Below are 275,127 nucleotides of genomic sequence, written 5' to 3'. Positions count from 1 at the left end.
CACAAACAAAACAATTAAAAACATCAAAATTTTCAGACATATTAAGTAATAAGGAAACCACTTTTAGTAAACACTTTTCCTAAGTAGAGACACAAGTTGAAGATAGGCTCTATTTTAATAATCAACCACATCATCACATCGGATTCATGAACCTCTTCTCCATCCTCCAACTATATATACCTCTTCTCACCCATCCTCTTCTGTCATCGCACTCTCATATCCATCACACACCATACAAGCAAGTGAGAGTTTTAAAGACAGAACACGAAAGAGCCGACAAAAAAATGCCTTCTCTCGAGAACTCTGTAACTGTAATCTCAACAAACAAAGTCTTCCCTGACAAAAAGTCAACGCTCGCTGAACTCAAACTCTCCGTCTCCGATCTCCCCATGCTCTCTTGCCACTACATCCAGAAAGGTTGTCTCTTTACTCGTCCCCACCTTACTCCACAGGAGCTTCTCTCTCACCTCGAACACTCTCTCTCTCTAACCCTCTCTCACTTCCCTCCACTCGCCGGCCGTCTCTCCACCTCCGAAGACGGCCACGTCTTCCTCTCCTGCAATGACGCCGGCGCGGACATAGTTTTCGCCGAGGCGAAATCCGTCCGCGTCAGCGACGTTATAACCGGAGTTGATGTTCCCGGCGTGGTGAAGGAGTTTTTCTCCTACGACAGGGCGGTGAGTTACGAGGGACATAACAGACCAATCCTCGCCGTTCAAGTGACGGAACTAAACGACGGCGTTTTCATCGGATGCTCCGTTAACCACGCCGTGGTCGACGGAACGTCGTTGTGGAATTTCGTTAACACGTTCGCGGAGGTGTCTAGAGGAGCTGAGAATGCGACACGTCAGCCAGATTTTACGCGGGAGAATGTGCTAATCTCACCGGCCGTGCTCAAAGTGCCTCGAGGTGGGCCCAAGGTGACGTTCGACGAGAACGCTCCGTTACGGGAACGGATTTTCAGTTTCGCCAGGGAACAGATCCTCGAGCTGAAAGCGATGGTGAACGGCGAGAGAAACGGCGTTGAAGTGTTGGGGAAGCTGAGCAACGATAAACTTAACGGTAAACTAACGGAAATGATGGAGAGTTTGTTAGATAGAAACGACGCCGTTTCGAAAACAGAGAGCAAGTTGGAGATCTCGTCGTTTCAGTCTCTATGCGCTTTGCTCTGGCGCGCGATCACTCGAGCGAGGAACCTTCCGAGCACTAAAACGACGACGTTTCGCATGGCCGTCAACGTCCGCCACCGTCTGAGCCCGAAACTGAATCCGGAGTACTTCGGAAACGCGATCCAGAGCGTTCCGACGTTCGCCACGGCGGGGGAAGTCTTATCTCGGGATATCCGGTGGACCGCCGATCAGCTCAACCAGAGCGTGGCGGCTCACGGAGACGAGAGAATCCGAGAAGTCGTGGCGGAATGGGAGGAGAATCCGAGGTGCTTTCCTTTAGGGAATGCCGACGGAGCTTCGGTGACGATGGGGAGCTCGCCGAGGTTTCCGATGTACGAGAATGATTTCGGGTGGGGGAAGCCGGTGGCGGTTAGAAGCGGACGGGCGAATAAGTTCGACGGGAAGATCTCGGCGTTTCCGGGGAGAGATGGGAACGGGAGCGTTGACTTGGAGGTGATCTTGGCGCCGGAGACGATGGCTGGGATAGAATGCGACGGCGAGTTTATGCGGTATGTGTCAAAAGTTTGATGAAGTAACGTAACGGTTTACTTTCATTCTCAATAACTTAACGATGTAATATTTAAACGCAACTGTAATTTGACTCAATAAAAATGTTATACATATGTTTACATTACACTTTTGGCGCTAAAGATTTTTGATTTCATTTTTTTTATTCTGACCAAAACTGGATCTTATATACATCTTTAAAAATCTCAGATATCTACTCTGCACTCACCCATACCTTTGTCATGATTTTTAATACTCTCTTAGCTACGGAAGACGTTTGTGCACTACATGAACCAATGAACTTGTTACACTCTGCTTAGATTCTAGTGTGTGTTAACTTACCAACCCAAAACGAATAGTTCTCCTCACCTATGCTAACCTTAACGAGGAGATGTTTAATCATATGAATCAATTTGAATTAGTTCATCAAAGAGTTTGTTGGGTAAAAAGTGAACATGAAAGCAGCACTCCACACCATCATCATCCCCAGCTTCAAAACAACTCTTAATCTCTAAATCTACATAGCATTGTGGAAAAGCTAAAGTGAACATCAAAATTCTGTAAACAGAGATAACAAGAACATTAAGTTACAAAAAAAAAAAAAGAGAGAGAGAGATAACAAGAACATGATCCAAGAAATCACTATTTTGATTCATTAAAGAAATGGTTTAACAATCATTAAATATATTACGAGAATTACTAAAAACAAACGATTTTACAATAAAAATTCTACATTTTAATGATATTCACGTCTAAAAATTCTATCTGCATCATAGTACATTATATTTCGCCAACCATCTTATAAAAATTTACGTCTAACCATGATAAAAATCTAATGTAAGTTTTTAAAAGAAACTAGTATTTGCAACTTCATATAAAAAGGGTAAAGTATCAAATATGTATTGAAATGTAGATTCTATTGTCGATACACAAAAGGGAGAAAGATTCCACCAAAGCAAGTATTTTGGGAATGAGATCACCAAAAAACTGCAGAAGAAGAGTTTCCTTTCTCTCCTCTGCCCCCACATCATATGAACGACCCACCCAACACGCAATTCAAGAAAGATGGGCTTATCCAACCACTCAAATGAAAAGGGTATATCAGTCAATTACCGTACATACATAACATAATAAAACACACTGTTCTTTCTTCAACGTCAACTCGATCGCGTGTGAAGCTTTGATTCTCCGTCGTCGGGAGTTTCTTCCAACCTACATAAGATCCGTTTTGACTCCGCCCTCCGTCGTCGGAAGTTTTGTTTGGGGACGGTTCCAATTTGAATCGGAGGTAATCTAGATCTCGTAGCGATTCCGATAGGTAGGGATCATGTCGGACGCTTTGATAAATGGACTGGCTGGAGCTGGTGGCGGGATCATCGCTCAGCTCCTCACTTATCCTCTCCAAACTGTAACGATTCTGTTTTTTTTTTTTTTTTTTTTTTGCTTTCACGGCTAATTTCTCCGTGATCTTCCTTGTTGATGATAATCTTCGTTTGTGTTTGTTGAAATTTAGGTAAATACGCGGCAACAGACGGAGCGTGATATCAAGAGGGAGAAGAGGAAGCTTGGAACCATCGAACACATGTGCCAGGTTACTCTCAGGATCAAAGGATTTGGCTGGTTTTAGAGAGAGTTTTTTTTTAGCTCTGATTTTTTTTTGTATTGAAAGGTTGTGAAACAAGAAGGATGGGAGCGTTTATATGGTGGATTGGCTCCGTCTCTCGCTGGAACCGCGGCGTCACAGGTTATACATTCTCTCTCTCACTTTTTGTATCTGCAGAATCTCTATTTTGTTTGACATTTTGTGGATTGATGTTTGAAAGTTTTCTAAGTTAGTTGCTTCACTAGGGTGTGTACTATTACTTCTACCAAGTGTTTCGGAATCAAGCTGAAGCTGCAGCTCTGCAACAAAGTAAAATAGGGTTGGGTGACGGATCCGTTGGGATGTTCGCTTCACTCCTTGTGGCTGCTTTAGCCGGGTAAAGCATCAATCTTTTTATGTAGTTTTCGTCGTAAATGATTAGATTTTGGTCTGTTACAATGCGGAGTGTCTTTAGTTAGTGAAGCTATACATAAGTGTTTTGAATGGTTGATTTCGATGCTAAGTAACACTTAGGTGGTTTAGTTCTTTCTCAAAGTTTTCACATTGACTCTCTGGAGTGTAGGCTATGAGTGAATGCTCTCCGTGGTCACATTACTGATGCTATCATCTCATGCTCTTATATAGTGTTGCATGTTTATTGGAGCTACTTGGTGGATGGTGTATTCTTTTACTGGCAGGTCCTATAGTCATAGTTGTTTTGATGTTTGATTCTAAACTTTGGCTGCCAAAGATAATTAAGCATCCATACTTCAATGATGTTAAATCTCTTTTTTTATTTTGACTCTACTGTCTCATTTGAAGTACGAAGCTATTTCTCTATGCAGAGCAGTTAACGTTCTGATGACGAATCCAATTTGGGTGATTGTTACACGCATGCAGGTATAAGTGGCTTCATTTACAGCACAGTAAAGTTCTTCTTATGGTGTTTAATCTATTTCCTATGTATTTTCATACAGATGTCTTATTCTTCAAAGTATTCTTTTTGCATTTAGTGTTTTTTGGTCCTCTTTCTAATCCCCCTGATTCTTATTGAATACTTGTATATAATGCAGACCCACAGAAAAATGCCAAAAGATCAAAAGACAGTCTCTGAGTCACCTCCTTCTGAAATTGAAGTTCTGGTTCCAGTTGAGCCGCGTCCATATGGAACCTTTAACACGGTATGAGGCAGCTTCGTATTTTTACAAAGCAGAAAGAGTTGGCTCGACCTGATTGAAATATGAAACTGAAACCCTTTCATATTCTATAATCCTCTGAATACAACTTCTGTGATACATATTGAACAATGTTTCAGATTCGAGACGTTTACGATGAATCTGGAGTGACTGGCTTCTGGAAAGGTGTAATTCCGACATTGATCATGGTATGTGAACTTAGCTTCTGAAGCTACTCTGATATTGTTTGTGTGGGTGCATTTTCTGACTGTTTTTGAAAAACTTACAGGTAAGTAATCCATCAATGCAATTTATGTTGTACGAGACAATGCTAGCAAAGCTGAAGAAGAAACGTGCCTTGAAGAGTAGCAACAGCGTTACCGCTTGGGAGGTTCGGACTCTAATTATTTTGCATTCTTTTTCTTTTGATAAGATGCTTCTGCCTCCTTGTTTATACTTTGTTCCCCAATCCCCATAGACATTTCTTCTTGGAGCTGTGGCTAAACTTGGAGCTACAGTCACAACTTATCCTCTCCTTGTTGTAAAGTCACGACTTCAAGCCAAACAGGTCACAACAGGAGACAAAAGACATCAGTACAAAGGTTTTTGTTTCCTCTTGTTGTTATGAGATCATTAGTAAAGGCCACAAAACTCATTTCCTAATTCTATGGATGGTTGAATTACAGGAACACTGGATGCGATTCTGAAGATGATTCGATATGAAGGGCTTTACGGGTTCTACAAAGGGATGAGCACAAAGATAGTTCAGAGCGTTTTAGCTGCTGCGGTTCTGTTCATGATCAAGGAAGAGCTTGTGAAGGGAGCTAAGCTGTTGCTCTCAAACGGGACTTCTAGCAAAGTCAAGTCCAAGCCTTCTTGAAATCTTCTTCAATCAAGCTAGGATTTTAGGAATAAGATTGAAATAAATTAATAGATTTTAAATTAAAATTCCAATAATTTCTTGATTAGTTATCACACAATCAGGAATGTTGTTCATTTCCTGATAATTGCAAATTGATTATTTGTAATTCCTGCAAGAATATTGGTTTGTATGATATTTATTTGGTGTTGTTCCAAAAAAAATATATATTTATTTGGTGTTTTTCCTATCATTTTTATTTTCTTTTTGGCCTCTTATCTGAGTTATCTCTCTACAAGATAATTAAAAGTTAACCATCAATATATTTGGAATCCAATCTAATTATATAAAGAAACAAACCTTCAACATTTAAGTTTAAAGACTTAAAAGTAGTCAAATATATATGATTGAAAATATTATTTAGATTTTTTAACAAAGAGGGTTTGATTAGTTGCCAAAAACGTTTAAATTGTTTAATTGACATACCAAAAAGAACAATATTAAGTAATTAAAGTCTGAAATAAAAAAGTAATTTATAATGCAAAATAGCCTTTGAAGCCCATCACGGCCCAGTTTAAGTATCGTCTTCCTTGAGAAACTGCGTTCGCTAGAGCACTTGAATTTTCGAAGAGACCTAGAGATCCGATCCGATCCGATCCGCCATGGAAGAGAAGAAAGTAGAATCGACGAACAAGAATGTTAAGAAGGTCAATCTATTGGACCACAACTCTATCAAGCACATGCTCGACGAGTCCGTCTCCGATGTAAGCCACATATCCTCAGATTATTCACCTTACGCGTTCCTCCTCTATATTCTCCGATCTGTGGATTACGATCATCCTTTTGTCCTTTTGTGTAGATCGTTACGAGCCGTGGCTACAAGGAGGACGTGAGGCTGAGCAACATGAAGCTGATCTTAGGCGCGGTTATCATCGCGGTTGCTCTCGTTGCTCAGTTCTACAACAAGAAGTTTCCCGAGAACAGAGACTTTCTGATTGGATGCATTGCGTTATATCCTTTTTTTTTAACATCAAATCGTTGCTTTGGATTCGCTTAATGCCTTCTGCTTGATTACCATTTTGTTCTGCGGACTTAGCAGTTAAGGTTTTTAGGGATTTAGATAAATGTGACGTGGCTTGACTTCTTTGTGCTTAGGCATTGGATTTTGAAGTAAAAAAAAACATTTTCTAGTAGAGTGTGATTGGATAAGATGTGTGGCTCTTTGACTATGGTGTACGTATGTAGTGCTGAATGGGGTGATGCAGCTGATTATGTACACTAAGGAGAAGAATGCGATATTGTTCACCTATCCTCTTGAGGTTTGATTCTCTAACTGTTTAGAGTAGGAATCAATCTTGGATTGTTTGTGTCTGCTTTTTTCTATGATGCATCCACTTTAGTCCTGTGATTTAGGTGCCTAATGTACAGAGTTCCTTCACATACTGTGTCAAACTTTTACATTCCTTTTGTTTTGTAAGGAATTTGAAATTGTGTGTCTGACATGTTAAGTAGTGTATATGCGTATCTTAGGGGACCTTGGTTTTGGGCATTTGAGCTTTAGGAATAGCTGCAATTTCAATTTTTTTTTGTTTTGATTATTCAAAGTCTTGGCAATATGACTCTGGCGGTTCTTGTTTCTTTTGGTGTTTGGGATTGGTGCTGTCTTGTTCCTCAGAAACATAGTTGTTCAGCTAAATGGGTGGTTCTGGGAATGTAATGTGGGTTGTTTTCTTTCTCCTTTTCACCAGCTTGAAGATGATTACTCCTTTCATGTAGTTTGTATCAGAGAGGATAAGAGTTTTAAGAGCATATTTCATTCTCTACTTATTGGTTAGATTTGATGCGAGTAATTTGGTTAGTGGGTTTGTTTCATTCTGATACAGTCAAGACACATAAGGGTTTTAATGTTCTCTGTTTGATAGGCATGCGCACTTTCATTTGTTTTAAATGCTTAGCTTCATAATTTGCTACTATGTTCAAAAATCTTTAAAAATGGGTTGGTTGAATACGCAGGGATCGTTCACCAGCACTGGCTTGATTGTGTCTTCAAAGCTGCCGAGGTTCTCTGATGAGTACACTCTCACCATTGACAGTGCTGATCCAAAATCAATCTCAGCTGGCAAGTCAGTCCAATTCACCAAAAGTGTCACCCAATGGTCTCTCTCTCTTTCTCTGCATTACTATTTGTTCATTATAAGCTCGAGCTTATGTTGTATGTTTTTTTGTTTGTACCTTTTCAGGTTCACGAAAGAAGGAGTTCTCGTTGAGGGTTTGTTCTGGAAAGACGTGGAAGCATTAATCAAGGACTATGCAAACGAAGAACCAAAGAAGAAGAAATGATGATTATATATATTGGAGAAATTATGTTCTTAAAACTTCCCCAAATGTGTTTTAGATACTTAAACGACTTTTGTTTAGAGATGACATTAAAATATTCCCGATAATAATAATCAAAATTTTCACATGGTAGATAAGTATGGTTGACATTTCAAGCAAAAAGGAAAATACACGGTTAAATCATGATATCAGGTAGAACGGGTTTATCCAGATAAAGAAAAACCATCAATACTATTTGGATCTACAGTTGATGTATTAAAAGCGTTTTGCTGGAAAATACGGTGTCCACCAAAGATAAAACATTTCTTATGGTAATTGGTGTCAAGGAACTTGCATATTATGCCACATTCTCAAATTTCTATAAAACATGTCCCTCCACGCTTTGCTTTGTTCAATACTATCTCTCATCATACATTGCCATGTCTTTCTTAGAGAAAACTACTTCATTTAAAAGCTTTGTTGTTCATACAAGTATCATGTATCATGTATGGATAAGATTGAAGCAATGGTTTTTTTTACCCATAATGCTTTTTTTTTTATCAACTAAAAAATACAATTACAAATTACAAAATACAATTACAAATTGTTACTTTTTGGGAATTGTCCATCAAAACGTTGTCTTAGGATATGTTTTGATCTATCAAAACTTGTCACTAATATTTGTCCATCAAGAACCAAACACCTGAAAGCTTGTCCATGAATGATTTGTGGTAGACTATATGCCCTTACCAATTTTGGTTGATAAGTTGACAGACAAAAGTAGCAAAGTTTTAATGGACAAGAGTACCATTTTGTGAAAGTCGTAGATCCTTGAATGAGAAGTTTTCTCTCGAATTGATGTGTACCAAAAAAAGTAAGGCATAAAATATATTGGTGGCTATGACATGATCTCTCTTTACTTGCCAATTAATTTCATCTTGACTAGGTCTATTTTTCTTAAGAAAATGGCTAAGAGGTTTTGTGGGCTGTTAATACATCCCTTTAGAATAAAACCCAAGATATGTGACTTTAACTCTTTTTTGAAGAATAGACTTGATGATTAAGAAACCCACAATTACGAAAGCGAGAAGGCTTTGGTTTGATTTGAAATAATAATAATAAACCACAATAATTAACCAAACGGATTTCAGAGAACCGGGTCGTTACAATTACTAGTGCCATCGTAAGCTCTATAAACTTTCTAAAAGGCTTTTGATGATGTGTTAAGATTAAGATAAAGTCTTTAAGTCTTTTCGAGGCTGTGATTGAAAATTGGTACTCAGATGATGGTTTCATAGAGGGAAATGTGCACACTGGTGCTCTTGTTATTAGGCTAGGTCGTGACTCGTGAGTTGTTGGTACTTTTATGATAGTTTGATACAGACGTTGATGAGCTGAGAATATTGAGCTGAACATAGTGGGGAATAGCTCCCATTGAAACTTTGATGATGGTTTCATGGAGTAAATGAGATTATCTAATTGCTTGTTACATCCTAGAGCACCCACGTCAATGAACCCCCTTTTGGGGTTCTATCTTTTCAATTTTTTATTATTAAATTTTTTTTCTTTTTTTTTTGATTTTTTTTTTAAAAAAGAGAAAAAAAATCTAGACCAATCGCGGACCGCCACGACATGTGGGGCCCGCGCTACAGTGATGAACTTTAGGAGACAGGGGTTCATCCCAAAGAGCTTTAGGAGAGAGGGGTTCATGGGATTGAATTATTTTATTATTTTTTTTCTTGATTTCTGTGTGAACTCCCCCCATAAACCCTCAATGCGGGTGCTCTTACAACTAAGAGTATGTTCAACGCTGTAAAAGATTCTGAAAGAAAAAAAATATTAATATTATACTAATGAATTTACTTTTCAGTTTTTTTTTTTATAAAACATCACCAATATATAGGTGACACATATGTGTGTCACTGTTGGAACCGTTTCTTAAAATGTTTAGTTAAGAGCTTTTCAATTTTCTCTTTCTTAACTTTCTAATATTTTAGTTTTTTTAATCTTAGGAACTTGTGTCAAGAAACTACCGATAAACATGCTCTAAGGATGCACGTCCATGTAATTGCTTGTTTTTAAAAGTTCAAAACCAAAAAGAAAAAACGATAATCAAAACCTAACAGAAAAATAGAGATGCCTTTAAATAGTAGAGGTCTTCCTATGATTTTTTGTTTTTCTATAAGCACCGAAACAAACAAGATGAGGAAAAAAAGATAAGAGATTGTATCATTTGCAGGCCGATTGCAAAGACATGATGACGTGCTTTAAAACTCTGACGGCGCTGCTTAGGGTGCATAATCTTCTTACTGATTTGCTCAAAGATTGAGGGACCGCATATTGAAGCCACACACGTCATCCAAGCAAGCTTACATGATGTGTCCTTGTTGATGTCGCCGGCTAGATGAAGCAGCAATGACAAAAGCACGGATGGTGTCAGAGAAAGAGGATTCATCTCCAATAGCGAAGGAAGATCGACCTGAGACCAATGTCATGGGATCTTATGTCAAACTGATGATGCTTATCAGGTCTTACTATGTAAAAAAAAATCTCACTTGAGAGCAAAGCCATGATACTATGGAGAAATCATAGGTCACTACAAGAAAAAACTGATTTTAGCCACAACTTAGCTACAAATCTTTAGTGGTTAGAACATAATTTCCACAAAATTTCCACAAATGAAAATTTGTAGCTATTATGTAATTTTTTGTGGCTAATTAGCTACAAATTTTATTTTGTGGCTATTTAAGGATATTATTTTGTGGCTATTTAAGGATATCAAATCACAACTTGCTACAAAGTAAATTGTGGACATAAGTATCTATAACTATCCATGATATAATTTGGAGAATATTTTTCCACAATCGAAATCGTGGCTATTCGTAGAAACTGAATTTTTTAAACCAAACCCTAATCATACTCTAAACTCTAAATTTCATATACAATTCAAAAACTCTAAAAGATAAAATAATAAATAACAGGGGAGAAAATCCAATAGTAGTGACATATTTTTGAAAAATATATTTTTCTTTTCTTTTCTAAACTCTAAGCCCTAAGCATACTCTAAACATTTGATCATTATTCATAAAATATAAATTTTGATTATAAACTCTAAAATATATAAAAATATGTCAAGATCCAACATTTATAAAAAAAGAATAATTAAAAAATACAATTGAATATAATCAGAAAATCAAACACTTGTATATTTTCCAAATCTTAAGAAAAAACCTTAAACCTAACCCACAAACCTTATCTTAAAACATAATACGATACTCCAAAACATAATTGTAAAGATGATTCAAAATGCTAAGGTTTTAAATTTATTACTGCACTCTCTTTTATCTGTTCTTCCCCGACAAAATGATTTTGGGGATAGTTCTAAACCCTAACTGCGATTTACGAACCGAGTCCAAAAATTCAACCTAGTGACAGTGAATTTCGAGGTAAGAAATGCTGAAAACATTTATGTGTACAAAGATTTGCCTCATTTCTTCTGCAATTTGTAAAATCGACATTTCTGGTAGATTGTTGTTTCGGTCTGGTGAATGTGACATTTCTGTAGAATTTGTGGCTAAGTTCTAAACTGTATTTTGTTAGTATAAGATAAGTTTAATGTCTTTCTCTTTCTTCTTCACAGAGAGAAACTTGAGTCATTAAGTATTTTGTTATTTGGTTGTACCAATGGATTCTTCTGTTATGGAGCTAAACTGGGCAGGAACAAAACAGTGCTTGTCATGGTGATATGTAACCCCAGCACAGGACAGTTCTTGACATTACCAAGATTGAACTCAAAAGAGAATTATGGAGTGGAAATGGAAAGCTATCTTGGATATGACCCCATTGCTAAAGAGTTCAAGGTATTGTCTTTTACGTGATGATGGTAAGGAGCTCCATGTTCTGACATTAGGAACCAACAGATTGTCATGGAGGGCGGTCGAATGTTGCATCCCACACTGTTCTTCTGGTAAGTGGATTTGCATCAGTGGCGTGTTGTACTATATAGCTACAGAATCTGGGCCTTCTTCAGGAGAATCTATGGTAGTTTGTTTTGATTTGAGGTCTGAGAAGTTCAGCTCTGTGACGCTCTTGGGAGGTTTCAATAAAGCACTGCCTCATTCAACAACTATGATAAACTACAATGGCAGATTAGGTTTGCTTATGTCCTCGGAAAATTCTGGCTATGCTAGTCGATCATGTAAAAGTTTTAAGCTGTGGGTTCTTCGAGATGCTGCAACGCTTGAGTGGTCAAAGCGTGTATACGTATTATGTTGAGAATGTGGAGCTTCTTTAAGCATTTCAAATGAGATCAAGTGTAGTAGTCATTTGTAGTGTGTTTCTTTTTTTTTCCCAATCGTTTTTGTTAAAAAAATCTACCTCTTGTAGAAGATTTAACGAGGGTATGATAGACAATCTTCTAGTTACAAAATGATGTAATAGAGAGAGCACAAGTTTGCTCAAGCTTGCCAGAGAATGATGTTTGTCTAGACCCTTGTAGATGATATGATAAAGGGAAAATTAGAAAAATGAGACACTTTAATCTTAGATTTGTTCCAATAAGACTTGTAGAGGATTATTTAGGTAAATAAGATTTATATTCTCTTTAATACCATTATACCCTTATAATTAACCAAATTAACCTTAATTAAAATTTAAATTAATTCGTAATTGATTTAAATTTTAATAAAAAAAAAAGAAAAAACCACAAAAGGATTAAAAACTTGTTTACCCTAATATTTTTTCACTTCTCTTCTTCTCCGCCGTGTACCTTCAAGCCTTCAACCCTTTCAATGTCAATTTAGGGTAAGCGGAGAATCCTTATTTTTTTCATCGTAAATCATCAATTTTTTTGTCTCTAATCTCGTCTTTATCTTTCTTCTCTTTGTTCTCAGATACAATTCAGCGAATTGGGGATTTGTTCTTTGGTTTGTCAGACGGTCCTCTTCTCTCTCTACGGTTTCGTCGGACGGTATTCTTCTCTCACTACAGGTTTCGTCGGACGGTCCCTTCACAGTTTGATGTAAGATCTGGTCTAAACCACATTGCAGATCAGGCCTGACATCGAAAGGATCGAGAAATGGGTGTTACGCATTGCTTATGATGATGAGAAGAATCCTTATCTACCGAAGGTTTTCAAACAGAGCCATCTTTGGAAAATTCTTCCCTAAGGTTCTACTTCATTCTTTGCCTGAACTGTCTTTGATCTTTGCTCTGATATGTACATATAATGAGCAGAGCGCTGCTAGAGCTACTGTGCCAGGAGGTCCAAGTGTACCATGTAGTACAGCGAAGGCTGTGGAATGGGACGCTGCTTGGTCACAGAACCTTGACCTGTCGGGTTGTGCGGCTCTTGGAGTTCATGTTGCAGCTTATGAGGAAGATAAAGCCGAAGGTACCCGTCCTAAGAAGCTACAGGCAGAGAAAACTGCAGAAGGCATTGTTTGAGGATTAAACAAGGTTTATAACGAATGTTTGCATCGCACATTTCTCTTATTTTCTCAAAAGACAATACTTTATCATCTTCCGTAGGGTCAATAAGTGCCAATAAGTTGTCTCTTTAACTTTAGGAGTTTCTGAGGATGTACCTAAGTTTCTGGTGATTTTCTATTTGTTTTCCTGAATATGAATCTTTCTTCTGTTACAAAGTTTCAACTTTTTTTTTTTCTGTATGATGTATCGTTCAACTGTGTTCAGTCTAGATTTGTTTCAGTTCAGTTTTGACTTTTGAGAAATTAAGTTTTGGGAATTCATACACCTTTGAATTGTTCAAACTAGATTTTGGTTCATTTCTTCTCTATGTTCTTTAATTGGGTTTAAAAGGTCTATAAGCTAAATATATCACACAACAAACAATTAGACTTTGTGGCCCAATGGATAAGGCACTGGTCTACGATATATCACACAACCATAGATTATGGGATCGATCCCCAGCAGAGTCTCTTTTGTTTTTGTTTTTTAACGCTATCAGCCTCAACAACACGGCTCCTTGTTCAAATTGTTCCTTTTGATTTACACCAGTACGAAGAGGAAAAGATCGGAGAAAGATCGTGGGAGTAGGAGAAAAACGTGGGAGAAAATATTCTATGAGAGATTTAGGGTAGATTTAGTTTAGATTTAGGAAACATCTTTAACCAAATATGGAAGTTTCCATATTTTTCGGATTTGTCTAGAATATGTAGCCTACCTTACGCAGAACATAGTAGAGTAGATGAGAAACACATTCTTCATTAAGCGTCACATAAGGTAAAAGGCAGAACATATTATGACAAATAATATAGATAAGGTATATCATTGCGTTGTAGCTATATGTCGTTATCAAGCTGTAGGTAGATTGAAGACAATTTTCTTGATTATAACGTAACAGATTATAGTTTCGTTAGAATATATAAGAAATATTAGTTTACGCTATATACCCTGGATATATCTATGTATAAAACTTAGTATCCGATTTCTAAATTAAGTAGATTACTAGAATGTGTTTTCTAACTGTAGCTAGAAAATAAAATAAAATATGATTCAACTTTTTTCAAAAAAAAAATTAAGCATATATATTGTCATACTTATGTTTCCAATAGTCTTAATATTTTTTTACATTTTTAAAATTCAGTTTACTACTTTTCCCATAAAAGAAGGGTAAAACATGTCTAGAATTGCTAAAAATATCAGAAGTACTAAAAGGACAAATAAAAGTTGAGAGTGTCCCATTTTTCCAATTTTCCCTATGATAAATCACAAAGGTGTACGTACATCTATTTCTTGTGCTGTTTTGGTTTGTGTGGAGTAGAATCTTGAGTTACATTCTTTGAGTGTCTTTTTCACTGTCAAATCCAACAAAATATTTTTGTCATTTAGTTTATTAATTTGTGATTGATTTTAATGAAACTTTATATACGTAAAAAAATTCACAAATCATATTCAATTATTAATAGTATTTTATTGGTCAATTTAAATGAAATCATCATCATGCAATATGTATTCTTGTTCAATAGTTCATACAAACTAAGAGCAGGTCCATCGTGGCTTCTTACGCTAGGTTTCTTAGAAAAAATAGGAGAAAAATAAATGAAAAATGAAAATAAAAGAGAGGACCGGTGTTTAAATTAGGATTTTTAGGTTTGGTAAGGACCCCTACGTGGCACTCTCTTATTCGACCACAACTTAACGTGTCTCTCTCCTCCGTCGGGTTTTCTCCCGTAATCACTTTTGTTTCTCTTCCTCCTCCAAAGCTCGATCTCTCCATCTTCTCCATTGATTCTCTGTCGATATCCTTCGCTGTCCATTCTTTGTCGATTCCGAAGCCAATCGGCACTCGATTCGCTGTTTTCGTCAATGCGGTGTCGATGTCGTTTCCTCCCATGCGTTGATGCTCTGATGAAGATCAGAAGACAGAAGGAAGTTCTTCACATGAATCAGCTTCAAGAGAAACATCGAGGAAAGGATGAAAGTTATACAAGAGGCGAGATAAGTGCGAACACCCCTTTCTCTTCTCTGTAGAAAAACTGTCTGTAAAAATTAATGTCGATGATGATTTTGCATGATGATCTTGAGGAAGGTGAAATATTTTACTAGTAGATTATCGTGTGTTTGTTGGAAAAAATCGAATCTTTTGCATAGAAACCGAGTTAGTGTTGGTTGATTTTAACAAGTTATGATGATGATCTTGGGTTCCTCGGTTGATACACATGAGTTTTTATATATATCTCTGAAACATATAGCAACATGTTTATTAAATGGATGTATGTATGCCGGTTTCTTCTTCCAGCAGAGCTTATTGCTATGAACGATGTAGCAGCTTACTTCGTTGGTTTCTATTTTGAGAAGACTCCTTTGATAAAATTGTCTCCTAAGAAAACATGGGAAGGTTTCATTGGAGCATCAGTGGCAACTACAATCTATGTGTTTCTTGTAAGTAACCATACTCTATCATTTGATCCATTGAGAACACTTTCTTTTGGCTTAAGTTAAATCACACCTTTGTCTTGTGTGATAACTGTATTATGTTGCTCTCTTTGTCTGTATGGTCTCTGATCACATTTTTAGCAGGTGGAAGACAATTAGAAAGACAATTAAACATCTCTGGAGCTAAGGCTGAAGCCTATACTGAGACTTGTGTATTTTGTTGCTCTGTTTGGCTCGTGCTTCTGCAGGTCATGTTGTGAGTGCAAGTTGTGTATTCTGTTGCTCTGTTTGTCTCGTGCTTCTGTATGGTCTCTGATCAAATTTTTTGGCAGGTGCAAGTTGTGTTCCCATGTCATGTAATGAAGAAGACAAGAAGAAATGCTCATGTTCTGTTTTTTTCCTCTTCCTGCCTGAACGTAAAAGAACATGTTTTTCCTTGTCTTTATTGACTGTATCATGTGACTTGCAAGTTATAAAGCAACATGTGTTTCCTTGTCTTTATAAGTTCAAAATTTGTATGTTGTAAAGCAAGCGAGTTTGAGTTGTGTTTCAAGAACCCTTTTGAGATGTGTTTCCTTTGTTTATTTCTCTTCCGACTGTAAAAGAAAACAACATCCAAACTTTGCCATTTCTCTTACCATTTCACCTAAAACAACAAGTTCCTAAAATATTGTGTTTCACTTGCAACAAACCATTTCACCAACTCTCCTGTGCTTCTCTTACCCTTGCAACAAACCATTTCACCAAAAATTTCCCAAAATATTGTGGGAACTTGTTGGTGAAATGGTTTGTTTCGAACAACCGGAATCAAACCGAAATTCACAAGTGAATTTCGAGTTTTCATCAGATATGCCTTCAAATCTCGGGAATATAATGAGCATTCGGAGTCGAGTCCGTGATAACAAAATATATCAACAATTGAAAGCTGATTTCGTTGAGAACATCTGGCAAAATTTTGGTTGAGAACATCTAGCAAAAATTTGGAACAAATCAAGATTTCGACTAATCGGTTTTTTCTCGTTTACGATTAGTATTTGTATTTTCAATATGTTGTAATGTCTTTTTTAATATTTTTTTTATGTTTTTCATGTTATGAAATCAAATCATTCTAATTTTAGAAAAATAATTTTGTTTTTTAAGAACCTCAATGAGGTTCTACCATTGGACGAGAAAAACTTAAATTAAATTAACAAAAGTTTTAAACCTTTCAAATCACTATATTTATTACTAATTTATTGATTAGAGTCCATAAGAGGTTCTTATTGATGGAGATGGTGTAATATGCATACATAACAATCATTGTTATCATCTAGTTTAACCCCAATTATTATGGGCCACAAGGGAACTACTTTTAGCTATCAACAACAGAAAAAATTGTCCTTAACCCAAAAAAGCTTAAACTAATCGCAGAATTAAGCTAATAAATAATCATCACGCCGTACGTAATCAATCATCCATATTGCATAACCACATCTTGTTAATATTCTGTTTACATTGTCGTTTAGCAAAAGAGATCTGGCTTTACTTGATATAAATACAAATATCGTCGTCTAACTTCTGTAACACACTGTATATAATATAAAAAGGTCAAAAATCAAATATTATTCTGTGATCCCAAAAAAAAAAAAATTAATATCAACAAACAACAGAGTAGAGAGATTCTCTTATATATTGATTCCTCTCCCACTCTCTTCTTCCGACGCGTGTCCTTGCTTACTCGAATCTCCGACGAAACGAATCGAATCTTGACGACGGACGACGACGATGGAGGATCCCGATAACAAGAAGCTCAGATCAACCCCGCGGAACGCCGATGACGTCATCTCGATAGTCATGCCGTACGTAACCGACCCCAAAGACCGCGAATCCGCCTCCCTCGTCAACCGAACGTGGCTCAGAGCGGACTCGGAGACGAGAGACCACGTCACCATGGCCCTATGCTACGCCTCCGCACCCGATCGCCTCGCCCGCCGGTTCCCGAACCTGAGGTCGCTCAAGCTCAAAGGCAGGCCCGGCTCAGGAGGGTGGGCAAAGGGGCATTGGCCTAGGGCCCAAAAGATTTTTTGCATAAATAGTATTGAAAAGGGGCCCAATATTTTTAAAAAAATTGAAGATAAGGCCCGAAATTTTTAAGTTATCATATAATTATGTAAAAAAAAAAATTTTTGATTATTTTGCCAAGGGCCCAAAATTCTTTTGAGCCGGGCCTGCTCAAAGGGAAGCCTCGCGCCGCGATGTTCAACCTCATCCCCGATAATTGGGGAGGGTTCGTTACCCCCTGGGTGAACGAGATCGCCTTGTCGCTCCGGAGGATCAGGTCGGTGCATTTCAGGAGGATGATCGTGCGTGATTTGGATCTTGATGTTTTGGCGAGAGCGAGGGGGGATGAGCTCGAGGTTTTGAAGCTTGATAAGTGCTTAGGGTTCTCTACCGATGGGCTCTTGAGCGTCGTTAGACACTGCAGGTAACTAACACAAGATTACTCTTCGTAACGACGCCGTTTTTGATAAGAACAAGATTTGCTAGCTCAATTGGTTAGTTACTTGTGTAGAGAGGACCTTACGTGCTAATACTTTGCACTTTTGGAGGAGTTCAATGTTTATAATGTCGATTGGTTCTTGAGGTTTATCACATACTTTTGCAACTCTCTTTATCTTCATAACGATGCCGTTTTTATAAGAACAAGTTGACTAAGTAGAAACGTTGGTGCCTACTTGTATAAAGGACCTTGCTACACTTTACACTTGCCATTGTTATGCCTGCAACTTGAGAAAATTATCAGTTGTGGAATTAGAAACTTTGGCGGGGGGTTCTATCAAAAAAGATTGTCTCTGGGAGTTCAATGTTTATAATGTCGTTCATTGCATTAGGTGCCGTGTTTCTGGAGACTTGATTGTAAAGTATAGTAAGGAATCAAATACTATTTTCATTCCACTGGGAGTTCAATGTTTATAATCAAAGTCGTTTACATAATAGCGTTGACTTGATTATATATGTCATTTGCATAGAAAGATTGTCTCTGCGAGTTCATGTATCCTTGAATGGGTTGTCGCTGTTGTGCATATGCAATTTTATGTTGAGTTGTTTTCTCACTTGGTTCATTGTTCCGTCTGTTTTCTTTGACAGGAATATCAAAACGTTGGTGATGGAAGAGAGTTCATTTCTTGAAAAGGACGGTAACTGGCTACACGAGCTTGCCCTGCACAACACGTCTCTCGAGGTGTTAAACTTGTACATGACCGAGCTCACAAAACTCAGCCCCAGAGACTTGGAAACCATAGCTAGGAACTGCCACCGCTCTCTGGTCTCTGTCAAGGTCGGTGACGTTGAGATGCTGGAGCTAGTCCGGTTCTTTAACGCTGCTGTTAACCTTGAGGAGTTTTGTGGTGGCGCCTTTACTCCTGAAACACCTGACAAGTACATCAAACTCACTTTCCCTCCAAAGCTAAGTCGTCTGGGCCTCACTTACTTTGGAGCTAACGAAATGCCAATGATATTCCCATTCGCTGCCCAAATCCGGAAGCTGGATCTGCTCTATACGTTTCTCGAAACTAATGATCATTGTAAACTAATCAAAAAGTGTCCTAATTTGGAAGTTCTTGAGGTAACTTTTTCTTCTTTATGAACTATTTATTTTGTATGTAAAGGCTGACAAGTTCTTGGTGTGTATCTCTCAGACGAGGAATGTGATCGGAGATAAGGGTCTAGAGGTTCTTGCACAGTGCTGTAAGCAGTTGAAGCGGCTGAGGATCGAACAGGGTGCAGATGAAGAAGGGATGATGGACGAAAGATGGGGTGCAGATGAACAAGGGAATGAGGACTTGGGAGGTTTTGTCACACAGAGAGGATTAACGGCTTTGGCTAAGGGCTGCCAGGAGCTAGAATACATGGCGGTGTACGTCACAGACATAAGCAACGAGTCTCTCCGAACCATAGGCGCGTATCTGAAAAACCTCAGCGACTTCCGCCTTGTCTTGCTCGACCAGGAAGAGAGGATAAGAGATTTGCCGCTGGACAACGGAGTCAGATCCCTCTTGATCGGATGCGAGAAGCTCAGACGGTTTGCATTCTATCTCAGGCCAGGCGGCTTAACAGACGTGGGGTTAAGATACATCGGACAGTACAGTCCAAACGTGAGATGGATGCTTCTTGGCTACGTTGGTGAAACAGACGAAGGACTAATGGAATTCTCAAAAGGGTGTCCGAAGCTGCAGAAGCTGGAGATGAGAGGGTGTTGCTTCAGCGAGAGAGCAATCGCTGCAGCGGTGATGAAACTGCCTTCGCTGAGATACTTGTGGGTACAAGGGTACAGAGAATCGGTGACGGGACAAGATCTGAGGGTAATGTCTCGACCGAACTGGAACATTGAGCTGATTCAAGCAAGAAGAGTCCCGGAAGTGAACCTAGGAGATGTGAGAGAGATGGAGCATCCTGCTCATATACTGGCGTATTACTCGCTGGCTGGTCAGAGAACAGATTGTCCACCAACTGTTAGAGTCCTGAGGGAGCTATGATTGATGATCCAAAGCAGGTTTGTACATAAAAGATTTGGTCATATCTTTAGTCTTCCATGAACTGTGTAATGGATTCTTTTACTTCTTCTTCTTACTGTTGTATTGTTAGTGGTGTTGAGAGATTACATAGATTCTTGTTTGTAAGGGGGGGCCTGGGCATTACTTTTTTTCTACATTGGACTACAGTGAAATATAAGTCATGGTGTTTCTGATGTGCAGCGACTCTATTTTTTCATTTTCAATTGTGTATATGGTTTCAAGAGTTTATGTTGGTGTAGTTGTTATACCATTCAAAGGTAAAGTACATATAAGATTGATCACAAAACTTGTACTGTTTCGGGATTATTTGGATGGAGTTTAGTAACAAGAAGCACAGATAACTCCACCACATGTATCCACATCTCATCATCTGAGGCTATATTCTGGCAACAAGCATCAAGAACCACACGTTTCCATACAATCCAAGATCACCATTTTTAGCTTAGATGAATAAAGCTTATTACCCTGCCCTGCCCCTGTCATCAAAAGCAAACAAAGAACATCATATTCTCATTCACTATATGGCCTCATGTTTACAACTAATAAGAGAAAAATGCCATTACAACACCAAAGGACTTACTTTAACTTGTGGAGACCAATGGTCAAGTGCTGTCAAAGCACAAGGAACCATCAAGTTGCAAAGCTTCCCCAATTTTGGTTTCTCAACCTAACACCAAGACCAGTGCCGTCTTAAAAATTTTAATGGCCTTACGCCAAACATAAAATAGACACCCTTTTAACAAAAAAATTAGTGCATTTCTTTAAATTGGAGCAAAAAAAATTTGTGGTATTAAAAGAAAAAAATGGACCTTTAAGTGTAAATTAGGTTTTGTTGTAAAAAAATTAAGAACGGTGAAGTTTAAAAAAAATAAATATTGTCCTGTTGTATTTAAAATTGGTTTTGTTAATCATGAGCTTTTTTGTTATAAATTCACCAGCTAATTGATAATTTAACAAATTAAAATAGAATTTTCTAATTAGTAAAATAATACCAAAATTTTGTTTGGATCCATGGATCCATAGCAATTATCAATGTGGCCATAGGTTAGAGCCGGGACTGCCAAGACCAATCTTCGAAAAATTGTAGGCGGTAAAATAAATGCTTTATAGAAGATTATTGCTTAGGTGGAAGACTAGACTAATTTTTTTGAATGCTTAGACCGATTTTTTTTTTTAAAAATCATTCTATAAAAATCCTTTAGGTCCAATTTGCCGTGCCGCCTAGTCGGACAATAGTCAATACCTAAACCAATTTTTAGAACATAAAAATTTATGATTGATTTAAATGAAACTTTTATTTACATAAAAATTCACAAATTATATTCAATTTTGATAGTATTTTATTGGCCAGTTTGATGAAGTCATCTATGGATTTATATACATCATCATGCAATTTTTTTTAATAATTCACATAGCTCCATACATACATAACAATCATATAGTTTAACCCCAACTATTATGGGCCACCAGGAAACTACTTTTAGCTATCAACAACAGAAAACGTTGTCCTTAACCCCAGAAAAGTTTTAAATTAATCGCAGAATTAAGCTAATAAATAATCATCACGCCGTACGTAATCATCCATTGCATAACCACATCTTGTTAATATTCTGTTTACATAGTCGTTTAGCAAAAGAGATTGGCTTTACTTGATATAATACAAGGAAAGAATTACATTCAAATTCAAAAACAGTTTCAAGTTTTTTATAACATAATAAAACACTTTTTGCTTTCAGGGCAGTTTTGGACAAGAAACAAGAATAAACATCACATATAGACCACACCAAATTCCTAAATTACTCTTTTTTATTTCTCAATTAATTTAATATATTTCTTAACCAATAAATCCAAAAGACATTGTGAGTATCATTCTCTTTCTTCTTCGTTTTCTTTCTCTTCCATTTTTTTTGTAAAATAAAATCCACTTCTCTAGATTTGTTTTTTCAAAAATGTTACCTTAAATTATTATCTCTACTCTTTGATCTGTTTTTTGAGATATGTCAAAGCTAATGGTTGAATGGTGGTGTAATGGTGACATTGACAATAGCGGAGACGTAGGCGTCATCGACGTATAGACGATGGCGGAGAAGTAGAAGAAGGCGGAGACATAGATAATGACAGAGATGTAGATGCCATCGACGTATATGATAGAGATGGCTGCGGAGACGTAAACAACAGAGTGTTGAAATCAAAGAGAATAAAAAAATGGATACAGCTGAAACAGAACAGTTTTGAAATGGTTTGCAGGTTTTAGAATTGTAGACTTGTAGTCATAGACTCGTGGGTCGAAACCATACAAGTTCTACTTGAGCCATGTCTTCTTATTCTTCGGCTGCTTCGTCTTCGTCCTTGGATCAAGAATGGAGGAGAGCATGAAGAAGACGGTGACAAAGACACCGTCGTTGTTAACTTCAAAATTTGAGACTCGTATATTTCACTTCTCATGAATATATCTAGAATTTTCATTGTTTTGTGTAACTCTAAAATGAGCTTGTTGTTATACATGTACACATGTATATTATCACAATTGTTCTACAAATGGATGCTATAATTATCTGTGTACACATGTTTGTTCATTGTCCACATGTACGCAAAAGTTATAAGATGTTAACTATTAACTAGATTTTTACCCGCGCTTCAAAAGCGCGGATTTTGTTTGGGTTATAAATAAAGTTGGATATGAATTAGTATTTTAGGTATTTTTCGTCTTTCGGTCGGGTACTTTCAATTTTTTTTTTGCTCCTAAATATCCAAACTGAGCTAGACTATTACGTACTCAAATTACATGTATTTTAGGGTTATTTGAATTATGGACTCGTATTGACTCGATTCCAAAAGGAATCAAACTGAACTATAACCGAAAATATTTCAAATACCTAATTGGATCCAAATGTCGAGGACTCGAAGAATTCAGATTAAAAAAAAATTACCCGACCTAAACCGAAAACCGAATGAGTATTCTAAGATATCCAAATGTAAATATATATTAGTTATATTTTAAAATTAGGTCGGTTCAGGTAGTACAAACATGACAAACATGTTTCAGATACATTGGTTATTTGGTTATTTTCAGGTTCATATACATTAGAACCGAACATATCCGTATCTGGGAGGACCGACTCGAACCCTACCCAAGAACTCAAAAATTCTAATACCCTAAAGAACTGACTCGTACCCAAATGGGTACCTGAATGCTCATTCATACACTTAGGCCTGGACGTTTGAGTCTTTGGGTTGGGTTTGGTCCAATTTTTTTCGGGTCTGGGTCCTTCGGATCCTAGAAATTTGAATCTAATAGGTATTCATAAATTTTTTCGGGTTTGGGTCAGTTCTTAGCACAAGATACGCATATTTAAGGTTGAATATTAAGATCTGATATGATTTTTTAGTTGGAGGAATAAGGAATATTATTGGAATATAAATTCTACACGATAATGTTTATCCAGTTAAAGTAGGTAACATAATTTTTTTGCACGGAAAATTATCATGTATTGTAGTTAATACGAAACTTGTAGATCAAGTATTCTAAGATTTCGGTTTTTATGTATTTAAAATTGTATCGAACAGATTGTTTCGAAAATCTATTCAGTTAAAGTAGGTTAGAAAAATTTATGCTAGCAAATTAATAACTTATGGTCGTTAATACTAAATTTGAAAATATTATAACTATATATAGTTAGGATAATGGTTATTATAAACTTGATCCGATTTCTTAAAAACAGACTTTAACTTTGATAGATAAGAATGAATTAATAAAGAACGAACTTCTCAGATTAAGAACGAACTAAGAACCCTCTCAAAGAAGAGACTTGGTATAAGCACTAATACTTTGCCATATTAGATTGATTCAAAATGATACAGTATTTTACCAGATAAGTTTTATTCAAAATGATACAGTATATGTAATGTTATGCTCTGAATCATTTTGGCAGATTGAGAATGAATGTGTTGTTTCATCGAGGTTAGGGTATGATCTGGTCTTTCAATTGAATGAAGGCATTGCTATTTGGCGTTTGGGTCTAAGAGAGGAATACATGTGATATGATTATTGTACAGATAACTGTCATCAACATGAGCAGGACTCAATGAATAAACTATATAGTGTATAGTGTCTTGTGTATAACATGTATCGTGTTTTATATTATCGTGTAAAACATGTTTTGGTCTATCAAATATAAAGTTGTTATACTACTGGTTTAGATAAGGCGTAATAAATATAGTTAGCTAAACATAAGGTTATATTTTGTTATTGGGCTAATAGATGGTAAAACCAAATAATTGTTACTTAAATGAAAGGGTGCAGTAACCTTGTATAAGTAGATTTTTTTAGAATGGTTCTCTTTTAATAGAATAGATAATAGATAGATAATGGAAAATAAATCACCCACATGTACGCAAAAGTTATAAGACGTTAACTATTAATAATGGAAAATAAATCACTCTGATACAAATATCGTCGTCTAACTTCAGTAACACACTGTATAATATAAAGGTCAAAAATCAAATATTATTTTGTGTGCCCACTAGATCCCAAAATAAAATAAAATAAAATATTATCAACAAACAACAGAGTAGAGAGATTCTCTTATATTGATTCCTCTCCCAATCTCTTCTTCCGACGCGTGTCCTTGCTTACTCGAATCTCTGCCTTCTTCTTCTTCCTCCTCCTCCTCCTTTCAATCCGTTGCTCGACGAAACGAATCGAATCTTGACGATGGAGGATCCCGATACCAAGAAGCTTCGATCAACCCCGCGGAACGCCGATGACGTCATCTCGCTAGTCATGCCTTACTTAACCGACCCCAAAGACCGCGAATCCGCCTCCCTCGTCAACCGAACGTGGCTCAGAGCGGACTCCGAGACGAGATACCACGTCACCATGGCCCTATGCTACGCCTCCGCACCCGATCGTCTCAGCGCTCGGTTCCCGAACCTGAGGTCGCTCAAGCTCAAAGGGAAGCCCCGCGCCGCGATGTTCAACCTCATCCCGGAGAATTGGGGAGGGTTTGTTACCCCCTGGGTGAACGAGATCGCCTTGTCGCTGCGGAGGATCAGGTCCGTGCATTTCAGGAGGATGATCGTTAACGACTTGGATCTTGATGTTTTGGCGAGAGCGAGGGGGGATGAGCTCGAGGCTCTGAAGCTTGATAAGTGCTTGGGGTTCTCTAGCGATGGGCTCTTGAGCGTCGTTAGACACTGCAGGTAACTAACACAAGATTACTCTTCGTAACGACGCCGTTTTTGATAAGAACAAGATTTGCTGCGTTTTAGGTCTTTACAAAAGAATTGTATAGTTAAAAAGAGTGATTCTCTAGCTCAATTGGTTAGTTACCTTACGTTACTTGATTTGTTACTTCACTTTGCACTTTTGTTTATGTATGAGATTGATTTGATTGATTATTTGTCATCTTCAGAGAGATTGTCTCTGCGGAGTGGGAGTTTAGGGTCTATTAATCTCCTTCTCTGCATTTAGGTGCCGTGTTTATAAAGACTTGATTATAAAGTGTATATAATAAGGAATCAAATACTATTTTCATTCCATTGGGAGTTCATGTTTATAATCTAGTCGTTTACGTAATAGTGTTGACTTGATTATATATGGCATCTGCATAGAAAGATTGTCTCTTGAGGTTTATCACATAATTTTGCATCTCTCTTTATCTTCATAACGACGCCGCTTGATAATAACAAGATTGCTGCATTTTGGGTGTTTACTTTTACAAAGAATCGTATCTTAAAGATTGTTTCTTTAGTTCAATTGGTTAAGTAGAAACTTTGATGCCTACTTGTATAAAGGACCTCCTTACTTTACACTTGTGATGATTATAAATAGATTGCAGAATTATTCAACCGACTTTTACCTCTTAACCTTACTTTATTTGGTTTCCTGCTTTACTTTGCACTTTTGTTTATGTCTGATTAGCAAAAACGATCGATTGATTATGTCTGTTATCTGCAGAAAGATTGCCTCTATGTGTTCATTTTAACGAACTTGTTCTTGCATTAGGTCCCATGTTTAAAAAGACGTGATTATAAAGTCTGGTAAGGAAATCAATACTTGGTATATGCAGTTTACAAAATAGTATTGACTTGGTTGATGTTGTGTATATGCAGTTTAAATTGAAAATCCAATATATCTGCCCTCTGCAGAAATGTTATCTCAGGGAGTTCATGTTCATTAATCTCGTTCTTGCATTAAGACTTGATTATAATGTGTAGTAAGGAATCATTACTATTTCCATTCCATGGGAGTTCATATTTATGATCAAGTCGTTTACAAAATAGTATTGGCTTGGTTGTTGCTGTTGTATATATGCAGTTTAAGTTGAAAATTCTAATTTATCTTGAGTTGTTTTCTCACTTTCTTCATGGTTCTGTATGTTGTCTGTGACAGGAAAATCAAAACGTTGGTGATGGACGACAGTTCTTTCCTTGAAAAGGATGGTAAATGGCTACACGAGCTTGCCCTGCACAACACGTCTCTCGAGGTGTTAAACTTCTACATGACTGAGTTTACAAAAATCAGCCCCAAAGACTTGGAAACCATAGCTAGGAACTGCCACCGCTCTCTGGTTTCTGTCAAGGTCGGTGACATTGAGATGCTGGAGCTAGTCGGGTTCTTTAACGCTGCTGTTAACCTCGAGGAGTTTCGCGGTGGCGCCTTGGATGAGGATCCAGAAACGCCTGAGAAGTACTTGAAACTGACTTTCCCTCCAAAGCTAACTCGTCTGGGCCTCCCTTACTTGGGAGCTAACGAAATGCCGATACTGTTTCCATTCGCTGCTCAACTCCGGAAGCTGGATCTGCTCTATGCGTTTCTCGAAACTAATGATCATTGTAAACTAATCCAAAAGTGTTCTAATCTGGAAGTTCTTGAGGTAACTTTTTCTTCTTTGTGAACTATTATGTATGTAAAGGCTGACAAGTTCTTGGTGTATATCTCAGACGAGGAATGTAATAGGAGACAACGGTCTAGAGGTTCTTGCAAAGTACTGTAAGAAGTTAAAGCGGCTGAGGATCGAACGGGGTGCCGATGAAGAAGAGATGGATGACGAAAGACGAGGTGCAGATGAAGATGGGAATGAGGACTTGGGATATTTAGTCACACAGAGAGGACTAACGGCTTTGGCTCACGGCTGCAAGGAGCTAGAGTACATGGCGGTGTACGTGACAGACATAACCAACGAGTGTCTCCGAACCATAGGCGCGTATCTGAAAAACCTCCGCGACTTCCGCCTTGTCTTGCTCGACCAGGAAGAGAGAATAGTAGCAGATTTGCCGCTGGATAGTGGTGTCAGATCACTCTTGATGGGATGCGAGAAACTCAGACGGTTCGCGTTCTATCTCAGGCCAGGCGGCTTGACGGACGTGGGGTTAGGCTACGTAGGACAGTATAGTCCAAACGTGAGATGGATGCTTCTCGGTAAAGTTGGTGAGACAGACAAAGGATTGGTGGAGTTCTCGAGAGAAGGGTGTTGTCCGAAGCTGCAGAAGCTGGAGATGAGAGGGTGTTGCTTCAGCGAGAGAGCGATCGCTGCAGCGGTGATGGAGCTGCCTTCGCTGAGATACCTGTGGGTGCAAGGGTACAGAGCTTCAGAGACAGGGCAAGATCTGAGGGTAATGTCTAGACCGTACTGGAACATAGAGCTGATTCAAGCAAGAAGAGTCCCGGAAGTGGATGAAATGGGAGAGGTAAGTGAGGTGGAGCATCCTGCTCATATACTAGCGTATTACTCGCTGGCTGGTCAGAGAACAGATTGTCCACCAACTGTTAGAGTCCTGAGGGAGCTATGATTGAGATGATACAAAGCAGGTTTGTACATAAAAGATTTGGTCATATCTTTAGTCTTCCATGAACTGTGTAATGGATTCTTTTACTTCTTCTTACTGTTGTATTGTCAGTGGTTTTGAGAGATTACATAGATTCTTGTTTGTAAGGGGGGGCCTGGGCATTACTTTTTTTTTGAGACAATTAGGTGAAAATCCAAAAAGAAGTTGCAAATTAGCTAAGTACCTATAACAGTAATAGTTTGATTATTACTGTAGCACAAGGAGACATGAAATTACATGAAGATCCCTAGCACTATGTTTTGGTGTGGAGAGAGGAGTAGGCTTTATTTGGTATCCGACAGTTGGCAATATATTTTGATAATCTTTAAGATATGAAATATATTTACTAAATGATAAACGTATTCTCTCTAGATATTTATTTTTCCGTTCACTAGAACATATTTTTATTTTTTTTACCGTAAAAGCTTTTTTTTTTTTTTGTCAGCTACTGTAAAAGCTTGCTGCCATTTGTTCTTTCTTTTGTTTTTTACTATATTTTGCTATGATCTTGTTCATAGATTGATGGTTTTCTCTGATGGTTTTCTATGACTTGTTTAAGCAAGTTCGTATTTTTTTTAAAAGAAATTCAATCTAATTTTTTTTTGTTCGCTTCTTCTTCAGTAGATTTAAGAAGAAGAAAACTATGAAAATATGCATGTATCTCTGTTTTCATATCAGATGGCTTGATTTCTTTCACATACGAATAAATCTTTTCCTTTTTTATTTAGATATTTAGAGCAAAATGTTCATGTGTTCGATCTCTCGAGTTATTGAAACTAGTTAATTCCAAACGCGTGAATCAGATATCTATCGCCGTGTTCGGGTGGTGGATTTGATGAGGGTTTGTCAACTGACTAATGAATGTTTGTCAGAAAAACGTGGTACGTGGACGGTTAGATTATATTTACATTGCTAAAATATTATTTACATGCTATTATAATTCAAAAGATAGATATTCTAGTACATAGCTTTATATAAAATAAAATAGTTGCATATTAGTCAAATGAAGTTTAATGAAGTTAGGTAAATCACATAATATAAGACGAGATGAATTCATGTTAGTCAAATGAAGTTTAACATTCAGAATTAGAAATGTCGCTTGTAAATTGTATTAGACAAACATATACAAATTGCGATTGTTATGCTACATGATGGTGTAGCGGCTAAAACTGTAAGTGTTTTTCTTTAAAGATAATATTAGCTTCAACAAAACAAAACACAAAAGCTTAAAAATGTTTTTAACCGGATAAAACATTCACAACTCAGCTAAAGATAATATTAGCAACCAATAAGAAAGTTAGAGTGTTATAAATTTAAGTAGATGGTCCTAAGTGTTCAAGAAGGTATTTGTTGAAACAACAAATTTGACAATTTATTACAACCCATAGAACAATGTAAACGTATGTGAGATTGTAGACAGCTAGAACGTATATTATACATATAAACTATATAGTATCATTGTTTAAATGTGGGTATACGGTTATAATTATTAATGTATGTGTTATAGTGAACTGTAACATGATCGTTTATTAAAACTCATACAACAAAGGGAAACGTATGTTGCGACTGTGGACGGCTAAAATATATGATATACAAATATATTATAAAGTAGCGTTTTGTAAATCTGTGCAGAAGCTAAAATGTATAGTATACAAATGTAATATAAAGTAGCTTGTTTAAATGTGTGTACATTAGGCCTAGTGAATAACAGAGTACAAGTTTAATTAAGCATCACCAAACAACATGGGACATAAAACAAAGTGTCTCCTCGTAAATACAGAGGGAATCGGAATTGGCGGAGCAAACGGATCACATCTTTTCATGTTGAGTAAAGTCATTTTGTTCTCAAACCGAACTAAGGAGTTCTAGTTATCAAGAGTTGTGTGCTTAAGGAGTTGGTGTAACAGTGTTGTGATGTTGTATGAGTTGTTTGTAAAAGTAGACTACTAAGCAAGGTTAGTATAGTGTTAGTGGGAGTTGGTGAGAGAACCCATCCCTGCTTTTGTTGCTAGTAAGTTAAAAGGGAGAAGTCATAATGTATGTTTGGGTGAAGCTTTTGTATCAGAAAACAGAGTAAAGAAAATCTGTTAAAAAGCTCAAATGTTTCTCTTAGCAAAGTATATGGTCAAGGAGACAAAGTAAAATCACAACATTTCATGTCCTCATAACTTATTATTTTAACGTTATCCTCCGGCTACTATCTTTTCCCTTGAGTTGTCATTTTTTTTTGGATCAGAGATGATGATGAGCTTTCTAATTAAGGAGATCCATCGGCAGCCTATCCAAATCGAAACTGGCTTCGACCCTCCCTTTCTCCTCCACTTCACAATCCTTAAGCAATCCGAAAATCGGTTTGTTTTTTATCCTTAACAACTTTCAATCGACTGGAAATAAGGAAACACCCAAACCAGCCGGAGAACGAGGGTTTCTCTGCAACTGCTAGTAGTTTTCTAAATGAAGAAGCTCTGATGACAGAGATTTCTTCTTTTTATAAGGCGTTGAGAATTTTGGAGATACAAGAAGGTTTGTGGTACGGAGTAACCCTAATGTCCACTGGTTCTTCCCCCGTCGCGAACATTCTTCGGGGAAATCTGGAGGCGGCGTTTCACTACCGATTGGGTCCATAAGGAAATTGAAGAGAACGAAACTGACTTTTAAGAGAAGAGTTATGTCGGATACGATTCAATGAACAAAGGAACAATTGAATATATATAAGAGAAAGTGGCTATTTGGTTTATCCAAAACATTAGAATATATCAAGTTGTCGGACAGAAATAGATTAGTGTATATTTGGTTTATCAGAAATAGGATGTATTAAAAAGCTGTGGGCATCGGGAAAATAGAATACATGTAGAACACAGTAGGGGTATAATGGTCCTACAAACGTCGACAATTCCTAAGTTATCACCAAATGTGCATTTAGCTAATTAAGTGGTTTTCCTTATGTGTAGAGTGCAATATCTTTTTTTTTTTCTACATTGGACTACAGTGAAATATAAGTCATGGTGTTTCTGATGTGCAGCGACTCTAGTTTTTCATTTTCAATTGTGTATATGGTTGATAAGTTGACAGACAAAAGTAGCATTTTCTGAAAGTCGTAGATCCTCGAATGAGAAGTTTTTTCTCTAGAATTGATGTGTACCAAAAAAGGTAAGGCATAGAATATACTGGTGGCTATGACATGATCTCTCTTTACTTGCCAATTAATTTCATCTTTGACTAGGTCTATTTTTCTTAAAAAAATGGCTAAGAGGTTTTGGGCTGGTAATACATTTCTGCTATTGTTTCCACCTGGACTGATGGTTTAATGGCTGCAGCCACATATCCTTCAACCAAGCAAGCTTAAGGGACATGTCGCTGATGTCGTTGTTTAGGTGTTGCAACAAAGAAGAAAGAAGTCCTTGGCTCAGAGGAAGAGGATTCTTGGCCAACAGTGCATGCAGATCCACCTGAAACCAAATCTCATGGAATCTTGTGTCAAACTGATGCTTATGAGGTCTCTTATTCATGTAAAAAGAAAAGTCTCACCTTTGAGCAAAGCCATGATAATATGTTGACATCGGACTTGCTTTCCAGTAAAGCCCTAGTGAAAGCCTCTTCGTACTTGCTTTCAGATATCAAGCTGGATAATTCTGCTGTTACAGGTAATCCGGCCTGAAAGGGATAGATGTTGTGAATGTCAAAACTCAGACAAAGACTGATCAGAACCAGAAATGATTCTCTCTATATTCACTCTCTGACTCAATCACAAAAAGTTATATAACAGAGAAGAAACCGAAGCAAAGAACCAAAGAATGGTGATATCAAGCTAACACATGGTTATGAATTAGTTCCAGAGATTGTGAAAACAAACCATTCTAAGAAGAGGACCCAAAGGTCTGTTACTTCCTTGAGTAACCAAGGGATTTGCTCCAGCAGATTTTTCCAAGAGAGCTAAGACCTTATTCTGTTTCTGGTCAAATTCAGCGCTTATGGACAACATAGAACCAACGATATCCTGCATATTGGGCAGCAACTTTAGAAAGACGAAATAAATGACTAGATTTTGAAACTATACCAGTCTTGGGAAGAATGATGACTTTCCATCTTACCTTTAAAGTTTGAGTAAGTTGGGTGTGTCCACAGTACTCGTTAATCCCATCGCGCATGGCTACGTCTACTTGATTAAACATGGTCTGGCATAACCTCTCAAAGGTAGGTAGGAGTGAGGTCTCCACACCCCACCTAAGTGCTTCCTGAAATTTATAAATGGCAGGTACATAAGAGGTCAACACCGTTTTCACCAAGCGGCGGTTGAGACTGCAGTACTCTACAAAAATATTTTTACCCGGAGGTCACTGTTGAATGAGGTCTCAAATTCCTCGTGAATTTGGATAGCCATGGATTCCTCAATCGTTGATCGAGCAATTTATGTGCATGCCGCAACAGTTGACCTAACAGTTTCTTTAAGTCTATCCTGTATAAATGAAAAAAAAAAAGCAGTATTTTCAGCAATAAAATAACCGAAAGACAAGTCAGCTCTACCGTTATAATATAATTCTAACCTGGATGGCTTTGTTGATGAAAGGAGGCATATTTACATTCCTTAATTTTTCTTGAATAGCAAGTTCTACATCACGTCTTGTGCGTGAAGAACTTAGATGAAGCTCCTTAATCACTATACTGTGAACCACTGAATAAAACTTCCCGCTCATGTTTTTCCATGACTTCCTGCGTAATGTCCCTGAATGTCTTTTCATTTTTAACAGGCTGCTCTTGGAAGAGGTCAACAAGAGTATTATGACCACTCTCGCTACCGTTCTCCGTCGCAGCACACAGCCAGTTTCTGTTCGGGCAGAAACAAAGCGAGTGGATAATTAAATTATCCTCAAGCGAGCAAACTTTATTTCCGTCAGCTAAAGTCCACAACAAGATAGCACCGTCTACGCCACCACGGGCACATAGTTGACCATTAGGACTGACAGCCAGAGTGGTGCGGCAAGCTGAGTGTCCAACGAGAGAGTAATTCAGCTTACAGTTAAAGCAGTTGTCGACATCCCACACTTTCACGGTGCCATCCCAAGAAGCGGAAACAATGCTTAACCCATCATCCCTGTTAGGGATAAACCTAACACAGCTAATATAGTCCTTGTGACCATCGTCTTGCTCAGAGATCGTGCACTTACAGACACGAGACGCGGATAAGATAGTACGTTGGTCATCAGACATATCGACATAGAGTACTTCATCCGTGTGTCCAACGAATCTAACGGAGGCACCAGTGTCTAATTTCCAAATACGGAGCTCACCGTCACAGCTTCCGGAGAGAGCATGGCCACCGTTCCATGAGAGAATCACATCCTCAACGAAGTGAGCATGGCCTGTGAGCCTACGCTGAGCAACACCGTAAGACTTGCCGCCCTTGTTGATATCCCAGAGGATGATGGATTTATCGCTCGATACGCCGATGGCGGTGACCATGTCCGTGTGGCCCCGCAAAATGCCCTTCGGTACGAGTATCTCGGCCATGGTTAGAGTTTTGGGAGAGAGACTCTAGGGTTTCTTCTTCGTAGTCTAAAAGTGGCGTCTGGGAGCGAGAATGGTGGTGATTGTGTGAAATGACCAAAATAACATTTTATGTAATTAGGATTTGCTTATGTTGGGCCGTACATGCGCCTCATATAAACTAAAATATTGAAACTGCGGTTTAGACAATAATAATTTTAATTATTATTCAAAAATTATAACAATATAAACATAATATATATTTCTTCATATAATATAATTACCCGTAAAATTACGGCAAACACCTAGTTCCTATAGCACTATAATGTTTTCAATTAATTATAAAGTTTGCTAAATGAGATGTATGTTGAAAGGGGAAATTTAACATATTTACGTATTTTGTTTATATAAATAATATTGAATCAATTGTTGTTTTTTTTTATTAAACTCCACGGTTTTAAATTTCTGCTTAAATTAACTTTCCCCATTACTAATATAACTGCAAGTTAATGTAAGATTTTTGATGCAGGAGGCTCCATGTGGGGACTTTGTAACACACTTCTTCTGTCACTTGTGTGCTATTTGCCAAGAATATAGAGAGATCCGAGAACGTAGCAGCGGCTCAACTCCTCCTGACATGAAGATGGCTATTACTAACGCCCCCTTGGCTCAAACCATGGAATCAGCTAACTGATCACTTTCAGTTTCTTCTGTTTTAAGGACATGTTTCTTGTAATATTGCAATGTATTCGAGAAGTTTGATGCGTACAGTATAACTTTGTAAGGTTCTTTATAAGTTTACTAAGAAATATTGAAAAAGTTACAGCATTCGGACTCTACATCTGGAAACAAAAATCTAAACAGCTAAGGATGTTACTTGATTCCAAAGAGCAAGCAACTGTTTATTCTTATATACAAAGCTGAAGCATGTTACAATCCTGAATAGTCTTTTAAGTAGTCACAAGATGAGGAGCTCCTGGTCGAGGTAGTATGTTACATATTTTGCACTGTCCTGAAGCACGACAACGAAAACTGGGGACAGTGATTTTGGTCCCCCAATCATCCCATCGATATCTCCATCACCACCTTCTCTGGGATCAACAAGCACAGACACAACCATTGATGAAGCGGGCTTGATTTCTTTGCTAGAGCTGTTTCTTTGGTGCTCTAATTTAGTGAAGTTAAAATCTGATCCTGGGAGTGGAATGGCTAGACCACGAAGAGTTCTTCTGTTCTTTCTCGCCTGTGTGTGTCTGTGGCATTCTTACTGTGTTCAGTGCAGGAATAATGGCTACAGAGGTTGAGGAGACATCGAACTGAAACACTTTGTGTGCACATCCCGGAGCTAAACATTGGCCCTACAATGGAGTTAAAAAAAAAAAAAACGAAAACAGGTTATTAATAATCTCAAAAGCTACAATGCCTCAGGAAAGTCGTTTGATCTGCTCATTTCAATTTCTATGAGTAAGTATTCATATGTTAATCATTAGTGCTTACTGTTTGGCATCTATCCGGATTAGGTTATGCATCTACTCTTAACAAGAGACGTAACTGAAGGTAAGTTCGATGCTCTATAGTTTGTCATAAACAAAGTTAAGGGAACAGAAAGTAATATTAGAATGGGAATCAAAAGGCACTTGTCCTCCTCCTTGTTGCTTGACCATATAAGGAGGACAATGCATCCATGGATAAGCCTAATGCTTCTTCCTCTGCCTCGAAAGCTGCGCGCTTTGTCGGTTTCTGATCAGCCTCGCTCTCTTCTTCAATTGTGTTCTCCTGATCTCATGTTCCTCGAGCTTCGTCAATCGTATCCTCTTTTCTTCCTCTTCGTTGTAGCAGCAGCAACGAGATGGAGTCAAAGTCGGGTGGAGGTGGAGGTGGAGGTGGAGGACGCGTGGCTTTAAAGACAAAGAGGAAGGTGCACTCCGTCTTCGGCGCGTGGCTTTAAAAGACAAAGAGGAAGGTGCACTCCGTCTTCGGCGCGTGGCTAATCGCACTCGCTAGCTTACTAGTGATGATGGAAACCAAAATAGAGACTACATATTTTCCGTATATATTATCATTAAAGTTTTTTTTTTCTGAACAACGAAAATCATTTTAGTTAAATCTAGAAAATAGGCAAATTATTTTGAACAGTATTTCTATACTATTAATAGGGAAATTATTTTGTTATCAATGTTTAGTTAATGCATTAAATAGTTGAAATTGGTAATTCTAATATAAAAATTAAGCTATACTATATCAAGTGGTTGACTTAATATTTTGATGCAATGCAGATACATAGTATCAGTTTTATGTCGTCCATGATGACCATTAACAACATCTTGCCGTGTACCTCAAGCATACTAACCCATGAGACGTACAAGCAGAGGAGAGTTGAAGTTGATATGAAACCTATGAAGTAAGGATAGTTTCTCTGCCGTTTATATAACAACATGTTAGATCAACAGATTCATACTCTCACACACACACACCTTTTGTTTCACATGGAAGACTTACTAGATTGTCCCACCCATTGACAGTGGTGATCAAATCTTTGGACACAGTTGTTGCATGTTGAGCAGTGAGAGGCGCGTGGAGGACGGTAAAGCAAACAAGTCTCACAGAATTTGACATTGACTGTGTAGCCGTTCACTAATACATCCTTGGTTACAGGTAGCTTTGTTTTACTGAGCATGTCAAGCCCTTCTGCTTCAGGTGCTTCTTTGTTTCTTGGAATGATCCCGGGGTCTCTTGATGAAGTTAAGAAGAGAAATGTGAAATCCTGTAAAGAAGATTAGGAAGTAGTGAAGAAAGGGGTAAACGTGTGGCATACAAGGAAAAAGACAAGTTTATGTTTTATTACCAAGACGGTGAGCAAAAGGGAACCCATGAGTATAAGAGAGTGGAACAAAGGATAGCTCATTCCGATCATGAAAGCCATTCGGATGGAGAAAGTGAGAGCAGGCAAAGCAAAGAGGACATGGTGTGAAAGACAAGGCATACATTGTTGCCGGGCCAGAGTTGGTAGATCCTCTTGGGTTTAGGATCCTGAGAAGAAATCATGGTGTCGTCGTTGGAAGAGAGCATTATGGACATGACCTCTTTTCTTCCCCATTACAATCTTCTTCTTCTTCTTCAAGATTCACACCTCAAGGACGAAACAGCCAAAACATAAACACTATTTTCTCCTTGCGCGTTTCCACGGCCAGCGAATGAAACCGGAGATTTCAAATCGCTGCCGCCGGGTGGTCTAGCTAGCTTCTTTCCTCCTCTTTCGCCAACCCTCTCTTTCTCTTGTTTCTAATTAAGGTTTGTTTAGAAAAAAATAAGTTTCTCTCTCTCTCTCTCTCTTCCTTGTACAGCCTTTTTTTCTCAACACCAACATCCATTCTCTGTTAAAATCCTTAACATAGCATTATAGCAAATCTCACCATTTTGTAAATCATTATTACATAACATTTGCAAAGTGAATGAAGACATACCAACAAAACAGTTTCAGCGTCATCTGAATGCATCCACTGAAAGAAAAGAGGAAAAATACGTCGAAAATGAGCAAGCAAGAAAAGCCCTACAGCATTCAAGAGTTGCTCAACGAATCTAAGCCAAGCGTTACACCGCTCTTTGTTTCTTGGTTGGCGTTCCAAATGGCCCAGCATCTCATTCATGAATCATGAACCTCTCGTACCTAAGAAAAAGATACATTCAAAAACATGGAGCAAACAGAACCATTTGGCCGGAGCAGACAGTCACACAAGAAAAAGAAAAAAAAAAGAGTTGCACCATGAGGTACGAGGATTATTTGGATGGAGTTTAGTCACAAGAAGCACAGATAACTCTACCACATGTATCCATATCTCATCATCTGAAGCTATATTCTGACAGCAAGCATCAAGAACCACGTCTCCATACAAACCAAGATCATTTGAACTCACATTTTTAAGTAGATGAATAAAGCTTAGCATACCCTCCCCCTGTCATCAAGCAAACAAACAACATTAAATCTCATGTTACAACTAATAAGAGACAAAAGCCATTACAACCCAAAGTACTTACTTTGACTTGTGGGGACCAATGGTCAAGTGCTGTCAAAGAACAAGGAACCACCAAGTTGCAAAGCTTCCCCAGTTCCGGTTTCTCAACCTACCCACCAAGAGGCCCAAGAGAATGCATTGAGCAACAACATAACAGAATAGTTTCAAGTTATTGATGATTCAGTAATCAGTACAGACCTGAGTCACAAACCACTTGAGCTGGTGAGCAGCTAAGACAGCATAACCAACAGGTTGTCTCGTCAATGCAGCTGAAACATCCTCTGCATCATCACTCTTCTTACCCATCGAGCTCCCTTCGATCGTATCCTTCAACTCAGGCAACACAACCGGCAACAACTCGATCACCAATCTCATCTTCCCACCATTGTAATAATCCCTAGATATCTCGGAGAACCCTATGAGTGAGAGGCTTTCGGGGATCCATGAGAAGAGTTCGTGAGTGGAAGAGAGGGAAGAAGAGAGAAGAGCACAGGCAAGGGCGAGATTCTTGATTGAAGCGAGGCTGTCTTGTTCGTGAGGAGATGAAGGGTTTGGTAAGAGGGAAAAGAGTAACCCTTTGGTTGATACTTTGCTGCTCAAATGCTGCGGTGTGCGTCTGAGAGTCTCTGCTATTGGTTCAGACACAACCTTGATGGTAAACTTTAGTACTTTTGTATAATCTTTTGTTTCATTTATGTTCAGATGTGTTATAAAATACAAAAAGAGAATACAAGCTTTGGTGGGAGAATAATGAACCATTACAATTATACTAAAATGAATTACATATCTGCAAAAACGTGGAAGTTTTTAGAGTCAAGGGCGATGAGCCTGAGAGCTGCAATGGCGGCAGCAACAGACATCAAACTGAAGAAGACAACATTAAGCCAATGCCATACCTTTTGCATAGGACTAAGCTTAGTTTTCTTAGCCTTATAGTACATGTGGTTAGCTAGAATGAATGTAAGAGGGAATGTGCTCACTGCACCAGTGAGGCTCATGAAGTCCCCAAGGAACGGCAAGAGCGCCGAGATAAGCGTGCTCACCGCGATGTACCCGCCTCTCGCCATGATCCTGAACAGCAAGTTCCTTAAAGCCAGTGGATGTCCTTTGATCCCGAACCTTGTGTCCATGTACTCATATGTTGGACTCGCAAATATCTACAAATAAAGAAGAAGAACTGAGCAAAGGTGTAATAGGACCAACGGGTCGAGTGAGCGGGCATGGGAGTCTTATTATCCGTGGGTGGTCGGAACGTTACAAAAAGTTTGAGACAGTTAAAGACTTGGGGCCAAGAAACTTACATGCAAAGAGATAACAGACTGAAGTATAGCTGAAACGTTAGCAAGGGCTTTGACCCATAGTGGGCCGTTAACACTGTTTAACAAATAGGTGGAGGTTGAGGATCCGTAAGCCCAGTATCCGATGAATGTAACCGCGTACATTGGTAAAACACCAGCTGTGAACTGAAAGTATAGAGCCTTCATCATGTTTTTCACAACCGGTTGTCTCACTGTCGCTTGAATCTCTGGAAGCATCCCTGTGTTGAATGCGAAGACCAGGTTTGCAGCTGCTCCTGTGATGGTAAAAAGTTTGCTTAGTGATGATCCTTGTATTCCGTAATCTCTTGCAGGTGCTTTCACTCCTACAAAATAACAAAAATATAATAGCCAAGAGTCAGATTTATCAGTAGCTATATAATCTATCAGTATAGCTAAATTCTTGATCATTATTTTAAGTTATACCGTCTCTAACTGATAGGACAATTGCTACTACTATGTAGATGAGACTCAGGATGGTTGAAACTGCAAGCCAGACCCCAAGAGCAGATAAATGAGGGATTCCAATGGCGAAAACCGCACATATCAGACCAGCAATGGCTATACAGTGAGGTAACTTGATAGTATGATCATCCCTGAAAAGCACATAAACAGCCTGTAGAAACAAAACACACTCCAAAATAACTAACTTGGCTCACAAGGAATCAAAATTCAAGAATTAATAATCAAGAATCAAGATGTTTTAACTACCTTCAGGGCAGAGCCAGCTAGTATGATAAATCCACAGTTAATCATGAAAAGATTAACATACTGCAATCCCCATGTAAGGTGATAAGCCTTTCTACCTGATCAAAACATTTCAATGAATGTGACAACAGAGAAAATATAAGAGAGGTGGTTTGGTGTTTTTTTTTTTTGTACCGTAAATGAATCCAGCAAGGTCTCTATAACGAATGTGTCTCTTGCCACCAAACTCATGAAGCTTGGCTACGAGAGTATTTGCATAGAGAGAGATTACAGTAGCGAGAAGAAGACCAACCACACCACCAACCCAACCTAAAGGAACCATTACTGTTCCTGAATATCCCAACACATACGCGCTGTTTATACCGGTTGTCAGAACGAACGCCACCTGAAACCATGAATCTGTACCATTCCACAAGAACAGGTTTAAGCTAAACCCCAAAATGTGATCTCAGATTACTAAAAACAGAGTTTGACAAAGCAAAAATTTCCCAAACAAACATATATGGTTGTAAAATGTTTCTAGGTGCAGTATAAACAGATTTTTAGAATTTGGGTTTTTATATTAGGTTAATTTACTCTTTGTGGTGAAAACATTTTTCGTGGTAAAAGATTAAAAGTAAAAATATTGGATGCTTGCAAAAAAATAACAAAACGAAGGAGGGGAAAATGAATTTACAAACCGCTGCTAATTTGATGAGCAGTGTCAGGGATTTCGATATCAACATCGTCTCCTCTGACATTAACTTTGCGATTCATAGCTTCGGTGGCGTTCATGGTCGTTACGACAAAGGGCTCTTGTGTATCTGCAGCTAAGAGCCTTTGCCTTTCTTCTTCTCCTCCTCCTTCCTCAACTACATGAAGGAGTTTTGAGAAAGCCAGCTTTTCTGATTTATATAGAATCTGTCTTTTTTTAAGCGAATTTTTCTCTCCTTCACTGAAAACAAGATAGAATCTAATTCAGTCAAAGAAAGGAGAGACCGATGAAGAAAAGCTGGACATAACATTATACTAACGCATTTGGTGGGTGGTCTTGTGAGCCTTTGAGGTCTCAAGTCTCTCTCGTCTGAATTTTTGTTTTTGCATAAGAATGGCCAGATTTATAAATAAAAAACTAAATAAATATATTTACAAAAAATTATCCTTTCAGAAAATACTTTCCTTGACATTATGGGTCTTCTTTAGTAAGAACAAAATTATTAAATGTTCACTGTAATGTCTAGAACTTCAATACATTTTATATTCAATTTTTTTTTTATCTAAATTCAAAGTTATTTTAAAACAAAAGTAAAAAATTGGTAGTTCTTCTATATTAGAGAGAGAAAAAAAAAACAATATTTGAGTTTTCATCGAAATTATATAAATATACACACGTTCTCCAGAGCAAGTTGACTGGGGCCATGCAATCTAGCTATTGGCTGAAGTTAATGGCAGAAGGGCACAACTTCCAACAAATCTTAAACCACTTGGAAGTACCAACTATTCTCCCAAGTCCCAACTCAAATTTTATGCGTTCTCCATGACCAAGATGCCAATCACTGACCATGACACAAAAGCCCATTTTGAAGGTTACAAAAACCTGTATTCCTTCATTTTTAAATTCAGCGAATTGACATTGTTTGATCCTCGGGCGGTTGCTTGAGGTACACGTTTTAGATATTAAGTTTACAGGTATACAAAACAACCTTCCTCAAACGTATATATGTATGTTAAATGAGAGTTGGAAGGAATAAAGAAGAAGGAATTAGTAGTTACCAAACAAATGATCAGGAATAAGTATATATCGTTATATCCCTTATGCTTTGTAGTGCCTTAATAATGGACGATAAAGAAGCCTTAGTGTTGTGGACGCAATTAATTTCAAGGACACTTTATAGCAAAGCCCAGTATCTTTTTTATTCCTATAAGCAAAATATAACATTTTTTGGCTATCTTTTTTCTTTTTTTGGCCATCTTTATCTTGGTAGGAGTATAATTTTGGTAAAAAAAAACTTGACCCATGGAGGTTCATAAGAACAATAATTGATATAAAATATTTAAGATATTCATAAGAAGAATAATTGATATGAGAGATAAGATATTAATGATTTATCTCCTCCCCAATGGTTCAATCTGGCTCGTCACACCGATTCGCCGAACCATGAAGACCAGAGCAGAATCTAGTGGTTTGATTTGCAAGTTGGTCCAAGCTGGATTAAGATAAACCACGTGTGATGCTTTTGCGGCAGCAGGAGAGCGGCACTTGTGGAGCCGTTGCCACTAGTCACAGTTACTACATATGTTTACATTCATGGGCTTGAAAGGTGGCCTAACTAAGCGTATCACTACCTGCCTTTTTAAAGCTGAACCCACGAAGACACGATGAACTCAAGCAACTACGCGGGGATCCAACAATGAGACAATAGAATTTACAAATTACCCAAAAAATATAAAGATACAAATAAAAAAGTTATAAAACTTTGAGTGTCATTGAGATGACTGTAAGCATACGTAAATAGCAAATTAAGTGTAGGGAAAGAAGGAGACAATGTAATTTCAAACCTCGCAGATGAAGAAATACATCGTCCTTTCTTCCATATCTGCCGGTCCACCAAAATCTTTTGCACGTAAACAACATCAAATTCAATGTCATGATTCTGTTCCTTTTCTTCTTAGTTCAATTTGATTTCTTTAGATATTTTTCCGCTCTTTTCTTCTTTCACACATTACAGTGGGGAGAAAAATGATTGTAAGAAGGAAATAATAATAAAGATATGCATAATGTGTGTATGATATGCGTATTCATGTTTGAAAGTCAACCATCTTACTAATGATGATGTCCTCAGGTTATGATCGTGGCTGTTATTTTCAGATAGTCCGGACTTTCTTCAGACAAAAACACAATGATGTTAATTAACCATAAATTTTTCTTCAAAGTATTTCTAAACCTGCCACAAATAAATTTTCCGAATGACATTCTATTCACACTGGGATATATTTGCGTTTAATTGAAGAAAAACTATAAAGTAAAATGTAATATATACTTTTTGTTGTTAACTAAGTAAGATTAGTCTGTAACTCGTTGTACTTTGCGATGAAGATTTGTCCTGATTTCTGTTTTTAATATACATTTATATGCGTTGTAGTTAGGTTCAGTGTTTATCTTCGTTTTTTCCTTTGGATTCGTTGTTTAAGTTTTTTATTCTTTTTCAGTTTGGAATTCTATTAAGTTGGGTAAAGTTAAAATGGTCCAAGTCCTTTTCCTGTGAACATATGTACACCTCTACTCCAAGTCCTACTTGATTTAATTTAACGGGATCCAACGAGACTTTGGGACTTGGGATTTCAAACTAGTAAGCATGTGTAGAAAGTAATCTCGAATGAATATAAAGTTACCATATATTTAAGGAAATAACTGATATGAAAGATGCACAAATATATATACACCAATATGCACCAATTATATATATATGGTATTTAACTGAAAAAATAGTTTTCAGAAATGGCCATGTAGGTATTTTCAGAAAGTTTAAACCAGTTAAAAGTAACTTCAAGTGCTATATTTCATATATATCAACATATACAGTAATATTTGATAACTAATCAATTAAGATTTTCCGCTATGGTAAATTGGAAATTCGATCCAAATAAAAAAAGACAAAAAACAGGTAGGTCTTCAATTTTTGGCATGATTCGCTTTGGTCAAGACTCAAGAAGAGTCTTTGAAACTTACTTGTAAGAAGAGAGTTTCCAAGATTGTTGTTGTTGGCTTGAGACCAAAGCGTCGCAGATTTGTTAAGCCAAACAAAATCTCCAGTGAAGAGTCTACTATAACCGTTTGATCGAAGATGAAGCTACCGAAGGATGAATCGAAAGGGATAGCATGATCCAAAACCAAGCAAAATATTGGAATTTTTTGCCAATAATTAAGAAAATATTAAGGAGAATTCACTCGACTTAGGATCAATGCGATCCCTTTGGATCCTTCCTCTAGTTGCTATGAAGAATATGTTCTCTCTCTCTCTCTCAAAGTTGAGAGCAATGTGTTTTGTTTTTCAACCCTTTGTTATCCTTTTATCTTTTAATTTCCACCTTCATCAAGTTTTTTTGTTCCACTTTAATTATTTTCTACTTTTTGGTTTCCATTATCTATACTATTATTTATGAAGTGATTTTGCTGATTTGTCTCATTCTCCATCATTTTAGCTAATTTTGCTTATTTGTCATATTCTTAGTAGTTTTTAGATTAAATCATCAATTTATTAATTTAGATAATATAAATATTTTGATTTCTAATTAATTTATTAATTTAAATTCTCCATGATTTTAGCTTTTGCTTATTTGTCATATTCTTAGTAGTTTTTAGATTAAATCATCAATTTATTAATTTAGATAATATAAATATTTCGATTTCTAATTAATTTATTAATTTATTAATTTAAATAATAAACTATTTCGAAATTTCTAATTGGAATTATGATTATAATTATTTTAAATTTCACAAGATTCTTACTAGGATTTAGATTAAATTATTAATTTATTAATTTAAATAACATAACTATTTCAAAATTTCTAATTGGAATTACAATTATAATTATTTTAAACAAGTTAGGACCAATTTTTATTTTCACATGATGTAAGATGTTTTAAACTCTATACTTTCATTTTTTTCATTCATTCCAAGTTGTCTCGATTATAGTTTTTGACATCTATATTTATGTACTTTCAGTAGTTATTTCACGTGTATGTTTTATTATTGTTTAATCTATAAGAAAAATATGCTTTGATATTAAGTTTAGAGAGTTGCCTATGTAATCATGTTATGAACATGTGTTTAACGATTTAGTTTCTAAAACAGCTAAAATAGATATATTTTTAATGAATAATTAGATTTTTCATTATGTAATTAACCATAAATTAACTTTAATAATAAAACTATCATTATCTATTAATTCTTTTATTAGAAGTAAACTTATGAAATATTAAGATAACTCAATGTATATATTGATCAAGTAAACCAATGAAATATTATCATTATCTCAATTTCGTTTTTTTTTAAGTTTTCTTCTAAATTATCATCGAACTTTAGTTTTTATTTACTTTTTATTTATTTTGTTCTTACTTGGATTGTGTGTGTTTTAGTATTATTATTTTTTTGTAATTTAATACATATTTCTGGTTCAAAAATATAAAGTAGATTAAAAAAGACCAAAAGTTCACATTCTTACTTTACTTTATTGTGTGGAGTATTTGATATGTAATTATGCTCTTACGGTTTCATAGTTTTCTAGCTTTTCTTTGTGTTAAGGAGACGTAAACCGAAATAAAAATCGAAGAAAACTAAAATGATTAAGAATATAAAGAATAAGTTATCATGATGTTTAAATCATATTACGTATATTAATAATTATTAGTAAAACGATTATGTTCACATGTGCAGGTAAAACACCTAGTTATATTGACGTATTAACCAGACGCAAGCGTTTCTAAATAAGTATATGGTTTAGTTCATTTTAGCTGTTACAATTTTATATTATTTTGTTAAAGGAATGAGTAGCATAAGCTGTAAGATTATACAGTTTTTGTGATTTTGCGGTTGATACATAATTTATTATTTTCAAAGTTTCGGGGGGTTATTGGAACCAGAATTTGGAAAGAATTAAGTGATTTTAGAATTTGACAGATTTTTAAAAGTTTAGTAGATTTCACAAATGTTTCCTAATTTCTATCAAATATTTTGTATTGATTTCTATAGATTATCATTGATTATTAAGAATTTGCACAATATAGTTTTTCAAAAAGTTTTTGCTTCTAAGGTACAAAAAAAGTTGTAGAAATTTTCTAACAATGAATTTCGATGAGACACTATTATATTATCGTTTGGTGTGTTTACATAGACAAATGCATTTTAAGGTATTGGTTATTTGTGTTATGCATGGTTTGTTCTTAGTTATGTTGTGAAAATAATCATTTTTTATCTTCATACTATATGACATATTTTTAACAGTCTTGTTTTCATTGACATTTTTTTTGAGACACCACTCATACAAACGAAAAATTATGTTAGAACACACCAACTATGAAACTTACCGACAAAGAAATCTTCTGAAAATCTCATGTCAAACAAGAAAAATATATCATAAAGTGTGGGAATGTTTTTATTAGTACACAGATTTCAGAAATCTTATGAGTAGACATACTATTTTCAAAGTCTAGCTTATGAGTTAAAATATAAATAATTTAGTTCTCAATAACCATAGATTTGAATAAAATAGCAAAATCAATAAAAACTAAACTTTTTGAATAACAAAGGATTTGAATAGAATTTACAAGTATTAAAACCAATAACAATGGATTTTGGAAAAACTTTTAAAATCCATAAAGCAATAACCATGGATTCTTAAAATTTTATAATTCTTTAAAAATTCTTAAACCAATAACCCCCCCTTAATTGTCATATGTCATACATATTTTTTTGTCTGAATCCACTATTCATTAACATAGTTTTAACTTTTAATATTCTACTGGTATTCACTACTCATCGTGCTATTGAAAATTGACTTTCTTCTAAACGAGTTAGCATTTTCAATCTCCTTCACTGATGACTTCAAAGGTAAGGATGTTCCATCACGAAGAAAATGATAGGTAATGTGCCAGATATTTTTAACATATTTGTATTAATGGAGGTTGCAAAAAGTGGAGGACTACAATCACTTATATTAGTATGTGTTGTGTTCAGCTCTACGAAATAAATAAATAAGTTCTTTCAAAGGTTTCTTGTAATTTTAGTCACAGCCAGAAGAGAATAAGTGATCGTTCGTGTATAATGTGCATATAGAGCAGGTAAATTGGGCATGCATGGTCTGTCGAGTGAAATGAGTAAGCATGTTGTTAGTTTCCAAATATGATCCTTAAACTCCTCCATCCTCCTCACCACCTTCACGGCTCTCCGATCATCCCTCATCGTAGATCTCAAACTGCTCCTCTTCACAAAACCCAAACACAACACTTAGTCACAAAACGCTTCAACGGAGACAGAGACAGAGTTTTCTCTTCTAACCATCAGTTTCTTTGTTTCGTATCCGACAAGGAACACTTTCTCCTTGACCCAATTAACCAAAAACCCTAGAGATGCCCAAAATCAAATCATCCTCTTTTTTATTTTTCATCACCTAATGCTAAGATCTTTTTTTTGCACAAGTTAAAAAAATAATAATGATCACGAAACCAATAGCATATGCCAACGAAAGAAAAGAACAATAATTTTTTTGGATTTTCATAATATTAGATAAGATGATGAAAATTGAAGAAACATACATAAAAGATAATTATGTAGCAAGCTGCACCTCCTCTTCTCTTGCGGTAAGACCACAGTAGAACATTAAGCGCTTGTTCGGCTCTTCTTTGCCTCCCACTACAAGAAATAAGCTAAATAGCTAAAGATTTATTCATTCTACAAAAGAGAATCTGTACTAACATATGATCTGAGAGATCTTAGGGTGTCCACTGGGGAAAAGAAGCGATCAATATGTTCAATTGCAAAATAAAAATCTCTTTCTTCCAAACCATGAATGATCTGAGAGATCTTAGGGTGTCCTAGGATGTTTTCGTTTCTAGTGATAATCAAAACATTTGTTCCTTGAGGATAATGGGCAATTGCCCAGAAAAGAAGCTCCACTAACATCATGTTCATTCGAGCAACTTTTGGGAGATGGTTTGCTTGTCACCAAAGTAACCCTTGACTTCAATCAACCCACCATAACCTTCTTCCTTAATAGCTGTTACGATATTCTTTTTCAACAAAAGAGGATCAGGGATTGACAAATCCTCGGCGTCAAAAATAACATATGTGGGACGCAAAATCTCTTCTCTGGGTTGCTTGGGGAAAAGACTGTCCATCCTTTCGTCGGCTACAAGAAAAAAAAAAAAAAAAAGAAAAAAAAAATAGGAGAGCCTATTTAAAACATGGGGCAAGCATGGGCCTTTGATAGCCTACCAAAAGAAGGCCTCCGGTTTCATAACTATACATGGATTCTTTCTTTTCTTGGTCAAATAATTTTATGGATTCAAAATTTCAGATTTAAAAAGTTGTATGAAGTTATTCAAATAGAATTATAATTTTGCATAATAAATAAATTTCATTGTATATCTAGATAAAATAATCGTGGCAAAAGCATGTACTATAGAGAATTTTTGGTTATATATATTTTTGTGTGGTTGGAAATTTTCTTTAATCAAAGTTGGAAACTTAAATAATTTGCTTTGTTGTGATAGATGTGAAAAGCTCTGCAAAACATTAATGGATTCCGATGGATAAATGATGTATGGTCAGGACAAGTCTCACAGAAGCTAAAACTGTTTCTCTGGTCTTGTGTTCGATAACCTGAGAAGACGCGAAATTATGGCAGACATCTGTTGTCCAAGATGCCAGGAGGCACCATCAATCTCCTTTTTTCATGCCTCTATGCGCATGAAGTCTGGAGCCTGATCGTATGATAAATAATTTTATCCAAGCAACACACGGCAAACAACAAAGCCAAAATCTTTGAAAGAAGATACCTAATTGACGATCCCAGTCTCGAAACGATCTGTTTCACAGATGCATCTCGAGAAAAATCGAGTAAACGATCTGGTCTTGCATGGGTTTTCAAAGACACCCGCACGAAGATCAACCACAAGGAATCGAAGATACATGACTTCGTCTCTTCTCCTCTGATGGCAGAAGCCATGGCCATCAGACCGGCAGCATCACTTGGCATATCTTCTATACATGTACGCTCCGACAGTCAAACGCTTATCAAAGCTATCACCAACAAGCAGTTCCAGAAAGAAATCTATGGTATTCTTGCATATATGGAATGACTCTCTTCTTTGTTCTTTTCAATAAGTTTCATCTTCATCCTTCGTTTCCAAAACGAGGAAACTGATGGGTTGGCCAAGGCCTCTCTCAGAAACTATCATGATGTATTAAAGTTCATAAACTAATCTTTGGAACTTCTCCTTTATTAATGAAAGTATTTGTGTTAAAAAAAAAGATGTGAGAAGAAACGAACTAACAGAATAAATAAACAATAAAAAAACAGAGAGATTTAACGTGATTCATCTCTAGAGTTATGCGTTCACGGAGAAAAAAAGTATTTATTGATACATGTAGATTTTCATAGTATAATTTGTGCTATACACTAAGGTAAAAAGCCTTCAATAAAACTTTCTATTTTTCATGGATTTGGTAAAGAACGAACTATCCGTGCCGCATGGTTCGATCCCTGACATGGATCGACCGATCAACAAAATTTATATTAAGGACAATCTTTTCAAATAGTTCTTTTAAGTTTTTGTCACAAAAATAATCCTCAAAAAAGAAAATGACTAAAATAGTCTATTTTTATTTTGAAAATTTTAATTTTTATTTTTTAATTTTAAAAATTTGAAACCATATCCCTAAAACCTCACCCATTAACTCTAAATCCTAATTCTAGATTAGTTAATCCTAGAGTAAAAATGTATTTTTACCTTTTAATAAAAAAAATTGGTCATTTTTCTCAATGAAAACTATTTTTGCGACAAAAGTTTAAGGCTAGAGAATTTCTCTTATATTAATATATTTTTATAATCATTAGTTTATATAGTTTGCTTTCATCCGAAACTAGTAGCGGTAAATTATTTCTAAAAACGCAACTCATCTTCCAAACTCATAGATTTAAATCATAGTCGCATGTAAATACTTGTAGAGCTATTATACCTCGTCAAAGGGTCTAGCTATCTGTTGACATAAAGTCTTTAAACTATCACTCACAATATTGACATCATCCCATTGCGTAGAAAGGAATACAAATTATCCGATAATGAAGATTGATTATAGCTTTTGCTTTACTCACACTGCTGCCATTTATATATGGAGTTATGGACACCTTGTCGTCCTCTGAGAGACATAATGGCTAAATAATAATTATATTTTTGAAAATTTATCAACAATGATGACCTACCAAAACATAATAATTCACTACTACTATACTATAGGTTCGTTTTTTTTTTTGAATTACCAGGAAGTTCAACAGAAGCCCTAATTTCCCTAGTTCCGAAACCGCATCATATAATACTCTCTCCATTTCAACATAGATGATTTTTTAGGTCATTGTTTTTGTTTCACAATAGATGATATTTTCACATATCTAGATAACTTTAACTTTATCAAAAACTGTGTAGCTAATTTTTTTTTTTTTTAATAATTAAATAAATTAGTTTTAAATTAATTTTAATGATTTTTGTTTACATAATCTAATTTTCTTAATATATGTGCAAAGAACCAAAACTTCATTTATTATGAAACAGAGGAAATTATTAGTTTTGTTCCAGCGGTTATTCGATCTAGAGATTTCTGACACAATGATCGTGATCTTTTACCGTTGAGCTAATGACCTGTGGTTCGATTCTGGTTTCTTCTTTATGTTTGTTTGGTTCAATAAAATGGAAACTCAATCAGCTAGAGATGAAATTAATTCAAATGAAGTGTCTAGTATTGGTTTGTTTGTTTAGTCTTATGTTTAATGAAATTTATAGTATGGGTTGAATTTAAATTGGTCAAGAGTAATATAAAAATAAGTACTATAGATCATAACTGATATTGTACTAACACGGCATTATTAATACATATTTCAGTATTAGTTTTTATCATAAATATGACTTAAATATAAATGTCAGTATATATAGTTCGATTTTTTCCAGTACATTTTAGATTCGGTATGTTCCAGTACATTTTGAATGATCTTGATTTGAATAATTCGGTTATGTCTAAATATGCACTCCTAATCATAGATCCTATGTTTTGGTGTATATATAAATCCAAGCACGTGCTTATACATTGTTCCGGAATGATATTGCATGGAAAGTTAACGAGATAGGGTATTCTATACTAAAACATGAACAATCATTCGGATCCAAGTAGAAATGAAAAATGACCTCGTGTAAATGTAAGTATTGTAACGTCATTATTTGAAAAGTAACAGTTCTCATGTTATACAATACTATAAAAATCATAAAACCAAAAAAGTAAACATTATAAAATCGAGCATATAGTAAATTGTGTTAACATTGAATTCAAGTTTGACCAAGTCAAATGATAAAGCTGCTTGGATCCACATCTCCCAAACCAAACACATGTCTTCACTCTTTTGTCTTTAGATTTTTGCGGCTTCACTTCTTTTGTTTCTTTCTCGACTTCATCTTTAAGAATAGTTGAAACTCATAGCACATAAAGAAAAGGTTCAATGTTGAACAAGAAATGTGATTGCTCTTGGCTTTTATTCGGAATTGCGGAATGTGTGCAACAATCAACGCCCTCGAAATATATAAATTATTCATAAAAAAATATTTCGAAATTTGAAACAAAACCAAAACGATATTTAAATTATTCAATATATAAATAGATATACAAAATAACGATTGGCTGGTGCCATTTTGAATGCGTTCAGCGATAGTGAAGACTGAAGAACAAAATGTTTTAGTTATAATTTGAGAAAATCGCATAAAAAACTTTGAAAGCGTTACTTGGTAGCACTTTAAACTTTGAAATTTTTCACTAACACTTTTAGTCTTCAAAGTGACATTTGTACCATAAAAAACCTCCAAACTAAAAAATTGATCTGTTAAACGAGTTAAAAGAATGATGTGTCAATTATTTTTTCTAAAAAAATTATTTAATTAATAAAATAAATAAAAATCTAAATAGAAGTTTAGAAAATTAAATAAAAATTGAAAATTTAATAAAAAATTCAGGAAAATCAAAATCAAAATCAGAAAATTAAATAAAAATTTCAGAATAAAATAAATATTTTAAAAATAAATTAAATAATTTCGGATTTTTTATTTTTTTTGTTTTTATATACACAAAAATTAAATAAAAACTCATAAATTAAATAAAAATCAGAAATTAATTTTAAAAAATCAGAAATTAATTAAATATCAGAAAATTAAAAATTAACTAAAAAATCAAAAAAATGAGATCAAATCAAATTAGAAAATTAAATAAATAAATTTATTATTTAGTTCTTCTGTATTTTAATTTAATCTTATTTATTATTTAATTTTTATTTCTTTTTATTTTTATTTAATTTTTTAAAATATTTATTTAATTTTTATTTAATTTTCGGATTTTTGCTTAGATTTTCCTGAATTTTTATTGAATTTTCGATTTTTATTTAATTTTCTAAACTTTATTTAGATTTTTATTTATTTTATTAATTAAATAATTATTTTTTGAAAAAAAAACTGATACATCACTTTTTAACCTGTTCAACATGTCAATTTTTTAATTTGGAGGTTTTTTATGATACAAATGTCACTTTAAAAGTTAAAAATGTCAGAGAAAAAACTTCGTGGTTTAAAGTGCTAGTAAGGGAAATTTTCAAAGTTTTTTAAGCGATTTTCCGTTATAATTTTATTACTTTCGAGTTTCAACGCAACACTTCAAGTTTCAACGCAACACTCCACTCTACTCTATTATTGACATCTTTCTACTTCCTGCTCTGTTTTGTTGACACGCAAGTACACCAACTATGTGTTTGATTCAAGTTGACATCAATCGAATCTAGTTCTGTTTGAAGGACACATTCATACATAATAATGAATCGTTAGTAGAATAAGACTAACTTCTAGGCCTCCTCTTATGTGGATTATGGGTTGATTGGTAATGGATGTAGGGTCGACATACAGGTCTATAGGGTCTTTCTTCTAACTTTTTTTTTTGTTTCAAAGGGTGAATATAGGTTTATCCTCGTTACTGGCTTTGATCTTGGATTAGTCTTAAAGGATGTATCTATGATTTGTTGATAAGTCTCTCAAGTGTTGTCAAAGTGCTCATCACGATATAGCACAAAATCATTCCCATATTAAGGTGAGATGATATAGATGGACTCTTAACATAATATATAAATGGACAAATGACAAAAGCTGTTACATTTGTTTCTTTTTATGGTTAGTATGATCTATTGTTAATTTGAATCCAAAGTCTGCTGAACGATCTCATTCATAGATGGCAACATCAACTTTCTTAAGTATCTAAACCTGTACTATATTAGGTGTAGGCAAGACTGTAAACGTTCAAAGTCTACTATCTAATTAGAAAACGTGCCAATTTACGTAGATATTAGAGGGCATGTAATCTTATATCACACACAAGTACAGCAGATAATAGATAAGATTTACATTTATAGAGAGGAAAATAAAAAGGTGTGTTCTATTTTTCAAAGTCTGTGCATATTTTCCCACTGCTTCACGCCTACGCAACCCTTCTCTTCTTTTTTCTTTCTTTCCAGATCTTCTTTACCTCTTTCTTTTTGCTTTTTTCCATGTTACCATGTTTCCATGTCATGCTTCTTTATTTTATTTTTTCAAAAAGAATACGTATCTACCCACTAGATATGCAACTCCCTATAATCGAAGTACATACAGTGGTCTGGAAGTAGCTTCATTGAAAATTGAAACTACGGTTTCTTTCTTTCTTTTTTTTTTTTTTTTTTTTTTTTTTTTCCTTCAACGGATTTTATTAAAAACAAAGATAAATTCAACACAACACCAACAAATAACAGATCTTTCCGTGGTCAGCTAAACCGGAGAAAAACAAAGATATCCCCGGACACTAGAACCCACAACGGGGCAGCATACAAGAACCAACGATATTGCAAACTTAAAACAAATAACTAACTTTCCAAATCACTAGAACAAGACTAACAAAAATACAGAGAGACTATATGATAGAGCTTATGTGGCAGCTGCTTAGTGGGAATACCCTCGACTAAACCACTGTAGACCACCTCCTCCTAGAACTCTGAGGAAACACCTCAAGGACCCAACAACCAAACTTTCATAAACCGGCAAATAAAGATTCTTACTAACACTCTTAGAAGTGGCTTGATCTACGACGACAGTAGAAAGCCTAGGTATGAAGCGGCAACAACAACAGATCTCCGCGAGATCTGAACAAACAACTAGGGGCGAGGTCCACCTAATCCAAAACACAAGAACATGCCATGAACGGCATAAATGTAGACTAGATGGAAGCCAAAACAAACTCCAAGAGGACAGTCTAACACCTGCAAAAAGAGTCCAATCCAAAAAAAAAGGAGATCCGCAACAACAACAGGACAAACAGATCTAGAACGAGATTCGAGTAAAAAATCTTTGTAGCTAAGCCACACGTCAATCCACAGATCCAGAACTTTGAAACAGAAATCCATCATAAATCTGAAAGCTAAAGACGATTTGGCAAAGGCGAATCTTCTCCCAAAACAAAAAAAAGTCACACACGGATGAACGACAAAGCAAACAGAAGGCGGTAGAAGAGATTTTGACCGGCGCCGGCACTGAAGGAGCCGCCACACACCGATCAAAAGAAAAACCATTGAAAGCTTGAAGAGGGAGGCGGAGAGGAAACTTGAGAGAAAATAGGGTGAAAACTACGGTTTCTTTCTTTCTTTTGAAATTTTAAACAACTACTTTAAATCCGAAACTCTGGTCTGGAAGTACAAAAATCAAAGTACTTATAAAAATGGGAAGTAAAGGTAAGAAATTAACAAGTTCAATTCATAATTTTAAAAATAAACAAAATAATTGCGATGTTTTTATTACAACCCCATTAGAAAAACTGTGAAATTAATACAGCAAATAACAAAATCCCCCACCCAACCCAACACATTTTGAAACTTAACATGTCGACTAAAGTGAAAAAAAAAATAGTACCACACTCCACTCAACTCCCTTGAACCCTCCCAAGGTCCAAAAAATAAAAATTACAGAGAGCTATTGTCTAAGTGACTAACAATAATATTATACTAATGTAACACACTTGTAAAATATCTCCTACTTTTATTTGGATTTCCAAATCCTTATTACTAGTTAATAACCATATCATAACAATCACAGTTTATAACCTAAAACCAAACCGCTTCTAACTAACGCTCCTTCCGAGACAAAACAAACCGTTTCAGTACATCCAGTCCTGAGGAAGACGTCTCTCTTGATTCAGACAACCAGCCGCTCTGTAGTTTCCCTGACGAGCAAGTAGTCTACTTCTTGCTAACATGCACTCTGCTCAAATTAAAATAAATAATAAAAAAAGTTAGATTAAGTCACAAGTACTGTGTTCTTACACTTAAAATAGTTTCTAGTTTGAATCATTACCGTAATCGAACTGACTCTGTCTTGACTTAACATTGATAAACTCATCAAAGTTGACTTTTGACTGCAACATAGCCGCTGTGTTGACTACTGGTGCTGGCTTCTTGATGGGCTCGGAAGGGGTTGTTGCTGGGTATCGCCGGGGAAGGAAAACTCCGGTGCCGGTAGACGGACGTTTCAGGGGAGTTCCGGCGTGCTGACGCATCAAAGCGGCGTTGGCTACTAGAGCATTATGCTTCATGTGTCTAAGGTTTTCCGAGTTCTTGATTCTTGACTGAGAAGATAGCCACATCTGGTGAAGAAGCAGACGCTGCTGCTGGATACAGCGGTCGGTCTGAAACGCAGCGTTTTGGCGGGGAAGGTGGTGAGGCTCGTGGCTTCCGAGTTTGAGTCTCGCTACTTCTCCAGCTGCGGCAGAGATCACATCCAAGACGTCGTCTCTAGGAAACGACGTCGTTTGAGAAGGTGGAGGAAGAACAGGGCTTCTACTTCCCGAGGTTGAGTAGCTTCCGAGTCCGCTCAGCGTTGACTGCGGCGAAGTAGCTGCGACCTTACGTTTCACCTCGTAGGAGGGAGGAGGGAGGCGCTGAGTCGAGGGAGCGAGTCGGCGAGAGAGGCCAGCGAGGAAGTCTTCCTCGTCGTCGCTGCTCTCGTCGGTGGAGTCGCCGGGAGAGGTGAAAGCAGGGGAGTCGAACTCGTAAGGGAACTCGGTGGGGAAACCGAGTCGAGTCGGGGTTAGCTCGGAAGCAGGGGTATTCTCCATGACAGGGAGGGAAAGTGGAGGGAGGCGAGACATATCGACAAAGAGCAAAGATAAGCGAGATAGAGAGAGAGAGGGAGAGAGTGATGGAAGAAGATGGAGAATGTTGAGGAGGTGGTTGCTTTTATTAAGGTTTCAGGGTTTCTATTAAGACAGCTCAAAAGCACTTTAATATCTCTATCTTCTTCTTTTTATTTTATTTTTAATTATCCTTAATTAATGCGTGATGGACGAAATTCAAAACTACTATGTCCTTTGGTCTTTCTTTAAATATTTTGCCTTGGAAAAAAAAATAATTTATTGTGCTGTAATTTTTTCAAAAGAAAAAATATTTGTTTTAGGAGTACGATTTTAGTTTTTATGTATGTATGTATGTATGTATCTATGTCTTTTTCTTTAATTTTTTTTTTTTTTTGGGAAAACTGGATACTTTCATTAAAAAACTTAAAAGGTACATAACAAAGGAAAGGTTTTTATGGCCTCAGGCCCATAATAGAATTTGCGAGACATGATTTCTTTCATTTTCTATAAACATTTTTTTATTATTTTACTATACACTTGTTAAGTATATTGTGTATGGCATTGGCACGAGGCATGCATCAGAAAACAGGTGGAACCCACTTAATCCCAGTTAAGCTGTCATTTACGGCTTCATGGGTCTTGTAATCTTTTTAATTACCCTCTTAACAAAATCTCAGTCTTTGTAGTAGTATATCTATTTATATTAAAAAGTATATTACTCCCTCCGTTTGATTACTTGTCGTTGTAAGATAAAATTTTTATTTCAAAATCAGTGTTGTTTTATAATTTCAATGCAAAATTTATTGATTTTATATTTTTATTTATTTTTAATTAGTTAAAATGTGATTAGATGTATTGATAATGATGTTTTTATTTAGTAAATATACAAAATTAAATATTTTCTTAATCGGTCGGCCGAAATCTAAAATAGCAAGTATTGAGTATGTGGGCTAATAAAAAGCATAGAACACTTCATGATTACGCCTTCCTCTCTTTTTTTCATGCAAATCCTTCTCATCATTTGCGCTCTCATATTTTCTCCTCTTCACTACCTGCTTTTCCCCCATTAATTATAATTACATTTACTACTGAATAGTTACGCTGCATTAAGTATATTTGACACACATTTAAATAATTGCGCTAATTGCAACTAACTTCCTATAACCAAACCGGCACATGATTAAGTACCAAGGGTTAATCGGTTTTCTTTTTGGTAACCACTGAAGGCCCCTATTATGTAGGTTTGTATTCTTTCATTATTTGATTTTGAAATTAGGTTCATAGAAATCTCGCGACCACTCAGGAAATTTGAATACAGCTGACGTGGTACTTTCAGCTTTTAATCAGTCATCCGTCCCTCTCCTTCTCCGTCTGACGTTTTGTATAAAACTGTATAAATCTCCCGCCCTAGATATTTTATGGAGACATAATAAAAAATGAAAAAGACAGAAGTGAAATGGTGGTGGGGTCCAGCTTTTACCTACCGAAAAGGACAGCACCGTTAAGTCAAAAGAGCGGGAACAGATCTTCCTTCTCTTCTTTCTTTTTATTTTCTTATCTTTGGAATATGTATAGAAGCAAGAAAACATAAACAGCATTTTTAAACGAAAGAAACTCTAAAAAGTTATAGTTTAAGAGAACTAATATGCTATGCCAAATATTGTGCGCCCCTAGTTGCATATATTGTCTCCGGACTCTACTCTCAAATGTCTGACTTATATTATTATCATGCTACTATTAAAAACTAAGAGCCCCACCCACAATAATATTATAAACTTCGTTAATGCGTTTATGCAAATCTGTTTCTTTAAATAATGTTTGAGAAAGCTGTGCTGATATTGTAATAAGAACAAGAGAAAGTGCGGTGGAATCCATTTTTATTCCGTAATTCACGACGGGATTAATCAGATTGGTCTTTACTAAAAAATTATGGGCAGAGAGCAGATCAGCAGAGCTTAAGGGAATTGGGTTACACACAAGAGGAAGAGCGCGTGCGGGGAGGCAACTGAAGGTGGGTTGTGTCTGCCAGCATATGCTTTACAATAGCTGTCTTTCTCTTTGCCTTCATTCTACAAACCATTACCAAAAAACAAGTAATTTTTTGTAGAATAAAAATTGAATAAGAATAATAAGAGCAGATGAATGGTTGGGGTAACTTACATTGTACCGAATTTTGATTTGGGTTGATAATAGAGATATAAATAATAAATGGAGTGGACTAAACAAGAACCAAACCAAAGAAAATCTATAAATCTCATGTCAAACTTATCATTCGAATTTCCCACCGAAAGCCTATAAGGATAAATAGTGACAGAAAGATATAACTCAAATGTGAAGTCTCTTTCCTTCATAAGTAATACAATCTGTCAATCTTTTGGGTTGACTACTGCCTCTATCACCTAACCTTGATCGGATAACGTCTTGTTACTCAACCTATTACCCTCCCTTAAGTCGAAAGGGCTTCTTCCTGTTTATTTGTAGCTCATCGAAGAGACTTCACGAAATCTTTCTTTTTTTTCTTTGCAGTTAGTCAATTAGACTAGAGCCAACTATTTGGTTTTGAAATAAAGAGCATATTCATTTGATCTTGATTCACAAAAAATATATATCCACATGAACCCTCAACATTTTCTTTATCTATACTCTAGTATCAATTTTCTAATAAAGATTATTTAAAAGATATCTTCAGTTTGGCATTTATTTTGTTTTTTTTTGCTAAATTTTGTTAAAACTTATATTATTTTGTAATGCATTTTATACGCTTTTGATTGGCGTTATTTAAGAATAGTTACAAAGGAAAGTAGCGAAGTTGATATTTTGCTTGAGTTTGAATTGTTTGCTAAGTAACATTGTAGACTCTGTTAATTGATATGCATTGGAGATTTGCGGATTTGGCCGCACCACACGGGTGGTATTCATTATTAGGCAGTTTAAAGTTTCTCTCATCGGTAATTCGGTAGTCTCTACAACACATCGACAATTTGGAGAATTAATTTTAGTTTCAGAAGTGTCTATGCTTTCGATGTAATACCATCTACGTGAGTATATTATCAGACTTATTCGATGTAAGAAAATTGGAGTCAACTTTCTGTTAAGTTTCAAAATGGATGTTAGGTTAAGATTATTATAGCCAGGCGGATAGATTTTGAACAAGCTTAGGAGGGAGACAAATAAATTAATAATATTGAATAAATTGCATAGGAAGAGAATATTTGCTGACCATATTTGTAATCATAAGCCTTGTCATCTTAGACGTGGATTTAGCTGTTCCAACGTTCGCCCGCATTTGGATCTCGTGAGCTTTAAGTTAACTACCTCTTTTACACTGCTTTTTAAAATAATTTTATACGAAAATATCCAAATATAATTTCAATACATTGCGTCTTCGAGAATTAACCATAGAAAAAGATCAATACATAAAAATATGATATCAGCAATCTCCTTTGGCATGATCTCAAATTCTACGATCCAGTTTCCACTAGATCTAATGACGACCGAGGAAACTAAAAGCAACTTTAATTTAAATATTCTTATAATACATCAAAATATCAAAAGGAAATGAGTGATAATCGACTCAACTCGACGTGTATTACCTACATCTCCAGCCCTAAAGAAATGTATATGAACATTTACAAATCCTTATTAACATTTACACTTTTTCAAGGTTAATCTCTTAATATATCATGGTTATCTAAAAACAATCAACGGAAGGAACAAGAAAAACAAAAGATAAGACCTAGATTCTTGAGTTTGGAAACTCTCAAAGCAAAGGGAGTGGCCCAAAATTATCTGTCCACATGCAAAAGGAATGATTCTTTCTCGTTTACTCGGTTATGCAATGCTATAGCACGTGAGACGCCAACTGTTTTATCACATAGCATGTGTGGTGTACACTGTTACTCACGAGCGCAGCACGTGCGACATAGAAAGTAGTATGTGTTGAGCAATACCAATAGCGCTATAGCACTAGCTAGTTTGAACCGTCAATGGTCAAAACCTCGGAAACATTAATCTTCGAAAGAGTCTTTGTTTTCATTTGTTCCTTAATATAATAACATTCTTTTTGTATTTGCATATTTGGCAGATTTTCAAATCAGTTATGCCTTACGGATAAGTGACTCAAGCGGATTCGGCCCATCGTTAGATAGACTACAACATGCGTTTACCTAATCCTCAAATCTCTGATTCATACCAGTGAACATAATTTGAAAAGATTAGGTAAACGCATGTTGTAGTCTATACCAGCGATCGTTAATTGTGATTAAAAATTTGAAAAGATGATCAATTTAAAGGTGACCGATATTATTCAAAAAAAAGGTGCCCGGTATCTGTTAAATTGATCATCTTTTTAAATTTTTAATCACAATTAAACTATTTTGTAGTTTTTAAAATTTGGTGAAGCTTTTAGATTGTTTCATATTCTTTGCAGTTTTAATGTTTGTACCAGATTTTTTTTTTTTTTTTTTTTTTTTGCAAAAGGTACGTGAACACAAAAACATTCTCTTTTCCATACAAGTCAGAAAAATTTGAAATGGTTTGCAACAATAAATAATTAATTGACAAAGTTTACAATGTATTTTACAGACCCGAGCAAAATATCATAGTTTTAACTTTTCTTGTTGAAATATGCTTGAAAGTAAATCCAAAAAAATCCTTTTATTTTTTTTATGTTATCAACTAAGAGCATGCGCAACGAGAATCGTTAAGTAGAAGTCCTTAGGGAAAAAGTAATTAAATAATTAGTGGACTCTACCAAAAGCTAAGGATTCAATCCTTAAAATTCCTAAATAATGACTCTTTCTTAGTGAATCCTTGCACTATTTGTGAGTCCCCACGACTACGTGGCGGTCCGTGAATGGTCATTTTTTATTTTATTTTTTTAAATCCAAAATATCCAGGATTAATCCGAAATGCCCTTGTCGCTAAGAACTCCAATGAGTCTCACCGTTGCGCTTGCTCTAACAAAACATAGTGAGAGCATTGTTTTGTATGAACATGTTAAGATGAAATATATGTGATATATAATCGTGTAGAACTTTAATCAATAAAAGTCGTTGTAGTATAGTGGTAAGTATTCCCGCCTGTCACGCGGGTGACCCGGGTTCGAATACCGGCAACGGCGCATTTTTTTGTTCCATTCTTACTGTTCTGCCTTTTTCTACCTTTTTTTCATTACAGGCCCAAAATGTAAACTGTTGGACTGAGCGTTTAGTTGGTCCTTCTTATGACATTGTTACTATGACATAATATAATTCCATGCGAAGCAGCATGGCATCGTGATATACTGGAGTCCATATCAAACTAAATACAAAGACTTTTTCATAAACGTTAATTTCATGTTAAACTATAATACACACTAGATACTATATGAGAATTATTTTTTTCTCGCTTTCTTTTAAGCCAGCTGTATATACTCTTACATTACTGCTTTAGTTTATGTATGTATATATATATATATATTTTTTTTTTTTTTTCTAGGTATATTTCAGAACGTCAACTTCCATCTTACTTCACTTGATTAAGGTTCCTGCAAACTGATCACGTAATCTGTATCAAAACATATCACTAATGGAAAAACCTGATGAGGACATTGATTTTGTCAATATAAATTTCAAGCAAGAAAATCAGTCGTCTTGTACCTTTGCTTATATTGCATCTCGGCTATGATTGATAACTAGTAATAAAGCGATCCTGCACAGTTTGATTATGTATAGGTGAGTTTAATATACAGGATGAGAAAATATGTAAAAATATTAATGAGAAAAAGTGAAGCTGCTGTTTATATATTACAAAATGTTTGCAATCTTACCCTCCCACCAATTTCCTCTTGAAGCACTTTCAGAATCGCCTTCGTCTCCATCTTTCTTATACTGGATAATTCAGAATGAGCTGAGTTTAGAGTTAAAATCAAAGTACATATATAGAATGATATATCCGAATGAACTTAGCTAGATACCCTAAATACACTCACTCATACGTGTTTAGTTAAGCTAATATTCAATTCTGTCTAAACAAAGCTTTTATATGGAAGTGTGTGATAATTCGAGTACTAGCTAGTGTTTTCATCAATATGCAGCACAACTGATTTTGGTATTAAAGAAGCACTTACAACATCTGGATTGGTTGTTGATTGTGGTGGTGTTGAGGAGGAATAGTTATCTTGGCCTCCATAATATATGGATGAGCTCAAGTTGCATGGTGGTTGTGTTTCTTCATTTTGGTAACGCTTTCTCTCCTTGTTTTTTCTCCTTTCTCCTCTTTCATCTGTAATCCCATTTAAATTTCTCACTTTAAACATTATGTTAATTAGAGTCACCAATAGTGAATAGACTCACTTGGAATCCCCAAACCTGGAGGTTGATATATAGCCGCTCCATTTGGATTTGCCAAGTCCGCTTGCGTCCCCTTGAGTTGAGAACAAATAAAGTATATATAAGAATACAATTTATGCTTTTCAAATGATGATGATGATGATACTGATTAATACCATTGAGGGTGGTGGGAAAATGGATTGGAACAACCCTGTTGTTGATGAAGAAGACGAGGAAGAGACTCTTGGACCAAAAAGATGATCGAAAGATGAGGATGAGGAGGAACCTGATACTGACTTTTTCTTGTCCATGAACCGCTTTTTTTCAACTTTATGTGGTGTACTTGTTGTTATATGTTAAAGGGTTAGTCCTTTATGTAGTAGCTAAGGGAAATGTGTTCAAAGAGAAGGGAAAGAAACAAGAGAAGTTGCTTGTGTTCCGTGGTATGTTATTTACTCACTCTCTTATATGCTTATTTATAGACATTACTAAAACACTTGGCCACTTTGACGATATAGAAACCATTTTCAGAATTTTATATTACTCTTTTCGTTATTTCAAATTCGATATCTTTTAAAAAAGAAAACAAAATATTGTCAAGTTATATTATGATTTTAAAATAAAAAAGTAAACAAAAATAGTAGTTACAGAAAAAAAAATTAAAAAAAATCTTTTTAACGTCGTCAGCAAAACACTAAACCATAAATCCTAATCCCTAAACCCTAAATTTTAAACCCTAAACCCTTGGGTGAACCCTAAACCTTTCGGTAAACCCTAAACCCTTGGGTAAACTCTAAACCCTTGGGGTAAACCCTAAACCCTTGGATAAATCATAAACTCTAAATAAAAATACTAAACCCTATAACTCTAAACCCTAAACCCTTGAGTGTTTTAGTGTTTAGTGATTTTGATTTAGAGTTTAAGATTTATCCTAGAGTTTAGGGTTTACCCAAGGATTTAGGGTTTAGGATTTAGAGTTTAGGGATTAGGATTTAGGGTTTAATGTTTTGCTAACGACGTTAAAAATATTTTTTTTTGTAATTACTACTATTTTTTATTTATTTCTTTTTAGCTTTTAATTTTAAAAAGATAATATAATTTGATAATATTTTGTTTCTTTTTTTAAAAGATATCAAATATGAAATAACACAATCCTATTGGTTGGAGGTTCGCCCCCTAATAAGTGGTATATATATAGCTAAACTTTAGAAGTATGAACCAAGTTAACCATTTCTTATGAGATGAACAAAACTTAGGTTCACCCCTGAGGTGAACTTTTAAATTCACATCCCTTCTTATTACCAATCAAAATGCCACATAGATTAATAATAAAATATATATATTTTTTTAAAAAAATCTAAAATAATTGATAAAAATAATGACGCTCATTTTAATGACGCTAACACCACTAACTAAACCCTAAATCTTAAATTCTAAACCCTAAACCTTTAATTTAAACCCTAAACTCTAAATTCTAAACTCAAACTCTAAACCCTAAACCCAAACCCTATATCTTAAACCCAAATCCTAAACTCAAACCGTAAACTCTAAACCCAAACTCTAGACCTTAAACTCAAACCCTAGATCCTAAACCCAAACTTAGACTCTAAACCCAAATCTTAAACCCTAAAGAAACAACATCAACATTAACCCAAACTTTTAGGATATAGGATTTGGGTTCAGGGTTTACGATTTGAGTTTAGGGTGTAGGGATTAGGTTTGCATATATGGTTTGAGTTTATAGTCTATGATTTGGGTTTAGGATATAGGGTTTGGGTTTACGGTTTACGGTTTGGGTTTAGGGTTTAGGATTTGGGTTTAGGATTTAGAGTTTAGGGTTTAGGGTATACCAAAATGCATTTTCTATTCATTATGGTAATGAATAGAAAATGCATTTTGGTATCACATTCCAAATTGAAACCTAATAACATGCATTTTGGTATAAAATAATGACAATGAGGAATTTTAAGTTAGCAACTTAATTAGCATCCATTTTGGTAATGAATAGAAAATGCAAAGTAAATGTTACAAAGTCATATATAGCATTTCACGGAGATAGAAAGAATAATAAGGCCATACAAAGAATAAACGTTGTGAATCTATCAAACAGAACCTAACCGATAGAACATAATTATGTCAATACGTGTGATGGGTATCTGTCCTAATATTCTTTTGAAACGGTTATTTGTTTGAGTATGCGTTTTGAAACATTATCTGCAAAGATACAGAACACGACGACCGGTTCTAACTGTATCTAACAACCACTTGGAGTTATCAGTACAATAATGCAAATTAAATCAAAGTGAAAATTAATGGTATAGACTCCTCTCACGCAAGGAATAATTCGACTGCAAAAAAGAAACATATAAAAAGATTGAATGCGAAAAAGTGTGTTTATACGTGTCCTTCATGGGACTTGAGGAACTCATGACATGCATGTTCACCATCATCATGATCATCCATTTGTAACTTTCTCAACTAATGGTCACCATTGACATCACGAATGTCAAAAAAGACTTAGAGATAGAGATATACATTAGAGATGAGAGAGAGGGCAGCCTTTTGAAAAGAGGATTGGATCCTCTATGAGTTAAGGAGAGCCATAGCTTGAGGGTTTAAGAAGCTGTTAATTAGCTGCAAATGCTCTCTGCTCCCCAATCTTGGACAAGTATACCGTTTGGATCTCTTATGTTTAGTTGACATTGCAAAAAAAAAAAAATCATATGGCTAAGATGGTTAGATCCATTGAACATTAATCTCTTTTGGAATTACGATTCCTCAGTGTAATTGCAGTTATAAGTAATATTCCCACTTGGGTATGTTAATGCTTTTGCATACTTTATAGTAAGTTCATATTCTCACCAATTATTTACAATTAAAAAACCTCTATTATTTTATGTCAAAAGCTAATATCTCATATCAGCTTTCATATAATTTGTTGTTATGATACAAAATTTGTTTTTTTTGCCATGATACAAAATTGTGAATGAGTTAACTCATAATAATTTACATCTATATGCATATCTAATATTAGACCTAAACGGTTCCAAAATTCATAGATTTGTTTCCCAATATATTAGTTTAGTTTTCTTGGTTGCATGTGTAGTTTTCTTTCGCTATTCCACTATAATTTGAATACTTTAACTTCGTGGATGTGATAAGTCGATGTAGGATCGAACCTTAAAGAAACTATTAACACTTAGTGAAATTTTGATAACTAGTCGTCTATTTGTCATAGCTTGACCACCCATCATTCTTGTCTTCTTGGTTGAAAATGAAGATTGAGTTCCACTAAGACCTTGATTGGGTAATTCCGAAACTTAGTATGTGTTTTTGGCCTTTTGCCTTGAGGGTTAATCTAAGACTTATTAAACATAAGGATATCTGGACGAAACCAATGAATGTGTATTCTGGGATATACAGAATTAAGACAACACAAAATTAATAGATGACAGTACCTAAACAGTATAAAACAAAAAGAGATGGAACTTTTTTTTTTTTTTTTTTTTTTTGAGAGATGAAACTTTTTAGTGTTCCATGTGTTTCCCTAGAGCTTAACAAGAACCACTTGCTCCTTTTCTTATCTTTGAAAAAGAATCTTACACGTATACCAGACCAGAGGATCAGTTCGAATTCAAACATTTGAAAGCACTGTATTCAGATATGTTGCATGGGTCATGCAGCTTTCCTTTTTTCTATTTGCATTAATAAAATTTTATATTTTTTTTTACTTGTTCCCAAGAGTGCGCATTTCTTGTAACACTTCACACACGATCATACAAAGACGAGTGGAGACTTCTTGGTCAATGTCAGTTAGCTCACGTTCGTCTGTTACCTCACATGACCAAGACTGAGACTTATTCTTTTGTAATTTAGATGCTCACTCGATTTGAACAAAAAAAAAGATGCTCACTCGGTTTTTGATGTTGATTATTGGAGACCTTCATATGCTCTATACTCTTCCACTTTCACATGCAGCTTAAGAGCTAACGCTCATATTACTAATTTTTTTTTATATATGTTAATCATCATTTCATTTGCTGTCCAAGAGACAAATCTTATGCATGTACACAAACCAACTATGTGCTTTCAACGGGCAGATGAAGATCATGTAAAATCCCAAAAAAAGATAGGAAAATAAAAAAAACTGCAGAAAGTTAATCTGAGAAGACCGAGATGGACGACTAATTGGTAAATTTTTATAAGTAAGATATATTATTAACAATTATTAATTAAATAAAAATGAAATTATTTTAAAATATATTTTTGGAGTAAAAAATAGAGTAATACATTAGAGTAAAACTCTAACTCTATTTCAGTGTTACATATTTTTGAAATAAAAAATGCTATAAGGTGTTGCTTCATTCCAAGAGTTACACACTTTAGTGTTCAGACAGAGAATGGACGACTAAATGAGATTTATAAAAATAATTACTGAATACTAATAACAAAAAGGGTTTTATTTCCAAGTTTCAAAATGATAATTCAAAATCTCCGCAGGGATAACATAAAACACAAAATCATTTTTTCCCAGCACAAACAAAAACAGAAAAACAAAGCTCTCTAATGCTTCTTTACAACATTTGATCTCTGTATGCTAAAGGCAATTGATGATGTTTTTTGTTTTGTTTCATTTCATCTTGCAGTGAATCTACGTGTCCTCCTTCCCTTAACCGGCATGGAACCGGAACTAGTCGGCTCCATGCCCCACATCGGTTCACTTTTCTCATCGCTTCCTTCATCTGATCGCCACCTTAATCCTCCACTTTTATTTCTGCTCTCCGTGGCCAATACATTGTTGTTGTTCTTCAAGCTACCATTCATGAATATATAAAGAGATCAGACAAGAACTGAACCGAACTTCTTACGCAAACCAAAGGGTAACACAGTATAGTTTATATAGAAAAGAGGAAATGTACCTTGAAGACATGTCCATTGGATCATCCAAATGGCTCGGGTGTTCTCTATCTTGTTGCATTCTTACGCCAAAGAAAGTGGATTCCGGTTTCTGTGCAGATCCATTGAGATGCTTGCTGCGACTGCGAGGTTCCATTGTTACGGGATTATTAGCTGTGAGATAAGGAGAGTCCATGAATCTATCAACGTTTATTTCTGGAGATGTGTCTTCAGTCCTTCTTCCCTTGTGCTTGCTGTTCCCACGAGCTCTGTTAAGATCTTTGAACGGTGTGGACGCTTCACCGAATTTCAGAGTCTTGGTTATGCTTCTGACTTCACTCTTCTGTCCTCTATTTGCGCTTGTAAATAGCTTTCCATGGGAGATATCAATGGAAGCGGAACCTATCAAACGACTGGGTTGAAAAGGACTGCTGGCGTTATTAGCCACTGGCACTCTAGCGCCACCGTCCTTAGCCCGTTGGAGAAATACAGAATTAGTGGAAACGGGAACACTTGATTGTTTTGCTTCTGGAAGATCAGTGTTTGTCGCTGCTTCATAAGCACTTTCGGAGGTATCTTCCATCTCAGAAAACTGACCAGATCTGACTTGCTGCTGCTGTATTGCTGGTAGTATATCTATGGCTTTATCCTGTTGAAACCAACAGTAACACGGGAGGGTTTAAATAAATAATATAACGTATCATTGCACATTCAAGATTCAGAAATATCAGAATCCTGCGAGCACCAAGAGGCTACTAAGTACTAAAACGCAAGCTGAAAATTTGAGTCTGCAGTATTTAACCAGGAAAAGAGAAAGGAAACGGCACTTGCTCATGGAAAGGTGGCTAGAATACTTACAATTAACTCTTTCCTCCAATGACTCTGTGATTGCATTCTGGACATTACTTCTTCCCCAATTCGATTTTCGGATAAGAAAGCCTCTTCAATTTTCTGGAGCCTAAGATCGACTTGGTACGCATGGATGTAACGGTAGCGCTGCAGCAATGCAAACAACAAGTAGTTTCCAGTTAACGACGGACCAAAAATAGCAAACCATATACACAAGACAGAATTTACAGAACGTTTAATAGTAATGCATTTTGCCTGGTTGTTCAAATGATTTCATACTTGTTCATTACTCTCAATATCTCAGACTACAACAAGCTCGAATAATAAAAGAACACTGAAGCCCATATAGCACATACCAGAGAGTGAGAGAGAATATACATGTATCTAGTTGGATCTTGGATGGGCTAATTAATCTCTTACTAAAATTTCCATCTATTCCAAACAATATATGTAGATTACAGCTCTGAGTCTTGATATTTATTTGACTTTTCTAAAGCTACTCTCGGGCTAACAACTATTTTAAGACTATGTTCAAGTGAAGATGATTTAAGCATGAATATGTGATGACTTACCTGAAGATAGAAGACAACCAAAAGACTACCCACAGCTGATGAGGGGTCATCAGTTGCAGAATCTAATAAGCATCTGTGCAGATATTTCTCTTCATCTGGGTTCCACGGCAACTCAATGATTCGATCAACCACGTTTCTCCTAATAGACAGACAGCAAAATTCGTTGACAAGTATCTCCATCCATTCCGTCCAACTCAAGCTGTCTCCTCCATCATCAGACACATGTTTTACAGCTCCATTTTTCAATTCATTTTCCTTCACTTTCAGGCAGAGAGTCCTTTGGTATGTGAATGCCTCACTCAAAAGACCACATTCCACTCTCACACGAACAGCTGTGACAGCTTCACCAATTGAAACCAGTTCTGATGCGCCATCACGACCAGACCAACGCAAGACCAAAAGAGCTGCTTCAGGATTTTCCCTTTCTAACAAGACTTGTGCAACCTTGGGATATGTTTCTGGACCACATATTTCAGGAAGAGTTCTACAAGCTTCCTGAAATAAAATTTGGTGAAGTTTGTGAGCGTCACCAGCTTACAAATATTTGATGTATTTGGCTATATATGTTTTAGCCAGAATATTAAAACATCTACAATAATACATATTTCTATATGTTTTTTCCATGGGAATGTCAAAAGGTACCTGGAGTGCCTCTTCTGAGGGATCATCAAGAAGATAAAATACAAAAGACTCCAACAATGAATGCCTGGTTATGCCGAAGGTAGCAGCAAAATCATCTACAATGTGCTTCCAATGTTCTTCAGGGGTAGTCCAGTGCCGATCAAACAAGTAATAAAGAAACTATATACTGGTTAAGGAAGCCAACAAAGAAGAAAAACATAGGAAGGCGTACTGAGTGTGATGCTTAAAAGGTAAATTAAGGTAATATGAATTAGGTGATGAGAAAAGGATACAATGGCTTGCTTTGCAACAACCAAATCTGAGCTGCCATGTAAAAAGAGTTTATCAGCAGCTGTTCTAAGATTCTCAAATGGGTAAGATCCTGAAGTTCCCTCTATTTTGGACCTAAGAAATGATCTTTCATCGTTCTGCAAACATCCAACTCCTAGGTCTGCCCCTATGTCTTGACTGTACTCTGGCTCTCTCTCAAGATTTTCCAAAGCATCCTCGATAAAAAGGGAAGCACCCTGTACACAGCAATCTGAAGACTGATCTACGGCATCAGGCCATGCACGCTTAATTGCATTTGATTTCCTTTCGAGCACCAGAGCCTTCCACGATGTGAAATTAGAATACCGAGACTTCACATCATGCAGAAATCCGTGTCTTATGCACCAGATCATAATGTCCAGATGCTGAAATAAAAAAACACCAACAGGGTAAGCACACAATAAGCTCCTAGATCTTGCATCAATAAGTAAAAAGCTAAAACACTCTCTGGTCAGGAGCCAGACGGTCATCACTGGATAAGTAAAGACTAAAGAGAGTTGATTTGTTTTAATATAAATAACATCTTAGCTGACCTGCTTTGTTTTTCCAATGTTATCCTTAAGCTTCTCCACGTCTTGAAGCTGAGGTGAAACAGAACCCTTAAAAGCTGACTCCATAACTTCAAGCACACTACATATGCCAGCCACTTGTTTCGAATACTTCAGGAGTTTATCTAACCACCCTTGCATCTCCTTCGTTTCAAGACTATCTGAGAACCAATATTAAAGATAGACAGACCACACACACATATACTGAGCCTAAGTCACATATAAATACTCTTAACAGCTAAAAAGGATACAGATTTCTTGAAGCCCAGCTAAGATGCTCCTGAATGTACGCTTGACCCAGTCTTTGACAACAACTTCATCCAGCAAGAAAGCAATGACCGGGTCACTAGATACAGCTGCCTCATCCATACAAACATTGGTGATATCTATTCATTTTCTGTCAAGGACAACTCAACAATACATCGAGCAATCGAAGAATGAAAATAACACTATGCACACTTCATCCATCAGAGAGGGGGCATGGAAAAAAAAAACTACCTAAAATTACATAAACCTATCAGTACAATTCCATTATCACGACATTATCAACTAAACACTTAAATGCATAAATGCAGCAGAAAGGATACAATAGCAAACCACAGATATCAAATTATTGTTCAAGGCAACATCGAACAGAGAATAAAGGCGATGAACACCATCCTCATCTTCATCCTGTGATGCATCTTCAGGTGTTCCGGAGATTAAACCAGCTTCAACACACTCATAGTAGAGACGAAGCCGAAGCTTATCTCCAGATCTTGGTAGTGTACTTCTACAGATTGGACAAAGATCAAACCTCTCACAACACTCTCTGCACAATGAAGCATGCCCACACGGATTCAACGCATAGCGCACAGATCTCCCACAGCTCGTCAAGTCTCTGGTGGCACGGCAACGCTCAGCTTTCGCCTCGTTACACAGATCTCTGAGGTTGGTGGATGCCAAATGCATCAACGCCTCCTGAAGAATCGAAAGTTAAAATTAAGCACTAGCCAAGGCTAGTAATCACCTTGAAGAAGAAGCTAATCAGCTGCTAAAATCACCTAAGGCCTTGGATAAGCTCAAAACTCGCGAAGAGAAGGAGAAATCGAGAGTACCTGAACAGGTTTGCTAGCGTAATCAGGATGTTGCGGAGGGAGATTCATCGATCTCTCGGCGGAGGCGGAGGCGGAGGCGGAGGCGGAGGCGGAGCCGTTCGTGTCCATCTTCTCCGATAGCGAAACGAGCAGAGGAAATGGAGGCGAGTGTCAGTCTAGGGCTGCTCCGTTTTGGTTTTCTTCGAGAGGGAAGAACACACTGTGTGGGTTATCGGGTCGGATCTATTCGGGTTATGGCCCATGTAATTTTTGTAAATGGGCCGTGTTTGTTTTAACTATATGGGCCACGTCAATTAGTAAAAAGACGCACGCGTGTGACTCAGTTGCTGAAAAAGCGCGCGCGTCTTCCTTTCCCACGACGACGGAGGAGGAGGAGAGAAGCAAACTGAGAAACTCATCAGAGAAAGGGAAGGGACGATCTCTTTATTCTACCGATCTGATCGATTTTTTTTTTGTTTGGATGAGATAAAGAATAGGTCAGTAAAGCTTTCTGATGGATGAGTCGTTCGCTAATCTAGAGACTAGCCATTTGATTGGTTCAGTTCCCGTAAGTCTATAAAACACATCCGTCGTTTCTCCGATTTGTTATTTGATTAGGATGCTAAATTTTGAAACTTTGCATTATGATTAGCTTCGATTAAACTCTGCTAAGATTATTATTTTTTTTATTGGGTCAGGCTGTGATCAGCGACGACAACAAAAGCACAAATGTACATACAGCAAGCGTAAACGAAGGTGTGTTCTTTTTCTTTTTGCTAGTTTCCGTTTTGAAACTTTTTTTTTTACTTTTTTTATTGAATGTTGTTTGTTTACTGCTCGTCAGGCCCATCTGCGAACATTCAGATATTTCCACCGCATCAAGGAAACAACAATGCAAAAGGTTATCAAACTCTTGACACCCCAACAGGTATAAACAACAATGATAAGGCATTGTTATGTATTCGAAATTTGACTGTTTGAACTTCTAACTCTGTTCATCGTGGTTGTTTAAAGAATGCTTGTGTGAGTGGAGTCTGTTTTCTTCTTCATGTCTATGTACATTGTTCTGTCCTGTTCCTGTATGAATTTTTTTTTTTTTTTTTTTAAATTTGTAACTGTAGAAAGACCTGAACAACAGCCATCGAACAGTTGGAAGGGGTTCTTTAACGTCTACTCGTACACCCAGTACTTCGACGTGGACACTGACGTTGTTGTGAACAGATTGATGAGCTCCTTGTATCCCACTAGTGGTGATTTTTTCAACAAGATTGATGCCAACCCTGATATGTAAGTCTTTCAGTGCCCCCTGGCTCTTGTAGCTGATCGCTCTTTGGCATCTCCTATTGAGATTCCTTTTTAATATTCTCAGTCAGGCTGTATATTAGTCAAGTGTTTATTAGGTATGGACTTGTTTGGATCTGCACTACGCTTGTGTTTGTGCTTTCCTCTCTCGGAAACTGCGCCACGTACCTCGTGAAGAAACGAACCGACGGTGAAGCACCTTGGGTCTTTGATGTGAACTACATAAACTTGGCAGCATCTATAATCTACGGCTACGCAATAATCGTGCCTCTGGCGTTTTACTTCTCGCTCCGGTACATGGGGTCCAGAGCTGATCTCCTAAGATTCTGGTGCCTCTGGGGTTACTCTCTCTTCATTTTCATTCCAACCTCCGTAAGTATCTATCTTCACTAACTTCTGCTTCTTTCACTGTTATTATTAATCAGTTGAATGATTATCAGTAACACATAAGATAACTGAGAGGTGTTTGATTAGTCAGGATCATTCTTTTTGCAGCTGCCATTGCTTATTCCAGTGGAGTTTCTGAGATGGGTGATAATACTCTCAGCTGGTAGCGCATCATCGTGCTTTGTTGCTCTTAATCTACGGTCTTACCTTGAAGGGAGCAATGATCTGACGGTTGTAGTGGCTGCAGCAGTTGGTCTGCAAATGGTTCTTTCGATCTTCATCAAAGTCTGGTTCTTTCCTTAATCTCCACACACCACACTACAGAACATATATAATAATGTTTGTTAAAAACGTTTAGATTTGATGTGCTGTGGTGGAACAGAGAACGTCTTTACTAGAGAATGAAATACACAAAGTAAGAGAAGAAGGAACTATACAGTGAACCGTTCTGATTCGTTTTTTGCTGGCTGTTTGTAACGAATGTGTTTGTTTTGAGTAGGATTGTGTGTTTTTTTTTTGTTTGTTTGTTATAGCTTCTTTGCTTGTGAATTTAAGAAAAAATATTAAAAAGGAAGAAGATTCACAAGATTTTTTTTTATGATTTTACTCTCATTTGTGGGCACTGTACAAGGCCAATCTCTGGAAGCTAATAGGTATCATAAAATGTTTGATTTTATCAGTTTTCAGTACAGAGCACGTGAAGTATAAAAGAGAAAAAAAAAAAGCCAAAAGGTCACGTTAGATGAATGATAGAGAGAACATGTATGTCTAAAATATCTGCAAGAATTATGCTAAACAACTCAAAACTACTCTCTCTGTGTTTTAATAACCATATATGATAATTCCTCAGACTTGTCAGTCGTTTTGTGGTGCGTTGATCATATCATATCTTGTTGTCTCTCGTACTACAGATTCACATTAACATTAAGTTCGGATTCATTACACAGCCGAGAAAAGTATGGTATAAATTGGGCGGGGGAGAGAAGGGATTAAGGACTCAGAAGTGGAGACAAAAGAAACATTGGGCCGAACAGTAATAACTGGCCTGCTTTATTGGTCCCAAATAGAGCAGATACGTATCTGGGGCTGGGCAAATAGCTCGGTTCAGTAACTTCAGTTAGTTTGGTTTCTCGGTTTTTGGTTTGGGAAATTGACTTCGGTTTTGTTTGGTCTGGAACTCGGTTTGTTATTCAGTTATGAGTCAGTTTTATTCAGCATAATATATCTTTTTTTTTTGTAAACTGCTTGCTAGCATAATATATCAGCACTAAATTGATAAATCCGATTTTAAAAAAAATTAGTACATTTAAGTAAATTTGGATTGTTGGTTAAACCCGATCTATAAAAATAAGTAATTAGGTTAGAAGGCAGCAATGAACAAATCAAATTATTATTTTGCTTTTTTCTCTAAATAATTTTAGGTTAGATTTTTTTTTTTAAAGAAATATAGTCAAACTGAACCAAGACGATTGCCACTATTCTAAAAAGGTTTTACCCGACCAGTTCAATTCAAACCGAGTTTAAATCTCATAAAATTTTGGTTTCTGTCATTTAGCTTAATGGTCAGGCCTAACTTTCATTTTATTTTAAAACTTTCAAACTCAAATTAGCTTAAGCCTAGTTGTCAAGTGAAGCACAAATGACACATACAATAACAAATCTTATAAAAATGGAATATTCGTATATTCAATTAACCATATCTTTTCCCCTAACTGGTTTTTATTTATAATTAATCCTTGACCAAAATACAAAAGTATAAAAATATATATCCAGTAAACCGTATTAAGAATTTTGTTTGATATATAAGAAATTTATAACATTAGTACCTAATTAACACTAACTAAGATGATATTGTGATCCACGTTTCTCCTTATGAAAACAGCACTGACTCCCCAAGAACCGTATTATTGTTTAGATTATGACTCCACTTGGTCTTTACCGTCCATTTTAGCTTACATGATCACGTATTGCTTTTGGTATCTCAAACAAACATATCTTTTTGAAACAATGAAAAACATGCTTATCTTTGCAGTTTTGTTTTTCTCTAGATGAGTTACTTGTTGGTTTTGACATCTCAAACCTAAATACTTAAATAATTAATTATTTTAATTTTTCCAGCTCACCCCTCCTCAGATCAAAAAGTAAACTATAATATTTAAAATTTGTAAAAAAGAACAACAATTCTTTGAACAACCCAATCTTCCCCAATGAAAATCATTGTCTCTATCAATCTTTAGATAAATAACTTATATTAACTAAATTGTAAATGATAGTGATTTCTCCAACGTTTCCTCCTCCATCTGCGTCTTATCACCACATACATGCTTTCGAAAACCAAAACATATGTCGACCAAATTCATTTCTGAATAGGTCGTAGATACTAAGAACTTAGTTTATGAAAAAGAAAGGAGAGATACTTTCCATTGCTAGCTTGCATGATCGCTCATACATAAATCAACAAAAGCAATGCAGTAAAAGAAAGTTATCACGTAACTTCCGTTCGCTCAGCTTAACAAGCCAAGAAAAACATTTGCAAGCCCTATAATTTTCAGTTTTGTTGATAGAATATTTATTTATTTATTTGTTTATTTATTTATTGTAGCTATTACCACGAGGATAAATTTGAGATAAATTACTTGTTTTTGGGAACTAGTCTCTTTGAACGTGATTGCACTAACATTTGGACGCTGGTGACTCGTGACCACTTTACACTGGCTGCGAAATAAAATGATTAATGCAGCTATATATACCAATTGAGCGTGTCCAAGTGTAGCATGCTGTTCTATAAGAAATCTATATACTCCATCACCTTGGCTTCTAATGGCATCCAGATCAAAAAAATGCAGATCAAACTCCAAATGCAGATCACGCAGAACAAATGCAGATCAAACAGATCAGGTAGAACAAATGCAGATCTAACTAATTTAATTTATTTATCAAATTAGCATATTTGACCAAATGTTAAAAAATAGTTTTGTAAGATAAATATCTAAAACAAGAGGACAAATTCTTACAAATTATTTTTATTATTTTAATAAATACAAGGAAATTTAAACATTCTATAAAAATAAATACAATTACAACATACAATAACACTAAAAGATTTTTCCCATAATTTATTTGCAATAATTTCTCTATTGTTTACCATAAAAAAATTTTGTCCGATTTTCAGCTTTTCCAAATCATTTTTTTCACCCGTAGAACTAGCATTTCCAATCTCTGCATGGTTTGGGTTGGAATGGGTTATTACGGTTGTAATTATTACGATTTACTTAGGAAAACCAACTTTGGGTCATATTTCTATTTTATAAAACCCAAAGCATAACCAAGTTAACAATTGTTTCGATTCGATTTAGGTTTAAAGTTAGAATTCAGAAAGAAAAAAAACTCTAAAAACCGCCGCTAAACTCGAAAAACCCAAAAAAATATTCTGATAATCCAGGTTTTTAATAAGTTACAATTTATAAATTATATATTTATATATAAGTGTTTTAAAATTGAAAACTATTAGTGATGTCTAAACTGAATACATATTATAATATTCAGGAACAATTATATAGAATATACTGTATATATAAGTAATATATGTTTCATATTAATTTTATAAATGAATTTGTCTAAAGAACTATTATGTAAAAAATGAATCAAGTGAATTAATGTTTGGTTTAAGTAATATATGTTTCATATTAATTTTATAAACAAATTATAAAGAGAATTAAACTAAATATATATTATAATATTTACAAAAATTTATATAGAATATACTATACAAATAAATAATATATGCTTTAAATCTTTTTTATTAACAAATTTGTATAAAATAAATTATTACTTAAGATAACAAATGAAATAAACTATTTAACTATAGTTTTAAAGGAGTTCATTTTTAGTTTTAAAATGAATTAAATGGGCTAACTGAAATTATTAATAAAGAATTAATGCAGGAAAAAAAAAAAAAAAAACATAATTTGTCTCCTGCAAAATACCCAACACATTTTCCTCTTTAATTGCAGATCAGTGATTTACTTCTTAAAATGAATCTGCATGCAGATTTAACTGGATTTTCTTATTCTGCATTTAAAAAGGTGATTGGAAAACAAATGCAGAACTATCTGCAAATCGAATGTTCTGCATAAAATCTGCATTTTCATTTGCATCTCATTCATAGCCCTTATCTTATTATTTTCTTCTTCCCTTCTGTTGGTCGAATGAAATATCTTATCTGATATCTATAAGACCACAGCAAAAAAAATTGTGTTCATATTCTGGCCGGTCGATGTCCATATATATATAAATAAATTTGGGAGTGACAAGAATGTGAAATAGTAATATAGTACAAAAATTAAGTATTTTGTACTGTGAGATTAGGGGTTTGGGCTGTGTATCTCTCCGGCTCTGTACAGTAACTTTTTCTAACAACCCAAATCCCTACATAATGCAAGCAAAATCAACAAAGTATAAACTTTTGGGTTGTCTTTGATATTTTCTAAGAGCCGAAAAAGATTCTAAGTATCAAATAAAACTCCACGTTAGGCTTGGTCTAGCTAATTTCGCAGTATGATAAGATGTATATTGATTTGTAATCTTTTTTTTAGGACTCTTATGTCCCACAAATTTTTTGGTTTTTTTGTCAAAATTTTTTTTTTCACTGGCATGTGAGTTTTTGACGGTTTCTTTATTAGTATCTTTTTATTTCTCGGAGTATGTGATTTATTTTGGTATATCCATTGATTAATACTCGTAAAATATATGCGATACTAGTGTAGATAAACCGTTGGTTTCAAGGGTTATCAGATCGTATGCTAAATCTGAGAGAGAAGTAACAAAACTTGGAAGAGTATATGAATAATTGACAAGTGGTTGGACCCATTTTGGAAGACCTTATATATATATAATTTAGTTGGCTCTTGTTTCGTTAAATAAGAGATTATGTAAGACAAAAATTGACCAGCATATGCGTGTCACCGTAATTATATGAAAACGACTCAGCTTATACATCTAGTATAGAAATTGAGGACACATATCACCAGAATTTTTTTTGTGTATTAGTTACTATTACCATGTAGTATTCATACATAATCGTTATGGCGTTTGACTGATCCAACACTAACACCCTTTAACCATGTTTTTCTGCAAACTTACTTCCTAGCTACTAGTTTATTGAATTTAATTCTATCACAAACCCTTTTATGTGTTAAATTCCATATATATCACAAACTTTGCATGACTAAATATATTCCCTTTTGGTGGTGGCGTGAGCCTCTCTAATATATCCATTGTACCGTGAAGTTTGTTTTTTCTGGCGAATATATATTTGAGTCTTCAAGTTTGCTATAGATCTATGCCCGATTCTTTACATGCCTTTGCCCCAACTAGATAGATGTACTAGATTTACAAGTGTTTAACTTTCTCTCGTGAATTAAATCATAGAGGGCAGTTGAAATTGGATTGTACCCACAAAAAGATTGTAGCCATATATTCTTGTCATAACAAAACTTAGTTCCTATCTTTATTTTTAATGTCCTTTACAGTTTATCCTAATATGCCCTTTCGAAGCCCTGACTGTTTTAGAGGAGATATCCACATTTTTATTTGAAATATCCCATGATAAAATTACCAAACAAAATATCTTATATACTTCAGGATAAAGTCTTTACGGCTATAAATATTCACCATTCAGGTTTTTTTTTTTTAACACTGAGTTGAATATCAAAATAAAGAGCTACAAAATGTTGAGAATGTTCTCCACATGCTGAGAAATCCAAAAATGAACTAAATCTAAAAGAGAACAGGAAAAAACACATAAAGAGTGAATGCTAGAAAGTAACATCAGTAGATGCCATACGATAGCTTCACAATAAGGAACAAGCATATAAAGACCACTCCAAACCAAGAACCAGCATAGCTTAAAACTATTCAGCACTGTCAGGCCATAGTTTGAGACTGCTTCTTTCTTGAGCTCCAACACCAGCATAGAAACCTGAGAAGACTTGTGTTTACGGTCATAACTGAAGTTGAAATCATCTCTGTAGTGAGAAACAACACTAAGAACCATTCGCTTCCGTTTCGATAATAGTATGAAGCGATCGAAGTCCACCTTACGACTTCCCATGATAAGTAAACATAAACCAAATTTCCAAACAATTGGACTAGAGCCGGAGAAAATCAGCCAAAACTTATGATTCGCAACAATCAACATCATGACTGGACCGTTGCCACCAAGATCAAGATAAAGCAATCCAAATCAACCAAAGAGACAAATCGATGTAAACAAGAAGCTGGATTTGTAATCCCGACTTAGTCATCAATCCAAGCCATGTCTGAACCACAATTGGCTCTTCGAACATCTGAGCCTCACAAAAGGTGAAACTTTTATGAGTGGAGACGCAAGCCTTCAGCACCTCCTCACCCAGCCATCCAAACCGCCACATCTTAGTAGCCATCAGCCAAAAACAAACACACCACTCCCAACAGCTACATCGTACCATCCGCGACCTTTACATCTTGTGCCAGACGCAACACACAGTTCAACTCTGAGACAAAGCTCGAAACTTGAACATGACAATCCATCAAAACCTAAAATCAGAGCACAAGAACTAAAAGACACATGAATCCACCCTCTCACGACGCCGGCAATGAGAACCGGACACCAGAGAGGGCAGATCTGAAAGCTTCAGAGAAAGTCTCCCTTGGCGGCTAGGTTAAACGAATTTATAAAATTCAAACCTCCATTTAATAATGTTAGGCTACGCACTTATAATTATTAATGTCTTTCTTGAATATGACCACCATTCAGTTAGGAGCGCCCATATATGTTCAAAATTTCGAGGCCATATCCTACCGTATAAACGTTAGTTTGAAGATGACGCCATATATTTTATGTATGTGTTGTGTTTATTATGGAAGAATAAATCAATAAAGGTCCACTACTAATATTTGTGCTTTTTTGTGTTGACGCCATCAACTCATCGGACTCCATTTCAATCTATATCCTATTATAGATTGTAAAACACACACGTGGATTAATTTCATGAAACAAAGAAAAAGGGTAGATATTAGACATTAACATCACTTCTTATCATTTACCCAAAATGCTAAGAAATAAAAATTCCATTTCCGACCATTTTATTTACAAACCTATTTGTCCACGTAAACAAAGAATGACGTAAAACTACACCATATGCTTTTCTGTTTTTCACCACCACACACACACTTACAGGTTTATTATTAAAAGATTTAAATCACATAACCTTTTTTTTTTGTCAACATCACATAACCTACTAATTCCATGGTTCTAAAACGCGGCCGCACAGGCGATTACTCGGCCGAAGAAGCGCTCGGCGGTGGTGAAGCATCGCGATTTCAACGTAGGCGGCCATTAAATCGGAGTCACTAATATTATTCACATTTTTGAGGTTTAAAAGCTTGAAATCGGATCATACATGTTAAACCTTCAAATTTATTTCAAGCCGAGAAAGAAAAACACAAAAATAATGGAAGAAATCAGAGAAAGAAAGCATGACGGCTCTGTAAAAAGGTTTGCGTAACCCTAAAAAGAAGATGATGATTAATTTACAGTTATGCCATTAATGAAAAAAACAGGAAAAAAAAGCAAAACACGCTTCCTAGTCATCGAACTCCTCACCTTGCCGACACAAACATGGAAAATTTCCACTAGGTTACATCAACAATTGATGTTTTTCACGTAAGTAAGTTAATAATATATACACTTATTATAAAATTGAAGACAGTGTTCAAAACTAATCCCCGCGTATATCCCGCTTATTCCTCGATTTTTTAGTAACTCGCTAGGTCCGTGATGGCCGTCCGACTAGCGCCTAGCGTAGTTCCGAACAGGGACTAATTCTAACCAAAGAAGAGCACACGTTCACGAATCACGATTCTCTGACATAAAAGAAAATGTATTTCTCACTTACTGCTCCATTATTATCATTGTATACACGTACCAACCAAAATCGCATCTTTCTTTACTTTTTTTTTTTTTTTTTTAATAACCGAGTATCCTGGCCCCACTGCGGTGGTCCAGATTAGAGACCGAAGTGAGCAAGGACGCTACCAGAGCGTCACCATGTGACTCAGCGCGAACGGTCTTCGGTCTCGGGTGCTGGAGTTCCGCATATGAATTCCCCAGTGGCCAGGTTTCGAATCCAGGTGGCGGAACTCACAGTCGTGAGCCCTTTACCACCTGAGCTAGAAGCCCCAGTTAAAACTGTATAGGTTAAACTTTTTATAGCGACTGTGCTCACCCCGAAGGGCCACCTTGCCAGAAATCTCCGTATGAATTTTTTAGCTAACCGAGTACCACCCCGTTTTCTCCGAGTATCGAACTAGCGACCTCGGGTAATCGTGTGTGAGAAACGTTCAGTACTGCTGCTAGACCACCTGACGTTCTCTTCTTTACGATATTATATGGATATATACACATGTGCTTCTGCTGCTCGTGTATGTATACTTGAGTCTAAATGTGAATGTCTATTTAATTATCCCTGAAAACAATATGTCGTTACTTACAAATGAGATAATTAGTTTCAAAATTATGTGTGAGTGGATAATGTGAGAATAAAATGGTGGGAAAATGAAAGTGGGAAAGAAAGGAAATAATTTTTTTAAAAGTTGGAGTGAAACTTCCCACTTGCTTAAAGTGAAAGAATAATTTATTCTAGTTACTTTTATTTTTAGAGTAAACTGGTGAAAAACTTATTTCACTCGATGGACGAAAAAGAGGTGAAAATGAGACTAACGACTGAATTGAGAATAAATATTTACTTTAGTTAGTATATACAATCACACACACCCAAGGGAACAAATGAGATCCTATTTGACTTAAATTGCAGTTGGTGGGCCTAAAAAGAAGCACATGCACATAGGACCAATGATTCCACAGAAACAATCAGACATCTGATCGCATCAAACCATGTGCCTTCCTTCCATTACATTTAATTTTTTATTCTTCACAAACATAATGATCGAAGATGAAAAAAAATAAAATTGAGAGGGAAACTCAAGTCGTTAAGATCAGTGTTAATTGGAATTCGGAACTTAGAAATTGAACTATGGCTTTGAGCCTTTGACCAAACCTCATGCACTATTTCATTGCGTTGATTACGTTTATTTTACTATTTACACTAATACAAATTAATATAATTATAGAATTTTGGAGATTTATTTGCTACACATTTAATGAAAGTTCATTCACTATTTCAGTCGCATGTGCATGCTTTTCGAGCCAATTCTTGGTTTTCCCGTGCATTTCCTATAGCTCACCAAAAGTATTCAAGTCATAATTTCTTCACACTAGAAATATCAAAATTGATTAATCTGAATCCATCACGAATGATCAATGGCTTCTTAAAAGGTCAATGTAATAAATGATGCTTGAATATACTGGGCAGTGGGCACGACGTCACCCGGGGAATCTCGATAATGGCGCTCATATATACATTATTTATCATATAAGCTAGTATAAAAATTTGACTGGCCATAATCCGTTTCATATTTTATCACACTGACATTATCATATTAGAGTATTGTACTAATTTTTTTTTTTTTTTGTCAGCGAGTATTGTACTAATTCTATATAGAAATTTGATTGGTTTTGACATTTTTGTGACATATAGTTTTTGTATTGGCAAAAAAGCTCTTGACGACTCAAGGAACAGAGTTATCTCAGGATCACTAATAAAATTTCGGGAAAAGAATATCTGGCATATTTATGTGATTGTACAATAATGATTAATTATTTATACAATCTTTTGTTTATTTGTATCAATGTAACATAATATTTTTGAGCATAAGGTAACATTTAAACATAAATGAGCACATCCACTAAAGCACTATAAAATATACTCCATCTGTTTTTAAAAGATGCATATTCTAGACTTTTCACATATATTAAGAAAACTCATTAAATATGCATTGTTTTTTGTGAATAACAATTTTTCATAATTTTTAGCCAATAGAAATTCAATAAACACTATTATTTTTTTTTAAACTTACAATTTTTCATAAAATCATACATTGAAAAGGTAAAAAATGTATCTTTTTGAAACAAATTTTTTTTCCAGAACATACATCTTTTAGGAACGGAAGGAGTATATAACCTTCAGCTTTCATATACCGACGAAAGTCGTATGTTTTCATAATAGATATTTGCTCCGTTTTATATTAGTTATCATCTTAAAGTTAAAATTTTATTTTATTTTAAATGTTGTTTTATGTTTTCAATGCAATATTTATTAATAATATTTTCAGTTTATTTTTTTATTAGTTAAAATATGACAATGTGTAAAAGTAATGATGTTTTTATTTTGAAAGTACATAAAATTAAATATTTTTTTAATTTGTGCGTAAAAACCTAAAATGACAACTAAAGTAAAACGGACAAAGCAGTAATTACAAACAAAATCTCACTTTTGCATCCGAGTATAAAGCATCAACTACCAAGTCTTGTCACATGAAAGGCAGAAAATGCCACATATAATCAACAATCGCTCAAAGACTTCTTTAATATCAACCTTTGTATTAACATTGGACATGGCAAAAGCTTATAGTAATGTTATTTGAAATCAATCTAATAATTTACTTTCTTGATTTTCTATCAATATAGGAATAAATACAAAATTTAATGTATACATATGGTCAAATAACATACACATTTTTATTTTTAATTGGAGTCTATATATCTTTCTATACATTGCTAATTTTTAGTAATCGATATTTTAAAGTTTTGATGAAGGATTCAATTATTTCTGGTCAACACGGAGTTTAACTAATCTGTGTGTTTAAAGTTTGACTTCATGATTTTCAAAACTTTATGGAAATTCACTGTAGAAAATAAGTTTTTTCCAAAGTAATTTTATGGAAAATACATTTTAACAATCAATGGGAATTTCAGGTGGCATTTAATATATGCAACAAAAGCGAAGTAAATAGGAACGAATATTATGATATCATATGAACCAACATGTAGCTTATTTGTTATTTAGGTATTCATTTATTTATTTCCAGTTAGTGATAAATCAAATACAAATTAGATTCCACGGCCAAACGTGATCATCATAATGATTTTTAATTTATAAAATATGGTTGTTTTTTTATAAACGATGGTTATTATAGATTGATATTATAGAAAACGCCTATAGTCAAGAGAAAAATCATCAAAAACTACATATTTTAATAGTATCTATAGATATTTTGCATGTGATATGGAAAATTTACAATACATCTAATTTTGTTGAATCTTTCATAACAAGAATATACATATTTGTTTCTAAATAGGTTGAGAGAAAGAAACATTTCGTAAGATGCATTAACCGTCCTCTTAAACGAAACATCTTTCCAATTTTAAGTCAAAAAAAAAAAAAAAAAAAAACATCTTTCCAATTCTAAAACAAAATAAATCTCTAGCTGTACATTTTTTCCAGTTAAAAATGGCTGATAAACGCACAACTATGATTATTTTTGATTACATCATACATCCCTACAATTAATCATTGCCCTCCTCTAGTGAAAGTGACTTAACTAGATTTTTTTGACGGGTATATTTTTTATTTTATATTTTTGTTAAAATTTAATTTTTATATTTGTGTTTTTAATCATATACTAGATTCTGATCCGCCCTTAAAAAGTCGGGTATATTTTTTGTTTTACATCTTTTTAGGTCTTTTCAATTGGTAATTTAAATATAGGTCTAATGGCATAAATTATAATAAATAATATTCTAAATAATGATAAAGATAAAAGAAATAATAGTTGGACCATACTTTTATCAATGGGTCACACTGCTATTTTAATAGAATATATATGTTTTTTTGTATAATATTTATCTTAAATGATTAATGAATTTTTTTAATAATTATATTAAAATAGTTAAACCACACTTATATTTATGGGTCAGGTTTCTGTTTTAATAGTATTGATACAAATGATTTTTAAAATGTTTTTACGCCGCGTAAAAAAGAGATTGTGGTTAATTTTAACCAGAGATACGTCATATCTAAAAAGAATTGCACTGCTGTCCGCTTTTCACCTGTCCTCTTCCGCTCCCCGTTTAGCCCTTTGTGTCGTTCACGTCCACGCGCTTCCTCAGCCGCCGATTTTTTAATTACCCAAAATACCCACACTATCTCCTAAGACGCACCCTAATCTCTTTACCATGCACTACCCAATCAACACGCGCCACTTCATCAATCAGAGTCTAATATTACAGATTTACCCTCGGACCCATACGTGGCGGCTCGTGGTTTGGTAGCAGGACCTGACTCTCTGGGTGCAGAGTCGTGCTTATAAAACCCCTTCATCTCTTCCTTGTTGATCCTCCACAACTTCCCTCACCAGATATTTCTAAACTCTGTCACTGACGAACCATTGAGTTTAACTAGTTACAGTCGACAACAATGGAGGAGCTGGATCGTTCCCGCGCTTTCGCCAAAGACGTCAAGCGTATCGTCGTTAAGGTATTGTCTCTCTCTCTCTCTCTCTATATATATATATATATATATGTTTCTCTTATCGAGAAACGTCTGCATTCTCAGATTTTGATCTGATGCATATCGTCATCGTTGGTTGATGTGGATGGGGTTTAGTGTGTGTTAATTTCATATTATATAAGTTTAAAATATGTGATAAATGTGAAAATTATATTGTTACCATAGTATAGTTTAAAGTGCATATAAACTCAAAATGTTTCTTGAATCTGTTTTGTCTAGTAACTGCGTTTATGAGAATGTTAATGCGCATGTCATTAGAAGAGACCAATGATCATTTATGGTAATTAGTCGTATATTTATGTTTTTGGAAGTAAAGGTTGGAACCGGTGTTGTGACTGGAAAAAGTGGAAGACTGGCTCTTGGTCGCTTAGGAGCTCTCTGTGAACAGGTGTTTTTTGTTTCTTAATATATAAAGCAGTTTGTTTGTTTTTTTTTTGCTTTATTCTCAAATTGTGAAGAGGTTTTATAAAAGACTTGAAAATGTTTAGAGCAATTCTCTCAAATAGCCATTTTTAAGTTTATGTAATTAAGTTTAAAAAAAATGTTTATGTAATTGCACCTTTAATTTTGTTTAAAAAAATATATTATAACGTCAGCTTGCGGAATTAAACTCGGATGGATTTGAGGTGATATTGGTGTCATCTGGTGCGGTTGGCCTTGGCCGTCAAAGGCTTCGCTACAGACAGTTAGTCAATAGCAGGTTAATCAAATATTGGCTACTTTTTTAACCATTAGTTTTATGGTTTGGGAAGATAACACTGAGATGTTTTTTTCCTGTGTTTATGATTTATTTATTTTCTTCTTTTTGTGCTGACGTTTGTTTATTTATTTATTGTAGCTTTGCGGATCTCCAGAAGCCTCAGACTGAACTTGATGGAAAGGCTTGTGCTGGTGTTGGACAAAGCAGTCTTATGGCTTACTATGAGACTATGTTCGACCAGGTGATTCTTCTCTTTCTTGAACAAAAATGGAAAAGAATATATTGTACGAGATTATGAGTCTCAACTCTCAACCTATTAGGCTTATAAAAATGTCTCCATCATATATGTGATCTCATTTTCAAGATTGTTGCTGTGTTAAATTCTAAATATTGATGCTTTGTCCCCTGTTGTTTTCTTTGGTCAGCTGGATGTGACGGCGGCTCAACTTCTGGTGAATGACAGCAGTTTCAGAGACAAGGATTTCAGGAAGCAACTTAATGAAACAGTCCAGTCCATGCTTGATCTGAGGGTGATTCCTATTTTCAACGAGAATGATGCTATTAGCACCAGAAGAGCTCCTTATCAGGTTTGTTTACTTATCTTTTATCCCTCTTAAGATGTTCTGTTTATCTTTTAAACTTAATCTTGTAGACTAATGTTCAGCTTCAATGCACTCAACATATGCAGGACTCCTCTGGCATCTTTTGGGATAACGACAGCTTAGCTGCTCTACTAGGGTTGGAACTCAAAGCTGATCTTCTGATCATTCTGAGCGATGTCGAAGGTCTTTACACCGGCCCTCCAAGTGACCCTGACTCAAAACTGATCCACACATTCATCAAAGAAAAACATCAAGATGAGATCACATTCGGCGACAAGTCAAGACTAGGAAGAGGTGGCATGACTGCAAAGGTCAAAGCTGCAGTGAATGCAGCTTATGCTGGGATCCCTGTCATCATAACCAGGTGTTAACCCCTTTGAAACTCATCATGCATAGTTTTCTTTTGTAGAAGCATGACCGGTCCTGAGATTTTGGAAGCTATAAATAATTTAATAAGCGATTTTTAATAATTTTTAAATGAATTCAGGGGCTATAGGCTAATGCTTTACAAGCCTATGCTCAGGACCGGCTCTGGTTAGAGGAATGTGTATTGGATGGAAAATTTATACTTTTGCTTGCTTTTGTAGTGGGTATTCAGCTGAGAACATAGATAAAGTCCTCAGAGGACTGCGTGTTGGAACGTTATTCCATCAAGATGCTCGTTTATGGGCTCCTGTCACAGATTCTAATGCTCGTGACATGGCAGTTGCTGCAAGGGAGAGTTCAAGAAAGCTTCAGGTACGTTCTAGAGCTTTCTTTAATATTTTGATCATGTCAGAAATGTAATCTAAACTGTTTATAATTTGCTGACAGGCCTTATCTTCAGAAGATAGGAAACAGATTCTGTATACTGTCGCCGATGCTCTTGAAGCGAATGAGAAAACGATCATAGATGAGAATGAGTTAGATGTGGCTGCTGCACAAGAAGCTGGACTTGAAGAGTCATTGGTGGCTCGCTTAGTTATGACACCTGCTAAGGTAAGCCTGTATTATTGGCGGTAGTATTGTACCATATTTGTGTTTTCTAATGATTTGTTATCTTGTGCTTGATAGATCATGAGCCTTGCAGCTTCAGTTCGTAAACTAGCTGATATGGAAGATCCTATTGGCCGTGTTTTAAAGAAAACTGAGGTGATTAGAGGACAACCTATTATCATATAATTAGTTTTATCAGTGTTCTAAAAATCGATCTACCCCGGGCCTAAGTGTCTGCCTAGTCAGCAAATCGGGTCTGAGCAAAATAATTGTTTAAAAACTCGGTCTAGGCGTTCAGAAAATTGGTTTAACTGCCCGCCTAAACATTAATCATCTATAAAGCCCCTAACCACCGCCTAACGATTTCTTGAACATTGAATGTGACATATAATAGTTGTTCTTTGTGACTATTGCTTTTACAGGTGGCAGATGGTCTTGTTCTAGAAAAGACCTCATCACCATTAGGTGTACTCCTGATTGTTTTTGAGTCCAGACCTGATGCACTTGTACAGGTATGTAAAGAGTCCATGTCCTTCTGTTTATCAAATGTGAATGTTCTGAAGCTGTGCTTTGCTTATGAACCAAACAGATAGCTTCACTTGCCATCAGGAGTGGGAATGGACTTCTATTGAAGGGTGGAAAGGAGGCCCGGCGATCAAATGCTATCTTACACAAGGTACATATACGGCTTACCTCAAAGTTACCACTCTGGATTCGTTTAATTTCATGGTAATTTTTTTAGGTGATTACTGATGCAATTCCAGAGACTGTTGGTGGTAAACTCATCGGACTTGTGACTTCAAGAGAAGAGATTCCTGATTTGCTCAAGGTAAAAACGAATCTACAAACTTGCATCTGCAACAACTGAAACTCACAGTTTGCATTTTGTGGTACAGCTTGATGATGTTATTGATCTTGTGATCCCAAGAGGCAGCAACAAGCTTGTTTCCCAGATCAAAAATACTACAAAGATCCCTGTTCTAGGTCATGCAGGTACTGTTTCAGCTTTATTCCTTCATAGAATTCAATAGTAGGATTCTGCTAGAGGAGTAATGATGACTTACTTGATTGTGTACTTATAGATGGAATCTGTCATGTATACATCGACAAGGCTTGTAATCTGGATATGGCTAAGCGCATAGTTTCTGATGCAAAGCTGGATTATCCAGCAGCCTGTAATGCCATGGTAAAGATAACTTCTACCTTTCCTCAAACTTTCAGTAATGCAATGAACTTTCTCATCTAATCTCCTCTTTACCGCTTCTTTTCAGGAAACCCTTCTAGTGCATAAGGATTTAGAGCAGAACGCTGAGCTCAATGAGCTCATATTTGCTCTTCAGAGCAATGGTAAGTCATAAATGAGCTTATATACATGTACATACCTTCAGTATACTATAGCCTCATGAGGTATATTAAAACTGCAGGAGTTACTTTGTATGGTGGACCAAGAGCAAGTGCAATACTGAACATACCAGAAGCACCTTCGTTCAAGCATGAGTACTGTTCCAAGTCTTGCACTGTTGAAGTTGTAGATGATGTTCATGGTGCTATAGATCACATTCACGGACATGGGAGGTAAAAAAAACTCCACATAACAGACATTAACTCTTGTAATCTTTTGCATCTTGTGTTTGAAATGCTCACTCTTTTATCTTTTCGTATTAGCAGTGCACACACAGACTGCATTGTGACAGAGGATCCAGAAGTTGCAGAGCTATTCCTTCGCCAAGTAGATAGGTAAAGATAACAAGATCACACAAATTTGCTTAATCATCTCTGACTTTGATTGTCTTTGAACAGCGCTGCTGTGTTCCACAACGCAAGCACAAGATTCTCTGATGGTTTTCGATTTGGACTTGGTGCTGAGGTGGGAATAAGCACAGGCAGGATCCATGCCCGTGGTCCAGTGGGAGTGGAAGGGTTGCTTACAACAAGATGGTACAGTTTTTGGTTTCATTTTGAACTTTCATTGTTAAAATTGTTATAATCATGAATGGTGGTGGTTGGTGGTTGCAGGATAATGAGAGGAAACGGACAAGTTGTGGATGGAGACAATGGGATTGCTTACACTCATCAAGACATTCCCATCCAAGCTTAGAAGACTTTGTGTTGTGTGTGTGTTTGTATTTGAGACTTTGAAGAGGAGAGGATGGGCTTTTAGTTTTCCTCTCTGTATCCTATTTTACTATTGTTATATTGAAACCCTCTCTCTTATGAGAAGTGGTTTTGATTTTAGGGGTTTAGGGAGTGTGCACCAAAAATAAGTTCCATTTTACCACATGAAGAACATTTTTATTATTAGCTTCTCTTCTTGTCCAAAACAAAACTCTTTGTAAGGCTACCTACACTACACCTTTCTGATGTTATCTTGTATTTTTGGGTTTGAGTTTGGTTTTTGCTTTTACCGTAAGTTCTCAAAGATTCTTCAAAACGGTTAAAACATAATGAATGCTAAAACCTTATCATCATCATTTTCATAGGTGTCAAGGCTAGGCATGCTTACTACAACTTTAACATTCTCCCCCTTGTACTCTCTAGTCAATGTTACAGTCTCTGATGCTCAGGATTGTCTTCGATTTTGCAGCGGAAGATTCATGGAGCCGTCTATTCATCTTGCTTCCAACAAAACAATAATAGAATGCTGGAACATGATTAGAATTACCTAAAAGTGAAGAACTTTGCAATAAGTTTCTAAAGCAAATGCATTGTAAAGAGTGTTTTAGATAAAGCAGTGCCTTTGTTTACAAGTAATAAGGAATAAGGACAAAACAACCCCATGCTTTGTCTTAGGAACACTGTTAATGTTATTGTGAAATGTAAAGATGTTATTGCATAGACTTGATACACAAGCTTTATTAATACAGAATTGATAAAATGTGTTGATTAAGTTACAAAACTTCAAATAATTGAGAACTGTTTGACAAGTTATAGAGACAAAAACACCAAAAGGCATAAACCCTAACAACAAGATATACAGCATTTTTTTTTCCTTTATTCAATCCAATAAGAATAACAAAAGCACAAAGTTGAAAGATTCAAAACACACACAAAGTTCCAACATAGATATCATATCACATGACTATCTCTGGCTTCAAGATGTTGGATTTGATCTCCTTATGTGGCAAAACAACTCCTCCATTAGTATAAATCTCATCACCCACATGAACATCTTCCCCAAGTATCGTCATATTCTCAATCCTAGCCCACTGCCCCACCGTCGAGTGCCACCCAATGATACTACTCGAGACACACGCATGCTTCTTGATCCTTACCCCACGCATCACCGTGCACCGCGAGAGCCTCACCCCTGACTCAACAACGCACCCCGGACCAATAGCCACGTCCGGTCCTATCAAACACCCTTCCCCAATCTTAGCCGTTTCATCCACCAAAACATTCCCAACAATGTGTGCACCGGTGGTTAGCTTCCCTGGAGATTTCTTCCTCAGAGAGTCTAAGTAGAGTCTTAGACCCGTTATGTAGTCTTTGGGTTGTCCAATGTCCATCCAGAATCCTGGTAGCACCATTGCATAGAGCCCTTGAGCTGCTGCTATCTTGGGGAAGGTCTCTTTCTCTATTGAGGTTGGTCTTAGCTCAATCTTGTCGAGAACAGATGGGTTTAGAAGGTAGATCCCAGCGTTGATCTTGTTGCCTACATACAGCTTTGGCTTCTCCACAAACTTCTCTACCTTTCCTGTTGTTTCTTCCATCACCACAACTCCATACTTCGACGGTTCATCAACCTATATAACCAATATACACACAAGTTCACATTAGATGAAGAAACATACTAGTCCCTTAGTCATGGGCATACTATCCGAAAACCGAACCAAATAAACCAGAAACCGCACCAAAATTTACAAAAACCCGAACTGTTCCTAACTCTCTAAACCCGAAAAACTGAAATTAAACCCGAATTACTCGAATATTTTTCAATTTTTCCGGGTTTAACTCGAGTTTTCGTTTTTTTTTTTTAGTTTTTTTGGCTTTAAACCCGAACCTAACCCGAACTAAATCTAATTCAGTTTCACTTCGGGTTTTATGAAAAAATAGAAAACCACACCGAACACGACATTACCCGAACCGATCCAATCCAAAAAAATGTCCGGGTCCTAAACGGGTCCTAAACACCCCAATCCAAATAACCCGAAAACCGAATAACCCGAACCAGAAAGCCGAATGCCCAGCACTACTAGTCCCCCCATATTTGATCAGATTAGTCTCACCTTTGTGACCATAATGGAGGCTTCACCACCATGAGCTTTGTGAAACTCAATCATTTCTCTGAGCGGGTACTCACTGATCACATCACTGTTGAGCACAAAGAAAGGCTCTCCAGATCCATCAACCAATTTGTCTCTAGCTAAAGCCAGAGGACCAGCAGTACCCATAGGCTCAGTCTCCTGTGAGCAAGTGATTTTGATTTCCAGCTTCGCCTCAAAGTCCTTCAAGAAGTTAAGCATCACCTCTGGCTGGTAATTGATGGCTAACACCACTTCATCAACTCCAACTGCCTTGAGCGCCTCTATCTATAAAACATTCATGATGAAAAAGTGGTTAGCTAGCGGAAGCTTAACATGTAAGAGAAGAATGGTGCATTGTAGTAGTTATACCTGATGAAGGATCATGGGTTTGTTAGCAAAATCAACGAGCGGCTTTGGGAAACTTAGAGTCAATGGTCTCAAGCGAGTACCGAACCCTCCAACAAGAATGAGTGCCTTCATCTTTAGTAATAAATGCTAACGTCAGATCTAATGAAGATTGATACGAATGAAACAAAGCAACAAAGGCCAAGGAAATCCAGATCCACAAAACACACAATTGATCAAAAACGATACAACAAAAAAAAAAAAGCTAAATCAGACAAAGCAGAAACCTTTTGCCCAAAAAAGAAGAAAAAAAACAGCTGCGTAATCATTCAGACAACAAACCCAACAGCTGTTTAAAGTAGCATCACGTTACTAAGATGATAAAAAAAAAAAAAGCTTAAACCCAGATCAGACAAAAACAAAATGCATCACATCACATGGAGAGCAAAGTATGAAACTTTAAGGCATTACCTTTGGAAGAGAGATCTCACCGGATCGAAGAGATCTGAGAGAGTTTGGGGGTCAGGCTGAGATGTGATGAATGAAAGGCAAGTTATTTATCAAAAGGACATCCTTTTCTTATATATACACCGTGACGATTAACGAAAAGAGTTGCGTTATTTTGATAATTAAATAAAAAAACATATTGTATAAAAAAATTTACATGTTAATTTGAGACTTTGACTTTGTTTTCTGGGTGGAGAAGTAAAGGTCCAACGTCGCGTAGATGTCTACCAATCCGCACCCCCCCCCCCCCCCCAAACCTTCTTTGGTTAGGCCATCTCTTCTGAACCGGTCAAACCCCATTTAATGTTTTTTTTTTCTCTTTTTTTTTTTTGAACAACCTAATGTTTTTTTTCTTCTCTATGCCGAGTTTTATTACCTTTTCTGCTGTTTTAAGACTTCTTATAATTTTACACATGTTTTAAGTTAAGTTTCAGAAAAAATATTATATAAATAATTTTTTCAACCAATTTTTTTTTTTGAATTCGGAATACAGAAAAAAAAAACAACTTTCTGTGTGTTATTAAACCATCAACACTTTAATTATTTTTCTTACCCTATAAGGAGTATAAACTTTTTAGTTGCTATGAAAATTCTTTCCCAAATGATAACTGAAAACATGATTTGCAATTATAATGAAAAATGAAATGCAAAGATAGAAAATATTCATTTCTGCGGACTAGAAAATATTGTCTTATATTTCTATTTATAATTTACAAATTTCTATCTAATTTTTTAATTTAGTTTAACTTTAAACTTGTAAAGAAACTTTGGTATATATATAATGAGTATGCACATAATATAATGCAATCATATATATAATGAGTATGCACATAATATAATGCAATCATATTTAGTTTTTAAATTCAATTTTAATCATTGAATTACTTCAGTTGAGTAAAATTAGTTTATGAAAGCGGTAGTAATATCACTGAATTTCATAGTGGCTCGACCCTTTTTGAAAGCGGTAGTAGTACTAGTTTTATTTCATCGGATTCAGTGCAAAATATAGTAAAGTAACATATTATATAGTATCTTCTTTTTTTTTACTGAACTTTAGTAACATATTATATCTTATAAAGTGTGGTAAGAGATAGCCGGAAATATGCTCATTGTTATATCATCACGAATGTTCTTTGTAGATATTTATTGAAATTCCTGTTTTGTGGTAAGGAAGATTTTGTTTTGGTAGTTAGTCCACACACTAACTTTTCAGTATAGATGTGTATGTCTGTGGTGTAAAACATTTATTTATCAATCAAGATGTATACTTGTCGTCATATTATAATCAAAACAACGTTTTAACACCGGAGAGGCATGCATTCATCATGACAGTATCACAACATACATTCTAATAAAATTTAGTACTTACGTAAGTGAATACGGGACTACTTAATCTGATATTTCATATAATGAAGAACCGATCGAACATGGCATAAAATAAGCCATGGAACCAAAAAAATAGCTTTTCTACTCTTTTCCCGAAAAATAATAATAATAATTCCAGATAAATCGAGAAAACATAGATAGGAAACCCTTATAAACTAAGATGAGTGGACTAAATGTAAAATGTTAAAAACCGAATAGGTTTGGTATACTAGATTAAGAATATGCAGATTCTATTGTGATATATATGCAGCATGCACTAGCAAGAATACTAAAACAATTCATATTGTGTAATGTCTCTGTAGTGCGGGCCAATCTTTTGGATAAGAGCGAAGCTGCATGGCTAAGGCTGTGAACACTAAAGAGATAGAAAGAATAAGTACTATTCAATTTGATCTATATATCACATGAATCACATTCCCTAATGTCTATTTCCAATCATTGTTTGCTTGTCTCTACCTCACAATTTGCAGTTGATGCGAATATTTTTGAGTTTACCTTCTTCCCCACGCGATATGACATGTTTACCTTTGGCTTTTTTCCTTAATACTTTAAATTTTATAAATATAGTGGTGCAACCGACACATTACCTTTGTTATTGTTGTTAATGCTTTTGATTTGATAAAGATAATAATATTGTATATAAAGAATTTAAATAAACTGATTTGTCTATTTGAATCATTAGTAGGTTTTCGAGTGGTTTTAGATCAGTGTATGAATGTATCTACGTTCATATATCTTGTTTCATCACTTAAGTTTACTATGTATGAACGTGTGTATTTATAAATCTCTTTGATTACCAAAAAAAAAAGAAGTTTATAAGTCTCATGGTTCTCAGCGTTTCAACAAAAGCTTCAGACGTTTCTATCATCTATTTCATATAGATTCTAACTAATTTAAAACCCTCTATAAGAACACTTATGTGCCCAAAAAAATTGAAAGAGAAAAACACTTTGCACAAAACAGCGAGAAGGAATCAAGTGATCTCATTGTAGACTGAACTGAAAAGAACTAAATATTAGCAGCTCAAATGTTTTAAGGAAAAAGAAACACATCGAATAACCACAACGATGCAAGACTATATATCTTCACTTCGTCAAAACTTCTATTTGTCAAAATATTCAAATCAGATTACGCTTTGACAATATTATAATACGGCACCATATATAAGTTGTTATGTATGCATAAACTAAGATTATTTTGGCAAATAGATCCAAGGTTAAAAGCATATTTAATCTTTTATCAAAAAGAAAAAGAAAAAAAAAAGCATATTCCATTTTGACATATACACGCCACCATCAAACGCGCCACTAAAGAAGAGCGCAGCGGTATGCCCATATGCACACACAATAACAAGACCGGAGGACCATTTATAAAATTTTGGTTTTAAATTAACAACGTTATAGAAAAGCCAAATGATTAAAAATGTGAAAAGTGCCAAAAGAAGTAACGGAAATACACTAAAGCAACCTCATGAAGTGAAGAGTTAGGCAGCCTCTTGATTTCAGCTTTGACCCACAGACTTTACCCATCGATCAATCATTTAATAAATTTACATGACCTTTTTTTATTTTATCAACTGATATCACATGACTGTATCATGTTATAAATGAGTTTAGGCTATATAAATTGAATTTGGGCCTGAAACCATTATTTCCATTGGGCTGACATACGCTCAAATCAAACACAGGTATATCAAAGAGACGATTTAATTAACCACTTTCACAAGAGAGAAAACCCTAAAACTTGCATCTCACGGCAGCTCTTCCGACAAAACAAAGACATAGTGTTGACTTTAACGATGAGATAGCAACAAAAAGAAGATTAACTCCAAAGCTTGCTTTTAATAATCCAAAGCTTTTACAAACACGCAAAGCCAAATAGATGTTCCATTCGCCAAAAGCTTTACACTACTGTAGACATACTACAAACAATTATTTTCATTACAATTAGAAAAAGTCAAAGTAGTGATGTGTGTTTGGTGCAGCCGTGATGAAGTCAGAAGGGTTCAAGCACTTAAATCGAACCTACGTCCTCCTCAATTTCCTCGCATTTGTAGTGCTTGTATCACAGCCCAACACACTGCTCACACTTCTCCTCTTGCTTGATTGTCCACTCGACGTCGAGCTCTTATCCGCTGCTGCAACCGTGTTCAGCAACTCAGGCAACACAGAGGGACAGCTCTGGTTCAAGTGCTTGAACCCTTCGGACTTCATCAGGGCTACACCAAAACCACATCACTACGACTTTAAATATCTTTGAAGTAATATCGCATAATCAAAAGTCCACCATTTGAAAAACAATACCTCGCAAATTTGCTGGAGAAGCAACAAATTTTAAGCAGAACTCTTTGAACTGCAAGAATTGGTGTTGGTCAGCCAGGGCAAGTGTTGTCGCCACATTATCAACATTCAGCTCTTCACATAAAAAAGCTTCACATAATATATTTAACCTTCCGAAGTCATAAAGATCAGCAGCTGCCAATAGATGCTGTATCATGTTTGTGAACGAAGCGGTAGAAGTTAACCCTGTAATTTCATGCACATCAGGAAGTACATCCGTGTAGATGAAGCTAAGCATAGCCTGAAAGATAGAAGGCTCCATGTCCTCTATGACCACTCTACCCACACTGTTATTCCCAACCGGTCCATAGAACTGAGCTCGAAAAACCGGCGAGCGTGCTGCGAGGATGAGTTTGTGAGCTTTGTAAGTCTCGTCTCCGACTCGGAAAGTAATGTCGCAGCCAAGTTCGGAGTCTAACAAGTCTTTCAGTCCCTGGCCCATATTAGACGGTGGCGGCACAATGCCGAACTGTTTGGGACCCTCAAGGCGAGCTCTAACAACGCCAACGGTACAGTTGATGATAAGACCGTGACACCCGTCGCCTTCTATCTGGAGAACAGTGTGCCACCAACAATACCTCATAATAAATTAGCCTATATACACAACTTTCACTCACTCTAAGCCCAAATAAAAATCGAATAAAAAACCCAGTAGTACTAATCCGTCCAAATATCATATACTCATCTGTCTCACCCGAAATGGAGAAGAAAGAGAGGTGAGTAACAGGGGAATCAGTCAGTGAGATATGAGATGCTAAACCCAAAGTCCATGGACTTGGACATAGCACTCCGAATAAATATAATTTAATCCTAACATATGACAACCATGGCACCTAAAGTACCCAAGAAACAAACAAGATCCCCAGTTATGGGGTAAGTGCCCGCACACCCCCAAATAGAGGTCTCCCCCTATAAGAGGCTTCTTGTATAGGACTAGTGCCCATACACACCGCCCGAAGACGCTTATCGACCTCTAGGCTACGGTCAACAGGTCGACTAAGCTGACCGTAGCAAACCTCAACACAAACACCCGACCTACAGAAGTACATCTCTCTATTCGGCTAACAATCTCATGACTCCTCATAAACAATTACTTTTATTCACCAATTCAAAATGAAACAATCACGTTGAACCATCTAGACCCCTATATCCGGTTTAAGCAAAGAACCTAAAAATTAAACAAATAATGACAGACTCGATTTTACACAGACGGAATAGATTAAAAATAAATTATACTTATTCGAGGTCCTATGCCGTGTACGAGAAGTTCGGAAGTAGACCCTCACCTGAGCCAATATTGGATATAGCTCATGAAATGCTCGGGAACGATCTCGCCTAACATCACTTTAAGAGATTCCTTCCTAATCATGGTGTTGAATGAAACGTGTTCCATAAATCTTCGTACGTCTTATTTTAAAATGATGGGCAAGTAACTCCAGGTTGGCATAAGATTCACTACACATAAACACATGCAAGGACACGTTTATGGTTGTGCTATATACGTTTCTTGTATCACAAGAAACAAAGGAGGAAGTCACTTAGATAATACGGCTTGGATCACGGTTGATGATGGTGGTTGGTTGACATGCCTTGTTTCTCCAATGGCTCACGGCTAACGCGGTATAGATCGGAGCCGGTGGTGGTGAGACGCGGTGGTCCAGCTTTGCTCACGTTCTACACTTCTCGGACTTGGTACATAACGTCAACGGTTTGCGGTGTTGACCTCTGGAAACACAAGTCTGACTGGTGACCATCCAGAAAATAAGAGGAATGAATAAAAAAAGAATGTACGAGAATAAAATAGCAGGAATGAAAATGAATGGTTGTTCTTTATCAAATTTAACAAGAAATAATTTTGTTTTTTAATTCTCTACAAAAAAGGGAATGAAAGGGAATAAGAATGAATTATTATTCTTTGTGAATGGTAATTTTTTTAGGAACGTTAGGGAATGCATTATTTATCGCCGTTTCCTGGTCACCATTCATACCCAACGTGTCATCTCTGGTGGAGGAAGACTCGTGGTGGTGATCCATGGTGGACGGTGGCTCCGTTTTGTTCGTCTCTTCTCCACATTAACAACACGTGATAAAGAATGGTGATGGATCCGGTGAACTGTGAACGATTGCTCCGGTGAAAGGCACGACTTTGTGATGAGCGAGTGGTGGCAGTGCAAACCAATCTCCAGACCAATACACTACTGAGATAACAAGAGGTAAGGGAAGGAGAGAATCAAGATGCCATTACCACATGCTCCCTTTATACTTAAGCGTATAAGGACCTCCTTCAAGCGCCCGATCAAAATGACTATGAACCTTATGCCTCCCTCTACCGCTCTGATCCATCAGCGTCAGCTCGAACAAAGCCCTAATGTCGCTAGAATCGCTCGCCAAGGCGATGAAGAGAGAGAGACGTACGTGGAGTTCTCCTCCGGATTCTTCCCGTCGGGGTAGAAGTATATCACCCAGTCGTATCCGTTCACTGAGAAGACGTCGCTCTGTATGTACCTCCCCGGGCTCATGCCTTTGGCGAGAGAGTAGCCTTTGATCGTGAATTGGTGTGATCCGTTCACCGTCTCCATTAAACCAATCACACTTCCATTTCTTTTTTCAATCATGCTTTCTGGCTTGTCTAAGACCATCTCCAACCCACCCCTATTTCTATCTTTATATTTTCCTCTAAAATAGAGAAACTTTATTATAGAGGTGAAAATGATCCAACGTATGCATCTATAATAGAGTTCCTCTATTTATAGAGGAAAATATATAGATATGCTATTTTCACCTCTAAATATAAAGGCAAAAAGTAATTTTCTCCTAGAAAAATTCTATTATAGAAACATACATTGGAGCATTTTTACCTTTATAATAGAGATCTCTATTTTAGAAGAAATTATAGAAGTGTACATTGGAGATGCTTTTAGACGTCACAGTGATAGTTGACGAAATAAAAAAAAATCCAGATTAGACTAAATCATAACACTAAAAATTAATAAAACACTATCCAAATCTTTAATAAATACAGTCTCTTCAGTTTCAATTATTTTCTTAGTAAGGTTTACGATTAAAAGCACACAATACCAAATTAGTTAGGTTTCTTTGGGCCGGCAGTTAATTTAACAACTATGCTAATTTAAATTATCAGCAATAAAAAAATGACAAATTATTCTTACGCAAATCACTAGCCCAATCATTCTTACACAAAATTAGGTCAAAACGTTTTTACCTCAATTCGAAGTACCTATTTAAACCCGAACTGGAAAAATCAAAACCGGATCCGGACTGTTTTACAAAAATATCCAAACGATACTTATGAGCTTAGTACTTTGGGGTTCGGTTATAACCCGAATCAAATCGAAATCTGAATTAGGATCCGAAAATATCTGAAATTAGCTAAATATGTTAATGTTGTAACATATGTAAGGTGATTAGATATTTTAGAGTATTCAAAATATTTTTGTAGTTGCTTTATTTGTTATTTTGAATAATTTTTAGTTAACTTAGATAGCTTAACTAATTTTTAATTCGATTTGTAAATAATTTTTATATTTTTAAATTATTTTTGTCAATTTTTGTGGTTAAAAATATATATTTTTAAACGATTTTAAACGTTGGTTATATATTGGTTATAATTTAATTGCGTAGAATCTGTCTATAATTTTGACTGATAGTAATATATAACGTTATAAATAATGGCTCAACAACCCATTATAAAAGCAGTAGTATTAATATTAGTTTTATTTCATTGGATTCTGTATCAAGAAATTGAAAAGTAAAACACAATCGATCTCTATCTATCATTTGAAACAACAGCATTGTGGTATGGTCGCGCCTCCTGAAACAAAAGCACACTCTCCTCCTGAATAATTATGAGCAATACAATTTTTACTACATTGCCTATTTCCATACTGTTGCTCACATCTTCCAATGCATGTTTCACCTTCTCCTTGTTTAATCCCTGCAAATACACAAACCAAGTGTGTTTGTAAGACATTTGATGAAAACAATTTTACATAAATATCACACATAACTGGTTTATACCAAATCTGTATTAAAAATAAAAGAAATTATGCAACCATTGCACTTAAGAAGATAAAAGATAGATGAACAATAAAAAGTTACCTGGCCTCGCCATAACTCTATCGTTTGAAAACGAAATTGTCAGCATTATTATAAGAAAAAGAGTCACAGATGATTTTGTAAAAGCCATTGTGTTTATTTTACTATTAGTTTGATATACAAAACACAAGTGAAATTTTATAATTGTCTATATCTTCAAGAGGTACTCTATTTATATAACTTTTTGTAGAGTAGAAATCTTTACCATGAAAAACAAATCTATATTTGTCACATTAAGTTTGACCAACGACTGATATGAGGTTGGACTAAAACTTCTATAATATTTGACTAAATCTTAAACAAAATTTGACTAAAATTATTAAACTTTTAACTAAACCTCATGTGGATTTAGCTTTTCACTGTATAATATTGAGTCGATCATGATAACTAAACCCTAAAGAGAGAAATTGGTTCATGAGTTTTTAAATTATGATATCATGAAAATTGATTAATTTCTTTTAAGGATACGATCTTATTTACCGACTATAAATAGTCAAGACTACTACAACTTTACAGGAAATTATATCGTATAATATCTAAACTATACAAAAGTTGTTAGCAACAGAATCCTGGATTATATCGCTCACAAATCTCATTGTTGGCTGAAAAGAACTAAATATTAGCAGTTCAAATGTTTAATGAAAAAAAAACACAACGGTTCAAGACTCTTGGTCAAAATATTCAAATCAGATTACACTTTGACGGTATTATAATACGACACCATATATAAACTGTAAGAGCACTCTTGGAGCATCTTTTATCGCTATAAGAAAAGAGTTGCTTATGGCCTGGGCCTCACCAAAAACAAAAGCATCGTCTTTTCCGCATGCAAAATAAGCACCGAGCTTTCTTTGTTACTTGTACTGTTTGCGGGCTCCACCAACACGTGGCGGTCCGCGATTGGTGCATTTTTTAATTTTTTTTCTTTTATATTTAGACCCAAAAAAAAAATTTAAGCAACCTTTCATGGTTGCTGAAATAATGATGCTCTTATTGATCACATATGCACTAGAGTGTTTTAGAATATTAATATTTTTTCATAGTTTTGTTTTATTTTTAAAAAACTAAATCAATTAAATGTTGATACCTATTAGAAACCAATATCATAAAAGCATGTTCCATTTTGACACATACACGCCACCATGAAACGGGCTGCTAACGGTATCCCCGTATGCGCAATTGCACACAATAACAACACCAGACCATTTAGAAAATTTTGGTTTAAAATAAATATTATAACATTATAGAAAGTCCAAGGATTTAAAAAATGTGAAAAGTGCCAAAAGTAGTGGAAATACGCTAAACAACCAGATCATATTAACCTCAGCCTCTTAACCGTGGTTCTTAGCTTCGGCTAAGAGATGTTTCTTAACTTTTCTTAGATTTTAACTAAGAAAAGCTAAGAACCCCCTCTTAAATAAGAGATATAAGAACCGTTTCTTAGCCGAAAAATGTAAAAAAAAATGTCAAATAATGAATTAAAAACCTCGGCTAAGAGACCGGGGTTAATCATGCCCTCATGGAGTGAATAGGTAGGCAGCTTCTTGATTTCAGCTTTGACCCACAGAATTTGCCTATAATCATTTAATAATGAGTAGATCTCGACCCGCACAACCGCACAGATTTTTGTTTTTATTTATTTTTATATAAATATTTTGTTTTCAATTCTAAATTGATATATATTATAATATATGTGTATATCATTTTTTAAAACATAATAAGTTTACGGTATATTTTTTTCATTGAATAGATTGTCTTAAACTTTCACATGTATTTGTATCATCTTCTATATATATATTTTCGGATTATTATTTCATTATTAAAATCGTAACTATATATATAAAGATTAGTAAAATATTGTGTTATTGTCATATTCAAAGATCTTGTAACATTTCACAAATTTAGAAAAATTTTAAAAAATTAATTTTTTCACTTCATAGATTTATATTATCGAGTAAATAATTAAACATTTAGTTTTTGTTTAATTTTTTTAAAAAACTATATATTTTAATTTTTTTTTCATTGGTTTAAGGTAGTAAAGATTAATCATTGTTAGATAATATGATTTTTGTTATTTAAAAAAAATATTTATAATTTTAAAAGTTAACATCGACAAATATTTAAATATTTAACATATGGAGGTATATGATATGGACTTTTCAAGCGTCCAAGGTTCAAATCAAAGTAGTATTTTAGATGTCAATCTATTTCTAAGTGTTTCAATTCCAAGAGAATTCAGGTTCATACTTAAGCTAAATGCATTCTATGTAATGAAGTGGTTTGATTAAGCTAACAAGACTCTAACACAATTTACTAGCAATTTTCAAGCAAATGGATAAGAGAGGAGTCATGGGTGTAGGAATTTGATTTCAGATGACTAAGATTTAATCTAAATTGGCAAAGATTCAATCAACACAATTCCCTAAGTCTAGATAACAATTCTAAGCAAGTTCTTTGTCAAGACAAATGCTCATTTACTCTCATTGATCAAACATCAAATTCCTTTGGTTTGTGTCAATCAAGCAATCATTAAGAACAGATCATTCAACTTTCTAAACTCCACTAACATCAAATGCCTTTGGTAGGGTAAGCTAAGAGCATGTTGAGTTGGCTCAGACATTTCATCAAACACCTTCCAGACAATGAAATGTCTAGATTTTCAATCTAAAATGGCCAACTCTAGATTAGCATTAAGATCACTCAATCAAGCAAGGAAACATATTAATCTACTCTAAACATTCTAGATCATCACTTAATCATCCTAACCCATGAGCCCAAAGATGACTACTCACTCATTATCATGGTAGACACTAAATCATTAGTTGATCTAAGTCTAAACATGATTAATGATTCAAGAAATCAAGCAATCACAAAAGATAATGAACAAGATTAGATCTTTTACCTAAAAGTGGCTTTTGATTAGATAGAAAACAAGATAAGATCCTAACATTAGGTTTAGAGAGTATTTATATGACTTCTAAAACCTAGTGGGCTCAGTCAACAACCTGAAAGAGCCCAAATAAAACATAAATTTTCGTTCAGAAGAAGAGAAATGCGCGCGGGTTCGAGACCTCGCTTTGGTGGGTCGCTCCAGCTTCACACGGGTTTGCCACCTCGCTTTGTCTTGGTCGCTCCGGCACTCGAAAGTTGTCGACGGGAAGTTGAGTTCAGAGCGGGTGACGAGGGTCGCTGCAACGCCTCGCTCTGCCTTCGTTTCTTCTGGAGAGGGTGTCGTAGGTCGCTCCTATTACCCGCTCCGGTGCTCTACTCGCCCAAATAACACTTTCCACCTTTTTTTTGATCCCAAATGCCTCCAAGTACCTCCAAGAACTCCAATGGACACTCCAACACCTGATAAAGACTTATGCAAAGCCAAAAGGTGACTAAAATGCATAATTCCTAATCTAAATGACCAAAACATGCAAGAATGAAGAGTTAAAACAATGCAAACATGCAAGATATCAGTATAGTATTACAACATTAAATTATATCTATTTAATTTATACTATCTATAAATTCAATGGATCTATCTAATCTTTAAATCAAATTATTGATAGCCCAATAAAAATTTTTGGTAGGCCCAAAATTTAAATGATAAGATTAGAGATTAAATGTAACATGACTTTCTAAAAATATGTCCATTAAGTCCATTTTTAAAAAAATCACACATGAATCAAATAGTAACTTCTGTTGTAATATATTAGATATTAGATTATGTCATGTTATAAATGAGTTTAGACTATATAAATGGAATTTGGGCCAGGCCTAAAACCATTATTCTTCATGGGCTGCCATACGCTCAAATCAAACACAGATATATACTAAAAAAAAAGACAATTTACTTATTAACCACTTCCACAAGATAGAGAAGAAAAGAGAAAACCCTCAAACTTGCATCTCACGGCAGTTTTTCAGACGAAACAAAGACTCAATGGTGACTTTAACGATGAGATACAACAAAAAAGACTATTAACTCCAAAGCTTTTTACCTAGTATTATCCAAAGCTTTTACAAACACGCAAAGCCAAACAGATGTTCCATTGCCTAAAGCTTTACACTAACTGTAGACATACTACAAACAATTATTTTCATTACAATAAGTAAAAAGTCTAGCAAAGTAGCATCAGACTAAAGCATTACTTGCACTTGGGTCGATCCTACGTCCTCCTCACCTGTCTCGCATTTGTTGCGCTTGTATCACAGCCCAACACACTGCTCACACTTCTTTTCTTGCTTGACTGTCCACTCGACGTCGAGCTCTTATCCGCTGCTGCAACTGTGTTTAGCAACTCAGGCAACACAGAGGGACAGCTCTGGTTCAAGTGCTTGAAACCTTCTGACTTCATTACGGCTGCACCAAAACACATGACTACTTTTTTTAGTTTTTCCTAGATTCTGTTCAGGGATAATATATTTCAAGTAGTATCACTCTGTTTCGCATAATCAAAAGTCCCACCATATTTGTAAACACATACCCATATTCACCGTTTTCAATTAAGTTCAGCAAATGTATGTGAAACTGAACAGACGATGAAATCACTATTTATCGCACCTAATTTAGGATGATAAACTTCAGGCCGTCTAATCAAACATCGAGTCTCCTATATCCAAATTGAACATAAGACAAGAAACTTAAACTTCAGTATACACAAAACTTCCATTAACAATAGACTTGACATCTCTTATGGATCATTATAGCACCAACTGCCACACAACAAGCACCAAATGCATTATATAAAAAACTGATCATCAAAGAAAACAACAAAAAGTAGATGATGAACTTTCATAAGATGAAAACAAGTGGCTTAAACTATATTCTCTCAGTTACTCCAGCTTTTAATGTATATCCATCCATGTTTACTATCTTATCACACAACACTACTGTTACAGCTGACGCAAGAAAACATGATCTATACGCAAAAGAATTTCTATACAGCCATACAAATGCAGACCGAAAACCTGATACTTCCCATTAATATCATTCAACACTTACCTCGCAAATTTGCTGGAGATGCAACAAATTTTAAGCAGAAGGCTTTGAGCTGCAAGAACTGGTGTTGGTCAGCTAGTGCAAGTGTTGTTGCCACATTATCAACGTTTAGTTCTTCACATAGAAAAGCTTCACACAGTATCTTTAACCTTCCAAGGTCATAGAGGTCAGCAGCTGCCAATAGATGCTGTATCATATTTGTGAACGAAGCGGTAGAAGTAGACCCTGTAATCTCATGCACATCAGGAAGTACATCCGTGTAGATGAAGCTAAGCATAGCCTACAAAACATTTCAAAAACTCCAAGTCAGTAGAACTTTAAGTTGAATGTACAACTAACTATCAACGTTACCTTAAAGATTGAAGGCTCGATGTCCTCTATGACTACTCTATCCACACTGTTATTCCCAACTGGTCCATAGAACTGAGCTCGAAAAACCGGCGAGCGTGCTGCGAGGATCAGTTTGTGAGCTTTGTAAGTCTCATCTCCAACTTGGAAAATAATGTCGCAGCCAAGTTCAGAGTCTAACAAGTCTTTCAATCCCTGACCCATGTTTGAAGGTGGTGGCACAATGCAGAACTGTTTGGGACCCTCAAGGCGAGCTCTAACGACGCCAACGGTGCAGTTGATGATAAGACAGTCATCCTTCAGGTAGTCAGATGCTTCTAAAGCTGTTCTTCTTAAAAAGCGTTTGTAACCCCTGAAACGATCCACAAGAAAGAGTTCAAAATAAAGATTCACAATACTTAAAACCGTATCCGATAAAGAAGGCTTGGACGTTCACGTACCCTTTCGAAACGGATTTTTCGGCTTTTCAGCCTCACTCGGCTTTTAAATATATTGATTGGTTCGGTTAATAATACTTCAGGTTTGAGTATATTTTACGATATTTCTACGACCCTCCGTATTGTTAAATATCATATCAAAATAAACATTGAAGTAAGTATTTGAGGTTGTTATTTATGTTTCAAATACTTATTTTCAGATATGATATCAAAATAAACATGAAATTGAGTATTTGAAGCACTTATTTATGGTTTTTAATACTTATTTCGGATACTAATTCAGCTATTCCGGCCCAATTTTCGTGGTTTTGGACTTTTTCGAGTTACCGTTCTGGTTCGGCTAGTAACATTTCGGGTCCGGATACATTTTACATGATCCATTTGGATTCAGATTTGGATCTCGAGTGTTGTTTCACAGGCTACTTCTAAGCATTTCAAATACATTTCCAATTCTCAAATGGTAAGAACTGAGTAAAGAGTAACAATACCACATGCTCCCTTTATACTTAAGCGTATAAGGTCCACCTTCAAGCGCCCGATCGAAATGACTATGAACCTTATGCCTCCCTCTACCGCTCTGATCCATCAGCGTCAGCTCGAACAAAGCCCTAATGTCGCTCGAATCGCTCGCCAAGGCGATGAATAGAGAGACGTACGTTGAGTTCTCCTCCGGGTTCTTCCCGTCGGGGTAGAAGTAGATCACCCAGTCGTATCCGTTCACGGAGAAGACGTCGCTCTGTATGTACCTCCCCGGGCTCATGCCTTTGGCGAGAGAGTAGCCTTTGATCGTGAATTGGTGCGATCCGTTCACCGTCTCCATTACGGTTGTTGATACCGAATCTGAATTGGTGGCGCTCATCGTCTTGCCGTCGATTTGTGAGAGATTTGTTGGTTTTTGAAAATGATGAGCTCCGTTGATTGGAGATGATACTTAGGACTGCGGGTTCGGTAGAAGTTTGGTTTGTTAGTTTGATTCCGGTTAAAATCGTGATTAACTGAACCAAAATAAATTCGATTGGATTTGGTTTGGTTTAGTATTCGGATGGTTTTGGTTTGTGGAGATTCTACCGAATTTTAATTGAAGTTTCGGTTTTTGGTTAGGTGTTCGATTTAAATCGATTGGGATTTTAAATAGTTTTTGGTTGTTTCAGCTAGTTCTTATTCAGAATTTGGTTGAATTTGTTTTAAAAAAATAAAATTAAACTAACCGATTATCAAACCAAACTCAATTTAAATAGACTCTAAATCAAACATGAACCGGATAAGGTTAAGTTTGTTCGGTTCAGTTCAAATTCACATGGTTAAATGATGGTGTTGCTTTGAGAATTTGGGGGAAATGGTTGTTTTTTCTCACATAAATAAAAATTACTGCCAAACTAAGTATATCGAGTAGTTGAAAATTGTTCACAAAACCAATCACATATGTATGGAGTATTTTATTAGTTTTATGAAATAAAAAATTAAGCGAATTTTAATTTTGACTTGACTTTTCGTTTGGTTCGTGCGATTTGTTTGAAATTATACTTTTTCCCGTTGTGGTGTTTTACTGAGTAAAGCCCTTGCCTAATCATTGATTGTCACAAAGGATCCGATCCTTAGAAGAAGAAAAAAAATCACAATTTTTCACCATGGTGAAAATTACAATATCGTCCAAAATAACGAGAAGGATAAGTCTCTGGACCGAAGTCTACACAACTCATACTTACTACTCAGCGTCTTGGCCTCCACATCTGTCCGCGTTGACTTTGACTTATCGGTCCAGCAGGTCTTGTAAACCTCACACCATTAACTTGACCTGGTGGCTTACCAATGTGACCCTGACTCTGACTAGAACCTGAAGGTGCATTTGTCATTGGCTGCTTCCCGTTCTTATACTGACTCTTCTGCTGCTGTTGCTGCGTTTGAGCTTGTGTCATTACTACAGGCCTTTGGCCTCGGAAAGGTGCTTGTTCCTGCTGCATGTTCCTAGGGTTGTTCTGAGAAGACCAATTCTGTTGCGGCCGGGGCCGTGCTCGTCCTGGCCAGGATGGAGGATTCTGGATGTTGTTGCTCGGCGACCAGTTCTGCTGCATTTGGTTGTTCCATGGTCTAGCCTGACCTTGCAGATTGTGGGGATGGCGCGAACCGTTTGCATGATGATGATGGTTTTGGACGTTTGCTGTTCCGACTAAAGACTGTGAAATGTGTGGCGCTGTTAGAACACCAATGATGGAGTTTCTGTTAGAGTCTGTGGCGAGTCTGCGCGACGTCATCTCGAACACTTGCGCTATCCTGTCCAAGTTTTTGCGGCTCACACTCCTTGCTGCGTTCTCCGGTTGCTCAAAAGGATCTTCAACCTAAAAACACACACACACAATGACTTAGACACTTAAGTCAACAAGAGAGTAAGAGAAAGAGCGAGACTTACAAAGAGAGAGTATGTCTTAGGCAACCATCTAGTGTTGTTACTTATGTTTTCCCACCTTCCAGTAAACGGGCAAACACCAAGCTCCGTGGCCTTCAAGTTAATGTCTGAAAACTAAACAAAAACAGCCACAACGGAGTCAAGAGACTGATCTCTATTATGCGTCCTTAAGTAGATATTATGTTTAAATCACCTTTGCGAAAAAGGAGATCAGAAGCTCAGAGAGGGAGCTTCTATTGACTGATCTTGATGAACCTGATTTGAATCTCGCTATGTTAGCAGCAGAAAGCTGTGCTATGCTTTCCTCTGCAGTTTTTCGCTCACCTACAAGAAGAGACCATGCAGCTACTTTTATCCCAAAACGTCATAAGGTTTATGTGGTTCGGCTTCAAAAAACTTTTCATAGTAGGTAGCTTACCTTTCAGATCATCAACAGCACTCCTCGGATATATCTCTCCTAGTGGCGGCAAAATAGCAGGCACGCATGTCTGCAAACAAACAACACAACACAACACATATTCAAACACCATGTTTTATTAATTCTGTTTGGATCTATTCAGATTTTCAGGGTTAGAGATTTAAACCCCATTCGGATCTTTATAAATTTTGGTTCGGTTCCGGTTCAAATATCCATCTAAATTATGCAAACAAATTAAAAAAATCCTAATATATCTTAAAATCCTTAAAATTCCAAAAGTAAAAATAATATACCATATATATATATTTGAAAATGTATGCTATATATCTAAAATTAACATGCAAATTAGTTTGGATTATTTGAGACAATTTTTTTGGATCGGATTCAGTTTGGTTTTTCGGTTGAATACTAATGATGTAGTAACTGAATAGAATAGATATGTTACCTGAAGATGGAAGATGACTAACAAACTGAGAGAGTAAGAGTTGAAAGTCCCGTTTTTCGGGTTGTTGATATCATGAGCTTTAGCCCATTCCTTCACCTATAAAGATAGATACATGTACTTAATAAATAAAACCTTTTGGAACACACACAAAACACACAATCTAGCTTGTGTTAAACTTACTAGCAAAACCAAGTCACGGAATCTCCCATCAATCTCACTGATCCAGAACAAGAACCTGCTCTTCAACAGCCCTTCCAGGTTATCGATTGAAATGTCGCATGAGATTCTCTGGTGGCCGCTGACTACTTTCAGAATGGGAACACGCGCATGGATAACAAACTGCAGCCTGTACCATAGACCTGATTGCCACATGATAATGGAGATCAGATAAGTATCAGAAAGTGTGAAGAAAAAGGCTTTAAGAGTCACACCTGAAGCTCTCATTGCTCGAAGTAACTCTGCAAGTAAAGTTTGTTTCTGCTTCTTCCCAGTGAACAAGATTGATGCACCGCTGAATAAGTCAACAGAGATGTCCAAGTCTCCCCATCTTGTGAAGAGGTTTGAGACAAAGGATCCAAATGGTTGGACAGTAGCACCTAACAATCCCAAACAAGAAAATGGACTAGTAAGTAACAGACTAAATCATTTGATTACTGTGTTAGAAAAGTGTGAAGGAGTAAGATGCAACCACACATTCACCTCTTAAACTCTCTACTGATTGTAAAACATCGCGCAGCTGATCAAGGACGGTGATCCTTGTGTCCCAATCAGCTCGTGTGGGTTTAACCACTTGAAGAATCTCTTGAAGAGTAGGATCCAAGACAGGGTTTCTGTTCATCGTTCTACAAGAACATTCAAACACAAACATTCCCATGTTATCTCATACAAAACATTAGTCAAACAATAGCACAAAGACTTCACAAGCTATAAAGCCACAGGCTTTAACCAAAACAAAGGAAGACTCTTTATTCTCGAAAGCCATCAAGTGGAGTCAAATGAGATACACAAGCATATGATATGAAGCAGGCGAGCTTACGTAGTTTTCTGAAATCTCTGGAAGGAGTTGAAGAAACCCAGAAATCGAAATCCGATCTAGGGTTTATCCACCACTCTCACCCTCAAACCAGCAAGTCCGTACTGAGATTTTCTCTATGGAGCACACAGCAGATGCACTTGAAGAGACAATGAGAAGTCTCTCACCCTACCTAAGGTTTTTTTTAGTACACGGACCATTAAAGTCTCTCCTCCTACCGAAGGTTTATGTTTTTTTTTTTCACTTTTGCTTTTTAATCTAATTTTTTTTAATTTTCTTTTGGGTTATAGATTCTTTATTTATTAAAGTGATGGATGTGACTATTTAAAACATGATCGATGATTAAATCACCAATTACAGAATAGTTATAAAAGTGGAATTGTTATAAACTGATCGACCATGGACCAGCCCGTACTGCAGGCCCAATCCGGGACATGATAAAAAACAACCAGAGACTATGTGTTTATCTAGTATATATTCCATGTATATCTGTAACATAGTGTTTATCCTTATCCTTATCTTGTTTGGATAAACATGATCTTATGACGGTCTAATACCTTGTATATATATGGACCTTCTGGTCGACAGTAATGATAACAGAAGTATTTCCCCAACACTTCATTTACAACATGTTATCAGCACGACATTGCTCTCATAAACTCTAACTCTAAAAACCAGAAATAAATCCGAGCAGTAAAAACCCTAATTCCCGACAAACTTCAAACAGCTCTATCCCTCAACTCCGGTGGATCCAGACGACGAGCCAGATACCAAATTAAAGCTCTTGACGAGACGAAGCCAACGCCGCTAACCCCGCATCAATCGGAGTTCGGACGCGCCCCCACGCTCAGCTAGAATACAGGCGGAAAATTTGTTCCAAAAACCAAAATCTCTCTCAACCATATACCAGTCTGCTATTCCAACAAGCAGCAACAAAAACAATAATTCCGAGCAATCCATCAGCTAACCAGGAAGATCTCTAACTGATAGACCGATCAACCCATCAAAAGTTTTCAGGTATCATCGAAAACTCATCTAAAACCCATAAAGTATTAAATACCCCCATCTGCTGCCATGTAGCTATATTTAGCAACATGTCTCTGCAAATAAAATAAAACCAGAAACCATAAACTCTTTAAAATCTCGAACCTGAACTTGTTTTGAACATGTTCTTAATCTAAAACTGATTTTAAAATTGTTTAAAACTTTTCCTGATGATAGTTTCACATAAGAACTGTTTAGGATTGAAAGTTAAACAATTTTTAAAAAAAATCTGACTGCTATATGTTGAAAGAAACCGACTGTTACTTGCTTAAACTTATCATTATTGTCTTGTTTAATGTTCTTATCTGATTTGAATCAACTAGAACTATTAAGGACTGCATGTTACATAATTTTTTTTTTTGAAAATCTGATCATGGTTTCATAAATTAATCCGAGGTTTTACCTCTTGTTCTTGTCTGAGAAATTTGTTTTCCTGATGATTGATAACGACTAGAACTTGATTAGGATTGAAAAAAATATTTTTTTTTAATATTTAAAATCGAAATATCAGAGATATATCTGAGAAAATATATTTATTTTTAAATCGAAAAGTATATAATAAATTGCTTGAATAAATCAAATCTTCCTGATTTATTTTTTTTAAGTCACAATAACTTCTGATTTGATTATTTTTCGAAAAAATAATAATAAATATATGGTATATTTTTCGAAAACCCTAACCTGATTTCATGATTGAATTGGTTTGCTTGATTGCATATTGTTTGCATACTAATATTGCATACTGAACATGAAATCTCGACTGTTAGGGATATAGATCATTCATAGTTTTCAAGCAATCTGATCTAAACTGAAAAAAAAAAAATCATTATACTAAATGATCCGATCCAATGGGATGAAGAAAATATGGAACATTTTCCTGATCATCTAAGATAGAATCCCTAAAGGCCTTGAAACCTTGTGTTTGAAATAAGAGGACCTTAAATCTGAAAAATACATTGATCCACACCTTAAACCGTATGGTTTTAAGAAAATGCATCATTTAGAAAAAAAATTTCTTTTGGTCCGTGTGTGGCATTGATATGAAGCATGAAAAATTTCAAAAAGATTACTTGATTAAGACCTGTTTTGAATAATGATTTCAGACTTCAACCGTCTTGAAGTCTAGAGGACTTGGGAAGTGCATCAAGTATGGCAATGACACCCTTGCGTGTGAAAGACACAGAGCCATAATGATTATGCGACACCATCTCTGTTAGGACCTAAGAGACGAGTTTGGATATGTTAATGATCCTCATAATCTCTGGTCATTTTTGAATTCTAGATTCTGTGAGCCATTGTTGCACGAATCCAAGAAAAAATGGGAAGCTCTAAGGTTCCAGGATTATGAATCCGTGGACAATTATCACTTTGATCTTATGAGAATCACCTATAGTTTTAGACTATGTGGTGAATTGGTAACAAACGAGGATTTGTTAAACAAAACTCGTGACACATTCCATTCAGAGGAAGTGTTGTTATCACATCAGGCCAAAGGTTTCACCACCTATTATGACATGTTCTCATATTTATTAGACATTGAGCAAAAGAAGCAGAAAATGATGGATAACATCAGACGGTTTAATGACTTCATGGAGATATATTATGAAGTACTAGACAGTGAGATGAAAATCCCTGAAGCTAATAAAGCCACATTTGATAAGAAGAGATTTGAGGAGGATTCCGAGTGGACACTCATGGACCATGAGGTCGGATTATACATTGAATAATTTTCCGACATTCTGATTTTATGTTTTCATATCTGATTTGATTTAGTTGTTATTCATTTATGTTATTGAAATAATAAAAACGATTTTGTTTTTATATATTATCTTGCTTGGTCTTGCTTTATGATTCTTGATTAAATAACAAATAAAACCCTAATAAAAGGATAATCAGTCCACTGATAGTTGATTTCATGCATGGTTTAACTTTACCTTGATTGTATAGGTTTAACTTTGCCTTCCTGCAATCACATAAAATCAATTGTTGGGTGTAGACTAATGAGTCAGTTCACTGATAGATTGATTTCTCGCATAGATTTAACTTCATCTTGATTGTATAGGTTCAACTTTACCTTCCTACAATCACTTGAAATCAATTAATTGGTACTGACAATGACAAAAGACACGACATTATTCAGACCCACTGAGTTATAAAGATTTATAATATTCTACATTGAACCAGTGAGCAAAGAAAATACGATTACTTTCAGATTTTTGAAAAATCGTCTATAAGCATTATGAATGCCTATACCCATATTTTCTACTGATTTATTCTATGCTAAGGATCAGTATGAAAGAGGCATAAAGCCATGGTAACCAGTATGGTTCACCACGAAATAAACACTTATGCCATGACCAGATTAGCCATCTTGATCCAAAACATGATGAAAAATTAATTAAGGCACAAAAGTGATCCCATAAAATCTCACAATGTGTTATAAGTACACAAAAGGGAAAATCACTAAAATAATTAAGGCTCCACTGTCCTAAGCACTACGAAATTATGAGTATGTTCATGAGGGGGAGAGAGGACTAAAACCCACAGTCCATGATCATATCATAAATTCGGATTCCATGGTTTACAACCATAATATACACGGCTGGAAAGCTTTAAAGCCCTCACTAATGGTACATCACCCACGTCCAGCCTAAAGCTTAAGGACATTATGTATATAAATATTGATTTACATCAGGCCATACATGTAAGCATAGACATTCCCACCTCTGAATGATTAAGGGTCATAAACCAGACATATACACAAACCATCTTAAGAAAATACGAATATTCCACCACATATATGTGTGCCATTTAAGATGGAACCTCAGATGAGGATTGAGAATATATATTAGATAAATAAGACTTCCTCCACAAACTATAATGTATCTTGTGCCAAACATGGATGATTTAATCAAGTGGCCAAGAACACAGATTACAAAAGATAGTAATCTGATTATCCAACTTTGAAAGGAGAAAGTTATCAGGCTGATAAAGAGTAAAGAGTAAAAGAGAAATATAATGGTATCAACCATAGTTGTCTTGGCAAGATCCTCAGACCAAAGATTATGATCTAGACGTTCTAAAAGAATATGATCAAAAGATATAAAAGCTAGCAGAAATATATGCCAGACACACTGACCCGAAAAGAAAAATGACTATGTCATACCAGCTTAAGCACCACGAATTAGATGTCTAAGAGACACAATCAAGTTGCTACAATGTCTATTAGAGATAGACAAATAAGTTCCAAATAATAAGGAACCTCGGAAAGTAATGAAAGGTGCTCAGAATCGTACAAATCCGAGTTCATAAGAGAAACCAGTTCAGACAGAGAAATAAGGTTGCGCAACCACACATCTAAGGTACCAGACCATGTAGTTTGGGACGCCAAACTGCAAGGTATAAAGGTCTTGGATAATAAGATCTCAAAATCTAATTAGATCATGTCTGGAACAGTATGAAACTAAAGATAAAGAGTGTTAACACCAAAGATGTATTTACATACATAAGAGCTCATAAAAGATTGTAGTACTTGGGATTTGAAGGATATAACCTGAGGATCATGAACCCACGTAGAGTACTCATAAAACCTATATAGGGACGTGGGGTGTTCAAAGAATTCAAAGTAATTATAAGACAGATGGGCGTAGTAACCATGTACATACAGAAAAGCCATCTAAGAAAGAAACCAGTGAATGGATCTTGTGAGATAAGAAATTCCGTGAGATTAAAGGACATGACCACATGGTATAGTGTGTCCATGTTCCTTCTAAATAACGTTCAAGTATAGCTTGATTACACAAGGATACTCACAAGGACCAAGGAACAATTTATAAAGAGATATGCTCCTATATGGTGGATGCTACTACAGAAAATCAAGTTTGATTTTGTCTGGATATTTACTAAAGAAATAATGGTGTAGTAAGCAGCAAATGGATCACTGGATAAAGGTATCAACGTACCATAGAAATATGAGAAAGAAATTCTCATAGAACAAGCTTTGTTCCTAAGTTGTTTATGGATTGTAATATACAGCAGCTGTAAGTAATATGAAAGACTAAGTATTTACTTAGTGCAGTCAGTCCATACAGAAAATATTATAATTCCTTGTGATCATAATAAAGACCAACTGAGAGAAAAAGGTTTAATGGTTCAAAGGTTCAATAATACAAGTTATCGATTGATTAAACAGGCTATGTTTTACATATGGAAAGTCTGTAGAAAAATCATAGCCGTGTGTGTGTGTATGATTAAGTCAGCACGTCTAAGTGAGAACCATAAACCAGGATAGTGACCAGAAGGATGTCTGGTCGTGGCTTAATGATTATAAGCATTGCTAAAGCAAGAAAAGATCGATAACCATGTACAAAGGACATGAGTGTATGACTGCGAATTCATTGTGTGATGAGTTTCATTGCAGCAAATAATTATTGATGGTATGACCTTAGACACTCATGATTATGAACGAATATAGACAAGGTCTATAGCTCAACATGGATCGACAAAAGAAAATAAAGAATGATTGGTTACAATGGATAAAGCCATTGGCACATACGAAGAGATATAAGTCCGAATGAACGAAAGATATGAAGTAAAGTTGTTCGTATGTGTTCTGGGTCTATGACTCAATATATATTGAATGTCCACGTTTTGGGAAAGCCATATAACCAAAGAGAATCCGTGGGACATGAAAAAGGACCTGCAAGTAAAGTTTTATTGCATATTATAAAGTCAATCCGAGCACCGATTGAAGCACCATCAGTTCAACCAAGACATGGAGTGATCAGCAGCAAAGATGTACATCCTGACCACATCTTAATGGAGTTCCAAAAGACATACCAACGTCCAAGACTTACAAGTTCATTCAAGGAGAATCCAGCTGATCATCTTCACCAAGTCATAGGCAACTTCAACGTTCAAAAAGACTCGGATACCAGATGGGAATGCGTCTACTACAGTGATGCATTCATCTGGGGGAGTTCATGTGTTGTACTCTTTTTCCTGTCCTTGGTTTCCCATTTTGCCACATTGGTTTTGGGGTTTTTCAGGAGAGGTTTTAATGAGACAACATTAAGCATGCAACAAACCTGTACCGGATGTGTCGATCAAGGGGGAGTGTTATAAACCAAATGATGATCGACCATGGACCAGCCCGTATTGCAGGCTCAATCCGGGACATGATAAAGATAACCAGAGACTATGTGTTTATCTAGTATATATTCCATGTATATCTGTAACATAGTATTTATCCTTATACTTATCTTGTTAGGATAAACATGACCTTATGACGGTCTAATACCTTGTATATATATGGACCTTCTGGTCGACAGTAATGATAACAGAAGTATTTCCCCAACACTTCATTTACAACAGGAATCATTATAAAAAGATTAATTGAAAGAAATATATATATATATAGTTGCCGAACAGGGATGAAATATCAAATATTTTGGGTAGATTAGGTAAACTATGAAAATTAGAGATTCTGAATTATAAAATAACAAGATTTTACTATTAAACTCTAACAAACAAAAAATACCAATTGCAAGATTTTGGTTTCCAAGTATAAAACAAGTTGATAAAGCAAAGTGATGTTTTAGATGGGAAATTTTCGATAGTGTATAGTTAGAAGATTGTAATTACAATCTTTGGCATATATAAAGATGTCATCACATATAAGTGTGAAAGGCTAATTTGTATGATAAGTGTATCATGTTTTAGAAAATAAAAGGCTTTTTTCATCCAAAAGTCCATAATATTAAAGAATCTGTAGCGGAATTGGTTTCGTTATAAAAAAAAGTCCATAATATTCAAAAGAGAGAGTTCTGAACTGTTTTTTTTTTGCTGTCTAAGAACTCAAATATTTTTTAGAATATGATTTATAATGAATGCAGTTCATACATACAGCAAATATTTCCTTTATTTTTCTATTTTTATAGTTAAATTTTTAATTTCTAACTCAAAAGTGTATATAATTTTTGTGGTTATCAATAAATTTATCCTTTCAGTAAAAGTGATTTAATACATAATAATTTAAATAAATAACAAACATACAAAATAATTTGAAATTTTTCTCATTTTAAAAGGTAAGATTTATAAATAAAATATAAGAGCTTTTATATCTATTTGTTATTTTTTTGGGTCAATTTATTGACAACCTTTAAAGAATAAACATGAGTTTTAAATTGAAAGAAGAAAATAAAGCATTCATTATTTCTTAGGAGTTAAGTAAAACTGAATTCCTTGGAACTTGATGTTATCTAAAGGAACATGAGTAAACTTTAGAAAACCATTTGTAACTAAAATTAACTGATTGGATGAAGTGATTACCATCATATTGTTGGTACGGAACAATACAAAGGTAGATCCACAAGTGCGCAGCTTAACCTAGGTATTAAGCAAGGTCTCTGGATCCAAATTTTATTCAGAAAGCACAATATTGCAGCAAAGACTCTCGTAAATAGGTTGAGTTGTTTGTCAAATTAGCAAATCAATAGTATCAATCTAAAAATAGAAACTTATGTTTAGCTATTATTTAGTTTAGTCAATGTGCATAAGTTGCAAATGTTTCTTAGTTTAAAATTATGATTTACTGTGAATAAAAGTACGCCAATTGTTCATATATTGAAAACAAAGTGAGACACAATTTATGTTAACTTTTATTTGGAGAACATAGATGCGATTTGTTGGTATTTTCACCCTAAACTTAAAATTTGTAAAATCAAGTTACAGTCTTTATCGACACATACATCAAAAGTTAGCATGAAATATTATTATGTCAAAAAGGTTGGACAATTCTCATTTTCATTTTGTAAGATTCTTACTTCACCATACAATTACATGACATTTAAGACACTATAGCACCATAGATTTATTGTAAGTGTTTTAACATCAGTTTTATGATATATTGGGTGTTTATATTTTTGTAAATGAGCATTAGCCTAAAAATATATGAAATACATAAATTTAGACATAACATAACAATATAACCCTATCCATATGTAAGATTCAAATATTATAATTCTAGATTACAACTATAAGTTTATCGTAAAAACATAGCAAGTTTTTTGTTATCAAACTTAGTTTTAAAGTAAAATATGTAAAATTATTATAAATTATTAGATGCAATGTTAAATGAAAGATTATAAATATCCACTAAAGTCAAAATTCAATATACTATTAAGTGTCAGAAAGGAATTTGAGAGGGATACAATGCCTAAACAATTAATCAAAATCACTTATTCTCTACTAAATATATGTGATGAGCAAATTCATATGCCATGATAGATAAACAATACGTGAATATATCATAGATAAATCAATAATAATACTTATTGTTTACTCGGAATGTGATGATATAGTTCTACCAAACTTTTTTATTTTTGATGGATTCGTATTCGTAGATGATATTCACGACGTCAAAAACTCACAGGTATTGAAACATGAGATAAATATTAGCTACACATCATTTGATCAGTTATTGGTTTAGAAAGTTAACAGAGTCCAAGTAAAGACGAATGATTCACTTTTGTGGCATTGTGTAGTTTTAAAGTCTTTTTTGAAGGCACTGAAGAATGGTCTTTGACATAAAGACTATTATAATCTTTTTCTAATTTTGTATTTCTGATTTCGATTTTCCATATTATGAACTGATTATATAGTAGATAATTCGGTGTTTATAACTAATATGATGTAAGAGGTTTCACTTGTTTTTTTTTTTTTTTTTGTCATCAACTTATTTTGTTGTTTCTTTATTATACAATAAATCTTTTATGAAAGAAAATAGAGTTTTGAAAAAAACAGTTCAAAAGAAGAAAACTATTAATTGTTAGTTTTTGAGCAAAAAAAACCGAGAAACTTTTTAAAATAACATTTTTAGTTTAATTGTTAATTTTTAGTGGTTAGTATAAATATATTTGGTTTATATTGTTATATAGTGATTAGTTTAGTCGTTAAATGTAAGGCAATACCATTTGTTTCTTACTGAGTCAGTTCAATATTTTAAGAGTTTACTCACCCACTTAGCTATATCTAGACCTCGGTTCTCTGTCACCACTTCCAACCAATCTCAAAATCTAGACATGTCTCATGTTTCCTTCTTCTACAAGCTTCAACGGGACTTTCATTAGCTGATAGTTCTTTCTCAGTCAGCAAAAGGTTCAAGTTAGAGATTAATCAAAAGACACTGGAGAATGATCTTTGACATAAAGACTTATGATTTTTTTTCTAGTTTTGTATTTGTGATTTCGTTGGATATGATGTGAGAGTACCTTTAGTATATGATTTGATTATAATAGTAGATGATCAGGAGTTTATAACTAATATGATGTAAGAGGTTTCACTTGTTTTTGTGTTTCTTTATTATATAATAATTTTTTTATGGAAGAAAATAGATTTTAAAAAAAAATAACAATTCAAGAAAAATAAAAGTATTAATTGTTAGTTTTTTGAGCAAAAAAAATGAAAAAACTTCAAAAATATTAAGAAAGTATTAACTGTTAATTTTTTAAGAAAAGTATCTAATCTATTAAAATAGAGTCCTAAATTTATCTACCATAAAAGTTCTCATTTACGTTTTGGACTGTTTCAAGTTTATTAGTACGTTACTTAATTTATGGATCATTTCAAGTTATTTACATTTATTTAATCTATTAATTTAACATTCTATTTTTTATCTACTATAAACGAATCATACTAGGTCCATTTCAATAATTATTAAAAGAGTCATTTCTTTAACCAACCATTTCATTTACTAACATAACATAGTAAAAGAGTTTATATCCATCTTAATAAATTAAACACGAACATCAAATGGTCCTCACGTCCATTGACTAATCTTTGCATACGAACAACCTTTCTGTTCTAATAAACTATAAACCAGAGCAACTACTTCTCTTTATATACACTAATCATCATTCATGGTTGATTTCATCAAACATTAACCACAGTAACTAAGAATATTTTCATTGATTTCATCAAACATAAGCCTAAGTTTAAAGGGATTATGTTTTTAGGTCTCGCTTGAAACTTATAAATATTCTATCTCACATTGACTCATCATAATATTGAGATTGATCTTGGGCAATTTGGGGTTTAGTTATTTCCCTCTGTCACGAGCTTATTCGAGCTTTTCGTTTTCTCAGTAATGTAGATGACGACCTCTCTTCATTTTCAACTTCGGTTTACTTGGTTTATTTTTTCAATCCAACTATTACAAACCAAAACAAAATATTAATATATATTGGTAATCCACTTCAAACTAATATATTCAAATTATAGTTTATATACTCCTTCCGTTCTTTAAAGTTACATATTCTAGAGAAATTTTTTTTTTCAGAAAGATCTATTTTTTCCTTTTTCAATGCATATTTTATTAACTAATTGCAAACTTCAAAAAACTTAATTGCACTAATTGATTTTTTATTGGCTTAAAGTTATTAAAAAAATAAACACAAAAAATTATGCAAATTTAATGTATTTTATTAAAATGTGTAAAAAATACTATATAATATGGATATTTTAGGAATAGAGTGAATATATCATAACAACCACGAGATGTGCTTTAAATTTCAAACATGCTTTGATACTATGTATTTAACATCCATTAATATTTTGGTAACATCCAATATTTTTTTTTGAACTGTACATCCAATATTTTAACGGCTGAAAATTTGTTGTGAAAGCTATCATTTCACTAAAATTAAGTAAAAAGAAATTATTGGGAGGAAAAATATTCTTTGGCATCAGCGTAACTATTACGTGCAAAGATATTCTAAGCCTGGTAACAAAATATTCTTTAGCATCCTCAAGTCAACAAACAAAATCTTTTAGTTAATAGTATAGATATACATACAAATAAATTTGGATATCTAACATTAGATACATTCAAATATTTTGTTTACCAGAATGTGACATTTAGTTTTTTAAACTTATTTTTAGATATGATTTATCTTTTATTGTTGTAATAATAAAAACAGAAATCTGAAAATTCATATATTAAATAAAAATTATTCACAAAATTTAGTACTATAAAGTATTAATTAAGTCAAACATACACATTACAAGAATGCAAAATTTAAAACGAAAAAATTCTAATAAATTATTAATAATACATCTGAAACAAATGTTAAAACTAAACTTCTTAGTGTGATGTTACAATTTTAGTTTCTTTTAAATATGCTAACATAGGCTTTGGCATGTAAACCGAGAACGACACAATTTTCTAGATCAAAACGAATTTCATAAATAACTATTGTAAATAATCGAACAGTGACTATATTTCCAGATAAAAAAACAAAAATCTAATGAACGTACATAATACCAAACACGCATTAAAAACATATGAATATTACAATTTCATCAGAATATTTTTCACCGAATATAAAAATATCAAAAATAATTTTATATAGAAAACACTAAAAATTTATCAGACGTACATAACTTACTTTACATTTAAATTGAATTTAAAAATAAAAAATATATCCGCGCAAGTGCGCGGATTCAAACTCTAGTTAGTCGTTAATTGTTAGTGGTTAATGGAAATATATATGCTTTATATTGCGGAGAGAGAAATATTAATTGTATATATATGGTATATATTTGGTTTAGAGATAAAACTAGAAATATAAGTATTGGCTATTGTACAATTTCTCTCGACAAATCACTTTACACCATTAATTTAGAATAATATATTATCACTAAACTAATGTCATTATCTTACCCTTTGGCATTCTATTATATGAAGAATTCTTCATGATCACATATGAACGGCTACCTCATACTTAGCAGTAACACATACGAGCCAATTTCATGACAACCTCATAAACACATGCCACGTGGACCAATCAAGAGAGAATCCTCCTCATCATCTTACTCTTGTCTACTTGGCCAATCCGTATCGTGTGGCGATCAGAGAGTTAAGAAAGAGATAACGAATTGTTTGTTGATCACTTGTTTATAAATCTTGCTCACCAACATCTTTTTATCACTACTTCTTCATCTCCATTCAAAATTTCTATCCTCAGCTTCTACTAGGAAGCACACTCGTGAGACATGGCCGCCGCAGTTTCCACCGTCGGTGCCATCAACAGAGCTCCGGTACTGTTACTTATAAACACTATCTTACAGACATGTCTTATTCACTTGAGTCGCTTTGATATTCCATAGTCCAGATCAAGATTCTGATTTTTTGCATCATTTTGAGATTCTATGTCTTCAGTATGTCGTTAGAACCAAGAAGACTTTAACTAGAGATATTTTGATACTTCTTTTTATTCTCTACTTGGGAACTACGAACTACAATAGTATACGTGATCAGGGGCATGGCCGGTTCTAACATAACCGGATGAAAACAATTATTTTGGTTCATGAATTTTAGAGAGTTAATATACAGTAATATAGTTCCCAATTTTTTTTTGATAAAAAGAAAAGAGTTCCCAATTTTTTTTTTAAAAGTTCTTAAGTTATACTAAAATGTTTATAGCCTGCAAAATCTCATGATAGTTTATGACTCTAAGCCCGGTTTGTTTTGGTTAGAGTGAATTCAGTTTATTCTGATTGAACATCTCTAAACCGGCTCTTAACCCATGTGTACCAAAGCTTGAATTTATAACTGACTTTGGCATGTATGTTGCAGTTGAGCTTGAACGGGTCAGGAGCAGGAGCTGCTTCAGTCCCAGCTACGACCTTCTTGGGAAAGAAAGTTGTAACCGCGTCGAGATTCGCACAGAACAACAAGAAGAGCAACGGATCATTCAAGGTGGTTGCCGTGAAAGAAGACAAACAAACCGATGGAGACAGATGGAGGGGACTTGCCTACGACATCTCTGATGATCAACAAGACATCACCAGAGGCAAAGGTATGGTTGACTCAGTCTTCCAAGCTCCTATGGGAACCGGAACTCACAACGCCGTCCTTAGCTCCTATGAGTACCTCAGCCAAGGTCTTAAGCAGTAAGTTATCATCTCTCTAGTGACCTTCCATATAGGTTTTTAGAATCTTTGGTTTTAAATTGTTTCTTCTTGTTGATAAATAGGTACAACTTGGACAACATGATGGATGGGCTTTACATTGCCCCTGCTTTCATGGACAAGCTTGTTGTTCACATCACCAAGAACTTCTTGACTTTGCCTAACATCAAGGTACTAATATAACAGCTTTCTTAGGTGCATATTTGAGTTATTACACATCAAAGATTATCTTAAAATGTTCTGTTTTTATAGGTTCCACTTATTTTGGGTGTTTGGGGAGGCAAAGGTCAAGGTAAATCCTTCCAGTGTGAGCTTGTCATGGCCAAGATGGGCATCAAGTAAGTCCATCTCCGACCTTTTTTGAGGCCGGATCTGAGATTTATGGGGTCACAAAGATTTTTAGGTTGATTTTGAAAAAGAAAAAAAAATGTTTTAACAATTTAGAGACCATGAGAACTATAAATATAATAATTCTTTAAAATTTGGGTTTCAGTGCAAATGTTTCATCCGATTGTGTCTAGGTCGGTTCTGCCTTTGTCTTTGTTTGAATTTTTTTTTAAAAAATAAATTTTATTAAATCAATACGAAAAATTGGGATAAGGATCCGATTACAAGCCCGACTCACAAAAGTATCCAAATGAAATGTATTTCCTATATGCTTCGCTCGACCCTTATTCTCCAAGCGCGTTCCGCTAGACCGGATCTAATTGATCCCCGTTCTCTACCGATTTTATAATCAACAAAAAAAATCTTAAAAAGTTTATATATCTTTGCAGCCCAATCATGATGAGTGCTGGAGAGCTTGAGAGCGGGAACGCAGGAGAGCCAGCCAAGCTTATCCGTCAAAGGTACCGTGAGGCAGCAGACCTGATCAAGAAAGGAAAGATGTGTTGTCTCTTCATCAACGATCTCGACGCTGGTGCTGGTCGTATGGGTGGTACTACACAATACACTGTCAACAACCAGATGGTTAACGCAACGCTCATGAACATTGCTGATAACCCCACCAACGTCCAGCTCCCAGGAATGTACAACAAGGAAGACAACGCACGTGTCCCCATCATCGTCACCGGTAACGATTTCTCCACTCTCTACGCTCCTCTCATCCGTGATGGACGTATGGAGAAGTTCTACTGGGCCCCGACCCGTGAGGATCGTATCGGTGTCTGCAAGGGTATCTTCAGGACCGACAATATCAAGGATGAAGACATTGTCACGCTTGTTGACCAGTTCCCTGGCCAATCGATCGGTAATAAAAAAAAAATATTAGTACCTTTATGTTTGTTGGTGTCTCTTAATACGATTCTTGATTTTCTTGTAGATTTCTTTGGTGCATTGAGGGCGAGAGTGTACGATGATGAGGTGAGGAAGTTCGTTGAGGGACTAGGAGTGGAGAAGATAAGCAAGAGGCTGGTGAACTCGAGGGAAGGTCCTCCAGTGTTCGAGCAACCGGAGATGACTCTTGAGAAGCTTATGGAGTATGGTAACATGCTTGTGATGGAGCAAGATAACGTCAAGAGAGTCCAGCTTGCCGACCAATACCTTAACGAGGCTGCGTTGGGAGACGCAAACGCTGACGCTATTGGCCGTGGAACTTTCTTCGGTCAAACCTAAGGTCCGAACTGAACTCCTTTGTGTTTTGTTTTTTTTTCTTTGTTTAAATCAAAGGACTGAATCTAGTAGGGGGGATAAGGAATTAGGGTTTCACTGTGTAACTTGCGTTGCAGGTAAAAGTGCACAGTAAGTGAATTTGCCGGTTCCTGAAGGATGTTACTGATCCTGCGGCCAAAAACTTTGATCCAACGGCTAGAAGTGACTGATGGAACTTGTGTCTTTCAACTTTTGAGCTTTCTCCTACTTATAATTAAATCTTCTGTTTTTTTTTTCTTCTGCTTTTGTGTAATTGTGAATTGGTGATTATGTGCAAACTTTCATATATTACAGTTGCCCCTTTATCATAAACCATTTCTCAACTTTTTTTTTTGCTACCTCATGTTTCTTATTCTTCCAAAGCATAGTGCATTATAGATAACACTATTTAGCCATGTTCGTTTACTTGCAATCCGCAATTACCATTAACCACGGATAAAGAAACGAACACTAAGCTGCGACTAGCGATTGCATCGAAAGGTCACAACGACTAGTAAACAACAGGGCAAAGACGAATCTAATACATATCCTACTCAAGTTGAATGTTTGCAAATCTTCCAACTCATATATATTCCAATTGTAATCTTTTATTTATGGATCTCGAAACAGTTGTTCAAGTTATGCATTATCAAATACAACATACCAACCAATGTTAAAGAAACTTCCGAGGAATTAAAGGAATCAGTTACCTCTCTTTGATTCTCTATGATGATTTCTACATAACATTATGATCACCTTGAGATAGGTGTAAGACTAGTTGATCTTCACAGAGGAGATGGAAACCATATCGGGACTTTTGAGTTGATCAAGTTGCTTATGACCTAACCGAAGCAGATACTCAATGTACTGAAAGTTCTTACGGTCGACCTCCTTCGAGTTCTTGCGGAACTCCGTCGACACGATCGTCTCTATTCTCTTCCTGTCTTCCGTTGGCTTCGAACGAGCTGCTCTAAGGAATCCTCTGTAGAGACTCAGGACTTGCTTCTGCATCCCGGAAAGTTTAGTAGCTCCCATTTTTTTTTATTGTTTTTGTTATCTTTAACAAAGACCAAAACACCCCCAAACAAGCTAATGTAAAAAATTGATTACGGCCATGAGAGAGATCTAATGCGAGAGTACAATAGATTCAGAGAGAAACACACACACAAACAACGCTCATCAATTATAATTCGATATCTAGCTCAACGAGATCTGTGGCTAATTCTCATCTGAACAGATTACATATAGGAATTGAGAGAAGGAGCGAACAGAATCTCTGCAGCGAGGGAGAATAGCAGAGCGTACCTGAAAATGATCAAATCGAGCCAAAAATGGAAGAAACAAGCTTCAGATTTACGAATATAGAAATTCAGAGAAGCTGCAACGATGGAGAAGATGGTGTGAAGGAGAAGAGCGAAGCGTACTTAGCAAAATTGGAATAAACCTTTTAGGATTGAGAGGAGGCAAGTTTTGATGGGCTCTTCTGCTTTGTATTATGGGCTTTTATCTTTTTTTTTTTTTAACTAAATTGGGCTTCCTTGCTATTACTGGAGAAACCCAAGAGATGGTTTCCAGTTTCATTTTTTTACTTCAATTTAAAAAGCACTAGGGTTTGGCCCGCCCTACGGGCGGGTTATTAACAAAAAAAATTACACATATATTTATCTCATCAATTTTAATGAGTATTTCAAGATGCTTTTGCATATTTTAAATTAAAAATGATTTTTATATTCTCTCTGCATATTTGGTTATTCTTTTTATAGATTATGTTTATCTTACTATTGAAAAGATGTTTACGAATACATAATAGTTTCATATGTTTTTAGTGTAGCTTCATTTAGAACCCATATCTGCTATTTGGCAAGCTGTATTTTGGCCTGCAGTAGCGTTTTAAAAAATACAATGCATGTGACTGAGTGTAGAAGATTAGGCGTTTTGACAGAAGGTTACGGAGTGTTTGTCAAAGACCAACTCGCCTTCTTGAAAGCGTGGAAGTTGCTTAATTGTTGCGCTAACTTGCCAGAAGTATCTACACATGCACATGTTATGTTATAACAACAGCTGGATTGACTTGCTGAATACAGTAGACAATGGCATTACAAAACGCTTTCTCTTGGCTCTACCTTTGCGGCTGTCTCCTTTGGCGTGCTGATGCCGTCACTTGGGTGTTATGTAACCATGGCCGTCTTTAAACACCAGCTGCGTACGCATTGCGATATTTCTCACAGTTGTGAAGTTGTCCAATTTCAGGAGAATCAAAATCATGCATGTTTAAATACCTTGTTCTCAGTTAGCTATGCGGGATGGAGACGGGTTCTTATTCAACAATCTCCTGCCTCCTCGTTGAAGTGTGAGATTAATGAGTACTACATTATCCTCTGTACCAGGTTTTTTATTCATTATTGCTAGAGAAACATAAGAATCGCTATCCAGATAAGAGGTAATTTCTAACTATGACATGTTTTTTCCCACAGTTTATTTTTGAAATGGTAGGGCTTTTTAATTGCCGGTGTTTTTAAAGTATGGAAGCTCCTATAAAAATTTAAAGTATTTCTTATCTCACGAATATTTCAAGCTTTATGTAATCAACGGACCAATGTTTTTATATTATTAACCATAAGTGAAATGGATCAGCATAGTAGGCCTTTATGCTTTTATAGTTCCATTTACTTTCATTTGTTTATATTTTTTTTTTTTGCATAGGAGTTTTGTTTTTCATTGCCGAGAAAATCAGCCGAGTAAAACAATTGTATTATTTTTGTATTTAGCTACAGTTTGTGTTAAAAAAGGGCTACAGTTTGGTTTGTTTGAGATTTAGGAAATATATTTATTACGAATATTGGTTTCGCATGTGTCTTAAAGTAGTGGAAAAGTGAATGGTGATATGTTCACGAACGTGGAACTTTTAAAATAAGGACGAATTCTGTATAATAGTATTATATCTCCTTTAACTTTTTTCAATTGAGAGTACTATTCCATTGCTCTCTGCTTCAAGTGATTTTGCTATGTAAAGAAAATCTTATGCATCGTGATCATTTTTGCAACCTCCATGTGCTTCATGCTGATGCAGACCTTCCATTAGACCACCAAAGAGTACATCTCTTCTACCTAAGAAATCAAACAGATACGAATTTGAAATTTGTGTGAACCAATCTTGTAGTGAATTGACGAGGAATCAGAAGAATCCAATAATGGATCTGGTGGCTCCTACCAAGAACGAAGCTGATGTTCATCTTCAATCTGATTCTTCTCAAGCATTCTATTTTCTCATTGGTTTGTATCTGAATGTTGATTTCTCTATCTGGTTCCCATAAAGAATTCAATTTGAACAACTGCAAAAAAAGAGAGACACCCATAGGAATTAATACACATTGGACTATACAGGTTAGGAGGCTTACAATAGAAAGATTGTATTCTTGGCTTTTCAGTTCTTTATATATTTTTGCTTCACCAGCTATATATAGATATCGGCTTCCAATTAAAAAATTCAAAAGCACTTTCAATTCATCAGCCACTTCCTCATTGTTTGTATTGAGAGCTCCCCATTTGGTTGTAATTTTTGGGATAACTAATTTATCTCATAGGTTCATGACCGCATAAGATTGAAGGCCATTTCGCCTCCCATTACTAATTAAAAGAAAGAAGCAGAATTTAGCTAATCTGAAAGAAAAAGATGGAAATTTAAACACAAATACTGGAGAAAGAAAAAAATAGATGTACCATAATTCTGTTTCAAACTGAAGAGTAGGGTCTATACTCTCTCTCAGCCATAACATATTTCTTCTATGTTTGCTCTGCGTTTGAAATAAGATCTTTAACCATGTTCCATGTAATAAGATTAGCTTTGCGTCTCCATGTACATCGAAGCTTATACTATTTCTGCTAACTGAACAGCTTCATGCTCAGATGCTATATTTATACAGTCCAAGAGTTCTTCTGAGAAAAACCGACCTGAACCACGCATGTAGCGGTAAATTGATTCACCAACCCAAACTTAAGAACATACAAAGAAATATGAACATAAGATTCTAGTTAATCTAGTAGTAAATGATTCACCAACCAGACAAAAACATACAAACGGTCAGCCATTTTGGCGTTACTTGTTGGCTCGGCAATCGCTACTGAACCTTACATTTATAGCTCTCCTCCACCACCTCCGGTTGCATCTCCTCCACCTCCTTATAAATACAAATCTCCTCCTCCTCCGGTTAAGTCCCCTCCACCACCGTATGAGTATAAATCTCCTCCTCCTCCTGTTAAGTCTCCTCCACCACCGTAATACTACCACTCTCCACCTCCCCCGGTGAAATCTCCACCACCACCGTATTATTACCACTCTCCTCCGCCTCCGGTGAAATCTCCTCCTCCTCCTTATTACTATCATTCTCCACCTCCTCCCGTGAAGTCTCCTCCATCACCGTACTACTATCAATCTCCACCCCCTCCGGTGAAGTCTCCTCCACCACCGTACTATTATCACTCTCCTCCTCCTCCGGTTAAGTCTCCACCTCCACCTTACTACTACCACTCTCCTCCTCCGGTCAAGTCTCCACCTCCACCCTACTACTACCACTCTCCTCCTCCCCCAGTTAAATCTCCACCGCCGCCATACTATTATCACTCTCCACCACCACCAGTCAAATCTCCTCCACCTCCATACTACTACCATTCACCGCCTCCTCCGGTGAAATCACCACCTCCACCTTACTATTACTCATCTCCACCACCACCAAAATCTTACCCTCCACCATATTACTACTCATCTCCACCACCACCACCAAAGTCGTACTCTCCATACTACTATTCATCACCACCACCTCCGGTGTATAAAAAGTATGAGAAGAAGAGAACACAGAGATAGATATCATCGAGTCGGAGGAGAGATGTGGAGGGTCAATAGTCATCTTGATTAGAAGATTTATGGCAGACGATTGAAGTTCCATCTTGAATGGAGGCATTATGCGGGAGGCGATGGGGGGAGAGGAAGTGAATCGATGTCGGCATCGAGACATAGCTTAGAGTTACAGGGGAGGCTGATTGTGTTTGGCTTAGGGTTACGGGGATGATGATCTGTCTCTTTTCTAGATAATTGGACAGTAATACTTAACGGGCTGGACCAGTACGTGACATTTTTTTCCATTTTATTGATTGAAGCCCAGTTCAAGATGACATGGCAAATTGGTTGGCCAGGAATTTTTCTGCCTATGTGGCACACCTTGAAAACCTCTAAAATAGTTCCTTTTATATAGTAGGATTTGAACCTTTTAACGAATCAAAATTCTATATTATAATTAATCTTTTTTTGTCAACTATATTAAAATTAACCTAGATTTGGATTAAAGTTCTTCAGTTGTCCAAAAAAAATTAAAGTTCTTTTATATAGATATCGATAGTAATTTGAACAATTTTCTCAAATAGTCATTTTTAAGTTTTCGCCGCAAAAATAGTTTTCAAAAAAGTGACCAAAATAGTTATTTTTTTTATTTTAAAATTTCAATTTTAATTTTTTATTTTTTTAAATTTGAAACTCTATCCTCAGAACTCCATCTTTTAACTCTAAATTATCAGTCTAGATTAGTCCTAGGTAAAAATATATTTTTACTTTTTAATAAAACTTATTTTTGTGACAAAAATTTAAAAATAGTTATCATAAGAAATTTTTCTAGAAATTTATATGTAAATTATTACAAAAATAAGTAAATTCAAGATATACTCCAACCATAAAAATAGAAGACCCTATTAAATATGGAATCCATATAACAACCCATTTGGAGAGCCATCATTAGTCCCTCACTAAAGTATGAAATAAAATAAAATAACCCTAAATTATACTGCTTCCATAACTATAAGATTTTAATTAAGTTTGTTTTAATAACCTTTTCTTCTTTCGGCAAATGCAATAACAATTTGTTGTGTATTAAAAACAAAAGTTACACGAGAGATAAAGACGAGCAAACGAATTGGACGGTTGGGTGTAAGCCAATTCTGTCTCCTTCTTGTTAAAAGACAAACCACCACCGTTCCCTTCATCCTCTCCCTCTCCCTCTCCTCCATTTCCTTCTTCTCTATCTCCATGGCTTCTGGATCTTACTGGTGCTACAGCTGCAACCGCTTCGTCTGGGTCTCCTCCTCCTCCTCCTCCTCCATCTCCTGCCCCGACTGCGACGGAGGCTTCCTCGAACACATCCAACAACCCCCCGACTCCCTCCACCGAAGAAGCCCCACGCGCTTCCCTCTCTCCTCCACCCACGCGCCCCTCACTCGTAGCAGCACCAACCGCTCTCCCAATCCGGTAATCGTCCTCCGCGGATCCGACGCCTCCGCAGCCCCAGACCGATCCGCTTTCCAGATGTACTACGGCGACGGCTCCAGCTCTGGCCTCAGGCCGTTACCCCCGAGCATGACGGAGTTTCTGCTCGGCTCCGGATTCGATCGGTTGCTGGATCAGATCTCTCAGATCGATCGCGGCTCGTGCGATGATCACCCTCCCGCTTCGAAATCGGCGATCGAAGCGTTGCCTGTGATCGAGATCGATCGGATTCATCTCGAGTCGGACTCTCAGTCTCACTGCGCGGTCTGCAAAGAGAATTTCGAGCTGAAATCGCCGGCGAAGGAGATGCCGTGTAACCATATATATCATCCTGACTGTATCCTCCCTTGGCTCGCTATTAGGAACTCGTGCCCAGTGTGCAGGCACGAGCTCCCGGCCGAGGCTGTTACAGTAGCGGATGGTGGTGATGAGTCTGCGGCGGGATTGACGATTTGGAGGCTACCGGGAGGAGGATTCGCGGTGGGGAGGATTCCGGGAGGAGATAGAGTGATGCCGGTGGTGTACACGGAGGTAGACGGTGGGAGATTGGGGGAGGAGAGGATTCCGAGGAGAGTAGCGTGGGGGTCGAGGAGAGGAGGAGGAGGGGGAGGGTTTACGGGTCGGATCATGAGACTGTTTGGATGTTTTAGCGGGTCGTCTGGATCCGTAGCGTCCGGGTCCGGGTCGAGATCGAGGGTAACTAGTAGGAGCAGGTCTTCGTCTTTGTCTATGTTCAGTACAGCTGCGTCTTCCTCGAGGAGACGAAATTGGCTAGCTCGGATAAATTAAGCCTCTCATCAAAGGTAAAACAAATGGTGAAATAAAAAACCAAATAAACACCCTTCTGTTTAAATTTTTGTCTTTTCAGTGTAATGATTATATTCTTTCCAAGAAAATTGAATCTATTCGAGTAAATTGATACAAAAGGTTTATGTGAGATTGATAGTTCATGAATATTCGAACCTCTTTAGTGTTCTGTTGGTATTACAGTGGACACTGAACAGAGAAGTGATAGTTTTAGATAAATCGGGTAATGGATTTTACTTATCTTACTAGTCACAATCTAGAATCATTGCAACAGTTTCATTAATTTCAAGTTGATGGTTTATTTCCACATCAAAAGAGAGTTATACAACCTCTTCATGTATAATCTTCGAGGTCCAGACATAACAAATGTTATTATGAGACAGAGAGGCTATAAACATCTTCAGAAGATGACAATTATTTGTGTGGTTACCAAGTACAGAGAAAACGTGAAGGAAAAAAAGCAATAATGGAGTTATTATTACAACGCATCCGATGATGCTCACCGATTATTGGAGACGACAGCCTTTATATTGTAACCATTATTTGGTCAACAATATACCTGTTCTATGCCCTATTGATTTTGAAATGCCAATGCTCTCTTCTTGCTCTATCACAATAGTGAAACTTATTTTGCATTTTTGATTCAATTTTCTGGGTCATTGATTGTAACATCTGAATCTGAGGTTTGGGTGTTAAAATGCCATGTCCTAAGCCAAAATTCAGGTCTAGGCCCAAAACTTATCCCAAGGAATAAAAAAAATTGTCTGGTCAATGTGTTTGAACGTTACACGATCGAATAGCAGGTGAATTATCAACACCAATACGACCATATGGCTCATAGTTAGAAAAAAACAATAATCACTGTGTATGGAGAGCCTCCTAACAAATTCCGTAATCAAATCAATTTGTTTAGACATAATAAGTCGTTAGCAACTGGACTATACCAACGAGGGCATCTACTGGCGTCGTCTATTGTTTTCAATAGTTTAGGTACCAAATGCAACTACACAAAGTGACGTAGACGAGAATTTTACCGTGGGCTGCGTTCAAAATTACTTTCTTGTGGTTCGAGATTATAAGTCAAACACTTATATGAAAAAGCTTCGTATTCGTGCACTGACTAGAAAATTTTCACTTTGACGCCTCCTTAACATTTTATAAAAGAAGATGCATAAAGTATTTGCTTGCTCAACCTCAACTCACGACAGGATCAGGCCAACACTGTAGCGCACACATAAAGATCATCAAAACTGGATGATGAAATTACATTACATTAGCAGAAGTTTACTAACATACATGCACACGCAAATCGAAATAGTCAAACTAGCAAGCCTAGTGAGGTGAATGGAATAAACTAGTTCACATAGACTCGTGACTTATTGATCTCCTTCAATCACTTTCACACTCATAACTAATTGTTGGATGACTTTTTTTTAGCTTTGATGATGTAAACTCAGATTCTCATTAATGATAAAGTTTGTTACAACTGATTCTTATACAATCGTAAACAAAGCTAAACCAAGAATAACCAACTGGTTTACATCTTAAATATAATCTCAAATAAACCGGACATTCCAGAGCCCTTAACCAATCTAAACCACCTATACTAAAAGCCCACCTCAAGATGGAGATATGAAGATGTTCTTCATTCCCATCTTGCCAATGAGGTCTCGGAAAGGTGCAGGATGTAAAGCTTTCGTCAGTGTATTAGCTAGTTGATTCCCAGTCTTCACATACATGGTCTTAAGAAAGCCACTCTCAATAGCTTCTCTGGTCTTGTAGCAATCCAACTCTATCCATTTCGTCCGCTCATGGAAAACAAAGTTATTGGCAATGTAAAGTGCAGAGGTATTGTCACAATACAAATGAGCAGGAGGATGAAATGGAACTCTGAACTCAAGTAACAACCGAGCTAACCAAATCATTTCCTTAGTAGCCAACGCCATTGCTCGAAACTCTGCTTCAGCCGTACTACAAGAAACTGTATCTTGTTTCTTAGAACGCCATGATACTAGAGAATCACCGATGTACATACAAATGCCACTAACTGAACGTCGAGTATCTTTACATGCTGCCCAATCAGCATCAGAAAACTCTCGTAGATCAAACTTGTTGTCTACAGGATAGTACAACCCTTGGCCAATAGTGCCTTTCAGATACCGCAAGACTTTGTGTGCTGTAGTGAGATGAAAATCTGTAGGAGCATGAGAAAATTGACACAAGGTGTTAACTGCATAAGAAATATCAGGTCTTGTTGTGTGGAGATACATCAGTCGCCCAATCAATTTCCTGTAAGAAGAAGAATCTTGAAGCGGAACACCTTCTTCCAGTGAAAGTTTAACACTCGGATCCATAGGTATTGATGAAGGTTTGCAACCAAGAAACCCTGTTGTATCAAGAAGCTCTAAGATGTATTTCCTTTGACAGACTGAAATCCCCTTTGATGATCTCGCAATCTCCAAGCCTAGAAAGTATCTAGCTGGACCAAGATCACGAAGTTTAAAATGTAACTGCAACTCGTCAATAAACTTTCTGATCAGACTGTCACTGTTGCTCACAACAAATATGTCATCCACATATACCAACACTCCCATGATAACGTCATCTTTAAACCTCATGAATAGAGTGTGATCTGAATGTGATTTGGAGAAACCCATACCAGTTAATGTAGAAGAAAGTTTGAGAAACCATTGTCTCGAGGCTTGCTTTAACCCGTAAATGGACTTATGAAGTGTGCAGACTGCATTCTTGGGAAGCACTTCACCTGTAATTTCTTCATATCCTGGCGGAATCTTCATATAAATCTCCTCAGTAAGGTCACCATTCAAGAAAGCATTGGATATATCCAACTGATGCACAAACCAATTCATCTTAGCTGCAAGAAGAAGAAGCATACGAACTGAAGTATGTTTAGCCACAGGAGAAAATGTCTCTTCATAATCCAATCCTTCCTGTTGCGTATAACCCTTCGCCACTAGTCTCGATTTAGGTCTCTCCACTGTGCCATCAGCCTTATACTTGATTGTATTCACCCATTTGCAACCAATTGCTTTCTTCTCAGGAGGTAATGTTGTAATACTCCACGTATGTGTTCTCTGCATAGCTCCAATCTCCAGTCCCATTGATTCAACCCAAACCTTATGTCCCTTGGCCTTTGAATACGTTCTTGGAACGAAATCTTTTGTGATTGTATTAATGAAGGCACGAAAAGGCTCAGATAATAGAGAATAAGAAATATAGTTTGATATAGGGAATGGTATAGTGGAGGTAGTATTATAACAATGAAAGTCCTGCAGGTGTTTGGGATGTTTCTTTTGTCTGTGAGACCTTGATTCGAAAGAAACCAAAGTCTCAGAAGATGATGCATCAGAATGAGAATGCACATCAGAAGATGTAGTTCCAGAGGGAACTTCATCAGGGGTTGCAGGTGAATGAAAATGAGGAAAGAAATCTTCAGTCACATCTTTGATGTTAGACGTAGCTAAAGGAAAAATATCCTCATGAAAAAGGACATGCCTTGAAACAGAAATGGCGTGTGTCTCTATATCTAGTAGCTTATACCCTTTATATCCACTAGGATAGCCTAAGAAAACACAAGCTCTAGCCCTTGGTTCAAACTTATTTCTACCTTTAGGAGACGTTGAACAGTAACATAGGCATCCAAAACTCTTCAAAGAATGATAATCAGGGACTTTACTAGTGAGTTTCTCATAAGGAGATTTGTTTTCAAGCACAGGAGTGGGTAATCTATTGATTAAAAACACAGCCGTCATCGCACAATCTCCCCAAAACTCTAATGGAATGTTTGACTGAAACAAGAGAGATCTAGCTACATTCAATATATGCTGATGCTTTCTCTCTACCACAGAGTTCTGTTGAGGTGTTTCAGGACAAGAGTGATAAGCAATGATACCTTTAGCAAGAAACAAATCAGTAAACTTCGATTCATGTGCATTATCTGACCTAACTGATTGTATTGTCGTTTTGTATTGATTCTCAATCATGGCAATGAATCCCGGAAAAACATGTAAAACATCAGACTTGTTCTTCATAAGGTAAATCCAAGTAGCTCTACTATAATCATTGACTATTGTCAAGAAATACCTATGCCCGTCACTAGTAGAAACCGAGAAATGACCCCTTGTATCAATGTGAACAAGTTCGAAAGGTGAAGCACAAATGTTATTGCGAGATTTAAAGGGTAAATGCCTTTGTTTTGCAAGATGACAAATGTGACAAAAATGATGTTTTTGTTTTTCATTTCTTAAAGTTTTGAAACATAACAAATCAGAAAGTACATCAACTTTAGAATCAGAGGGATGACCCAATCTATTATGCCATATTGTAGAATCAATCGTAAAACTAGAACAAGCAGGTGGAAATGAACAAGTGGTAGAAATACCTTGTAAACAAACAGACTGATTATCTTTATTGAAATCCATGACATATAGGTTTCCAACTTGACTACCTTGACCAATCATCAATTCCCTTGTAAGCTCCTGAATAAACCATTGATCAGAAGTAAAACTAACTTTAGAATTTAAAGTCTTAGTCAAAACACTCACACTGATCAAATTGAATTTAAACTCAGGAATATAAAGAACATCATGTAGAGAGATAGCATCAGTTAATTGAATGAATCATATGCCCTCTATATGAACCGTATATCCATTTGGTAGAGTAACATAGGTCTATTCTAAGGCTCTATATTCTACATAAAGGTCCTTAGTATGGGAGACGTGATGAGTAGCCCCTGAATCTAATACCCAAGCTCTAAGAGACACAGCCGGTTCTGAAGATATTGAAGAAACAAGCATGTCATAATAAGATTTGGAATATAGATCAAGGAATGTACCTGTGACCTGTGAGATCATCGGTACAGAGGTTGAAGTCGAGGCACAAGTTTTATCCGGTAAGGATTCAACTGATGAAACATGGATCTTGGAGCTAAGATAAGAAATCATATGTTGTATCTGATCCCTGGACATCTCTTCCTTTGAGTAATCTAGCTTATCTGCCTGCAGTTCTGGTGCAACTTGAGCAAGATTCGTTGAACCAATCGTCTGCGGCCTCTTCCATTTGGGACCAGAACCCAGAGGATACCCGTGCAGCTTGTAGCACTTATCTGTCATATGTCCAATCTTGTGACAATGAGAGCACCGAGGTTTCTGAGTATTTGTCTGAGCCAAGAGTGTATGCGGCTGCTCAACAGGGGTAGAAGCATGAACCTGAAACGTAGAAGGAGAGTAGTTCTTTGATACACTTCCAACAGAACGTTGACTCTCATCTTGATCAAGCATGTTGTAAATCTCTGTCAAGCTTGGTCTTGGTTTCATGTTCAGAATCTGTCCTCGAATGTTTGCAAAATTCTCATTCAAACCCATAAGGAACTGAATGATTTTGCTCATCTTAGCTTCTTCAATCAACTCCTTCACATGATCGCAATTACACCTCTTCACTGTGGTAGTTCTGGTGTTAGCCAATTGTTCCCACAATGTCTTCTTCTTCGTGTAATACGTCGAGAGATCAAGATTCTCTTGTTTTAGAGTCATGATTGATTGTTCAAGCTGGTACTTTCGTGGAAGATTGCTCACTCTAAACCTCAGATACAGATCATTCCACATCTCCACCGCATCTTCATAGTAAAGAATGCTATCATAGATATCTTTGGTCACTACATTCAACACCCAAGCCTTCACCATAATATTACATCTACTCCAGATCTTAAACAAAGTATCATCCAAATCAGGTCGAGGAAGAGATCCATCTACGAAACTAAGCCTATTCTTCGCATCTAAGCTCATTCTCACAGCAATCGACCAGTTGTTGTAATTCGTTCCATCTAGAGTGTGAGTAACGATTGATAGACCTGGATGATCGGCAGAATGGAGAAAGAACGGACTGTGAACGTTGTCGTATGATTCCTTCTTCATCGGAAATGCTGCGTGAAGCGAACGATCTTGATTGTTCGTCGACTGGTGGTGTGGAGTGACCGCAACTTCATTCTGAGCTATAGGAGTTGAGATCGGAGTTCGATCTGGTGAAATCGGTGTTCGTCCTCGTGCTTTTCGTCCTTGTTTCGCCATTGAAGAAGATTGGAGCTCGAATAACGATTTGAAAACACGGAGAGATTCGCAAAGGTGATTTGGATGCTTCCGAGATCAAATCAGCTACAGAATCGGCTTCCGATCAACAAAATGAGGTGAGATTCGACGAAAAAAGAGAGGAGAATCGAAGAATTTGAGGTAAATCAATGAGATTTTCGCGGAAAATGCTCTGATACCATTTTAGCTTTCATGATGTAAACTCAGATTCTCATTAATGATAAAGTTTGTTACAACTGATTCTTATACAATCGTAAACAAAGCTAAACCAAGAATAACCAACTGGTTTACATCTTAAATATAATCTCAAATAAACCGGACATTCCAGAGCCCTTAACCAATCTAAACCATCTATACTAAAAGACTTCGAAAAATCTCAAGATACCATTATACTAAAAACACGTACGTCAATGTGGCTAAAAGAGCTGGTCCCCGTACACAATGGTCTGGCATTGCCACGGAAAATACATAAGAATACAAATAAGCATTTATTTTAATTTGACTCTACTTGTTCGATTCGGTTCTATATTTTCCTTGGTGTTGGTTTCTCGACGATTGGTTTTATTGATCTTTTGGATTTTTTTTTTTCTTTTTTTTGTGTGCACTATTGATCTTTTGGATATCATTACCAATTCTTATGAGTTTTGATACTACATGTCAAAAGTTGTAAAATAGGATAACCACTAAATTATTGAGCATATATAAACTGAAATAATACATATTTATATTTATCTTAATTAAAATACTTTATGTGACAAAGGGTCTCCAACGTATAATACCAAGGTTTATATTGCACATCGCATACAAATTGATAGGAATTTCTTATTTAACATCAAAAAAATAATTGTATTATTCAAATTTAAACTGGTCTTGGTAACTAAACTGGAATAGAACAACATAAATTATATGGAAAGATCTAGAGTTCTTTACTAAAAAAAATCTGTTGTTGAATTGTCTACATGAAAGTGTATATAATCAATCGAAATTTTATTCGACACAAAGTGATCTAAAAGTACATATATGAGATAGTGTGGTAAGTTATCCCCCATGATATATTACATTGTGAAATTGAGTTCTGCTACCATTACCTTATCTTTAAGATTAATGACTAACATTGTGAAGCAAGAAGATAATATTGCCAAAAGATGCACCTACTGTATGTTTGTTCAAACTAGACCATAGCTAGAACCGTGCGCTCCAATGACTAGAAGATATTGATAGGGTGCAAGTCTCAACCATCCATCCAAGTTCCATATTCATGGTTGATACTAAAACTCATCATCAACCCAGAGAAAACTCATGGTCCATAAACCATAATTGATATCCAATTGCCATGAGAAAAAAAATTGCCAACATCTAATGCTCAAGGCATCATTCATTTCTTCCACAAATGCTTAAATTGGAATCAATTTTAATTTTGTCAATTTTAATAGGTATTTGTCAAGACCATTGGAATCAATTTTAATTTTGACCATTAAAATATACACGTTGCAGCTGTAAGCCTGCAACTCTATATATAATTTTAATTGTCAAGAGTCATTGTCATAAAACCAAAATATTTTTGTTGGTGCATGGTTGAAAGAAAAACGACGTTGAGTTATCTGGTAACACAACAGGAAAGAGTTGGTGAGAGTTTAGAAAGAGTTAGGAATGAGTTGCCTCCAGCACACATTTGACAAATTTTTGGTTGATTTCATATCCACCTTTCGCCAACTTTGACAAACTTTGCAAAACCACAAAAAAATAATTCAACTATCGTTTTCCTTTAAATATACTAGAAGGCAAGCACGACTTGGTTTGACGTGTTACTGTGAAGTTACTAGAGCTGGAAATTTTACTCATTGACCGCGGGCCCCGCCCCGTTTGATCCGCCGCGGGGCGGGTGCGGATCGAACCATTTGAAATTTTTAAATCACGGGTGTGGGTGCGGGTCGAGATTATTTTGAGCGGGACGGGTGCGGGTCAGCCGAATTTGAACCGCGGGTACCCGCCAACCCGCAAATTAAAAAAAAAATGTCTTTTTTTTTGAAAAAAAATTTTTTTTCGTAAAATATATAAAAACAATAAATATTTATATAATTTTAATTATAAATATATTTTTTAATAGTATTTTTTTAAAATAACTATTATATAAATAAAAAATAATTATTTTTAATTAAAATAATTATTAAATAATTAGAAAATAATCATTTTTAATTAAAATAACTATTTTTAATATAATTAATATTACCCGCGGGTTTGGCGGATTACCCGCGGATTTTGGCGGGACGGGTGCGGATATAAAAATTTTTGTTTGCGGGTTATGCGGATCGGATTTTTGAATCGAAAAAACGATTCGATCCGCGGCGGGTCGGGGCAGGTTGACCCGCGAACCCAGTTACTACCATCTACACCTTTTGGAGGTACTATGCAATTTTTTATACTAAAAGTAAATATGTATGCATATTTTATTTTTAATAACTTTTGACTGATGAGTGCAAAGTTCAGCTTACTTCACAAAAACCAAGTCAATGCAACCAGCCGCCCGCATCGATGGGCCCGACTAGTCTCCGGGATTAACTAGTTCAACCGTGAAAGCCAATGAAACCTTCCGAGACTTATCCACGTACAACAAATTTGCTTCAAATAGTAGTCACACTCAAATAAACTAAGCTTGTGACGTTCCTCAAAAGAACTACTCCTACGCCACAAACTAACGCGTTGTGGAAAACACAACTGTAATCAGGATTTTATGCAATGCATGCACCAGTTATTATATTACACGGTCTTGAAGGTTAGGTGATGAGAAACAAGATAAGAAAGTACATGATCACGACGAAATGAGATATATTCATAAAGACAAACTGGAAGTTTGTGTGTATTTTAAATTCATGTGACGGAAACAGAACAAAACAAAATACAATCACAAAATTCTTGTGTAAACCCTTCTCATTGAACGGTAGCAATATAGACGGCACCGTTTCCCGTATGGTAACAAAATACTATTAATCGAAAAGTCATAATAAGACAAAACATTTGCAAAAATGTAAACTCCATTATGTCGGTTGAGAGTTACATTAGGGTGGTGCTTTTCCGTCAAACCACCAAAACTCTATTCTAATCATATACTTTAACAACTTTACAAAACTATACTGGCCTTAAAAGATTGACAAAATCAATTAAAAAACAAAAAGAACAATCCAACCATTTGTATATTTTCCCGTGAGATTGGTTATTGAATTTAATAATTAGAGCGATAACTATCTTTTGATTTAATTATAGGAAATTTGATTCAAGAAAATAATACAATTCAGACTAAAACAGAAAGAAAAGTAAAATAAAGAAAACAAAGATCCCGTAGAAAGTGGGAACACGAAGAAAGTACCATAAACAAAGTTGATGTGAACTACAGAGACTAAACAGAAACCACAAAGACCTACTCCTCCACTAACTTGTCTTTTGTATCAAGACTTGGCTACTCTCCAAAAACCCTAGTAACATTCAAATCAAATTGACAACAACAAAAAAAAACCCAAACATCAAGTGTTCTTCATGAAATGATTTTTAGTTAGGTCGAGACAAGATCATACGTTTTCTGAATAGGATCAAAGTGCTTTGGTCACTGATATGACAAGGTACTAGAATTATTGCTTAGAAGTTAACTCAAAGGTTCTCCACCTAAAATTCAAACTCTTTTTGGCTCGGAATGGTTTGAGTAAACCGGAACAAACCGGTCATAATAAAAAAGAGGGAAAAAAAAAACACAATATTGTATTTAAAGATGGCCAAGTATGTAACAAAGAGTCAAAATTTATATGATGGCTTCATCATCTCTTTCAAATTTATTACGTCAAATTTCAGTTTTACTTCTCATTTTCCCTCTCACACTCTTCAATACATCTTCTTCAGACCAAACACCACTCGTGTTTTCTCTCAAAACCCAAAAGCTTCCTCAGTCTTCTTCAGACAAGCTTTCTTTCAGACATAATGTCACACTCACGGTCTCTCTCTCCGTCGGCTCTCCGCCACAAAACATCTCCATGGTTCTCGACACCGGAAGCGAGCTTTCTTGGCTTCACTGCAAGAAAACTTCAAACTTAGGATCCGTATTCAACCCGGTTTCATCCTCTTCCTATAAGCCCGTACCTTGCTCGTCCAATATTTGCAGGACCCGGACCCGGGATTTGCCCATACCCGCTTCATGTGACCCGAAGACCAATCTTTGCCACGTGGCAGTCTCCTACGCCGACGCTACCTCGATAGAAGGCAACTTAGCTCACGAGACGTTTGTAATCGGGTCTTCAACCCGACCCGATACATTATTCGGGTGCATGGATTCGGGTTTAAGCTCCGATTCGGAGGAGGACGCTAAGACAACCGGTTTAATGGGAATGAACCGGGGAGCTTTATCGTTTGTTAACCAGCTCGGTTTCTCAAAATTCTCTTATTGCATCTCCGGTTCAGACTCCTCCGGTATACTGCTTCTCGGTGACTCGAGTCTCTCGCGGCTTGGTCCTATCCAATACACGCCTTTGGTACTCGAAACGACGCCGTTACCGTATTTCGACCGGGTCGCTTACACGGTCCAATTAGAAGGAATCCGGGTCGGATCGAAGTTGCTTTCTCTACCGAAATCCGTTTTCGTACCGGACCATACCGGAGCCGGTCAGACGATGGTGGATTCAGGTACGCAATTCACGTTCCTGATGGGTCCGGTTTACACGGCGTTGAAAACCGAGTTTATTGCGCAAACCAAATCGGTTCTCAAAGTTGTAGACGATCCGAATTTTGTGTTCCAAGGGACAATGGACCTTTGTTACCGGGTTGGGTCTTTAACCCGGCCCAATTTCTCGGGTTTGCCCGTTGTTAGTTTAATGTTTCGTGGCGCGGAGATGAGCGTGGCGGGTGAGAAGCTGTTGTACCGGGTAAACGGAGCCGGGTCGGGAGGAAAAGATCAGGTGTATTGCTTCACATTTGGGAATTCCGATCTTTTGGGAATAGAAGCGTTTGTGATTGGTCATCATCATCAGCAGAACGTGTGGATGGAGTTTGATCTTGCTAAATCAAGGGTTGGATTTGGTGCTGCCGTCAGATGTGATCAAGCTAGTCAACGGCTCGGATTGCGAGATTGATAACCTGTGGAAATAAAGGGGAATATCTTATAGAGTATATAGTATATGTTTCTTTTTTTGTGAGGACATCTTATATACAATGTGTTTCATAGAGCTTTTTTTGCGAGGAATATTTTCATTTATATTGAAACTGGAAGTCATTTAGATACATGTCAATATCGTCAATTAGCTCTAGGTATTCGGGTATTCGGTTCGGTTTCAGATATGAACATTTCTGGGTATATCAGATAATCACTCTTATACCCAATAGGTACTTATAAAATTTTGGTTTGGTTTCGATTCGGTTTCAGGCCGGGTACCCGTTTAATATATGAATCAAATGTATATATACAAAATATATTACTTAACATGTTAATTTAAGTGGTGTAATGGTTAAATACTTGTATAATCGTGAATCCAACCAGAGTTCGAAAGTGTTGTTTTATAAGCATTTATTGTATTTTAATATAGAAATACTATATATATATATGTATAATATATGAGAATACATAAAAGATAACGTGATTCGGTGGTAACAATGTTCTCACTCTTCTTGATAACCTCAGGTTTGAGTGGGGTTGATGAACATATTTTTTCAGATATTCGGGTAACCATTCAGTTTTTCGGATATAGAAATATAGGAACCATTCGGGTATTTGAGGGTTTTGGTCCGATTTCGGTTTCGGTTTCGGTTAATTTGGTTCGGTTCCGGTTTGGTTTTTCGGTTCTGGTTTTTTTGGCCAAGGCTATCTTTTTAATGTTTGGACGTGCTTTCTACGGCCATGCTCAATGGCTATTCGGCCCCAAAAAATCGGTTTTAGTAAGCCTTGTGGCCTAGTTATCGTTGGGCTGTAGAAGATGGACCACGCAATGAATTTCAAATTTCAGCATATTATAATCTTTCAATTCCAGTATCACACTATTTTCTTTTTTATCATCACCTGGCTTGACAAAGTTCGACGTATATCCAGCTATACAACACATAGAAACGTAACTTAGTAAAGTTAAACTCAGGTAAAAAATGCTACAGAGATGGTCATTTAACCTCTTGATTAAAGCCATTTTATCTCCAGTATCACACTACTTCCTAACGAAAGAAATGTACTTATGTATATTTACATCTTTATATCAGCCCCCAAAAAGATGCAGCTATGAAATGCTCAATAGTAACACGTTTCTTCGTGGAGAAATGAAGTGAAAATTTGGTTCTCTCGCCGGCTGATGTCTAGAGATGTTACTATCTATTATGTCTTTTTCTGGAAAGCCAATAAATATTGGACCTAAACCCTATAATAGGACAAGAGCAGTTTTTGAGTCTTGATGCAACGGATGTCTGAACAACGTGAAAGATGATCTCCAATCTATTCTACAGTCACAATCACTGATGAGATGACTAAGTGCCACATGGAGGAAGAGTGGCGCGTAAAACCCTTTTACATTAGAAGATCGCATGTTCCATTGATAAAAGAATTATTGATTTTATCACTAAACATTTTGTATTTATAATCTATATAATCACTTGACCAAAAAATGTCTATACAATGGCAATTTTCCGATTCATTTTTATTTAGCATTCAGAGGAATAAGAAATACTTTCCGAAACAAAAAAATAATGTGTTTACGTATTTTATGAAAGTAAATTTCTATATTTGTATTTATCATAATCTTCTCCTTCCACAAAATGAGATGAAGATAAATTCCCTTGGTATATTGAATATAGACGTACCCATCATTGATATAGTGACTGATAAGGACTGATCCAATTAATAAGAATATGAAATTAGTAAGGATTATGTCAATATAATCGGATTGGTCTTTGCCTATGTCGTTGGAGACTGTACTTGGAGGGGTCCTCCAATCCTTCAATAATTGTCTTTCCTAAACATAAGATAATGTAAATAAGTAATTTGGGATTCAATTTATTTCATTTTATATGGATCCTTAATTTAAGTTTATAAACATCTGAAGAAGTCACTTCTATTTTATTTTGTTTTGTTTTTGAACTTTATGATATTTTAGTTGTGAAGACAAATACAAGGGGGTACTTACAAAGACAATCATATCAAGGAGACGTGAGTCATGCCAGATGCTGGTGGGTATCCATATTTGCTCATGTGATGCTATCAAAGACCCATAATATTTCTCTTTGATCGGTTCTTTGAATTATTCAGTTTCTCTGATCCTTTCATTACCTACTTCTATTTTTGTCTCACTATTAAAACAGTTAAAAGATATGTCGACTCATATATGTCCATGCATACACACGTCACACCCTCTTTGCATGTTTTCCATTGGACCTGATTTGTCGATATAGGCCCTTAGCAATGATGATCTCACTGTTGGAAATTTACCAACAACGAATCACAACAAAATATCGATTGTAATAACATGTAGTGAAAACCGAAAAAAAAACAAATTGTAGTGAAAACCTATCACAGAAAGAAAAAAAATGACTAATATAGTTATAATGCAACTATATATAGAGAGGTCTATGTCTCTTCTGGTACTTGTCTAAGTGATCAGTTATCACATATGCTTTTGTCGTATGTCTCTTCTTGAACTAGTTTCCGGCGATGTCCCTTTCTTGAACTCGATTATTTTTACATCAAAATTGTGTGGTAAGCTTATGATGTTTGTCTAATTATGCACTCAGGACTTTGGCAATACGTGTCGATCTTAGTATAGCAAATAATGTTCTCAATTTAGTTATATATGTATGCATTCTCATCATTTGGATTATTTGTCTCTAGTATTATTTACGCTTGCGTGTCACGGATGTGATTGTTGACAAAACATGGACCCTAATGCCTACTTCGTTACATCTTTGTATTTATTTCATACAATTATTTCGGATCGAGGTTACCCTTTTTCTAAAGCTTTAGATTGGCATCGGCCTTTTTTATGTATTTTTATATTAGAAACTCAAAGAACTAACTGAGACTCCGTCAGATCGGGAAAAAAAATTAGTCCTTACTATGACTTACACATCAGTGACCTAATTCTACATGGAAGACAAATTTATTTATAGCAATGCATGATTTAGCAGTATAAAATATTCATGATGTAACGGTTTGAATTGTTAAAACGATTTTATACTAATATGAAATTTCATAAAGTTTGCAAATACTCTTGGCAGATTAGAAAGAAAAAGGCACTTATGTCTTCTTACTCCAATTCTTGTCGCCAACAATATATCAACCATCTGCGTATTTAGAGCAGCATTATCGATGTCTCTTAATGAGTTTCTTAGGGTAATTGTGAATTAAAAGAAAATCAAAAATGCTGCATAAGGTAAGGTATGTATCTTAATTAAGAGGAGCAAGGGACGGCTCTTGTAGCCACGTATAGGCAAATGAGAAGTGAGAGGAGAGGTTTGTTTTTTTTGCTTATGTTCTTTCTCTCTCTGTCGGTGGATCCTCGAATCGCTCAGGAGAGAATCCAAGAGAAGCGGGAAGAGATGAACCGTCTTCAACGGTTCGTCGATGAGAACGACAATCTCATCAGTCTCGTCAAGAAGCTCCCCGAGAAGCTCCATCACAACATCATGTCGAGTTTTTCAATCCATTCAACACCTTCCTTTACATTCGAATTTCGTACACCTTTTGATTGAATCTTTGTATACACAGGTTCACTTCGGTAAAATTATGTTCCAGGTCGGTTGATTCACACCAACGAGTGTTTGGTAATATGATGCTTCTAGAAGCTTAGTGTGGAGTTCACATTGTTTTAAACTTAAGCAAATGATTTGTTTATATGTTTGTGTGTGTGTGGTGGTTTGAACATAAGGTGTTTTTGGGAGAGAACTACTATACGGACAGAACATTAAAGCAGACAGTTGATGTTTTGAGGAGAAGAGACAAGACTTTACAGTCTCAGATTCATTCACTTAAAGCTGAGATTGATGACTTTCAAACGGAGGCTTCGTTCTTTGCTAATACTTCTTCAGAAGCAGCGGTATGTTTCTTCTGTTGGTGCTTTATCCTTTTTAATTCTGCATATGCATCTTAAGTGGTGTTTCTGTAATAGAAAGGAGTTCTTGAGATTAGAGAAGAGTATCAAAAAGAAGAAGAAGATTTTGGAACTGTGTTTCAGCCAGTATGCGGAGGAGAGCGAGCTTGATGTTGTGAATGGTCTTGGAGATAAAACAAACGGCAATAGGATTGGATATGAGGAATTTGTTCTTGAAAAGCCACAATATCTCAAAAAAGGTTAGCTTTATGATCCAAAAGCAGTTCAGATATAAGAAAAGTTGACTTCATTGTTGAATTAAGACTGAATAATCTTCCATTCTCTAACCAACATCTGATATTCTTTTATTACCAGAGGATCAATCACGTGGCGGAATCCCCCAGCAAAACGCTGAAACATTGAGAGACTTTCAAGCGACCTCCAGAGGAAAAGCAAGTTCCAGTGTTGTAGGTCCACAAAAGATTGAGGTATATCGATCTTATACTATAAGAGTTTTGCAATTACAGCCTTGCATCTTGCTATCTTTCTACAAACAAAACGTAACCTCTTACAAGAATCTCACAAATCATCATGACAACTTTCTTTGTGCAGTCACCTATACAGAAACTGGAGTCCAAATTTGATACTAACAAGGTTACATATCTCTCTCTCTCTCAAATGTTTGCCAGTAGTATAGTTACTCGGGCAGATCTGATAAGCTTGTTAAATATATGCTCCCAACAGTGTAGGCTTTTACTGGATCGATCGTAGAGCACACTCATAATCTAGAAACGAACACACTCGGCAAAATGCAGGTATGTCTCTACCATACGACACTCACAATGCTGAAAATATGATTCTTACTGCATGTGTTTGTTTGTTTATGTATATGTAAGCAGCCTTCAGGGTCTCAGCCATCAAAACCGGTTTCAAGATTCAAGGCACAGAGAAGGTAGAACAAGCAGTGAGGTCTATGTACAAGTTTGTTTGGCTCGCCTTCTGATATGTAAGAAGCAAGAACACATACAAGTGTCAGTGTGTGCATCTTATATACATCTTTTTTTTAAGAACCATTAATTACGAACCTTGCAATGGACCACTTAAATGTTTAGGTTTCTTAACCTTGTCTCTTAATTCACTTTTTGTGCTTAAAAGCATTAAAAAGGTAATAAAAACCTTTAATGGGTCTTTGCAATAATCATGTTCTTAGTGTTTTACTGTTGGTATGTAGCTTGTTGAACACTAGATTTCACTGTAAAAGATAACATATCACCTATCAAGTTTGACACAAATTCATGTATATACAATCAGTACACATCATATGTTTTATGTATCAAAATAATGTAAATGGTTATATACGTGATACAATTCTATATAAGATTGATCACAAATTTTATAAGGAAGCATTTATTATTTTTAGTCTCTACCATGTGACTGCTGCATGAGGAAAAAAGCTATGACTAGACTATATGGCTCCAAAAACAAAGTTAGCCAGACCTAAGGACGATTATTCTAAAAGGAAACTGATACTGCTATTCGATTATAACTCTAGAATCTATTCTATATGGCATGGAGTAGCATTTCCTACTTCGTAATCAATACTTGAAAGAGAACAACATACATTATTGTTCTATTATAAAGAAAAACGCGTATTATACACTTTTTCATTAGTTTTGGATATGAGAAGAAAAATATAGAATAGTATATTAATAATCCTCAATAATTGTCGCTAAAGTATAAATAAACAAGACGGCCACGAAAGAATAAAGTAAATCAAATGGAATTGTCCGGAGCTCAGGATAATAGGATATGTCTCTAATAATCCAAATTAAGCATGCTAATTAATCAAACGTTTTGCAATCATTAAACAAAAATCCTTTTGGATTTGTGGGGATGGCTGGTAAAGGCTTTTTCTTTGCCATTTTTATGATTAAGATCCTTCCTCTTGATCTCGAGCTAATGAAATATCTTTTTGAAAAAACAATTGGTTTACCTGTATAAACATATCTAGCAAGATATTTCACAGAATAACACTTTTGAAAAATGTAACCAGGACTTCAATTTAAAAGGTTTTATTTTAGTTAAAGTTGAACTTCATTTTGTTGGACTAGTATTTACACTTCTGAAAAGTTATTGGTATAATTCAAATTTCCAAAATAAATATATAGTCTATGCTTCTCTAAATACATTAACAGTCATATCATACTCATCAATGATAATTAGCATGAAATGTCTCATAAATAACAATAGCCTCTCTCTCTTTTTTTGAACAACAAATAACACTTTCCTTCAAAAAGAAAAAACAAATAACAATAGTCTAAAGTGGTAAGTTCCATTGTAAATGGACAGAGTTGCATCGTGTATTGATTTGGTTACCAGTAAATTTACTAGTGAAGTAAACAGCGTCAGTAGTGAATATACCAGTATTTATGTTTGAAAAAAACAAAACATAGTATGACGACGAAAAGTTAAGATATATACCAGTATATAACCCATATAGGTTAAAAATGTATAAAGTAGTATCAAAGGACTCAGATTGCGTATGATATATCTGCATTGCAGAGATGCCCATGGTAAGAATACAACGAGGAACCCCAGCTGTTAGTTTTGCATGAAAATTTTTACTTAATTAATCTTGATTAAATTCAGTTTTCTCTCTGATTAGTAAATTTAAGTTTTCACGAGAAAATTACCCAATATATGAATGGTAAATAACCCTATCTTCATTTTATAAAATTAGATATATGAAGTATATAAGAAAGAAAGGAAGACGTAATGTATTTTAACACATTTTTGATTTTCTTGAACAAGTCTAAATTGGCCTCGTCTCAATTAGATTATCAACTTGGGTTAACAATTCAACAAGTTTAATATAATACCATTAGTCATAAACAAGAGAGTTTGACTGCAACTTTAAATATTAGAATTAATTAATCATATAACTGACATAAAACATATAAAAATCGTAACTGATTAATACATTAATTAAAAAAGGAAAAGAGAGAAATTATCAGTTTGTCAGACTAAGCACACAAGATCCACAAATAGCTTTTTCTTTTTTTTTGAACGAATCAACACATAGCTTATTAATTGTAATATTTCCAATGGAATCTTTCTCTCTCTCTACCTCGAGACTCTATCAAGAAAGAGAGAGAGAGAAACGCCACATTCATCGACTCCGTCGTCACCATCACAGTAAAAATCATTAACGAACATGAAGAAGAAGAGGAACAAACAAAAAAAACAAGTCGAAACACGAATCTACTTCACTATTTTATATTGAATTATTATACAATTTTGTCTTTTTTTTAATTTTCTTGTTAAACTTCAGCACACAGAAACTGATCTTGACGCAGAGGACCTCTAATCAGAATCAAAGGCTCAGGACATACAAATTACAAAACCTAAACCGATCTTAATAAGCAGAAACCAAAAGAAAGTATAACCCTTATATGTACATGTATATCTTATCTACTTCAGTTTCAGAACAGAGCACAGAGACATTTGTGTGTTTGGTTTTTCAAGAATCAGAGTAATTATCTCTCCAGCAAATAAGCATGATCACGCAACGACGCATGATGTAGAAGCGAGCTCTCTGTTCTTTGACCAATCCCGCGCACTTCCTCGTGAAAGCGCACCTCCCTTGTTTCTGTGTCTTGTTGCCGCCGCAAGAAGACACCAACGAGGAGCGCGTGATCTTCAACGTGCCACCGCTGAATCCGTCTTTCTTTGACAGCTTCCACTTCTCGAATTGCGGCGCGCTTCCTGATCGAGTGAGGCCGGATGATGCCATTGATGATGGTAAAAGATCTCAGATTGCTTTGTGTGATCTTCTCTCTCACCAAGGAAGAAAACTGATACTAATATATGTGTATTTTTTTTTTTTTTCTTGTGGGTTTCTTGAAAATTGATTAAGTGATTGATAAGGAAACAAACTTGGGACTTTGGAGATTTTATTGGAGTTTGGAGGATTTTAGTCAGCAAAGAAAGAGGGACTTAAGAAGGAGAGAAGTGTTAGGATTCTGTACTTATAACGGATATTTAGAAACATATCTCCATCTAGAAAATAAATAGAAAATAATAAATAATTTTATCTTGTATTTTTCTCAATTTTTATTTTATTTGTTTGTTTTTATATTGTTTTGTCTTCTTTTGTGATAAATATATTTAGAGGATGCAGAGAGTTGTGGCAGTCGGTATTGCCCGGGGCCTTTGTTGTGCCTCGATCGACCCACCTTTGCCACTTTTTAAATTGCTAGGGAATTTTCTATAATGAACACCTCAATTTATCAAGGGAAATAGCAGCATATAGCTACACAAAAAAACCCCAAATTAGCTAACTAACCAAAATCCCCTTCTCTCTCTTCCACCATCTTCCTATCTCTTTCTACTCTCACTCTATAAATCTATTTTAGTTTTTTTTTTGCTATTTCACAAATTCTTCTTTTCAAACCAAAAAAACTAAGCAGTACAATATGTCAATGTTATTTTTTGAGAAAACAATATTATTAACTTGATACCATTTTATTACTTAAAAAAACCACCATTTATAAGTTGATATATGGAAGAAGAATATCTTGCGAATATCTCATGATTTTATTTGAGATATTTTTTTCTTATCTTTATACTTTTTTTAATAAAGAGAAATTCTTAAAGATACTTTCATCAGAGTTGTGTTCTGAAAATGTTCCTATTTCATTTCCAACTAGTTATATCCATGGAGAATCGGAGAGAGCAACGGTATTTCCTGAAACTGTTTAATAGTTTATCTCAACAACATAGTTGTGTTGTACTATGGATTAACCTTCAATTTGGCCGGGTGCCAAATTCAAAATTTCAAATTTACACTTTTATTCAAATCTAATATACGGATCAAGTGAAAAAATGTGGATAACCCATAAAAAGTCAATTCCCAATGATGGTTTAACGACAGAGCTCTTGGTATTTGACAAATATATAGTCTGTTAGATTAGTAATCAACCTATGATAATATCATTTTCGCAAAGCATTAATCATCTTTTTTTCAAGTCGATTGAATTAGAAATGCAAGGATTAACTTGATGGACCCAACTAACACCTTTAGACCACTAAAGTTAGTAATGTAGCCTAAGTTATAATATATGGAAACTGGGGTTATTAACAGAAAAGAATTGAAAACTATGGAAAGGAATCTTGAAGCTTTAAAAAAAAAAAGCTTTAAAAATCGATCGCAGAGCAAGACGGACGTAAATGCATCCAAGCAAATTTCAGTTGACCTCTCTTTCCTTCTGCACCTATAACTGTAAATTACTTGCTCAGATCAATCAATAATTGCACCAACAATAACGGAATAGTATTAGGTGCAGTTTCTTTTCGGAATAGTATTTAGACAAAAAAATATTTAGTCAAAAAATAACGGAATAGTATTAAATCAATTATATAAACTGTATTTATGTGTTGATATGTATTCAACGTATTTATCCATGTATTCAATTCACTACGTAAGATAGTTACTTCAGAATGCTTAATGATAATTTACCTCTCTTTTTTTCTACGACAATGAATTGTTATCACTAAAAAATCATTAGAATATAAAAACTGGATACAAGTTAAAGAAAAAAAAAACTGAAATCAGATGGAGGCGTTAATAATCTGGTTTAGTATTTTAATGCTCACTTTTCTACCTTTTTTATTATGTTTTTGTCTCTCCTGTATTTTACTCTTTTTAAATAAGTATTATATATATTAAAATATATATTTTTAATAATCTAAATTTAGATTTATATCTGTAATCGTTTTATTTCGTTTATAGTGAATATTGGACTATCTGTTTGATGAAAACTAGACATTGCGAATAGATAAAAAAAAAATTTATGTCAAGTTAGGAAAAAGAAACTAAGTGTTCTTGGTCTAGTGATAAGTGATTCTAGTTGGAGCTTTCTTCATGCGTTCGATTCCCTTTCGTCATCTATAGACGTTTTAAGTGGCAAAAAAACTCAGATTTTTATGGACCTCTTGGTGATTAGTCTTTCGGCCTAAAAAACATTTGGAATCACATCAAGGTTATCCAAAAAAAAAGTTAGTAAAAAAAAGGTAAGTAAAGAAAAATGAGTTGATCGTATAAATTACTCATGTTTGGTAGTCGGTATGTTTTGCTTGATCTACTTAGTTTATTTATATCACAGTAATTTAAGGTCCGAATGGTAACGTGCAGGAAAATTGAAGTGCGGTTCTAATAGTAACAAAAACATATAAATACATAAGTATATGTAAATTTTTTTACTATTAACAGTGGGGCAGAACGATACGATCCGTCACTATTCGGAGTCTTAGCAACCATATATTAGATGATTCTGCACTATTTGTTTCGTGCTACTATAAGAAAATAGAACATAGGTTAGAGTGTGATTTGTGGAAAAAACTAATAGAACATAGGTTAGAGTGTGATTTGTGGAAAAAACTTTTATTCTAGATTATATATTTACTTTTAGTTGAACCAAAAAGCTACTAATCAAGTAGAATATAAATTTTTATTATTTACTCCACTTACTGTATACAAAGACGAAAATGTACACTAAATTTTACTCCAGATTTTATAAGAATAACATGATTTTACTTTGAATTTTATTTTTTTTCCTCTTTCCACCTTTTTAATTTCCCATTCATTTTCTCTAATATATTACTTTTTTTACTCTCAAGTTTACCCATCACATAGCTATAAAATTTGATAATAAGACAAAATCATAATGAGCTATAGTGGAAGAATGTGACAACTCTATTTTTTCCACCTTCTGTCAAAACAGCATGCTAGAAAAACTAAAAACTACGATGCGGTATCAGATTCTCTTGTGACCTGAAACTGGAACTCGATAGCTTTTAAGCCTGTTAGTTATTTTTAAATTTTACATGTAAGAGGCAAAGTTGAATGTTTCATTTCCTCCAGCGCAAAGGCTGTAAGGTCGAGTTTAGTCCTACTCCAACTGCCTTTTCGTACTTCACTACAACAACTAGAAATTCATGATCTTCAGACAGTTTTCAACTGTTCTCAAAATCCATTGGTTGGGTTCTTCAAAGTCGATTTCGACGTATGTGTGTTCCTTTGAACGCGAATTTTAGGATTACAAGTGAAGCTTCTCTTTGGGTCTCTTATTTCCTTAGCTATATCTATCATTCGCCTTGTTTTGGTTATTTTCATCTATATTACCGTCGAGTATTTCTCCAGTTGTAACCAATTTGGTCCATCGGATTCTTAATTTTAATATAATCATTTGGTGTTAAAAAAAAAAAAAGAATTACTGCAAGGTGTAATGAAAGTACGTTATAAAACCACACCATTGTTGGTTAAATCTTCTTTTCTCTGAGCTCACTTGATCGAGATTATATTAATTGTAGAGAGTAAACAAACAGTGAGACCGTGACCGTGAGGGCATCGCAATGACATGAAAGGAAACAAAGCAAAAGGTGAAAGTGAATGAATCTTTGCCAGAAATTGTGTGGCTCTTCTTGTGTCGACGTTGAAACACGTGCGGCTAAACAGGCCGGCGTCACTACTCACACGTGTCTTTAGAGATGTGTGAAAGCGAGGTCCCGACTCTCGAGTATCGCAGGGGACCGACTTGTATCCCTCTCCTTCTTGGTCAACGGTCAAACCCCTTTCTCTTGTATTTTTATAAGATTTTGCATGAAGAGAATCTGCGAACTCATAGTACATGTTCACTGTATTTCCACCTTGGTTGGGTTCCGATTTCTTTTCATTTGTAGGAACTGTAATGCAGGGCCTCTTTTTTCGAGTTAGTATAATCATTTAAGAGTGATCGAATAACTAGTTTTTACATAGTTTTCTTTATCTCAGTAGCTTTTATCTTACTAAAATTATTATTGGTTATCTGAGACCTTATGGTCTAGTGGTACAAAAAAACGCTAACACTTTTTAAATTCGATCTACTATGCGAAACAAAGTCATGTTACTTTTAGACGCTTAGGAATATAGGTATGAGTCTTCGTTTTTAATCCATTTGAATACTCGTAAAAAATATATCTATGGGTGCACCTTCATTTAATGAATAGTGACTCTTTCATATATATATACAGATTTTGTATTTTACCACATATATATATATATATATATATATATATATATATATTTATTTATTTTTTGAAAGAGGATTTTACCGTAAATATTAATTAACAATGTTTTTCCTTAGTTATTTTATTCGAGATTATTCATTATAACTTTCGGATATTATTTTCAATCTTTAATCACTTACATCATCACTAATTTTATCAATTTTATATTGCTCCTTAAAGGGTTGAATTACAATCAAAATGAATAGTTTAGGGAATATTATATTTTATACTCAGTATGATTTTTCTTTTTTTACGTACACTTTCTCTGTAATACATAACAATACGACCGTTGTTTTTTATGCTAAAAACTGAAGCGTTTAGTAGCACCAGCGTTAGCAATTGGCGGGAGTTGGATAGGAATTTGTGTTGTGATAACAGGATAGATTACCATGGCTGTGTAAATCTGAGATAACAATGTGAAACATGAATGTGAGTGAATATCATTGATGCGTGGAATAAAATTAATATGGGGTTTATATGGGTGAATATGAATACTCGTCACATGCAGTTTCTGACACGAGACTTCCTATGGATAAAAAAGGGCCACGAGATATTCTGTTCTTCTTATTTTGATACTTTTTTGTCAAACTATGGGTATTCAATTGTTTTTGTCACGTAACGTAATGCAGTCAATATTACACGAACACAAGATCAAAAATAATGTCTCGATTAAAGCTTAACAAATTCTCATAAGCTTTTTTGACAATACAAACTTTCATAGTTGTTTACTAAAAAAAAATTTCGTAGTTGACTATACATTTGTACATTTGTCCTTTGAATCGCTTTTCATTGATTAATAATTTCATTTTTTTCTACTTTCACAATGTCGCAAATTGATAACATAATTAGAAACTGAACGTTAGCCTCTGAATCTAAGAGCATCATTAACGCAGCACCCCATTAGGGGGTGCTTAATTTTTTAATTTTTTTTATCTGATTAAAAAAAAAAAATCAATCGCGGACCGCCACTTGTCGGTAGAGCCCGCGAACAGTACAAACAACCCACATAATTCGACGCTTATTTGGGAGCATCAAGCTGTGGCTGTTATATTTTGGGTGGGATCCACCGACTATTAAACTAACGTTTCTTAAGCATCCGTTTCCTAAGCTATCTCGTTAAAGATACTCTAAGTAGCATGTGTGTCCGTGCATGTGAATCGTGATGGGAATAACTATGTAATACTATGGAAACTAATATCGATTAGTGAGCTCTAATTGACCTTTACGAGGTTAGGATGCTAAACCCAAGGGACATTAACATTATCTTGGTTACCTAAAGGCATCGGTTCTTCTTTTTTTGGGTAAAAGAGACATCGTTTCTATATATAGAATGAGAGCCTCTGACAATGATTGATTGCATAGGCTAAAAAAAGAAAATAACATATAAAAAGAACGGATACATTCTGATACTTTAACACGTAATTTATCGATCGTCAAACCTTTTTAAGATGTCACTTCAGACAGCATATATGAATCCAGAACAGTGATGACATAGGCTTGGCTTCTTAGTTAAAGCGAGGCTCAGAACATCTCCAATGTACGGGTTCTGTATTTTTCTCTAAAATAGAAATATCTATTATAGAGGTGAAAATGATCCAATGTATATTTTTATAATAGAGTTTTTCTATTTTAGAGCAAAATATAGAGAAAAATTATTTTTTGTCTTTATATTTAGAAGTAGAAATATCATATCTCTATATTTTCCCCTATAAATAGAAAAATTCTATTATAGATGCATACATTGGAACATTTTCACCTATATAATAGAGTTTCTCTATTTTAGGGGAAAATATAAAAATAGAAATATGAGTGGGTTGGAAATGATCTAATAAGTTAAACTAAACACAACCATTTTCCCACAAAAACTTTTTAATGTAACTGATCATACTAAAACTTTGATAGAGAAATAAATTGACTATTTTATAGAAAGAAACAATTTATAAACTCCCAGTTTTACATAAAGACACAAAAACAAATCTTCATATATATTCATACAACTTTGAATCATGGATCATTTAAGAATCTGTAGAAGAGGTAAATATTTTTGCTATTTAACTTGGACTTTTTCCTGTATCTACAGGGTGGATATATCCTAAACACTGTAGTACATTGAATTTATTATAACCCAATTTACTAAACAACATATTCTACTTAATCTTTGTCTAGCGTAATTGGTAATTTCTAATTTATCTACTCCTCTAAGTTGCAAGTCTTTCTTTTCATGCATGTTGCCTACTTACTTTTGTGGGTTGCACATATTTTGTATGAATTGGGTTGAATTAACCTGAAATCTTGCATTTTAATTAGAGAAGCTCCATTTCTTGGCCCAATTTCGCAATATATGGAGACTCGTGATTGCTACTTCCTTCCAAACATTTCAATTTCCGTTGGGCTTTTGTCACAAGAAAACACACACACACACATAGGTTTCGAGGAAAGGTATGGAAAATATATTCGGGGAAATTGTTTTTTTTTGCCAAAAAAATTGATAACTATGTTCTATTAGGCTAATTTCTTTTTTCTATCATCTTTTCCTCTAATACCTTTTAGTATTTTCTAAAATAAATCAAATAAATAGTTTTATAAACAAAAAAAATTAAAAAAATAGTAAGTACTGATAAAATACCTACATCAACTTATTGATATTTTTTCCAGTTCTAAAAATGATTAAATCATAATTTCATATTTTGTTTTACAAAAAGCAGAATTGACATTCTACACAGTAAAAAATGTAATCCACTTTTTACGTTGAATCTAATATGTTTATAATATGTGATCTACGTAAATAATAGTAATCCAAAAATAGTTAGAAAATACATTTCACGCTTAACCTATCGTTCTAAAATCTGTAGAATCTGAAATCTACACATTATTATAAATCTAAAATCTGTAGAAATTGGAATTCACACATTATTATAAATCTAAAAGTAGTAGCAATCAATTTCAAACATGTTTTTAATGTGTTCTACGTATAGTAGAAAACAGATTCTACGGATAAGGATAATCAGTTCCAAAAATATGGGAAGAAAATATTTGAAAATATTCAATTTCCTTATATTTATTAAATCATTTAAAAAATAAAATAAAATCGTGACTTATAAAATCAATTTTTAAATTAAAAAAATAAAACATCGATTTAGAAACTTCTTCTCACGCCATCTTTTTCTCCCCCTTTGTTCTTCAATGAGAAGAGAAAAATGGGTTTGATTGATTAGAAATCGAGTTTTAAGAGTCCAACTCGTGTTTGTTCGGTTCAAATCAAATGGATATCAAACTAGATTTAACCGACGAAAACTAGAAAATCGATTTGGAAGACTTACCTGGACACGGGATCAATCGATCCCGAAGACGCGACCGATCGATCGAAATGGGATCGAGCTTCTGCGATCGACTGACCTGGGCTTTGTTGATCAGCATATGCTCCACATATTTTCGTTGTTCTGGATATATTTATTAGAATCGACCAGTTCAGATCGAACGGTTTCTTACGGGATCGATCGATCCCTTTGAGAAAAAAAACTTCGAACTTTAGTTTTTTTTTGGGATTTTTACCATTTTTTTAATTATTTTAGTTAAAAATTATATTTTAATATTTAACAATTGTTTTATGAGAAATTCCTTAGGATATACCTAAAATTTTTTTTGTCACAAATATATACCTTAAAAATAAAAATGACCAAAATAGAGTTACATGTTTTATCAAAAGAAGTACATATACACTTATATCCCTAGGGTTAATTAATGTAGACATTAGGGTTTAAAGTTAAAGGGTGAGGTTTAGGGTTTAGGGTTTAAGGTTTAGGTTTAAGGTTTAGGGTTTAGGGTTTAGAGTTCAGACGTAGAGTTGAGGAGTGGGGTTTTGGGGATAGGATTTTAGTTTTTTTTTTTAAAAAAATAATTAAAATTTCTAAAATAAAAAATGTTATTTTGGTCATTTTAGTTTTTGAGGTCTATTTTTGTGACAAAAAACTTAAAAAGGTCTATTTGAGAGAATTGTCCTTGTTTTATTAATTATAATTTAGAATTTTTAATTAAAATTAAGGGTAGTATTGCCATTTTGAAAATATTTAGACTAATAGGAGATAAGGTATATGAGATTAGCCTAATAAAACATAGTTATCATTTTTTTTTGCCAAAAAAAACAATTTTCCCAATATATTTTTACATCTTATCTTTAAAATACACTTTTATCATTAGCTAGTTACAGTTGTGCCACTGGGCTTAAAGATACCAACCTAAATGGCATAAGTTCAGCGAAATCAGCCGATAAACAAGTTGATTTTATTAGAAAGGGTCTACGAAGTTCTTATTCTCAATCCATGATACCAATATACATTGATCGAAGAACCAAAGTATGACTAGTGGAGAGACATTAGAAAGGCTCATTTATCTTGAGAGACCGACCTATTATGATTTTGGAGGTATGGGTTATGTGTTGACTGACCTGAAAACTAAGTTGTATTGTTAAAAGAGCTTGTGCCAAATGGTTGTATTGGAGCAATCAACATGTCCGATGATATGAATATCTAAATACGTAAAATAATCAAATTTGGATCTATATTCTGCATGCAGAACCCATATGGGTAAACAAAGAAGAACCTAAAGGCCTAAAAGGTCAATCACTCGTAGAATATATAAAATTAGTGCATAGGAATCCAATGTAAATGAAGAGAAAAAGGTTGAATAAACATCATAAATATTGGATTCGTATTTTGCTTTGCTTGACAAAACTTGGGATCTAATCTTTGGCCAGAAAAAGAGATTGTTGCGTAAAGCCTAATAATTATGAGTGCGAGACATCGCTGCATGTAAAGGGGAGACATAATTTTAGCAATGGTCCTTTTTGGTCCAGTCCCTTAACCTTAAATTAAGGGGTTTTATTAAACGATTTATTACGCTGCTTAACGTTTTTTTTCTTTCTAGAGCTTCGAATTAGCTAGCATGCGCGAGGGAAAGTATATTAGTGCGATGTTCAATTTCAAATTTCATATATTCATTCAACTGTACTAGTGGTATGTTTAAAGTATGAGTGAATATCTAAACTCTTTCAAAATACAAATAACTAAATTTTATGGTTTATTTGATTAGAAAAGTCATAAATTTCTTAAATCATTCGAAAGTCGTATAGACTAAACATATCAAAATCCATTGTTACGTTAACTGTCGGTGCAAAACTAACTGTTGTTAACTTGTTTGAAATTTCTCCAGATTTATGAAAGAATAAACTTGCTAAAGCAACCATGAAGCGACAAATTAAATTACACGGTCCACGCGTTTGAATACCGTCATCATATCCTCTCCTCTTCGAACGTTAAATCATAAAATCTCAAACCCTTTTAACAAATATAGCCACGAGACCACCTTCTTTAGATACTACCAATCTCTACATGACGTGTTTCCCCTTTGTTTATAATGGCCTCACGTGGTGTTTTTAGAGGAATCCACTTCGTTCTTGAGACAACCAACATGTCACCATAGCTTGGCCCCAAAAGAGTCCATTAGAAAAATATAAGTCGCTGTAAACCACCGTTTATGCAACTTTGTTTGTATATTGAAGAGCAGAAGTTAACTTTCCCTAATCCATAAAATACAATTATAGTGCGAATTTTTATAAGTTTGATATTTGGGGTTTTTGCCAAAACTAACCCACAACTTGATCTTAACCCCAAACCTATACTCAAACTTGAATCAAATGCAAAACTAACCTAAAATCATAGTGAAATTACAGCTCAGCCCCTTTGTTGTATATGAATAACAAATGTATAGATATATGAAATTACAGCCTAGCCAAACCTATACCCAAACTTGAATCAAATGCAAATGGAAGTCGTCTGGAAGTCGTCTGGACTTCTTGGAAGTCTTCTGACAAAGTCGTCTGGACTTCCTGTAAAGTCGTCTGGACTTCCTGTAAAGTCGTCTGGACTTCCTGTAAAGTCGTCTGGAAGTCGTCTGAACTTCCTAAAAGTCTTCTGACAAAGTCGTCTGAACTTCCTGGAAGTCGTCTGGACTTCTTAGAAGTCGTCTGGACTTCTTAAAAGTCGTGTGGTCTTGTCTACTCAAGTGGAATCCAAGCTTGTCTTTGTAGAGGAATGATCTATAATAGTTTTGTTTGTGGTCTGTTTTGTGAATTGCATGTCTACTCTTTTAGTTGTAAATTTTTTGTAAAATCAGTAATAATGTTTTCCAAGATGTATTAAATGTGCTAACAATGTGTTTACACATTTACAAATCAATGAAATAATAGACTTCAGTAGCCTTTTTCTTATCTTTGGATCTCTCATATGCAATAATAAACTCCAATGGCCTTTTTCTCATCTTAATAAACAAGAATGTTGGTAGCTTTATATTGATACAACATTTTAAGAAGCATTTTAACCCTTCTTCCAACTCATAACAATAGTCATCACTATTGTCTATAACAATAATACTTAAGAGATGGAAACAAACAATAGTAACTAGTCAAAGCATATCATATTTTATTATAAGTTTGCGTTGAAAAACTTAGTCAAATTTAGTAAAACTAAGAGAGAGAACATATTTTGTAAATATGAGTTTTACATATCTTAAAGTTACTTATCACTCTTAAAAATACAAGTTATTCAAAAACTAACGTAGAAGACTTAAAAACTAGCGGAGAAGACGCGGACGACTTCAATCTAAGTTGTCCAGACGACTAAACTATACGTCGTCTGGTCAACGCAGAGGTTATTTTTGCAATTGACTTTGAAATCTGTTATTTCGGACGACTGAAAAATAAGTCGTCTACTATTGTTTGGCTAAAAAAAAACTCCAAAAAAGCTAGACGACTTACATTTCAGTCGTCATAGGTTAGTTTTGCATTTGAGTGGATTATTTCAGAAGTTTGACTTTTCTGGACGACTTACATTTCAGTCGTCTAGTGAAAATTAAAATAATAATATTTTTTTAAAAGTAGACGACTTACAGTTAAGTCGTCATAGGTTAGTTTTACAATTGAAAAAAAAAACTTCAAGATTTAATTATATACAGACGACTTATAATTCAGTCGTCCACGAGACGACTGAAATGTAAGTCGTCCAGGATTTACGAGGTTTGACCAGAATCTCGGAAAAAAATCTTGGACGACTTACAAGTAAGTCGTCTCGTGGACGACTGAATTATAAGTCGTCTGTGTATAATTAAATTTTGAAGTTTTTTTTTTCAATTGCAAAACTAACCTATGACGACTTAACTGTAAGTCGTCTACTTTTAAAAAAATATTATTATTTTAATTTTCGCCAGACGACTGAAATGTAAGTCGTCTGGGGAAGTCAAACTTCTGAAATTATCCAGTCAAATGCAAAACTAACCTATGACGACTAAAATGTAAGTCGTCTAGGTTCTTTGGAATTTTTTTTGAAACCAAACAAAAACAGACGACTTAACTTTCAGTCGTCTCAGGTTACAGATTTCAAAGTCAATTGCAAAAATAACCTCTGCGTTGACCAGACGACTTCCAGGTAAGTTGTCTACAGCCAGACGACTTCCCAAGTAAGTCGTCTGACGAACAGATCTGGAAAAAAATTCGATGTCATACCTTAAATTGGTGAGATAAGTTCATTAGTATACATAAAGCTTCTCCAAGCACACAGAATCACAAACGAAAGTAACCCACCCAGAATCGTTAGCTTCTATGACTCTATGAACCATAAAAAATGTAGAGTCAAAATCTTGGTTTTTTTAGCTCATTGTGGAGAGAAAGTGAGAGATATGTTGTGTTTAGTTCACAAGAATGGAAAAAGAAGAAGGGTAAATCGATTTTGGGAGCATTAAGAGCTTCAAATTGGTTGTTCATGGTGGTTGTGGTATTGATGACAATGACAATCTTGTAATTACTTGAAGATGATGAGGGTGAGAGAGTAAAAATGTCATTTTCAAAGAAAAAAAAAATTGATGGCATTTTCGTAAATTATATGAACTTGTGGGGTGAATAAGGCAAAACCAATTTTCAAAAAAAAAAGAGGTTAGTTTTGTGTTTGACTTTAAGTTATAGGTCAATTCTGCAAAAAGCCCTTGATATTTCAACACGCATCTATAATAGGCTAAAATCTAATTTTAAGAAATTAAGAAATCATTGATAAAAGTAAAAACAAAAACAAAAAGACAAAAAATGAACTTATTAGTATTTAAGCGACATTATTCGGAAAAAAAAAACTGAAGTTCTGTAGATCTCTTTTCTTACTGCGAAGTTTTGAGGGGAATCTTTTACATTGTGGATGTGGAGTGTGGACATAGCATGTGTGGTGTCATTTACCTTTTTTTGGCAACTACAAGTTCTCCTTCTCCCACTTATATCGACTCATGATTCATATAAACCTACCTATTTTTTTAAGATGAAGTTCCAATAGTTCTCAGTAATTTGAGTAGCTTTCACTCTTTAGTCTTGCATACTATTTGGCTGTATGCTCTTCAAAGAGAGTGTAAACAAATTGAATGTGAAAATATAGCATTTTGAATAGATTTTTTTTTTGCTCACCCAAATATTGGCAGGTATAATAAATCTATAAACTAGTTGCACGCTTTAATTATATCTCTCTAATAAAATAATTTGCCAATAATTTTCTGTGTTGCTTGAATGTAGCTCAATTAGCAATCTATACGTACTTATGTTTTACGCCTAAGTATTTAATCAGCTTTTAGTGAACATTCACATTACTCATATTGTTTGGTATAATAATAGCCATTATTAAGCGAGACCATAATTTTGTATTTAAACCAAAGTGTCATTAAGTTCTACACAATATGTTATTCATATACAACAAATATTGCATATATCTATACATTTGGTTTTTTTTTCTGAAACGCAATAAATGCCAAGACATGAATTCGTTGGGAGAGGAGTGGTAGATACTCAATTCACGTGCAAATTCATTTGTATTCTCATGATAAAGGCCTCTTAAGCTTCTATGCGTGCATGACTGTATATAGATAATAAATGTACACAGTAATAATTCTAGTATATTACACCAGTTTTTACCAACACATCGCCGTGATTAATTTGACAAAGACCGCCAATTATGCAATTGCATGATTAGGTACGGATTACAAAAAGTATGTATTTTTTTCTCCGTACCTAAAAGATATATGTTTTATAATTTTTACATTTTTTAATAAAACATATTAAAACTTAACTATAAATGCATAGTTTTTTGTAATTTTATATTTCTTATATTTTTAAACCAATAAAATTTTTAAAAATGCAATTAATGTTCTTGAACTTCACAATTTATCATTATTAGTTGACAAAAATTACATTGAAAATATAAAATACGTATTGTTTTTAAACAAAATTTTTCTTTAGAATATAGATCTTTTATGAATGGGCGGAGTATTACATCTACTCTATTAAAATAGAGTCATATTTTTTATCTACCATACACAAGTCTATGTTAGACAATTCTTTAGAAATTTAACTAAACATCCTAAAATTACTCATATATGATATTCTCCTAAAAAAACAATATACATCTAAACAATAACATTTCTAAGAAAAGATAAATATATTGTCATTAGTTAATTATCATTTGATTGTTTATCATATTTAATATATACCATATTTTATATATTCCAGTAACTAATTTTGAAATTAAATAGTATAGCCCAATTCTTTTTAAATTATAAAATTAAATTTTTATATAAAACATAATAAATAATATTTTATTGGTTGTAACATTTTATGTTGATATTTTTAGTAAAAATAAAAACATTAAACTGAAATATAATATATTAAATAAAAAATATTTTAAAATATAACAAAAATAATTTAATTTATTCACATAAAACATTTCGAAAATAAAAATTTCTAAACAAAGAAGCTAATAATTTTTGTTATTAATTCATATAAAACTAATGTTTAAAATTAAACTATTAATTTTGATGTTGCATTTTAAATTAATAAACAAAAATACTTCATTAATATATGATTTGTACAATATCATCAAACAAATTTCAACAAATATAAATTTTCAAAATAAAAATTATATACATAAAATTAATATTAGATATATATATCTTTTATAACATATTTTATATTTCAAATATTAATTTAAAAATATAAAATATTCGCACGGATGGGCGGGTTAATATCTAGTTTGTGATTAATTTGAAATAACTACAATTCCATCAATTTAATAGTATTAAAAACTTTGTATTTCTAACTAGGATCACTACATTTGTCTCCGAAATCTATCCTCGTAAACCACAGTTCTTTTGACTCGACAGTTTTAGATTCACAATAATTCCAGTTCATAAACATAGCAAAACATATATACTCATATATACACAGACATGTGATCTTTATGCATCTCAATACATTTGTCCACGTATCAGAGACGAATTAAAGCGTCGGTAACTACACAAATCCATCTAGAATTTCACAATCTTAACACAGAAAAGGTGAGAAGCTGGCACATATAGGGCTGACGTGGCAGATATAAGTAGATTTGTAGTGACGTGGTTGTTATAAGAAGATCTGGTTGGTGCATAGATATGCCTTGCCATCGCCATATATTACAATCCTTAATGCTCCTCGACAACCTGGCATCGCCCCCAACTGCTTTCCTCTTTTTCCAATTATCGCTTAGATAAAAAATTATGCCTTCATCTATGTACCTATATTGATTTAAATGACCCAATAATAAAACCTCTTATAAATATTAAATATCACTTTTATTTTTATAAGAAAATTAACACGTTAACATGAAATTGACGCACATTATATATATTCTGATTTTATATTACTATTAGGTTGCTGTTTTTGATAATGGTGGCGCGCCTATGCATAAAGGTTAAATGTGTTAGTGTGCAACTGCGCATATTCTTTATTCAACAGGAAAGAGTGAAAGTTCTTGTAGCTATATTACGGCAGCTGGTCACTAGAAGTTCTAGAGCTGTAATTTATTTACAATGGACGACTTTTATTTTTCCTTTAAAGATTAACATATAAAATTAAAAAGTCGTTCTTAAGTTTTCAGGCTAACAAGGTATATATTTATAGAAGCAAAGAAGCATTATACTCCCTCCGTTTCATATTGTAAGTAGTTTTAGAAAAATATTTTTGTTTCAAAATATAAATAGTCTTCATAATTCTAGGTAACTTTTACATTTATTGAATACAGTGTGACCAATCAAATTAAATAGACTTATCTTTTATTGGTTAAATTATATCTAACCTCTTTTTCAAAAAAAAAAAAAATTAGATCTAACCTATTTATTATAAAATACTTTTTAAAAACATAATAATTTTTTTAATCTTCGTGCTAGCCAAAACTACTTATATTATAAAACGGATGGAGTACTGTATATGAGAACAATAATTTCCAGCCGACAATAATTATAAATTGATTGTATAACACGCGTATACATAAACACTTTTGTAATTTCTAAGATCCACCTTCATAATGATATTTTCCCAAAATGTATTTAAAATATGGCTAAAGAAATGTTGAATTGTGGAGAGTCTAGACTGAAGCTGAGAGAAGATATGAACATTTTGACTTTTCTCACGTGAGAACTAAGACTCTGAAAGCTTTGCATGTAATGTAAATCTTTGACAGTTTTTCTGGACATAAAACTTTGACCGGTTAAGTTCGATAGAGTTCGGATCGGAGCAGGTGTTGTATCACTTTAGGTACGGCTAATGCATGGCGCAATACGTGGCCCGATAAATGCGGACAATTACGGATCATTCTTTTTATTTTTGCTTTGTGAAAAAAGTTTAATAAATTGAAATAATCACTTTATTCTATGTAAAGTTTCTGCGTAAGTGGGAGTCATTATCTTCCTTCTAAACTGAAATCTCTTGATTTTTGGAGGGTAAATAATTGGCGGCAATCGGTTGAGAGCTGTAAAGAACCAAACAATTTTGAATCGAAGCATCTAAATCGAAACACTGTAGCTAGTTATCATCATTTATGTATTGAATATTAATGATTATGAGTGAGGGTAATGTAGAGTTTTTGGCAAAACTGAAGATGTCAAGATAGTAATAGAAAAAGGTTAAAGCAGTAATGATGGGTTAGCAAAATTCTTCCGTGATTGATGCTGCAACTTGTTTTTGAGCAAATCTTTTTCCCTTTTAGCTAACGTAATAAAATTAGGTGAGAATGTGAGATAATCAAGTAATCAACAATTTTTTTATAATTCACTATCTACCTAAAAAAGGTAACTATGATATTCAACATATTTTTTATAACCAATAGAATAAAAACTTTTATTTATTGTATGATACGACAAGTATTTTTTTATAACCAGGAATTACGCAACTGATGCCCGCGCAAGTAAACAACTGAAACAAGAAGATTCAAAACAAATTAATGGTACGACTAGTTTCCTCGCTACCATTCGTAAACGCAGCTTTTGCGGTTGATAGCGGTTGTTGGCGTTTTGCAACAATCGTTTAAACTGTTTCAAACCGCTTCAAACCACTATAAGCCTCATAAATTCAAAAGGTGGTTCCAACTAGCGTTTGCGGTTGCGGACGGTTGCGAAAATATATATATTTTTTTCTTTAAAAAAATACAAAAAAATATATTCAATAAAAAATTTAAATTGAAGTTATAAAAATACTAAAATATATATATTATATTTTAATTAATATTCTAAAATTTTAAAATAAAAATATTTTCTATAATTTTTAAAAATTTAAAACTATAACTATCTAAATATAATTTTTATATTTATTATATAATATTATGATTTTTGATATTTTTATAATTATATAAAATATAAATATTTTTAATTTATTATTTAACCGCTGCTGCATTTAGTAGTTAACCAGTCATAAGTATCCGCAAATGCACCAATTTTTAACCGCAAAACCAGTCGTACAAATTTTTTAAAACCGCTAGAAACATCAACCATCCGCATCCGCAAACTCCCACAACCGCAGCCGCAACCGATGCGTTTGAACCAGTCATACTCTAAATAGCTCAAGTTTGCATTTGGGGAGAAAAACAAACATAAATAAACACACATTAGTATAAAATATAAAAAAAATCATCATAAATATGAAACGCCTCACATAAGTCAACTCGATATTATATAATTTGTTGAGCTTTTTTTGCTTTAGGTAAATCATATACTGTATTATTCTAGATCCAGGAAATGAATGAGATAATATTTCGACCAAAAAAAAAAAAAAAAGAAATGAATGAGATAATATAGTTTGAGTATCATTATTTATTAAAAAAAAATAGATTGAACATATATACAAAAATATGAGAAAACCGTTACAAAGTACAAACCTACGTCCGCCTTACGTAGAAATAAATAGTAATCAATTATTTTTAAGTTTAATTTTGACAAAAGAAATACTTAGCCATATGATATCCCTCTCTAACTCTAGGTTTGGAGTTTCCCTCTCTCCATAAATACCGAACCTCACTCATTTCTTCTTCCTCACCATCATCTCTCCAAGTAACAAAACCTAACTCTTTCTTTAACAAGAGCTCAAGCTCCAAAGAGCTCTTGTTCTTTCTTCGTCGTCTCCTTTAGAACCCATTCTTAGCACTTCTCACAAAAATGGCTATTACTAAACTAGCAGTTCTCTTTACCACATTTGTCCTTTTCACCCTCACCGACGCAAAAATCCCCGGCGTCTACACCGGCGGCCCGTGGCAAACCGCACACGCCACTTTCTATGGAGGCAGCGACGCCTCTGGCACTATGGGTTAGTCCACAAAAGAAAAACAGACCATAAAAACAGAGTAAATGCAACCAAAATAATCTTTCTCGTTAACAAAATATATTTTTTTTATTTTACAGGAGGAGCTTGTGGTTACGGTAACCTTTACAGCCAAGGCTACGGAACTAACACGGCTGCTTTGAGCACGGCTTTGTTTAATAGCGGGATGAGCTGTGGAGCTTGCTTTGAGCTAAAATGTGCCAACGACCCACAATGGTGCCATTCAGGTAGCCCATCGATCCTCATTACCGCAACCAACTTCTGCCCACCAAACTTTGCTCAGGCCAGCGATAACGGAGGATGGTGCAACCCGCCAAGAGCCCACTTTGATCTAGCCATGCCTGTCTTCCTCAAGATGGCTCAATATCGCGCAGGCATTGTCCCCGTCTCATACCGCAGGTACAGAATGCTGTAGTATATATTTAAGACCTTGGCAATATTAACAAGAACATAAAACCTTAATGCTCACATATGTTTTACTCCAAAGCACTCATATCTTTAGAAATCTTGAATATATTAAATTTTAATATTCATTTATATATAATACTAGATAAAATATACTCCATCCGTTTCCGAAAATAAGATTTTTTTAGATTTTTTTTTATTCCACAAAGTTAGATTTTCTATACTGTTAAGGTATTTTTTATACTTTTGAAGAACATTAATTGAGAATATTTGAATTGATTAAATTTCATTGGTGAAAAGTTATTGGAAAGTGTATAATAAAGTAAAAAATAAAATAAATTATAAACATTTAATAAATTTTTAATAAGTGTGCTATTATAGAAAATCTTACTTTCGAGAACAAAAGAAGTATAAAAGGTGGAGTATATTTTATAAAATTTGCTTAAAGCATTTAAAAGCGTTGGACCGACAGTAATTTTAGTTATGATAATTTGCTAAATGAATGCAACTTTGGTTTTAGTCTAGGTGTTCTTTAATGCACAAATAAATTCTCCACATTTTTGTTTGACATGTAAGTGAGTGAGTAAACTAAGTGTGACATGTTGGTTCTTTATTGTAGGGTGCCTTGTAGAAAGAGAGGAGGGATAAGGTTCACAATCAACGGTCACCGTTACTTCAACTTGGTTCTGATCACTAACGTGGCCGGAGCGGGAGACATCGTGAGGACGAGCGTGAAAGGTTCACGAACTGGTTGGATGAGTTTGAGTAGGAACTGGGGTCAGAACTGGCAATCTAACGCTGTTTTGGTTGGTCAGTCACTTTCTTTCCGCGTTACAGGCAGTGACCGTAGAACCTCAACTTCATGGAACATAGTTCCTTCTAACTGGCAGTTTGGTCAAACATTTGTCGGCAAGAATTTCAGGGTTTAAGCTAGTTTCAAGAAGCTATATTAAAGTGGTCGAGCCAAATGAAAACTCTCCGCTAATTTCGCTTCTCTTTCTTTTTTCAAAATTTTAAACTTAAGGAGAGAAAATCAAGGGGAGATAAGTATCTTTGACTTTTGTTTTGGTGTGTGTTTTAATTTGTTTTTTGGGCTTGGTGTTTTAATTGTGGGGGCGAGTGAAAGAGAGTAGTTGAAGTGGCTGTGAGAAAAATTCGTAACAGCCCGCAGCTGCTGAAGTATTTACACTGGTTGGGGTTTTTTATACTGTGGTTGGGTTGTAAGTTACAACTTGTAACGTTTAATTTCGTGTAATGTAATACATGGTTATGTTATTAATTATACTACTAGGTTACGGGATCAACATTATATATATAAATTATTTTATGTATTAAATATTTTTACATATTATAAAATAATAAATATATATTAAATAATTAAAAGTCAGCAACTATTAAAAATATAATTAAATTGGTGCTAACATATAAATCAATTGTATTAATCCAATTTTTTTTTATTTATTTGATAGAATATGTTATTAAATTTAAATGATATTAACATAGATAATATATTTTAGTATATTTTTAATATTAATATCGATTAAATGATGATTTCTACTCATATAGTTTTTTGATCATTTGTATCTTTTATAGAAAAAAATTTAAATTACTGATTGCAAAATTTTCATTGTGGGATTAATAGTTTTAGTAATTTTATAATTTAAAAAAAAATAAGTTGTCAATGATCGTTCAAAACTTTTATCAAAAAAATTGTTCAAAGTAAATTTTGAAACTAAAATATTGTATTTTATATGGTTTATACTTTAATTTAAAACAATATATATATTAATCTTATTAATTAATTAAATTAGACTTTTTACTTATATAATTTTTGTAATCATTTGTATTTTGTCATAACAAAAATTTTAAACTATGGATCATAAAATTTGAATGTGAGACTTTTAACAGTTTTAGTAATCCGTTTGTAAAAATTCAAAATATAACATATACATAAAAATCTAAATTTTTATTATATGATTATTGTGGTTGTTTAATTTATTTAATAGTTTAAAATTAAACAAATATGATAGGAGATACATTATTTTTTATCAAATCTTTATTATTCAAAATTATTAATTGCTATATATACTTTAGCCACATTAGGCAATTCCGTAAAATTTATTTAAGGAAATAATAAAGTACATTAATGATGAATTTATTGTTAGTTTAATAAAAAACTTATTATATAATTAGATGAACCAATATATTTCTCTAATGTTTCTAAGAATCATTCTAGTGATGACATGTGCCTATAAAAAGAAGTTGTAATGATTCTCAAATAATATATCGGTGATTTACTAATCTTCTCGTTTGTTTTCAACTAGCCATTTACAAAACAGTTTTACTTGAGATTGAAGTTAATGCACGTTAGTGATAGATCCACGGGGATCCCACTTAGGTTTGGTAACGAGAAACAGGAATAATTCAATGGCTATAGCCAGGTCTAAAAGCCTTTATTAAGTGGGAATTGTTTTTTTTTTTAACCAAAAAAAAGTGGGAATTGTTTTATTTTTGACTGATGAATAAACAAATAAATAAGAAAAGTATTTCTTGACAGGTGACAGCATTTGATGCAAATGTAACACAAGTCCACAAATCCATTACTTGTTATTCGTTTTCCTTTTTGGAGATATGAACGGAACATGTCTTCTCCACTGACAAATTAAGCTAAAGTTTATTATTCATCTCCATTATATATCTTTATTGTTTTATATTACTCCACTTCTAAAGTGTTTAATTTTTCATATGAAACTCGATTTTATTTGTTTTAAGATGCAAACAAACAATAATGTTTAGAACATCAGCATTAATAAGAGATATTTTCCCTAATTAGAATATTTAACATATACTATATAATACTACTAGTGTACTTTAATTTTGCTATTAAATTTTAAAATAAAAATAATTGAGCTAATGAAAAAGGTCACATAAAACAGTCTCTATTTTCCAAAAATTTCTACTATAAAAAAAGCCCTTTCTCGAAGTTTTCAATACAATTTATTTTACAAAAAAAAATGTATTTAAATCCTACAAAACTGGTTGAAGGACTATTGATGATGGGATGTAAAAAAAAAAGACTATTGATGATGGTGCCCTTGCATCCAAGAGAGAAGTTACCCAAACATTGTCATTCTGATCTAAATAAGGCTTTCTAGTATTTACAATGACAATAGATAACGAAACTCATGGCCATATGTTTGAATCTCTACCATTTTAGCTAAAGGAACTTTTGCTTTTCTTTTCAAACATTCCATAACCATAGCCTTCAGGCTCCCTGATCGTGGCAACTGGCTGTAGATCCATTCCAAAAGAGATTCAATATCATCTGCAAAATCTTTCATGTGCCATTGAAGAAGCTGTGGAACAATAACCTTTTTCTTGCTGGAAACACCTACGGAAGCTTCTAGATACTCGACTCTTGCTCTTCCTAAATCATTCACCACCTCATCTGCTGTATAGACTCTAAGCTGCACATGAATACCACCAAGCTCATCATCCATCCATTTACAATGCTCAGATAAACTATGTTTGTACACTTACTGCTGGTGAAGACCAACTTCCACGACAAAGCGCAAATGTCACGTTAGGCTCTGAATATCCTAAACCATAAGTGTGCCGCAGGAGAGTTTCTTTCTCATCAAGTGAATCCTTATTTCATGAAGATGTTGATTAGCTTCTTCGGTAGTTACGTCTATTTTATAGGTTATAAAATATGTATAAACTTACATGTTCTGGTTCACAAGGATGCCGTAAGACAAAATGTTCAATTGCCAAAGCATTGAGGACTATGCCACCGACGTTAAGTGAAGCCTAACAAGAACACACTCATATGGTTGGATGCTAATCTACAATTAAGATAAAATTAGCGTACTTTTTTCTTGGAATTTTGATCCAAATCTTACCTTATTCATCAAGGTAAGTAGTTTATTGTGTGACGAAGGTAACCCATACTCAAGAAAAGCCTATAATAGAACATATAATTCGATTTTAAGTTTAATTTTGTGTCGTAGATATTTAAAAAAAATTCAATAATTTATTTTGAAACTGTGGTCGTACATGCATGATACAAGCGTTGTAGATATTGATCCAGAAAGCGAGTTTTTGCTTGTAGGTCAAGAAAGTCAAATCCACCTCTGATAGTTTTTCCATCAAAGCACTATTAAACACGCATAGATAGTCAATAAACCACTTTCATCAACAATTATACTATCTGATTAGATCATTTCAGTATATTAAATCCAGAGAATGTAAAAGTAGAATACCTCAAGCGTGGAACAGCCGGTGAACAATAATATGTGAGACTGGTCACATCGATGGAACTTCTTGAAATGTGAATGAAGTTCTTGTAAGGACCAATGTCCCTAGTGAATCCTCCACTTGAGTCTGGTAAGACGTGGTAAGGATCAAGATTCATTGCATTCTGATAATGACTATATGTGTTTGATTTCCGGCTACAAGAAGAAGGCCGTCTCGAAAATTCGACATCCCCTTTGGTCTTTGATGAAACTTGATTCAGTTCTAAGTATATGCTTATGAGACAGTTTATGAGTTGTTCTGATACTTCGTTTGGGTCTTCTTTGCTCTTCACTTCCACAAGCCTAAGCCCCTTTCTTACTCTACTCATGTGTGGTCTCGATAATCCATCATATTCATCTGGCAAGTAAAACCACGAATCTGAGTGCAATGTGAAGTATACGAGTAATGTAGAATATAAACTTCCACATAGGGAGTTTAGATGGAACATGAGTAATATTAAGGGACTTGAGCCAATTCATGGACCAGATGTATTTTAGTTTTGTTCGGTTTGATTTTGAAGATAAATTTTGGTTTGAGAAATTTCGGTTTGGTTAATAAGGACAACCTTATTGATAGTTTTGTTAGGATTGCATTAATTACAAAACTTAGAAAATGAGGAAAGAGAGAGAGTAAAGTATAGGTGTAGAGAAGCTTGCAAAAAAAATTTTAGATACTCTTTTCTTGCGTGTACTTCTTCTATTCATCCAAACATTTTTTTTAATTGAAAATTTAAATAACAAAATTAAAACATTTGTGTCAGATAATCTTTCATGGGCATCTACCATTGGTAATGCTCTAATACTCTCGTTGTGTCCTGTAGTATTAATGTGCAGCTTATAAACGTTTTAAGGAATAAGCAACTACTTACCTGTGAATCCACATGAAGAAGTGGCATCCAAGAAATCAGGAGCATAAGAGAAGGATAGCCTTGAGTGAGTACTAGAGACAGTATCTAGAGCAGAACGTTGATAGTGATGCGAAAAAGATCGTTGTTGAAGATCATGTCTTAGTTGCAAACTTTTCCGTCTCACATGATTCTGTCTAGCCAATGTCCTCTTCTGTTCTGTCAGCTCTTGCGTTTGTCTCTGTTCGTAGCACAGTTTAAGCTTCAGCTCCTCGATTTTTCGGTCTAGACAAAGAATCTCTGCCTCCACTAAGGCAAGTTCTTGTATAATCTCCCTAAACTGTTAGACATACATCAAAATAGTTTGATCGTTAGGTTAGGACATTATACATTATATGTGAGATATGGTTAGTGGTGTAACCTGTGGTGGAAGAAACAATGAGGAGAGACTTGGGAGTGAAACAACAGAGCCATCAAAAGCAGACCGTAAACTTCTACTCAATGCTTCTTCTTCCTCTAGTCTCTCTTTAAGATGCATTACCTACATAAACACAAACATTTAAAATAACATAAAGTATTGCTTGTAAGTTTTTTTTTTTTTAAGGAAAAAATATGCTTACTCCTTCCTCTAAGTCATTTCTCTTGTTACTATATTGCAGTGAAGCCTCCATGAAGAGTTTCTCAAATTTCATGCGTTTTCAAAGTTCCAGAGAAACAATATAGGAAGAGAGTATATATGATTAGACTGAAACGTGGGAGCCATTAAAAGGGTCGGTCGGAGAATTGGACTTAAATAATGTAGTTAGAAGCATACAATATATTTAAAACAGTTATTGACTTTTGTGTTTGGTCACTTTGAGGGATAATGCAAGTCACATGAGTCTTGCTATAATAACGGCTGATCAGATTCAGACAAGAACACAAAAGAGTTTGGTTATAATTATAAACACAGATTGTAGAGGTGGGCATGACGTGAACCCCATCACCGTAGAGACTACTTTCATGTATTATCTTATTATTTATTTTGTTTTACCTTGTAAGCTCAGCTGTAATGCTTATTTTGTATACTTGATATGGACCATATAATAGATTAAACTCAAAGAGATCAAAATAGAATATAAGCAAGTAATATGATAATTCATGTAATCTGTTCATATCGTTAAAATTCAATCAACACTCTTCTTAAACTTGCTCACTCGTCACCGAAGTATATACATCATAGACATAAGCCTAATCTATAAAGCCTGCGTTAAGGTCGTCGCTGCTCTGACCAAGCCAACTTGAACAAAGTCTGCTCTTCAAACAAAGTTGGACAGAGCCATCACTTTGGCAAAACCAGAGATTGGTTCAATCTGGGACATTAGCACAGAACAGCTTCTGCATCTAGCTGAGACTCTTGACCATCTGTCTCAGCGAGTATTGGAGCATGTAAGCTGATAAGTTTTTTTGTGAAAGATTATGTTAGGTAATTGAACAAAAAGATTAATAAAAAATCAGAAAGTGAGGAAGCACCTGACAGCTAAGTGTGGACTGAAGCTTATGAGAGGCAAGTTTCTTGATTGTGTTTGGAACACCAACTGTTGATATTGTAATCATTCGTTGTCCTATTTCAATGTCCTAAGTGTCAAGGAAAAGCATACCAAGAGTGACTACTAATGTCTTATTGTTTTAACATTATATAACTCAACTTAAAATGAATAGATACTTAGCAAGAGCTTCATTCATTTCTACAAAGAACCATATGTTTTTTTTTTTTTTGGAACACCAAAGAACCATATGTTATATATGGCAAATGTTACCTTATTCAAACAACGATGAGCACTGAACACATCCTCTATAGCCAACACCTATACATTCAAAAAAAAAAAAACAAGCCAAAACTACTTAAGATTTTATGCTAAGTATTTATATCATGGAACCAAAACTCTAATTACATAACTCTGTATAATGTTCTCTTTAACATGATCATTCCATAAGAATCTTGGTTTCAATACATTTCATTTCACCTAATCCTAATCCATAAGCTGCATACACTGTCAAAGGAAGAAGAAAGCTAAACCCATTTGCTCACAATTGCTAAAGTCTTCAACTTTGTTTAGCCTTCGTCTTGTTGATAAGATTGATGATCTAGTTTTGAAGCATAGCAATCGTGTTGGTTGTTGTTGTCGTCATCATAGCTCGACAATCACTCAGACACCACACACACAGTGAAGGACGTCTTGAGTTGTGTTGGTCAATAAGCGGATAAGAGATAAAGGCGGCACGCAGTTCGAATGCAGAAGTGAGAAACGACACGCGTTCTTCAGTTTAAATGTTGACTTTTCAGCTCTTAACCAAACAGTGTAACTAACCAATCCAACCCGAATAAATTAAAATTGATTGAAACTCAATATTCAATTAAACCGGGAATATTTACACAACATCCTACGACTTTTTAAAAATTGTATTGAGGAACATCTCTACATCAAATTCAAATGTATTAACAAAAAAAAAAAATCAACAATGGTTACAAACACAATAGAAAGAAAAAATAACCTATACTTCTGGTAACTTAGCTCTGGTTTTAGAACCATGTTTCTTGCCATCCTTAACCGGATCGGTCTGAGTCGGTTTCCCCAAGTTGTCTTGAAGTTGTTGCAAGGCACGGACCACTTGGTCCATGGTCGGACGCGACTTTGGTTCGAATGAGATACACAGCACCGCAATGCTGGCCATCCTCACTGCCTCTTCGGGTAAGTACTGTGAGTCTAACCGAGGGTCCACGATTCGGAGAACCTTGCGTTTGCTTGTGAGGTAAGGTCGAGCCCATTCCACAAGGTCTTCTTCTTCAGCCGGCCTGTTGTAGTCCAAAGCTTCTTTACCCGTCAAAATCTCTAGAAGCACAACTCCGAAACTGTACACATCGCTTCGTGAGTTTAAGTGACCTGAAAGTATACAACAATGTGAAAAGATGAAACTAAGGACTCAAACCCTTGTATCTATATGGAGAGCTGATACTACTGAGCATTAGGCAAATGAAACATTGATTTATGGCTATCAAAACTAAAAAAATAATTTACGTAAACATAGACTCCTAAATTTGTATAATTTTTTTTTATTAAATCCTTCACTAAATTGCATATAGCCTAATAGCCCTAAAATCTAGAACCGACCCATATATTTTTTTATATCAAGAAGATTAGTAGTTTAGTTAACCTGATGACATATATTCCGGAGCAGCGTAACCATATGTACCCATGACCCTTGTACTAACATAGCTTAGATCACCCATTGGACCATCTCTAGCTAGCCCAAAGTCAGAAAGTTTCCCATTGTAGTCCTGTTATTGGAAACAATGTCATAATCAGTAAAACGTCTTTCAAAGATTAGTGAGACCATCTAACTCTTTTGAATATGTATTTCTTACCGCGTCAAGCAAAATGTTGGAGGCTTTAAAGTCTCGGTATATCACTTTGACAGGGTCGCTGTGGAGGAATGCAAGCCCCTTTGCTGCATCAAGTGCAACCTTGACCCGTAGAGACCATGTTAGTGGTTTAAAATGTGAACCTCCTGCTTCAAAACCACTTCCATAAGTACAAAAACACAAGCTATATAACATTTCATCATTTCAAAACAACAAACAATGATTCAGGGGAACTCACTTCTGAATAGATGATTCTCAAGACTTCCATTTTGCATAAACTCATATACAAGAAGATGGTGGTCATCCTCCAAGCAATAACCAACCAGTTTCACTAGATTTGGGTGACTCAATTCTCCCAAGTAATTGATCTCTGTCTGCATCATAACAGAACATATCAGACACAATCCACACACATTAATTCAGACGTATTATTGACTTCCAACGTAAAACCAGTTGACGATAATTAGATTGATCATAACCTTTTATATATTAGGTAATTATTTCTCTAACTACCGATGCGTGATTTCATTCTTTCATTAACGTATATAACTCAAGTTTGAGGGAATGAACACTATACCAGCCATTCGTGGTGGCCTTGAAGACCTTCTTGGTTAAGCTTTTTAACGGCGATGACTAAACCGGTTCCTGGTTTAGTAGGAGTGAGACTGGTTTCATCCAACCAGCCTTTAAAGACAGAACCGAACCCACCTTCTCCGACCACACTGTCCGGTCTGAAATTTCTGGTTGCGAGTTTGAGCTCGTTGAAGGTGAAGCTCTTGACGGACGTCAACTCGAGTATCTCCTCTTCTGTCTTCCGGGCCGCAGCCCTCACGGATGACGATGTCCGGCTCCACATGCTTAGACCGGATAGATAGCTACTCTTATCTACATAGACATATGTTAATAGATGAAGAAAAAGATTCCGAGAAAGTTAATAGATGCAAAGATGGTACCATTGTAGGAAAAGTTATCGGCCTTGACTGGAGAACTGAAGCAAGAACCCATCAGAGTCCAGAACAGAACAGAGTCTTGATTCTTGCTCGTTCTTCTTCAGCTGCTTGAACCGGATTAAAGAGAAAGAGATGAGAACACAGAGAGAAGAAGGAGAAGAATTGAGAGTAAGGGTTGGTGTTAATGAGAGGCATGAGGCATGACAGAAAGAGAAGAAGAATGGTTGCTTTGTCTTTATGTATAAAGTCAAACAAATGGATACAAGAAAGTATAGTTTGGCCAAAAGATAAAAAGTCGTCGGATTCTGTTTTGATCGAGAAATGATATGTTGTGTGACCAATTTTTTTATTTAGAAAAAAAGTCTTAAGAAATCTTTTGGCTATATCCTGTAAGGATTTTTTTTTTTCAGAAGATCGATAAGAGAAACTATCTGTCACATTACTGGTTTTGGAGTGTTCTTTTGTTACCGTCCGTATCTGATTTATTACCATTTATGGGGACGACAAACAAACAGAGAGACCCGAGGATTTCATATTTGCTGTCGTAAACAAAATATTTATTTGGTCTCGGGTGTGTCATCACTGTCATGAGTGTGTATGTATGTAAACAGAAACTACGTATAAATTATAAATAATAATTCAAATCATTGCTTCTTTTACACTCTACATTATTTTGATTTTTTTAAATAAATTATATCATATCTTTTTTTATTAATTAGAAGTTTAGGCATGGTTATCATTGAGACTTGACATCATGGGTTTTGATATGAATGCACTATTTCGAATCTAGTTAACAACAATTGTTTATGATAAGAAAATGTTGGTAGGAATTCAACTAAGAACTTTTTTTGGCTTTATATAATCTTTGTTGGGTTGTACCAAAATCAAAGATCGGAGAGTTATTTTTAATTTTTAAATGGTTAGAAAGTTTGGATCAAAAGCATCGAGATCTAACGTGTCAATTTAAATTTTCTTTTCTTAAGAGAGCATATTCTATCTAACGGGAATAGAACCAACGACCCCTCTCTTAAATCTTACTATGTGGTCCAGAAACATTATCAAGTAGATCAACTCCTTGTTGGTCACCTAAATTATTTTAATACAACTGATTTAGGTTTTCTTTGGGGTGCACTTCAGATCATATCAAACTCCTCAAAGCTTATTTTTGTTTCATCATTTGGCTGGCTAGCCGTCATGAATCGATCCCCTCTACTTGTAAATGCATTTACAAAAAAAAAAAAAACTATTTTGATTGCTTTTTATTCTTTTGACCATTTAATTTTCTTCAAACAATGTTCAAAAACCATGGTAATAACTTTGTTTCCTGTTGCGCACCATGGTCGTACGGAAGTAATGGAAACTCATTATTCTATGTGCAAGAAGTTTTACAAACTTTTCGAGATCGCTTTACATACCAAATAATTGACCCAAGCCATCAACTTTATTCCTCCTCTCTCTACATATACATATGAAAACAAATGACATAAACAAGTTCATAATCAAGAATCTATTAAAAGGAAAAATAGGTTTGACTTGGGAGGTAGGTTTGTGATAATGAGTCACTTATTATTGTTGTGGACGTCGCTGTCTGTTTGGTGTTACTTTTGGACTTTTTGGTTAATCTAAATATTTCTCAGACACTGGTTGGTCAATCTTTACGTACGGATGTACTATTGACTTTGCCTTGTCGTGTCTTCCAAACATTTGCAAAATACCCTTTGTCCCGATTAACAAAAACGTTTCCTCCCTAAACGAACATAAACTAGACTCTGTTTCCTTTCTCATTTTTTTTCTTTTCAGATTATATAGACTCGCAGGGTTAGTTGAAGAAGGAAAACTAATGTTGAACTTTAAGCATGTTTCTATTGGGGAAGTCTAGTTTGTTTGGTGAAGCTGTGGGTGGGAGTAATGAGAGTGAAAGCAAATGTAGGAGTGTGAGGGAGATTTCTTGAGTTGTTCAAGAATGCATACTAATTGGTGGTTAAGTAAAATGCATTGTGTCAGCTTGTTAAGCTTGAGCCACTAAAATCCTTTTCATTATGGTCATTATTAGAGATTAGGAGATGCTAATTATGATGGATCCAAATTTAAGAATACCCACTTTTGTTCTTTTTCTGCATCATCTGGATCATGTAACATTGAGTAGAAACAAACGTTGAGAAAAATATTGGTAACATTGAGTAGAAACAAACGTTGAGAAGAAATATTGACGTGATTATACTTGAATTGTTAGTTAGCGATATTAGAAATACACTACAAGGGTCCATAGCTCAGTGGTAGAGCAATTGACTGCAGATCAATAGGTCACCGGTTCGAACCCGGTTGGGCCCTTCTTTTTTTTTTGTCTTCTCTTTTATTTTTTTTTCTGGAAACATAAATTATTTAATAAGATTAGTAAATAAATGGACAGAAGAGGGGAAAATACATAAAGAGGGGAACACCAAGTCATGATAAGACCATCCAAAGTGATCATTAAGTTTGTCACCATGATGCAAAAGCATGGTACGAGTAAAATTGTATAACAAAATAAGCTTATGCTAGAAACAGAACAAGAGTATAACAATTGTGGTATTCACTTAACCATTTTCAAAAACTGTATTCCCATATCTTTTCCTTTCTTATCTCCAAAAATCCCCATTTACTATGTTCCCTACTCTTTGTGTGTTCTAACTATGTAAAGGGAAAAACACGAGTAGCCGCTTTTCAAACTTCAATCCACCAGAGTGATTCCTTTCTTTCTAGCTTCTTCTTCAATCTTAACACCTCTTTTCTCTTCTATACTTCTAGCTACACTCCCATAACATCTCCACAGCTTCACAGACATTGGATATACAGACACAGCTTTACTCAAGAATCTCTCTGCTCTCGTCTTGAAACCGTTGATATTGCTCAATATCTCTCCAGCCTCCACCCATATATACTCGGGAGCTACTGGCATTGCACAAGAAATTGTACTTACAAGATTCAGACCTGCCCAGAAGTGAACACCCGAGGAACCAGACTCCTCTTCTTTCCTCAACAGCTTACTTACAGACAAAGCCAGCGGGTAGTTGCACGGGACCAAGCCTAGGATTGTTTCCACAAAATCCACCAGTTCCTTTTGTTTACTCAGCTTCTCCGGTACAAGAGATGGTCCGTGCCATGCTTCAAGAACCGTGTTTACCACTAAGAGTTCAGATGAAACTGGCGCCAGAAGGTTACTTACTAGCTTCCTCACTCTTGGTTTCTCAGCGCTGTTGCTGATGAATTTCCACGATAGTGGCTCTTTTACAGGTAAAGAACTTGCTTGATCAAGGTAAGAGTTGAGTAATCTCAATTGTAGGTTGACTGGAAACTCGCCTGTTGCTTGCAACGAATTGATTAGCTGGAACACAGCATGTTCTCTCAGGCAATGCATAAAATGATCAGGATCAGTAGCTTTAAGTGCTTGGTCAATGGCCGAGCAAGCACCGGTCCAGTTACTTTGCAGTAGGTTATGGAGAGTGAGATTAAGGTATCCAAACATCACATCCACCTGATCCGATGCAACACTCTCACCTTCCTCCTCTGTTTCTTCATTAGTCAGTGCTGTCTTTTTCTTACGGGACGATACATCCCATACAGAGGTATACCAGCGGGACATGAGCTCTCTTGCCGAGCCGTTGCTTCCTCCTTGCAAAGCATATTCAGCGTACTGATTCCAAATCCATTGTATGCCTGAAGCATCTTTTGGCTCCTGCTTGAGAAGCTCTTCAAACACAGACGACAACGTTTCCTTTGGTTTCATCCTAGCTGCTAACAGTTTCAGCTCTAGGCAAGATGGGTAGAGCTCAACTGATGCCTTCACAATGTCCCTACATTTTTCCAACTCATCAACTGCAATCATAAACAGTGCGTGGTTCAAAGCGAATAGCCCGGCAGTGCGCTCTTGTTTTCCATTTCCCGATGAGTCATCACTAACGCAAAGTTCTTCTGAACAAATCCCTTTATCAAATAGACTCAGAGCCGTCTGCTTCACATCACCTACCAAATCAACTGAAGGCCATTCTATTTCTAGCAGTTCCTTCTCCATCTCAAATCGTTGGACAACCGAACCAGGCAGTTTCCTGTAAACAACTAAGTACACACAACAAATCCAGAACACACATTTATCAGAATATGTTAAGCATGTCAGAATTTGAGACATCATTGAAAAGTCAGGGTCCTCCGAAACTGCTGCTGGAGCGTGTAGCTTGGATATTCTCTGGATTGCCTTCGAAACGTTCCCAGAAATGCACATAAGGTTGAACATCTGCAATGAAAGATCTAATATGCAAGCGCTGGCATGATCCTTGTCAATAGACCCAGAAGCATGGTTGCAGAGCGCCGAGAGGGCAGCATCATATGCAATTAGTTGATCGTTAAGTTGTCCTCGACTGTTGATGTACATAAGCCATATTACGTATGATCCGCTACACAGATTGACCTGAAAAGTTAAAAAAAAGTTATCTCGTATAAAACTAAGGCTGCACAATTGTGAAGCATTCACAGGAAAGATTAAAATCATACTGCAAAATCACTGTGAAACCAGTGCTGAGTGAATCACAATCATCAAATTTTGTATGTATATGGACACACATATATGCAAACGTACAGAAATAATCAATCATAAAATGTAGATGTGTGGCTATGTAGATGTAGGCAATATTGCAATAGGTGATAACATACCCCAAGAGACAACATATCTTTCCCATCTGATCCTTCATGTGAATAGTAAATTAGGAGATACACAATCCAAAGAATCTCAGAAGCTGGATCACCTTCAAGACCTCGTGAAAGAACAGAAAGGGCCTGAAAAGAAAAATGGCCACCAGAATAAGAACGAGAGCTAAAGTGATACTACACAGTATTAACAGGAATCAAACAACATTGCCTGGATCAAGCCTTCTGAGTGGTCAATTTCCCGACAGAAAACAGTAAGAGCCATTTCCACGGATTCAAGAGCAGCAACTGAGCCTTGATTAAGGAGATTCTACGAATGCACCAAGCAGGGGAGTGCAATACAGTAGTAAGAATTTCAATAAAAGAATGCAGCATTGGTCAGATCTGCAGCTTGATATTATCATAATTAAAGGTTTAAATAAAAAGAGAGAAAAAGACAAACCATCAAGCTATGTTTGATCCTAAGGTATGATGAGTGTGTTCTTGGATTTCCTAGGACTTCAATTCGACCTTCGTTTTCCCTTGCAGGTATATTCTTGTAAAGCAAGTTCGATGAGGCGAGGCAGACACTAAAGTGCTTCCCCCATATTTGCCCATGTCTTTGAGCCAGAAGGGACTCGTAAGACCACGAATCAACCTTCATTGTATCCAAGCAGACAAGATAAGTTGGTGAATGCACCACGTCAAAAATCTGTGATCCTTGCTTCTCATGTAAACTTGACGCAACATTACAATCTGCAAAACGCATAAAATTATAATTCTAGCAAAGAAAATATCGTTTCTAGAATTCTTATATACATATTTTCTGCCATACCCGGAGGATCGTTCTGACTTTGATGCAAACCGTCATCAGCGAAATCCTTGAAATGTTGCCAAGAGCATTCATCATTATTACATCTTCCACGCAACTCGTACATGCAGAGAGGCCGAAAAGGGTCCATCTTCAAATTAGAGGTGTAAAGGTCAACTTTTCTCTCATATACTGGAGTTCTAGTCAAGCTGTTACGTTGTCTAACATCACTGTATACGCTATATGACTTGTTTTCAAGTGTAGATTCTGTTCCCAGAGATGTAATAGAAGACCCAGGGACCTTTAGATGATTAATTGTGCTCCGAAATAAAGGGCCGGCTGAAGCTACAGACAACAAAAGGTCATCCTCTGGAGAAGTTTCATGGGACTCCATATCTACAGATGATCCAAAATTCTCCATGATTGTGCTGCGTTCAACTGGTGGTTCCGAGGGACTTCCTTGCAGTTTATTGGCGTCTGGCTCTGAGATTAAAAAATAGGAAGACGTGTTAAAAAAAACTAAAGCACATGAAGAACCACGCATTTGCTATCCGCAGTTGAGCTCAATCATCTCTAAGAGTAGGACTTGAAAGTAAAATAAGGCTGCAAATGACTTTTCTCCTTTTGTCAAGTGAATGCCCAGCCAAATAACCAAGAAAAATGCAAATCTCTTATGAATAAACTACTTACTTTTAGAATCACTATGCTGAACTTTTTCGGAGACAGGACTACTTCCATCTCTCTGGGTTCGTTCACTTGCAACCCCTCTATCTACCACAGTCTCTCCATTGGCACATGTGCCACCTCTAGATTCTTCCCGCATACTCAGACGCTCAAATAATTTAGATCTTAATGATGCTTCAATAAGCAAGGAATTCTGATTGCCTAGTGTTTGCTCAAGATTTTCTGCTTGATGCCCAATGTTCCCTTCGGTAGATTCATGGTTTACTGGAAATGACTCATCTTCTGCCAAAATGTGAGCATCGCTAGACGGGGAGCCTAGTCTACTTGCAGTTTGCTTCTCACTGTAAGGCAATCCATCCGAGGTGCTAGCATCATGATCACTGCACGGCTCTGAACCCAAATTCTGTCCACTATTGGGACGATGTAGAGAATGAATGCCACCATTTTCGTTGTTATGTATGTGGTTGGTCTCTAGCTGAGTATGCTGAGGGTTGTCCGTTTTGGTTGCCGAATCAATGTTTTCAGCACTGTTACTCACGAACCGAAACCCAGTTTCAGGGTGCTCATGATGTATAGAAGGCCACAGCAATCTGGTGTCACGCACAATAAGAGATCCATAGTGAGCAGATAAAGTTTCTCTCTTACTGTAAAGTTCTGCACATTTGGCATTTGCCTCAATCAACGATCTTTGTGCCTTTCTATAAACTTTGAGAGCGTTCCTCTCTTCAATTTCACAAAGGCGTTTACGTTCTTGTGCTTCCTCCAGGTCTTTGTCAAGAGATTCCTCGAGGTTTGTCAAATATAGCATATCCAGTTGACTATGTCCAGGAGCAATTGTATTTCCCGGGATGTTCCAGAAGCCAGAATTGTCCAGAGAAGGCTGAATCAAGCAGAAAAACAAAAAAATCAAAAGTAAGGATCATGAAATCATACCAGCTGCCTCCAACTATTCAAGGATATAGAAAATACCTGATGGTTTCCATTGACTATTTTGGGTAACTGGTCACTCGACAAGTTGCTACCAACATTTTTCACTGATTCCAGTTCTCTTGAAGTTAACTGAACAGGAGGATCTGGCTGGCCACATCTTACACCTTCGGAATGATTTGCTTTGCTCTGGAACAGAAAAAAAAGCGCATAAATTGACAAAACACTGGCCAACACTAGAAATAGTTTAACTAATAGTCTTAGAGTCGATAATTCCAATTCTAGTCAAGGAGAAATACAAAAGATGATGACACTTACTCCACTTTTTTGTAAGACACTTGAGCTTGTATTGCCTTGTACAATATGCTGAGAAATGACGGGGTGAGCAGTCTCAGCTCTGTTACTACCAACGTTTTTGCAACTAGCATTTGCATTGCCTAGAGAAAAAACAGAAGTGGAGGAAAATCAAAACATTGATTTACTTAACCAAAATAAACTTTCTAGTGAAAAAGCCAGTAGATATTCGATATTTTCCGTTAAGTCTCACCTGAAAGTAGACTTTTACCGATGCCAGGCGCTTTCATTGGTGCAGCTGTAGATGCTGGCACTCTGTTATCAATAACAGGCTGACTTGTGTCATTTCCACCAACTTTTAAGCGCTTCTTTGCAGGTTCGTTTGGTTCGAGCTGTTTACCATTACCAGAAACCATAACGAGACTCCTTGTTTGACTGATTTTTGGGTTAACATCATCCTTCTTTGTCTGTACTGCCTTAAGCTTCCGCTCAATTTCCCATTGTTCCCGCTGTGCAATCTGCTGCCTCAGATCCTGAAGTTTGCTGCTATTGGGATCCACAGTCTGTTCAGGACGCGGTGTATCTTTGCTAACCTTCCTCTCATAGGTATGGCTATTTTTCTTAATTACCTTGGGAAGCACAAGGTTGGGAGCTTTAGAAGTCGCAGCATGACCAAAGGTGCTAGCGGAGGGTGCCTTCTTCGTAAATCCTCTGTTATCAATTTGAAATGGCCCTTTCAATTTTGTTTGTAAAACCGAAGACGGGTTCCTGTTCCCAGGCACGGTTCCTTTTGGTTGAATCTTCGGTGTCTGCTTCCTTCCTTTGCTTTCAGATTCGCTACCACTATCGTCATCTGAGAAATCTATCACAAGGTTGTTGTCGTTGCCCCTTAAAGGAAGTTTCTTCCCATGAATGGGAGTAGTAGACACCGCTGGCTTCTTAACAATCCGGCCTACAGGGTGGGTCGCCTTCGAGGGTGTAGTAATCAAAGATTCAGCTTTCCCTGACAAGTCACAAACAATTGAAAACAAAAAAAAAAACGAGTTAGTTTGTTTTATAGGCAACTTCAAAATATATTTATACTAAAAGGCAGGTTAATAATGCTCCACACGCAACAACTTAATAGGAAAAAAAAACACACACACACTAGTACTGTTGTACATTGATTTAATCTTATTTCTGTTATAGTTTGACACTGATCAAGGTCTATTCTAGAGATAGGGTGAAGTAACAGAAGATCCTATACCAATCCAAAGCACTAGGAAAAATAGAGAGATGATGTGAGTCTTATCTTTGCTCATAAATCCCCTAGAGAGGTTGAGAAGCAGATGAGAGAGATAGTAGTGTTGTTTTTTACCAGGTTGAAGACGCCTTTGGATGTTAGTGTTAGCCGAAGGAGCTGAGACATGTTCAGTGAGAGGAGCTCTCGTGCTCGTTTGCATTGGTTGTACCTAAAAAAAAAATTAAAAAGTTTTAGGGTTTTGAATCAATCAGAAGCATTCAGGGGCAATACAACGAACGCACGACAGATTTGAGAAATCTGATAACGAACGAACGAACGCTACTAAGAATCGAGGCGTAGAGTGTGCGAACTCAATCCTAAATACATAACAAACAAATCGAGAGAGATAATAATACATCGTCATCGGAGGTGGAGAGCTCGCCTTCTTCTTTTCCGGAACCCGAAGCGGAAGCTTGCTTCCCGACGATTGGCGTCGTCATCTTGCTCTACTACTCTCTGGAGATGAAATCCAAACGAGGGAAATCGAAAGAAGGTTTTGAGATCGAGTACGAGAAGATGGGTGGGTCTTCTCCTCTGGCCGCCGATTGAAACACGACCGAGAAGATAACGGATTACGAAACGACTATTCTAACCCTACACTCCTCTTTTCTCTCTCTTCCCTCTTCTATTTTTTTATTTTCTTTTCTTTCTTACACTGTTAATTGTTTTTTCTTTGGTTAACTAACTACACTGTTGATTGTTAATCTGTTTTTACCCGAGTCAACAAATTAATGTGATTACTTAATAATTTGATATTTTGTCAGGTTTATGTCAATTTTATAACTCTATATCCTAAGACTCATTCGGATCAAAAACTCATTCCGATTTTTTTTATAAACTATTCTTATAATAAAATTAAATTAAATTAAAATCAAACTGGATAAGCGAAAAACAATTCAGATCACAAGTTCGATTGGAGTAAATTTGCCAAAGTCTACAAAAAATTTCCCAATTAAATTAAAATCAAACTGGAGTATTGTACTTCGAGTATTCTTTTTTCTAAAATTGTATCAAAATAAACATAAAATTTAGTATTTGAAATATTTGTTTAAATTAAAAAAAAATATCATTCTGTAGACCAGGTTTTCGAAGTTTTCATCAGATACCCGAAATACCGCCTTAAAAAATCCTCCATTCAGATTTTCTTACATATCGGATATAGATTCAGAATTTCAGCTCGGGTTTGGATTTAGAATTCAGATACAAATACTGAAGCATAATATTAGACGATGAATGGAAATTGTGTTGAGTGGCTTTCAAAGTGACGATGCCAATACCACAAACATATTCTAGTTTTTTTATTTTTTAACAGTAGTCTAGTATGATAACAAAATCTAAATATACAAGAACAGATTGTGCCACTCGTCCCTTATGTGTATAACAGCAGCTACATGTGCAGGTTTTGCGATGCGAACCTGCCTCGCCCCATTCTTCACGTCCATCCATGCACATTCAACACTCCTTCAACACATGTCGTATGATTCGATTAAACCAAAGTGAGATACAAAGCATTCATTGCAATTGCACTTTAATCCTTATATACAATTTTCCATATCATTACAACGCAACTCAGCTAAGCTCCACACAAAAGCAACCAACCACTCTCGAAATCTTCATCGAGCCAAGACTCGGTTTCTTAAGGCCCCATCGACTAGCATACAACGTTCAAGTCTCTCACACACTTCACCAACCCATAAGTGTCTTTGTCACTCTCTCCACTATCTGATTCCTAGCTCGGTCCAATGGAAACTCACGACGCTCCTCCAAAAGAAATCTATAAACTTCCCATTGTCGATCTAAAGTTGAGTGCCTCCCAATCTCGGCCTACAAAAGAAACACAACTCACAATATTTTATAACCCTGTCCCAAAAAACATATAAGAGTATCTTTCATTTCAAAAATGTATATTTTGAAACTTTCACACACTAAAAAGACATCTTAATTATAAATGCATCAATTTTTTGGGTTTGAATGTTTCTCAACACTATTAGACAATCAAAATTCAATAAACGCTATTAATTTCTTCAAAATTTACAATTTATCATTATTACTACCTAACAAAAAAATGCATTAAAATTGTAAAAATATATCTTACTAAAACAATTATTTTTCTATCATTTTGAGACTGATGAATATCTACTTACGGAGAAGATGCAGATTCCAAGTGACTTCAAAGCGAGTGTGACATCATAGAAAACTCGTGGTCTTCCTTTACCAGATAGTTCCACAGGGTTGGCTACTAACAGCTCAGAGTCTGGTCCTCGGTTCGCGATTATAACTCTCAAAGGACACGATATCTCCTCCTTAAGACGAGAACAGAAGCTGTCTTGATGTTTCGGGTCCGCTATCTTCTTCCCGTCCGTGCCTCTCACAAACAAGTCCAAGTTCCTATAGCCTTTAACCTTTGATGAGAATCTACCGTAAGCAATCTGTATAAAGAACCAATCACACACTAACATCAGTTAGACAGAGGTGAGATTATAGAGATGAGTCTTGAAAACGTTACATGGACGTCGCAGTCTTTAGAAGTCCTGAGGATATCGTAGAAAAGCCCCTTCTGATCGATACAGTTGATATGAAGCAAAGTATGCGCTGGGCTTAAGTGGTTATCGACCGTGAGAACCACTTTGTTGGAGATGGAAGTAACGTCAGAGCCGAAGAGCTCATCGGCAGCCTCAGGTGGAAGGGCTGAGAATCGTTGGAGACTCTCTAGCTCGGGACCAGCTAGCTCAATCTCGCAGCTCACACCGTGTTCCCCGAGCACAGCCGTTAGATGGTCACACGTCTTGGTTTGTCTCTGCTTAGTGTGCAATAGATCCATTGCGTCAGTGATGAAAAACATGTCCAAGACTCTTCCGTCTGGCGTTGTCGTGACTTTGACTCGTTGGATAGTAAACTCTAGCTCTGTCAGAACTTTAGTTACATCTACAAAAAAAAAACACCAAGAAAAAATAAACTTTATAATTAAAACCATTAAGACACAAAAACAGATATAAAAAGACACAAGTAAAGGGACCAAACCGTGAAGCAGTCCTTTCCTGTCGCGGCAGAAAAACTTGAGGAGATAAAGCGAAGGAGGCTTAGAGACATTAGAAGACTGAAGAGAGGAGTAATAAGAACCTAAACAAGACGGACAAGCAGACAAGAGTCGGTTCTTCAAGCTGTCCCAATCGAATCTAGAAGAACCGTTATCAGGACTGACCCAGAACACTATGTAACACCATCTTCCATCGGTTGAAAAATCTGCAACAATTAACAACCCCATTTTCACAATCATCAATAAATTAGAATTAATCACATAATTAACATAATTAAATCGAATCAAATTTCGAATATTCGTAACCGACAAAACAGAGTATATTCCCCGAAAAAGACAAAGGTTAAGACTTTTATGCCTGCTTTGGTAATGGAGAGACCGAACTCGAGGATGATTCTACAGAGAGTTGAGCCCAGACCTGATTCATCTGGACAATTCACGGTGACCATGGTGGGATCGCCGGAGTTTTTTCCCGGTTCGATTAAAACGGCGTCGTCGTTGAGAATTCCCATTTTTTGCAGCCAAAAAACAAAATTCAATGGCTGCTCCCAACAGAGGATTAAAAAAAAAAAGAATTCTCGCAGAAAAGGAGAAGAAGGGACAAGAAGAAATATATATATGTGAGAAAATTAATTTTGTTTTATTTTATTTTTTGTTTAATTAGGGTTGTCGGGTTGCTGAGTGGGGCCTACGTGTCTAGTCATACACACGTATGAGGAAAAGAAAAAGCTGGGTTAGGCAGTGGACACGTACCAATCTTAATCTTTTGAACGGAAGGGTGTTATCGTAGTTTTGGACAAGCTGTGCTTTGTAAGACGGTCCGTAGATCTTAGAGCATCAGCATCGGGGTCCCTTAAGGCAGGGCCCTTAAGAAATTTGGGTCGAAAATAAATCCAAAAAAAAAGAAAATGAGTGGAACGGACCTAAAATAAGGGATGATGGGCTCGTCCCGTGAGGCTACGTGTCGGGTCGGGATTGGGAGATGAAATTGTCGCGTTTGTCTGTGTCTTCGCGTCAATCTCATTCTGAAACACAAATGCGAAATATGAAATGAAGAAGGCGATAAGCTGATCTCCTCAGATCGATCTCTCTTTCACCTGAGTTTCTGTCGGCGTGTCTCCTCAATCGAAAGCCCAACTCACCACCACGAGAGATCGCAGCTTCCGTTGGCGTTTGATCCGCAGATCGAGATCCCGAGCTCCATCGACTTCCGTTCGATTCCGGTCTTGTATGAAGGGTCTCATCTTCCCCAAATCGTCTGAAACTCTACCCGAGCTCAATCCTTAGCCGTTACCGAGGTATTTTCTTTAACTCCCATCTGAAATTGAAAATTATAGGGTTTAGGAATAGTGCATGCTGAGTAGTGGTATAGATTCTATGTTGTTCGAGAACAATTGTACAGATTCTAGGGTTCGCAAATGTTTCCTACTTTCGTATAGATTTTTAAAAATTTAAATGGTTGGATTGTGTGATTATTTTCGATGTAGCTTGATTGATTGTTTTGTATAGATTGAACTATTGTAGTCGTTGTAGCTCGTTTGATTGTTTCGTATTGTAGCTTGTTTGATTGTCTCGTTTAGATTGAACCGTTGAGTTTGGTTGTAGCTTGTTTGATTGTTTGAGATCAAAAACTAGACTCCGTATTTGTATGGTTCGAGAACAAATGTATAACAAATCAGTAACTGATTTTAGCAACATGAAAGAACTGTTTGATAGTTTAGTTTCGATGCTTTGGATCCTATAACTGGTTTTGTGTCTCCGCGTAGCCATAGTTCATAGATCAAATATGTGAAATCGTTTACTTAATAGTTCATATAAGAATAAATGTAGCTTCTATACTTCATCTTTCAAGTCGTCTCTTGTTTTATTTTTTAAAAAAATTCAATACAAGGGATGTTGTTACGATTTAAAACTTGAATACTAATTTGAAGTTGTGTGTGGTAGTTGTATATTAAAGACACTGACATCGTTTTCTGCTTAGTTATGATGTATACAGTAGGTTTTAAACAAAATCCGCTTACATTAATGATGTTGTTAGGAAAGTTGATAGTTTTTTTTGGTGTAATAAGTTAGGATTTGACATTTCTTGTTGGGAGTTCACCATTATGAGTTTATAGACTTCACTTGAGGCTATAAAATCTCTTATCTCTTATCTCTTATCTCTTCTATCTCATAACTCTTTCTCCATTCTATCTCTTATCTTACTCTCTTGTATGGATCCAAGCAATCTTCCTAGTCAGTCCTCTAGCTACGTAGGACTGCTTCACAGTCAACAAGGAAGCGTTTATCATGAAAACTTCCCTTATGGAAGTTTTCATTCTAGTGTCAACTTTGGAGAATCCGATACATTTCCGGCTTTCAGTTCTCAACAACCTGAAGACGCACCAGTCGACGCACCAGTAGACGCACAAGCTGCCCGTCCTGTAAGACGCAAGTGGAACCCTGCAGATGACGAGGTGCTGATCAGTGTGTGGCTCAACACTTCGAAGGATTCGATTGTTGCAAATGAGCAGAGGTCGGGGGCCTTCTGGACACGGGTTGCTAAGTATTATGCAGAGAGTGCTCATGGAAGAGAGGATGGTGTGAGAGAGCAAGAGTGCTAAGTATTATGCAGAGAGTGCTCATACGACGCGACCAAGCTGAGTTAAGCTTGGAACGTAGTTCACAAGTTCACTACCCTCCGCAACCGGAGGTAGAGTTTGGTTTCCCGCAGGTCTGCTATTGTGGTGCTCACCCAGTGCTTGCAACATCTAACTCCAGGAATGATCAAGGTATGTACTATGGTAGTTGCTTAAGTACTTAGCCTGTGAAGAAGGATTGATTATCGAGTTTTTGCGTATGTTAAACAGGGAGAAGATTTTACACTTGCGCAAATAAGGACGATGGCGATTGCCATATTTTCAAATGGTGGGATGAGGCGGTGATGGATGAGATGAGAGCCAGAGATATACACGTGTTTCAGCTATCTGAAAAGGTAGATAGCCTAACCCTTTTACCTGACTATGACACTGAGGAGAAGCTACGAAAGCTAGAGAAGATGGTGGGTGATTTGGCCAAGGAGAAATCATGTATGATAAAGGGGTTTGAGTGCTTTGTAATAGTCATAGTTGTTCTTGTTGTGGTAATAGGCTTGCTGGTTATGTTAGTCTAATGTTTGATAGTTTCAATGTATGGATTCCGTTTCTTTGCAAAGCACATGACGCTTTTGTTCTCAACATTCACATGTTCAGTTCCTTTGTACCAATAAGTCACATGATCCATAGCACATGTTTATTTAGCTTCCTACCAATAAGTCACAAGTTTTACTAAAGAAAAATAATTCTATCACGGGAGGTTTGTAGAAACTTCATCTTTATCATATAAATAAGTATTGAGTTTTATTCTCTCATTACAAATGTGCAAAGTCTCATCTTCTCTTAAATTTCAAAACATTTTTTCCCTTTAAAAAAATTGTCAATGGCATCTTCTTCCCATTATCATTACCACAAAGATGATGATGATGAATTAGATGACATTTTTGAAAATTTATTTGAAGATTTTGATTTCAATCCCACACCAAAAGAACGAAAAAAACGAGTTTTTATCGAGAGACACCGGGAGGAAGGCCATCAGAAGCTCTGGAATGATTATTTTAGCGAAACTCCAACATACCCGCACAATTTATTCCGGCGACGGTTTCGAATGAACAAGGAATTATTCTTGCATATTGTGCATCGTCTCTCTACAGAAGTCGAGTATTTTCAACCCGGAGTAGATGCAACCGGACGATCGAGTCTAACTCCGCTCCAAAAATGTACCGCAGCAATTCGTCAATTGGCGTATGGTGGTGGTTCCGACACCGTTGACGAATATGTCCGAATTGGTGAAACAACGGCAAGAAGATGTTTGCACAATTTTGCCGCGGGAATAATCGACTTGTTTGGCGGTGAATACCTAAGACGTCCCACACCGGAGGATCTGCAAAGACTACTTTCTAGTGGAGAACAACGTGGGTTTCCAGGGATGATTGGAAGCATCGACTGTATGCATTGGGAGTGGAAGAATTATCCCACGGCTTGGAAAGGAATGTATTCACGAGGATCCGGAAAACCAACGATTGTCTTGGAGGCGGTAGCTTCCTATGACCTCTGGATATGGCACGCGTTTTTTGGAGCTCCAGGTACTATGAACGATCTTAATATTCTCGATCGATCACCCGTTTTTGATGACATTATTAACGGAATAGCGCCACAAGTTAACTTCTATGTTAATGGTACTCCATACCATTATGCATATTATCTCACGGATGGTATTTATCCGAAATGGGCTACATTTATTCAATCTATCCGACTACCACAAAATCAGAAGCATTCATTATTTGCTCAAACCCAAGAAGCTGTGAGAAAAGATGTCGAGCGTGCCTTCGGAGTCCTACAAGCTAGGTTTGCCGTTGTTAGAAATCCATCTAATATATGGGATAAAGAAAAAATAGGAAATATTATGAGAGCATGTATCATACTCCATAATATGATTGTCGAAGATGAACGAGCATCAAGAACGAATTACAACGTTGATGAATTTGAAGAAGATGTGCAAACATTTTCCGTCAATATGCCTTCAACTGTCGGGAGTACACTTGAACGTCGAACGAGCGTTCGGAATAGACAAGTCCATCAACATTTAAAAAATGATTTGATTGAAAATATATGGACTAAATTTGGAAATCCTTGAAATAATATATAATTTGTATTTTCTTTCAATAATGTCATTTTCTTATGTTTTCTATTTTTTTTTATGATGTTTGTATTTTCTTTCAAAAATGTAATTTTCTTATGTTTTCAATTTTAATATTATATTTTTATTTTTAATGTTTTATTTAAAAATTATATATGTCATTATTTATTAATTAAAATAATAAATTAAATTAACTAAGGGACAACATAAGTCTCACCAATAATCAACTAATTTAACCAAATCCCTTACTCTAGTCCCTAAGCAAAAAATAATAATAAAGATTAGTTAAGGACCCTAAAATAAATCCCACCTATAAAGATGCTCTTAAGGCAGATGGATAATATTAGATATTTTTTGCTATGTGGGATTGTTGATACAACAACAATCACGGGTTGTAGGTTTGTTTTTTATTAATAAACCTGTGGTGGGAGCTTTTAACAAGTTCTATTTTTAATTCGTACACTTGTGTTTTAGACCTTTCGTTGAAGCTGGCTTGGGGGGAAGATAATATTAGTTTACTATATTTTTAACTAGAGGGTGTTCGCGCGGAATATTATTTTATTATTGCTAAGAACATGATTTTTTTTTGGATAATGTAATTACGTTGTCGTTTTTATTTGTTAAGATCATTATTTGGTGTTTTTAGTGTGTTATGTAGTAGGTGATAAGTTAATATATTTTTGCGTTTGTTTTTTTGAATAATATGTTGTTGTGTGTATAGTACTTGTTAGTAGTCAAATGAGCCTTTAACGTAAACTAATATTGAATTTCAATAACTTTGGATCTGCGCATTTGTTGATTCTAAGATTAACGGTTTCAGCGTCAAAATTGTATTATATTTTTTTCATATTTTTGAAAATTATAATTTTTAAGATGTTTTTTGCCCTCTCCCCATATTTTAAACTTGAGCTCTCACCGTCTATGTATTTCGTTACAATTCTGGTGTGCGGTGCTTCTCACCATCACCGGAAAAAGACTCACATTTTTCTCTTGTTCTTCTTTGCTTTCTTCACCTATGAGATTATATGGTATTTTTGCAGATCGGGTTTATGAGTTTTCAGTTGTTCGGTTGCTTCCCACAACATTATAGGCTGTTCCAGTCAATATTGACTGCTTCTCTTCTTCCTTAGATTTCAGCTGATGTTAGGAACTGCATCTCCTTGGTTGGGTCAGAGTTTATTCGTCTTTGATTTTGTATTCCTCGTCGTTGGCTTACCGTCAATAGTCTATGCTCGTTTTGGTTTTCAAATTCTAGTTTTTGGTGTTCTGACTTCTATGCTCTCTTTCATAGCTCGAGGACGGCTCCATAGTTTTCTGATTTCGCTTCGTCTCCCTTTCCCTATCTATTCTTGCATCTCTTTGCAGCTTTCATCGCATCTCTGGTGGCTCTCCTTTTCACCATGTTTGCCACTCGAGATTTGGGTAATGTTTTCGTTCATGTATGCTATGTGGGCTTGAAAGGTTATTTCTGGTATCAAGTTTAGTCTCTGATTTTTTGGTGGTTGTCTTCCATTCTCCCTCTCTCAAGTTGTTTCTTTTCTTTCCATGTTTTCCTTGGTATAGGTGTGCGAAGTTAGTTTCTTGGAGCTTTGGTCCCTTCTATCCAGAGCTTTGTGGTTTTTCACTTGCATGCCGTCTTGTATGTTCTTGTTTAGTTTGTGAGGTATTTCTTACTTTTTAGCTACTGGTTGTGATTCCGGTGTTTTATGCATATATTTTCCTGCTTTTTGGTGGTTTGGCCTTTCGATTATTATTCTCCCTTTGGCCCGCTTTCTTAGTTTATGCGTTGGTTGTCTAGTTTTTTATTCTTAATTTGATTATCTTATGATACTAATAGTGAAATAAATATAATTTGTAAATGAAATAATAAAAATTAGTAAAAATAATAAAATGATGAAAATTCTTGCTATTTTTAGGTGTGAATAAATTAAATATTTAAAATATATTTATATTCTTTTATTTATTTCTTTAATTTTAGAGACCAATAAGTGTGATAAGGATTAGATAATACACAATTAGAAATTGATGGAGAAAATTGCAATAATTTAAAAGAAGAAGAATTTAAATACAAAAAAAAACATGTGGACACATGTCAACAAACTCTCCTTCCACATGTCATAAGAATGGAAAAAACCAACTTTATGTATATAGATCTTGAATTTTAGAGACCAATAAGTGTGATAAAGATTAGATAATACACAATTAGAAATTGATGGAGAAAATTGCAATAATTTAAAAGAAGAAGAATTTAAATACAAAAAAAAACATGTGGACACATGTCAACAAACCCCCCTTCCACATGTCATAAGAAAGGAAAAAGCCAACTTTATGTATATAGATTCGTGTTTAAATAGAAATGCAAAGAGAATATAATGATATATGTGGAATAAGATTGTGGATTATAATCTTCTTCTCGTGTCACCAAAATTGTGAAATAATCTATTAGTAGTTGTTCGAAATGAAATCTCGCAATTCTTGGGAAAAAAAGATTTGGGACAGTGATGTTCTTGGGAAAATAGTTTGATTGTTCGCTAAATTGCTCGCAAAATGGCGGTTTGCATTGTAAAGCTAACAAAACTTAGAAGATATACTCCATATAGCAAGGCGACAAAGATGGATTTATAGGACTGGAAGATTTGCTCAAGGCCAGTCTTGGTAATAGTAACATGAGAGAGTTTCATAAGCGTAACTTAGGAGGTGTTGATTTTGAACTGGCATAGAAAGAAGTTCACGGTTCAAATTGTTGATTTTGAACTGGCTTAGAAAGAAGTTCACGGTTCAAACTATTGTGTTGTGAAATTAGCCTGAGATTGAAAACAAACAAAATTAGCGTTTCATAACCACCACGTCTTGCGGCAGCGTCCAAAAATTCAGCATTTTACTATGGCAATACAAACCACCGATGAGATATCGCTGACTTATCTTCAGTCGCAGCAGCAACTAACAAGAAAGACAAGGACGCTGAAATTATCTGCGACACAAACGTTTCTTTTTTTTTGTGTCTCCAGCAATTCAGTAGCGTCTACCGCAACTTTTGATTTTGTTATTTTGGTCTCCGTCGTAGTACATTTTTTTTGCCGCTGCCGCTAAACTCTGCGTTCATGAAACGAACAGGACTATTATCACAAAAACAGATGGAAGTCTTTATGGAAGTAGATTGTAGCAATAAAAGTGTATAAACGCGTCTTCAAAGAATATGAGCTAATATCGGTTTACTCTCAGATCTGGTTACCCAACTGTAGAGCCTTGATAATAGACCCCAAGTTGGTTAGACATCAAGTAACATCCAAATACCATATTCAAATGCGTTGAAATTCACACTTGTATACTTGTATGACTAACCGACAAAGCTTGCAACGCGTTGGATGGTCTGTTCAGACATGGGAAGAAACAAATCTTAGTAATTATAACGCTTTTCGATGCATTAAGATGGAAGAGAAGAGAATAAATTTCCAAAGTTCATGAGTTTAAGAGAACAAAGGTATATTCCAAGAATCCAAGTGGTATATATGAAATCAATAACATCAATATGTCAAATGCTACGTATAAAATGTGTGATTGGCCGATGGAAGAGGCTGGATATATAATTGTTGATGCACATCTCACGAAAATTATTGAAGTTGAATCACTGACACACGGATTTGGTGTGTTTTCTCTGACTCTCTGATGACTTTAGCAAATCTAATATCAATCAACGCATGAAGAAGCGCAAACCAAACAAACAAATCTCACTCTTACCATAGCATATGCGTCACATGGGTTTAAATGCTTTATATGCTATCCATAATACTTTATGTTTTGAAAGGGAAACTATTTGAAAATAAATGCATTTTTTTTTTCTCTTGATTAAAGATTACAAATTCGAGTTTTCTATGTAACAAAAAAAAGAAATGGTCAGCAGTAGCTTTCGTTGAGGGTAAAATTTCATAATCTTTTTACTATTTTAGTCATTTATTGATTAAAAGAAAAAAAGATAATAGACCGAAGGTTCCTTTAACCAAACAAAAGTTATATAGCCAAGTTTCAGTTTCATACTTCCCTATATTAACACTCTTTTTTTCTTTCCAGAATCATTTATAACATTCATAGTTTCAGTTCCTTCTGCATTTCATCTTTGACTGTTAGTTGAGTTCTTTCCCTGCCTCTTTGTGTTTGGTTTAATGATATGAACAAGAGATGTGAATCTTGTCTTGAATAGGAAACATGAGATCTTTAAGCAGTGTGGGACTTGCTCTAAGCATAGTCTTTGGTTGCTTGCTACTAGCTCTTCTCGCAGAGCTCTATTACTTGATCTGGTGTAAGAAGAGGAGGAGTAAACCTCATCTACGAAATGACTATTCTACCCCTGCAACCAGAAAGCTTCTCTTCGTCTTCTGTTGCAGCAGCACTAACCCTTCTCCTTCCTCGAGCCCTAAACCTAATGAAACTTCACAGCAATGTTTTACTTCTGATGTGGTGGGTCCAGGGCTTGTGCCGAGGTTTCTGTTCACTATCGTGGAAGAAACAGTAGAGGAAATGGAATCTGAAGAAGGTGTTTCCACGAAAGGAAATAGTTTGAACGATTTGTTTCTAAATATGGAAAGTGGTTCTTCTCCTCCGTATCTCACTCCTCGTGCTTCTCCTTCGCTCTTTACGCCTCCTTACACTCCGTTAACAGAGTCTTGTAACGGCAGAAAAGAAGGTTTCTTCGAGTCATCGACTGATGCTGAGTTTAACAGGCTAGTGAGATCATCATCACATTCACCAACATCATCACCATCGTCTTTGCCGAGATTTAAGTTCTTGAGAGACGCAGAGGAGAAGCTTAACAAGAGGAAAGTGACGGAGATCGCAGAAGCTGAAGAAGTCAGCAAAGGCTTAAACTGATAAGAGTCAGATTTTAAAGATGAAGTTTCAACAAGAACATATTAGAAAAGTTTATGGATTATTCAAATCAAATCATGATTTTAGATAAAAGAATCAAAGTTGTAGATGATTTACATAACTTAGAATTTCAATAACAAATTAATGTTAGAAGAAAGAGAGAACAAAGATGGACATTGGATTCGGTTTTTGTTTTTGTTTTTTTTTCTTTTCTTCATAATTGCCACACTGTTGTAGTTGACATTTTAAGAATATGATTAAGCTCGGGGTTCTTAGAGTAGGGTTCTTATCGGAAGTTAAGAAACTGTTTCTTAACTTCCGATAAGAATTCAATCCTATGAAATCCGGGTTAATCATGCTATAAGATGCACGAACTCAGCATCATAGTCCTAAACCGACTTTCACTTTTAAAAGGAAATAATTCTGAAAGAATGTTAATATAATATCGAATATGTAGTTAGAATAGAGAAGTATTAAGAATCATTAAGTACTACTACTACTAATTGAGTTTCTCGAGATCATTCGCTTCCAAACTAAGTAGAAGAATTTTTTTTTTTTTTTTGTAACTTTCAATATGGACCGATAAATGAATACAGACAAGAGACTCATGAAAAGACCAAGTGGAGAATCTCTTTCCCCTTCAGGTTTTTGTCCAATACTTTTTTACTATCCAGATGGCATCATCAACACCACTTACTCGTTCTTTACCATATTGACAGTTAAAAATGTGACCCTTGAGGGGAATGTAAATAAAGAAAACAAATCAGATTCCTGAGGCTGCAAGAAGTGGTAACCCTAGCTCAGGGCATAGTGAGCTGAGCTCAGATCCGGTTACTCCATATACGATCTTCTGCGTTAGCATATAATCTTCGACTTCTTCCTCCCAGCAGTGGCGGACCTACGTTGAGAAATGGGGTGTCATGTGACACACGTTGAGTTTATAATTTAGTGTTTTTTCCATAAGTTCATGAGAATTCTGTAGTTCAAATGGTTGTATATTCCATCTTTTGACACATATTTTCCTGGGTTCAAATCTCTCAAATACTCATTTTTCTTCATTTATTTTTAAACTGGGCTTTGGCCCAAAGATTATGACCCCCCCTTAAAACATACAGTCTGGGTCCGCCACTGCCTCATCGATCACTCCTCCGTGCACAGCAGTCTCTGACATCGCGACTGTGCTTATCGCAAATAATCACTTGCGATAAGCAAAACGACACGGTGAGATTGGTCAACGAATCTGGAAATCCACTTGGACTTTCTCGCTCTCGCCTGTGCTTTGCTGAAAGTCAAAACAAAACGGTGTTACTTTGTGAAAACAACGAACGACGCGTTGTTTTTGAGTATACTCTTTTTTGAAACTATTCTAATTCGGAAACTTTTCTTAATCAAAATTATATTCTTTGTTCGACTATCCTACTAAATTAACAATATTATTTTAGATCAAAATATTATGATAGCATTATAGGAGAAAACTAATTAATTTTTTTTTATTTGAATGTCATCAGTTTTACATGTATTAGGAAAGTACATATTGCTGTGCCAAAAAAAAAAAAAAACAAATTCATGACATAAAAAGGTTTGGTTATTAAGGTATGTTTCTTCTGCCAATTTTTTTTTGTCGTTATAGTTTCATGACATAAAAAGGTTTGGTTATTAATTACGAGTTGTTTCCAAATACGTTTTCATTCTCTGGTTAGCTTGCCTCGAGTCGACATGCCTCCGCTTTGGTGGTCACCGAAACTAGAGATCAACTTTTTTTCGTTACCCATACAGTTACTATATAGTACTTAACTCGCCTCAACACTCTTTTCATCGGCTTCAGAACCTGGTCTACGTACTTTCCTAAATTAGATAAAGAGATTAATCCTGAGTGCTGTACAACATCCAGCGAGAATAAAAGAATGCATGGATGTGATAAGTGCGAGCGAGTAGAGAGTGAGAGTCTTGACGCAGTCGTGTGGAAGAAGTTAGGCCTAACTCCTAAGCGCTAGACGAGGCGACGCATGTGTCCATGATTCTCAGACGTTGACTCAACCCTTAAGTCGTCGTTGACTGTATGCATATTTTTTTTTGAAGGAAGATTGTGATCTCTTTGTGTGGACTTCGTTTAAACCAGTTGGATGGGATGGGATGGCAGCATATGTGTAACCGACCTATAGTCAACTCTTGTTACATATACTTCTAGAAAAACGCGTAAATAAAACCTATTTGTTTTCATTCAGTGTAGAAAACAAAAGATTCTTAGACAACTAAGTCCATATATAGGTTGAAGTAGATGGCAATACGCTTTGGCTTTTGGCCTCTAGGTGTCCAAAGCGAACTTGTACTCTAATGAATCTTATATAAACTGATAAGAATAAGTAACACAAAAATGTTTTATGAAAAAAATGTATTCATTTTTATAAGAATTAATTTACAATATGCATATATATGTTTATAAAGATGATGATCTAGCTTATTCCTAATTTAATACAATATATGTATATGTTTATATAGAGAGTATTATATTTTTAACATTAGATATTTTATTTTTCAAGATTTTTTTTCATCTTATGTTTTCATGATTGTGCTTAGAGCACCTCCGACTAGGAGATGGAAAGAGGTTTTTAACAAAAATAAATAAAAATTAATTAATTAGGAAAGAGAAACAACACATAAGGTCGAAGAGCATCTTTAACCCTGAGAGTCCATTAACGGTTTTTTTTTTTTTTCTTTTTTGTCTGATTTAAAAAAAAAATTAAAAACTAACCAATCACGGATCATCACGTGTCAGTGGGGTCCGCGAACAGTACAAGAACTTCTCGATTTTTGCAGAAGAGGAGGAAATGGTGGGTTTTAGTTTTTTGTGGAACCCACACCCCTTAAGAATCCCTTAAAAACCAGGGTTAAATGTGCTCTTAACAACTAACACTTAAGATCATGATTAATGGAGGTTCTTAAGACGAGGTTCTTAACGGAATATAAGAAACTGTTTCTTAACTTTTAAGTAAAAAGGTCAAGAACCGGTTTTTAAATGTCTTATTTAAGAGCCGGTTCTTAGTTTTTTTAGTTAAAAATTAAAAGACAATTTCTTATATTCCGCTAAGAACCTCACCCTAAAAATCTCCATTAATCATGTTCATGTTCTTTGAACCGGTTTGAAACTTAAAAATACAATCGTCATTAAGACAATGTTTCAACGTGTATGGGAAAAGCTAAAATAATAAAATATTAATTTATTTTTTTTAGAAACCCAACAAGTATTAGTCGTTAACTCGTTATTATGATTTGGTTTATATATTGCGGTGCAAAAAGTCACGTTAGCGCAGACTAGTTATATATAATATATTTTGGTTCTAGTAAACCACTAGTGAATATGCCATGAATCTGGTTGTCAATGAGTATGTTATACGTAGTGCAGATCATATACCATCACGAACTAGTTGTTGTCATTTTTGCTAAAAGAAAGTAAAAAAAAATCCATCACGACTTGATTAATATTCCCTCTGTTTTTATTTGTAAATAATTTTAGTTAAAAATGTGAATATTAAAAAAAAAATTTACTTTTGAAAAAATAACATTTAATACATAAATTCAACCAATAATAAAAATATATGAATTATTTGATTGGTCACACAACATGTAATAAATGTAAAAAGTGTTTTAAATTATGTAAACATTTTACATTGTGAAACAAACATTTTTGGTTAAAACTATTTACATATCAAAACAGAGGTCGTACAATTTGTAATTTCTTTTACGGTATAGTTAAAGATTGTAATTTATGATCTTTATTTGACACTGACCTTAACAAAAATCAACTCTACCATCTCTAGTCAACTTAAATTTTGGCTATAAATGAATCAGTAGTTCATGTCTCAGCCTCATATTACCATCTTAGTATTCTCTTTAAGAAGCTTCTATTACTAAACAGGAAGAGTTAAATGGCTCCACCACCTCCTTCACCGCCGTCCGTTATGTTTAGGACAGTGCTCCTCCTCCTCAGGGTTTTGACGGCGGCTTTCCTCGTTATAACGGTTGCCCTTGTCAGCACCAACACCGTCACCCTCGATATTCAAGGAACGTCTATAAAAATGCATTTTAACGATGTTTATGCTTATAGGTAAATAAACGTATATAATGGGTTTATTGTCAATTTTATAGCTACATTTTAACTAGGCCTGGGCATTTTACCCGGACCCGAAGACCCGAACCGGAACCGACCCGAAAATACAGGTTCGGGTCCGGGTCCGGGTCCATGCTAAATACCAATTGGGTCTTTTTTTTTTGGACCCGCGGGTCTCGGTTCGGGTCCGGGTCCTACCCGAGATCCGTTTGGGTACCCAAAGTACCCACAAATAATTATATATACTAGGTATATTTGAGTGATTAGATATATTTTTGGTATTTCAGATTTTTTTTAAAGTTTCGGGTTTAGATTTTCGGGTATAGTTGTAGGTTTTTGGTGAAATTTTAGATTTTTAGAAAATATATATGGGTATTCGGGTAAAATTCGGGTATGTTTTGGGTTTTCGGATCTGATTTTGGATAAATTTTTAGGTATTTTTGCGGTTCTTCGGGTATTTTTAGAGTTTTCGAGTCCAGTTCGGGTACTTCGGGTATATTTCGGGTCTATTTCGGGTCCAAAATACCCGAACCGACCCGGATCCGAAATATATCCGAAAATTTTGGGTATTTTACGGGTATTGAAATTATAGACCTGAACCGACCCGGACCCGACAAGACCCGACCCAGACCCGACAAGACCCGACCCGGAACCGATCCGAAAAGTTATAGATACCTATATGGGTCTAAATTGCTAGGACCCGAAGGACTCAGATCCGACAATACCCGACCCGAACCTGGTCCGAAGACCCGGATGCCCAGACCTAATTTTAACAGTTTTTTTCCTTTTTCGCTTCTTCAAAAAGAAAATTCTTCTTTATTCATCTGTTCACATTTGTTTTCTATACATATTTGGACTCATCATTCATGAAGATACATGCTTGCGGCCGCCGTCATCGGGCTAGGTTACGCCGTTGTACAACTGGTCTTCACAATCTCCCAATTCGCCACAGGAACTATACATCCTTTTAACTATCTGTTCAGTTTTTATGGCGATAAGGTATTTAAAATTGATTTTTTAAAATTTGAGTAAATTGTGTTTCAAAAAAAAAATGGTGTAAATAATTAATATGAAAAATCATACAATAAAATGTTAGTAAATATGAAACAATTATATCTCTCGACCTCCTAGATTAATTAATTCTAAAATATAACATGTATTAAATATGATATATGTACGTTTTGGAAAATTTTTTAATTAAAATAAATTTGTTTTTTTCTTCTTATATTAACATAATATCTCAATATGATAAGTTTCATGTTATATGTACAATATATTTAAAACCAATAAAATAATGTGTTGTAATATGTTGTTTTTTTGTTAAGATCTCAACTCATTAGTTCCATTATATCTAGTTTGTATATTTATGTTCTGTAAAACACAACGAGAGGACATACATATATTGCTTTTGAATCACATATTCTTGTTAATGATTGTTAAAATCTGGACAGATTATATCATATTTACTTGCAACGGGTTCGGCAGCTGGATTTGGAGTGAGCAAAGATTTGAAAGATACATACTTAGCATTAATAGATTTTGATTCAACAGATCCAGTGGATAACTTCTTCAGTAAAGGATACGCATCAGCCAGTCTTCTTCTCTTTGCTTTCGTCTCTCTTGCCGTTTTATCAGTTTTCTCATCTCTTGTTCTTTCCAAACGACCAATTCAAGTCTCATAAATACACGTATCATTTTAACCGTGTATGCTTTCTTCATCATGATTCATGCATGCTTTCTCCCACCAATCGTGGAATTTGATCAGATTATATATATGCTTTTCAAGATGTATTGGTTACGTTACCAAAATAAAAGATTCTTAATTTTGACAAGAAGGTCTCATTGTTATTTCTGGTTTACTATTTCTGTAATGCCTTTTTGGGGGTTATCTAGTTATTTGTATTATTAATATGAAATATCACCCTGGTCCCCTCAAATAATGATGATGTTAATTTAAACTCAAAGAGAGCCCACTTAAAACTCTTACAAATAATTAATTAACTACTATCGGGACAGAATCCAATATTTAGTTGTGACGGCGGTTGAAAAACTGGAGCCACTACTGATCGAAAGGATGCATGCTTAGGATCAACATATTAGACATCTAACTTATAACTGGCCTTGGCACTATAGTAGGATATAGGCATATAGCTAGAAGATTCTTGATATTATGGTTAATATTGTAATATAGATATAAATAATATTTACATATATATATTTGTATCTATCTAAATTATAAAATATTTCTAGTATAAATACGTATGTAACTACATCAATTATTCGTGGAAGCACCGTAGCCTAATAGTTAAGGTTTAAAGGCTTCTACACCCAGGTCTGGGGTTCGAATCCCAGACTATGCAATTTATTGTAGAATACAGGAAATCCAGGTTTCAAGTCCCGGAAAGAGCGATTTATTACTGCAGACTACGGAAAAAAGACTTACAAGGGATCTTCAACATGGTGCAAGTAAATCCAGCCAGACGTGGATCTTCATAGGACGACTCAGGTGATGCAGTTAGGCGTAGATCATCATAAGGCAGATAGTATTGCTGGTTGTTAAATCGTTTATGTAATATTTCTCATAATTGTAATGTCATAATAAATCAACGTTAAAAAAAACTAAATCAGTTATTACTATGAGAGTTAATATAATTTGTTTAATCTTCTACTAGGTGTTTTCCTGCACCATGTGCAGTGATAAATTTTTTAAAAGTTAAATTATATTTATAATGAAATTTATTAATATTATATATTTTATTATTTTTGACTAAGATTTAATATAAAGTTGATTATTTAAGCATAAAATTAAGAAAAAATAATTTTGTTTATTTTAAATTACATTTAATAATATATATGTAATATATTTAAAATTCAAATCTTAGATAAATTTTTTATCTATTTATTTTGGTTAAATGTATTAAATCAACTTGTATAAAATTACTAAAAAATCATATAAAAATTGTATAGATATTAAAATTATAACTAAATAATATTTATAAAATTTGTAGATATCTAAAAGAAACTAATGAAATTACGATTAACAATTTATTAATATTTTTAAAAAGATGTAGAAAATTTTAAAAATATTAGTAATAAAAATTGTATAGTTATAAAAATACAATTAAATAATGTATTTCAAAATTTATAATGCATATTTCAATATATTTATTTTAGTGATGATTTATGAATTATTACCATATTTTAAGAAGTTTACCAAAATATAAATCAACATTAAATGTAATGTATTAGTTATTGTCATATTCTATAAAATTTACCAAAAATATATGTCAGTAATAAATGTGATTGTCCATGTCATATTAATTATAAACCATGTCATCAATTTTGTTATCCATGTCATCATTGTTTTTATAAAAATGATTGTACAGAGGACATGTGGCAAAATCACTTCGCTAATCTAGGAGATTCTCATCAGTCTCTATAGACACAGCCATATATAATTCACATAAAATGGTAATCGAGTTGTCTATATAATAATCAGACGATTAATACGTTCTTGAAAGACAGATATAGCATGGTGTATTAAATTTATTTCGGGGGGGGGGGGGGGGGGATACTTCCTTCTTTATATTTCGAATCTTTATCCCAAGAAATGAAGAACAAAGAGATTCATGAAATGATCATCCGTACCATATGTAACTAATCAATCTTGCACGGCGTCCAGTCTTACAATGTAATCGGTAAATAACTCGGGTCCGATGAGAACAGAACCCTTAACTTATTTAGGTATTGTATTAAATCTAACACTTTAATTCGTTCCTTAACTATGATAAGATTTTGATACTTTTAAAGTGTTATGCAGGGCTTTTAAATATTCATATAGCTAAAATACATTAGAATTGAATAGGAGTAGTTTATAATCGAATTCATAATAGTTAAGTGACTGAAAAAATCCAATAAAAAGTAGCTCTTATATAAAAGCTGTAGAATTGGACTCCAATTTCTCTTTCTAAGTGTAAACTGGTTATTAATGGGAATGCTGATGGCAAGATTGGACGCCGTTACTCAAGAAGCATTTTATTAGGGATAAATCCTTCATATCTTAGGATAATGATGTAACTAGTCCTAGTCCTTATCATCTTAGGACATTCTACTTGTATAAATAGGGAGCTTATGCTATTCTAATATGACAACACAAAGTATATCTTTATACGATTTCATGGTATCAGAGCACAAAGATCTGAATAACCTAAAATACTAAAAACGTGTTTCTTGATCATCAAGAAACATGTTTGATACTAATTCTTCCTTATTGACTACGTCTGCGACGAGTCTCCCTACTCCCGGTGGGATATATTATCTCCATCCCTCAGATAATTCTGGAGCATATAACATATGTTCTTCATCGTGGAGACAATTATACCGAATGGGCGACGGAGTTATCTAATTCCATACAAGCCAAGCAAAAGCTAGGTTTTATTACCGGAGCCATAGCAAAACCCTCGACAGAATCAGACCTATGGCGATAGCTTGCCACAAACTCTATGCTGGTCGGCTGGATTCGAACTTCAATAGACCCGAAGATCAGATCGACTGTTACGTTTGTACCGGAGGCGTATAAGCTTTGGGAAAATCTCCAGCGCCGATTCTCTGTCAAAAACGGTGTTCGTATTCATCAATTACGTGATGAAATCAATACTTGTCTGCAGGATGGCCAAACAGTCATTGAATACTTTGGTCGATTGTCTAAGTTATGGGAGGAACTAGATAATCTTAAGACTCCTCGAGCTTGTTCATGCGAAGCTTCTGCAGATATTGAGAAGGAACGAGAAGAGATACGCGTTCATAAGTTTCTGTTTGGGCTCGACGAGTCTCGGTTTCGAAACATTCGATCACAAATAATCGATGAAGATCCATTACCAGATATCAATAATGTCTACTCCAGAGTCATACGTGAGGAACAACACAACAATACGGCGAGGTCTAAGGAGAGTAAAACAGAGGCAATGGGGTTTTAAGTTCACACGGAAACTCCTAAGCCTGATTCTACTCAACTTTCAGCTGTTACTACACGCTTCCGAGATCCAAATAGGACATGCTCTCATTGCTCTAAGAAGGGTCATGACAATTCAGAGTGTTTCCAGCTCCATGGTTATCCGGAATGGTGGTATGAACAAAAGAACACTAATTCAGGTTCTTCGTACGGATCGTCTCAGCGAGGCAGAGGAGGACGCTCGTTTAACAACAGTAACCGTGGTCGTGGACATTCTAATTCGGCTCGAGCAGCTTCCAACAACACCACTACTTCAAACTCCAACAACAACGACAACGACCCGATTGGACAAATCACTCAGCTCCTTCAGCTTCTTCAACACTCCAAGTCAACGATCTCAACTGAGAAATTGTCTGGTAAACCAACGTTAAAAGATGTCATTATCGACACAGGGGCCTCTCATCATATGACTGGAGATTTATCTCTACTTACTGATCTGATTGATATTATGCCATCATCGGTTAAATTTCCTAATGGCCGATGTTCACAGGCAAGAAAACATGCACTCTGCGTCTGAGCAAGCACTACTACTTGAAAGATGTTCTATACGTGCCAGATTTTAATTGCACATTGATTTCTGTTTCTAGATTACTGAAACAAACTGGGTGTATTGCTATCTTTACTGATACATTATGTGTACTGCATGACCGTTTTACGAAGACCCTGATTGGAACGGGTGAAGAACGTGAGGGGGTGTACTACTTTACGGGTGTTACGGCTGCACGAGTACATCGAACTGAGTTAAAGAATTCTTCAACATCAGAACTATGGCATCGACGGCTTGGACATCCTTCTTTTAGGGTTTTATCAGCTTTACCGGTTTTAGATAATATGGTTTTTGATTCAGACCAAGCTGCGTCTTGTGAAATATGTTTTCGTGCTAAGCAAACAAGACAAGTTTTTAATGACAGTTTGAATAAAGCTTCTAATCCGCTTTCTTTATTACATTGTGATGTTTTGGGACCCTATTGAACTCCTTCTTATTGTGGTGTTAGATACTTTCTCACTATAGTCGATGACTGCTCCAGAGCTGTCTGGACTTACCTCATGTTAGAAAAATCCGAAGTAGCTAACCTACTTCGCGAGTTCATTGCTCTCTCGGAAAGGCAGTTTGAGAAAACAGTCAAAACAATCCGATCAGATAATGGTTCGGAGTTCCTTGTTCTTACGCCATACTTTAAGCAACTTGGGATTGAGCATCAAACATCTTGTGTAGATACTCCTCAACAAAATGGGCGGGTTGAGAGAAAACATCGCCATATTCTGAATGTTGCACGAGCATGTCTGTTTCAATCTAAACTGCCGATTTCATTCTGGGGAGAGAGTATACTAACAGCTTCCCATCTCATCAACCGCACACCTACTCAGGTTCTGAACAACAAAATGCCATACGAGGTTCTCTTTGGTAAGAAACCCGACTTTGACAAGCTACGGGTCTTCGGTTGTTTGTGTTACTCACATCGCAAGGCACGTGATAAAGATAAATTAGGGAACCGTAGTAGGAAGTGTATATTTGTGGGTTACCCATATGGCAAGAAGGCATGGCGACTATATGATCTTACTACACATGAGTTCTTCACAAGCAGAGATGTTGTTTTTTCGGAACAAAGGTTCCCTGGTGTAGACTCAGATGACGATGATGGTGTCTCTCCACCGTTGAATATTGATGATTCCACCATTGATGATTGGTTCTTACCTAATACTGACTTCAGGGGGAGTGGTTCTCCTCTCGCTGAACCTCCTACTCAACAGTTACCATCTCCTTCTATACCATCGACTACCATCCCTCCTACTGACCCGCAGTCATCTCTGTCCTTGCCACCTATAGCTGATACTGAAACTCCTATGTCTCCTACACGTGAACCTCCTCTGCCAGTAGAAGAGTAAGTTTCAGGTTCTCCGGGTCTCCCTGAGATACTAGGCCGAGGACAGCGTCTTCGAACGCCGTCGGTATTACTTAAAGATTACGTGACTCATTTTGCATCTACACACCCCCCTCACGAGCTCGCTCACTCCGATCATGGGCTCTCTGATACGGTCTCAGGTATGACTCCATACCCTATTTCCAGCTATGTTTCTGATAACATATTTCCAGATACTCATAAACTGTTCATGGCTACGATCATTAACGACAACGTACCGAAAAACTTCAAAGAAGCGGTCAAACACAAAATTTGGAATGACGCGATGTCTAAAGAGGTTGACGCTTTCGAAGTTACAGATACATGAGAGGTTACTGCACTCCCACCAGGCAAGAAAGCGCTTGGAAATCAATGGTTATATTCTAATAAGTACAATGCGGATGGTACACTAGAGAGACCTAAAGCTCGGTTGGTCGTCCTTGGCAACAGACAAACAGAGGGTGAAGATTTCACCGATACATTCGAGCCTGTTGCTAAATTAACAACAGTACGGATTATTCTTAAACTTGCTGCGATAAAAAATTGGCTGGTCCATCAAATGGATGTTAGTAATGCTTTCTTACATGGTGATCTTGAAGAGGAAATTTATATGAAGCTTCCGTAAGGATTTACTTGTTCTGATCCTAAGCAAGTTTGTCGGCTCAAGAAATCTCTCTATGGCCTGCGCCAGGCTCCTAGGTGTTGGTATTCTAAACTCACAAAAGCCCTACAAGATTTTGGCTTCTCTCATGAATATGCTGATCAGTCCTTATTCTCAAAGGTTCGAGGGTTGATTTGCATACATATTTTGGTTTACGTGGATGACTTTGTGATAGCCTGCAACGATGCCACAACATTGCAAGAATTTAAAGACTATCTCCAAAAGTGCTTCCGTATGAAAGATCTTGGCATGTTAAAATATTTTCTTGGCTTTGAAGTTGCGCGTAATGCGTCAGGTTTCTACTTATCTCAGAGGAAATATGCCCTTGATATTATCTCTGAAACTGGCTTAGTTGGAGCTAAGCCATCATCGGTTCCGATTGAACTCAACCATCAACTAGCCCGTGATGAAGGACCACTGGCAAATGCTGAACAATATTGTCGCCTTGTGGGGCGCCTGATCTATCTCACGAATACTCGACCTGATCTTGGATACACGGTTCACATCTTGGCCCAATTCATGCAGAAGCCGCTGTTACCGCACTGGGAGGCGGCGTTACGTGTGGTACGATATCTTAAGGGCACGCCAGGACAAGGTATCTTCTTAAAAGCTGATGATCCGATGCAAATAAGCATTTACTGTGACGCGGACTTGTCTGCTGCCCTCGGACTCGACGTTCATTGAGTGCGTACATTACTTTTATTGGTGACTCTCCTGTCTCGTGGAGAACTAAGAAGCAAGACACAGTCTCGCTGTCGTCAGCTGAGGCCGAATACCGCGCTATGTCTGAAGCTGTCAAAGAACTCAAATGGTTGAAAGAGCTTCTCCAGTCGTTTGGTTTTGATCATGCATCACATATCTTAGGATAATGATGTAACTAGTCCTAGTCCTTATCATCTTAGGACATTCTACTTGTATAAATAGGGAGCTTATGCTATTCTAATACAACAACACAAATTATATCTTTATACTATTTCACATTTCCTTGGATTTCATCAATCAGAGGACTAGTGGCACATATGTAGCCAACATATGGTCAACTCTTATTATACTTCTTTTGAACATTATGAACTGATTATATATGATATATAAATGCTACTTTCTTTATTAAAAAACGACCAAATTCTTATCATTTGGTGAAACCGTGTTTTTATTTCCACCGCTAGATGTTCAAGTCCGAATGAAAGTTGTAAGGATATGAGTGTAGATAATCCCATTTGAAAACCGAAAAATGTATTTATGTATAGTCAAAAAGAACGAATTGAAGATATTCTTTTTGTTTATCAAAATAGCTTGTCCTCCATTCCTATATAAGCAACAACAAACAAATCTTTGTTAAAAAAAAACATTATTGAATATTGAGTATATATACCTAATATAGATAGATCATAGATGTATATCCCTCTTATTTTAAAAATATAAATTAGTTAAACGCGGTAATCAAGTTTGTCACGACTTCAATACTAAAAGAAATGTTTGACGTTGACATTAATAAAAAGATCAACTCCTATCTTTCTAGTCAACGTGATTATTTTGCTTATAAATTAGTTGGCATTCCATGTATTGTAATATATCTGATTAATTCTCAAGCTTTTTTCTTCATATTTCCTTCTATAGTTTCTCGTTTAAAAAGTTTCTTACAAAAACATTTTAAAATCTGTAATCATATATGGCACCACCACCTCCTTCACCACCACCTGTTTCATTGAAGGTAGTAAACCTTCTACTGAGGGTTCTGACGGCAATTTTCCTAGTTATATCTGTCATCGTCCTCACCACCAACAGCGTAACCATCGGATCTATCAAATTTCATTTCAATGATGTTTATGCTTATAGGTAAAATGATCAACCTCTTTATTAATATTTTTTCTTCCTTTATTTGTACAATGTAGTTATTATAAACTGAAATTTCATTTAACTAATTTACTTATTTTGTTTGTAAACTTGAAGATATATGCTAGCTGCAGCCGTCATCGGACTGATTTACGCTGTCATACAACTTATATTCACAATCTGCCAATTCGCCACTGGAGTGACAAACTCATTTAATTATCAACTCGATTTTTACGGTGACAAAGTATATATTCACTTTATAATCTCTAATAAATTTATAATCAAATATCACATAAATGGAGAAAATATTATAATATATAATCTAATCTCTTGAACGTAATTATTCTTTTGAATCAATGAAGCTTGCTTGAAATTGTCTTTTTAATTAATGATGATTTTGCTCTTGACAGGTAATATCATATCTAGTGGCGACGGGTTCGGCAGCTGGATTTGGAGTAACCAAAGATTTGAAAGATGCATTTATAGCATTGGTCGCATTAGATTCGACTGATCCTGTTGATGAGTTCTTCAGCAAAGGATATGCATCAGCCAGTCTTCTTCTCTTTGCTTTCCTCTGTCTCGCCGTTTTATCTGTTTTCTCGTCTTTAGCCATTGCCAAACGATCATTTTAATTCTCATCATGAAAAACACAAATTAATGCTTTAAAATCTGATTTGATTATATAGCTTTGTCCCAATGTTATGTGTTGTTATTCATTCCGTAAACAACTTACGATTGTTTTTGTTACCAAAGTCTAATAAGTGTTGATCTAATGCATGTAAAGTAATTCAACTGTTGTGTGTTAAATCGACAACATGTTTGATATAAGTTCTATACACTCCCAATTAGCATGTTATCAAAATAACTTCGACATTTTAACATACACGCTTTTGACCATTCACCCCTAGATTGGAAGATCCTTGTATTGCTGAAACGTTATATGTAAGTTTTACAGCCTAGCGGTTATATAAACCCTTATTGGTTCAAATATATTACCAAATTAATAACTACTATATCATAACCCGTAAACCTACTCATAAGATTTGAACTTACTTAGATGAGTTATTGAAGTTTGGTACATAACAAACAATATCTTTTACATTCGTTTGGTAAGCTAGACGTGGGGATCGATCGTTTCAGCACGTCTGCAATAGTATAATACAATATACTTATTTGGTATATTTAAATTATATGCGCTTTTTTTGACATTGACTTTAATTAATGTTCTTATCCCACCGAGAAAAAGTCAAGTCATATCTCTCTAAGTTACAAAAATTGACATTTAGTTATAAAAATTGACATTTCATGTCTTGTTCAAACATCACAGGCTTATCTTCTGCTTACTCTTTGATTACCAGGTTTATAAGAAAATACCTATTAAATGCCTTGAATAGCTACTTATTTTTTACATGGCACCACCCCTGGTTTCTCTCAGGGTAGTACTCCTTTCTCTTAGAGTTTTGACTGTGGCTTTCCTCGTCATAACTGTCATCATCCTAAGCACCAACAGCGTCACCATTGTATCTCAAGGAAACTCATTGAAATTTCATTTCAAAGATGTTTATGCCTATAGGTAACAACACCCTACGAACCTCTTAATTTTTCTTTTCTTCCTTTTTCTTCGGTATAGTTTTTATGCGAGTTGATTAGTTTGATTGAGATTAAAACATGTCACAAACCGTTAATTGGGTGGAAGCTTCGTGCGTCGAATGATATGTCAAGAATCAAGACGTTGTAATAACTCATTTATTATAAGTTTTCTCTTAAACTAGAGAATTTTTGGGGGAATTTTTTATGATGATTATTAAACCAAGTTTGTTAACTTTTTCATTCACTTAATTGTTATTTTGTTTTCTTGAATGCTTGAAGATACATGTTTTCAGCCGCTATAATTGGATTACTTTACGCTGTCATACAACTGTTCTTCTCAATCTCTGAACTCGCCACCAGAACTAAAAACCCTTTCAATTATCAACTGGATTTTTACGGTGACAAGGTAAATAAAAATATGCTTTTCTGAACCTATAATCAACAAAGCTTGACTGAAATGTGTTTTCTAACTAATGGTATTTGGACAGATAATATCATATCTAGTGGCAACTGGTTCGGCGGCTGGATTTGGAGTGACCAAAGATTTAAAAGATACATTTCTAGCATTAGTCGTATTGGATTCGACTGATCCTGTAGATAAGCTCTTCAGCAGAGGATACGCATCGGCTAGTATGCTTCTCTTTGCTTTCTTCTGCCTCGCTGTTTTATCTGTTTTTTCATCACACACCACTGCCAAACACCAGTTTAGTTAAGTTCCATCATTATTCACTCATACTCTCTTCGATTCGATAATATGGCTTTGTAGCTCACTACAAGAAATTAGCTAAATAGCTACCGATTTATTCATTGCTACAACGGAGAATCTGTAGCTAAAACGGAGTAAGCGACAGATAGCGACGGACGAAAACCGTGGCGTCAACATCGACGCTAACTCCAATCCGTCGCTATGTTGTAGCTCGCTCGCGACGGATGCGCAAGAGCACTGGCCGTAGCTATTAGCTACAACATGGCTATGGATTTTTCTGTCGCACCTTAGCAACGCTTTTAGCAAGAGATAGAGTGTAGCTAAGTGGCTACAGAACTTGGCAACAATTCATCCTAAGCAAAGCTATAGCAAATGGAGCTACGAATTTAGTTACAAAACATTTTTTGTATCTCAAGAATTGGATTCAGATTAGCTACGGCCAAATTTGTGGTTATCATTATTATGACAAAAATATAAAATCCTGATAATTAAAATTGATTTTTTTTGTTTTCAATACACAAAAAGCTATATAGATTGATATTTTAAAACTATAACAGCATTAAAATAAACTGAAACTCTTGAAACATAATGGAAACAAAGCATTCATTTAGTAGAAACAGAACATGAAACTGATAAGTGAAAACTAACAGACATAACACAAAAAGATTCTAACTGTTATGTCTTCAATTTTCACAGAAAAAAAGCTAACAGAAAGTCAGCAACACCATCTAGATTCTAGGCTCGTTGGTGGAAGGAGGTGAAGATGGAGAAGGGTTGGTAGTTGCATCAGAGGCTGTCACTCCTCTAGCTTCACACAGAGCAGTGAGCTGCTGGCTCATCAACTTGACCATGCCAGTAAGATTGATCACCTCTTTCTCCAATTGAGCTTGACGAGTAAGAACAACAGCAGGTGGAGCAATGTGATCATAGTTCTCCATTTGTGCTGTTCCAAGTCCAAACAGCCTGCCTTTGTGTGGTTTGACCACCTACAAAAGCAGAAAAACAAGAAAAAAAAATCACTAGACACATACAATGAAACATAACACTACCACAGCCATAACAAAATAAAAACTTATCAAACATTTACCAATAACCATTAACAACCGCAGCAATGAAACCACAAAATAATCTAACATTTACCCTGTAAAAAGCCTCATCTCTCATAACTGGTGTGATTGATGCTTCTGAGTTGGAGCCTTGGCTATCAGTCTCATCAGTGCTGGGGTGTTCTGAAACAACAATAGACTCAACTTCTTCAATAATCCTCTTTGCACGCTTGTCTACAAACGTGCCGTCACTTTTCATATGAGTCTTCCGCACCAGGTCAGTGATAGCTGGCTCCTCACCCAACTCCATCATCTATATACATAAGGCAAATGGATTAAAAGACCCACAAGAAAAATATAGAAACGCAAATAGATAGAATAAGACAATAAGAATAAGTTTATTATACCATTTCATATTTGATCTTGGCATAAGATTTGGAACCTGAGATGTGTTGATGTATACCATCTCCATCACGCTCTGATTTCCTGTTCTTGGAGTTTGTGGTGCTAACATGAAGTGCCTGAGGAGTGTTCCAGTGTCGCCACATCAACTTCCAGTTGTTATCAGAGACAAAGTTGGGCTTTTTGTTGTTTGTCTTTCCCTTGCTGATGTTGTTTGAGATCATTCTCCTTAGTTGTTTTGTCCAAAGAGCCTTCACCAAATTATGGTGGTCTGAATCCCAGTAATACTTTTGCTGGGAACAAAAAAGAAAAGAAAAATATGATGTCAAAATAGATCTAATCTAAACAAGAGGTAGTTAAGGGAAACAACCAATATGAATCTTACCACAAAATCAGACCACCACTTGTCTTGCTGCTCTGGAGGAACCAGACTGAGATTCCACCAAGGTCCTTCAAAATCGTTGGAAAAAGCCCTCTTTATATCATACTTGACCTCATTGTCAATTGATATCCTATCACAAAGAAACAGAACAATTAGTAAATGAAACAATTATTACAAATTTATAAATTGCTGTCAGAAGTATATCTTACCAAAGAGCGCCATCTTTCTTCTCAGGGTGGAGAGTCGGCTGGTTTCTTCGTGCAGGTGCTTGTAGTAGTTCCTCAATGCTTCGCAGTGGAAACCCCGGTGGAGCACAAGGGTTTGTGTTCTTCACGAAACTGGGTCCACCTCGTCCGGCGGTAGCTCTTGGGGGGAAACCTCCTCTTCTTGGTGGTTGCATACTACAAGGATTTCAAAGACATTAGTACAGTGTCTGAGATAAAACTATCACATCGATTTCGAAATATAAACCCTAAATAGACTGGTATAAGCAATTAACTCCAAATCTATTAGAAAATATAAACCTAAAGTGTAAGATTTTGGAAGAAGAACCTTGATATATTGAGAGAGGCTCTGTTATTTTTCGTAAAGGAGAAGTGGAATTAGGGGGGTATTTATCGGAGAAGAAGAGAGTTTTGGCGGAGAAGAAGAGACTTTAGAAAGAAAATATCTTGTCCGAGATTTGGGAAAAGATTTATGGCGGAGACTAAAAATTTTGGTGAATAATTGGGCGGCTTCACAATTTTGGGGTTAAAAAAGATTTCTCAAGCGGCAAATCCCTCGTTATATGGAGCAATTGATGATTTATTCCTCGCATCTCTTTATTTGATTACATTAAGTAATCAATAAGGCAATAAGACACGAGTATGCCTTATAATTTGTTAGATTCTATATATATTTTAATTGTAATCAATTCTAAAATTAAAACTTCTTTATGATAAATTCTAAAACTTCACTATATCAATATATATATATATATATATATAAAAAAGTTTGTGTACCTGAAATTATTCGGATCCGTAAGAACCATCATTTGGACTTTCATAGTGATCTTCTAGTGTAGGCTCCTCATCTATTGTTGGATCATCTAATTCCATTTCATCATCGGTTTCAGCATCAACTGCATGTTCCGCTACATCTAATAGATCAACAGGTGCAACAATCTGGTTGTAGTTGTCATCTTGTAGAACTAAATCAATCATTTGCGGGGATGATCGAACACCACGTGGAATGACCTTTGAACATACCCACCATTCTTCGTTGCGTTGTCTAATACGAGGATAAGGAATATAACATACTTGATCAGCTTGATTAGTTATAATGAAAGGATCATACTTCTGATAGTGTTTCTTTGGACATATATCAACAATGCCAGAAGGGTGTCTCCGCATTCCTTGTCCAATGGTTTGGTCAAACCACTTACACCGAAAAACCATTGTCTTAAGACCGACAGCGCCATGATACTCGATCATGAATATCTCGTTTATAATACCGTAGAACTCTGAGTCTGGTGATCCTCGAACACAAACTCCATAGTTCATCGTTTTCTTGTGTTGTCCATGATCATATGTGTGAAATTTGTATCCCCTTGAGATAAACATTGGCCATGTTTTATAATGTCGCTTTGGCCCTTGGACAAACTCAAGCAACCACAAAGAAACAGAGTTTCCTGGATCCTTATGTTCTACATCATTGATCTGTAATAGATTCAAATTGATTAAATATCAATGCCTAATATATAGCTAGCTTATTCTACTTAAGAAAATATGATTTAAAACTTACATAATCTCTACACCAATATGCAAAATCATTTTCTTTTGCAAATGTCAACTCTTTTTCTGTAATGCCTGGTCGGTGTATACGCATATAATCCTCATACAACCTACATGTATGATAAAAAAATTAATATTATTTGTTGTATTAGATAATAATTATTATTATGTTATATGATTTTTGTATATACCTCTCATAAGGTTCGATTTCTTCGCAATTGAGCAGAAGAAATGTATGTAAGATGTGAGCGTCTTCTTCGGTTAACCATGCTTCTTTAGATTTACCACTTACCCTTCCAATAGGCTGAAACATGCTAGGAACATCTGGATAATCGTATGTGAACTGAATTTCACCTTGAGTCGTCTGATGATGATGTGTACCTCGACCATCTGCCGCGAAATAGTAAGAAGAAAATTGGGAGATTTCTTCTGTGATATACTGAGCAACTATTGACCCAGCATATTTTGCCTTGTTTTTTGCTTTCTGTTTCAGATGATTCATTTGTCGTTCATATAGATACATCCATCTGAACTGAACAGGGCCTCCTAATGCAGCTTCGTAAGGTAGGTGAACGGGAAGGTGTTCCATCACATCAAAGAATGATGGAGGGAATATTTTTTCTAGATTGCAAGTCTTCACAGCAATATTGTCTTTCATTACTTCGACATCGCTTTTTTTCAAAGTCTTTCCACAAATATCTCTGAAGAATAGCGCTATATCTGTACACAAAGTTATGTTAAATAAAATATATCAATAGAGTTCTGATGTAAAATAAGTTAAGCAAAGTCAGTATGCGAAACTAGATAATATAAATATATTAAGTACCTGATATTGCTTTATGGGCCTCTCGTGGAAGTAGTTCTGAAAAGGCTATCGGAAGTAGACGTTGCATAATAACATGACAATCGTGACTTTTTAAGTGCGCAAGCTTCCCATTTTCTTCATCCACACAAGCTGAAATATCCGCAACATATCCATCCGGAAATTTAATCTCTCGCTTCAACCATCGGAGAAATATTTTTTTTGTTTCACTTGATAATCTAAAAACCGGAAATGGCAACTTCCCATCTTCTGTCACCTCTAATCCTTTTCTGTTACAAATAGCGGGTAAGTCTAACCTTGATTTCAAATTATCTTTTGTCTTCCCAGGCACATTCAATACCGTGTTCATGATATTGTCAAAATAATTCTTCTCAATATGCATAACATCGAGATTATGTCGAAGCAACTGATTTTCCCAATACGGCAACTCCCAGAAAATACTCTTCTTTATCCAATTGTGATAATCACCATAACCATCGATATCGCGAGGTATATGTCCATTACCTCCGCAAACAACAGAACTCTTCAACCCATCAATCTGGTTGATTCTCTCGTAAAGAACTTCTTCACCACTCAAAATCGAAGGTGGAAGTTCTCTAACTGATCTGTTCTTTGTGAAACTCCTCACATTTCTACGGTAAGGATGATCTTCGTGGAGAAATTTCCTGTGACAATCGAACCAACTATGTTTTCTCCCATTTCTTAACCAGAAAGATTCTGTTTCTTCAAGACAATATGGGCAAGCAAGTCGTCCATGGGTCATCCACCCAGAAAGCATACCATATGCTGGAAAATCACTTATCGTCCACATCAAGACTGCTCGCATCACAAAATTTTGTTTCTTCGACACATCATAAGTGTTTATGCCGTTTGTCCATAAATCTTTCAACTCTTCAATCAACGGCTGTAAGTAGATATCCAGACTTTTCTTTGGATGCTTAGGACCAGGAACTAAAACAGAAAGAAACAAATTCTCTCTCTTCATGCACATATCTGGTGGCAAATTGTATGTCGTGACCATAACGGGCCACACAGAATGATCTTGACTATGCATTCCTCCAGGATTAAAACCATCGGTCGATAAGGCGAGATAAACATTTCTAGGTTCCAAAGCAAACTGAGGATATACCTTCTGGAAGTGTTTCCATGCTTCCCCATCTGATGGATGATGCATCTCGCCTTCGGGAGACAAATGTTCTGCATGCCATCTCATGTGTGATGCAGTCCTCTCTGATTGGTATAAACGCTTCAACCTATCTCCAATAGGCATATAAAACATCCTCTGATAAGGGATGTTTTTTCCTCCAGCTTCTGCTTTTGGTTTATACCTATCCTTTCCACAAAAACGACATTTCAGTAACTTCTCATCGTCTTTCCAGAACAACATGCAGTTGTCCTCACAAACATCTATCTTGTGCATCGGTAATCCCAAAGACCGTGTCAACTTCTTAATCTCATAATATGATTTTGGAGCTCGATTATTCGCTGGTAGATAATCGGTGAACGCATCACAGATTGCATTCATGCACACCTCAGACAGATTATGATCAGTCTTTATATTCATGAGTCGTGAAGACAATGATAGTCCAGAAAGCCCTTCAGCACAACCCTCGTAGATTGGTTGTTGTGCATCCTCTAATCTCTTGAAGAATATACTTGCATCTCCAGATGGCTCCTCAAAAACATTCTCATCAGATCCACCGTATGGTATATTAGTCTCCTGATATTCGTCATGAATCATGTTCTCCACTGGAGAATTTGTGCCTTCATCAACATGATCTTGAATGTTGCTTGTTGATGCTTCACCAGAATAGCCACACTGCTCTCCGTGGCTCGTCCATATAAAATAGAAATCCATAAACCCCCTTTCATATAAATGATTTCCCACCATATCTGCGTCTAAACGCTTTCGATTTAAGCACCTCGAACATGGACACAATAGATCTCCTCTGTTTTTGTATGAAGGTTGGTTTTGAGCGAATCTCAAAAATGATTCTAAACCATTGAGAAATTCTTCTGATATGGTATTAGTCACTGTATCAAATCTCTTATACATCCATGCTCTGTTTTGAAAAATATTGTTGTTGTATGACATTTTACCTAAAGGAAGAAATATTTTTAGTTATAAATAATGAATTGTTCTTTAAAGAATGTTTACTACGTTCACAAGACATATATATATGTAAATAATGAAACTATTCTTTAAATTGTTTATATAACGTTTTAAAAAACTTTAATTAGCAAAAATAAAGAATAAAATAATATTTTGTTGATTATAACAATACCGAAACAAAAGCAAAAAAAATGAAGAAGATAAATTCAGGAAATTTACCAATACCAGTGTGCAACCGTACGTTGGACTGATAATTATATTGTGAACTAATTTCTTTCCTTGTCACGGGTATCAAAAACACAAGATTTTATTTCTTTGTCCCCTTGAGAAAAGCAACTACACCACCTGCAATCATATGTTAACTAATTTAAAATGATTATGTCCTTCGAATGTCTTTTGGTAATGTAACCTGATATTTTAATTAAGAAAAAAAGTAAACTCCATCACCTGATTTCACGTGATCCAAAATATAATTGGGGCTGAGAGAATCCAAATCAGCCAGTTAAAGAGAAGTGGACTGAAGCTCCTTTGCTAGAATTTTGCTTAAACTTGCTTTGGAGTGAAAATAGAGATACGGTTGGGACAGATGAAGAAAGAACTACTCTTCACCTCGTTGTAGATTTGATATCAATGCCACAATAATTATTTTAGAGTCTAGAGAGGTAGATACGTGAGAAAGCTTGTGTTAATGCTAACCTAACAATATTGCTTGGCAATATTACTACAATTGATTAGACTTAAACCAACATGTCTAGCCATTAGTTTCATTTTTGTGTCAAATAGTTTCATTAAACTAGTATATTCTTAATATATTTGGATATATAAATCATAAAAAATATTTTTGTCAAATTTATGCATTGTAAAGTTATAATATATCATTCTTATATATAATAAATGACTACACATTACAAATATATATAATTTGAAATTTGTGTTTGAAATAAATTGACAAATATTAAAACAACATATACAAACTGATATTAATAAAATAAAATTTATACAAAAATATATTATATAAAAATTATATGCTTTTGTATAGATATATGATATTTTTTCAACGTGCGACGGATTTGCTAGGATAAAAATGTTGTTGCTATTTAGCGATATTAGTATTTGTAGCTAGTTGTTGCTAAATAGAATAATGTTGGCTACGACTTTTGTTGTAGCTAAAGTGTAGCTATCTAGCTACGGATCGCCGACGGAATCTATCCCTAGCTATATAGCTACGGATTGCTACGAATTGCTACGGATTTAGCTACAAAAATAAAATTATGTGTTCCGTCACTATCTTTCGCCATTTCTGTCGCTAAATTATTTGGCTACGGAAATACCTTCGCCAGTCCGCAGCTATTTTGATAAATTCTTGTAGTGGCTATGTAATGTGTTGGTGCAATTCTTTAAACAATTTGACTTTTTATGGAATCTCAAGTATAGTGCTGGTTCAAGAGAAAATACGGATTAGTTTGTTTTAAAATTCATGATTCCAACACGAATCTGAAAAATGTGTAAAAAACAAACTGAACATTAGTAGTAGTACATATGCAATGATAATATACGTTTCATATAAGCGATTAAGGTGTAAAGAATTGCTTTGCTGAAGAGCCAAATTTGTATTTATTAAAATCAAGAAATGAAAGCACTATGTCCTAGCTTATATATGTCATATGTGCTTTGAGCTACATATATGACCAAGGCCCAATATAAATATGAGTAGAATATTTAATTAACCTGAAACAAACCGAACCTAATTGAAATGATTTTGATTAGGGCTAAAATTATAGTCTTACGACAATCAAAACTCTAATTCTACAATGCCCACTTCTATGGATATTTGTATGTAATTGTCCGTATCCAAATTTGTGAATATCCGAAACAAATCAATACGATTATCAAATCGAACAGAATATTACAGAAACAGGCAATGTAAGTGGAGAAAAGAATGATATATTAATTGTAAAGCCTAAACCACGAAACCAACCCCAAATAGGACACCAACGCATATCTGAGACTTGTCTAAGCACTATCTTGTATTTTTTTTTTGAAACACGAGCACTATCTTATCTACTCTTTTCTTTTTATATTATATATACATCTTTTCACTCTATATGCATGCTAAACCTTTTCTTAGACAATGTAAGTGATACTTTCTTTTGGCTACTTAGATTTCATAGCTTCAAATGCCGTCAATTCAAGCAAATATTCTAGATGATATTTTTATGATTAATTGTCACACAAGAAAATTGATATAAAATTAATTATTTACTGGCGCAGGTGGTGGCAGGATGAATAAATTTTAGACCCCACTATACCACTTGTCTTGGCGGAGATGCAGATATCATTATTCGGTTATTTCTTCGGTTTTAATTCTTTGAATATATATATATTTTTTCTTATAATAATGGAAAGACTCAATTAATCTTTCAATATAAACTAGTAGACTATCACAAATATTGGTTCTTTAAGTTTTTGATATTGTTGTAATTTATAAAAGATGCCGTTGAATATCTAGTTTTTGAGATATGTTTTGTTGGTTGATGTTTTCTTGTCAATAGCTCTTTTATCGAATAACAATCCCAAAGATACAAAAGATAGAATATGATGATGTTTTCTTATCAATAGTTATCTATTACGAATCAACTATCAAATCAGTTGTGCTGCATCATCCGCTACTTGGAAGAGCCAGTTAATTCGATGTCAACTCAGCTTGCCAAATTTGTCCAATATGGTGGAGGAGAACGACCTATTCACTCCACCTTCTTACATTTTTATGTGTAAGTTCACTGATTTATATAAAAAAATTATGATATGTTTACACGCATGTTATATGATGTATCACAATTATGGTTTTATTTTACTTGCGCTAAAAGTATATTGAACGTATTTGGATTTTAATTTCACTAACCAGTCATCATTATTCATTAACATGACACATCTCACACTTGGAACAGGTTAAAAGTACAAAACAAAACGAACTAAAATTTTATTTATCTTAATGTAGAAAAAGTATAGCATATTACACTGAAGATGGGAATATATGTCGTCAGGGACGGTTCGCCACATAACATGGCTATGATATACACAATCGGGCTGTCAGGAATTAAACTCTGTAGCATTGTCAGATATATATCATATATCTAGATTCCATTATGAGTTTTAATCAAAATACTACTACTATTATTATATATAGCGATATAGGCTCCAGGTGGAGAGAATCATAAAGTGCCAGAAATCCTCAACCACGACGTTGGCCAAAAGTTATTTTGTTTTCTTTCTTCCGCATATGATCCGATTCGGATGCATTATGCGGTTATCCACTTATTAAATGTGTTATGTGGATATATAATCACATACTCTAAAGTTTTCTGAAGCTCGATTGAAGTTATATTTATTTAATTTAGTGCGTTCAATTATTCGTTATACCTGTACATATCGCTTCTTATCACAGTCTACAAATACAAAATTGGCACGTATGCACTTGTGTTCCTAAAACGAGACTCATTATCCCCATTTGTTTGCTAAGTATGATATTCGTCTTACCCTTTTATGATGGTTTTTAATATCTTTCTCTCCATTTATATGTTTTGGTCGGATTCAAAAATATCTTCTTAAAGAACAATTATTGCAACTAATACAACAATCTATAATTTTACTCAATATTGTTCGCTAACATTATATACGTTTAAGTTCGTAATAGAAAATCTAAAAAAGCAAAGTAAACTATTCGATTTTAATTTATTATTGTTATATTAAAATGTATTTATATATGTGCATTTTTATAAAGTTTGAAAAGCTACAATACTCAATATGTATATACGAAATCATCAAAATCTATTTTGATAAATTAAAAGATGACATACGGATTTGGGATAAAAGAGCATGCTGACAACTTGATATTCTTTTATGTAATCGGATAACAATTGAGCATAGTCATTTTCTGTAGGAAAAATATGTGAAATCTATGGAATCTTCAATGGTATTTAAAGCGATTAAATCCGTGAGTACTCAGTTTCCTTGATTAAAAGAACCAAAGCAAATTGTTTGAATTTTTATAATTAACAATATGAGTTGATGTTTCCATCATCATCACGACAACCAAATTACTAATATAATTATGTATGTCCTTCTTATAAACCAGGGATAATATATAATCATGTTATATTTATTCTAATGTAGTGAGAATGGCATATGTAACTATCAGGCTTGCATTACTTAGTGGAATCCCTAGAATACCTCCTAACCCAAAAGTCATCTTTCAAATTTAAAATTCCCATGAAAATTACACAAAACCCTAAAAACCCTCCCTATAAAACCAACCCCCATACCCTCCCACATTTCTCCATCAACTCTTTCTTACATCACTATTCCTATTTCTCACTTTATACCAAAGTACGTAGAGATATATGGCTTTAAAAACATGGAAGCCATTCCTAACTGTTATTTCTCTTCAATTCGGATACGCTGGACTATCGATCATAGCGAAATTCGCACTAGACCGAGGCATGAGCCCTCACGTTCTAGCTGCATATCGCCATATCGTTGCCACAATTTTCATTGCTCCATTTGCTTTTTTCTTGGATAGGTATAGTATTTTCATTTGGCGTAATTAAAATTGTTATGGTCATGCATGTATGATTTTAACGTATTGTGTACGTAAAAGTAAAGCACGTATTTGTATTATAATGTCTACGTATTCTTTACATAGAAATCAATATGCCTTCTGAATATTTTACTTTAATTTTCTTTTGGAATGAGCAGAAAAGTGAGACCAAAGATGACGCTGCCCATCTTCTTCAAGATAGCGTTGCTTGGGTTATTGGAGTAAGATTATTTTACTCATTTTTGTTTATTTGAACACTTATAAATTCATTTCTTAAGTTTAAAGTACCGACTGTTAAACTATGTTTGTGTTTATATGTTTATAGACCAACAATTGATCAGAACTTATACTACACTGGAATGAAGTACACCTCCGCAACTTTCACAGCTGCAATGACCAATGTTCTCCCTGCCTTTGCCTTTCTTATGGCATGGATCTTCAGGTAATTAAACACAGCTTTTTTTTTTCCTTTGTGGTTTAGTTTTTTCCAGTTTGAATTTTCTGGACTAAAGGATCAATAAATTTGATGTGTAGACTAGAGAAGGTTAACATCAGGAAAGTACACAGCCAAGCCAAGATTCTAGGGACAGTGGTGACAGTTGGTGGAGCAATGCTTATGACTGTTGTGAAAGGACCTTTAGTTCCATTGCCTTGGGCTAATCCTAACGATAATCATCAAGACTCATCTAATCCCGGTGTCACACCAGATCTTACAAAAGGCGCACTCCTCATCGCTATCGGTTGCATCTGCTGGGCCGGTTTTGTCAATCTCCAAGTAACTTTAAAACCAAGATTTAAATTCAAATATATTGGAACCGGTTATTGTACTTAACCACTCAATTAATGATTGGTTAAATATATTCAGGCGATCACGATTAAATCGTACCCGGTAGAGCTGTCCTTGACGGCTTACATATGCTTAATGGGATCTATTGAAAGCACTATTGTGGCACTTTTTATTGAAAGGGGAAATCCTTCTGCTTGGGCTATTCAACTGGATTCCAAATTACTAGCCGCTGTTTATGGTGTAAGCTTATAATACTATTATATAATCTAGGGTTTGATTCGGGTTATATATACACATTAAATTAAATGATCTTAATTACTGTGATATGATATGATGCAGGGAGTAATATGTTCAGGTGTTGGTTACTACGTTCAAGGAGTAATAATGAAAACTCGAGGACCGGTGTTTGTGACTGCCTTCAATCCACTGAGCATGGTCATCGTTGCGATTTTGGGTTCTATAATTCTTGCTGAGGTTATGTACCTTGGAAGGTACGTAAGCTTTTGAAGCTCTAGTGTTTTTTTCAAAGATCTCAATAATCCAACTATACATCAAAATAATTTTTGTAGGATTCTTGGAGCAATAGTGATAGTGCTTGGGCTCTATTCCGTTTTGTGGGGCAAAAGCAAAGACGAACCATCTAATTCATTTTCAGACATGGACATAGAATTCCCACGTAGTACTCCACAAGTTGTGACATTCTCGTTGAAATCAAACACAGAAACGGACACCATGGATGCAAGTGTTGTGACCTCGAGGCATAACACCAATGAATCAGTCTAAAATAAACAAAGCACTAACGGCGATTATAAAACATAATAAACGTAAACAATGAGTCCGATTTCGAAATACCGGATCGGTACTGATTGGTAGAGTCAAGAGTGAAGATGGTTATTGTATTGCTAATTTTGGCTTTGTTAAATTTTGTATCCGGCTAATAATATATGAAATGTTTTGCATTATTAAAAGTACTTTATACGAATAATTAATCTCTACTGCTTTTGAGTTCTTGAATTATGTAACAAATCTTCAGTCTCTTATGGGTTTCCAACAGATGGACAAGAAATCTGCAACATATACACCTGTGTAATATAAACAATTGCTTTATGTTTCTTTCTTTGCATACGTAATCTGCAAAAAGTTATTGAAAAGTAAATGCTTTAGAGCACGAGCGTGATGTAATGCGGTGGTGGGTAATGGAGCGTAATGGATCTAATCAACAATTTTTTTTTGAATCGGGACGTGTTTTGGAGATTCTTTATGTTGCGGTTTCTGATCGCCACATAAGAAAAGCATCTTCGTGAGAGAGATAGTTTTGTACTTGATCTTGATGTGTCAGCTTTGTAATTTTGTTATGTAAAGGCTTCAGATTTCTGGAGAGCATTTAATGAATGGTGCTGTTTCTTCGAATATTCTTTAGTCAGTCATTTCAAGATCCTTTCACCATCCTACTTGATGACAACGATTTAAGTATTTAAAAAAAAAGCAAATAATCTTCCAGAAAACAATAGAAAATAAGAACAGATTGTCTGAAAAAGACGCTCTTTACCCCTATCTCTGGTTTCTCTAAATAACTCTAGATCTTAAAACGCACCGTTTTTGTGTGTCACATGTATATATACTAAGCGTAATCTAATATGTGGTATATCCCCTATAAAAGGAAGCGTGAAAAAGATAGAACCCTAATTTATTTCGCCATCTGTTTCAAACAATGACTACGATCTCTCATCTTTCCAGAGACTTGATCGGGGAGATACTCTCGAAAGTTCCGATTACTTGTGTTGGAAAATTAAGATGCACTTGCAAAAGATGGAATGCTTCAACGAGAGACAGGCTAGTTGGAAAAGCAGGAGCTAAGCAGTCTATGGGGTTCATGATGATGGATTATAAGGTTTGTTCAGCGAGAATCAATCTCAACGGAATACTCAAGGACGAGGAAGGCTCTGTTGTTGGTCCAATATCTATAAAACCTATTGATAATCTCAATGAAATCGAGATATCTAAAGTGTTTCACTGCGACGGCTTGTTGTTATGCGCGACCAAAGACAGGACGAGGCTATTGGTTTGGAACCCGTATCTAGGACAAACCAAGTGGATCAAGCCCAAAAAAGCTTACCACAGGCTGGACAGTTATGCTCTCGGATACGATAAAAACAAGAAATCCTACAAAATATTGAGGTTTGTGGATGATCAGCACTTGCCCACATACCTTTTTGAGTTCGAAATCTACGATATGAACTCTAACTTGTGGAGGGCTCTTGATGTCACTCCCGACTGGGATATCGAGTATTTTCGACCCGGCTTGACAGTGAAGGGAAACACTTACTTTTTCGCTAAACAAAAAGTAATATTTGAAGAAGACGCAGATGAAGCAGACGGAGATGTGGATGATTTCTTGGTCTCTTTTGATTTTACAAAAGAGAGATTTGGACCACATCTACACGTGCCGTTTCACTCTCATCTCCCCGAAGACACCGTGGCTCTATCCAGTGTCGGAGAGAATAATCTTGCAGCCTTATATCAGTCCGAGGATATAAATGCAATGGAGATATGGGTTACAACTAAGATTGAGCCCCATACGGTGTCATGGAGCAAGTTGTACTTCTTAGCAGTTAATACTATGATCCCTCTCATTGGTGCAAGTTTCTTCATTGACAAGGAAAAGAAACTCGCAGTGGTTTTCGCTGTAGATATACATGGTCGCCACAAAAGAGCTTGCATCATTGGAGAGGGTGGGTATTTTAAACAAGTGGATCTCGCAGAAGTTGCTGTGAATTCTGATGACGAAGATCCCTACTGTTTCCCAGTCTGCTCTTACGTCCCAAGTTTAGTTCACATCAACCAAGGCCTAGTTCTATCGGGAAAAAGGAAAGAACGTTGAGTTCATTTTTATAATTAAGTGCCGTGTTTGTTTCCGCATATCATCTTCTCTTTGTTTTCTTTTGCCTTTTATCATTTTCTTCGAACTAGACCTTGGTCAAATTACTTATATTTATTTTGTTTCTATTTTCATTTACTACTGGTATTGAAGTCTTGACCAAGTATTTATTGATCACAAAACAAACATGCTTTTGCACAACCCGTTCTTGGCGATTTTATGTATCGCATCACATGTTGCAGCCAAATCTTGATTTACCTTTTGCGAACAAGACAAGACCAACTGAAAGATGGAGCTTGCCAAATTACCAACTACTCCGACCAAGGCTAAACACGACTAGAATTAATGCACCAATAACAGAATACACAAGCAACCTAAAACACCACATATGATTATCATGTATTGGTCAAAGTTGATGAATCTGGAGATGATGGAAAATGGGTTTCGAAAACTCACCAAACCTTTAATTGGACGAGAGAGTCAGCTTCTACGACGCTGGGGCTTTAAAACGCATATACATATGTCACATTAAGGGTGAGATATGGAAGTTTAGAGTTGTTCGAGATTATTCCAACGATTTTTAGAGATATATATTGCTAAAAACATTTTGCTCAAAAAAAAAAAAATATATTGCTAAAAACAAATTTCCATGCTTTTGCACTTTAGTCCATGTACTTCGTCTATTTACAAATTTAACTTCTATCTTTTGAACTGTTCACAAACTTTCTTGAAATTCAAGAATTTAAAACTTTCAGATAGATCATTTTAATCAAAAATTGGATTCTACTTATTCTTGTAATTTCGGGTGTTACAAGAAGTCTACTAAACCATAACGCACTAATTATTTTTTTATGTACTAATTAGAGAAGTCAGCTATACAAACTGATAAATTTGGTAAGATTTAGTATTTCACCTATTGTGTTTATGTTTTTGTATGCTAAATTCAAATAAAGTTATAGATTATAAGATTTATTTTTTAGCTTAAAGTTGTATTTTTCATTGGTTATATTTCCTTCCAAAAGTAAAGTAAGATATATGTTATTAAACTGATAAATTTGGATGCATCTACTATATCCTGGATGATAAAGATCAGCTTGGGAAATTTGACTCTAGGAGTGGTGAAAGAATATTCTTCGGATACTCGACCAACAGCATCACATACCGGATTTACAACAAGAGAACTTTCTACTTAGGAGATGCTGTGAATGTGGTGTTCGATGACAATCAAAACATGTTGCTGGAACCCGCGCTGAATCTCATCAAGAGGAAAAAAAAACCCACCATCAATGAGTCTAAAACAGAAAATGCAAGTGATGATGAGTCTTGCGAAGCTGAAGTGGATAAAAAGGATCAGGGCTGTTGGCCCAGGGATATTCTCAAACCGAAGGAAATGACTTTGATGAAATATTTGCATCAGTAGCTCGTCTTGAATCCATACGACTCTTATTATTGTAGTTGTAAAAGTTATTGTTTCAAAAAATATAAAGTTTTCTTTTTTTTGTTTTGTATGTTAGATTCAAAAATTTATATATACATATCTTATTGTAATTGTTTTATTCTTATTTAAGCTTAAAATATTACTTCAAAAAATTTATCTGTTTTGAAACAATTTTAAGTATTATTAGATATGCACATTTTCAAGATCATGAAAATCATGTATCAGATTTCATTAGCAGATTCATCAGTAGACTTCTCGAGAAAACTTATCATAGTATCTATCCTTGAAGGCTGAATCATGTGCCCTGAAGTCAAATTCCTACCCATCTTGTCTATCAACAAAAGCAGAGTAGCTTTTTGGTATCTCTGCAGAAACATTTCATGACCAAACATTGTTATACTTTTGGTTCCAAAAGAATGACAGAGATGTGTATAATCAGTGGCCCAGAATGATAGAGATGAATCAGGGCAATTGTCACTGCCTTAGTTTTGTCTCTTTGGATAAGTGATTTCTGTTTTGTAATTTCCAAGTTTTCTCCATTTATTAACATGTGGAAGTGGCAAAAGACAATTAAGAACATTCCAGGTTAGAGGATGCATTTGTATGTTTTGCATTTTCGAGGTTTATAAAATTGTTGAGAAGCCAAAAACATAGAGAACTTGAATTCAACAAGAACTGCAACAAAAAGGTATTATAAGAAACGATTTGACAACAGAGAAAAAAACAGATGAAATTAGATGATGCCAATCTTGTTAGCAACATCTAGAGCATCGTAGTCTGGTGTAAGCCTAACGTAAGCCTTCTTCGTTCCATCAGGCCTACAACAAAACCCAAATACACCATTGTGTCAAATAAACAACAATCAAGCTTGCAAGCCACGAAATACAAACTCTCTCTTTCGACCTAGCTGATGAGAGTGTTGAACTTCTTTGTCTGGATATCATACATCTTCTTAACAACATCCTTGATCTTCTTCTTGTCAGCACGAATGTCAACAATGAAGACAAGAGTGTTGTTTTTGTTTACGTAATTAAAAATAGCGCATATATATTATTTCAGTTATAAAAATATTTTAAATAGTTAACAATTAATATAGCAGTGTAAATAACTCAGAAAATCAATGACAGATTCTGCTTTAATATTATAGATGCACAAGTCTTTCTTAAATCTAAGAGATTTGTGATTATCTCCAATATAAATAAACTCAAAACCCAAAAATGTGAGTTAACCACTTCATCCGACTTTCACATAAGCATGCAACTAAAATTAAGGTTCATTGCTTAATATGTTTTTTTTTATTCCTACTTACAATTATAAAAAACAATTATTTTGATTTACTTTTATTTTCCATATTTTAAACAAATATCATAGTATGGCGCTACTAAATTAACTATCTAGTTTCTTGTTACGTTTTTAGGCGCTATACATCCAATTACCTCTTATAGGTTAAATATTGATTCATATAAATATGTTTCTTCATGCACCAATCTCTCTCGCTCGCTCTTCTCTCTCCCTTATGCATATCGACAATGGCATCAGTCAATCTTCAAGTGATCGCAGTTTTGAACCAAGGTACGTAAGCTTATTGGATTCGAATGATTGTTAGTTTTCTAGATATCAAAACTATCTTTGTAATTGTTCTTGAACATCAAGAAATCTTCAGACGAGTTATACTGTTCATGAAGATCATAGTAATATTCTGTTCTTGTACCATTTGTTTGGTAGCTCTGTTTCATGGATTCGAATGATTGTTAGTTTCTAGGTTTCAAACTGCAACTGGTCTTGTTTTCTAGTTTTCTAGGTTGATTTCTTTATTCAGTCGACTATACTGTTCATAAGAATACTATTTTATTGTACCACACTTTCTCTGTTTTTTTAAACCCATTGTTTGGAATGTGAATCGGAACTCATACTCTTGATGAGATTTATGCGTTGGCAAATTATGTATGTATACTCACATTTTCTGGCGTATTATCTTTTGCAGAGGTTCAACAAGTCTTAAACTTCTCACATGAGAAAAGACTCATTGCTCAAGAACTGGATGTTCTGTTTCATAATCATGCAGTACTGTTCAACAAGTCTTGGAGGCTTCTCGCGACGATTGGCTAAGCGCCGATGAAATGCTGGTTTTGTCAATTTCAATTACTCATTCACGCAGAGCCCATCGTTGCTCAGGAGAAAAATAAGCAACTTGTGAAATTTTCAGGACTTTCTATGATTTAGTCTAGTGCACCCAGTTCTTGGAACTTATGAGTTGCTTTCCAACTAATGTTACCGTAGTTGGAACATAACTAGTGCATCCAGTTGTCTTATAGCTTAACTAATAAAGAATGAAATAAATCTGTTTTACAAAATAATATTTAAAATACTAAGGGGTGTTACACATGTCGTTTAACAGAGTTTAAATTTAAATAAAATCCACCAAATGATGATTCTAAATTTTATTTTTAATATCTACTATTATTTGATATGGTATTTATAAATATTATTTAAAATATTTTGTTATTCAATGAATGATTTAAACCCGATTTTTATAATCCAGTATTATTCAACTTCATATGATTTAAAAACTCTTTGAATTAAAAATTGATTTCATGTGGAGTCTCATGAACAAATTATTGAAATCAAAATCCAAGGATTACTACAAATATTTTAGAATTTAACAACTAAAAAATATTTTAAAATTTAAAATTTAATAGATTACAAAACATTGGCAATTGTTATTTAAGCATTATTGAATAACACTCCCAAATACATTTATCAACAAAAAATATGTAACCACGTTTATTTGCATTTATAGGCTCGACTAAATATATAGCCTTTTGAAAAAGATTATTTTCACTTCTATTGGAGGCTTCTCGCGACGATTGGCTAAGCGCCGATGAAATGCTGGTTTTGTCAATTACAATTACTCATTCACGCAGAGCCCATCGTTGCTCAGGAGAACAATAAGCAACTTGTGAAATTTTTAAGACTTTCTATGATTTAGTCTAGTGCACCCAGTTCTTGGAACTTATGAGTTGCTTTCCAACTAATGTTACCGTAGTTGGAACATAACTAGTGCATCCAGTTATCTTATAGCTTAACAAATAAAAAATGAAATAAATCTGTTTTACAAAACAATATTTAAAATACTAAGGGGTGTTACGCATGTCGTTTAACAGAGTTTAAATTTAAACAAAATCCACCATATGATGATTCTAAATTTTATTTTTAATATCTACTATTATTTGATATGGTATTTATAAATCTTATTTAAAATATTTTTTTATTCAATGAATGATTTAAACCCGATTTTTATAATCTAGTATTATTCAACTTCATATGATTTAAAAACTCTGTATTAAAAATTGATTTCATGTGGAGTCTCATGAACAAATTATTGAAATCAAAATCCAAGGAATACAACAAATATTTTAGAATTCAACAACTAAAAATATTTTAAAATTTAAAATTTAATAGATTACAAAACATTGGCAATTTTTATTTAAGCATTATTGAATAACATTTCCAAATACATTTATCAACAAAAAATATGTAACCACGTTTATTTGCATTTATAGGCTCGACTAAATATATAGCCTTTTGAAAAAGATTATTTTCACTTCTCTCTCTCTCTCTCTCTCTCTCTCTCTCTCTCTCTCTCTCTCTCTCTCGATCGGCAAGATGCCTGACGTTAATCTCCAGTCCATCGCCGGAAAACGCTTGAAAGTACTAAAATAGTTCAAGATTTTCCATGGTTCAAATGTGAAACACTCGCTCCATTCTCAAGTTTATTCTATGGATTTGTAACGCGGGTCTTTTAGTTTAGTTTCAATGTTTTTTAGGAAATACAATTTGAGTAGTAGAGACTCATGGCTCATGTTAAAAACTTGTCTACATTTTAGGTGTACAGTTAAGGCTTATGTTAGCATCTTATTCTCAAAAAATCTATTAGTTGGATTGAAATACTAAAAAAGTTCAAGTTCATGTTCTCTAGATGGTTTATAATGATTATATATATATATATATATATATATATATATATCATTTGTTATAGGTTAAGATATATATATATCATCTTCAAGTCTTGAATAATATTTATATTGATCACATATATAAGCATGATTTTCATAACCCTCATATTATTTTTAACGATTTTATATCGCTTGTTACAACCAAATCTGGATTTACCAATGAAATGTTTTTGTATTAAATGATGGATTTGTAATATTTGGTCGTTTTACATTGACTAAATCGTGATTTTTTGTGTGTTAAACCATATATTGTATGACCAATATTCCATATCATATAAACAAACTCAACATATATATTTAATTAGAGATGAAAATTATTATTAGGAAACAAAATATAGATAACATATTATTTTCTTAAATATAATAGCTAGCGAAAATCATGGCTATAGTTTGAATGCTAAATATTTACAATATCACTCTTTTAGTATAAACAGTTCCTGAATTGAAGGAGAAATTTTATTTGGAAACATATTAGTTGATAATAGCTAATTTATTAATTGTTTGTGTACGTTTTACTTTCTATACTAGCTTGAGACCCGCGCAATTGCGCGGAATGAATGTTATATATAAAACTATTTTTATCTATTATTATTTATTTCTATTCATTTACGTATTATGTATATAATTAAATAAAAATAAATATATAAATCAAAACAATATATCTTGTTTATTTACGATATTTTTTTGGTAAATAAATCATAACAATCATTTTATTTATTTTATATGGTATATAACTAAATTTCAATGACATGCACATAGATATATAGTATATTTTAATATAAATATTTATTACTGAGAATTCATATCATATGATAAACACAAAATTTCTAATGTGTGATTTTTTTAATCCAAATTTCAAACTTAAAATCTTAAGGTTTCAATAATTTTTCAATATAAATTGTCATATTTAAGTATTTTCTATATTATATAGTTTAGTTTTAAACTATTTTAATATATAATATGAATGTCTAGTAAATAAGACTTCATATTCATGCGATTTATGATCATTTGTATCTTGTTATTACCAAAAAAAGTTAAACCTTGATCCCAAAATTTTAGTGTGAGACATTTAACGTTTTTAATAATTTATAGTCGTTTTAAAATTCAAAATATAACATATAAAAAAAATATTTTTTTATTATATGGTTAATGTGGTTGTTTAATATCTTTTAATAATATAAAATTAAACAAAAAAGAGCTAAGAAACAAAAATTATTATCAAATATTTATTATTCATAATCATTAATTGTCATATATACGTTAATCATATTAGGCAATTACGAAGTTTTTATTTAAGGAAAGTTTGAGAATATTCTTTTGTATACTATTTATTAATTTAATAAAAAGTATAATATAAATTAAGATGAACCAACCTATTTCTCTAAGAATTCAGAATTTCATTCTCATTGTGACACGTGGCTACAAAACACATGTTATAATGTTTCTCAATTAATATATAAGGAATTTCATAGGTATAATTAGTATTTTACATTGTTTGGAGGTTTGGATAGACGAATAAAGATATTATGTTTTGATTCTAAAGTAAATGATTTGGCTTGTTTAGAATAATTAGCAAAAACAGATTTGTATAGATGGTTTGAATATTATACATAATATACAATTGTTGATATATTTTATATTTTACTTACATTATTTACCTCCACTACTTTTTATACAGGTACATTTTGATGGGTTTTATTAAAGAAAGTTGTATACTGCAGATTGTATTTAGACGTAAAATCTCAATGAAGACTAGCGTCGAAGTCCTAATTTCCATGAACTGATTGTACGATAAAAATGAATACTTGTGACCTTGATTTAATAGAGAAGTGAATCGGAGTGTGTTTAGTTCAAATTTAATTTAGGAAACACACATTAATCTAACAAGATAAAAAAAACTAAGGACATATTTTATTGGTACATCCCTTTTAATAATAGAGATACTTTGGTTTTGGAACTATATACAATATTAAACTATGCTATTTATGTAAATTTTATTAATGTGCTGGATAAATATGTTTTATTGCTCTAAAAACGACATCTTAGGATGTACGTACGTATAGGTTTGAACTTTTATATAAAAAAAATAGGAATAAATTTAAGTTTTGGTCGATGCTTTTGTTGCGGTTTGTAGTTAGTTTGTACTTCTTTTTCTGCATTTAAATTAAGAAAGTCTGTTACAAAAAAAAGTAGTTAGTTTGTACTTTGTGTCACGTACTTGTCTTTTTAGCTTTCCCATGTTTGGGACTTTGACTCTCCGTTTGTGGATCTTCGTCTCCGGAAGTCATGAGACTTGCCGGCAACTTTGTATTCCAAAAATGCATTCCACCCTTGTATTCCTCCTTTGTTAATAAAATTTCAGTGTTTATAAAAAAAGGAATAAATTGAAGAAATGTGTCTAACAACAACATGAGCGTGATCAACGAAGTCATGTTTTGGTCACATTACCTTCAGCAAGAAGCAAAGTTTCTGGAGCTGAAGTTGCAAGTAAGGTTCCTTCCTACTCACACAAGAGCTTTGCCTTCTCTTCCAATTGCTTTGGTTAGCTAATTCAAGTGTTAATAAATATAAAGCAGCTTATTAGTATTATCCATCAATTAAGAGATAAATGCAAAATCATAAGAAAATGCCCAGAAGAGTTTGGTTTCTTGCTATTCTCCAAGTAGTGAAGGTTGTTGGCGGTTGGAAAGATACTAGAAGCTTTAATGATAAATTTGGACATAGAATATCTGTCTGGTAAGAAAATGTGTACCAAGAATGATAGAGATGAATCAGATCAATGTTAGTAACCTTGTTTGGAGATTATTGGTATTACTATACACAATAGCGGATTGAGAGTGAAGAGACTGCCATAATGGCTACAACTGACAAATGTTTTTGGTGATCAATTGCAGTTTTGTAATTTCTCAGTTTTCTCTACTCATTTACATGTGGATGTGGTGACAGACAAGTCAATTCCTGGAATTGCATTTGTATAATTTGTACTATAAAGGTTTATAAAGTGGTATATGATAAGAATGTTAAGAAGCCAAAAAAACATAGAACTTGAATTCAACAATTAAGTGCAACACGAATGTATTGTAAAACAACGTTTTGACTACTAGAGACAAAACCACAAGTCCTTTTTATAATAGCAGAGGTAAGATAAACTTAGATGATGCCAATCTTGTTAGCAACATCTAGAGCATCGTAGTCTGGTGTAAGCCTAACGTAAGCCTTCTTCGTTCCATCAGGCCTACAACAAAAAACCAAATACACTGTGTTAAATAAACACACTCAAACTTGCAAGCCACGAAATACAAACTATCTCTGTTTGACCTACCTGATGAGGGTGTTGACCTTCTTCGTCTGGATGTCATACATCTTTTTAACAGCATCCTTGATCTTCTTCTTGTCGGCACGAATGTCAACAATGAAGACCAGAGTGTTGTTGTCTTCAATCTTCTTCATTGCAGACTCAGTGGTGAGTGGGTACTTGAGGATACCGTAATGGTCCAACTTGTTCCTTGGAGTAGCACTGATTCTTGGGTACTTGGGATCTCTAGCCTTGGTCAAAGTCTTTGGCCTGTGGAAGGTGACCTTAGTCCTAATCTTCTTGTCCTTCTTCTTGAAGGCTTGGCCAGACTTAACTGCTTTTGCAGCCTTCAAGGCCTTGGCCTTGGGGTCAGTCTTCTTCGTGGTATCAACTGCATAATACAGAACAAGAGAGTTTTAACAAGCTAGAATGCTTTAGGAACATAGCTCACACTATCTCAACAGGTTGCTCTTACTACACACACCTAACTAACCGTTATTACAAAACATGAATCGAAGGTAAGCCTAGTAAAAGGTAGACATCCTGAGACTCTAGCAAAGATTCAACAAAGACCCACATTGAATCTGGTAATAAAATGTAAAAAGATTGTACCTTTAGCTGGAGACATAGCTCAAGATGATTCTTCCCACTCAAAACCTGTAATAGAACCCAAGACAATCCAATAAGTTCAAATGAAATGTAACACAGCGTACAAAACGAGAATCGAATATCTATACAACGAGCTTAACGCTAACGAAGCAGTGGAGAATATGGAGGAAGACGAACAAACCTGGAGAGATGCTAACTAAGAAGCTGAAACCCTAAACTAAAAATGTAGCCGCAGACGCTTTTATTGCGGAAGTAACGAGAATGATAAAGAGAAACCAAAAACCCTAGATTACTTGGGCCTTTAATATTTTATTAGGCCCAAATTGCAATTTTACCCGCTTTAGAAAACGACGCCGTTTCTTGCCGCGTCACGTGCGTACAGACACGGAGTTTCTTATACACCTGTCCAGGATACCGCCGCCAATCACGTGCGAGATAACAAACCCACTGAGAACACGCCACGTAAGACTTTTGATAAAGACACGACTCAAAGTATCTCTGTGGCTACTGTTACATCTACCACACCAGTCGTAGTTTAGTAGTATCTATACCAATACGCCTCTTACCTTTAATTACGAAACTACCCTCGCCGTCTCTTCAAGTTCCTTCTCCTCACCTTCACCGTTAATGCCAGCATCAGCAGCCGTACGAATCTCAATCTAATGGCTAGGCCAGTTATCCAAGACGGCGACGAAGAGATCTCTCTCCTCGTGTTTAACGGTGACGGTGACGGCGACCGCTCGTGGCAGCTGAACTTCGACGATTTCCAGGTTTCTCCTGAGCACAAGGAGAAGAAATCTCCGAGCAAGCTCCATAACTGTCTTGGCTGCTTGGGTAAATATCTTCTCCTCTCGACATTTTCTTTTTGGTCTGATTAGGACAAGCCTTTGTGTTTGGGAATGATTTGACTTTTTTTTTTTTGAGTTCGGCTGACTTTTTTGCTATTTTTAGCTTTGTTGATTCTTCAAAACATATTATCAATAATTATTTTAGTTGATAAGTCTGAATCAAGTTTAATCCTTCTTGTGGAAATTTCTGATTAATTTAGTCATAATCATGATTTATTAGGCTATGTGTCTTGGTGGTTGTTGCAGGTCCAGAAGACAATGTGGCAGATTACTACCAGCAGCAAGTAGAGATGCTCGAAGGCTTTACCGAAATGGACGAGCTTGCAGTACGTGGCTTTGTCCCTGGAATGTCAAAGGTTAGATATGATCCTTGACTCGTCTCTTCTTTGTCGGTTGATACTTATCTCTCCGTGTTGTGTGTTATCAACAACATAGGAAGAGCAAGAAAATCTAGCTAAAAGCGAGACGTTAGCCATCAGAATATCAAACATTGCGAACATGGTTCTCTTCGCCGCTAAAGTCTACGCCTCCGTCACCAGCGGCTCTCTAGCAATCGTTGCTTCCACGTTGGACTCTCTTCTCGATCTTCTTTCTGGATTCATCCTCTGGTTCACTGCCTTTTCGATGCAGACGCCGAACCCGTATCAGTATCCCATCGGCAAGAAACGGATGCAGCCGCTGGGAATCCTCGTCTTTGCATCGGTGATGGCCACGCTTGGGCTGCAGATCATCTTGGAGTCTCTTCGCACGATGGTATCCAGTGTAAGTTTCTGAAACTTGTAGTTTTGGTCTAGATTATTCAGACATTAACTTTCACATGTTTTATTACAGCAAAAGGAGTTCAGCTTGACAAAAGAGCAAGAGAGCTGGGTGGTTGGGATCATGCTCTCCGTTACATTAGTTAAACTCCTTCTCGTTCTTTACTGCAGATCATTCAGCAACGAGATTGTTAAAGCTTATGCTCAAGACCACTTCTTCGACGTCATCACAAACATCATTGGACTCATTGCAGTGATCCTCGCTAACTACATCGATAACTGGATGGATCCAGTTGGAGCCATCATTGTAAGTTAAAACCATTAAAAAAAAACCAAAAGATTCTCTTTCTACTTGTCCCTTAAGGTGTTTTTTTTTATTCATGTATAGCTTGCGTTGTACACAATACGGACATGGTCAATGACGGTTCTGGAGAACGTGAACTCACTCGTCGGGAAATCAGCAACGCCGGAGTATCTTCAGAAGCTGACTTACCTGTGTTGGAACCACCATAGAGAGATCAGGCATATTGACACGGTGAGGGCGTACACGTTTGGGTCTCATTACTTTGTGGAGGTTGATATTGTTCTTCCAGCTGATATGCCTCTGCAAGTGGCTCATGATATTGGAGAAGCGCTGCAAGAGAAGCTGGAGCAGCTGCAGGAGATTGAAAGGGCTTTTGTGCATCTTGATTATGAGTACACTCACAAACCGGAGCACGCTAGTTCCCACTGTTAGCTTGCGGTGAAGGTGTCTCTACGTCTACAAAATTCTTACAGATTTAAGAATCTTCAATCGTATTGTTTAGTAGACAAGTGTACCTTTGTTGTTCTACTAGTAAAACTTATAAATTTCTAAATGAAAAAGTTCATTTCAGTAATGACTGATTTTGTTTGGGTGTATGGTAAAAACTGTAGCTCTAACTGGTGATCACTAAATAAATAATATGAACAAAAAAAAAATTAGGAACAAAATAATAAAAGTTAAGAAAAATATTTATTATTTATTTTTATTCTCTAATTCAATGAGATTTTTTTTATTGTATTACTTTTAAAAAAAAAAAATAGAGGAATGAGAAAAAACTGTGTAGAATTATTATTATTTTTTTTTAAATGATAATTTTTAAAATCAGGATTTTTTTTACTATTCTTACTACTTTGAGTCAACAAGGCTTACAATTAAAATGTTCTGGTCTGGTTCATTTCAATGAATCGGTTTGTATTAAACTAGATGAAACCGAACCGAATCAATATCGGTTTGGAATAAAGTAACCATTTTTGTTTCTCCCACATCGGGAAATTGAGACGGATGGGTCTTGTGGATGCTAGTATAAAGTGTTGAGGGTGGTCTGGTATTAAAAACTTGCCTTAAACTAATGAGTAAGGAAAACAAAGCGAGCGATGAGAGCCGGTCGCAGCGCTGACAGTAAAACATAGAAAGTGGCGCAAGAATTTATGGAAGGGAAATAGGCTGGCCGAACCGTTGACGCTGCTTACTTTTGCAGAACTCGATTCGTGCGGGGGCCTCCACCATCCCCCAATTAAAAGTCTCCAATCCGTAAAGAACATTTTGAGGCTCTATGTCATCGATAGAAAGGTGTGGAAAGGCCCACATCTGGTTTCTTTGCGTTTTGGTGGGCTTTAGAGATTAGAGGCCTAGACAGATTAGGTTTAGTTGTCTCCTACCCTTATATGTTTTCAGAGTTGCAGCCGTAAGCAAACCGTCAAGCTCACCGTAACGTCGTCGGCTCCAATTAATACGTACTATACCCGCCTCCTAGCTTCCCCTGTAACACATAAGAGCCAGATTTATGGCTTCGTTTAAGTCTCCGTTCCAATTCTCATTTTGAAGGCGGTTTTGTATGTAATCAGATTGTGGAGAGGCTTCGAGTTCTTCGCCGAGGAGGACTCCCACGCGCTGCTCCTCGCAACCAATCTCGTAGAGGCTTTCTTAAACCTTTAATCTTACCTTCCCTTCTCTTCTTTGAGATGGAAGAAACTGTGTTTATAGGTTATTTGATTTTGAAGGTGGAGAGGAATGACGCAAAAGATTAGCCTCATGCTAAATGGAGACTTTCTTCAACGTACCCTAAGACTAACATGGTTCCTCTTCAGAAAGTCATACATCTTCAGTAAAAGATCATACGAAATGTTTTTTTCTTAACTTATTATTAGGAGACTCAGGTACTTTGAAGGTGAAGATCAAAGTGTCAAGAAGCTAGATGGTCAGCATCGTGGAAGTTTGGTCTCAAAGGCATGCTTGAACAAAGGACCAAGAAGGTAATCAATATCCACTTACATTTTTTTTACAAAGAACTTCTCTTTACTTTGTGGAGATTTTTTTTGATCACGACAATGATGGCATGTATATGGTTTTAAATTAGAATAGCTTCCTTTGATCAACACATTAACATTCTGAACAACATCAAATTTATTCAGCTTAATCGATTCTGTTTTCTCTCTGCAAAACGTCTTCTGAAGTGTTTTCTTTTCCATGAGTCCGCTCAATTGATTGATGTTTCTTTTTTTCACCTTCTCTGCAAAACTTTTTCGGTAGCCAAGAGTCACTTTTAAAAAACTTCAGTCTTCTAAACTCTCATTCTAGGAATCGATTTTTGTGTGGTTCTCTCATTCTATGATCTTTTGTTCGTCTGATATCGTCGATTTCAAAAGCTAGTTGTTATCTAATTAAAGCATTGTCTTTATAGGAACAGAAGCGATGATGACAAGAGAAGGAAGCTGAGTCCTCTGGAAAGAAAGCTGAAGTTGCAAGACATGTGGACTTGTCTGTTGCATTAGTTTTTTTAAAAATTTTATTTCCAAGCTCAACAAAGTCAGAGCACTTGAAGTCTTTCATAGATTATGTTGTGTTGCTTTATATTTTCTAAATTTGCACCGCTCAGACATTTCAAGTTCATAAATTTGCACTTCCACCCAGACTGGCCTTATGCATTTTACCTTACCGGCTTACACTCACAACGCCTTATAGTTTTTAATTTAATTTCAAATTACAACAAAGTCATATGACTTCAAGTCGTCAGCATATCTATTTCTTTAGCTCTATTTGTTAAGAAATAAGCACCACATTTCACTTCAAATCGTCAGCACATCGAAGGCATTACTATCTAAATGACAAACTTCCCGTTACCATCATTAACATCTCAATCAAGTTACATATGGTTCATTAAATCTGCAGGGGGATAGTTTATATGTTGCTTCGGTGAAAATGTCAAACTCATCCTCTCTAATGTTATTTTACTCACTCTCATATATGGTTACAAAATTTTATTTACATATGGTTCATTATATGGTTACAAAATTAAAACACATATTCTACCTTACTTCTCATGCAAGTAAATCAAAACTAAAACTCCCCCGGAATAGCAGCCGACGTTTTAATAAGCATTATCACAACCACTAATAATTACAAAATATGTTACTATTCACAAAGGTGAGTAAGACATTTCTGAATGTAAAATATATACCATCCTTTTAATTAGAGTGATCACAATGGCACTTCTTAATAATTAATATGGACATATATTTTTCTTTTCTTTTATTTCATTCCCGAAAGTAAGATTTTCTAGAGTATGCACGCTTATTAAGAATTTAATAAATGTTTATAGTTTAATTTATTTTTTACTTTATTATACACTTTCCAATAACTTTCTACCAATAAAATTTAACCAATTCAAATATTCTCAATTAATGTTCCTCAAAAGTATAAAAAAGTACCTTAACAATATAGAAAATCTATTTTTGTGGAACAAAAAAAAAATCTAAATTTTTTTACTTTTGGTAACGGAGGGAGTACAATGGCATTAGAGTAATCACAAGTTCAACTTCAATCGATTACTTAATAATTAATATCCATAAATATGTTTTTCTTTTCTTTACTTTTATAATTTGTTTTTGTTGCATGTATAAAAAAACGTAACCATCGGTTTGGCTTACTCTTCTTTACTAATAAAGATTTATATTATCAGTTGATTTTCATCATTCAGATATTAACATCATAATTCTTATTTACACATTTTTAGGATAATAATATAATTTAGAAAACATTGTATTATTGTAAAATGTTATCGTCACATTTACTATCAAATTATATATAAATTTATACAAATTTTAATATATAATATCTACAAGTATATTGAGACTATATGGATAACGATTAGCATGATCAACTTATTACACAAGTATATGACAAAGTATTGTTCATATTTTTATTTCGATTTTAAGGCATCCATATTGTCTAATTTGCAGGTGTTAGTTAGAATGCTCCAAGCTACAGACTCATCAAGGAGAGTAACGACATTCTCTTTGATATTGACCTTTTCAGCAGCTTCTTTAAAGCTTGCTCTTTCCATCATATGCCTAGATTATGTAATGAAAAAGCTGATGCAGTGGCAAAATGAACTCTCTTATCTCTAAATTTGACATTTATTTGTGGTGGGAAAACTTGCTTTTACTTTAATGAATCGTAGTTCGGTCAAAAAATATAACTAATTTTAATAATATTCGCTTGCTCTTTACCACATTATTGTTTTCATTGTAACAAAATCAATCCAGGATCATCGAAAATTAAATGAGATGTGTTAATTTAGAGAATAAGGTAAACATTATTGTTTCTTATATTGTATATAAGAATAAGTAAATATACAATATATAATAAATAAACATCTTTATATATATTAAAATCAAAATAAACATTATTGTTCGTCGGAAAATTTTAAGAGGCAAACACATAAGAGAAGATAAAATAATTTGGTTTGTAAGCCGACAGATGATGATTTTCCACAATAAAGGTAGATGATGACAAGCTTAGTTTACGATAATACTTTTTGTGTGTAACTGTGTATAAAAGTGAAGGGCAACTTAGAAAATTTAACATTATATTTACGATATTTTTTGTTGTTGTTTAAAAAAAAGATGTTTTTTGTTAAAAATAATTGAGGTCACATATCCTTATAAGCTCAATTATAACAAACTTAAAAAAAAAAATCTATTTTATGATTTTAACATTTAATTAAATTTATAAATTGTAAAATAAACAGACAAATTTGATGTGATAAATATATAAAAATTAAGTTAACGTTTAGCTAAAAATGAATTAAAAACATTTTAAATATATTTAAATTATTTGTATATTTGTGTTCTCGCCCGTAGGGCTGGTTTAACCCTAGTATTTTCAAAACAGAAGTATATGATGTAACCAGAGCTTGAGTGAATAAGTTAGATTTTTAAGAGATTTGATTTTTTATTTGATTATTAGATCATTAAAACAGAAGTATATGATGTAACCAGAGCTTGAGTGAATAAGTTAGATTTTTAAGAGATTTGATCATTGTGTTGGTTGTCTATCTAATGATTTTTCAGTGGCTTCCTTTGTCTTCTAAACATAAGACATGGAGGAAGCTCATTTAGTTAATAGTCCAAGACTAGTTCTAACCTTCTCCAAGAGAAAGAAGCAAAAGCCTGATTTTCAGGATTCAGACATGATAAGGTCATCTCCGTTCAGAACATCACAAGTGCATGGACCTAAACACTCTGAGGTGTATGGTTTTGTTGGGTCCATATCCACTGTTGTAGCCACAGTGATCTTCTTGATATGGGCATATGTACCAGATAAACTGTTGGAGTCTATACGGATCCGTTACTACCCAAGCAGGTATTGGGCATTGGCTACGCCGACGTATCTGATGATGACTTTGCTGTTAGGTTTGGCGTTTTATATTGGTCTCAACTTCACCACCACTCCACACCCAACCTCTCTCAATACCTTGTTTGGTGAGTGTCCGCAGCATCTCTCTCTATTGAGGCTTGCATAGTTCATAGTCAGTTGTTGGGAAATGAAGATATATCTCTATGAATGTTCAATGTGTGCATGTTGTGTGATTTTTTTTAAAGTTTGGCTTGCAATGATGATAATCTTTGGCGACACTCTAACTGTTTGTTTGCTATAATGGCAGATGAGTACAGCCGAGAACTTGGGGAGTTTGATCCTCAGATGGAGGAAGAGGATGAGAGGCCTATAGGTCCAACCTCTGACATTGATATTACAAGTATCAGTGATGTCATGTTCAGTTCAAGTGATTTCATGTAGCCTACATGATGTAGTATATAGCTTTTCATTGTTTTGGTTTCACTATGCTGATAGTAGATTTTGGGGGCTATGGACAATTTTTTGTAGTTTTTTACAATTTTGGAAATATATATTTATGAACATTATTTTTTGAATTTTTGGGGGTGATAAGCCAATGTTTCACTTGTTTATTTCCATGACTGGCCCTGACTATGCTTCCTCCTCTGCATTTTGATTGAGAATATAGTGAGAGGAGAGTAGTTGTTGCATTTGGCATGCATACAAATATTCATTTTATCAGGTCTAAGATTGGCCTTTTATCAAGTTAGTCACATTGTTTCAAAAGGTTACTATGACTTGTAATCTCATTTAAATAAATTTCTTTTGTAATCAGATTTTCACAACAAATGAAAAAAGGCCACAATAGGAAGCTAGTGAGCAAGAACATATACCAAAGCAATCATCTCTTGTTTAACACTCAATATATTTCAAGCTTTGTAGGTGAGGTATACACTGAAATGGAGGATGGTGTCTTGACCATCAGTGATATGCTGGTTGTTCTGGTTATGCAGAGTTTCCACTATGGCATACCCTTTAGCATGCTCAAACTTCCCTGTCCCGCCAATAACCGCTATCTGAGAGGCGTGAGAGGCGGTCCTGTGAACCCCAAAGAAGCTAATGGCATCGTCTAAAGTGTCATGATGGTCATGCTCTCTGTCTAACAACACGGTTAAAGAAAGAGTCTGGCTAGTCCCATCCAAGGAACTGGCTAGGTAAAACCCCTGAGCTTTCCCTATAACAGCTGAGCCGAGCTCGTGGCTTTCGGTTAGCTCATCGTCCACAACGGTTATGGTTCCGAACATAAGATGCTGGAGTGCAGCACCGGGAGGGAGGTTTCCTGCGGTTACGAAGGGGAGGCTGTTGGAGCTGAGGGCATCGTTGGTATTTCCGTTGGTGTTTTGGATCACGGTGCTGGTTTGAGCGCCGCTAAGTCCGGTGAGAAGTGGAGCTGTGTTTGGGTTGATGACACTGTTGATGTTGTTTGAGTTGACCAGTGGGACTCCGTTGTCTACTGGGAAGATGCTGTTGCTGGCCTTTGAGAATGGTATGCCGTTCACCTCGGTTTGAGCTACTATGCCGGTCACTACACGAGCTGATGGGTGTGACCCTCCTAGCACGTCATGCATAAAGAACTCTAGTGATGGCTCATGTTCACTCGTTGTAGTAGCTCCTGCTGGACCGGCCGGGACCGTGAATGCTGATGTAGTTGTGGTTGCTGGTGGTGGGATATCGCCCGTTTCGTCAACTTCTTCAGGCTGAGGTTGAATCTGGTCGAGAAGTCTAGCGGAATTGATAAATGCGAGGAGATTGGAGGCTACGAGGAAGAGCATGATGGTTATGTGAAGTGCTTTGACCATTTTAGTCTAACGTTTGGATACCCAAGTTGCTTATGATCGATGTTTAGTGATGGATGGACTAATGTATATATTTATATGAAGATGCATAGGAGAATTTGGTTTATATGATTGTTGGAGTCATTAGAATGGAGTTGTTGTTGTTGTTGATATGCTTTTGTTGAGCTTGTGTGACAACTAAAACACTGTTCTTGTATTTGAATTAAGTAATATTTTCTGCCTACAAGTCAACTTGAGAAAAGTATCTACTTTTATATATTTGGAAACATAATTAATTAGGTTTATATATAAAGAATTAGAGACTGAGGAAGGACGCATAATGTAGTTTATAAATGTCACTGCACTTACAAAGACATGTCGCAGTGTCATAATCAATATATGAAATCTCATTTCAACAATTAATAGCATTTGAATCAGAGCTACTCTTTCGAAGTGAAGCCATCTTCTTTACGGTTGAGCTCAGACTCAAACCCTCCGTTTCTATCAGAAGCTCTCTTGTCCAACCAACCAATGATGTCAGCAAAAACAATCTCAATGTTTTCTGGTGTCTCGCCATAGAGTAAACCATGCCACATCCCAGGATACAATTTAAAAGTCTTGTCCGAACTCGACGCAACTTCATAGAGTTGTCCGCTAACCGCTTTGTCCGTGACTTTATCATCTTCACCGTGCAGTACCATGAACGGTAATGAAACCTATATTACAATTACATAAAAAAATAAGCATAAACCATATCTTCCTACTTATAACATTCTCATCAACGAAAATTGTATAAAAATACCTCATCAAGCCTCTTCTCAAGATCGGTGCTAATCCTCAATAGCTCATTAGCAGTCTTCAAGCGTGGACGACCTTTGTAGCAGTAAGGGTTTTCTCTGACCTTTAATCATTTCACAATGTCATTACACATACGTATAACTTCCTATATTGTTTCCACTAAATAAAGGTAAAAATACCTGTTTCCTGACTTCTGGCTGCTTAAAAGCAGTCTCAATGATATCCTGGCCAGGGATAATCTTCCACGTAGGAATGACTCCACTAAGTTTGGACAATACAGAAATTACCACAGGGTTTGGTTTCATTTCTTCTGCGATCTGTGACAAAATAAAAGTAAGCGATCATTAGCGGTGGTTCTATGTGTTTGTAACATTTAAGCACATAGCTACATACCATGACACATCGAAAACTAATTTAATCAGTAAACTAATGTTATAAATTTATAATATTCTACATGCTGCATAGCTAGATGCAACGACTACAAATTAGATATCAACTCAAGATTTGTGTTCAGTTAAAAAAAAAAAAAAAAAAAAAAAAACTCAAGATTTGTGTGCATGTGCTAATGTATGATTTCTTCAGCAACTTAACTCTCTAATTATTGGACAAAAAACTCCCTCATTGTAATCTTGCTTTAAGAGGTTGAGTTTCACACGCTTGTCTTAATAATATTAGATTAATATTAACCTAATAATTCAGCATCCTGCACATCATCATACCACGTCGAAAACTGACAATCAAGATTTTGCCATCTGCATATCTTTTGGATTTGGGTGGGCAAAAAGTTGCACAACATCATAACAATACATTGTTTTAAAGATATGTTCAATTAACCTTGTAAAATATAAAGCAGGCTGGCTGGTGGCTACTATATGTGAATATATGTTACGTAAAATAGTGCAAATAAAGTCTTCAGAATATCTTCAATTCCCAAAAATAATATATTTATTTGTATAATACTCTCTTTAAAGAATATGTGCCGCTAGCTTATGTTTATTTGTTCTCCTTTCTATATATTTTAGTTGACTAAATACATAGACAATATATATGACCATATTTTTCCTAAAGAATAGATGCATGAGAGAATGAATAAGAATATTACCTTACACATAGGAGCAACCAAGACGGCCCCATCCCAAAACTCAGGCTTCTTTCTGTGTAACAACAAAAGCACAGCCCCACCCATTGATTCTCCTAACAAATACCTCATCTTCTCTTTGTTCTCTTCTCTCTCTAATTATTTCAACCACAAACAAAAAGACATCAAAATCATTTTCTGATAACGTGGGACGACAAAAATGTTTTGTTTAACATTCTTTCATCCAAAAACGAGAAAGTTTTTTGTTCATCAAAATTATTGGGTACTTGATTTTTTCTGTCTACATTACCCCATAACTAGTGAATGGTAAATATAAAAGGTGGCTTTGACCGTGACTTCAAAAGATAAATGTTCATAAAATCAATATCACTTTTAAGTTACCGCAAATGGATGTGTAGTGGGCAGAGACATCATCAACGAGATGGTCGAAGTTTGGGACATACGCACTAAGCCCATCAGATTTACCATGTCCTTCATAGTCCATCCCATACACCCCATATCCTGCCTTCACAAGCCTTCTCGCAGTACCTAGTCCAATCATATTCATCACTAACATTAAATAAAGTCTCGATAATATAATGATAACATATACATCATGAAGTGGGCTAATCTCAACTGTTCATGGTGATACTGCATTCCATTGCATATCCATGGCAGATGAAGATCAAAGCCTTTGGCTCTTTATTTGCTGGTAACCACTTGCACGTGAATAACTTCGTTCCTCGAGAGTTCTTAATGAAACTCTGCATTTATAAAAAAAATAACCATCGTCATTTAAACCCCACATTCCTCTATCTATGTAGAGATCTTAATACATAAATTTATTAGTATGTAACAACTAACATAACACATACCTCTTCGTACTTTATGTTCTCTGTTTCACTTGCCTGCATACAAAAACAAGGTAAACCCAAACTACATTACAAGAACAGAAAACTATAATGCATTTTCAGATGTGGTATGAAAGAGATATAGACCATAGAATATTAAACTTTAACGTCACTGACCATTTTCAAGAAGAGGTTGATCGAAATCTCTCTCTTTCTATCCTTTCAGTTTTGTTGGAGACAGAGAAGTTTTATGATAAGAGATTGTTGCAAGGCTCTGTTTATATTGAGCAGTTTTAAAGGAAGACGACTGTATGGTAATGCGACGCCGTTTGGTTTGATAGTGACGAAATAACGGACTATTTTCCTCTCTTCGTACTCCAACACGTTTTTTTGCTTCTTGAAAAGAAAAAAAAAACTCTTTGAAAGTTTCGTTGCCAAGTGGCAACGTTTGTAAACAGCCCCCTCAACTTTCAAAATAGCACAATGAATACCTCATTTTTCTGTAAATTTCATAAATGTTTTCTTTTTCTTCAAATAATCCAGTAACCCCATGCCTCAATTTTTTTTGTGGATAAGAAAAGTTAATGAAATATGGGTAAAGAATCTTGGGTGGTTTCGAGTTCCAGGAAAAGAGAGTTATGTTGTACAACTTCGACATATTTTTAGAGATTTTTGTCGGCTAAATCAAACTTATACCGTCTACATGACATTATAATATGTTAACACTAACACATGCACTGTCGTTACTCTAACCATTATTTTTATCTTTAACTTCATTAATATATAAAAAATTTTGGTTCAATCCACTAATTGTCAATTGGTTTTAAATTGGAAGCCCAAGAAACTTATCATAGTATCAGAGCGGGCCTAGTACCCTGATCTATTAATCCGACCCGGACAATGGCCCGATCATCCCATTAGCTGATGGTCTATAAATGTTCAGTTCCGTCGAAATCGCTAGAAAATAAAACATAATTTCGGAGAGGGTATGATAGATTCTGCGAGATTAATGGTTATACACACCATTATTTCGAGGGAGAGTATTGGAGAAAAGATCCCATATCGAAAATATGAAAGGGACTTGAGTAATATATAAGAGACTTGGATCAATCCACTAATTGCCAATTGATTTTAAGTTAGATGCCAAAAAAAACTTATCACTTTACGATTACTAATAATGTTATTTGTTATCTCTGAATAATAAAATTTTAAACGGATGAAGATGATCATAATCAACAAGTTAACCATAAAAATGGGAGATCTACAACAGTAACACATGCGATTAGTTCCGGAAACTAAAGCATGCAAAACTTCTAAAACTCTGATCTACTATTTCTACTATTTACGTATCATTAAATTAAAAACTTTGATTCTAAATTTAGATATAAAATCCGTTTGTTAACTACTTGATACAATGAGAGAAGTTTAGATTTGTATGTTCAATATTGCAAAGTTTTACGCCAATGAATATTTTTCTTTTTGATACATCATTTCAACATGTCATATCACTGGCAATAAATAAATATGCAGCAGCCTTTGATGAATGGAGGTTAGTTTAGTTTTTACTCTGTCGTATGTAGAAAGCGTTGATCGAGATTTAAGCGACGACTGAAATATAATAAAATATCTCAAAATTGTGGTCGGTTTTTCATTTAGGAACTCTCAAACCGTTAAACGTGCCTACCTTTTAGTAGACCACGTGTTTACTATAAAATACACACTGTTTAAAAAAAGCCATGTGATATTATAGTTATACTAAACTAAGTGTTTTTTTTTTTTTTTTCTAAAAAAGGGTTAAACTCGGACCTATTAAGACATAATCTCTATGTGAGAGGTGTAACCCACAGATGGATTCTTTCTCGGATATTCAAATGAACCGTAAACATGAACTCATATCCGCTTGACCATATATAAAACTAATAATTTCGCACTAGAAGAGAGTAGATCTTTGGCTTAGACCAAGATGACAACTCTTGTTTCAGTGGAAAGCACTAGGCCCCGGCACAATGCGGTTAACAAAGTGTTTTTTTGGTAAAATGTTAAGCTTATACTAAATAAAGTTATTTTCAAGAATCTTCTTCAACTATGTGTTTTTGATTGACATTTTTTCCTATTGTATGTCGTATGTATAATGTATTGCGTATTCGTTTTAGTGGCAGAAGTTGTAAAAGGTCGAAAAACTCTGAATTTTATTATAATGCATAAGTTGACTTAGCTCTTACGTTAAAGGTGAACTATTATTAAATACGTCTACTGTTAATACTTTAAATGTTAACAATGGGGACCAAGAAAGATATGCCCCCGATAGCAAACGATGGAATTTTTTTTAAAAAAGAAATCATTACAGAGTTTTCTACAACTTGAAGTATGATGTATTTTATATTATTAGACGATACAGATCGTGTTTATCAATGATTATGATCATGTCAAATTAAATCACCTCAGTAGATGTTATAGGATATTTCCTCAATTATTATGAGACAGGATTATGTTGATAATTAACATGATATTCAGAGCTAAATCATTGGTTGATATGATCAATAATCTTTTTTTTTTTGAGAAAGGGCTTTATGATCAATAATCTTTCTCTTTCACAAACGCCCAACAATTTTTAATGGAACCTAAAGCTCTCTTTTATTTTTATTCATATCTTCATAAACACAACAAAAAAATATTTCAAACTGAAACGGTATAATTTTTTTTTTTAAAAGAATCTTATATAAATATATGATCCCAAAATATCATAAATTAATAATTAATTTCTATAAATTATATATAATAATTATAAGCATTATATTAATATACAGTTTCAGAAAAGTTTTTCTAATTTTTGGTTATTATTTAAATGTTATTTGTAGATCGTTGTATATAAAATGCATTTACATATTAGGATACATATTTTTAACACACCAAAAATCTCAAGAATTTAATAAAATGTTTTTCTTATATAATTTTTAATCAAAATATCACATTTTCATAGTCTTCTTATTTGAAACAAAAAAATTAAAATTTATGAACTTTTAAATAAATAATTTTTTATAATTTAAAAAATCAATAAAATATTACAATTTCAACATTATTAATTTATAGAGTTTTTATTGCATGTATATACACAATAGCAGCACACAAAAAAAAATCAAAATGCAAAACACCACTTCACCACAACAATTTCATGTGTCAAGTCAAACACTATTGTAGTAAGTTAAAGGACTATTCCTTCAAATGAAAACCATCATTGTTATGTTTAAGCTCCGACTCAAACCTGTCATTTCCAAGTTCAGTTCTTTTTTCCAACCATCCGATAACGTCAGCAAAGACAATCTCAATGTTCTCTTGTGTCTCGCCATTGAGCAAACCGTGCCACATCCCAGAGTACAACTTTAAGGTCTTGTCCGAACTCACCGCAACCCTGTATAGTTCTTGGCTCACTGCTTTATCTGTTACTTTATCATCATCTCCGTGCAATACCATAAACGGTAATAAAACCTATAATCATCATATGCATTAGTTGTAAGTTATAACCAAACTGATACTTATCCAGTTTTCTTTATACAAACTATACTCTATTACAATTTATACCACTAATATATTACTCTTTGAGCCTAATCTGAGTATCAATGCATTAAGAGAATCTTGAATATATGTACAATTTATAAATACCTCTTGAAGTCTCTTCTCCAAGTCGATGCTGATCCGTAAGAGCTCATACGCAGTTTTCAAGCGTGGTCTTCCTTTGTAACATAAAGGATTTTCTCTAACCTTAACTCATACCATGTTGAACAAAAGTTAAATCAAGTATTTTAATCAGTTTCCTTTCGTACAGAGTTTTATATACTATTTACTTTGGTTACAATGATATATATAAACATACCTGTTTTCTGATTTCTGGCTCTTTATATGAAATATCAATGATATCTTGAGTAGGAATGATTTTCCATTTGGGTATAACCGAAATAAGCTTCGTTAATATCGAAATAACAAAAGGACTTGGCTTCATTTCTTCTGCAATCTGTGAAAAAATATGTATATACCACATTCATACAATTTCATTTAATTTATATGCATTTAACTTGCATCAATCTACAACTACATACATGAAAATCAATTAAAGAAAAACTATACTTTTAAAAATCTAGTCACTTGGATCAATATGTGTGATTATTTCACATACTTTAATGGAAAGGTATCTAATAATATATATATATATATATATATATGGTCCATAATGCCGACCAATAATAATAGGCAACTAAAAGGTACAAAAAGATGAGTAATAGGCAACTAAAAGGTACCTTACACATTGGAGCGACCAAGAGAGCTCCATCCCAAAACTCAGGTTTCTTCCTGCTTAGCAACAAAACCACTGCTCCTCCCATTGACTCTCCTAACATAAACCGCATCTTCCCTTTGTTCTCTTCCCTCTCTATTTAATTTTTACAATCCAAAGAAATTTAAATACCAAATTAGTTCTTAAATTTATCTGATAATATCAAATAAATAAATTTAAAAAACCTTCAAGTTGTTCATTCATAAGTTGTTTCCTTATATCATCGCACGTTCAACGGAGAATAATTCAAATCGAATACACGTATCTATATTATTAAAAGAGAAGTACACATTTGAAAATGTTCTTACTTCATTAATTAAATTCCTTTTTTTTTGCTTCTCTTTTTCAGTTTCATTTATGAAATATCCTAAAACGAATAAAACTGTCTAATTTATTACTTGTCTTTTCAGTTACATTAATGAAATATGTTTAAATGAATTTAAACTTCCTATTTTATTGTTTATCTTTTTCAGTTAACTTATTGAAATATCCTTAAATAAATTTGGACATAATGTCATTTAATCAACTAAAAAAACTCATGAGTTATCCTTACGTGCATAATTTTAATAATAGAGATTTTTAAAAACGTGCATCATTAAAATGTTACCTAAAACATGCAGCACTAATATATAACATGCATCAATAAAACTAGAATTTGACTCACACAATTGTACGGATATTATTTTCAGTTGATTAAATTTAAAAATAATTATTTATTCAAAAAATATTTAAGAATGGCGATGTTTTTAAAAATTATATGGTATTATTTGCTCATAACTCATTTGTCATTTGATAAATTGTTAGAAAGAAATTTTTAGCATAATATAACTCAGTTGTCATTTGCTAAATTTATGGTTTTTATTTATATTTTTTATTATTTAATTATAATATTTTAATTTGTATTTGAAAGATAAATGAATTTTATTTCAAACAATATTTTTGTAAATGTATTTTTTTAAAAATAATCAATTAAAATTGTTATTATCATTGAATATCATTATTTTTGACATAATTTGAGTTTTCGTTTACATCAAAACTTATCATATTTTAGGATAATTTTAATTTAAATTGTAATTTTCATATTTTTCAAACAAATTCTAAAAATATTTTTTAAATATTTTGTTATAATTGTTAAAAAAATATTGAGTTGCATTTCAAATAAAAAGGTAAACATATTAAAAATATTCTAATTAAAATATGTAAAATTTAATATAGTTTTAAAGAAATGATCAAAATAAAAAAAATTACACATAAAATAATCATGATTTTTGTTAACTGGGCGGATCATTATTTATATGATATCGCACACGAAATAAAAATTTATGTTTTTAAAATTATCTAATTAATTCTATACTCATTTTTTTATATGATATCACACATTCGTAAAAAAATAGATAGTTTAAGATGAAAAAAAAAATTTACTTAATAAATATAATATGAACGAATATTACAAATACATTATTTAATAAAATAAATAATTAAAAACTGAAAATTCATATCCGCGCTGGCGCGCGGATCAGGGTCTAGTATAGTTTTATTTATTACAACCTTTTTGTCACTCAAAAATATCAATCAATAAATTGGCTTTTATTTTCAGAAAGTCAATGTTACCGCAAATAGTTGTATAGTGAGTTGAGACATCATCAACGAGGTGGTCAAAGTTTGGGATATAACCGCTAAGGCCATCGGATTTGCCATGTCCTTCATAATCCATTCCATATACCCCAAATCCAGCCTTCACAATCCTCCTCGCAGTACCTGATCCAATCATATTGATCTCAAAAACATTAATACAGTTTCCATATAAGTTTGTGGTAACGAAGAACTTTTGAACCTTAACTCGGAATGTTTCTGGACAAGAGACTAGAGAATGGTATATATTAGTCGTCTCTCGTGGATGGTAAACGCTTTAATTTTTTATGAAAACATATCTAGTTATCTACATATACAAAAAGGAAAAGGTTGATCTCAACTGTTCATGGTGATGCTGCATTCCATGCCGTATCCATGGCAAAGGAAAACTATAGCCCTTGGCTCTTGGTTTGTTGGTAGCCATTTGCACGTGAACAACTTCAATCCTCGACTGTTCCTTATGAAACTCTACATATATGTAATATATATATAATCAACAATCAATCATCAGATTTATCTATCTATATGTTCTCAATCAATCATCAGATACCTCTTCGTACTTGATGTCGTCTGTCTCACTCGCCTGCACACCAAAACCAAATCAGTAGAATTAGAGATGAAAGAACAAGACACTTTCAGATAGAAGAAACAAGAGATTATTAAATCAACCGACCATAACGTAAAATAAGATGAATTTGATTCTCTTGTTTTCTCCTTTTTTTTTTTCTTGGAGTCAAGAATTGAGAAAAGGTAAATGGAAGAAATATAGAGCTCTGCTTCCTCGTCTGACTATAACAACGTCCCTTCCTTTTGTTTCTCTTGTTTTCTCCTTTTTTTTTTTTCTTGGAGTCAAGATTTGAGAAAAGGTAAATGGAAGAAATATAGAGCTCTGCTTCCTCGTCTGACTATAACAACGTCCCTTCCTTTTGTTTTGTATCTCACCCCTTCAACGTTCAAAATAATACAAAGATACCCCCAATTTTTGTAAAATTTTAAATAATTCCTATACTTTCGAAGACCACCCTAACGTTTATTGGTTAACATATTGCAAAGAGAAATTAATGTTAATTAACGTTTATTGGTTAAATAAAATTCTTAAAATAAAATTTATTGGTTAAATAAAATTCTTAAAATAAAATTATTTTAATTTTTTTTTGTAAAATTTTAAATAATTCCTATACTTTCGAAGACCACCCTAACGTTTATAATTGGTTAACATAATGCACTTACCTAACAATGTACTTAACCTACACAAATCCTCATAATATTAACGGGGTTTAGTTTTTACTTATACCATTAGCGGAGTTTGATCACTGTCTGCCCCAAATTGTTAATTATATAGTGTTTCTTTTTGAAATTAATGTCCCTACTAGTCATGATGTCTAACGAATTATTTCTGACTTTAGTAAATACGTCTTAAAACACTTAAGAGCCAAAAATATTTGAAAATGGCAAACTTATTTTTAATTGTTAGAGACTTTTTAAATTTTGCATATGGTATAAAAGCCACGGCGTTGAATTTCTTCTATACATTTACATATTGAGTTTTCAGCACAAAAGTCACCAAAACTGATTAATTCTATGCATATAACAAAAATCTGAATTATCATCTGGATTCAACTGTGTTATCTACAAATATGTCTGGTTGAGGGTTTGTTAACTAGTTTTTATGCTGCATACTTGTGAGATTTTCAGTAAATATGAAATGCTTCATCTTATTTAGCAAGTATCTCTGCACAGATAGGATGTTTCTTTTTTAGGAGCAAATTACATATACGGAATATATAACATAAGTCACCATGTATTACTCAGTACTTATTTATGCTTCAACACTCCATCATGCTTATGTTTTAACTCGCTCTCTAATCGTCCGTTAGATTCAGAGGCTCTATCCACCAGCCACTTTATGACATCAGTAAATACGATTTCTGAATTTTCAGGAGTTTCTCCATACAATAAAGCATGCCACATGTTAGGGTAAAGCTTGACTGTTTTGTCCGAGCTTGAAGCCACTTCATATAGCATTTTGCTGACGCTTTTGTCCGTCACTTTATCATCTTCTCCGTGAAGAACAATGAAAGGAATCGATACCTAGTTCAAAAGCGATAGTCAAGTAATTAATTATCAAAAAAAAAAAGGTTATGATGTATTGTAACCATTACTAAATACATATGTCCATAATAACTAAATAAAATTAGAACCTCCTGAAGATTCTTCTCGAGATCCAAGCTAACCAGCAAAAGTTGGTAGGCGGTATTTAGGCGAGGCCGGCCTTTGTAGCAAAATTCGTTCTTCCTCACCTGTAAAAATCAATAAGAATCATACGTATAAGTAATATCAAGCTTTATAGTAAAACTTGGCTTCTTAGATCATCATAATCAATCACCTGAGTTCTGATGTGGGGTTCTTTAATCGCAATGTCAAGAATATCACTGCCTGGAACTATTTTCCACGTTGGAATAAACGAGCAAAGCTTTATGAGAATTGAGATCACTACTGGATGTGGCTTTACCTCTTCAGCTAACTGTACATAAAAACCTTTCTACTTAAATTATAGTAACAACTATTGACAATAAGGATTACCGTAGCAAGTAGCGGAGTAGGTGGATTACAAACTAGGAGATAAGATATTGGAGGGTGATCTCGCTATTTCAAGGATATTTATTGCTAATCCAATAATCAGACTAGATTGTTGAAAGTTTGTGGTTTATGCTCACCTTAGGAATCAATATCAATTTTATACATAATCGTTAAAGCATCATTCAGAACTTAATGGAACAAGAAAAATAAATTGGCGTTTTTATATCGTCTGAAGTACAATTTTCGTCACATCATTATCAAGAAAACAACCTTTTCTTAGTAACAACTTCGAAGGATATTATTTTCTAAGATATGATCACTAACGAAAACAAATAATTAATTCTAAAATAATTAATTCTCTTAGCAAAAAAAAACAAACAAATAATTACCTTTTTTGTAACAACTTTGTTTAACCTTTTAATTGTTTTATTACTTTTTAGTAACAACTTCTAAAGATACTATTTTTTCATAAAAAATGATCACTAACAAAAACTAATAATTATGAAGAAACAACTGAAAATAAAAGATAACACTAAGAAACAAAATGAAAGGATAGGATAATCACAAACCTTACACATGGGTGCGACTAAAACGGCACCGTCCCAAAAATCAGGCTTCTTTCTAGCTAAGAGCAACACAACTGCTCCTCCCATGGATTCTCCAAGTAGAAACCTCATCTTCCCCTTATTCTCTTCTTTCTCTTCAATTCAATCAACCATTTCTTTTTCTTTCACTAAGTTAATGAAAATCTAAACAAATAATTAAGGCATTTTTTGTCGAAAAATTACCACAAATTGTAGAGTAATGAATAGAGACATCATCAACGAGATCATCAAAGTTACTAATGTAACCACTTAGTCCCTCGGATTTACCGTGTCCTTCATAGTCCATTCCATAGACTGCAAACCCGGCCTTGGCTAGCCTCGTCGCTGTACCTGATTATTCCCATTTAATTATTAGTTATGTGATAGTAAATATCTAAATTCGATATGACATACTTAACAAAAAAAAGTGATAATAAGAAGACGAAACTGTTCATAGTGATGCTGGTCTCCGCAGCGTAGCCATGGCACAAGAAGAGCAAGGCCTTTGGTTCTTGCTTGACCGGTTTCCATACACAAGTGAACAACTTCATGCCTCGTGAGTTCAACACGAAATTCTACAAAACAAAGAAAAACAACAAATAAATTGGACATTTAGACTACCTCTTCATACATAAATGATTTAATCCATTTCCCACTGTTATATATATATATATATATAGAGTCACTAACCTCTTCATACATAACCATGATGCTCTGTTTTCATACAAATATTAAGATATTCTTGTTGGTTTTGTTTAAAAGGGCTTATGCTCAAAACCAAGAGAGAGAGTGGTGTCCAATTTATAGAGAAGAGTCGAGGAATCAAGTGTAAACTACAAATATATTTAAAATTTTAAACAGGAATCAAGTGATGAGCCAGAATATAGGGAAGCCGCGTAAGACGCTGCGTTATGAATATTTAGAGCGTTTAAACGTGTCAAGTCTTTGTGGGATTTTTTTTCGTTGTAGATGACGTTAGAAGAGACTCTGAATAATAACTCCTACGTTTTTTTCTTCTTGAATGAATGCTTTTAGTTGTTAGTTAGTGCTTGACCGGTGTAGTTTTGTTTATTTTCATTTGACAAAATAGCAAATACTCCAATTGAGTAATTGTTTAGTTGGCATGCCAACATCAAGTTGTCTTTTGAATTTTTTTTTTTTTAAATTAAGGGATGGATATACATGTATTTATGTCTTTGTGTAAACTTTTTTATGTATCATCCTATTTATTAGAGGTAATTGTCATAACCCTACTCATAATTACAATTTTGAATTTTCTATCTCATTATTTATAACGATGGCGTCTTCAATTAAAAATTATTTTACGTTTAGTATTTCATTCAATCTGATTCAATGTGTCAAGAAAAGAAGAAAAATCAGTCCAGTTAGACTTGATCTCAACCGTGTATGTAAACCAACCACCCAAATACATGCAAGTGCTGTAGCCTATAGCTAAGTTTTATCTTTCTATGATTAGTTCTTTCCAATAATTGTTTGTGAGATATAAAATACAAGATATATAAAAAGAAACTTGCACTAAATCCTTCTAGGTTAAAACTTTAATTTTAAAATTAATTAATATTCGTCTACCAGTGGCTCAACCATGTTTATTATTTATTTGAGTGGAATACCACACATGATTCATGAATGGTGAATATTTATATATAGCTGTAGGGTTAACATATATCAGTTGTTACTTTAGCGAGTTAACCGACAAAAACATGTGAAGAGTATCAAATGGTAGTTCTAACATCGCTATAGTTCAATCTAATTTAGGAGTAATGATTTTCTTTTAAAACGCAGTGGTTGGTCCTAAACACCACAAACACGCTAAAATTTTGGAATTAGTATCCAAATTCTTCTAAAAATGTAAAGAAAGAAATATACTTCTACCAAAAAGTTGGTGTCATCTAACTTAAGAAATAAAGTACAGCACAATTTATAAATGTTTAAGAAAATAGGGTTCCATATCCCCAGTTACATGACTTGTGAAAATATTAGAACTTGGCCCATATAATATCAAAACTGGCCCATTGACAATGCCCATACTGAAAGCCCAACTAAACATAAAACCTAAAATCCGATACAAGTCCCAAGCCATCATCGTCTTCATCTCTCTGACAACACCATACCAAGGAGGAGACGCAATGGGTGAGAGAGCCAGCCTCAAATTCTGAAACTTTTCTTACCTTAACATCGTTCCATGTTCTCTTTCTTTACGTTCGGACGTTTGACATTGTTGTTTTGTAATGTAAACAGCGAGTATCAAGGTTCATGAGCTGAGGGAGAAATCAAAAACTGACCTTTCGGCTCAGCTGCAGGACTTCAAGTTCTTGATCCGTTCCGACAGTGACTGATCTTGTTTGTGTTTATGTTTTTTTAAAGTGAGGTGGTGAGGAAGTCGATAACTCAGGTGTTGACAGTGATATCACAGAAACAGAAACTTGCTCTGAGAGAGGCGTACAAGACGAAGAAGTTTTTGCCTCTTGATCTTCGTCCCAATTAAGGTGTAATCTTTTATTAATCACATCATTTTTAATAATGTTGTTTGTTTGAATTATATATAGAGAATTTTGGAGGATCAGATCAGTGCAGCCAATTTGTTTTCATATTGTCTCGTTGTTCAGTTTAATTCAAACAACTAGTACTCGGTTGACAGAACCAAAGTAACTTTAAAATAACATCATAACCGATTCTTCAATCTCTCTACCGAACCACCTCTAAATCTCTAACCGGTTTGTTATAAGTTTTGTGTTGTTAACTTGCTATATGTAGAACCGCTGGTCTAGATTTGCTTTGTCAGCTCTGATGCAGACCTACATCTATAAGCCGTTGACTTTGTTAAGCAAATTATCTTCTTCTTTTTTTCATTAATTCAACTCGTGTATGTATTTGTATTTTTGTATATTATAAGGCATGTAAAATACATAACATGAGAGATCACGCGTACCTTTGTTCGGCTAGTCAAATAAATAGGTTAATAGGCTTATATAGTGAACAAACAATGATCTGAAAGTGATAAAAATCTATATTATATCTTTGGTTTCAGTATTTACAATTGAATTATACAAGTTGTAGTTTCACATTCATACTAACCTCTCAACTTGTCTGTATCTTATGGATTCATAAACACAAAAACTAACAATAAGTATGTAGTTTCATAGATTTACATAATGAAGTTTTAAATAGGTACCGTCATAAATTAAAATTGATAAGTCTTTAAATGTAAACACAACTCTAATAAAAACTATAGAATCCGTGGAATTAATTAACGAAGATAGAACCATATATTAACCTTCATTAGAAAACTCAAAGTCGACAATGTGAAATCTTCAAAAGTCTCATTGTTCTCACCTCAAAATTAAAGTTGACTTTGTCACCAAATCCTATATTTTAACAAGGTATCACATAAAACACACCCCTTATATTTGTATTAAGTAATCCAAAATTTGTTAAGTCAAAAGACTCAAAATCACTACCTATAGGCTATAATGCATCCATCTAAATAAAGACTTGATGAGATATTTGTATTAAGTAATACAGTATTTGGCAACTTACTTGTATTTACCTAGAGAATTATACCATTATACTTTTAATTATTCGTTCAAATATACTATTAAGTAATAGAAATGTTTGTTTTGGTCTTTGGTTACAATCAAAACATTGAGAAACCATCTCTCTCTCTCTCTATAAAATGTTCATTGACCTTACAAAGACGACGAATAGAGTATCACCCAAGTAACTCTCACCAATGGCAAAACAAGCCAAGTGTGTTACTTTCTCTACCCCTTCTCCTAAATCAATCATGTCTTCTCTTTCTTCATCCACTTCTTTCTCACAATCCCCTCTCAACCAGACTTTTTCTCTGTCCATGGTGGAGGAAACCTTGGATTCCACGGAACCAATCATCAAGAAATGGGATCCAAACACAAAGACCATCTCTCTGTTCAGTCACAGCAGAAAACAAGCCAAAGAGTTCATCAGATGCGTCCGTGACTTACGCAGAGCCATGCACTTTCTCGTCTCTCAACACTCTCAATCTCCCAACCTTGTTCTTGCACATAGCCTGATGGAGATTGCTATGTCCAGGCTTGAAAAAGAGTTCTTCATGATACTATCTTCCAACCTAGACCAGCTTGATCCTGAATCAGTCTCTGGTCACTCCTCAATATCTAGCTATTCAGAGTTTGAATATGTTATGCAATCTGATGATGAGATGGAGAAGGCTAGTGAATCCATCTCTGAGGTTGAGAAAGCTTCTGCTCTGGTGATGTCTGACTTAAAGGTCATAGCAGAGACTATGATCAGCTGTGGTTATGGTAAAGAGTGCATAAAGAGTTATAAGATGATCAGAAAGTCAATTGTTGATGAAGGGCTACACTTACTTAGGATCCAAAAGTGCAAGATCTCCTTGTTTAACAGAACTGATTGGAGCGTGCTTGAGCCTATGATCAAGAACTGGATCAAAGCTGCAAAGATTGGAGTCACAACACTCTTCAGAGGAGAGAAACTTCTATGTGATCATGTCTTCTCTGCTTCCACTACAATAAGACACACTTGCTTCTACGAGATAGCCAACGAAGCAGGACTCAATCTCTTCAGTCTACCAGAGCTTGTCTCCAATAAGGAGAAGAAAAAACTCCCTGAGAGGATCTTCAAGCTCATGGATCTCTATGCAGCTATCTCTGACCTTAGGCCAGACATAGAACTGATCTTTCACTTTGATTCAGTAGCTCCTGTCAAGACACTGGCTATTTCATCACTCAAGAAATTCAAGAACTCAATCCACACGTGTCTCACGGAGTTTGAATTGAAAATAAAAAAGGATTCATCGAAAGCACTTACTCCTGGAGGAGGGATTCACAAGCTGACTCGAACAACAATGAGTTTTATATCATCATTGTCTGAATACAGCCGTGTCTTGGCTGAGATCCTTGCGGAACACGCTATCAAGAGAAACACTCGTTTGCTAGAATCTTACTTCACGGCTCCAATCTTGGAAGATGAACACATCAACCACCATGCAACCTCGGTCCATATAGCTTGGCTCATACTGGTTCTCTTATGCAAACTAGACATTAAAGCAGAGAGTTACAAGGATGTGTCTCTCTCTTACCTCTTCCTAGTCAACAACATTCGGTTAGTGGTTGATACCGTTCGTTCAACTCATCACCTCAGGAACCTTTTAGGAGACGACTGGCTCACCAAGCACGAAGCAAAACTCAGAAGCTACACTACAAACTACGAGAACGTAGCATGGGCCAAAGTTTACCAAACCGTACCGGCGAGAACCAGTACCACACTATCACCAGACCAGGCCAAAACACATTTCAAGAGGTTTCACGTGGCATTCGAAGAAGCGTACATGAAACAATCATCATGTGTTATACTTGATGCGAAACTGAGGGACGAGTTTAAGGTTTCTATAGCAAGGAAACTCGTACCGGAGTACAAAGAGTTTTACCAAAAGTACTTGCCAATGCTTAGAGAGGAGATAAACATAGAGATGCTGGTGAGGTTTAAACCTGATAACTTGGAGAACTATCTCTCCGATCTTTTCCATGGAACACCAATGCTTAGTGACTCTTCTTCTGCTTCTTCTTCTTCTTCTTCCATGAGTATCTCACTTGGATGTGGATGAAAAATTCACAGAGCATTGTCTAGCATCTTTCACTCAAATGGATGTAAAATTTCAGTTTTGTATAATCAAACCGTATTTTTTAATGTCATGGAAACCGGTCCGACCGGGTGAGTCTTTAGTTTGATTATAAATTATGGTTTAATTCCCTACCCGAGATGCAAACAAATTTTAATATTTTACAATCATTCCTCAAGGCATTGGAATAAAATAAACTCAAGCGAATTTTTCTCAAAACAGCATACTACGAAATTTATATAGGTGTTTCAAAAAAAAAATATGTAATTCATATATATTTTTATAATATTATTCATATATGAGGGAGATGACATTTGAAAATGGGGCAATTAAACCCTGGAATCAAGTAATATGTCTGAAACATGCTACAATGGGATGTGACCTTGCCGATACCTAAATAAAAGAGTTCCACACTATATTACAAATTAAACATCTATACAGAAAACGATAAATACATAATATAAAAAATTATGCTATGAAGCGTATTGAAAATTTGTGTTTGGTGAATAAAATCAAAATTATTATAATATGTTGATTCTTAAAAATCCAAATACTATACTATGTTGTATTTTCTGGAGTTTGTACTATAGATATTAAGATTTGAGAATATTAACCAAACCAAGCGAGTGTCAAAGTTTTTTTTAACAGAATCATTTGAATGTTTTTAATAAAATAAAATGTTATGTTTTATATAAATCATTCATTTTTTCTTTAAATACATTATATATACTTTTGATCTTAAAATTTTATGTTCTGGTTGTATCTACTAATGTTTTGTAAATTTGGGAAGAAGCAAACATATCACCTTATCTGTAGATTAAATGTCTTTGTGTTAGCATTACAATATACGGGTCACGACACAATCATATCGTTGTATCATACTATTTGGTTAGTGTTGATGTATTTATTAACCACTAACCAATAAGACAGAAAATTAGCAAACACGTGGGCTTTCTACCAAGAATATTGTCGCTAATCGTCGTCCTTGTCTAAATTTAAAGAAATCCAAATACACATAATAAAACACCATAAGTAAAATAATTATCAGATAGGCTATTATACCAATACTTAAAGTTAATTATGTATGAGATACTTTTGTTTTTATTCTAAAACTTTGTCTTGCTATTCGTTCTTTCATTGTTTAAGGTTTAATGAAGATGATGAACCCGTTAACTTTCTAAACCCAATAAAATAAATCTTCCTAATTTTATTATTTATTTCCTAATATTTTTATCATAGATGTACGTAAAATAAAAACACAATTTGGTCCACACTCCACAGTTGTACCATCTTTACCAAATCAAAAACCTAACACTAAACTTTCTCTTGCATATATAAAAACACACCTCCTCTACTCTTAACTCATATCACTAATCACCAAAACATAATACAAAAAGAAGAAACAAACATTAACAAAATGGCAGCTAATCTAGAGTGGTGTGACAGTGATGTAGAAGAAGATTACATAGACATGGAAGTCACTTCTTTCACTAACCTCGTACGCAAAGCTCTCAACAACAACAACAACAACAAGCCTAGAGAGTTTGAGTTCCAAATGTCTCATCTATGTCCTCTCGAGATAGACAAAACCACTTCTCCAGCAGATGAACTCTTCTACAAAGGCAAGCTCCTCCCTCTTCACTTACCTCCACGTCTCCAAATGGTTCAAAAGCTTCTAGAAGAGTACACCTTTGATGAAGAATTCTACAGCACACCTTTAGCCACCGGAACGGTTACTACTCCGGTGACTAGCAACACCCCGTTCGAGTCTTGCACCGTCTCTCCGGCAGATTCTTGTCAAGTGAGTAAAGAGCTTAACCCTAAAGACTATTTTCTTGAATATTCAAGTTCATTGGAGGATGATGAGAAGAAGAAATCTTGGGGCAAGAAGCTAAGATTGATCAAACAATTGAGTTTTGGAACGAAGATTAAAGCTTCGAGAGCTTATCTAAGATCGTTCTTTGGGAAGTCAAGTTGTTCTGATGAGTCAAGAGTTGCTGATGAAGGATCTATGTTGAGGTATTCTCGAGCAGAGAGACCTAAAAAGCAGAGTAACGGTTCTGTTCCTAGGAGCCATAGGAGATCGTTTTCGGTTTCCATGAGGAGACAAGCTGCAAAGAGTTTGAACAACAAGTCATCGGCTAGCTTAGGGTTTCGTCCGTTGCAGTTTTTGAAGAGAAGTACGAGTTCGAGCTCAGAGGTAGAGAACTCTATTCAAGGAGCTATCTTGCATTGCAAGCAATCTCAGCAACAGAAAAAGCAGTATAGTGTTAATGAGGTCGGATTCTGTTCGTTGTCAGCTTCAAAAATTGCGGGAGAATATGATCAAGAACGGGCTCAGATGTTTAGGGGTTAACTAAATAATTAAATTGGGCAGGAGGATGATGACAAGATAAAAAAAATGAGTGAGAGTGAGAGAACTAAAGATTAAATTCTTTGTTTTCTTTTGATTTTTACTCTTATTTTGCTTCTTTGTTTTTCTATGAAATTTCATAAATCCTTAAGGCCATTTCCGTGTAAAAAATAAATAAATATGAATATAAATATTTGCTTGAGATTCAATTACATGTGATTTGAAAATTTTTATTCGATTCCAGTTTCGAAATATAAATTAATTCAAATGTCTACCAGAATCTGAGAGTAAGGATTTTATTATTGAGTAGTAGAATGCTAACTTTTTCTCCCAACGTATATGTGTTTAAAATCATTCATTTGTAACACATATGTTTGATGTTGTTTAGCTTGTTTATCTTTATTTTTCTCATATTGGTTTTTCTTAATATTGACAAAAATATAACTAAATCAGACTCTAATTAAGTACATTACACCGCATAACAGTTATGAATTAATTTTTTTTTTTTTTTGCTATGGTTGTTCATAATTGATTTTATATAATTGTAACTAAAAAATATCATATGAATAATTTAATTTACACTTAATTCTTGTGAAAACGTGGACTGTCTCTAATTTGACACATCTTTTGAACTTAAATATTGCATAAAATCACCACACGTAGTGATATTAGCAGGAAAAAAAAAATTCTCAAAGGACAAAAGAGAAAACACATAAATTATTGGAGATTGATTGAGAGACTGAAATGATGATTCCCTAAACACGAGTGTTCAGAGTCAGCCGGTCGCTAGAAAGGTTCACTTCTCGTAAAGTTGAAAATCTGGAAACATGGATCCTTGCTTCCAGAAAGCTGATCGCTACTTCGCTCCATAGTTATTTTTTAATATTTAAGTGTAATTTGTGAAAACAAATCATTTATATGTCAATGAAGAAATTATGTCTACGTGTACATAAAAGCATCATTACAAGACATGATGACGTACACAGCAACCTAGGGGTTAGGTTGAAATCCGAAGTCTAATTAACCCATTTTCTAATGTTAATTAAGTATCTTATCCAGCGTCCGCTTTTATGTTAATCTCTATCAACCTTTAGACATAATAATCTGTAAATGGCAAACTATTAGTGTATAATATTGGTTAGAGTTGATATAATCTTGGTTTATGTTATTAGTATTGGTACAAGATGTAAAACAAAATTACAGTTGGTACAAGATGTAAAACAAAAAAAATCCAAAAAAGAAGATGTAAAACAAAATTACAGTTACTTTAAAATGTAATTAACATCGACTAAATCGAATAAAATAAAGTTCTTTAAACTTGATCATTTTTTTCTCGAGCCATCTTTTTCTCGAGCCCCTTCAGCTCAACTAACATAAACCATCCATACTTAATCCCTACGAAAACGTCTTCTTCGAAAATTCATATATTATTAGAAAGAGATTTTAACAAAGTTTTATTTGAATTCTTTATATGGTTAAGATTAAAGTTTTGATTCTTTTATATCTTATTTTCTTTTGTAAGGTTTGACTGTTCCACACATTGTAGTTTCATCTAAATTATTTTTATATGGTTTATTATCCTCCATTATATTACACATTGGTTGTCACTATGATTTTAGCCACTCACTCGTTATGGCTTTTGTAAACCTGGAGTTTATCTAATTCATGTGCAGTAAACTCGAATTGTTAGATTAGATAGATAATAATATACACAAAAAAAATTCTCTAGTGTATGTCTCTTGCAAGAATTAAGGGACACTCGTGAATTTTAGAAAATCAGTCCAAGGCCAAATGGAAAGAATTATGGTATCACATCATTATAAATATAATCATATAAGGCTTAAACAATATAATCAACTCTAAAAGGCAGCTTGGGAGGACGGGAAGGGACAAGAGAACCCAAAGCTGTGTACTACTTTTTAATAGCTTTTGGCGTGTTTGATTTAGAGCGTGTGCATCAATTTAAACTTTCAAAGCCTTAAAATAAGATTACCTTGTCCAAAGCTATTCTTTCTCTTTTAAACTTTTGTTTGTGGCTTATATATAAAACAAAAGAAGAACAAGACAATGAAAAAGGAACTCTTAGCGCATCATGCGGACATACTCATTCTGATTGTCCACTAAAGATCGCCATTTTATTAGGGAAGATTACCCATAAGATCAAACTTTTGAAGAGAAAGATGTTTCTTACATCCCTTACACATCAAACTTTTGTCAATCTCTTAGGCCCATCTCATGTTTGGATTAAGGCTACTATCATCACTTAGGATCATCACCTGGGGCTTACAATCAAGTCCAACTTGCTCTCTTCTAGTGGGTGTCCAGAAAACATGTGGTAGCTACCAATAACATTCCTCCGGCCAGGGGCAGACCCACGTATCAGAAGGGTGTGGCACGTGCCATATACTAATTGCATAAATTTCATGTGCAAACTTAAGGACATATTCAACCGTGTTGCTTGTTGGCTTTAAAAGCTCAATTGTGCCCCGCCCCATCCAAGTTTGAAGCCTTAAATGAGCTGTGTTTTTCTCTTTTGTACTTTTTAGACTGTTTCCTTCTTTCCTTTGTTTTTCTGCTAAATAACATTATTCTCTTTTGTTATTATTTTTTTCTTTAACATCAGGTTTGGAAAAAAAAATATTTAAATTTTACTTTCGAAATTTGTTTTCAACTAAAATGAATATTTTTTAAAATAAAGTTATTGTGCGTAGTAAATATATATATGATTTTATAATATTATTTATATTAAGTGTCTAAAATTTTAAAATTGCTTACCTTTTTAGTATGACTTACTTTGCAAAAATGTAAGATGTAAAACAGTATATTTTAAAAATTAATATAATGTAATTTATTAAATTATATATATATATATATATATATTATACATTATATTCCATGTTAAATTATTTTCTGGATCCGCTCATGCTCCGGCCTCCATTACCGTATGGACTTCAACACCTTCAACGACTCCACTATCAATACCAAGGGGCGGCGAGGCACAACCTCCTTCTTCTTTTTTTTTCTACCACAACCTCCTCCATATTGTATGTTTAGTTTTTGTTGATTTGTAAGTGTTAAGTGCCAGTGTGTCCTTTTTTATAGGCGACAAACTATCTTAATATTTCATTAGTGGTTGTGAATCTACTGGTCATGATCCTAGCTAGATATGTGAAATCAGAGCCGAAGGCTTTTCTATGCCGTAAGCCAAAAAAAAACAGTACATATTTTTAACAATATTGTATTATGACAAACTAATAGTATATATAAGTAATTATTATTTTTAAAAAATAAAGTTTTGATAGAAGATACAAAAGTATTTCATTATCACTTTATGTTTATTTAACAAATAAAAAAAACTGAAACATACAAATTAGTCTTTTAATTACATAGCTTCTTTCAAAATTTGTAAACTAAGCAAAAAAATAATAATACTTATATATACTATTAGTTTGTCTTTTGAAGCATTCGCTTCTGTTGAATAATTTTGACAAAAAATTATAGGGCATACATTTATATATTTAATTTTATATATACATAGACAAACTTTGTTGATTCCTTAACTAGATTACATAGATCAACAAATCACAATCAATGTTATTTTCACATATTTTCTAGTTAAGGAATCAACAAAGTTTGTCTATGTATGTATAAAATTAAATATATAAATGTATGCCCTATAATTTTTTGTCAAAATTATTCAACAGAAGCGAATGCTTCAAAATTCCTTCTGTAGGCACGGCTCTGTGTGAAATATGCTCTGAAAAGATTGTGCACACCTACTGATCATCCTCGTAACTATTAGAAAAATAGATATGTCAAATATGCAATATATGTAACATTGTAGCTATTAATGTTTTGTTTATCTATCTGATAGTTACTGAAAATTGTTTTTTTCATAGTTAACATGTTTTAAAGTTTTGTGATTTTTATATTACAAAATATGTAGGAGGATATGCAAACCAGAGCAACTGAAACTGATTGCAAAGACCAAAGTAACAATTATATTTATTTTCGTTATTTTTTCAAAAAATTTGCTTATTTTTATTTTAAATTATTTATTTCAAGCATCACTCTAACTAGTTAAAATATCTGATTGTTAACTTAGAAGCTATATCCTGAAAATCAATATGCTATTTTCTATTCCAGTCTTCTTACTATCAGTATTTATGATTGGAAAAATTCCAAAAAAAAATATCCAACTACATTTCGTTAATACCCAAACTTTGCTAATTTTAATCAAATATATTAATTAGTTTCAAATGAAACTTAAAAAAAAAATTCTTAACTTCAAAACAAAATCTTAAAAATTTCAAGTTTTATTTTAATTTTTAAAAATAGAAGTAACTAAAATTTTGGATAACATTTTAGTATTTGGAAAATAATTTTGAATAAAATAAATAAATTATTTTTAAATTTCAGAAAACAAACTAAATTTTAAATTAAAACTAAAATTCATATTATTAAAAATTTAAGTTTATCCAAATTTAGTTACTTTTATTCTTAAAAGTTAAAATAAAATTTGAAAATTTTAAGATTTGTTTTTGAATTTTAAAAATTTCTAATTTTTTTTTGAAACTAGTTATTAAAATAAGCATACTTAGAATATTAAAATGAACACATTTTTAAAGGTAAGTGTATTAAAATGTGCAAAATAATTAGTTTGAATATTAAACCATGTAGCAGAAAAAAAGGTTTGGGTATTAAAAAGGTTAAGAAAATTTAGTTGCGATATTTTATGGAATTTTCCCTTTATGATTTGATTCAAATTAATATGCCATATTTTAATTTTTTTTTTCTTTATAAAAAAAAATTGACTTAATGATGAGGCTTTTCTCATCGATAGTTAATCTTTATTTCTAGGCAATGCAAGTAGTCGGCCTTTTATATAAGACTAGATATTTTTTCCGCGGTACGCGCAGATTATGTCTTTTGAATGCACGTTTTAAGTAATTTTCATACATTTGAGAATATTTCTTTTTATAAACTTATAAAAATATTATTCTGAAGTATGTGCAACTGCAAAGAGTTGAAAGATCATAGTATGTATTGAGTATCTTTTAACCAAGTTAAATTTTTGAAAACAGTATTCTAAAAATTGGATTTAAACAAAACGATTTTTATAGAATAACTTTTTAAAAAATCTGTTTAGGCATTCAGAAAATAGTTTTTAAAAAGGTGTCTAACTACTGCATTTCGATTATTTAAACACTAAAAGATGTTTATTAACATTGTTTCTGTACCTGATATCCAAAATTGTATGACATTCGCTTAGACCAAAATCTATGTTCTAAAGTATTTCGCACACTTAAAAAGGTTACGTTCACATTATTTGAAATGATAAAATTCTTCGCAGTAGCTTAGTAGTATCACTATAACCAACTCAATGTTTAAAACTAATATGTAACCAGAGGCATATCACTTGGCGATGAATGATGTATAGACCGTTAACTAAAATCTTGGTTGTTTTTAAGAAATGTGCCTATGATTCAATTTTTGGTACATTACTTGCTTTGATGATCTAATAAAAAGGACAAAACCTACTTAATATATATGTATATATTGATAATTTATTGTATTTTATTATTCATTATGAACAATTGTACTTTCTATTTAGTAGATATTCTACTTTTCTCTAAAAACAGTTGTGTGTATAAATATGAAACAATATTTAGCGATAACTTTGGATTATAAACGTTCAGTCAGGAAATTTTTCTATCTCAAAATAAGATCTCAAACTTAATATAAATATACCTAAATTCATTAATTTTATATGCTGCTTTTTGGTTTATGATAAAAACTAAATGGGAAAATTTGGAGAAATACACTACAATAAGATTTTAATTTGAAAACTACACCATTGTGTACGTTTTTTTTTTGAAAAATACACTAATGTATATATAAATTTACTAAATTTTCCAATTGGAATATTTCTCAACTCCTAATTTATTTTATATTTAAAGTAACGGTTTTACAAAAAAAAAGATTGTTTTAAAAACAAATATTTATCTTAAACTCTTCATCTTTATCTTCACAATATACTCTTTTAATATATCTTAAAAAAATTGAGAAAAAAAGAAAGCAACCTTATCTTTATCTTTCATTTCTGAAAAAAAAAATTATATAGTTTCACGGATTCTTCTTCTTTCCTCTCATTTCAATAAGAAATTTGCTAATTCATGAATCAGATTTTAGTTTCTAATTCTGTTTCTATTTTATTATTATTTTGCATATAGCTGGAGTTTTTGGAGAAGAAAAAAAAATCATAATTTTTATTTTATAATATCCTTGTCATTTTAATATTTTAAAAG

At 34.9% G+C, this 275,127-nt stretch overlaps 47 protein-coding genes, 2 long non-coding RNA genes, 2 other non-coding genes and 1 pseudogene across 83 annotated transcripts; 28 read left to right on the top strand and 24 right to left on the bottom strand.

The window, feature by feature from the left end:
• Window positions 1–180: 180 nt before the first annotated feature.
• LOC106391568 (protein ENHANCED PSEUDOMONAS SUSCEPTIBILITY 1-like) lies at window positions 181–1,803 on the top strand. Its single transcript, XM_048755166.1, has one exon. It carries the CDS (start codon window positions 285–287, stop codon window positions 1,695–1,697), a length of 1,413 nt encoding a protein of 470 aa, XP_048611123.1. The 5' UTR covers window positions 181–284; the 3' UTR covers window positions 1,698–1,803.
• A 1,010-nt stretch (window positions 1,804–2,813) lies between these two features.
• LOC106391569 (peroxisomal nicotinamide adenine dinucleotide carrier) lies at window positions 2,814–5,545 on the top strand. Its single transcript, XM_048755167.1, has 10 exons — window positions 2,814–3,084; window positions 3,190–3,267; window positions 3,346–3,420; window positions 3,525–3,655; window positions 4,104–4,158; window positions 4,332–4,439; window positions 4,574–4,642; window positions 4,723–4,824; window positions 4,912–5,035; window positions 5,120–5,545. Exons 1-10 carry the CDS (start codon window positions 3,004–3,006, stop codon window positions 5,311–5,313), a joined length of 1,017 nt encoding a protein of 338 aa, XP_048611124.1. The 5' UTR covers window positions 2,814–3,003; the 3' UTR covers window positions 5,314–5,545.
• Window positions 5,546–5,816: 271 nt separating this feature from the next.
• Window positions 5,817–7,756, top strand: LOC106391567 (signal peptidase complex subunit 2). The gene is made up of 5 exons (XM_013832248.2): window positions 5,817–6,056; window positions 6,152–6,303; window positions 6,530–6,611; window positions 7,306–7,448; window positions 7,533–7,756. Exons 1-5 carry the CDS (start codon window positions 5,955–5,957, stop codon window positions 7,630–7,632), a joined length of 579 nt encoding a protein of 192 aa, XP_013687702.1. The 5' UTR covers window positions 5,817–5,954; the 3' UTR covers window positions 7,633–7,756.
• A 3,211-nt stretch (window positions 7,757–10,967) lies between these two features.
• On the top strand, window positions 10,968–13,271 carry LOC125585673 (asparagine synthetase [glutamine-hydrolyzing] 3-like). Of its 2 annotated transcripts, XR_007322664.1 has the most exons (3): window positions 10,968–12,411; window positions 12,501–12,777; window positions 12,844–13,271. XR_007322664.1 is itself a non-coding variant. In XM_048755165.1 (2 exons), the coding sequence occupies exons 1-2, from the start codon at window positions 12,706–12,708 to the stop codon at window positions 13,051–13,053; spliced, it is 282 nt and encodes a 93-aa protein (XP_048611122.1). In that variant the 5' UTR covers window positions 12,535–12,705; the 3' UTR covers window positions 13,054–13,271. The 2 variants fall into 2 exon arrangements, 1 of the variants encoding a protein (XP_048611122.1); XM_048755165.1 differs by lacking the exon at window positions 10,968–12,411 and having other exon boundaries at window positions 12,535–12,777.
• Window positions 13,272–14,779: 1,508 nt separating this feature from the next.
• Window positions 14,780–16,091, top strand: LOC106394688. Of its 3 annotated transcripts, none has more exons than XR_001278957.3 (4): window positions 14,780–15,073; window positions 15,374–15,513; window positions 15,652–15,763; window positions 15,840–16,091. It is a non-coding gene; the product is annotated as an uncharacterized LOC106394688 (long non-coding RNA). The 3 variants fall into 3 exon arrangements; XR_001278956.3 differs by having other exon boundaries at window positions 14,781–15,073; window positions 15,371–15,513; XR_001278955.3 differs by having other exon boundaries at window positions 14,787–15,513.
• Window positions 16,092–17,069: 978 nt separating this feature from the next.
• On the top strand, window positions 17,070–20,233 carry LOC106391565 (coronatine-insensitive protein 1). Its single transcript, XM_013832246.3, has 4 exons — window positions 17,070–17,512; window positions 17,725–17,971; window positions 18,634–19,111; window positions 19,185–20,233. Exons 1-4 carry the CDS (start codon window positions 17,272–17,274, stop codon window positions 20,019–20,021), a joined length of 1,803 nt encoding a protein of 600 aa, XP_013687700.1. The 5' UTR covers window positions 17,070–17,271; the 3' UTR covers window positions 20,022–20,233.
• A 4,363-nt stretch (window positions 20,234–24,596) lies between these two features.
• LOC106391564 (coronatine-insensitive protein 1) lies at window positions 24,597–28,065 on the top strand. Its single transcript, XM_013832245.3, has 3 exons — window positions 24,597–25,262; window positions 26,455–26,938; window positions 27,006–28,065. The coding sequence occupies exons 1-3, from the start codon at window positions 24,775–24,777 to the stop codon at window positions 27,852–27,854; spliced, it is 1,821 nt and encodes a 606-aa protein (XP_013687699.2). The 5' UTR covers window positions 24,597–24,774; the 3' UTR covers window positions 27,855–28,065.
• Window positions 28,066–31,027: 2,962 nt separating this feature from the next.
• On the bottom strand, window positions 31,028–33,479 carry LOC106391566 (receptor for activated C kinase 1C). Its single transcript, XM_013832247.3, has 6 exons — window positions 32,435–33,479; window positions 32,218–32,346; window positions 31,982–32,125; window positions 31,744–31,887; window positions 31,419–31,544; window positions 31,028–31,339 (listed from the first exon to the last, which is right to left on the bottom strand). The coding sequence occupies exon 1, from the start codon at window positions 33,396–33,398 to the stop codon at window positions 32,541–32,543; it is 858 nt and encodes a 285-aa protein (XP_013687701.2). The 5' UTR covers window positions 33,399–33,479; the 3' UTR covers window positions 31,028–31,339; window positions 31,419–31,544; window positions 31,744–31,887; window positions 31,982–32,125; window positions 32,218–32,346; window positions 32,435–32,540.
• Window positions 33,480–35,923: 2,444 nt separating this feature from the next.
• LOC106394097 (uncharacterized protein At2g39910-like) lies at window positions 35,924–38,146 on the bottom strand. 4 transcript variants are annotated; one of them, XM_048755164.1, is made up of 5 exons: window positions 37,586–38,146; window positions 37,410–37,496; window positions 37,137–37,327; window positions 36,220–37,041; window positions 35,924–36,138 (listed from the first exon to the last, which is right to left on the bottom strand). In XM_048755164.1, the coding sequence occupies exons 1-4, from the start codon at window positions 38,144–38,146 to the stop codon at window positions 37,014–37,016; spliced, it is 867 nt and encodes a 288-aa protein (XP_048611121.1). In that variant the 3' UTR covers window positions 35,924–36,138; window positions 36,220–37,013. The 4 variants fall into 4 exon arrangements, with proteins under 4 accessions (XP_048611121.1, XP_048611120.1, XP_013690154.1 ...); XM_013834700.3 differs by lacking the exon at window positions 35,924–36,138 and having other exon boundaries at window positions 36,575–36,748; window positions 36,839–37,041; XM_048755163.1 differs by having other exon boundaries at window positions 36,220–37,327.
• On the bottom strand, window positions 38,123–40,572 carry LOC106391563 (proline transporter 1-like). 2 transcript variants are annotated; one of them, XM_022701506.2, is made up of 7 exons: window positions 40,425–40,572; window positions 40,092–40,345; window positions 39,586–39,810; window positions 39,415–39,509; window positions 39,130–39,319; window positions 38,689–39,029; window positions 38,123–38,544 (listed from the first exon to the last, which is right to left on the bottom strand). In XM_022701506.2, exons 2-7 carry the CDS (start codon window positions 40,183–40,185, stop codon window positions 38,167–38,169), a joined length of 1,323 nt encoding a protein of 440 aa, XP_022557227.1. In that variant the 5' UTR covers window positions 40,186–40,345; window positions 40,425–40,572; the 3' UTR covers window positions 38,123–38,166. The 2 variants fall into 2 exon arrangements, with proteins under 2 accessions (XP_022557227.1, XP_022557226.1); XM_022701505.2 differs by having other exon boundaries at window positions 40,092–40,489.
• Window positions 40,573–53,946: 13,374 nt separating this feature from the next.
• LOC106391561 lies at window positions 53,947–55,455 on the bottom strand. The gene is made up of 2 exons (XM_013832241.3): window positions 54,565–55,455; window positions 53,947–54,471 (listed from the first exon to the last, which is right to left on the bottom strand). The coding sequence occupies exons 1-2, from the start codon at window positions 55,355–55,357 to the stop codon at window positions 54,368–54,370; spliced, it is 897 nt and encodes a 298-aa protein (XP_013687695.1). The 5' UTR covers window positions 55,358–55,455; the 3' UTR covers window positions 53,947–54,367.
• Window positions 55,456–60,644: 5,189 nt separating this feature from the next.
• LOC106395106 lies at window positions 60,645–62,120 on the bottom strand. Of its 4 annotated transcripts, none has more exons than XM_013835634.3 (6): window positions 61,830–62,120; window positions 61,693–61,747; window positions 61,452–61,606; window positions 61,152–61,212; window positions 60,982–61,033; window positions 60,645–60,876 (listed from the first exon to the last, which is right to left on the bottom strand). In XM_013835634.3, the coding sequence occupies exons 1-5, from the start codon at window positions 61,962–61,964 to the stop codon at window positions 61,017–61,019; spliced, it is 423 nt and encodes a 140-aa protein (XP_013691088.1). In that variant the 5' UTR covers window positions 61,965–62,120; the 3' UTR covers window positions 60,645–60,876; window positions 60,982–61,016. The 4 variants fall into 4 exon arrangements, with proteins under 4 accessions (XP_013691088.1, XP_013691086.1, XP_013691087.1 ...); XM_013835632.3 differs by having other exon boundaries at window positions 60,744–60,907; window positions 61,678–61,747; window positions 61,830–62,116; XM_013835633.3 differs by having other exon boundaries at window positions 60,744–60,869; window positions 61,678–61,747; window positions 61,830–62,116.
• A 3,972-nt stretch (window positions 62,121–66,092) lies between these two features.
• Window positions 66,093–70,753, bottom strand: LOC106391559 (E3 ubiquitin-protein ligase HOS1-like). Its single transcript, XM_013832239.3, has 10 exons — window positions 70,567–70,753; window positions 70,057–70,429; window positions 69,721–69,855; window positions 69,455–69,630; window positions 68,885–69,286; window positions 68,613–68,771; window positions 67,971–68,465; window positions 67,408–67,545; window positions 66,573–67,198; window positions 66,093–66,466 (listed from the first exon to the last, which is right to left on the bottom strand). Exons 1-10 carry the CDS (start codon window positions 70,672–70,674, stop codon window positions 66,289–66,291), a joined length of 2,790 nt encoding a protein of 929 aa, XP_013687693.2. The 5' UTR covers window positions 70,675–70,753; the 3' UTR covers window positions 66,093–66,288.
• Window positions 70,754–70,869: 116 nt separating this feature from the next.
• On the top strand, window positions 70,870–72,835 carry LOC106391558 (protein YIPF1 homolog). 6 transcript variants are annotated; one of them, XM_022701504.2, is made up of 7 exons: window positions 70,870–71,113; window positions 71,244–71,301; window positions 71,390–71,473; window positions 71,667–71,832; window positions 71,946–72,219; window positions 72,343–72,519; window positions 72,617–72,835. In XM_022701504.2, exons 1-7 carry the CDS (start codon window positions 71,060–71,062, stop codon window positions 72,674–72,676), a joined length of 873 nt encoding a protein of 290 aa, XP_022557225.1. In that variant the 5' UTR covers window positions 70,870–71,059; the 3' UTR covers window positions 72,677–72,835. The 6 variants fall into 6 exon arrangements, with proteins under 6 accessions (XP_022557225.1, XP_022557224.1, XP_022557223.1 ...); XM_022701503.2 differs by having other exon boundaries at window positions 71,931–72,219; XM_022701502.2 differs by having other exon boundaries at window positions 71,919–72,219.
• An 11,686-nt stretch (window positions 72,836–84,521) lies between these two features.
• Window positions 84,522–89,406, top strand: LOC106391557 (delta-1-pyrroline-5-carboxylate synthase A). The gene is made up of 19 exons (XM_013832233.3): window positions 84,522–84,710; window positions 85,060–85,131; window positions 85,340–85,443; window positions 85,582–85,684; window positions 85,869–86,030; window positions 86,132–86,409; window positions 86,633–86,783; window positions 86,859–87,023; window positions 87,099–87,176; window positions 87,443–87,532; window positions 87,610–87,696; window positions 87,763–87,849; window positions 87,917–88,013; window positions 88,103–88,206; window positions 88,292–88,367; window positions 88,445–88,595; window positions 88,689–88,757; window positions 88,821–88,958; window positions 89,037–89,406. Exons 1-19 carry the CDS (start codon window positions 84,651–84,653, stop codon window positions 89,116–89,118), a joined length of 2,154 nt encoding a protein of 717 aa, XP_013687687.1. The 5' UTR covers window positions 84,522–84,650; the 3' UTR covers window positions 89,119–89,406.
• Window positions 89,407–89,992: 586 nt separating this feature from the next.
• On the bottom strand, window positions 89,993–92,267 carry LOC106391556 (mannose-1-phosphate guanylyltransferase 1). Its single transcript, XM_013832230.3, has 4 exons — window positions 92,081–92,267; window positions 91,634–91,744; window positions 91,247–91,549; window positions 89,993–90,763 (listed from the first exon to the last, which is right to left on the bottom strand). The coding sequence occupies exons 2-4, from the start codon at window positions 91,742–91,744 to the stop codon at window positions 90,092–90,094; spliced, it is 1,086 nt and encodes a 361-aa protein (XP_013687684.1). The 5' UTR covers window positions 92,081–92,267; the 3' UTR covers window positions 89,993–90,091.
• Window positions 92,268–93,018: 751 nt separating this feature from the next.
• On the bottom strand, window positions 93,019–99,085 carry LOC106378389 (BTB/POZ and MATH domain-containing protein 3-like). The gene has a single exon (XM_048755161.1). The coding sequence runs from the start codon at window positions 96,422–96,424 to the stop codon at window positions 95,777–95,779; it is 648 nt and encodes a 215-aa protein (XP_048611118.1). The 5' UTR covers window positions 96,425–99,085; the 3' UTR covers window positions 93,019–95,776.
• Window positions 99,086–99,558: 473 nt separating this feature from the next.
• LOC111205526 lies at window positions 99,559–101,804 on the bottom strand. Its single transcript, XR_002658141.2, has 2 exons — window positions 99,961–101,804; window positions 99,559–99,796 (listed from the first exon to the last, which is right to left on the bottom strand). It is a non-coding gene; the product is annotated as an uncharacterized LOC111205526 (long non-coding RNA).
• Window positions 101,805–103,828: 2,024 nt separating this feature from the next.
• LOC106391553 (BTB/POZ and MATH domain-containing protein 3) lies at window positions 103,829–106,654 on the bottom strand. 4 transcript variants are annotated; one of them, XR_002658139.2, is made up of 5 exons: window positions 106,221–106,652; window positions 105,299–105,647; window positions 104,951–105,227; window positions 104,433–104,558; window positions 103,829–104,308 (listed from the first exon to the last, which is right to left on the bottom strand). XR_002658139.2 is itself a non-coding variant. In XM_013832228.3 (5 exons), exons 1-4 carry the CDS (start codon window positions 106,589–106,591, stop codon window positions 104,539–104,541), a joined length of 1,017 nt encoding a protein of 338 aa, XP_013687682.1. In that variant the 5' UTR covers window positions 106,592–106,652; the 3' UTR covers window positions 103,829–104,308; window positions 104,510–104,538. The 4 variants fall into 4 exon arrangements, 3 of the variants coding, with proteins under 3 accessions (XP_013687682.1, XP_013687680.1, XP_013687681.1); XM_013832228.3 differs by having other exon boundaries at window positions 104,510–104,558; XM_013832226.3 differs by lacking the exon at window positions 104,433–104,558 and having other exon boundaries at window positions 103,829–104,326; window positions 106,221–106,654.
• A 619-nt stretch (window positions 106,655–107,273) lies between these two features.
• LOC106391550 (protein HESO1) lies at window positions 107,274–110,290 on the bottom strand. Its single transcript, XM_013832222.3, has 9 exons — window positions 110,036–110,290; window positions 109,699–109,841; window positions 109,431–109,595; window positions 109,180–109,358; window positions 109,000–109,095; window positions 108,555–108,624; window positions 108,330–108,460; window positions 108,140–108,250; window positions 107,274–108,068 (listed from the first exon to the last, which is right to left on the bottom strand). Exons 2-9 carry the CDS (start codon window positions 109,835–109,837, stop codon window positions 107,442–107,444), a joined length of 1,518 nt encoding a protein of 505 aa, XP_013687676.1. The 5' UTR covers window positions 109,838–109,841; window positions 110,036–110,290; the 3' UTR covers window positions 107,274–107,441.
• An 11,408-nt stretch (window positions 110,291–121,698) lies between these two features.
• LOC106381751 (ribulose bisphosphate carboxylase/oxygenase activase, chloroplastic) lies at window positions 121,699–125,008 on the top strand. The gene is made up of 7 exons (XM_048755160.1): window positions 121,699–122,173; window positions 122,712–123,028; window positions 123,112–123,217; window positions 123,299–123,384; window positions 123,823–124,295; window positions 124,368–124,661; window positions 124,774–125,008. The coding sequence occupies exons 1-6, from the start codon at window positions 122,129–122,131 to the stop codon at window positions 124,658–124,660; spliced, it is 1,320 nt and encodes a 439-aa protein (XP_048611117.1). The 5' UTR covers window positions 121,699–122,128; the 3' UTR covers window position 124,661; window positions 124,774–125,008.
• LOC106381752 (succinate dehydrogenase assembly factor 1, mitochondrial) lies at window positions 124,878–126,139 on the bottom strand. The gene is made up of 2 exons (XM_013821691.3): window positions 125,981–126,139; window positions 124,878–125,732 (listed from the first exon to the last, which is right to left on the bottom strand). The coding sequence occupies exon 2, from the start codon at window positions 125,708–125,710 to the stop codon at window positions 125,450–125,452; it is 261 nt and encodes an 86-aa protein (XP_013677145.1). The 5' UTR covers window positions 125,711–125,732; window positions 125,981–126,139; the 3' UTR covers window positions 124,878–125,449.
• Window positions 126,140–128,726: 2,587 nt separating this feature from the next.
• On the top strand, window positions 128,727–129,737 carry LOC125585672 (annotated as a pseudogene).
• A 790-nt stretch (window positions 129,738–130,527) lies between these two features.
• On the top strand, window positions 130,528–131,922 carry LOC106381749 (probable E3 ubiquitin-protein ligase RHC2A). The gene has a single exon (XM_013821688.3). The coding sequence runs from the start codon at window positions 130,749–130,751 to the stop codon at window positions 131,772–131,774; it is 1,026 nt and encodes a 341-aa protein (XP_013677142.1). The 5' UTR covers window positions 130,528–130,748; the 3' UTR covers window positions 131,775–131,922.
• A 9,694-nt stretch (window positions 131,923–141,616) lies between these two features.
• Window positions 141,617–143,157, top strand: LOC106381748 (aspartic proteinase PCS1-like). Its single transcript, XM_013821686.3, has one exon. It carries the CDS (start codon window positions 141,691–141,693, stop codon window positions 143,005–143,007), a length of 1,317 nt encoding a protein of 438 aa, XP_013677140.2. The 5' UTR covers window positions 141,617–141,690; the 3' UTR covers window positions 143,008–143,157.
• Window positions 143,158–144,521: 1,364 nt separating this feature from the next.
• Window positions 144,522–148,236, top strand: LOC106379647. 5 transcript variants are annotated; one of them, XM_022700343.2, is made up of 8 exons: window positions 144,522–146,532; window positions 146,613–146,639; window positions 146,773–146,940; window positions 147,017–147,194; window positions 147,310–147,422; window positions 147,547–147,588; window positions 147,684–147,749; window positions 147,834–148,236. In XM_022700343.2, exons 2-8 carry the CDS (start codon window positions 146,631–146,633, stop codon window positions 147,888–147,890), a joined length of 633 nt encoding a protein of 210 aa, XP_022556064.1. In that variant the 5' UTR covers window positions 144,522–146,532; window positions 146,613–146,630; the 3' UTR covers window positions 147,891–148,236. The 5 variants fall into 5 exon arrangements, with proteins under 5 accessions (XP_022556064.1, XP_022556062.1, XP_048611115.1 ...); XM_048755159.1 differs by having other exon boundaries at window positions 144,536–146,532; window positions 146,613–146,668; window positions 147,013–147,194; XM_022700341.2 differs by having other exon boundaries at window positions 144,522–146,639.
• A 1,946-nt stretch (window positions 148,237–150,182) lies between these two features.
• LOC106379646 (small polypeptide DEVIL 11) lies at window positions 150,183–150,952 on the bottom strand. The gene has a single exon (XM_013819556.3). It carries the CDS (start codon window positions 150,725–150,727, stop codon window positions 150,455–150,457), a length of 273 nt encoding a protein of 90 aa, XP_013675010.1. The 5' UTR covers window positions 150,728–150,952; the 3' UTR covers window positions 150,183–150,454.
• Window positions 150,953–168,579: 17,627 nt separating this feature from the next.
• Window positions 168,580–170,076, top strand: LOC106381747 (expansin-A4-like). The gene is made up of 3 exons (NM_001316115.1): window positions 168,580–168,727; window positions 168,823–169,141; window positions 169,767–170,076. Exons 1-3 carry the CDS (start codon window positions 168,580–168,582, stop codon window positions 170,074–170,076), a joined length of 777 nt encoding a protein of 258 aa, NP_001303044.1.
• Window positions 170,077–172,087: 2,011 nt separating this feature from the next.
• On the bottom strand, window positions 172,088–175,148 carry BNAC04G46490D. The gene is made up of 9 exons (XM_013819555.3): window positions 174,908–175,148; window positions 174,709–174,828; window positions 174,312–174,627; window positions 173,410–173,800; window positions 173,204–173,303; window positions 173,050–173,109; window positions 172,874–172,957; window positions 172,688–172,795; window positions 172,088–172,614 (listed from the first exon to the last, which is right to left on the bottom strand). The coding sequence occupies exons 1-9, from the start codon at window positions 174,977–174,979 to the stop codon at window positions 172,306–172,308; spliced, it is 1,560 nt and encodes a 519-aa protein (XP_013675009.1). The 5' UTR covers window positions 174,980–175,148; the 3' UTR covers window positions 172,088–172,305.
• A 229-nt stretch (window positions 175,149–175,377) lies between these two features.
• Window positions 175,378–179,341, bottom strand: LOC106381745 (serine/threonine-protein kinase BIK1). The gene is made up of 9 exons (XM_013821684.3): window positions 178,644–179,341; window positions 178,268–178,575; window positions 177,929–178,064; window positions 177,694–177,836; window positions 177,483–177,606; window positions 176,359–177,211; window positions 176,087–176,134; window positions 175,800–175,904; window positions 175,378–175,720 (listed from the first exon to the last, which is right to left on the bottom strand). Exons 1-6 carry the CDS (start codon window positions 178,693–178,695, stop codon window positions 176,823–176,825), a joined length of 1,152 nt encoding a protein of 383 aa, XP_013677138.1. The 5' UTR covers window positions 178,696–179,341; the 3' UTR covers window positions 175,378–175,720; window positions 175,800–175,904; window positions 176,087–176,134; window positions 176,359–176,822.
• A 1,558-nt stretch (window positions 179,342–180,899) lies between these two features.
• On the top strand, window positions 180,900–180,971 carry TRNAC-GCA. The gene has a single exon. It is a non-coding gene; the product is annotated as a tRNA-Cys (tRNA).
• Window positions 180,972–181,085: 114 nt separating this feature from the next.
• LOC106381743 lies at window positions 181,086–187,926 on the bottom strand. Its single transcript, XM_013821683.3, has 11 exons — window positions 187,654–187,926; window positions 187,373–187,466; window positions 186,269–187,018; window positions 186,040–186,158; window positions 185,764–185,910; window positions 184,801–185,674; window positions 184,135–184,593; window positions 183,763–184,055; window positions 183,532–183,630; window positions 183,327–183,449; window positions 181,086–183,084 (listed from the first exon to the last, which is right to left on the bottom strand). The coding sequence occupies exons 1-11, from the start codon at window positions 187,735–187,737 to the stop codon at window positions 181,351–181,353; spliced, it is 4,776 nt and encodes a 1,591-aa protein (XP_013677137.1). The 5' UTR covers window positions 187,738–187,926; the 3' UTR covers window positions 181,086–181,350.
• An 830-nt stretch (window positions 187,927–188,756) lies between these two features.
• Window positions 188,757–190,947, bottom strand: LOC106381742 (ACT domain-containing protein ACR9). Of its 2 annotated transcripts, none has more exons than XM_048755155.1 (5): window positions 190,693–190,947; window positions 190,319–190,540; window positions 189,804–190,222; window positions 189,442–189,726; window positions 188,757–189,121 (listed from the first exon to the last, which is right to left on the bottom strand). In XM_048755155.1, exons 1-5 carry the CDS (start codon window positions 190,844–190,846, stop codon window positions 188,981–188,983), a joined length of 1,221 nt encoding a protein of 406 aa, XP_048611112.1. In that variant the 5' UTR covers window positions 190,847–190,947; the 3' UTR covers window positions 188,757–188,980. The 2 variants fall into 2 exon arrangements, with proteins under 2 accessions (XP_048611112.1, XP_048611113.1); XM_048755156.1 differs by having other exon boundaries at window positions 190,753–190,924.
• A 1,995-nt stretch (window positions 190,948–192,942) lies between these two features.
• On the top strand, window positions 192,943–193,485 carry LOC125586231 (uncharacterized protein At4g04775-like). Its single transcript, XM_048756087.1, has 2 exons — window positions 192,943–193,105; window positions 193,184–193,485. The coding sequence occupies exons 1-2, from the start codon at window positions 192,943–192,945 to the stop codon at window positions 193,483–193,485; spliced, it is 465 nt and encodes a 154-aa protein (XP_048612044.1).
• Window positions 193,486–198,868: 5,383 nt separating this feature from the next.
• BNAC04G56680D lies at window positions 198,869–200,196 on the top strand. Its single transcript, XM_013819554.3, has one exon. The coding sequence runs from the start codon at window positions 199,251–199,253 to the stop codon at window positions 199,911–199,913; it is 663 nt and encodes a 220-aa protein (XP_013675008.1). The 5' UTR covers window positions 198,869–199,250; the 3' UTR covers window positions 199,914–200,196.
• A 3,571-nt stretch (window positions 200,197–203,767) lies between these two features.
• Window positions 203,768–205,850, top strand: LOC106379643 (CASP-like protein 4D1). The gene is made up of 3 exons (XM_013819553.3): window positions 203,768–204,015; window positions 204,891–205,017; window positions 205,470–205,850. The coding sequence occupies exons 1-3, from the start codon at window positions 203,837–203,839 to the stop codon at window positions 205,698–205,700; spliced, it is 537 nt and encodes a 178-aa protein (XP_013675007.1). The 5' UTR covers window positions 203,768–203,836; the 3' UTR covers window positions 205,701–205,850.
• A 7,261-nt stretch (window positions 205,851–213,111) lies between these two features.
• Window positions 213,112–214,304, top strand: LOC106379642 (CASP-like protein 4D2). Its single transcript, XM_013819552.3, has 3 exons — window positions 213,112–213,427; window positions 213,542–213,668; window positions 213,835–214,304. The coding sequence occupies exons 1-3, from the start codon at window positions 213,261–213,263 to the stop codon at window positions 214,054–214,056; spliced, it is 516 nt and encodes a 171-aa protein (XP_013675006.1). The 5' UTR covers window positions 213,112–213,260; the 3' UTR covers window positions 214,057–214,304.
• A 431-nt stretch (window positions 214,305–214,735) lies between these two features.
• LOC106381741 (CASP-like protein 4D2) lies at window positions 214,736–216,425 on the top strand. Its single transcript, XM_013821680.3, has 3 exons — window positions 214,736–214,997; window positions 215,294–215,420; window positions 215,503–216,425. The coding sequence occupies exons 1-3, from the start codon at window positions 214,834–214,836 to the stop codon at window positions 215,725–215,727; spliced, it is 516 nt and encodes a 171-aa protein (XP_013677134.1). The 5' UTR covers window positions 214,736–214,833; the 3' UTR covers window positions 215,728–216,425.
• LOC106381740 lies at window positions 216,280–218,311 on the bottom strand. Its single transcript, XM_013821678.3, has 6 exons — window positions 218,103–218,311; window positions 217,760–217,951; window positions 217,554–217,680; window positions 217,174–217,461; window positions 216,861–217,079; window positions 216,280–216,706 (listed from the first exon to the last, which is right to left on the bottom strand). The coding sequence occupies exons 2-6, from the start codon at window positions 217,948–217,950 to the stop codon at window positions 216,449–216,451; spliced, it is 1,083 nt and encodes a 360-aa protein (XP_013677132.1). The 5' UTR covers window position 217,951; window positions 218,103–218,311; the 3' UTR covers window positions 216,280–216,448.
• Window positions 218,312–218,557: 246 nt separating this feature from the next.
• Window positions 218,558–222,036, bottom strand: LOC106378386. The gene is made up of 4 exons (XM_013818524.2): window positions 220,149–222,036; window positions 219,514–220,042; window positions 219,333–219,432; window positions 218,558–219,247 (listed from the first exon to the last, which is right to left on the bottom strand). The coding sequence occupies exons 1-4, from the start codon at window positions 222,034–222,036 to the stop codon at window positions 218,558–218,560; spliced, it is 3,207 nt and encodes a 1,068-aa protein (XP_013673978.2).
• Window positions 222,037–226,585: 4,549 nt separating this feature from the next.
• On the top strand, window positions 226,586–228,637 carry LOC106379640 (WAT1-related protein At2g39510-like). Its single transcript, XM_013819550.2, has 7 exons — window positions 226,586–226,837; window positions 227,014–227,076; window positions 227,181–227,297; window positions 227,390–227,630; window positions 227,721–227,882; window positions 227,982–228,133; window positions 228,212–228,637. The coding sequence occupies exons 1-7, from the start codon at window positions 226,659–226,661 to the stop codon at window positions 228,423–228,425; spliced, it is 1,128 nt and encodes a 375-aa protein (XP_013675004.1). The 5' UTR covers window positions 226,586–226,658; the 3' UTR covers window positions 228,426–228,637.
• A 213-nt stretch (window positions 228,638–228,850) lies between these two features.
• On the top strand, window positions 228,851–231,510 carry LOC125585671 (putative F-box protein At4g17200). The gene has a single exon (XM_048755154.1). The coding sequence runs from the start codon at window positions 229,354–229,356 to the stop codon at window positions 230,521–230,523; it is 1,170 nt and encodes a 389-aa protein (XP_048611111.1). The 5' UTR covers window positions 228,851–229,353; the 3' UTR covers window positions 230,524–231,510.
• A 7,489-nt stretch (window positions 231,511–238,999) lies between these two features.
• LOC106381739 (60S ribosomal protein L23a-1) lies at window positions 239,000–240,170 on the bottom strand. Its single transcript, XM_013821677.3, has 4 exons — window positions 240,060–240,170; window positions 239,882–239,926; window positions 239,297–239,660; window positions 239,000–239,209 (listed from the first exon to the last, which is right to left on the bottom strand). The coding sequence occupies exons 2-4, from the start codon at window positions 239,895–239,897 to the stop codon at window positions 239,125–239,127; spliced, it is 465 nt and encodes a 154-aa protein (XP_013677131.1). The 5' UTR covers window positions 239,898–239,926; window positions 240,060–240,170; the 3' UTR covers window positions 239,000–239,124.
• A 192-nt stretch (window positions 240,171–240,362) lies between these two features.
• LOC106381738 (metal tolerance protein 11) lies at window positions 240,363–244,418 on the top strand. Of its 9 annotated transcripts, none has more exons than XM_048755149.1 (9): window positions 240,363–240,712; window positions 240,973–241,082; window positions 241,162–241,488; window positions 241,558–241,791; window positions 241,873–243,242; window positions 243,354–243,420; window positions 243,510–243,565; window positions 243,657–243,761; window positions 244,190–244,418. In XM_048755149.1, the coding sequence occupies exons 1-5, from the start codon at window positions 240,541–240,543 to the stop codon at window positions 242,218–242,220; spliced, it is 1,191 nt and encodes a 396-aa protein (XP_048611106.1). In that variant the 5' UTR covers window positions 240,363–240,540; the 3' UTR covers window positions 242,221–243,242; window positions 243,354–243,420; window positions 243,510–243,565; window positions 243,657–243,761; window positions 244,190–244,418. The 9 variants fall into 9 exon arrangements, with proteins under 9 accessions (XP_048611106.1, XP_048611109.1, XP_048611104.1 ...); XM_048755152.1 differs by having other exon boundaries at window positions 243,510–243,584; window positions 243,666–243,761; window positions 244,196–244,418; XM_048755147.1 differs by having other exon boundaries at window positions 243,510–243,584; window positions 243,666–243,761.
• On the top strand, window positions 242,845–243,013 carry LOC125586502. Its single transcript, XR_007323031.1, has one exon. It is a non-coding gene; the product is annotated as a U12 minor spliceosomal RNA (small nuclear RNA).
• Window positions 244,419–246,675: 2,257 nt separating the features above from the next.
• LOC106380345 (phosphatidylinositol N-acetylglucosaminyltransferase subunit P) lies at window positions 246,676–247,727 on the top strand. Its single transcript, XM_013820110.3, has 2 exons — window positions 246,676–247,271; window positions 247,454–247,727. The coding sequence occupies exons 1-2, from the start codon at window positions 246,890–246,892 to the stop codon at window positions 247,585–247,587; spliced, it is 516 nt and encodes a 171-aa protein (XP_013675564.1). The 5' UTR covers window positions 246,676–246,889; the 3' UTR covers window positions 247,588–247,727.
• A 228-nt stretch (window positions 247,728–247,955) lies between these two features.
• On the bottom strand, window positions 247,956–249,289 carry LOC106379639 (dirigent protein 9-like). The gene has a single exon (XM_013819549.3). It carries the CDS (start codon window positions 248,982–248,984, stop codon window positions 248,055–248,057), a length of 930 nt encoding a protein of 309 aa, XP_013675003.1. The 5' UTR covers window positions 248,985–249,289; the 3' UTR covers window positions 247,956–248,054.
• A 3-nt stretch (window positions 249,290–249,292) lies between these two features.
• Window positions 249,293–252,014, bottom strand: LOC106379637 (caffeoylshikimate esterase). 2 transcript variants are annotated; one of them, XM_013819547.3, is made up of 8 exons: window positions 251,865–252,014; window positions 251,712–251,744; window positions 251,474–251,600; window positions 251,239–251,385; window positions 250,861–250,991; window positions 249,938–250,075; window positions 249,763–249,861; window positions 249,293–249,676 (listed from the first exon to the last, which is right to left on the bottom strand). In XM_013819547.3, exons 1-8 carry the CDS (start codon window positions 251,865–251,867, stop codon window positions 249,401–249,403), a joined length of 954 nt encoding a protein of 317 aa, XP_013675001.1. In that variant the 5' UTR covers window positions 251,868–252,014; the 3' UTR covers window positions 249,293–249,400. The 2 variants fall into 2 exon arrangements, with proteins under 2 accessions (XP_013675001.1, XP_013675000.1); XM_013819546.3 differs by lacking the exon at window positions 251,865–252,014 and having other exon boundaries at window positions 251,712–251,750.
• Window positions 252,015–254,717: 2,703 nt separating this feature from the next.
• LOC106379636 (caffeoylshikimate esterase-like) lies at window positions 254,718–258,588 on the bottom strand. The gene is made up of 8 exons (XM_013819545.3): window positions 258,320–258,588; window positions 258,197–258,229; window positions 257,988–258,114; window positions 257,626–257,772; window positions 255,980–256,110; window positions 255,559–255,696; window positions 255,348–255,446; window positions 254,718–255,173 (listed from the first exon to the last, which is right to left on the bottom strand). The coding sequence occupies exons 1-8, from the start codon at window positions 258,320–258,322 to the stop codon at window positions 254,898–254,900; spliced, it is 954 nt and encodes a 317-aa protein (XP_013674999.1). The 5' UTR covers window positions 258,323–258,588; the 3' UTR covers window positions 254,718–254,897.
• A 753-nt stretch (window positions 258,589–259,341) lies between these two features.
• On the bottom strand, window positions 259,342–261,794 carry LOC106381736 (caffeoylshikimate esterase). The gene is made up of 7 exons (XM_013821674.3): window positions 261,501–261,794; window positions 261,259–261,385; window positions 261,015–261,161; window positions 260,796–260,926; window positions 260,033–260,170; window positions 259,848–259,946; window positions 259,342–259,737 (listed from the first exon to the last, which is right to left on the bottom strand). The coding sequence occupies exons 1-7, from the start codon at window positions 261,516–261,518 to the stop codon at window positions 259,462–259,464; spliced, it is 936 nt and encodes a 311-aa protein (XP_013677128.1). The 5' UTR covers window positions 261,519–261,794; the 3' UTR covers window positions 259,342–259,461.
• A 2,068-nt stretch (window positions 261,795–263,862) lies between these two features.
• LOC106378385 (exocyst complex component EXO70H1-like) lies at window positions 263,863–266,540 on the top strand. The gene has a single exon (XM_013818523.3). The coding sequence runs from the start codon at window positions 264,562–264,564 to the stop codon at window positions 266,449–266,451; it is 1,890 nt and encodes a 629-aa protein (XP_013673977.3). The 5' UTR covers window positions 263,863–264,561; the 3' UTR covers window positions 266,452–266,540.
• Window positions 266,541–267,663: 1,123 nt separating this feature from the next.
• LOC106379635 (probable membrane-associated kinase regulator 4) lies at window positions 267,664–271,813 on the top strand. The gene has a single exon (XM_048755144.1). It carries the CDS (start codon window positions 267,884–267,886, stop codon window positions 268,820–268,822), a length of 939 nt encoding a protein of 312 aa, XP_048611101.1. The 5' UTR covers window positions 267,664–267,883; the 3' UTR covers window positions 268,823–271,813.
• Window positions 271,814–275,127: the final 3,314 nt, after the last annotated feature.

The sequence above is a fragment of the Brassica napus genome, chromosome C4 (assembly GCF_020379485.1).
Source record: "Brassica napus cultivar Da-Ae chromosome C4, Da-Ae, whole genome shotgun sequence".
NCBI lineage: Eukaryota > Viridiplantae > Streptophyta > Magnoliopsida > Brassicales > Brassicaceae > Brassica > Brassica napus.
Note: the sequence above shows the minus strand (reverse complement) of the source record. Positions and strands in the feature narration are given on the sequence as shown.

Bases quoted from the DNA above. Each gene is read 5' to 3' on its own strand.
- LOC106391567 (XM_013832248.2), top strand. From the start codon at position 5,955: ATGGAAGAGAAGAAAGTAGAATCGACGAACAAGAATGTTAAGAAGGTC. The intron at 6,057-6,151 runs GTAAGCCACATA...CCTTTTGTGTAG, and splicing joins TCGACGAGTCCGTCTCCGAT to ATCGTTACGAGCCGTGGCTA. The intron at 6,612-7,305 runs GTTTGATTCTCT...TTGAATACGCAG, and splicing joins TGTTCACCTATCCTCTTGAG to GGATCGTTCACCAGCACTGG.
- LOC106379637 (XM_013819546.3), bottom strand. From the start codon at position 251,750: ATGCAGGCAAGTGAAACAGAGAACATAAAGTACGAAGAG. The intron at 251,386-251,473 runs GTTGAGATTAGC...TGATTGGACTAG, and splicing joins ATGCAGTATCACCATGAACA to GTACTGCGAGAAGGCTTGTG. The intron at 249,862-249,937 runs GTATTTTTACCT...AAATGATTAAAG, and splicing joins AGCCAGAAGTCAGGAAACAG to GTCAGAGAAAACCCTTACTG.
- LOC106391566 (XM_013832247.3), bottom strand. From the start codon at position 33,398: ATGGCCGAGATACTCGTACCGAAGGGCATTTTGCGGGGCCACACGGAC.
- LOC106391559 (XM_013832239.3), bottom strand. From the start codon at position 70,674: ATGGACACGAACGGCTCCGCCTCCGCCTCCGCCTCCGCCTCCGCCTCC. The intron at 69,856-70,056 runs GTATCCTTTCTG...GAAAATGAATAG, and splicing joins GATATCTGTGGTTTGCTATT to ATATCACCAATGTTTGTATG. The intron at 68,466-68,612 runs GTACCTTTTGAC...ATTTTATTTCAG, and splicing joins CCTCAGAAGAGGCACTCCAG to GAAGCTTGTAGAACTCTTCC.
- LOC106378385 (XM_013818523.3), top strand. From the start codon at position 264,562: ATGGCAAAACAAGCCAAGTGTGTTACTTTCTCTACCCCTTCTCCTAAA.
- LOC125586231 (XM_048756087.1), top strand. From the start codon at position 192,943: ATGCAGAGAGTGCTCATACGACGCGACCAAGCTGAGTTAAGCTTGGAA. The intron at 193,106-193,183 runs GTATGTACTATG...TATGTTAAACAG, and splicing joins TAACTCCAGGAATGATCAAG to GGAGAAGATTTTACACTTGC.
- LOC106379647 (XM_022700341.2), top strand. From the start codon at position 146,469: ATGAGAACGACAATCTCATCAGTCTCGTCAAGAAGCTCCCCGAGAAGC. The intron at 146,941-147,016 runs GTATGTTTCTTC...TGTAATAGAAAG, and splicing joins ATACTTCTTCAGAAGCAGCG to GAGTTCTTGAGATTAGAGAA. The intron at 147,423-147,546 runs GTATATCGATCT...TTCTTTGTGCAG, and splicing joins TAGGTCCACAAAAGATTGAG to TCACCTATACAGAAACTGGA.
- LOC106391565 (XM_013832246.3), top strand. From the start codon at position 17,272: ATGGAGGATCCCGATAACAAGAAGCTCAGATCAACCCCGCGGAACGCC. The intron at 17,972-18,633 runs GTAACTAACACA...TTTCTTTGACAG, and splicing joins AGCGTCGTTAGACACTGCAG to GAATATCAAAACGTTGGTGA. The intron at 19,112-19,184 runs GTAACTTTTTCT...TGTATCTCTCAG, and splicing joins CTAATTTGGAAGTTCTTGAG to ACGAGGAATGTGATCGGAGA.
- LOC106381748 (XM_013821686.3), top strand. From the start codon at position 141,691: ATGATGGCTTCATCATCTCTTTCAAATTTATTACGTCAAATTTCAGTT.
- LOC106379643 (XM_013819553.3), top strand. From the start codon at position 203,837: ATGGCTCCACCACCTCCTTCACCGCCGTCCGTTATGTTTAGGACAGTG. The intron at 204,016-204,890 runs GTAAATAAACGT...TCATTCATGAAG, and splicing joins AACGATGTTTATGCTTATAG to ATACATGCTTGCGGCCGCCG. The intron at 205,018-205,469 runs GTATTTAAAATT...AAATCTGGACAG, and splicing joins TCAGTTTTTATGGCGATAAG to ATTATATCATATTTACTTGC.
- LOC106391558 (XM_022701502.2), top strand. From the start codon at position 71,060: ATGGATGAGTCGTTCGCTAATCTAGAGACTAGCCATTTGATTGGTTCA. The intron at 71,474-71,666 runs GTATAAACAACA...TTGTAACTGTAG, and splicing joins AACTCTTGACACCCCAACAG to AAAGACCTGAACAACAGCCA. The intron at 72,520-72,616 runs GTCTGGTTCTTT...GTGGTGGAACAG, and splicing joins TTCTTTCGATCTTCATCAAA to AGAACGTCTTTACTAGAGAA.
- LOC106391556 (XM_013832230.3), bottom strand. From the start codon at position 91,744: ATGAAGGCACTCATTCTTGTTGGAGGGTTCGGTACTCGCTTGAGACCA. The intron at 91,550-91,633 runs GTATAACTACTA...AATGTTTTATAG, and splicing joins AACCCATGATCCTTCATCAG to ATAGAGGCGCTCAAGGCAGT. The intron at 90,764-91,246 runs GTGAGACTAATC...TTGGTTATATAG, and splicing joins CCTCCATTATGGTCACAAAG to GTTGATGAACCGTCGAAGTA.
- LOC106381741 (XM_013821680.3), top strand. From the start codon at position 214,834: ATGGCACCACCCCTGGTTTCTCTCAGGGTAGTACTCCTTTCTCTTAGA. The intron at 214,998-215,293 runs GTAACAACACCC...GAATGCTTGAAG, and splicing joins AAAGATGTTTATGCCTATAG to ATACATGTTTTCAGCCGCTA. The intron at 215,421-215,502 runs GTAAATAAAAAT...GTATTTGGACAG, and splicing joins TGGATTTTTACGGTGACAAG to ATAATATCATATCTAGTGGC.
- LOC106391563 (XM_022701506.2), bottom strand. From the start codon at position 40,185: ATGAACGCCACCGAAGCTATGAATCGCAAAGTTAATGTCAGAGGAGAC. The intron at 39,811-40,091 runs GTTTGTAAATTC...GGAATGGTACAG, and splicing joins TGCTCATCAAATTAGCAGCG to ATTCATGGTTTCAGGTGGCG. The intron at 38,545-38,688 runs GTAAGTTTCTTG...CTTTATTTGTAG, and splicing joins AGTCTGTTATCTCTTTGCAT to ATATTTGCGAGTCCAACATA.
- LOC106379635 (XM_048755144.1), top strand. From the start codon at position 267,884: ATGGCAGCTAATCTAGAGTGGTGTGACAGTGATGTAGAAGAAGATTAC.
- LOC106395106 (XM_013835632.3), bottom strand. From the start codon at position 61,964: ATGGACAAGAAAAAGTCAGTATCAGGTTCCTCCTCATCCTCATCTTTC. The intron at 61,607-61,677 runs GTGAGTCTATTC...ATGGGATTACAG, and splicing joins TCCAGGTTTGGGGATTCCAA to ATGAAAGAGGAGAAAGGAGA. The intron at 61,213-61,451 runs GTAAGTGCTTCT...TGAATTATCCAG, and splicing joins CAACAACCAATCCAGATGTT to TATAAGAAAGATGGAGACGA.
- LOC106379636 (XM_013819545.3), bottom strand. The intron at 256,111-257,625 runs GTAACATTGACT...AAAATTAAATAG, and splicing joins TCACTATACAACTATTTGCG to AGAGGGAAGAGAACAAAGGG. The intron at 255,447-255,558 runs GTATGTTTATAT...GTATGAGTTAAG, and splicing joins AGCCAGAAATCAGAAAACAG to GTTAGAGAAAATCCTTTATG.
- LOC106378389 (XM_048755161.1), bottom strand. From the start codon at position 96,424: ATGAGGTATTGTTGGTGGCACACTGTTCTCCAGATAGAAGGCGACGGG.
- LOC106381743 (XM_013821683.3), bottom strand. From the start codon at position 187,737: ATGACGACGCCAATCGTCGGGAAGCAAGCTTCCGCTTCGGGTTCCGGA. The intron at 184,594-184,800 runs GTAAGTAGTTTA...TTTTAATCTCAG, and splicing joins TCAGCATAGTGATTCTAAAA to AGCCAGACGCCAATAAACTG. The intron at 183,085-183,326 runs GTATGTTATCAC...TTAACTTTTCAG, and splicing joins AAGATATGTTGTCTCTTGGG to GTCAATCTGTGTAGCGGATC.
- LOC106381736 (XM_013821674.3), bottom strand. The intron at 260,927-261,014 runs GTAATTTTTCGA...ATTGAATTGAAG, and splicing joins TCATTACTCTACAATTTGTG to AGAAAGAAGAGAATAAGGGG. The intron at 259,947-260,032 runs GTGATTGATTAT...TGATTTTTACAG, and splicing joins AACCCCACATCAGAACTCAG to GTGAGGAAGAACGAATTTTG.
- LOC106391564 (XM_013832245.3), top strand. From the start codon at position 24,775: ATGGAGGATCCCGATACCAAGAAGCTTCGATCAACCCCGCGGAACGCC. The intron at 25,263-26,454 runs GTAACTAACACA...TGTCTGTGACAG, and splicing joins AGCGTCGTTAGACACTGCAG to GAAAATCAAAACGTTGGTGA. The intron at 26,939-27,005 runs GTAACTTTTTCT...TGTATATCTCAG, and splicing joins CTAATCTGGAAGTTCTTGAG to ACGAGGAATGTAATAGGAGA.
- LOC106381752 (XM_013821691.3), bottom strand. From the start codon at position 125,710: ATGGGAGCTACTAAACTTTCCGGGATGCAGAAGCAAGTCCTGAGTCTC.
- LOC106381739 (XM_013821677.3), bottom strand. The intron at 239,210-239,296 runs GTAGGTCAAACA...TTTTTGTTGTAG, and splicing joins AAGGTCAACACCCTCATCAG to GCCTGATGGAACGAAGAAGG.
- BNAC04G56680D (XM_013819554.3), top strand. From the start codon at position 199,251: ATGAGATCTTTAAGCAGTGTGGGACTTGCTCTAAGCATAGTCTTTGGT.
- LOC106391553 (XM_013832226.3), bottom strand. From the start codon at position 106,591: ATGAGCGCCACCAATTCAGATTCGGTATCAACAACCGTAATGGAGACG. The intron at 105,648-106,220 runs GTATTGTTACTC...GGATCGTTTCAG, and splicing joins AAGTATAAAGGGAGCATGTG to GGGTTACAAACGCTTTTTAA. The intron at 104,327-104,950 runs GTAAGTGTTGAA...TAAAAAAAGTAG, and splicing joins ATCTCCAGCAAATTTGCGAG to TCATGTGTTTTGGTGCAGCC.
- LOC106391568 (XM_048755166.1), top strand. From the start codon at position 285: ATGCCTTCTCTCGAGAACTCTGTAACTGTAATCTCAACAAACAAAGTC.
- LOC106381738 (XM_048755149.1), top strand. From the start codon at position 240,541: ATGGCTAGGCCAGTTATCCAAGACGGCGACGAAGAGATCTCTCTCCTC. The intron at 240,713-240,972 runs GTAAATATCTTC...TGGTTGTTGCAG, and splicing joins TAACTGTCTTGGCTGCTTGG to GTCCAGAAGACAATGTGGCA. The intron at 241,792-241,872 runs GTAAGTTAAAAC...ATTCATGTATAG, and splicing joins ATCCAGTTGGAGCCATCATT to CTTGCGTTGTACACAATACG.
- LOC106381749 (XM_013821688.3), top strand. From the start codon at position 130,749: ATGGCTTCTGGATCTTACTGGTGCTACAGCTGCAACCGCTTCGTCTGG.
- LOC106381740 (XM_013821678.3), bottom strand. From the start codon at position 217,950: ATGCAACCACCAAGAAGAGGAGGTTTCCCCCCAAGAGCTACCGCCGGA. The intron at 217,080-217,173 runs GTATAATAAACT...TTATGTATATAG, and splicing joins CCAAGATCAAATATGAAATG to ATGATGGAGTTGGGTGAGGA. The intron at 216,707-216,860 runs GTAAATGTTAGA...CTGCTTTTGTAG, and splicing joins GAGATGAGGCTTTTTACAGG to GTGGTCAAACCACACAAAGG.
- LOC106391557 (XM_013832233.3), top strand. From the start codon at position 84,651: ATGGAGGAGCTGGATCGTTCCCGCGCTTTCGCCAAAGACGTCAAGCGT. The intron at 88,207-88,291 runs GTAAAGATAACT...GCTTCTTTTCAG, and splicing joins CAGCAGCCTGTAATGCCATG to GAAACCCTTCTAGTGCATAA. The intron at 88,596-88,688 runs GTAAAAAAAACT...TCGTATTAGCAG, and splicing joins CACATTCACGGACATGGGAG to TGCACACACAGACTGCATTG.
- LOC106379642 (XM_013819552.3), top strand. From the start codon at position 213,261: ATGGCACCACCACCTCCTTCACCACCACCTGTTTCATTGAAGGTAGTA. The intron at 213,428-213,541 runs GTAAAATGATCA...GTAAACTTGAAG, and splicing joins AATGATGTTTATGCTTATAG to ATATATGCTAGCTGCAGCCG. The intron at 213,669-213,834 runs GTATATATTCAC...TGCTCTTGACAG, and splicing joins TCGATTTTTACGGTGACAAA to GTAATATCATATCTAGTGGC.
- LOC106394097 (XM_048755163.1), bottom strand. From the start codon at position 38,146: ATGGTTCATTATTCTCCCACCAAAGCTTGTATTCTCTTTTTGTATTTT. The intron at 37,497-37,585 runs GTCTGTACTGAT...CTTGGTGGGTAG, and splicing joins TCAAGTGGTTTGTGACTCAG to GTTGAGAAACCGGAACTGGG. The intron at 37,328-37,409 runs GTAAGTACTTTG...GCTTGATGACAG, and splicing joins ATTGGTCCCCACAAGTCAAA to GGGGAGGGTATGCTAAGCTT.
- LOC106379639 (XM_013819549.3), bottom strand. From the start codon at position 248,984: ATGGTCAAAGCACTTCACATAACCATCATGCTCTTCCTCGTAGCCTCC.
- LOC106380345 (XM_013820110.3), top strand. From the start codon at position 246,890: ATGGAGGAAGCTCATTTAGTTAATAGTCCAAGACTAGTTCTAACCTTC. The intron at 247,272-247,453 runs GTGAGTGTCCGC...CTATAATGGCAG, and splicing joins CTCTCTCAATACCTTGTTTG to ATGAGTACAGCCGAGAACTT.
- LOC125585673 (XM_048755165.1), top strand. From the start codon at position 12,706: ATGATGATGAGAAGAATCCTTATCTACCGAAGGTTTTCAAACAGAGCC. The intron at 12,778-12,843 runs GTTCTACTTCAT...TATAATGAGCAG, and splicing joins TTGGAAAATTCTTCCCTAAG to AGCGCTGCTAGAGCTACTGT.
- LOC106378386 (XM_013818524.2), bottom strand. From the start codon at position 222,036: ATGGTGGGAAATCATTTATATGAAAGGGGGTTTATGGATTTCTATTTT. The intron at 220,043-220,148 runs GTACTTAATATA...CTTTGTGTACAG, and splicing joins GGCCCATAAAGCAATATCAG to ATATAGCGCTATTCTTCAGA. The intron at 219,248-219,332 runs GTAAGTTTTAAA...AATCTATTACAG, and splicing joins CATATTGGTGTAGAGATTAT to ATCAATGATGTAGAACATAA.
- LOC106381747 (NM_001316115.1), top strand. From the start codon at position 168,580: ATGGCTATTACTAAACTAGCAGTTCTCTTTACCACATTTGTCCTTTTC. The intron at 168,728-168,822 runs GTTAGTCCACAA...TTTATTTTACAG, and splicing joins CGACGCCTCTGGCACTATGG to GAGGAGCTTGTGGTTACGGT. The intron at 169,142-169,766 runs GTACAGAATGCT...TCTTTATTGTAG, and splicing joins GTCCCCGTCTCATACCGCAG to GGTGCCTTGTAGAAAGAGAG.
- LOC106381751 (XM_048755160.1), top strand. From the start codon at position 122,129: ATGGCCGCCGCAGTTTCCACCGTCGGTGCCATCAACAGAGCTCCG. The intron at 123,385-123,822 runs GTAAGTCCATCT...ATATCTTTGCAG, and splicing joins ATGGCCAAGATGGGCATCAA to CCCAATCATGATGAGTGCTG. The intron at 124,296-124,367 runs GTAATAAAAAAA...ATTTTCTTGTAG, and splicing joins GTTCCCTGGCCAATCGATCG to ATTTCTTTGGTGCATTGAGG.
- LOC106391569 (XM_048755167.1), top strand. From the start codon at position 3,004: ATGTCGGACGCTTTGATAAATGGACTGGCTGGAGCTGGTGGCGGGATC. The intron at 3,421-3,524 runs GTTATACATTCT...TTGCTTCACTAG, and splicing joins CTGGAACCGCGGCGTCACAG to GGTGTGTACTATTACTTCTA. The intron at 4,159-4,331 runs GTATAAGTGGCT...TATATAATGCAG, and splicing joins TGATTGTTACACGCATGCAG to ACCCACAGAAAAATGCCAAA.
- LOC106381745 (XM_013821684.3), bottom strand. From the start codon at position 178,695: ATGGGTTCTTGCTTCAGTTCTCCAGTCAAGGCCGATAACTTTTCCTAC. The intron at 178,576-178,643 runs GTACCATCTTTG...ATGTCTATGTAG, and splicing joins CGATAACTTTTCCTACAATG to ATAAGAGTAGCTATCTATCC. The intron at 177,212-177,482 runs GTTAACTAAACT...GTATACTTTCAG, and splicing joins TCCGGAATATATGTCATCAG to GTCACTTAAACTCACGAAGC.
- LOC106391561 (XM_013832241.3), bottom strand. From the start codon at position 55,357: ATGTCTCGCCTCCCTCCACTTTCCCTCCCTGTCATGGAGAATACCCCT. The intron at 54,472-54,564 runs GTAATGATTCAA...TAATTTGAGCAG, and splicing joins ACAGAGTCAGTTCGATTACG to AGTGCATGTTAGCAAGAAGT.
- BNAC04G46490D (XM_013819555.3), bottom strand. From the start codon at position 174,979: ATGAAATTTGAGAAACTCTTCATGGAGGCTTCACTGCAATATAGTAAC. The intron at 172,796-172,873 runs GTAAGTTTATAC...TCATGAAATAAG, and splicing joins ATCCTTGTGAACCAGAACAT to GATTCACTTGATGAGAAAGA. The intron at 172,615-172,687 runs GTAAGTGTACAA...ATTCATGTGCAG, and splicing joins GAAGTTGGTCTTCACCAGCA to CTTAGAGTCTATACAGCAGA.
- LOC125585671 (XM_048755154.1), top strand. From the start codon at position 229,354: ATGACTACGATCTCTCATCTTTCCAGAGACTTGATCGGGGAGATACTC.
- LOC106379646 (XM_013819556.3), bottom strand. From the start codon at position 150,727: ATGGCATCATCCGGCCTCACTCGATCAGGAAGCGCGCCGCAATTCGAG.
- LOC106391550 (XM_013832222.3), bottom strand. From the start codon at position 109,837: ATGAACAGAAACCCTGTCTTGGATCCTACTCTTCAAGAGATTCTTCAA. The intron at 109,096-109,179 runs GTAAGTTTAACA...CTATCTTTATAG, and splicing joins TCCGTGACTTGGTTTTGCTA to GTGAAGGAATGGGCTAAAGC. The intron at 108,069-108,139 runs GTAAGTCTCGCT...GTGTGTTTTTAG, and splicing joins CTAAGACATACTCTCTCTTT to GTTGAAGATCCTTTTGAGCA.
- LOC106379640 (XM_013819550.2), top strand. From the start codon at position 226,659: ATGGCTTTAAAAACATGGAAGCCATTCCTAACTGTTATTTCTCTTCAA. The intron at 227,077-227,180 runs GTAAGATTATTT...ATATGTTTATAG, and splicing joins GCGTTGCTTGGGTTATTGGA to ACCAACAATTGATCAGAACT. The intron at 227,631-227,720 runs GTAACTTTAAAA...AAATATATTCAG, and splicing joins CCGGTTTTGTCAATCTCCAA to GCGATCACGATTAAATCGTA.
- LOC106381742 (XM_048755155.1), bottom strand. From the start codon at position 190,846: ATGGGAATTCTCAACGACGACGCCGTTTTAATCGAACCGGGAAAAAAC. The intron at 190,223-190,318 runs GTTTGGTCCCTT...TTTTTTTTGTAG, and splicing joins CAGGAAAGGACTGCTTCACG to ATGTAACTAAAGTTCTGACA. The intron at 189,122-189,441 runs GTAAGTAGATAT...TTTCTTTTGTAG, and splicing joins TTGGAATCTGCATCTTCTCC to GCCGAGATTGGGAGGCACTC.